Source organism: Aethina tumida, chromosome 1 (genome assembly GCF_024364675.1).
Source record: "Aethina tumida isolate Nest 87 chromosome 1, icAetTumi1.1, whole genome shotgun sequence".
Taxonomy (NCBI): domain Eukaryota; kingdom Metazoa; phylum Arthropoda; class Insecta; order Coleoptera; family Nitidulidae; genus Aethina; species Aethina tumida.
In genome coordinates, this window is record NC_065435.1 from 73676528 (window position 1) to 73893287 (window position 216760).

The window sequence follows — 216760 nt, forward strand, 5'->3', positions numbered from 1 at the left end:
TCATGGTTTGAACTTGAACCTTCACTGAAGGATTGGATAAGATTTTTGTGGTAGGTGGTAACTTCTTACGAGCTTTTTGAAGGATATCCAAACACGAACTGCAAATTTAGAGATATCCCCTAATTATTCGTCATCTAAAACTAATTTATAATATATATATTTAATATATTATTTCCAGGTCCTTAGTAAATTATGGTAACAAATTCTTTTAATTTCTTAAATATTCTTTCATTAGTTACGTTAAATTTAGTTAGTACCTGAGATGATTAATTTTGTGTGATAATTACTAAAGGTATTATTTTCTATATGTGGCAGAATATGATGCTATTTGCTGAATAGATGTAGTCTTACCTGCTTATCGTTTTATAATTTTGTGGGTGATCATACCCACAGTGAAACCACGATGTTTCAATCGGTTCAATTATGTTATACTGATTTATGCAACATCAATTTACATCAATGATTTGTGTTGCCCACAATCACATTTATAACCAAATTCAACAAATTTAAATGAACACTCATCACAGTCTTCAAAAAACTTGATGAAATATAAATTTAACGGAAAATGGTCGAGTCGATACCACGGAGGTGGGTCAAAATAAATAAGACAAAAAGGATATTAGTGTGTGTAGTGTTATTATTAGATAACACACACAATCATTAAAGATCCCTTTCAAAATTAAAATTGCTATATTTGTGTTCAGATCTTTTTATCAACCTTAATTTGTTGTAAAATCGAATATTACGATCCAATTATAATTAAATCAAACTAAAATATTTGAGATTACCTCTCCAAAATTTGTAATATAATGCATGTTTCCTTAATTTTTATGCATAAAAAACACCACCGTTAAGAAGAGCATCAATAAATACATAAATTCTTTTCTTGCGCTCTATGAAACTCCTCTTTAAAATGAAAATACTCTCGTAGCTTATATTTATGATTCGATTGTAGATTAATAGTTTAAAAGATAAACAACAACAAAAAATTTCAATGCACGTACGTATCCTTCAATTTGGTGTGCAAAAATATTTATTTTATTGTTTTATTTTAAAAATAAAGTTAGTGGCTTAATATACTTATTGAAGATTTTAAATATTTCTTTCTTTTATTTTTACCGGTCTTACCGTTGAGAATTCAAATCCATTGAAATATTCGTGCAGTTCGTATTTAACGCCTGAAAGGCATGAGGCACAAAACCGTGTATCACTGATACAATCACGATTCAACAAAGTTCGTTGTTAGGTGCTTATTATAGGCTAAAACTAATGGAAGCACACGCGTTAAATTTAAATTGTCAGTCAGGTGATAATCATTGAAAGGTTATATATGTTGCGACTAATGTGTAAAATTGGCTAAATCATAAACTAGCCGGATAACTTGCAAACAAACTAAACCGTTAGCTATTTTGATATTAAACATAACTTCGTCTAAACTGACTATTAATATACAAACTAACTACAACAACAATTTTGGTAAAGTTTAAATGAAGAGATCTATAATACTTATATAAAATGCCGGCAAAAATAGAGGATATTAAATTATGAGTTTGCATAGTGCTTCGAGAAGAGTTGGGACGTGGAGGGCAAGCCCATTTCCGAGGAGAAATGAGCAGAATTCAGTTCAGTTTTTAGAGGACAACGCACGGCCTCAAGGAACACTAAGTGTTCTTAACACAATGACGGAACTTGAAATATTGCACCTTCCTTTGCCATACATGTCACCCGACCTGAATCCCATCGAACACATGTGAGATGTTGTTAAAAGGGCGCTAGATACTCACAAATCGGCTCCTTCTGCAGTTAGGGAGGGTATAGGTATAGGCCCTATAAGATACTGATCCATTTTTCAAAATATTTAATTTTGGAATTGAACTTACTTTAATTTTTTGTTAGGTTTTTAAAATACGCCGCATTACTAAATTATATTTTACTTGTGTAAAAATCAACTTACTTTGATAATACACAATTTTTAGTCTTTCCTCCTTTTAATCGAACTTGCAATGTCCCCTATTTTTTTCCGGCAGTTTAGTTTATAAACTAACCAAGACGATTTGGTTAATGTGAAAAGCATAATTTCTGTTTCTGTACTAACTAACCAGTTAGTATGTACATTAACTATAACATATAATTATGATTTATTGTGTTTATTTCTTGTTTCAATAATTAAATTGCTTACGTCATCATCTTCACCGATGGACCGATGCGATGGGCTCACATCTATTTAGACTATTTTGTTTTGTAAACAATTCTGAAGGATTGATCATCGAAAGTTTAGATGCTTTCGCTTTAGATGTTGAGGGTTAATGTACGTTTATTGTAACGAAACGTATTTTTGTGAATGTGTTTTAATCAAACTAAACTAACTGTCGCTAATCTATCATCTATATTATTTAAGTGGGGATCATTAATCTAATTAAACTCTAAATATTTTCTAGCAAGACATACAAAAATACACACAACCGCAATATCTAGGGTCAATTATTTGCTTTGTAATTAATATGAAATCAAATATACTTTTTTTAATTCTCCCTAGAAAAAGCCATTGTTTACCTTTAATTTTACTCGTGCAAGTCAGTATAGTGCTAATTAACTATAGAGCGAAGATATTTTACTAGAGAAGAAATAATAAAGGCGGTGGGTCTTTTGGAAGAAGATATGAATCAAATTCAGTTTGCGGTTAAATTGAGGACTACTCAAAACGAGATTTCACCACTTTATGCTCAATATAGAGAAGAGGTAGATGTGAGGGAAAGACAGCAGGGTGAAGTTCGTATTACAACACCTATGCATGATCGTTTTCTGCAACTTAATTCACGAAGACGCCCTATTATGACGGCACCAGAACTGCAAATCATGCTCCAGGAAGTATACTATGTTGCAGTTTCGGATGAAACTGCGTCGCCACTCGTTTTCGCACATCAAGGTACGCGCGGGTTAAAGATGTTGGATTAAAACAACTATTTTTTTGACACCAAATCAATTTATTGGATAAAGATAAAATACAAATTGTCGGTTTGAAGAGAAAATCAATACTGAATACAATATTATACAAAATGAACAAACACAGAACTACAAAAAAGCTGAATTAACAGATGACAAGATATAGAAGTAAAAATACAAACGTAATAAGAATCAATATATAAATAATATGAAAAAGTTCAATGTACTTTAGGATGACTCGACATCCGTAACAACTCTCTCCTTAAGAAAGAGTGCTAGGGATTCCTTTGTGACCCTTGGATGATTCAGGAAGTGTCGGATCCTTTTCCTTTTCTTCAACACGATGTAAAAGTGGAGCTAGGAATACTATTGAAATGCTGATGTAGGTAACAGCGGGGTGCAGATATATCAAACCCAGTTGGAATGTCCATTTTCTGTAAAACAATTTTGTATTTTGCCGGAGGCAAATTATGAATGACAAGATCTGGGGTGACGTCTTCTTATGCATCGGTGCATCGGATTATAAAACAATCAGCAGTTATAGAATCGTTACACCGGAATGTCTTTGTTGGGGAGTATACAATTCTTTCATCTCGCATATCGTATACAATTTCGGACTAAACTCTGGCAGATGGACATCGATATGGATTGATTATCCAGCAATTGCTGAGTATTTTCTTCTGGCAGAAAAAATGTTTTATGGATATCTGGTGGCAGGTTTCGAGCAGGCTGTGGGACATCCATGATGTGGGTGGTAAAATGCGGATTTGATCTTCATTGGGTATTGGGAGAATTTTGATCAAAGGGTAGGATTTAGCAATTAGGATAGGAACTTTCAAAATCATTATAAGTTTAAAATTTGTGTGAATTAAAATAGTCTATGTTCAAGTAAATTAGTTGAAATAATTTGACTGGGTGTATAAAATTTGTGCAACTGAGTTTCTAATCTATCATTTACTTCGGCTGAGCATAGTTCTAAATTGGTCAAGTTTAATTTTTGAAAAAGTTACTGTTCGCAAAAGCATTAATAATAAATCATTTATGTGCTCGAAATTGGCAATTCCAATTTGAGTTTTATATTGTAAATTAGTGATAAAGGTGTCTCATTATTTAAAAAAATGTAGTGATCAATTTTAAATAATTTAATGGAAATTGTGAATCTGTCAAAGTGTCAAATTTTCTTATGAGGATGTTTGATTTTTCTTACATTATTTTTTGTTTCAACATTTTTTCTCGTGTTTTTTTGTAATAATAATATCTTTATTTTTAGAATCTTGAATTTTGATAACCTCTTTTCTGTACGATTTTTCATGCTTTGATCTTCGGGCCGTATAAAGATAAACTGGAGAATCGGTACTAATTGTCGGTTGATCTGTTCTGGTTTCGTTAATTTTGGCAAGATTTTCGTCGGATTTGTTTTTTTTTGGTGTGAATAGACTTGTTCTAAAAAGGGGAGAATTTCATTTTTTCGGTTTTGATTGTATTGTTTGTAAATTGTTGTCAAAAAGTGTCTCGTGTTCATAGGGACCGTAAATTAGGGAAAATGGGGAAAAACCTGTGGCTGAATGTATAGCTGATTATAGATAGTAATTACGGATATCATACGTTCTACAACATTGGTTTCAGAAGATTCTAAAACATGTAGGTTTTCAATTATTGTAGAATGTAGACGTTCGACTGGAGAATTGGACGAGAAATTTGATCTGGATATATAGTGAGTTTCAAATTTGTGTAAATCGAAAAAAGTTTTATTTTTTCATTGAGCCAATAATATTTTCTACGCAAATGTTCGTACGTTTCGTTGATAACATTGTGATTCGCTGTGTGGTAACTATTAATAATTTCATTTTGATTTTCTACTACTAAAATGTCTTTAACATGGCCAAAAATGATTTTGATGGTGGTGTTAAACAAAGATGAAAGTATTTTTTCCAAAAAAGGACGCAAGTTTTTTGAGGGTCAATGATGTTTTTTAATATTTTTGAAAAGTTGGATTCTATATTCTTTGAAATAAGAGTAATTAAGTGAATGTTTTTACTAAATCTGTTGCTGATTGAATGACATTCTATCAATCTTATACGTACGAAAATTTGATTGCACATTGTTGAGGTGGCTGAAAGTAACTGATTTTCGTCATAAAAAATTTCTGAAAAATCTTTACATAATTTGGTAATTTTTTCTCTTTCTTCTGGGTTTAAGTGGTCAAGTCTCAAATTGTTCAAATTTAATAAAATTTTATCGTAGGGAATGTCGCCGATATCATAGTTTTGTAGGGGTTATACAGGAATGACGCTTTGGAAGTTCATGTTGATATAAAGGACTGATACATAGCCATTTGATGCGGTATGAATGGATTGGGGAATGACAATTTCACGATTATTGTTGATAATTGCTGCTAGTAAAATATTACCTTCGGGAATAAATACAGGAATTTTTATTTTTTTGGGACTAAAGTATTTAAATTTGATTGAGGTTGTCAGTTTGTTTGTCTGATAGATTAAGTTCCTTTTGAATTGTCGAAATCGTGAATCCAAAGAAGTGCCATCGTACTCTGTGTGCCAATCAATTACACGAAAGTTTATTGGAGAATGTATGTCAAAATGTTTCAAAATTGGGTAACGTAAATTTTGATTATCGGTATATTTTTTTGTTAAGGATCGAATTGTAAATAGTAGTATAGCGACATAAAAAACAAAAAAAAAAGTGTCACTGAAACGTGGTGTCATTGATAAAATATCGAAAAGTTTGATAAATCTGTCTGACAAGAGTTCGATAGGGGAGAATGCAATTGTGGCTCTTAATAATAATAATAATCGCTGCACTAAATGGATTGGGAACGCTGGCGGGCGGTGCTAGTGCAGTTGTCAAAACAATAATGGATACGAAGAATGCGAAAAATGCAATGGAGGAACAGAAACGGCATAACAAGGCCATGGAAGAGTTGTGAAAAGCAGGTTCCGGTCTGTACTTGAGGAAAAACGCCAAAGGTGGATTTGGACTGTATTTAAAAAAGCAAAAAAACTACCCATAAAGCTACCCAGCCGGGCATTGTTCGACGATGAGTTGATCAAGTATGCACATAAATTATAAATTTTAAAGGTGTTTTTATGCGCAATACTTTACCATCACCACGACTCGTTGAAAAGAGAGAAAGTGCCATAATCAATTTGGATTGTTCGCAAAATTCGGGCACTCACTGGGTAGCTTATGTAAAAAAAATAACGAAGTAAAATACTTTGATTCGTTTGGCGCCCTGAAACCACCAAAGGAATTTGTAGAGTACTTGGGGTCCAAAAAACAGGAAAAATATTGTACAACAAAGATGCTTTTCAAACGTACAATCAATCGAATTGCGGTCAATTGTGTTTGAAGTTCTTATATAGCAATAAATAGATGTGGTAAAAAATAGTTAGTTTTATTTCGTAATCGTCGTTTGGAAAGCAATAATGTCGTTGTATTATCCAATCATATTTTGTCTGTGATTGAATTCATACAATAGTATTTCAAATGTTGTTGTTGGTGAAAATTAGTTACACTATAAAGAGGGTGAACAACAATTCCGACCGGTTCGTATGAGCTGACGGATCTCGAATCGTATCTGAGAGAGCAAATTATTCCTAAAAGTGCAAAACTAGAAGACTATAGCAAGTATCTTTCGCTGAAACTGAACTATAACACGATTAAGTGTGAAGTGTACAGTGAAAAATTCGAAATGATTGATTTTACGCCTGAAGGTAGTATAGGCAGTACGCTTAGGTTTTCAAACAGAATCCTCAAATCCCCTGTTGGATTATGTATCGTTCAAAAATCATGCTATTCGTAATAGATTGTTCGCGACAAAATGAACGTTTAGAGTCGAGCACCGTAGACGTGAAAATAGACATCGAAGTCAATTCGGATTTTCCAAATTCTACGAAAGCATACTGCATCATCATTTATAATTGTATTGTTGAGCACATGCCAGAGAGAGAGAGAGAGACGGTTCGACATAAATTTTGAAAACAACTCGGTTTGTTTTCAGTAGAAATACAAAATGCGGTTTGTCGTAGTTGATCTCCACGGTTTCAATTTGTTGAGTGATCGTGGGGTATGTACTTTTATCCGAAAGAAGTAACAGTAAGTAACGGTAATCAAATGAATCATTATTTGATAAAACCGCCGGTGGCTTACAACTTGTTGTCAACAAAGAATAAGAAAAGGATTAAACCTCAGGAAAAGAGACTGGGTTTAATTTATTCCAAGGGACATATTGAATATAAAGAAATTGACAACATTTTGTGCAACCTATTGAAATCATACAATACGATTTACGTGAGAGGAAAATCGCAGAAGGAATATTTGGAAACGGTATTGGAAGATGAACTGGACGATACATCTATAATTGATGTTGAAAAATATGACACCGTTTGCTGGGACATGCCATCATTCGAAGAAGCGAAGCCGAGCTGTATGGATCATGAGGTTTTTGAAGACTCGCGAGGAAAGTGTTTGTGTACCACAACAAATTGTGCAAAATTGTACGCGTGGATCGTGGAACACCTACCCCACATCCGACATGGCAAAATTAATCAATAAACATTTGGACAATTTAAAGCAAACAAAAATCATCATAATGTGCTACGAAAACAAAATGAACATGTTTAAAACATTTAATACGATGTCACTCGAGGAAAAGCAGCACCTTTTCGGCGATTCCGAACGTCTATCATCGGCTGTTGCCCCTCCGTCCCTATTCGCTTGACCGCCCTCTGACCACCACCACCAACCACAGCAGCAGCAATAACAAAAATATTATAAATTATTTAGTAGTTGGCGAGTGGTGTAACGAAGAAGAAGACATCATGGTTCTTACTACTACTACTACTAGTGAAACCATTACACAGGCTGTTCAACAATTGGACGAGTGCATATCAATATTTAAAAATTTTAGTGAAATATACATTTTACTTTATACATCGTCACCGCCTGCCGCTGCTTCGATCGTCGTACAGGATGCCATTTCCAAATGTGTCAGTATGAGGTCTATGATAATTCAGTATCAAAATATTGAAAAGGTATTAAACAAATACGGGTGGCATTACAAGACTTGTCCCTGGTCTTGTGCGGAGACGACTTGCGGACCCGGTACTTGTGACTGTTTCTATGCAGACATATATGTAAAGAGAGCCAAGGAATTACAGAATCTGCTGACTAAATAAATAAAAAAAAATGTAACTAAACTTGTTCATATATAAAATAAATAAATAAATTGTAAATTACATCGCACAATACGATGACTCCAAAGGAAACCCGAGACCGCTTGATCAGCAGAATAAAGTTTATATAATAACATTTTTTCCGTTGTAAATTCACTCTATGTCTTGCCATTGTTAAATAAAGTGTTTTTAAAAAGTCAATCGTGTTTTTCGATTAAAAGTTGTACAAATTAATAACGTGTCATTTAATTTGTGTGAATGTGTGTATGTGTATGTAACGTAAAATGTGGGGCGTACAACAACAACAAGAAACGCTACCGATCCTTAATTTAGATTTTTTTACCAATTCTACCAATTGTAGTAGTGGTAGTAGTAGTAGTAATGGTAGACATGGGAATTTACTACCAAATACATTTAGGGCAATATTTTGTGGGCCCAGCGGATGTTGGAAAACTAACGCCGTACTTAGTTTGATATTTGATCCTAATGGAGCGAGATTTGAAAACATTTATATGTATTCAAAATCACTTTACCAGCCAAAGTATCAGTTGCTTCAAAAGGTTTTAAATAAAGTCAAATGTATCGGATATTTTTCGTTCAAAAATAGTGAGGATATAATTGACCATTGCGAAGCGCGAATTAATTCAATATTTATATTTGATGACGTTGCTTCATATAAGCAAGACAAAATTCGTGAGTATTATTCTATGGGTAGACATAAGAATATCGACGCCGCCTATTTATGTCAAACGTATTCGAAAATTCCAAAACAACTGATACGTGATAATTGCAATGTCCTACGTCTGTTTCGTCAAGACGATGTGAATCTTAAGCACGTATTTGAGGAACACGTATCGCCCGATATGACTTATGATGAATTCAAAGAAATTTCCTCGAAATGTTGGAACGAACAGTACGGTTGCGTGATTATCGTTAAAGATTTCCCTTTAGACAACGGACGTTACCGCAAAGGTTTTGATAATTATATAACTATGAAGACCGCAATCTGATTACAACACTGTTAATCGCAATGTTGTCGAAACATGATCATCATCATCATGATGATGATCACGTTACACGCCAAATTAACAAACTGTCAAAAAATATTAGAAAAAAATATCTTGCATTGAAATTGGGTAAATCTGAACAGGACAAAACGTTGAATAAACTGTTTAAACCAGTCAGTGATCCTCTAAACGAACTTGTTGAACAGAATCGAAAACGACTTGTTGAAAATGGTGAAATCAAAATAAATGAAAAAAAGTTTAGGAAAAAACAGACTCCATCATCATCATCATTGTTGCCAACCGTCAAACAGCAACAATTTGTATCAACTCCGCAAGTGAAGGAGCTTAAACTTGAACCTGTGCGAGAATAGGATACAAGAACAACAGATTTTTATACTGTTGATGATGATGATGATGATGATGATAATGATGATCGTGAAGATGAACGGGTGGAGCAGGTGGCTGTTACAGACGTATCAAAATTAGATGATCAAGTTTACAGGGAATGGTTAAAACAGTATCCACCGTTGGTTCGCAATTATATCAAGAGTTATGTAAAAAGTGACAACAGTGATGGTGCATTTGATACAACTTACGGTGTAACATATCAGCCGACCACAGAGCAATGGAAACTTGGAAATTCCTATATCGACTTTGATCGGAAAACCAATGATTTGTTAATTGAAAATAAACGTTTTCGAGGTACCCTCGGTCTCTATGAACTATTATTTAAAAACAAACCCAAAAATTATAATGCACATGATATGAAAAAATATCGTGACATATTAGATTTATCTAATGTTCATAGATTAAATTATGCAAAAACGGTCGTTTGCGCGGATCGAAGGCCTACAAATATACATACATAATTAAACCGTTAATGTTTGGCAGCGACAGCAGCAGCAGCAGCAAAAAAGTTCAATCACATAGTGGTACCGGTCTGCCACCACTGCCGCCGCCGCCGCAGCCATCGTCGCTAACAACCGTTAGCAATTCGTTACTAAAATTTAATACAAATCCAATTAAATATGTCTATTGGGATGATGCAAACGAACTGGTTGAACGACTAAAACTTCTTATCGCATCTAAGGCTGCCGGTAACACGTCCAACGATAGCGAAATTATCAGCATCGTGAACGAATTGCGGGAAGCAAAAATTATACATTCGATAAATTGCACGGCACACACGTGGTCAGTTCACGTTTAACAGCATGTCTTTAAACAAGTTTGGACAGTCTTCGCATCATTCGTCATCATCATCATCATCATCTTCAAAAGCAGCAACAATGCAACAAACATATGCGTTTCATATGATCCTTCAAAAAATAAATGACGGCCTCAAGCACAGTGAACCCAAAAACGATTCGGATGCTGTTAACTTAAAATATTTTAATACCGGCATCGAATCACTTTACAATGGAATATTAAAATCTTTAAACGATTCGGATTCTAATACTAATATATTTTAATGACTAATATATACTTAATATTGAAATCTTTAAAACAACATCAAACACAAATTAACACGAATGTGAAAAATATTAAAGAATTAGAAAATAAAATTAAACAAAATGCAACAACAACAGCAACAACAGATTTAAACAAAGTAATCAATCCACTCGTAAACGATACCGATGATATTAAAAATATGTCAGCCGTAAATATGGAAAATATTAAAGAATTAGAATATTAGACTAAATTAAACACAAATGCACTTAAAACAGTGGGCTGATAAATTTAAATAATACTATCTGATAAACTGTATGAATGAAAGAACCCATACGACCCCGACATATTCAAACGAAAAAATACGTTTGATCAATGAATTACACAAACCGATTCGAAAAAATTTTAAGCGACGTCGCACAATAATTAAGGGACTCGACGACTTGTGGCTGATTTGTGTCAATTGAATCAGTATTCTACAAATAATAAGGGTTTTAAATTTTTTCTAGTCATAATCGATTGTTTTTCAAAGTTTGTTTGGGTTCAACCGCTGAAAACCAAGAATGCCAACCAAGTTACAAATGCTTTTGAAACAATTCTGCTACAGCAGCAACATCGTCGTCGACCACGAAACTTGCAAACTGATCAGAGTAAAGAATTCTTTAATTCACATTTTAAAGAACTAATGAAAAAGTATAATATCAATCATTATCACACGTACAGTTGTAAAAAAGCGGCCATCGTTGAACGTGTAATCAGAACGTTAAAGGAAAAACTGTTTAAACAGTTTAGTTTAAGAGGATCTTATAAATGGATTGATATTTTGGATAAAATTGTCTACAATTATAACCACACAAAGCATTCTAAAATAAATATGAAACCATCCGAAGTTAATAAACGCAACAAATCGGTGGTATTACAAAATGCATATAATATTGTCACATAGGGACGATAGGACACATAAATAATCCTCAATCATCAACATACGAACATTGCCCCTAGTGCGATTATTGCTTTCGCATAATGTCTTGATTGGCATTGTCAGCACCAACACATTCCGCTGACTTGCCAAGACTCAGCGGTATATCTGGGTCACGCTTTACTAGTGTCAATAAACTATTGTAATGTTTTGTAATAACAGACTATAAATAAAAGCGCGTCAAAGATGACAGGGGACAGAAGTGTGTGAACTAGAACAGAGGTCACGAGTCGCCCGGTGGATACCAGTGAACCCCAAGAGCAGCCCTGAAGATGGTTCCTTACTTATTACTGTAAGTTAGATAATTCGTAATGTGTTTTTTTATATATAAACTATGAATAAAATTGTATTTATTCTGTACTGGTGTTTATCTGAGCTACTCCCCAACCCCCAATAAGTCACGGGTGTGACATGTGGTGGAGGCGCCTAAGGTTTCGGTTAGGGCTAATTCCTCATAATTAGTTCCCGGCCGGCACACTCGTAGGAAAATTGTGGTTGTGTTGTTTTTCTTACAGGGAAAATAGTAATTTAGGTTCCAACAGGAGCAGCAGCGCTTCACAAACAATGCCAACTCGCACAATCTAACCTCCCTTTCCTGGTCTGTACTTAACATTTTTTTTTATGGCAAATAAAGTAGTAACCCGAGCCACCTCAGCAGCTTTGAAAATAACAGTGCAAACGGAAACAGACAAAGAAGAGTTCTCACCGAAATATCGCAGCACGGAAATTGGCGTACCCCAAAACCCCTTTGAAAGAAGTTCAAGGCTGTCCCGATCACCTAGTAGGGAAACCGTAAATACTCCAACAACGCGGGAGCGAATTCTCGAAACTTGTGACGAATCAGCGGAGGAAGTAGTCCAGAAGGAGTTATCAAAAGCAGGAGAAGAAAATAGAAGAAGCAATATGGACGAAACAATCGCCGAAAACCTGAAAGCGGACAAAATCCCGGCGCTACCAAAATTCCTCTGCCCACCAACATTTAACCCATGTACAGGGAACGCAACAGTATACATAATAAGCTATGAAAGAACGGCAACGGCAAATGGGTGGACGAACAGTCTAAAAATGACTTAATTTGGAACATTTCTGGAAGGAGCGGCTGACCACTGGTACCAACGGTACAAGATAGACGAGGACAACCAGAATAAAACATGGGAAGATGTAAAGATGGACTTCTTGGAAGAATATGGCAACCACGAGTCGAAACGTTCCCAGGAAAGACAACTATATGAGAAAAAACAGGGACCAACTCAGTCTATTAAATCCTACTACTTTGAACTACAAGAACTATTCGCCGAATACGACCAACAATTCAGAGTAGAAGAATTCAGGAAATTCTTTGAAACAGGAATGGCCAGGGAATTCTACAACAGTTATAGGCTGATCATGGATGACGATATGAGTTGGGAAAGACTTAAAGTAATAGTCAACAAGTTAGACGATGTGGTACAACGTGAACCAACAAGAGAAGCCCGTCCGACTGGAAACACTGAACCGCAACAGTTTGGATGTAACCATTGCCAACATCACAGTGAACCACATTACGCACCACCTCGTTATAACCAAAGGGGCTCATATGGACCACCGCGGCAAGGGTACCACGCAAGCAGAAGTTATAATCAAGAACAGACAAGACTACAAGACAGACACTATGTACCAACGCCAAGAACACGGAACATCGATGGAAGACCACGCTGTTTCAGATGCAACAGGATAGGGCACTATGCCGTCTCGTGCCCAGAAAACTATAACACGCACCAAAGAAATCAACACCCAAATGGAAGCGGACGACAAAACTAGAACCCTCCGTCGTCCTCGCAAATAGAGGGTGTGGCGACAGAAAACAATACAACATCTTAACAATACCTTGCATAATAAACAATGAAAAAATATCAGCAATCGTGGATACAGGAGCAGAAAGGAACGTGGTATCGGCAGAGGTAGTCAAAAGTTTCGACAGCAGCGGAAAAGGAGCATTGTTGGTAGCAGGCGGTAAGAGAATCCCAGTTTTAGGAAAAGCAGAAATCAAGATACAAATTGGAGGAAGAGATATGACCTGTGTAGCCAACGTAATTAAACAGCTGCCATACCCGCTTCTTTTAGGAATGGAGTTCCTGGTTGAAAACAATGTCGCCATTAATCTGAAGCAAGGTACTATAAACATAGGAACACTAGGCTTAACTATGAGTATAGGAACACAGAAAAAAGAGACCGTCGAAGAAGATATTACGAGAAAGGAAAAACTGGATACAAAAACAAAGGAAGAATCAAGTAAACAATATACAGACCGTTATAGTATTAGAGTAACGGTTAAGGAGGATATGTACTTGGAGGCTGGCAAGACGAAACGCATTAAACTAAACCTGGAGGGCAGAAGAAGGGTAAATATGAAAAAGTACAACTTCCAGGAGAATGATAAATTCTTCACAAAGAGACGACTTCGAAGAAAATATAAGATCCACCACCGTCGAGGCGACTACTGGATGCGCGTGGAGTGCATAGGACATCAGCGAGAAAAAATCCTGAAAGGAATGACAGTGGGCTTTTTACATACAAGAGGAAAAGTAGAACCCGAGGATGACATAGTACTGCTCAGCAGGGACACGGACGACAGGGTGACGTCAGAAGATCACAACTTGGATCATTTGCAGGAAGAAGAATTCAAACATAAATTGGAGGACTTACTGGCTGCATACAATGATGTGTTTTCTAAAGCCACAAAACACATGGGAATGACAAATTTAACGAAGCATCGAATAGAAGTAGAAAACTCGGAGCCCATAAAAAGTCGCCCATATAGAGTATTCCCAAAGGAGAGACAGATCATAGACGAACAAATCAAGGAGATGTTGGATCACAATATAATCCGTCCGTGCCATTCGCCGTGGGCCAGCCCAGTAGTATTAGTAAAGAAGAAAGACGGTTCTACAAGATTTTGCGTGGATTACAGGAAATTGAACAACGTCACCAAAAAATCATCATACCCAATCCCAGTCATCGATGATATACTCACATACCTCGGAGACGCGCAGTATTTTACTACCTTGGACATGTTTAGTGGTTACTGGCAGGTGAAGCTGGAAGAAGAGTCAAAGCAGTATACAGCATTCGTAGCGCAAGGACATGGTTCGTACGAGTTCAATGTCCTAAGCTTTGGACTGTGCAACGCACCGGCAACATTCCAACAACTAGCCGACAAAGTATTCGAGGGCATGAAGTGGAAGGACGTATTAATATACCTGGACGACATCGTAGTGTTTAGTAGAACATTGGAGGAACACCTACAGAAATTGGAAAAAGTTTTTCAGCGTCTAAGAAAAGCAGGACTCACCCTTAAGCCCAGTAAATGTTCTTATGCTAAAGAAGAGGTGGAACTATTAGGATACATAGTGAGCAGAGAAGGAATACTGCCAGACCCCGCAAAGCTGCAAGCAATACGAGAGTTCCCTAGGCCGAATAATGTCAAGAGGATCCAGAGCTTCCTTGGACTTTGCAACTTTTATCGAAAATTCATCCATAACTTCGCCACGACCGCAAGACCGCTGCACGAGTTAACGAAAAAGGATGGCAAATTCAACTGGTTGGAGGAGCATGAGGACGCTTTTCAAACCTTAAAAAAGAAACTCTTGTCTGCACCAGTCCTACAACATTTCAACCCAAACGTAGGTACGGAACTACATGTGGATGCTAGCAAGCTAGGAATAGGTGCTGTTCTACTACAAAAAGGAGAAGATCAGAACCAACATCCAATAGCATACATCAGCAGAAGTTTGTCCAAGGCGGAAAAGAATTACACAATCACGGAACTGGAAGGGCTAGCAGCGATATGGGCACTAGGATACCTGCGACATCTGATATACGGAAGACCAGTAAAGATAGTTAGTGATCACCACGCGCTATGTTGGATAAGGTCATTGAAGGATCCCACAGGAAGATTAGCGAGATGGTCACTAAAACTTTCCGAGTTCGATTACACCATCGTACACAAAAGTGGCGCTAAACATCAAGATGCGGATTGCCTATCTAGAAACCCGGTCCTAACACCAGAAGAAGCGGAGGAAAACATCGACGACATCCCAACGTTTTTACTAATGCCTACGGACCTGGCACAAGAACAACAGAAGGATGTTGGACTGAAAGAGATTATATCAGCAATAGAGGACCCGTCAAACAGCCCTATAGGAACAGCAAAAAGAGCAAAAAACTTTCGGTTAGTGGATAACGTACTATACAAAATCAACCCCATGTCAACAGGCCAGGAAAATGTGCTGGTTATCCCGGAACACCTAGTGGGAGAAATATTGCATTCCCACCATTCGGAACCACTGTCAGGACATCTAGGAGTAGCAAAAACGCTACATAAAATAAGAAGTAGATACTACTGGGAAACCCTAAGCAAAGATGTAGAAAAGTTCGTCAAGGGATGTCCAGACTGTCAAGCGAGGAAGGGCCTAGAAGGAAAGAAACCCGCAGGACTATTACAGCCCATACCTGTGGAAACACCATTCGTAAGAGTAGGAATCGACATATTGGGACCATTTCGAAAGAGCAAAAAAGGAAACACCGTAATAATCGTAGCAACGGATTACGCCACAAGATGGGCGGAGACACAGGCACTACCGGATGGTAAAGCAAGGAACGTAGCCAAATTTATAATGGAAAAAATTATAACCAGACACGGAGCGCCAAGATATCTTTTAAGCGACAGAGGGACCAATTTTAGGTCAGAGCTGGTGAGGGAGGTAGTCAGCAGATTAGGAACGTACAATCAGTACACGACTGCTTACCACCCAAACTGTAATGGACTGACGGAAAGATTGAATAAAACCCTAGCGAATATGTTGTCGATGTATACAAACACACAGCAAACAGACTGGGACGAATACTTACCCCACGTGACATTTGCGTATAACACAGCGATACAGGATACAACAAGGTATTCACCATTTATGTTAGTTTATGGCAGAGAAGCAATCCTACCGACCGAAGCGAACCTGATGGAACCCTGCAACTCAACTGATGCGGAACAAATTAGGGAAAAGGCTCTTGCGGTGAGGAGTGAAACGGTGGAAAATATTAGGAAGAGACAGAACTTTGACAAAGGGAGGTACGACAAGGACCACCGACATGTGGAGTTCTCAATAGGAGATAAAGTTAAAGTTTTCACACCGGTTAGAAAAGTCGGTCGAAGTGAAAAACTACTGCTGAGATGGTTTGGACCTTATTATATTACTAAGAAAGTGTCAGAAGTGGATTACGAGGTTAGGAAAGGTGAGGCTAGTAATGCCAAAAAAGAGGTGATACATGTAAGTAGGATTTTAAGCTACCACGACCCATGGACGCCAAAACCGAAAGAAGGGGAAGAGAAGCAAAAGGAAGAATAGACAGAAGAGAAAAAAAAAAAAATGACAAAATAAGTAACGCAGAAGTAATTTTTTTATAGGATTATAGGAGGAGTACTGGCAATCGAAAGAGTGGAGGTAACCGCGGGAGCGTTTTGGAAAATCTTACCGTCTACGGTAACATACGAGGCGACAATCCCGCTAATATACAAAAGCGAATGGAAAGAGGAAAGTTTAAGTAGGACTGGGGGTGAGTTTTCATGTGGGAACCTGAGTAGAAAAGACTCGAGATGCGTACTACTCGAAGGATTGGACCGACTAGTAGACGCATTTAATAAAGAAATTGAGATACTCACGAAGGGGTGGAGTCCAAACTACATGAGGACACAGGAACATACCGAAGAAACCAGAAGGCGTAGGGCATTAGACTTCTTAGGAGAAGGATTATCATGGTGCTGTGGAGTGGCAACCCAAAGCAAACTAGATGAGGTGTCATCAGACGAGAGAGCAGTGAAACAAACATTAAACACACTTACGAGAGGACTTTCGAAAACAATTCGAGATATAACAACAGACTCCGACAAATTCTTAAATTTCCAGGATTCGGTAGGATCAACTCTAAACAACACACAGGAGAGAATAAAAAAGCTGGAATCATATACCAGACAAATAACAAACAATCTGAGAGACAACGTCGAGGGTGATGAGAGCATACAGGTGGCGAGTCTCAGACAACAGTTCGAGGACATCAAATTGATGATAAAAATGGCAAGGATAATAAAAAATCAGGGGGTAAGCATGTCCTGCAGGCAACATCAGCTCCCGACCTCAATTATCGACCCGGAAATTCTGAGGGAGGACCTGAGGAAACTAGACAAGGAGCTGAACTCGGAAGGGTACACATTAGCAATAGACGTATCACAAACGGCTAAATACTACCAATTGCCTATTAGTGACTGTACCTTCATGGCACAGTCACTCATAATTAACATAAGAGTACCCATAGTAAAGAAGGGGCAAAGATGGGAACTATTTGAACTCATCACGGTCCCATTTGCTTGGGAAAACCATACATGTGCAATAAAACACGAAACACTTTTTTTTTAGCCGTAACGGGAAGAAGAAGCAACCAGGAAACAAGACAAATTTCTGGTTCCGGACTAAAAAATTGCGAACCCTTCAAAAACAGGCTATGCTACCTACCCAGGTTTTCATCAGACTCCTTCCAGGGCCCAGCGTGTGCGAAAGCACTCTACAGAGGAGCAACGGTAGAAGAAATCTCCCATAACTGTCCCATGAGTTGCCACAAAGCAACAAGAACATTAATTTCGGAAATCGAAGATGAGGTATTTGTGATCACACACCCAAGTCAGGACATGCAGGTAAAGTGTTTAGACAATAAGCATAACATAACAGCTACGGGAAAAATCGGAGCTGTAAGAATCTCCTTACCCTGCCACTGTGAACTGATAACCCAGGAGGAGATCATTATTCCGAAGAGGTTCCCCTGCAACAATCAACTACCACCTGAATCACTCGTCACACACATAATTCCGGCGGCTTGGTCAACCCTGAGAACATTTGAATTAAAACCGAATGGGAATCATGCGTTACCAAGTTTTTTGAATTTGTCGGAATGTCTGGATAAGAATTGGACACTGAATATACCGCATATGAACTTAACATCGACCAGGGACGCCCTACAGGATATATTGCACAGCTTAGAATCGATCCCAATGTCGTACGCAGAAACGTATGGACATCATGGGGACACATTATTCTTGTTGTGGAATATATGTTTATCGGTAGGGCTACTCTTCTTATTGGGTAGGAGAGGATCAAACTTCGCTCTTCTATCAACAATGGCAACTCCAACAAACGCAGAAGGAAATACAAGAACTGAGCACGTCATACTAATAACGGCTATTGCAGCCACCTTCGGAACACTGCTGTTATTATTCATATACAAAATAGCAGTAATAATAATAACAAATAAAAAGAGGAAACAGGCCTCGCATCAAGGAAACGATTCCCCTCAGTCAGTAAACAACCTCCAACACCATGTGGTAACCATAGGGAGCAGGAGGGACTTATGCCACATTACAGTAGAAACACTCAAACCAACAGATATGGAAGAGGACAACGAAAAAGAGTAAGTAGAAAACAATAATGGAATATCGCGAGTTAAATACTCTGTACGTTCTAATACCAAAGAACGTGTCAGATAAATATAAAGTAATGTAAAGATCGTAAAGAGTATTAGTATAATTAATTAAATAGGTTTTGTTTTAATAATAGTGTATAATAAACAGCAATGTAAAGTCAATCATAAACAACATACTGCGTGAAAAATATTTTGTTCTAGTTAGCAATCCACACTAATCCTAGGGTTCACCATCGTATGGCTACAACACGGAAGCGGAACCAAGCTAATCTAATACACTCACCACAGTACCACAGCCAGTCGAAAGGACAAATCAAGGTGGACAGACCGAGACAGGCCAGGATAGAGTGACTTGGTGTGAAAGTGTAGAAGAACAATTGTTTGCCCGCGCAATCCGGGAAGCCAGGTGGTAACCCACAAGAAGAATTAGTGTGGAAGGACTTATAATCTTGTGATCACGTGATATGGACCTTGTGAACGTAGAATAGAAATTTAAAGTTGGGGGCCAACTTTAGGATGCCGGGGGGACATGTCACATAGGGACGATAGGACACATAAATAATCCTCAATCATCAACATACGAACATTGCCCCTAGTGCGATTATTGCTTTCGCATAATGTCTTGATTGGCATTGTCAGCACCAACACATTCCGCTGACTTGCCAAGACTCAGCGGTATATCTGGGTCACGCTTTACTAGTGTCAATAAACTATTGTAATGTTTTGTAATAACAGACTATAAATAAAAGCGCGTCAAAGATGACAGGGGACAGAAGTGTGTGAACTAGAACAGAGGTCACGAGTCGCCCGGTGGATACCAGTGAACCCCAAGAGCAGCCCTGAAGATGGTTCCTTACTTATTACTGTAAGTTAGATAATTCGTAATGTGTTTTTTTATATATAAACTATGAATAAAATTGTATTTATTCTGTACTGGTGTTTATCTGAGCTACTCCCCAACCCCCAATAAGTCACGGGTGTGACAATATTATCAAACTGGCAACTAGTCCGCATAAATTTTCCCTCGGTGACATTGTTAGAATATCGAAGGTCAAGCACATTTTCGATAAGGGATACACTCCCAACTGGACAACCGAATTGTTTAAAGTTATAAAAGTAAAAATTGCAAATCCGTGTACTTCCGTATCCGTATCGTTTAGAAGATCTTCACGGTCGACCAATTCAAGGTGCTTTCTATGAAGAGGAACTGCAAAAAACAAGTATACTAGACGTTTATCTAGTGGAAAGTGTTGCGAAAACGTCAAAATAATGTTTATGTAAAATGGCTTGGTTTCGACAGCACGCACAATAGTTGGATACATAAATCGAACGTACTGTAAACGGTAAAAATTAGTATTCAATACACTATCACCATGTCAAGTCAACAGCAGCAGCAGCAGCAGCAGCATCAAGAAGAAGAAGAAGAAGAAGAAGAATATTTTTAACACGATCGAGAATTGGAAGCTCTGTGGAAAAAGTATGAAGATGCTGCTAACGAAGAAAAAAATTTAATATTTTCCTCAACGTATCGCGCAAGTTATTTGTCGCTGGAATGCGGCATGAGTCCTGCAAGAGATTTCGTACCCGTCGTTAAATTACGCAGTATTATTACCACACCAGAAGTCCAAGAAGCAACTTTTACAACAAACGAATGGATCGAAATTATGCAGACTTTTAATGAAATTATTAATTCGGAAGCCGATGCTGATGATGAATTATGAACACCTCAGCAGGTAATAAAATTGTGGGAAAACATCACCGTCTCAACACAGGTCGATAGACCATCAGATGACAATACTGATCACGCTGATGCTGATGATTTTCTCGTAACATTATGCAAAGGGGGCGGAGGTGGTGTTGGTGGTGGAGGTGTTGGTGTTAGTTTTACTTTGACCAAAACCGATTTGATGGATCTTCTCTATATCGATGTTTTGTTAGTTACGAAAAAATTAAATTTTTTGCGTGACTTTGATTTTTTCCAATATTATTGTAAAACTTTAGAATCTTTAGAAAGTGCTTATTATACTTACCATTCACATTTATCGCTTTTAGATCTGATTCGTGTATTTTGTAGTACAACGAACGATCTAAGGGGATATTGCATGAGCGAATATTTGTCTTATGTTCCAGATAAAATTGTAATAGACTTGCAAAAATATTTGATTAAATAAATAAATAAAAAAAGAAAGACAAATGGTGTTTTATTTATAACCTTATTATTGGTGTCCTTTCAGCAAAACCGTTTGTTTCATTATTCAAAAAGATGTTGAATCAACGGTAATAATTATATATGAAATAGTAAAGGGGAAAAACCAAGACGATATCGAACTCATGACGGTGCTGCTGCTGCTGCTGCTGTTGCACTTGATATATAAATAAGTGATATGATTAAATTTTGTAATAGTTACAGTCCAATACTTATTGTGAATACCACCAACAAAAAGTAAAGTAAGTGCTTTTCAATTTATTTATATTTTTGTGTTTTTTGTTTTGTTGTTTTACTAATTTTTTTTTTTCACACACAATCAGAATGAATTATGAAATGCTTAATTTCACGGGGGATACAAACGAGAAGGTTGTGATTAAACTCAACACATTACCTATTGGCGTGAAATTCCCGATCCTCAACATTCAAATTGTTTCAACGCGGTACCACACTAAGGTACCGTTGGTAGAATTGGAGAGGGGAAAAGTGTTCCTACCAAAAAGAATGACTGATAATGTGAGCAACAATTTGCATAATTTTGTTCCTGGACAGAGTGCTTTAGTGTTTATGGGCTGCAAAGTATCACAGAACGAACACGAAACTAACCTGGTGAAAATTGTGACTGTTAATGAATAAAGTTTGTTTAAGTTTGTTTTAGTTGTAGACGAAAAATCGAAAAATAAAATTTATTTATCGAAAAATGTTTCTTTTTCTGCTCTGATTTATCAAATTATAATTAAAATATTGATTCCCTTCCCTTCTGATCTTGAAATGATTGAAATTAATGAAGGTTAATGCATCCTCTTGTGGGTGACGTTGTTGTTATCGTTGCTAGTAAGTAAATTAACAGAAAAAAATTTGCTGAATTAACGGAAAACAAGACAAAGTGAGCGGTTTGATTATTATTTTAGTGTGAATTCAACGTTAAACGACAACGGTTATCATAGTTGATTAAAAGAATTAAATTAAAATGACCACGTGTTCCAACATTAGCAATTTGAGTGATCAAATGGTGAAAAAAATATCGGAAATTGGTAAGTTAATTAAAAGAAAAAGTGAATATATTAAGTGGAATAAATTTTTAAATAAAAATATTTTATTGTTAAGAAAATACATAAAAAGCAATTGTGTTCATAAACAAAACAATGTTTCAAAATTGGAAACAAATTTGGGGTTGTTACAAAATTTTCGGGAACAATTTAAATATCGTATGAAAAAAAATCATCGTGAACGTAACAAAAGTCGTTATTTACGTTGGGTTGATTTGGAATCGTGTTTTAATAATCACGTGAGAACAGGTGCAATTGTTAATTTGAGTATTAAAGATCCAATTATTTTTTTCAATAAAGCCTTTAAATCGTTTGTTTGTAAAGTAAAAAAGGACCTTTCAAAATGTTTATTAAAAGTTAATGTGACATTTCTAAGTAATTTTATAAAACCACAAACAGGTGAAACAGATATAAAACATTTCTCTACCAAAAACCGTATGATTGATCATAATACTGATTTAAAACAATTTTACAATGATTTTATTAAAAATAACATCTTAACAAAATTGGAAGATTTTCAAGAGAGGGACTCTGGTTGAGCATTATATGAAATTTTACAATTAAAAATAAATTTTAATCAATATAATCCTATAAATGTCGGTGTCTCAACCTATGTTCCACTACCGAAATTTATTCAAAATAAAAAAGGGGTTTTAAATATCGAAAATAATGATGAATATTGTTTCCTTTGGTCAATTGTTGCAGCACTAAACCCTTGTAATAATCGAAAAAATCCAAACAGAACTTCCTCATATCCACATTTCAGCGAAGTACTAAACTATGACGATATAGATTTTCCAATCAAATTAAAAGATATACCAAAATTTGAACAGTTAAACAACATTTCGGTTAATGTTTTTACATGTGAGAAAAAGGAAGTTGTACCAGTTTGTTTAAGTAAATTTGAATTTTTAACAACAATTAATTTGTTAATGTTTAACACGGACAATAACGATAACGATAACGATAATTGTGAAAATGAAGATGTTGAATATCTTGACTTTACCGAACGCATTCGTAACTATAATGCAATTTATCATTTCGCATTAATTAAAAACATGTCACGTCTTTTGTGTGGTCAGCAGACGTCTGATTTAGCACATTCAAAATTTTATTGTGACAGATGTTTAAATCATTCTTACTCGCAACAAAATTTGAACAACCACATTTTTACTTGTAGAAAAATGAATAAAACAAAAATTTCACTTCCACAAAATGATTGTGATAAATTCATTAAATTTTTAAATTATAAACATAAGGAAAAAGTACCGTTTGTAATTTATGCAGATATTGAAAGTATATTAGAAAAATGTAACGATTCTCCATCAACAACAACAACAAAAAAATTTCAGAAACATATACCGTGCAGTGTGGCATATTACTTAATATCCACTTATCATAGCAATTTATCGAGATTTAATTTTTATACAGGTCAAGACTGTGTCAGCTGGTTTTGTAAACAATTGCAGTCGCTTGCATTCGAGCTGGGTCCGACATTTACTAACGCAGTTCCAATGACACCTATGACAGAGGACGAAATTTATTCATTTAACACATCAACCGTATGTCACATTTGTCGAAAACCATTTGACAGTTTATCAGATGTAAAAGTAAGAGATCATTGTCATTTTACGGGAAAATATAGGGGAAGTGCACATAAATTATGTAATTTAAATTATAAAGACGATGCAATGATTCCCGTCATATTTCACAACCTCTCTGGTTATGATAGTCACTTTTTTATTAGATCACTAGCTACAGAAATTTCAGGGAGGATAAATCTACTTCCGGTCAACAAAGAAAAGTATATTTCATTTACAAAACACATTAATAATTCCGATATTCATTTTAGATTTTTAGATTCTTTCAGATTTATGCCTAGCAGTTTGGATAAATTAAGTTCATATTTGAGCACTGAGGAGAAAAATATTACAAAAAGTTTTTGTACTACTGATGAACAATTCAATTTACTATCACGAAAAGGTATATTTCCATATGATTATGTTGAAATTACCTGAAAGAACCGATTTTTATAGTGAACTTAAAAAGTGTAGTATTAACGAAACGGAATACGAACATGCTTTACGTGTGTGGAATACATTTCAAATAAAAAATTTGCGTGAATATATGGAATTGTATTTGAGGACTGACGTGTTGTTGTTGGCCGATGTATTCGAGAATTTTCGAGCTGTCTGTTTAAAAACATACGGTTTGGAATGTCTAAAATCGTATACAGCACCGGGTTTGGCGTACAATGCATGTCTTTTAATATCCAATGTCACTTTAGAATTAATTACAGACATTGATCAGGTGATGATGATTGAAAGTGGAAATAGAGGTGGAATTTCACAATGCAGTAATCGATATGGTAAAGCGAATAATAAATATATGGGTGATGAGTACAATTGTAATACTCCGTCTTCTTATTTAATGTATTTTGATGTGAATAATTTATATGGTACAGCAATGAGTCAATCGTTGCCAACATCAAATTTTCAATGGATTGATGTCCATGACTATTATTCTGAAAATATTATTAACACCCCAGACGATTCAGATGTTGGTTACATATTAGAAGTGGATTTAGTGTATCCAGAAAAACTTCACCATTTACACAAAGACTTGCCTCTATGTCCAGAACATTTGATACCACCCACAGCACCTTCGAAAAATCCTAAATTATTAACAACTTTATACGATAAGAAACAATATGTCATTCATTATAGAAATTTAAAACAGGCACTATGTTTAGGTATCCAACTGATAAAAGTTCATCGCATTCTGAAATTTAACCAATCCCCCTGGATGAAAACCTATATAGATTTAAATACCAATTTACGAAAAGGTAGTAAAAATGAATTTGAAAAAATTTTTTTTAAATTGATGAATAACGCGGTTTTCGGTAAAACTATGGAGAACGTTCGGAAATATAAAGAAGTTAAACTTGTTACACAATGGTCTGGTAGATACGGTTTAAAAGCTTGCATTTCCAAATCGAACTTTCACAGTTTAACAATTTTCGATATTGATATGGTTATTGTTGAAATGAAAAAGTTAAACATCAAGTTCAACAAACCTATTTACGTTGGATTTTCAATTTTGGATATATCAAAAACCATTTCGTATGATTTTCATTATAATTACATCAAACCAAAGTTCAATGAAAACGTTAAGCTTCTGTATACAGATACGGATTCTTTAATTTATCAATTCAATGTTGAAGATATTTATCAATATATCAGAGAAGATATAGAAAAATTTGATACATCCGATTATGATCCTGAAAATATTTATAATATTCCTTTAGCTAATAAAAAAGTATTGGGTTTAATGAAAGATGAAAACAATGGGAAAATCATGACAGAATTTGTAGGATTAAAGTCGAAAATGTATGCTTTCAAAATTCAAAATTCAAATTATGCAACTGAAAGTAGAAAGAAAGCCAAGGGAATAACAGAGGTTTCATTGAAAACAATAACTTTTGATAATTATTTTGATTGTTTATTTAATAATTCTAAATTTGACACTCATGAATGTTTGTTTAGAAATAAAAATCATCAAGTGTATACGATAACTCAAAGAAAAGTTGCTTTGACTCCGTTCGATGATAAAAGAATGGTAAATCACTTATTCACGGACACATTGCCTTGGGGTTTTAGAAATTAAGTTTCCACTTAAAATGTTTCATTCGTCTTTTAATTAGCTTATTTCTTTCCAAGCGAATGGAGACAAATCTATTTTAAAATTTATTAAAATTCACCCACACGCACACTCTCCAATCAAGGGTAGCACGAAAGCGGCGGGATTTGATTTAAGAAATTTAAACGACTGTTTAGTACCTAGAAAATCACGAGTAAAAATATCCACCGGTTTGAAATTTCGACTGCCCGACGGATGTTGTGGGAGAATTGTATCCAGATCCGGATCGACAATAAATCACTGTATTGATGTTGGAGGTAATAAATTGATTAAATAATTTTTAAATTAAAATTACTAATTTTTTTTTTTATAGCAGGAGTTATTGATGCAGATTATCAATGGAAAGTACAAGTGGTGTTAATTAACCATGCAAATGAGGATTTTCATATTAAATCAGGTGAACGAATTGCACAGTTGATTTGCGAGAGAATTTTCAATCCTATTTTAATGGAGGAAGAGGAAATACACAATTCTAATGTTAGCGAATTAAGCGAAAAAGTGCGCTGGGAAAATATTACGAATAGCTACACCCCACCAAGAAATCCGACAAATTACATTTCTAAAAAGTTAGTTTTCTAATATTGTTTCTTTGTTCAATAAAAACATTAAATATCACTTTATGTTACAGTTTCCCCGAATTTCTCAAAGGATCAATCCAATGTTATGAATGTGAAAAAATATTTTGTTTCTGTGAGTCATCTATTGCATTACATAAAATTATCGATATAATAAATAAAAAGTAAAAACAAAAAAAAACTTTGTTTTGAGTACAAACGGCTCTGCCAAAGGGGCACTATATGCAGGGTTGCCAAAAAGGCGCTATTTAGGGGTTCGGGGGAAGAGTACTAACGGCTCTGCCAAAAGGGCACTATATGAAGGAGTTGCCAAAAGGGCACTAATTTACTTAAGACGGATACGCAAGGACTCAAGGACATCTTAGTCCTTCTTTCTCTTTGTCTTGCTCTGGACCTTCTGGTCATTGTTGACTCTTCAGCTTCTTCGCCGAAGAACACGCTTCTTTGCGGTCTGTTACGTCACTCGTGGTCACTGCGGATGGTATGTGTCATCCACTGTCACAGAACCACGTTAGTTATACTACTCGATTCGGATGGTAATACTTTAAAATATTTTAATGCCGGCATAGATTCACTTTACAATACAATATTGAAATTTTTAAAACAACATCACACACAAATTAACACGAATGTGAAAAATATTAAAGAATTAGAAGATAAAATTAAACAAACTGCAACAACAACAACAGCTTTAAACGAAGTAATCGATCCACTCGTAAACGATACCGATGCTATTAAAAATATGTCAACCGCAAATGTGGAAAATATTAAAGAATTAGAATATTAGACTAAATTAAACACAAATGCACTTAAAACAGTAGGCTGATAAATTTAAATAATACTATCTGATAAACTTTCATGAATGAAAGAACCCACACGACCCCGAGATATTCAAAGGAAAAAATACGTTTGATCAATGAATTACACAAACCGATTCGAAAAAATTTTAAGCGACGTCGCACAATAATTAAGGGACTCGACGACTTGTGCCAAGCCGATTTGTGTCAATTGAATCAGTATTCTACAAACAATAAGGATTTTAAATTTTTTCTAGTCATAATCGATTGTTTTTCAAAGTTCGTTTGGGTTCAACCGCTGAAGACCAAGAATGCGAACCAAGTTACAAAAGCTTTTGAAACAATTCTGCTACAGCAGCAACGTCGTCGTCGTCGTCGTCGACAACGTCGACAACAAACTGTTAGTTTTACTTTGACCAAAACCGATTTGATGGATCTTCTCTATATCGATGTTTTGTTAGTTACGAAAAAATTAAATTTTTTGCGTGACTTTGATTTTTTCCAATATTATTGTAAAACTTTAGAATCGCATTTACCGCTTTTAGATCTGATTCGTGTGTTTTGTAGTACAACGAACGATCTAAGGGGATATTGCATGAGCGAATGCTTGTCTTATGTTCCTGATAAAATTGTAATAGACTTGCAAAAATATTTGATTAAATAAATAAATAAATAAAAAAAGACAAATGGTGTTTTATTTATATTAGCGTCTTTTCAGCAAAACCGTTTGTTTCATTATTCATTCATATAAAAACTAATGAGTCTGTTCAATACATAAAAACAGTGTCGATACCCTTAAATACTTTTTCTCTTAGATAATGTGCCACGATTGTCGCGACGAAAAAAAAATAAAATGTTGAATCAACGGTAATAATTATATATGAAATAGTAAAGGGAAAAACCAAGACGACATCGAACTCATGACGGTGCTGCTGCACATGATATATAAATAGGTAATACGATTAAATTTTTTAATAGTCACTGTCCGTTACTTATTGTGAATACCACCAACAAAAAGTAAAGTAAGTGATTTTCTATTTATTTATATTTTTGTGTTTCTTTTTTTTTATTGGTTTTGTTTTTGTTGTTTTACTAATTTTTTTTTTCACACACAATCAGAATGAATTATGAAATGCTTAATTTCTCGGGATACAACTAGAAGATCAACACATTACCTATTGGTGTGAAATTCCCGATCCTGAACATTCAAATTGTTTCAACGCGGTACCACACTAGGGTACCGTTGATAGAACTGGAGAGGGGGAAAGTGTTCCTGCCGAAAAGAATGACCGATAATATCAGCACCAATTTACATCGTTTTATCCCTGGACAAAGTGCTCTTGTGTTTATGAGGTGCAAAGTTTCGCAGAACGGATACGAAACAAATCTAGTGAAAATTGTGTCTGTCAATGAATAAACTTAAACAAACTTACAAATATTGTTGTGCATCATGTGCCAAGGCTCAAGATCATTTTTTCCAGTAACAATATAAAGAGTGTAATAAGAAAGTCTCTTATTGCACTCTTTATATTGTTACTGGAAAAAATGATCTTTAGCCTTGGCACATGATCTAGAACAATATTTGTAAGTTTGTTTAAGTTTGTTTAAGTGGTAGACAAAATATATGTAAAAATAAAATTTATTTAGCGAAAAATGTTTGTTTCTTTTCTCTGCTCTGATTTATCAAATTATAATGAAAATATTGATTCCCTTTATTCCTATCGATATATGAAATGAAATGAAACAAAAAAAATTCAAATATACAGTGCTGATACGCTTAATTTTTTTTTTCTTTCTCAAATGATTGAATTTAATGAAGGTTAATGCGTCCTCTTGTGGGAGGCGTTGTTGTTATCGTTGCTAGTAAGTAAATTAACAGAAAATTTTGCTGAATTAACGGAAAACACGACAAAGTGAGCGGTTTGATTGTTATTTTAGTGCGAATTCAACGTTAAACGACACAGGTTATCATAGTTGATTCATTTAATTAAGAATTTTTGTAGTATTTATACTTCGAAATAAAATTAAAATGTCCACGTGTTCCAACATTAACAATTTGAGTGATCAAATGGTGAAAAAAATATCGGAAATTGGTAAGTTAATTAAAAGAAAAAGTGAATGTATTAAGTGGAATAAATTTTTAAATAAAAATATTGTATTGTTAAGGAAATATAAAAAAAGCAATTGTGTTCATAAACGTAACAATGTTTCAAAATTAGAAACAAATTTGGGGTTGTTACAACATTTTCGGAAACAATTTAAATATCGTATGAAAAAAAATCATCGTGAGCGTAACAAAAGACGTTATTTACGTTGAGTTGATTTGGAATCGTGTTTTAATAATCGCGTGAGAACAGGTGCAATTGTTAATTTGAGTATTAAAGATCCAATCATTTTTTTCAATAAAGCTTTTAAATCGTTTGTTTGTAAAATAAAAAAGGAACTTTCAAAATGTTTATTAAAAGTTAATGTGACATTTCTAAGTAATTTTATAAAACCACAAACAAGTGAAACAGATATAAAACATTTCTCTACCAAAAACCGTGTGATTGATCATAATACTGATTTAAAACAATTTTACAATGATTTTATTAAAAATAACATCTTAACAAAATTGGAAGATTTTCGAGAGATGGATTCTGGTTGGGCATTATATGAAATTTTACAATTAAATATAAATTTTAATCAATATAATCCTATAAATGTTGGTGTCTCAATCTATGTTCCACTACCGAAATTTATTCAAAATAAAAAAGGGGTTTTAAATATCGAAAATAATGATGAATATTGTTTCCTTTGGTCAATTGTAGCAGCACTAAACCCTTGTGACAATCGAAAAAATCCAAACAGAACTTCCTCATATCCACATTTCAGTGAAGTACTAAACTACGACCATATAGATTTTCCAATCAAATTAAAAGTATATATCAAAATTTGAACAATTAAACAACATTTCGGTTAATGTTTTTTACATGTGAGAAAAAGGAAGTTGTACCAGTTTGTTTAAGTAAATTTGAATTTTTAACAACAATTAATTTGTTAACGTTTAACACGGACAATAACGATAACGAATACGTGAATATATGGAATTGTATTTTAGGACAGACGTGTTGTTGTTGGCCGATGTAGTCGAGAATTTTCGCGCTGTCTGTTTAAAAACATACGGTTTGGAATCGTACACAGCACCAGGTTTGACGTACTATCGCGTTCATAAGTGGTCTGCCACTTTCCTGACGTCAGGCCGTAAACGGTCACATTCTGTATTACCGTGCACTACCGTCTCGGCAGTGCCGACTCCCCACCACATCGTAAGATGCGATTCCTAAATGTGTTGTCAATTGAATGCGAACCTTTGTACAGCGAACATGAATTTAAACGAGGAAAAACGCCTTAAAATCGTCTTTTTAAATCAACAAGGAAAGAATATTTCTGAAATAGCTAGAGAGCTAAATATTTCGGTAAGAACTAAAATTGGGAGAATATGTTTATGTCCCCAGTGTTGTATATCTTTGTTGAAAGTTTGGGTGCGTTTTTTTTTTGTTTTTCGGTTTGGTACAACAATTTTATTTTTATTATTTATTTTTTAAGGAACTGTATATGTAGCGGAGGAAGAGAGCCTCTACATATAGTTCAGGGATAAACTGCATGATATTTTTAAAAAGATCTCGAGTTTAGTGAATTTTATATGTAGCGAAGGAAGAGAATCTCTATATATAATTTAATGTTTTAGGTTTTTCATTATAATATAACATTTGTTATCAAGTATTTTAATTTTAAAAATTTATATTGCAAATGAATGTTCCATACAATAAAATAAATACAATTTTGTGATTATAAAATGAATTGTGAACTGGGAAACATTATGGCCGTTCTGCAAACCGACTTTCTGGGGTCTGAGATAGTTTAGATTTAGGAACGAGTGCTCGTTTTAGTTTAACTACGTATTGGTTTTCGAATCGAAACGCGACATGAATTTTGTGAATTATATATCATATATTAATTTCAAATTATGTATCAACAACAATGTTGTAGATTCGTAGTTAGTTTCTCATATTCAATTTTAATAATGCGATATAAAAAAGACAAGAAGAAACACTTGTTTACTTCGCGTCTAATATATACAGCAGTAACGTTCCGAATACAAAATGCACATATACACATAAATATTATAATTATAATAAAAATTAAGTAGTATATAATTTAGTAATTCCATTTATTTATTTTTTTTTTTTTCAAATATCTATATATTTGTATAATATTACGTACAGAATCTCAAACAATTTAAATAAACGTTTTCTTGAAGAACACTCTGATGAGCCACTGGTAGATAAATTTGGCCACCGAGATCCCCTCAACTCCTTTGGACTACATTTTGTTTGGACATTTAAAGAATACCATTTATAGAAACAGATTACAAATCATGGATCATGGATAAGATACAATAACAAATAATGTTCAAATAAACGAAAAACAAGAGTGAGGATCTTTTTGAACAAACCAAAGTGTCATTTTTGAATTCATGTATCCAAATTCTGTTAATGTATGTTATATTATTAATAACTATTGTTATTTTATTCTTTTAATTTTAATCTACATAAAAAAATTAAGAACAAAATTGTCCATAAAATAAAGTTTTTAAAAAATAACTGTGTGTATTATTTCATAACATTTGAAATGTTTTAATATGCACTATTTTATATATCGTAAATACTTGGTTTTGTTATGAAAATAGTTAATTTTTATTTCTTGTATGTAATCTTTTAAATATTTTTAAAATATATCACATTAGCTCAAATACTATTTTAAATCATTTTTAAAAATATTTATTTAGTAAAAAATCAAAATAATATTAATTAAGATTAATTTAATATTTGTTATTTAAATAATCGTTTAAAATATTGTAGTTATCATTACAATTTCAACAAAACACAACAAATATTTTCTGAATAACTAATGTTTACAAAATTAGTTCATAATTTGCCGTGATCCAATCCTTACAACCCTGTTTATAGTGTAGCATGTTGTTTTGTAAAATCGATACCCCTTTTACCATGTCAAAACTTATTCAGATTCAGTTTTTAATTTTTACGCGGACCGAAATAATAGACTGTAACAGAATGTGACGGTCGAGGTCAAGCGCTTCGGAAAGTGGCAGACCACTTATGAACGCGATAGTACAATGCGTCTTTTAACATCCAATGTCACTTTAGAATTAATTACAGACATTGATTGATGATGATTGAAAGGGGAATTAGAGGTGGAATTTCACAATGCAGTAATCGATATGGTAAAGCGAATTATTTAATGTATTTTGATGTGAATAATTTATATGGTACAGCTATAAGTCAATCGTTACCAACATCAAATTTTCAATGGATCGATGTCCATGACTATTATTCTGAAAATATTATTAACACCCCAGACGATTCAGATGTTGGTTACATATTAGAAGTGGATTTAGTGTATCCTGAAAAACTTCACCATTTACACAAAGACTTGCCAATGTCCAGAACATTTGATACCACCCACAGCATCTTTGAAAAATCCTAAATTATTAACAACTTTATACGATAAGAAACAATATGTCATTCATTATAGAAATTTAAAACAGGCACTATGTTTGGGTATCCAACTGATAAAAGTTCATCGCATACTGAAATTTAACCATTCCCCCTGGATGAAAACCTACATAGATTTAAATACAAATTTACAAAAAGGCAGTAAAAATGAATTTGAAAAAATTTTTTTTAAATTGATGAATAACGCGGTTTTCGGTAAAATTATGGAGAACGTTCCCAAATATAAAGAAGTTCAACTTGTTACACAATGGTCTGGTAGATACGGTTTAAAAGCTTGCATTTCCAAATCGAACTTTCACAGTTTAACAATTTTCGATAATGATATGGTTATTGTTGAAATGAAAAAGTTAAACATCAAGTTCAACAAACCTATTTGCGTTGGATTTTCTATTTTGGATATATCAAAAACCATTTTGTATGATTTTCATTATAATTACATCAAACCAAAGTTCAATGAAAAGGTTAAGCTTCTGTATACAGATACGGATTCTTTAATTTATCAATTCAATGTTGAAGATATTTATCAACATGTCACAGAAGATATAGAAAAATTCGATACATCTGATTATCATCCTGAAAATATTTATAATATTCCTTTAGCAAATAAAAAAGTATTGGGTTTAATGAAAGATGAAAACAATGGGAAAATCATGACAGAATTTATCGGATTAAAGTCGAAAATGTATGCTTTCAAAATTCAAAATTCGAATTATTCAATTAAAAGTAAAAAGAAAGCTAAAGGAATAACAAGTTTCATTGAAAACAATAACTTTTGATAATTATTTTCATTGTGTATACGATAACTCAAAGAAAAGTTGCTTTGACTCCGTTGATAAAAGATTGGTAAATCCTTTAGCCACAGACACATTGCCGTGGGGTTTTAGAAATTAAGTTTCCACTTAAAATTTTTCATTTCATTTTTTAATTAGCTTATTTCTTTCCAAGCGAATAGAGAAAACTATTTTAAATTTTTTTAAAATTCACCCACACTTTTTTACACCAGGAGTAATTAATGAAAATTATCAGGGGGAAGTACAAGTGGTGTTAATTAACCACGCAAATGAGGATTTTCATATTAAATCTGGTGATCGAATTGTACACTTGATTTGCGAGAGAATTTTCAATCCTATCTTAAAGGAGGAGGAGGAGAAAATATAGAATATTAATGGAATTGAAAATGGACGAGGTGATGTGGAATTTGGATCTGATGAATACACATCTAATGTTAGTGAATTAAGCGAAAAAGTGCGCTGGGAAAATATTACGAATTGCTACACCCCATCAAGAAATCCGACAAATTTCATTCCTAAAAAGTTAGTTTCTAATATTGTTTGTTTGTTCTTTTTTTTTCAATAAAACATTAAATAACACTTTATGTTACAGTTTCCCCGATTTTCTAAAAGGATCAATCCAATGTTATGAAGGTAAAAAAATATTTTGTTTTTGTGAGTCATCTATTGCTTTACATAAAATTATTGATATAATAAATCACGAGTGAAAAAGAGGAAATAGATTATTTTAGTTTCTTTAGATTATTTAGATTCTTGATCAAAATCAAAATTTCACGCAAATTAGACCTAAATTTTGTAATTATTGTAAAAAACCAGGTTATCTAATTAATGAATGTAGAAATAGAAATAATAATTCGCATACAGATCAAGCTCACATTCAAAGGAATTCCAACTGAAAAAGACGATGTACAATCTCAAATTTTTAAAATCCTTCATGAAAATAAGCATATATTTTCTGAAGACAAAATATATCATTTTGAAAATCTTAAAGAAATTAATATAGCTGAAATCCTTTCTTTCATATTTGCTGATGATGAAAGAAATTTCATAATTTGTAAAAATATAATAATAGAACTCGATGTTGATAAACGTAATATAATACTAGATAATTTTCACAATGGAAAAAGTAATCTACACCGAGGAGTCAATGAAACTCTGCGTAGAATTAGAGAAAAATATTACTGGAAAAATATTCAAAAAGATGTCGAAAATTATGTGAAGTCATGTGAAATTTGTAATAGGACTAAAAGTAATAGACAAAATATAGATCAACCTCTTGTAATAACAGAAACTCAGAAAAGCTTTCGAAAGATTAAATACAGACATTCTAGAAATTCCTAAATCTAATTATATTTTAACTATTCGTGATGAATTAATCAAATTTACTCAAGTATATCCTTTAAGAAATAAATCTGCAAAACAAGTTGCTTTAACACTTTTATTATATTTTCAGCACTATGGTACCTTTACGTATTCATTGTGACGCAGGAAAAGAGTTAATAATAATACAATAAAAGATTTAGCGAAGTTATATGGTTTCAAATTAACATTTAGCTCAATGAACAAAGTAATGGATCATTAGAACGTTTTCATTCAACTCTAACAGAGATTATACGAATTTTCAAAATTGAAAATTCCGATAAACATATTTCAAATGCTTTACCCTATGCTATAATTTCTTATAATAATACAAAAGTAAAAACAACTGGTTTTACACCATACGAACTAATTTTAGGACACACTAGTATTCGAAACCTTGAATATTATTATAATAAATCACAATTACTAAGTAAATATGCAAATGAATTAAAAAATAGAGTTAGTTATTTCAATAAACAAGCAAGATTAAATACAGAAAGATCAAAAGAAAAAGCTAAAGTAAGATTCGATAAACATGTTACATATTCTAAATAATCAAAAAGTATGGCTAAAAGAAAGTCAAATAGGAAGCAAATTAAAAGACAAATACTTAGGTCCTTTTATAATAAAAAGAATTATCCTTCCAAATGCAGCAATTGCATCAAATGATCAATATAAAACTCAAGTTAATTTCGATAGACTTAAATTATTTACTGAAAGAAATTAAGAAAATTAACAATAACTTTTGTTTCAGGATTGTTCTAATATTATTATCAAAATATCAAAACACAATAATACAATAATAATAATTTCCAAATAATTCCACTTAATCACACTCTAAATATTTATTACCATTATGAACAAATTAATAAAATTTCGAAGGATCAGTAGAAATTAATTGTATATAGAGATACTGATTTTATTAAAGAAGCTTTTGATCGAAATGAAATAATATTACAAACAATAAAAGATTCTCTAGATACCCAATATGCTCGCATGTTGTATTTTGTTTCTGAAATTAGACCACATACTCTTGTTTTTGACAGAATAATTAAACAAATTAAAGATAAATTTAACGAAATTAGGTTACATACCGAATATTATTCAAATAGAAATAGAGGTTTAATTAACGGAATTTGCATCGTTTGGAAAGCATGATTTCAAACATAACTGATAAATTAAAGTGTTTAGTTTTTGTGAACAATTACTTGTTTTTATTAATGGAGAACTTGACAATATATTAAATAGCTTAACTTTCGCGAAAATGAATATTGTGCATCCTTCTGTAAAACAACCTGAATCTTTCAGATCTTTCAAAAATAAATTCGGAATTTAAAAAGGATAGTTTACCTTTAGATAATACTAAAGAAAATATTTCAAAAATTTTAAATATAATTAAATTAGACGCATATCAATCAAAATTTAAAGTAATATTTGTTTTAAATATTCCTACAGTTCAAATTGACTCGTTTAAACTGTGTCATTTATTTTCCTTACCCTTGAAAGACTCCCGAACTAATCTCTTTCATACTACTTTAAACTCCCATAAATATCTCATTACCTCGTATAAATGTCAGAATTTTGATAGAAAAACGAAAATCTGTAAAAACATTGTTTCATACCCTGTGGATAATAATGCTATTTGCGAAGCACAAACCCTAATGAGAAAAATTCCAGAAGTATGTGTAGTTTCAACGTTTAAGTACCAAGATTATAATATTCAACTTTTAAATCCAAATAAATGGTTCATAATGACTAGTAACCCAATATCACCTATCACTGTCACATGTGCAAATGTTCCGACTGAAAACAAGTTTATCAAAACCAATGTAATTATTAAATTAAAACCTATGTGTGCAGGATATGTAGGTGAAGTTAAAATCTCATGTAATTATGAAAAAGCAGAATCGAATTATACCGATACTATAATTACGCCACAAATACCCTTTGAATGTTGTTTACATCTACCAAACCAACAAAACCTTCCAAAACTCAAACTTTTAAAAATAAATAAGTTTAACTTAGACGAACTTAAGTTGGCTTAAACTAAATTAAATCAATACCAAGATCAACTTGATGACTTAATCAACGAAACAATTATTACCAAACAATGGCCATGGTTTACATATTTATCGGTAACCATTATTGTTGCCATCATCATTGCCTATGTATGCTGTAAAATTAGAAGAAGAAGGCTGATCATCAATCGTGTAACTTCTTCAAATCAACCTCCACCACTACCATCCGGACCAGCAACGAGGATTCACCCCCTTCTTTCGAGGTCACAGCGAAGACGTCCTTCGATTTTGCGAGTGCATGATCCTAATATCGAAGAAAATGAACTTTCTGAAGTAATTTTTAATGATGATATTAGTGTAAAATGTGTGCCAGTATAAACTATAGACATTTATGAACTTTTATAGATTTTTATGAACTTTTATGACTTTTATTCTTCGATAAAATAAAATTCTTTTAAATCGGTGAGTTTTAATATCTGATACCTAAGCGATTATATTGTTTATGTTTATTATTTTATATGCGCATTAGTATTAGAATACATTGTATTTCTTTGTATTATTTTATCATATTGTTATTTCCTTCGTAGTTACAATTTTGATGATATTGCAGTGATGTCATACTCCAGATTTAGATTTATACCTTAGTTTGTAGAATTACATTTCTTTGTTAAGTTATATATAGGAATCGCTTGCTTTTGTAACATTCATTACTATTAAAATTACTATTCGAATCATTTCAACTTTCATTCAATTATTATTACAATCATTATTCAGTTCGGTTCACATTAAATATTCCATTCTAACTACATAATTGTTATTAATATTTAATTATTTGTTTAAAGTTAAATAAATATTTTTTAAAAATAAAAATAAGTGTTGTGTTTCACAATAAGGATGTACACAAAAACAAAGACGATATAAATACTAATGACTCTGCTCAATACATATAAATAACAGTACTGACACGCTTAAATTTTATTAGCTAATGGGCCACGCTTGTCGCGAATAAGTGTTGAATCAACAGTAATAATTGATATCAGAATGAATTATGAAACGTTCGACTTTACAAATTGTGCTGAAAAGGACACCTGTTGGTGTCAAATATCAAATTCTTGGGATAAAAATCGTCACCACCCGATTTCAGAGCCAAGTACCGCTAGTTGAATTGGAAAATGCAAAAGTGTTCCTGCCTGCGCGGATGACTGCAAGTATTGGCATCAATTTACCACACTTTACACCTGGTGAAAGCGCTCTAGTCTTATTGGGCCGCAAGGACTCGGAACACGGATACAAGACTAATTTAATAAAAATTGTACCTTTTGAGAAATAATGTTGTCACCGTTGAATATAAGTGAAAATATTGTTAAATTAATTGAACAGGCTTCAAATATTTAGTCCACCAATTGTTCAAAGGTGCAAATCAATAAATGGTTAAAACATATTAACACAAACATTGTATTACTTAATAAAATAATTAAAAATTACAAAATCGGTACAAAAAAGAAATTAATGACAAATATCCTTTAAAAAGAATTTAAACATAATTTAAAAAAGGGTAATGGGCCTGGTAAAGTCGGTAGTGGTGTCAATTTGGTCAACATCAATCATAAATATATGGGTGAAGACAAATATGATTCAAACCAGCCATCAAAATACATAATGTATTTCGATGTTAACAATCTGTATGGATGGGCCATGTCTGAACCTCTCCCCTATGATGGATTTCAATGGGTTGATCATATTAACAGTTTTAATGTTTTTGAAATAGCGGACGATGCCAATGAAGGTTACATTTTAGAAGTCGATCTCACATATTCCACTCAACTACACGACCTTCATAAACCGCCCAATTCAAACTTATCCAAACTGACCACCACTCTCTAAATTCCACCAATAATTTTTATAAACTCTATACGCCGTCTTTGGTAAAACAATGGAGAACATGCGAAAACATCGTTTAGTTAAGCTTGTCAAAAAGTGGGAGGGTCACTATGGGGCTAAAAATCTAATTGCCAACTCCCAATTTCACAATAGAACAATATTCTCTGAAAATTTTATGGCTATTGAATTGCTCAAGACCAACGTTTCTTTTAACAAACACCTGTATTTCGGTATGTGTATCCTTGATATTGTGCGTATACAATTTTCATCACTCGTTTATGGTTGAAAATTGTAAACTTCTCTACAACGATACGAATAGTCTCGTATATGAAATCAGAACCGATGATCTGTATAAAGAATTAATTTTATCAAATATCGATAAAGTTGATCCCCAAAATAACATTTACAACATTTCCCAAGCAAACAAAAAAGTACCTGGGTTAATGAAAGATGAATCGTGTGGTGAACTTATTGTTGAATTCGTTGGTTTATGATCGAAAATGTATTCGTATCGATTCGGTACGGAGAAATATATCAAAAAATCCAATTCAATGTCTGTTGCATAACAACGAAATATTAATTACGCAGTAAACAATTCGATCCTTTGCGCACGACGACGACAGAATAAACTTCAACTTAGTCCGTTCATTGGGTTCATTGGGCAATATGGCATTAATTGGAGGGGGTGGTCGGGTCTCTCGGGGTTGCCAAAAAGGCTTTGCCAAAAGGACCTATATCTCCGGGTTGCCAAAAAGGCACTATTTAGGGGTAGGGGTGAGAGTCCAAACGACTTTGTCAAAAGGGCACTATATGTCGGGGTTACATCTTTTATTTGCTTCCCTAAGACCTTCTGGTCTTTGGCGGTTCTTGTCTCTTCACACACTTCTTCGCAGTCTGTGACGTCACTCGTGATCACTTCGGATTGTATGTGGCCATTTTGAGCCGGAACCCACTTTGTGTATCTACTGTTTTCATTGGGAAATTGTTGTGATTTTGATAGAGATTGGTGTTAGAATTACATCTGAGGTTGATTAAAATTTTGGACTATTTTGGGTGTAATTTTGAGGTCGATTGTTGTGGTTGAAATTTTGAGGTAGAAAATTTTGAGATTTTGGATTCTGTTGTTGATGACTTTACAATGTGCCATTAAAGTATCGTAATCAGAACAGCGTTTTATACATTCCTCCATCGGATCTTTGTCATCTTTTTTAAGGTGAGTCAACTGAATTAATTCATTTAATTTTAAATTTAAACGAAGAAGGAAATCCATGAAAGAGTCGTTGTTTTTTTTTCTGACAAACTACACAAGATTCTCTCAAGAGTAGCTTCTGATCGTTTTTCTCCAAATTTATCAAACAATTCTTTACAAATAGTTCTCCAAGTTTCGAAATTGCCAGGAATAAATTGATCAAAATTGTTTGACGTTATTTAATCTTTAGGTAAACCTAATTTTACCAATTATATATAAATTGAATAACTGGTGTTGAGAGTTTGTAATTTTAAATGTTTCTGGAAAAAGCGAGACTATCTTATCAACAGCATGAATGAATTCGTTCAGAAATTGCAGAGGCAAAAGTGGCCATTTTAAGACTTGTATTAAATTTGTTTACGATTAGAGAAATATCTGAATCAGAATCAGTATTTTCACGATGTGTTCGATCTCTGATTGTTTGTATTTCTTCCTCCTCGAGATCACTTAAATAAGTTTCTCTAAATGACATTTACTTTTGCGATTAAATTTAAATAAAAGTATGCAAAATTATTCACTAATTTACTTGATTAAAAAAAATTAAAAAATATTTCTTAAAATTACGTGAGTGCTAAATGATTTTGAACAAGCGGAAATCAAAGGTACTTACGGAAGGAAAATGAGGGAATACCACATAGTCGACGAAACAGCAGGCTTGGTAGCAAATTCCGTGAAGAATGGCCTCAATGGGGTTCAATGAGGAATTTGGTCTGGCCAGACCTCTCTGTCAGCAAGTCCCTTGGGTCCTCTTGTGATGGATTCCGTGTTAGCAGAATTATTCTCTTCAGTCGGTTGTTTGATTCAAATGATAATTGGAAGCCTCTGAAAAACCAGGTAAAGTTGTTGAATGTTTATACTGTAGAATAAGTAAAATTACACGTATTTTGGCTAATTCTATGAATCAGTTGCACCAGATTTTGTAGTTAATTAAATTTCTTTACTAGCATTAGTCAATGTTAGTAAAGACTAAACAAACTTTAATATATGTTACTGCTAACAATAACAGAGATTTTAATACTTCTTTCCATACTCTTTATAAAAAAAAATATTTTAAAACGGAAATCAAAGGTACTTACGGAAGGAAAATGGGAGAATACCACATAGTCGACAAAACAGGTTAGGCTTGGCAGCAAATTCCGTGAAGAATGGCCTCAGTGGGGTTCAATGAAGAATTTGATATGATCAGACCTCTCTGTTAGCAAGTTCCTTGGATCCTCTTGCGATGGTGGGTTCTTCGTGATTCGAATTTCCAAATATATCGGTAAAACGAACCGTCGATTTGGATAGTAAACGTTTTGAAAATCCTGTTCGCAGCGCCAGTTAAAGATGTTGGATTGAAACAAGTATTCTTTTTTGAACACCAAATCAATTTATTTGGTAAAGACAAAATACAAGTTATCGGTTTGAAGAGCAAATCAACACTGAATACAACATTATACAAAACAAACACAGAACTACAAAAAAGCTGAACTAACAATTCACAAGATATAGAAGTAAAAGTGCAAACGTAATAAGAATCACTATATAAATGAGATGAAAAATACAAGGTGTGCATAGTCTAAGTTCGATGTACTTTAAGATGACTCGACATCCGCAACACGCGAATCTCCACCGACGTCCTGATTGCAATGCATATGGCCTAACGTCCGACATGCGGGGAAATTCTCGCAATGAAATCGCATATACAACGATCACAACGTACTACGACAAATGGACTTTAAAGTTGGTGAACACAGAATGATCTTATTTATTCTGGCTTTCTTGGGCTTTAAAACTTACATGTTTGTGAACCTTTCGATAAACTCAATTAGTGGTTGATGCGGATTTTCTACTTTAAAGATTTCGTGTACACCAGTTTATTATTTGATGCTAAAATTAATTTTTGGTCTGTACTCCTTGTTTTAATTAAGAAATAAATTGTTATAATTATATATTTGTCTTAAATTAAATTTAATTGAATGTAAAGAATATAGATTTATGTTTATGTATACATATATATTTAACAAAAATAAAAGTGAAATTAATTATTATTTTATGCTTTTAAAATGTATATACATTATTTGCTTTGATTTATTTGGAAGAAACCTATATAATAATTAATAAATGACAATTTTTCATTATTTATGATTTATGTTGAACCTTAGTAATTAACAAGATGTGAAAATAATTAGGAATGTACTACTACGACTATTTAGTCTCATCTAAAAAATAAATCTTCTAACCTAAATTCAACATATCCCTCGGGACCTGGTCTCACCACAAGCCCGACATTATGCTGCAACGCTCTACAACAGCAGTCTGTTATCTTGTTACGCTATTTTTTTTGTCTGTTGGATTAATTGCTTCCTGCAGCCGTTAGATACGTTACAAACAATATTTTATTGATCCTAATCTAAATCTGAAAGACTTATTAAAGATATTATTTTTGTTTGAATAATCTTTGTGTACTGGTTTCTGGCGCAATATACCATAAACTCAGAAACATAGAGAATAGAACACTAAATCCAATAGAGACGTTTCATTAATTTGTACATTGTACAGTGTGGAGTAATGTAATGTAGCAAATGATTAAAAATTTGGACAAAAATATTGAATATATTGATAAGTAGCATTTTTTTAAAACTAATAATGAGTTGGACTGGCTGATGAACTCCATTCCCTGTCGCTTATGCCTGGCGCCAAAGTCCGTGGATGGACGGCTGAATTATCATGTTGGAAAAAACAGATAGGTTCCATAATTTCCTGGTTGGTTTGAAAATTACTTCTAACGAAAACTAATAGTGACCGACTATCATATGCAATGGCGCTCTAAACCATGCATCTACCTGATCGACCTAAACCTTTATAATACTTAAAAACTATTTTTTTTCCTCACGTGATTATGGAATATATGTTTTATTTTACGTTTTAAAACGTGAATCTCCTCAGTAAATTGACCAATTCGTACTTGGTACATCTGTTGATACCTCTTCCTTCATTTTCTTATTTCAAATTTTTAATTATTGTGTGGTGCACAAAACAAAATTACTTTATTAAATTTCCTCCCATTACCCATGTATGGTTTTCGTGCGTGGACAGAAAATCCCCGTCAGACTTCCGGCTTGCAGGACAGTCGCCGATTGTCCTAGTCGGTTTGGCAACAGTCTCCGCAATACTGCTAGCAAATCCTTCAGTGTAGTTATTCAATGAGACTATCTCAAATTTACTTTTTGAATCGGTTTTAGATCTTGCGTTGTCTTGTTTGACTGTTGATTCATAGTGTGAATTGTTCTCTTCAGTCGATTGTTTGATTCAAATGATTATTGGAAGCCTCTAAAAACCAGGTACAGTTTGTTGTTGAATGATTATACTGTAGGATAAGTAAAACTAAACGTATTTTGGCTAATTCTATGGATCAGTTGCACCAGATTTTTTAGTAAATTAAATGTCTTTACTAGCATTAGTCAATGTTAGTAAAGACTAAACACACTTTAATGGATGTTACCGCTAACAATAATAAAGATTTTAATACCTCTTTCAATACTCTTTATTAAAAAATTATTTTAAAACGTATTTTGGAAAATTATAAAAGTACAACAGCTGCATAAAACACTGATGCAAATGGAGGGTTTTTTAAAATATGAATAATATTTATTTATTTATTTACTTTTATTAAATTATTAGAAATGTATAGTAAATGTTTTTAAATTCTTCAATTATCAGAACTAGTCAAAAGTACCTTATCATACCTACTCGATTTTGTATTACTTGAAAATAACTAACTTTTTTGAAAAAACATTAAAACTGAAATATCTCAAAAAAGGCGAATTTAATCAAGGGAGTACAATTTTTCTGTGCAAATCATATGAAAAGGTTAATAGTTTTAAAAAATATTAAGTGGTCTATTAGGGGAAGAAAAAGAGGAGAATCGTTATAGAAAAAAATATTATTATACTTTGAATTGTATATATTTTACCATAATACATAACAAATTTCACACGTTTGGAGCAAAGTTACGGACATTTAAATTAAAGGAGTGTTTTTTTTTCAAAAGAAAATTTTGAAAAAAAAATTGAAAAAATTTTATTTATTATTAGACCTGTTCCACCTGCTCCCAAATTTTGGCCACTTATTTTATAATGAAATAATGAGAAAATAAATTATTTTTTTCTTAATTGAAACATTTTCATCTAACTTTAATATTGCCGTTTTGGTCTTTTTTTTCTGACACTAAAATTAATAAAATATATTCACCAAACTGTTGAACTTGTCGGTACTTTGAACAGCTTTTGTAGAGTAAGGTTAGATCTGTAAATCTTGTTGGAAATGATAAAAAAATACTGTGAAAGCTACAGCTCTTAATATTAATATTAAGAGGTGCCGCATCGTAAATTCTCTCGTTAGAGATAATATTTCAAAATGATTTTTTCTAAAGTTAGTTAACACTAAAGTTGGATTGATTTAAAATTTTGACATTTTTCTCATTTTCTGACGCAACCATCAACTTTATGGGAAAATTTTATATATTTTTTTTTTTTTAGAAAAGTTTTTGAAATATTATTTTACTGCTTAAAATTAAGCATTTTATTTAAATAAATAGTTTTTTACTAAAAAAATTTATTGTTTATTATAATCAAAATAGTATATATCGTTACACTAACAGACTTTTACTACAATTTGGCAATTTTTTTCTGTATTCACTTATAACTAGCAATAAGTATTGTAATTGCTCTTCATTTTTCGTGAAACACTTATTGTATTGTTCGATTAATGCAACACCACGCTCCGCCACATCATTTACGACCGTTAATTTCGTAAAAAATTGCACCTATTCTTCAAAATTTTCATCACTAGCCCAAGAATTTACTTCCTTATCAATGAAGTCGTAAGGTAAATCAAAATCTTTGAAAATAGTTATAGAATTTATCGACACAAAATCATTCATATCTTTGTCTAAGAGTGCATTCAGATTATCTTTATCAACTTCAAATTTCCTTGTCTTAACTTTCTTTCCTTTCCGACACTTTATATTACATATTACATCGAACAAAGAAATTATAGCTAGCTTTTCAGTTAAGTACCACAGATGATTAAGAACACAGAACAGGCAGAAAATGCCAAATTGTAGTAAAAGTCTGTTAGTGTAACATATATATATATATATATATATATATATATATATATATATATATATATATATATATATATATATATATATAAATGTACTACGTACTTCCGTACGGTGCTTCGATTGAAACAAACAAAACACCAGATAAAAATTGTTTGAATAATGATTGAAAATATTAAGAAGTAAATACCACATAAAAAAGTACAAAAGTAAGGTATGTTACAAACTTTAAAAAAATAATTAAATATAAAAATAAAATAAAATATATTATTGTATTAGATGTAATCCTATATATATATATATATATATATATATATATATATATATATATATATATATATATAATATATATATATATATATATATATATATCTGTGTGTTTAATACTTATCTCGTTACTTCGAATTCTTTCGATGGATTTCCATAACTTAGATTTTATTATTTTTTCACAATTATAAATCTGGCAAATAGAATTTACCTACCAATTGTTTATTTTCAGGCACAGCACAGTACTAGTAATAGACTCAATGAGCACTGATGACGTCACCAAAATTTTAATATTCTTAATTTATATCTCCGAAAATACGCATTGTATTAAAATGAAACTCTATTTTTCCAGTATATAGTAGGGAAGAAATTATTTTATTTTTAAATTTACTCGTGTTTAATTTACCTTTGTGGTGTGCGTGTTATCTCGTTAAATTATTCTCAAATATAATAAATTCATTCATGTCGTTAAAAGTAAAAACTGTTTTTTGATGAAATAGATTTTCTATTTACTCACTTCAATTTTAGTAAAATTGAGATAGTTGATAAAAAATAAAACGGTCGAACATCTAGTAAATACGAAGAAATTAGTACATCTGAGAGCACTGCCCGTGACCATAGAAACGATCATATAACAAGAAACGTATTTTTGACAATTCGAATTCACACATCCAAAATTTTAATTAGTTTTTTATTTTTAGATCCTGTTGTCTGTTAGGTAAATCTGTTATACAATATGATGTCCAAAAATAAATGGACGGCCATCTCTCCGGTGCGTCCCGTTGACTTCATAACCTCATCGTTCGCCCGCGAAAAGAACAACTTCGGCTTCAGACCTACGTCCGAATACGAGAAGCCGAACATCGGCTATCTTCTGTGCGAGGAATATCGCAGGATGTGGTTCAAGGATCGAGCGCTTTACGAGAAATTTAACTACGCCAAGCCGGAGACGAATCCGAACACATTGTCGCAAAATAAAAAGGCGATCGAAAATGCTAAGTTGACGGGAGTCACGCCTGGTCTGAGCATGTCAGAAAGAAAGTACTTTAAGAGAGGGATAATACAAAAATGCATGTTATATAAGAAACCGACTAATTTCGATCTGTTGGAGATGAGGAAAAAGAGCCATGATCATGTCATATTCGAGTCAGTCAAAAGATATAAACCCCGCTGTATCCATAAGATTCCCAAAGCATGAACGATTGACTAAGAATGCTATTTAATAACATTAATAGAAATATAGAAATATGATAATTGTTAACAATTTATTCAAATATATGCATTTAAAATTACAAATTAGCACTAAAATATTTAAAGGGTAAACATTTTGTTCGTATATCAAATTGTGGCTACGTAAGTTGTTTTAATTGTTATTACTTGAGACAAATAAATTCCTAGTTTGATATAAATGCGAGTAATTATTTGATTCATATCACTGATACTCCAGTACTATTTACTAATAATTTAACCTTATGTAAATTTGACTCCCATGATAATAATTATCTATCTAAAGAGATAAAATTCGTTTATCTTATCGCAACGATTTCCAGAGTTAAACCTTTCACTTCGCCAGAACCAGAGTCAAGTGTAATTTGCTAAAATGATATATAAATCGCCACATGGAACTATCGATATTGTGATATGCTGAAATAAAATGGAGGACTTATTTAGATTGTTTATTTCCATAGTGTTCCCAAATGATCCGCCTCAGCCAGAAATTCCATGTCAGGGCACTAAAGATAGTAAGTATAAATTTGTGTTAGTTTTAGGTCTCAATTTATTTTTGTTTTATCACGCCGTTAGTTTTAAATTACACCCTTAAAATATGAAAATTGATCGAATTGAAATGAAAGTAATACGATACGTGTAATCCGCGCTGATACGGGATTCTTAGATAAACGATTTGTAACAATTTAACTATTGATTAATAATATTTTCAATTATCGAGTCCTTGGATCGTGTTTCTACAACGTGAGAAATTGTGTATTGATACATTCCTGCTATTTATTTGGGATTTTCATAGTTGTCTTAACATTTGTTTTTTTTTTTTTCACATTAACCTTTTGTAACAAAATTCTTAAAATTGTTGGTTTAAAAATTAAAATTCTTAACTAAGCAAAATATTTGTCATAAGTAAGGTATTAGTAATGACACTTTCTTTAGTTTTTAATGATTAATTATTTACAGAAAAATATACAAAATTGCTTTTACATATTTAGGATAAATCAGGAAACGAAAATCATATTGTTTTATATTTTTCAGTTTATCATTTTACTTAATCTATTGTTCATAATAAATGGTAAGCCCGATCGAGATACAGTTTTAAAATAGAAAGGTGGGTAAATTATGCATCCACCGATGTCTAATTTGTTTTATTAGGAAGAAAAAACTGAATTACAGCTGTATAAAATTCAAATTTCATGTAATTTTTTATTCATCTTCATTAGAAGTATTTATAGATCAAGATCATTAAGATAGAAAGAGCAAGAAAGCAACGTAAAAGTTTGCTGGTAAATCTTAATATTTTTCATTCGTATAAACCAAAGAAAAGTAATTTCTTTTAATATCTGTAACTCAGTTATTATTTTTTTAACTGGAACTTAATTGGGTACTATTGAATACACACCTTTCAAACGAAATATTCATCGAGGTTAACTGTTAATTTTGTACACCGGATTAAGTAAAATGACGAAATTTTGCTATTATCGCAGAATTATTGGCCATTTCGACTATTATTTATAAATAATACAAGAAGTCATTAAACCAACAGGTATACAATTATATGCAATAGTCAAACAACTCAGAGTCGCATGAAACGCGGTGATCCTGACGGTTATGCCAAGCCAAGACTCGCAGGTCTCCTCTTCCTTCATCTTCGGTTCGAGAATCATCCCCTGCTTAGTACTTCCGCTGATTTCACCCAAGTACTATATGTATGCAACCAATAGTACTACTTGCGTTTGACATGGGCCCTCCGATACGGCCATTCTGACAAGTCACATGTCCTCGTGATTTTCCTGCAAATTAAGTTCAAATGATAACAGTTCACTCGGCTTTTCCTGATTAATATCAGGCTATCATTAGTTTTATCAACCTTTCAAATCAAATGCATAAAAGTTTATCTATGGACATAAAAACCATTGTTTAACCAATATTCTTATTTCTGTAGCACTTAACCAGCGATACAAGCGCTTAACCAGCGACCTCAAGATCTGTACCACTTAAACAGCGACAAAATCTCTTCATAACTTAACCAGTGACCACACAGTTTTTCAGTCCAATGATAAAATAGTAATAAAAAATTAAAAATGGTTAAAGTTAAGATTTAAACTATTATTTATGTTGATTCTTCTTCGTCAGAAGAAGAGGCTAAATCATTGGGTACAAAGTTTTCTAACATTTTCTTTATGCGGTCATGAGCGTATTTATAAGTACGATTCGAGTTAAGACTTTTAAAATTGTATCTATCTCCATCTAATATTTCAATTATATTAAAAGAGCTTTTGTATTTTGGTTCAAATTTCGTTTGGTTTCGTTCCTCGTTTTGTAACAGTGCTTTTAAAATACCAAACAAACATCTGTTACAATATACACATAAAATAATCATTACATGTTTTACAATCAACTCTTTCCCAAACAAGACACCCAATTCCGCCCAACACAGGTACTGTTTAGATCGAATTCAAAACATTCAAACATGAACATTGATAATAATTCAAATGCCTTTGTTTATATTCCCAAATAAGCACATGAACATTGATTTTCTTTATTGTAAGTTGAAACAATACTTTGAGAGATATGTTATCAATTTCGACAACAGCTAAAATTTGTTGGGTACTATTTATACTCGTCTGTCCAATGCCAGTCATAACAACAACATTAGAACATCTTTTACCATTAAACTTAAGTGATATATATTCTTTAATGAGCGAGCATTCCGACCCGAAATCAAAACAAAATGATAATTTCTCACCCTTATGTTGTGCCTGCAGATGGTTTACCAAACAGATGTTGACGTAACGCTCGGTACTTCTGCCCTTCCACTACGGATTGGCGCCTAAGTGGTTGGGTACGGTACAGCATGATGCGATGTGTCCCTGTCGTCCACACTTAAAACATGCAATAGATGGCTTCGTCGAATTTTGTCTCTTGAGTGATGGACCTCCACTTGAGGTAGTGAGCCCCGACATCTGGTTTTGATTATTTCTTGGGCTCTTACATTTTTTCGATTTATGACCCAATTTCCCACAATTGTAACATTTTATTGAAGCCATTGTTAATTTACGCTTTTTATTCGGATTGTGGTCGAAGTCCTTCGTCGTCGATTTCTTTTTCAAGTAAGAAAAAGCTGCCAGTTCTTGTTGCAGTTTACCTCTTGTATTAATGTTGGCGGTAAAGGCAAGACGACAAATACTAGGTTCGAACGACGTAATGTGAGCAAGGACTATACTCACTGCAATCTCTTCTTTTGTAAGATTCGACCAACTGGACATTAGCGACGCCATTTGACGGCCTGCATACGTAGCAAGACATTCGTCGTCCTTTGGTTTACTATTTTGAAAATTTAGTAAAACAGCCGTTGGTGTTTCAAGGGAATAGTATCTTGTCAGAAAAATGTCTTTGAATTCTGACCACGTCATCCCCGAGTATGTAACTTTCGATAACCAAGAGGATGCTTGACCCCTCAAAGCTTTAGTAAGCAAAATCATCAGTGGAGCACCACTCATAGATTTGTCCGAAATGCACATATCTACCTTCGATATCCAATCTTGGGCGTCAGCATTCTCTGCATCCGGATCAAACTCTGGCAATTTTACACTGACCTGATTCGAAGATGGCTGCAGAGTTTGTAGAAGAGCCAAGAAATTTCTCTTTTGTTGTTCCAATAACAACTCCCACTTTACTTCACATCCACTTGTTTGTTGTTGGTGTACAGATCCAGATCCTGATCCAAATCCCACTTCTGATGTCTCAGCGCGGTCAGGATTATCGGCCATTTCGAATATTATTTATAAATAACACACAAGAAGTCCTTACAATCTAATTAAACCAACAGCTACAGGATTATAAGCAATAGTCAAACAATTCAGAGTCGCATGAAACACAGCGATCTCGACGGTTATGCCAAGCCAAGACCTCTATTCAGTTACCCTCACGGAGTTTAACTGTCCGCTCTCCCTGGTCTCCTCTTCCGTCACCCTCGGTTCGACTACCACTTCCGCTGATTCCACCCAAGTACTATATGTATGCAACCACTAGTACTACTTGCGTTTCACATGGACCCTCCGAAATAATTTTTTGAGAGTATATAAAAAAATAAATATTTTAAAAATTAACTTCATTTTTCTAAATAAAAATGTATCCTAACAGTTAAATAAAATAAATAAATTAATAATAAATGTCTCCTTAGGAAGTGGTACAAAACTCCAATCTGTGAAAAAATTCTCAAGTACATTTGCTAAGGTATTAAGAGTAATATTCTCTAATAAATTAATTATTTGAGATTATTAGCTCTGTCCTGGTCTGGGCGAACGTGTCATTCTATGATTGTGGAGATCTACACAACCGTACGTGAGAAAATTGTTCTAAACTCATTGAATTGTGAATCGGTCTGTGTTTAAACATCTCTGAAAATTGAATATGCGGCTACGGTAACTGGAAATGCCAGTAAGGTGCCACGACACAATATTTTTATTGCTGTATATACACTTTTATTACAGAAAATGAGCTTATTTATACAAAACCTACCTTCGAGAGACGATAATACCAAATTATCCCTCCAATCAGTCTAACCAGCCCATATATATCTTTCTTTGTTGTTTACTAAAGAGTATTGATGTTCTGTTTCAATCCATAAGTGGCTGAATCTACTGCTTTCGACACTGTGTAAATGACTAAGCAACATAAAATTGTGTTTGTTTGGACTGTTAAATAACTTCCATGTCTATATTTTATGCGTTTTATGTGAAATTCTAAATGTGATGCAATTAAAACATTATAATCTAGTATAAACATGTGTGACTCAAAGAGGACAAATTTATTTTATATGCTATTTATTTACATACTTACTTAATGTACATTAATGTTTGTAATGCGAAAATTAACTCTCTTTTAATGTGATACATGTCACACACATTTAGTTCATTATTGATCAATTTGAAAAATATAGATGGTCTCCTGAAAATGATCATTCTTGTACCAAAACCAATTAACAAATATCCAAAATGTGCACGTTAAACAACTTAATTAGTAACTTTTCATATACTGCGATACGAAGGTACATTTGCTTTTTCTGTGTTTCCAGGATATATTTACAGGAGGGGTGCGAAAAGATGGACGAAGGTCTATAAGGTGAACGGCCATATTTTCAAGACGAAACGGTTTAATAGGGTGAGTTTTGTTGTTCGATTTTTTTCAATGTACTATTCGAAAATAAATTTCGTATGCAAACGCAATGTGGAATATGGTCAAGTGATTCTGGAAAATAGATATTCGTGTTCAATAATATTTTTTGTATAACAACCTTTTACTCAAATTTAAGTAATTTTGTTAAGTGATATACAATATAACATTTTACCATTTTATATCACTGTGGTTGAAAGGATATGCAGTGATTATGGACAAATTCTCTGTTAATCTTTATCTAGCTGGTCAAAAAAAAAACAAACAATTAAATAAGATTTAGCAAAATAAGTTTTACAATTAAAATCTAAATTATCATTTCATTCATTAGAAAACATAAAGATAATACATACTAATACAATTAATCTCCCCTTAAACAAAAATACACAGCGCGTCTTTTGAAGTGGATAATTAAGATATCCTATCGTTAAAAATATTTTCAATATGTTTTATTTTGACCAATAATATTATTTGAATATTTGCTCAGTATTTTAAATTTATTTTAACCTTTTATATATTTAATAGAAATAAAAGTTTACAACATCCCATTGTTGTAAAATGTTTAATTCCAATAAACTTATTTAGTAGCCCAAATATGTGTTCTACAAAATGTAATAAGTTGCGCTTGGAATCGTTAACGACAAACAGGTAATGTCAATAAACGACTTGATGGTGGTGGACGGCACCATTATTTCTACTATCCACAATCACTGCCTATGGACTCCAGCTGAATGGCGTAATTGTTTGTTCATATATGAGTACCACACGCAGAGTTAATTAATTTGAGAAACTATGAATGTTTGACAATTTCACGATTTGTTTATTCAATCAATTATTATTCTATTTGTTGTTGGCATAATATTAATCGAATGCTGCGGCCCTCGTCACCAAACTGCAATCCAATTGAACACCAATCTCAAAATTTGAAGGAGTTTGCGCATGCTCTTAGAAAAGCATGGCAAGCTAGTTCAAGAATTTATTCGTTCACTAATTGTGAGTGTCCCCAACTGGGGAGGTGCTGTTCGTGGAGCAGGGAAGAACCGATCAAGTACTGATGAAAAATGTAGCAGTTAATATTCTGCTTTTATAATATTAATTAATTTTGTAAGAAATTTGGTGAAATCAGTTCTATTACTGATTCCATCCTTTTTTATAGATTGAAAAATATTTCCACCAATTCTAGTTATTAGAAGTAAATGAGTATATAACATCACTTTTGAGAATATTTTGAGAACTAGACGAAATTAAAGAGCAGTGAATCGAAATTTGATCAATATTTTCGATGATCAATTTTTATTTATTCCTTTTTTATATTATATATTTTTTATCAAATTCTAAAAGTATCTTACCGTGTGTCAATTTCATAATCTATGTGCCAAACACAAAACGAATAGTTACATAATTCTCATCAAAATAAAACTGAGGTGTTTCAAATGTTAAAAAAAATATTCTTGGATATATTTTTTTAATTCATTTCTATACACCTTCTTACTTGATTTTATTATTTTTAAGTTCGCTTTGTTCACGAGGACCTTTAGACCTGTATTTTATTTCATTATTTTTATACTAGTAATGTTATCCCAACTGTACCAGAGACTTGTTTTTAAAACAATTTCACCTTTTAATCCGGATAAAGAAATAGGGTTTTCAGAATAACTTATTTCAAAATATTTATCTTACTTTATTTTTAGATCTAATGTGTATTAAACTTATTCAGTTTAAAAAAGGTTCATAACTCTGATGAAATCAGGAAATTGGACTTATTTTCTCTATTGGGACAATATTGCGGTGAACTTTTTTTCTAATAACTTTTTGTCCTGCCAAATACATCTCTGCCACTTACAATAACTACTTGTATTTTGAACAATATTGAAACATTTCTACGTAAGTAAATTTCAAATTATAATTGTTTAGATACTTAATAAACACATAAAGTGAAGTTATACAGTTATTATAATAAAAAAAAAAATAATTTTTTGACTCTTTAAAAATGAGAAACTCTGTGGTAACAAGTTACATTCAGAATATAAGAATATTTGTGAACAAAAGTCTAAATTTAATTTTGTTATTGTCGATGTGTAGAGAGGATTATGTGCGTCCTGCGACGACCGCATTTGGGGCGTGGGACAGCAGGGCTTTAAGTGTATTCAGTGTAAGTTGTTGGTGCACAAGAAGTGCCACAAGGCGGTTGGCAAAACATGTACCAAGGAGCACATCGTGGTGCCCAGAGACCACTACAATGGGGATGCTCGCACGGCTAACATGCCCAGCAATGACATGCTACTCCAGAAAACGGAAACAGACGTACAGAACTCATCGCCAGATGTTAAAGGTACATTGTTTTCAATTCAGCATTTCAAAATGTTGAGGATTTGATGTTTTGTAGATGAATCGGTTGCGGTGAAAGACTCGGAGAACACTCGGTCCGGTTCGCAGTGCCAGTATTCGCTTCAAGATTTCGACCTGATCGGCGTTATTGGCCGCGGATCATACGCTAAAGTGTTGATGGTCGAGTTGAAACGCACGAAACGTCTTTATGCCATGAAGGTGATAAAGAAGTCCCTAGTCTCTGATGACGAGGCGCAAACAGAAAAATACGTCTTCGACATCGCTACTAATCACCCGTTCCTCGTCGGTTTGCATTCCTGCTTCCAGACGCCGTCGAGACTGTTTTTTGTCATTGAGTTTGTGAGGGGTGGAGACTTGACATTCCACGTGCAAAGGCAAGGGAGATTGCCCGAAGAACACGCTCGGTAAGTCGCATATTCCTTGTCGTGGTGAGATTTTCATTAGATTTTATATTAGGTTCTATACGGCTGAAATATCTTTGGCGTTGAACTTCCTTCACTCCAAAGGTATCATTTATCGAGATTTGAAGTTGGACAATGTTCTCTTGGATCAAGAAGGTCATATCAAACTAACAGATTATGGTATGTGCAAGGAAGGGTTACGACCGGGCGACTTAACTTCAACTTTCTGCGGTACCCCGAACTATATCGCTCCAGAAATTTTGCGCGGAGAGGATTACGGAGTCTCAGTTGATTGGTGGGCGTTAGGTATGTTATTTTTGTGCTTTTTAATTAATAATGGTTGCAAATTTATTTAAATTTATCCTCATTCATTTGAATTTAGCTATTGCAATTTGTATCAATTTATTTTTAAGCATACTTGTGCAGTTTTTCAATTATTTATTAATAATGACATAAATAAGAGTACTTCATGTGGAGAGATCGCAATGCATATGGCAATTGGACACAAAATGAAATCTAGTTATATATCTGCGCACATATGATGTAACAATTTTGAATATATCATTTAACTTTTACATTACCTTTTGCTTAAGTTCATTTTCTAATTTAGATATTGGTTGTGCTTAGTTATTATGGGATAGAAAAAAAACTAACTTAAATAACCAGACCTAATTTTTTAAATATTGATTTCCACGTACTACATTTTCATATTTCTTATCGTTTTTGAAATACTTATGAAAATTGCCAAAAAGTGTAATCTACTTTTATCAACGCTAAAAACTTTCAACATGCATTATTTTACAAAATATAAACTTTTAAAAATATCGAAATAATATGTTCAACTTTTATTATTTCATTACTCATTTTATTGTAAACCAACCTTTAAAATATTTTGAAAATAATATTTTTAAATTTATTTTTAATTGAATTTTTGACAGCCTTTTCAATCGATTTTATTACAAAATCTGTATTATTATTTAGGGGTGTTACTGTACGAAATGTTAGCTGGTCGTTCACCGTTCGACACTGTCGGCACATCCGAAAATCCCGATCAGAACACGGAGGACTATCTATTCCAAGTTATATTGGAGAAGACTATTCGATATCCCAGATCGGTCAGCGCTAAAGCTGTCGATGTCCTCAAGGGATTCCTCAGAAAGGATCCGGCGGAACGACTAGGGTGTTACGGTTCTGATTCCTTCCACGAGGTTGCCAGTCATCAGTTCTACAAAGGAATCGATTGGGAAATGGTAATACATATGTCCATTATAAATCAGATTATTACAAATGAACAGAAACTAACTTAGTTATAACATTTGTGAGAAATCTTGAAAAGATCACATTGTCACAGACTTTCTCTAACTCTTAAAACTCCACCGTTACCTTTCCAAATTATTATAATAAAAGATCCTATATCGTTCGTTTTTTGTCCAAAATTAGAGTGTTGCGAACTCTTGTAATTTTGAGGTTGATTTCAATATTACATTTTTTGTGATTTATGGAATATATTCTAAACAATTTTGTTATGTGCAACATATGGTAGATGAAATTGTATCACTTTTGGGACCTCGCATCCATTAGAATGCTTATAAATATTTATGTATATTCTTATACATGGTTGCGCAGAAGTAACAAAACGACAACGTTTAACGAGAAAGTCATCGGACTTTTTTTTTACGATCGTAAAATTGATAATTTGTGACTATTTGTTGGCATTATCAATATTTTTGTTTGAAAAAGTAATTTTTTAAATGGATTAATTTTCAAAAAGCATATTCTACGTACTTGTAAATTGTATTCATTATTTTTAAATTATATATAAGAAAAAAAATGGTTTTTTTTTGAAAATCATTTGGAACAATGGTAATTTGAATTAGGATAACGTATTTACCTAGTTTACAAAATTTCTATTTTATTAAATTATCTGAATTAATTGTCACAATTTTAATTGCGGAAGATTAGCAACATTTATTGTCGTATTAAGTACTAGAAAAAAATCCGACAACAATGTTGTTAGACAAATATTTTGTAATTGAACCAATTCAAAAAAACATTTATGAACTTATTTCGATAATCAAATTATAATAAAGTTATTTTTCCCCATTAGCTGAAAAACAAGCAGGTGCCGCCGCCTTACAAACCGTGCCTAGACTCTGACAGGGATTTGGCGTATTTCTCGCAGGAGTTCGTCAAGGAGCCGGTTCTTTTAACGCCGGACGATCCGTAAGTAAGCCAATGTCCATTTCGTGCCGGTGTTTCAAATCTCCGAAATCGGTCAAGCGCCATTCTTTTTCGGTCCAATATATTAGGAAAGTTGTAATGCATTGGTCTGTTATAATGATACTTAGATGGGTGGCGAAGGGCAATTAAGAAAGCTTGTTATAGTAAATTGCACTATGGCATATGAAAGAAGATTTTTATTATTGTGTGCAATTCTAGTTAAGATAAATTCATATTATTTTTGACCATTCCCAACATCACATTCGCGTTTTAGTATTTATAATTTTACTTTAATTAGTTTTCAAAGGAATGTTATTCTCGATCAACATATGACAGGTCAAATAAATTAAAAATATAAAACTTTTTCTCCATCCCATCATTTTTATTTCTGTAACCTAAAAATTAATTAATTTAAAACTAATTAATTGGAATTAAAATTTCATAAGCTATATCTCATCTATTTATTATATTTTTTGAAGCTATAATATTTAACTTGGCTTACCATATATCTGGACATCAATTCAAATAAAATTGTAAAATAATATATATAGATTAATAAATAATACTACAATAAATATCCATATCAGACAGTTGTTATATTTTATTGTACGTGTAGATTAACAATATCGATACATATCTGAATATGAAGTTTTGAATTCCTGAATACTAAATTATAATTGTATAGATCAATACCATATTATTGACACAATTAAAAGCGTGGAAAGAGATTTATGATATTAGATTAAAACTAAAATCTTGAATTGTTTCATATACTAACCTATATTTAATATAGTAATATTATTTGTTAGTACTTAATAAGAATGAAAACAGAAGGTTTATTGAATTAAATGCATTTTTGAAATTGGTTCATGAATAGGAATTTTAAAAGTGCAACTGTTTCAATAAAAAAGTAAATATGAAATAGATATAGCCTTTAAAATAATTAAAGATGTTGATGTAGCAAAAACTGCATGCACAATTCCTTGGACAAATTTGTAATTTATATTTTTGTTAAACACACATTTCACATAATATCCTTATTAATTAAAATCTAGAGTACAGTCGGCAAAATAAATGTCACCAAAAACATAATAAATCAAGATCGTGAAAATGAAAATGAAAAAAAATTAGGAAAACAAATTGTTGTTACGTCACCAAACCCAATGACGCCGGCTGCTTGATTTGAGCAACCACTCCTCCACGTACTCAGAAATTTATGTGGATTTATGTAAAATTAAGGAGTGCTTCGCCTAGATATTATTATTAAGTCTAGAGAAAACAGCTTACCGAATTAGAGAGTGCTTTAGTATACGACGTCAATATGCTCAGTGCAATAACCACCTTGCTGTATAAGAACCGCAGTTGTTGTCGTTAAGGATAATGTGCTATATGGAAACACTGGGATGAGATTACATTTTACACATTTCCTGTTTATACAGTTGATTTTATTGTTAAGAATGTAATGCAATTTTAGTTGTACAAATTATATGTCTGCAAACTGGTTGTTTTAATTATTGTTTTATCTACGTTATTTATTTAAGTCGAGTTTTATTTTTAGGCGTGTGATTGAGAAGATCAACCAGTCGGAGTTCGAGGGCTTCGAGTACGTGAACCCACTACTGATATCGCAGGAAAATTGCGCGTGATAACGTTGTGTGCTGGATCTACATCTGAACAATTTGCCGGTATTGTGTTTGCCGCCGTACCGTCACGAGCTGCCGACAAACGGATCAATGTGCCCCCGTCTAGCGGCGGCTCTTGAGCTGGACGTACACGGAAATATAATCGCGACCTAAACACAAAGTTCGAAAAAACTTCGTTCTCTACATAATATACTAGTAGCGACATTTTTTCAAGTTTGGAATTAAAAAATAGTCCTAGGGTCTAAATATGGCGAATAAGGTGGAATTGAAATTTAAATATATGAATCAATGCATTGTCGTATTGGAATACTTTGTTTTTCGTCAAATGCGGTCGTTTTTCTTAATTTTATATAATCATGAACAAATGGGGCACCCTATATAGCCTTCCATTTGACTTAGATTACGCACTTTTAACCGACTTTCATCCCAAACCTTATTGTAGATTTTCTTAAACATTTCTGGCGTGGTCACCTCAGTTGATATTTTACTGAATCCATCTTAGCAGCTCTACGGCCGCAGGAGCAAACTCCCCTGGAGTAGAATATACCAAATAAATATTGATTGGAATGAAATCATTCAAATGAAAGTACGAACAATAACTACATTTTCCCATGTTTACAAAATTTCTAGAGATAGCACCATTTAACATAACGTTTTGAAATTTAAGATTTTAAAAGTTGATACTTTCTACCAAAGTAATTTAAAAAACACCTTTTCGTCAGGATTAGCCTAGTAAAGTGAAACTTGTTGCGATTGATCAATCAAGAGTCAACTTTATGTATATCTAACCACATAATATATTTTGATTGATGCTATACTATGTACCTGCATATTTGTATTAAGTTGGTAGTTAATTATTAAATTATTTGTTCATTGATCTCTTTTATTAATGTTGGTAACGAAAGGGATTAGACAACCCCCTTCTAGTACCATTCGCTTTCTTCAATTTTTTGCGTTTAACTATAAAAACGTTTGATATTAATTGTTCTTGGTATGTAAATAGTTTTATATCTTGTAATAAGTGTTTGTTTTTATTTTGTTTGTTACATATTTGTTTTAATTCTGAGTCTAATTAATATTAGCTCATTTCTTAAATAATAAGTTTAATAAACTATTGATATTTATCTTAAAAAAGGGTTTAACTCATTGTGTAAAGTATTGTTTAGTTTTAACATCCTCTGTCGCCGAATTTTTATTTTATTTATTTATTTATATATTTTTATATTGTTCAACAAATTATATTGACAGTCACTTATACATCATATTTTGTTAATTTTATGTATGTTTATTATTTTTCATCAGGTTTTTCATCAAACATTATAAATTATACTAGTTCTCGTGTGCAGAAAATGTTTTGCCAAATTTCACTACGATATAGCATGTGTATACAAAAATATGTAGGTAAGTATAAATACATAACGCAGATCCACTATTTCAAATGATTTTGTGGCGATATCCACTGGATATAATAATGATTTTGAACTTGATAATTTAATCATTTGATGATATTGCATACAATCTAATCTTACTTCAGGACGTTCTTTTACGGAAATTGAAGAGTAACTACGTGGAATTAATAAAATGTCTTAAGGAAATATTACTTAATTGACACCAATAGCACATTAAGAGGTTATATTTAACCGGGATATAGTCAACATGTTAACGTCTTTTAGTCACAAATATTAATTATGTTGTACCATTTCAGATAAGGACAGACACGACTATAAAGTTTATAAAAGATAAAGAAACAATCGGTGATTCGACAATAACAGCATTTCTGACAACTTTACGCAAGTTTCAAACAAGACGAGGACCAAACACCAAGAGGAATTAAATATACTTCTTAAAATTTGCGGTTTCCTAACAAGTAACAACATGGACGCAGATGAGAAACGAGAATATGGATCCAAGCAAAGTTCATGAGAAAATCTTATCAGTTTACTAGTATATTTAAGCAACCTAGTCAATCCCAGGTCTTCAAACTTATTTATTGAACATATTGGAAATGTAATCATAAATTGACATATCTTTCGACTGGATAAACTAATAAAAGAAACAATTTATAAACAATTTAAACCACTAGATAGAATTAACTTACTTCTTTAACTTCAACTGAAAAGGGAATAATGAACAATTTACGAAGAGGTTTCAGCCGCGGTTTGAAGCAAATAGAAAATATTGGTAATTAGTACAAGGTATTAAATAGCAATATTGTTCTACTTCATGAAATGTCAATATATTAGCTCGCCGATGAAGAAGAAAGGAATTAGGATAGATCTTAAAATTTATGGACATTATACATTTGCAGTCGAAAAACTGTATACGCTAATACGTCAAACCCTTGAAGCATGAGCTTCACATTAGATTACCACTCGATACCACAGTGTGATTGAACAACACACACATAATTCTGATCATGGATGCTGAGAACAATCTGTAAAATTGACGGTACTAAAGAAAATATTGGTTGAAACAGAACATCATAGTTTTTTTTATTTATGCATTTATTTTTTATATATTTTATTTAAACATTGGTATATATTTTTTAAAGTTCATTTTTAGAATACTTATTTTGTTTTTGATATACCCTCAAAAAGTATTTCTTTTTACAGATTGCAAATTTAAACAAAATTACACAATTTAAACGAAGCAACCTATGGAGAGTTACTGAATACATTCGCAAAGATTTTTATTCTGTGGAGGACACTTTCTATATAATAAGGGTTAACAACCTTCATGTGATTTAAAAGACAGATTACATACACATCAAGGGTGTGCTCAACTTATACGAAAATCTTTTAATTAAGTATGTTTTCTAAACATTCTACCTAATTGGAGTATTATTTATTACATGTCTAGATACATCATTCATTTATAATGAAATCTTACATGAACTATATTAAATATACTATTGAATTTGTTCTACCGAGGCTTTCATTAAAATTTTAAAAGAATATTATAATCTAACAATATTGATATAATAACATATAAACTAATGTATTAATGGGATTTTATATAAATTATTCCATTACTGTTCTATTCAGTTTGACTTGATAGTAACCTCTGATTATTTTAGTATAAACTGGGTTGCATATGTATACTCTGACAGCTACATGAGATCTATGTTGCGAATATTTAGTTTGAACAGAAAGTTAAGAATTACTAATAATGGAGTGTAATAATGGAATGAGTTAGAATTATAATGATATACAGTAAGTTACTCTTATTTGTAACTTAATTTAATAAAGAAAAATATATTTTACAGACTAAGATGTTCTAAGTCTAGAGTATGACCTTGTAATAATCATCTAAATTGCAACTAAAAAATATTCAACAATATACAAAGGAATTAACAATGTACAAAGGAGTATAGTATATTCTACTGCGTAAATAAACAATATAACTGCATAGCTGTCTGACATAATATCCATATAATAGAAACAGTAACTAAACATTTTGTTTATGTTTGGATTGATAATTTCAGTAAAAGTGTTTATAATGAAGTTTTACTTGTTTTTGTGATCATAAATTATTATTGAAAGATGTTTATTATAATTTTTTAATATATGTATGAACAGATATGAGGTACAAACAATAAATGTTTAAAATCAGAAAGTCACAACCTTATCATTTCTTAAAACTGCAAAGTAATAATACAGTGCGTAGCTAAAAGCAAATAAATAAAAAATAAAATTAGTCATTTTTTAAAGGTAATTTTTTATTTGTGAGCATATTTTGAATAGTACCCGATTTGAGGTTATACGTCGACGTCCCATTGCTGCATTTCTAGGGTTTTTAATTTAATAAAACAGTTTAAGGTACATAATTAATTTTATTAATTATAATTATCCATCATTAAACACTTAAGATGTTTTACAGTACATTTCACATTAATATATACAAAAATGTTTTATCTTTGGTTTGGAAAATCTTATTTAGATCAAATATATTAATCCAAATAAAATTCTTTAGAATTCGTACCTAACGTTAAAGCAAGTTATTGTCGATCCTACGAGCTTATTAGTATGTTTCCTGTATCAGTAGGTAGGTCTCGTATATAAAAATAATTAAATGAACAGATATTTTGCCACGAAATCACAAAATGTACATAATCTATTGGTCTGCTTCTACTTGGTGAAGTTTACCTAGATTGTGCGATGCAAAATTTTTACAATAAGCCCGTCAATATATAGCATTCGTACATCAAGCACATAAGCAACATCCAGCAGTAACAGTTCTACATCGCACAAACGTTTGGTCTAAAGCTAATAATATAAATAAAATGGTGCAGTTTTTAAGTAAGAAATCTAAAAACTAAAATAATAATATACATATACAAAAATAGTGCTAACAAACTTGAAATTAACAGAACTCGTTAGCACAATTTAATTGAGTTTAGTACCAGTCTGTTTTAAAATTTTAATTACTTACTATTTAACTATTCGATATAACTTTCTCAAACTTGACGGTGTTTTTAAAATGCAACAGAATACTTTAGTATCTGAGATATTTATGGTGGAAGATAAATTAACCGTAAATGTGTGTGGAATTATCGCATTGGCTAACTGAAGACAATTTTAAGAAAGTTATATGTTCTAAATAGTGTTCATCTAGCTCGAAGTGACAATTTTGCTCCCTTATATTACGAATAGACAATAGCATTTAAGGAAGACATTTTTGGCCAATATAGCCTGCGACTGTTTTCTAAAACAGTTTATAAAGCTATTCATCTTAACTTAAACTAATATCTTTATATTACATAAACTATCTTCTTACGTCGGTTCAAATATACAATTTTTTTATATAAAAAATTATACAATCATGTTTGATCCATCACAACAACATATTGTTGTATTATATAAGATATTATAATACATGGGGTAGTTTTGAATTGATGTAACAGATCAAAGTGTATATGAATTTATTTATGTAAATATTTAATTTTATTTTTTCTAGATTCTATGTCATAATTGCTTCTGATTAACTGTACCTACATTATATTAAACATTGACTTTTAATTGATTGACTATAGGGATTATTTAAATGTAACAATATTGCCACAAATGATATGTTTCTGTTTAGTATTGTGTTTTAAACAATATAACAAGTTAACTTTATAAATTTGTACAAATTTGTTGCGAAACATACCTTTAAAAGTTTCAGCAGACGTTAAAGTGAATTTAATTTGCAAACTTTTATAAAATTATTCTAATACTTAACAGAATTTGATATAGTTTATGTTTGTCTAAGGGGTAAGGAAATGTAAACTCGCATGTGTTTAAGAGCATCTTACATTCATATTACTTGAAAGCCACATGCATTTAAAATTCATGCTTATTAGTTGCTCGTTTCCTCTTTCTGCAAATTAAATTTAATTTTTGAGTTCGCCTCCACCGTCTAATTAACAAACTTGAAGAGTCAAGGATTTGTGCGTGTTAGAGGGTTTGAAAAACCGCAGACTTAAGTGTCTTGTGTTGCTACTGGGGAACAAATTTCCCACTACTTAATTTTTTAATTTCTGTCCTGTTTTTAATTGAAATTCGTTTTTCTTCAACCAAAAAACATTGGCTTCGGGAACTACACTATATAAAAATATTAGATATTAAAATTATATAATAAATTTTCTACACTACCAACTACATATATACATAATATTTAATGTTTTAATTACGCTCTTCCATATCACATTCCTTAATTTTAAATCAGAAGTAATTATGACGAATAGGTTGTTTCTGTAAAATGATTGTATATTTGATTGCATTAAATATGCCAGAAAACGGGTTAAAAAAATATTGACTAACGATAGATATATTTTTAAAACACAATTTTTAACTTGTAGCTATTAGTCTTAAAATACATTTAAACAACAAAACATATATTATATGACAGAGAAAACCACAAAGAAAAGCCGTGAAAAGTAAATTTTATCAAAAACAATTTGTCGCAAATATGACGTTTCACGGCATATCTTTATGGTTTTTAACAACAGTAAACAACATCATTGGTTAACACTAGGATAAGAAGTGTGTTTTAGAAATATGAATAAAGTGCGAAAGATTCGTGTAATTAGAAAAAGTTGTTATCAAATTACAAGAATATTCGTTTTTTTTTAAAAGGAAAATATTTATTAGTGAAAATTTATTATTTCTTAATAATTTGATAAAAACTTATCCCTTCAAAAAATTCGATAGACAAATGAAATTTGATTGTATTACATTAATTGACTTAATGCGTCTCATAAGATACTGTTTAAGGATAAAATAAGTTGGTGTATAAGTTTTAGAGATTGTTTTAAGTTTCGTATTTAATTTCAAAATTTCTTATAAAAATTAGGCTTATAAAATTATACGTAAAAAAATTAATTGTAGTAGTGCATCCACCGTACATTATACACATCACACATATTTTTTTTATGTACATCTTCGATTGCATTTTATTCGTAAATTTAAGACCACCAACTGGAACTAATTCGTTGAAAACACGCAATGAAATATTACCGATGCTTAGGTTTTAATTTACGAATAACGTGCATATATAAATAAGTCAAAGTATACAACATGAATAGATTCTTTACATTATCAGATATAGGGGGGAAATTAGTTCAGATATTGTAAACAGTGGCAACAAGCCTACACTTTATCTTATACATTATGTATATTTATATATGGGATTCAGCCGAAATTCTTACTAATTAGTAACAAAAATAGTTCGTACCCTGCTAAAAGCTGTATCGATAGATTTGTCAGCCCTCCTGTGCAAGTTACCAAGAGGCATCTTGAACAGAAGTCGTTAAGTGTCACGAAAGCTAAAAACACAGAGTAAATAGATCTTTATTCTGTGCAAAAAATATATTTAACAATTCTTTAAATCAATTCATTTTCTATACTAGATTTAGCAAAATATGTATTTTAGTTTTTAATATCGATTGAAACAGAATACCTATGAGAATTATTTTATTTTTAATATATTATTTTATAATTTAGAACAATAACACAGTTGTTACAGATTAAGTGATTGAGGTCTAAAAGTTTTTTTTGATATTCTGTGTCAATCGCTCTTTGTATAAAAAGGTTCCTATAAAAGTATTCATCTTTAGAAACGAATATTTTCAGCCAATTCATAGTTTGTGCTTGATAAAAAATACATTGTATCAAACAATATCCAATAACTGATAAGTATATTGAATATTGGTTAAGCGGGTCGAGATTTTGTCGAGTAACGAGTTTTATGCTGTAGAAATTTCCTCAAGTACTGTTCAATTGTACATGGTGGCCAGAAAGAGGAGGAGAACTGGCAAAAAATGTGCCGAGATGTGTCGGCTCGATGAAAAACTGTTATTGTTGTTGTTGGAGATTGCCTCTACGGGACCCTCAGTCATTTCGATTTCGACTGAAAAAATAGTCAATAATAACAAATGAAAACATGCGAAAGTGAAGTTTCATGTAATCACTAGCGTCACATCTTTCTTACTCTTTATGGTTTTCCTTCTGACGTCCGCGTAATTGTCACCGTTGTTTACGTATCCGGGAATCGTGGACATGCAAGTGAGTCGCAGTTCATTGTCTTCGCCAACGTGGAGGTCTGAAACTTCGATGGATAGTTGTTTGATAGAAAACGCTTTTTGTTCGAAGTATCCGTGACCGTGGACAAAACCATTGGAGAAGGACTTTGTTAGTTTATCCATCACCTAAAATAATAGTACAGCAATTTTCGATTAAAAGACACTCTATCTACGTCCAGTTCAAAAGCATTTAAGCCAAAATCAAAATGGGCAAGTTCCGGATTCGCCTCATCCGGATAATCAAATATTCATATTAACGTTAGTTTGCCCATGAAATATTTGTTTTCCAAGCACAAAACTGTCGGCACGGGAATTCCACCGTGATATTGCACGTTCTGCATTCTCTAAATATCCAAAAATATCCTCCAATATCCTTTGCCTAGCCAAGATTTAGGTCAACTTATAAATATTAGAGACCGGATCTCTATTAAAATTGCCGCTTTAGAGCCGTTCAATGCGCCGACTTTGGGCATAAAGTAGACTAAAACACACACCGTATACCATCTTCTGTTGGTTTAAAATTCAAACAAAAACTGCAATCGATACTATAATGTAATTTAATTCGCTTTAAGGGAGGACAGTCACCACTTCAAACTACTCCCCACACGGGTTTTTATTCCTTTATTTCACATCGTGACCGTACTATGTTCTATAAAATGTTTTCTTTTTGGATTCAAAGGAAAATAATTGGCATCGTTTCTCAGAGTGCCCAAATCGACTGCGAGTATTCGCATAATAAATTTCATCCCATTCAGGCTCGAGTGGCTGGAAGATCTTAGTGCGGCGATGAATAATCTGGCAACTTTTAATTATGCAAATTAACACATCTTGAAATGGAGTGGGATAAGGTTTTTACAGCGCCAATATTAAAATAAATGTGAATTATAATATTTCTCAGTGTGATAATGCTAAAAAAGAGAAATTTAATATTGTTAGCATTTTGTAGCCCGATATATATAAAAGAAGTTCGGTACAAATTCGTTAAAAAAGTACGTGTGTATTAAAATGGCTCTGAACAAACATATTTTAGTTTCATCCAAATATGAAGTTAATATGAGAATGAACCGGTAGATTTGAAATGAAATAGATACACTATGAATGAAGAATAATAGAAAAACAATAATCAATATGTTGCTATTAAAGAGATAAAATAAGGTTTAATTTGATAATGGAAATAGGTTAATGTTACAGAAATTGAAATCGATTTTAATTGAATGTGCAGTCGATTCTCCATTAAACGTCGACATCCCGGAAAATATATTATTAAGAGCAGGTTAATTCCTAATTAGGTTTTCTGTTTGTCCCCTTTTGGAAAACTGTTCGATCCCCAGTCGGAGGCAATTAGAGTCGACATCCTATATCGAAGAATGGTCCTATTTATTGGCGTTTTTCACCAATTTGTCAGTGTCCCGTGCAAAAACTGCCAATTCGTCCTGTCCTGCGTTTTCTCGTTGTTCTTATTTAATTGTGTGTTTTCCTCCGCTAACCGTATATTCATGTCAGGCGGATGCGGAAAGCGTTCAACATGTGTCAGCAACCGAACAAATGTCCACACATGTGATGTGTTTCCGATAGTTTTCAATAAGAAACTGTAACTCCTGTGTGTCGATATACACAATGGAACACAATGGACGGCTTAAAAAAACCACGCAGGAAAAATGATAGCAATATTTTAAAAAAAGCACTAGTACTTGGACAAGGATTTAAATGTGCCTTATAACTCATGATAACCTATAAATTTCAAAACCCAATTCAGAGTGTTTCTTTTCATCAAAGATTTTTTTTTTATATAAAAAAGCGAATCTAAAATTACACGTTCGGAACAAAATCAATGACGCTAAAAAAACAATTAATTAATTTATACCTTTTTGTTCAGCCGTACAGAATAATTCGGTTATTAAATTGGCTCGGCTTAATAAAACGGCGAAACATCGCGATTCGCGCACCCCGCAAAATGTTTTCATTATCCACCGGCTTTTGTCCACCGTTCGGAATTTTTTCGAATTGGAATCAGTAACTGAATAATTGCATGTCTAATTGTTTTCGCGGCGAATTGAAACGGGAGCCGCAATTCCGTATTCACGTTGCGCGCCGCTTAATTAAGAAAAAACCCGGACCGAAGGACTTAATGAATTGGAAAATATAACCCCGGTGGAATTCCTAATTCGGGGTAATTTTATTTAACACATTTTTTTCTTTATTTTTGGAGGAAACGCGGAATTTACGGCGTCTTCTTTATGCACATTTATTAATTACGTGGTGCTCGAAAAAATTTAATTATGATAAACAGCCCTCGATTTAATAGTGCGATTTGAATATACATACATCAGCCCCTTAGAATTTCACTCAAATGTTTTATGGTACCTTATTATATACGTCTCTGTGATATTCTTCAATTTTTTTATTAAACTGTTAAAATTAAGAATTTTCCAAAAACATGATGTCATGTTATAACTCTATTAAAAATTAACATTTTTTTTAAAGAAACATACAAAAAAAAATACGAAAAGATGCTCTAATATATTTTCTAGTTTTTAAATAGTAATGATATCATTTAAATTTCACTATTTTTAATTATTACATTTTTTACGTAAGTTTCAATTATCATTTGTTTAAAACGATATGTCTCATCGACTTTTTCTCCTATTTTATTTTTCGTAATTATGTAGTGTTTCATCATTTTTGTTTTGTCTGCACTGATTTACAGTGAAAATATTATACGTGATCCTTTTATTTCACATATTTTAGGGTAATTTGTGCTACTCATATACAAAAAACATACTAATTTTTTTCTCATTTGAGCCGTTTGCCTCGTTAATGTATTTCAATCTTTCAAATTATGATTGTATTTAATCTAGTGTCGTAACTAAGAGAAGTTATATTTTGATAGACGAGATTATATGGCTTAGGTTATACTTGAACCTGGAAGTTGATTTAAACTTGTATCAGATGTATCTCAGTTATTCTGCATTCTATCGCAACGATTTTTACATCGCGTATGCTTAATTGAATTATCTGATCTCGACCTGGATTGCCTTTTACTCTGACCGATAATTTGAGGACAATTATAATATGAAAGAGAAGCATGCCGTTAACTAGGCAAAAGGCCAAAAATGACAAAAAATGGTATATTCTTACTTAGTTCACCCAAATTATCCTAAATATCTATAAAAGTATAAACTAAACTGCCGGCAAAAAATAGGGGATATTGCAAATTCAGTTAATAGAAGGATAATTTAAAAATTGTTAAATGTGTATTCTCAAAGTCCATTGATTTTCACACAAATTAAATAAGATTCAGCAATACAGCGCCTTTTAAAAGTGTAACAAAAAATTAAAGTAAATTTAATTGCAAAATGAAAGATTTTGAAAATCTTGTAAGGCCACTTCTAGCTTCCACAACAACTTGAATATGATGAGGCATGCTTCGTAATAAGTTGTCAATAGTAACTTGAGAAATGTTGTCACATATTTGAAGTAAGACATCCGGTAACTGCAGAAGTGTGGTAGGAGCCAGATACCGTGAGTATCTAACGCCATTTGAGCAACATTCCACATGTGTTCAATGAGTTTCGGGTGACATCGATGGCAACGAAACGAAATTTCCCTTATCATTTTAAGAACAATTTGTCCCCTATAAGGGCGAACGTTGTCGTCTAAAAATTGGAATTCCACTCGTACTTTCTCAGATATGGGGTTGACAATGTTTGTGATGATGTCTCTTCTCTATATTTCACTGTTCATGTTGCCGTCACAAATGTACAATGGCGTCCGGCGACGTAGAGCGATAGAGCGTAGAGCTCAAACCATGATCGAGCCTCTTCTAAAAGAGTGAACTTCTTGGACAAATCCGCGATGCATTGAAAAATTTCTTGGCCTCCACGTTCTAACTTATCTCGAATCACTATGTATCATAACCATATCTGGACTCATTAGAATATAGCACGGCGTTCAATTCAACCACCCAATGTTGCCTCTCGTGCCCACCGCACCCTGTCTTGTCAATAGCGATCAGTGAGGGGTACTCTTCTAAGCGGCCTACTAAACACTATAACGACTTCGTCAAATTAATTTTGAATTGTTTCAATAGATATTCTTCTACCAGTGGTGATGTAGAATCGGCGAAGTATCAAGATGACCCATATTGTGGTCTTCCTTCTTGCATGTTGGGTCTTGTCTGACGGTTGTGCACCTTGGCCTACCCTGTCCAGCAGTACACTATGCGTTTCTCTTTGTCTACTTACAAGTCTGCTTATGACACTTTGTGATGTTCCCATCGCTACAACAACATCGATTTGGTGCATACCACCCTGAGTCATACCAAGTGCCCTATTGGTTTCAATTTCGCTTAAATAATGTAAATGCATAATCTTGAACCGGACGACTCGAGAAAATAATAACAACTAAAATATTTAAATCATTTACCAGTAATAAGGAATTGTTTTGAATTTTTTTATTGTGCAAATACACAGCATTTATTTAAAAAAATAATAGTCTTGAAACGATCGCCAAATAAATACGAACGTCAAAAGTATTCGATTAAGGTAGCGAAAATTCAATATACCCTATTTTTTTTTGCCGACAGTTTATTTGTATAAAAATAGAAATTCAATAGAACTCAATTTTTATATAAATTGATTAAATTTATTTAGTATTGGGTACTTTCATCATTATTTTAAACTGCAGCCTTACACCTATATCAAAATCAGTGTTCGAATATAATCCAGATTATCTCAAACTTCGACAAGAAGATGCTCCACTTCCTCCAAATTCTTGGGGCGGTATTGATGGTTCCGATTATCTTTCAAGCATTTCCCAGTTATGTTCGATAGTGCGGACTAACCAGGTCTTAGTACCATTCCAATATAATTTTGGATCACATGAGCAGTATGTGGTGGAGCATTATCCCGCATTAGTAAAAAAATGAAGCAATATAAGAAGCATATGGCACAAGATATTATTACAGAATGTCCAGAAACTAACGCTCAGAATTAAGGTTATCATTAATTAACAAAACTAAGTAGGTATATGCTATTCATATGTATATACTTGATACGATTTTTTATTTTAAAAATAATGGGTGATCCGTTTTTGGATCAGTATATTTTTGCTGTAAACTGGTGTTCAAAAACAAAATTAAATTAAAAAAACTGAATGAAACACTTGCTAATTACGAAAAATAAAAGAAAAGTAAAAGTTTCATCTGTAAAAAAATCAAAACTTGAAAACAAGTTATCATTTCGTTTATTTTTATTATTTGAAAAAGAAATAACGTGTTTCTGGAAAATAAAAAAAATGAAAAAAAAAAGAATAGAAACGTATGTATTTAGTAAAATACTATATCACAATTTCAAAGTTTTCGAATAGTACTACTAATGTATTACCCCATACGTAATATTTTTGGTGATTGCATTAATTTGACCACAAGCGAATAATATTATAATAATATGCAGTTAAAATGTTAATATATGCATGTAATTAATTTGAAGTAGTGAGACTCCATTTTACGAGAGTTGGCGGTGTTAATAAAAGTGGTCATTTAAAACCTTGAACCGTTTTCAAATTAAAATAGCAAAGGTGTTACTTACTTTTTGGTCGTTTATGAGCCATGTGATGTGGGGTGGTGGTTTGGCCGGCGCGGTTGTGCAGTTCGCCTCTAAAACTTCGCCAATTTCATAGGTGTCTTTGTTGAATGTTATTTTAGGATCGTCGTTCTGCGGTTCTGCAACGAAAACAAAAAGGTCGAATGGAGCCATTGTCAATTTCGCAATAGAACGGGTTGAATAGATCCTGTTTGGACAGCTGGGAATCTTTTACGTGTGTCGCCGCTATCCGCACTCGTGGGGAAGTTCACGCAATTAGAGATGAAACGGGAATTACCTACACTCTCTGGTTTGTGGATTTTCAATTACTCGAAGGTGAGTTATGTGTTCGTTTTGATATTTGTAATTCCGTTACAGTGGCATTTATATTACAATTCCATATTTTAGTGTTTATTAAATTGTAAACCTTGTTTACATTTATGCTGAAGTAAAATACAATAATTTGAAAATTTGCTGCTTATTTCGTATATAATTGATGATATATACATAGCTAGAATTTATAGGTAAAACAGGTCATGCTCATTTAATATTTAAATGGATGATTTATCGATTGTTTTCAGAATAAATAGTATGTGATTATTTTTCAATATTGGATTTTATTAGCATAAAAATATATAAAAATAGAAAACTGTTGTTTTACTTTTAGTTTAAATTTCTCTAAAATATAATTAATTTACACACGTTAATCATGAAAAATAAATTCTGCATAAAAACTATCAAAAGTTGCCCACTGTATCTTTGACAAACAGTTTCCTAATCTTTTTATTCTTCATCTTCTGGTTTTCACTTCGTACCTTCTTTATTACTCAAGGTGATCATGAGACAAAAACTAATTTAAAGAATAATTAAACTTTCCTAATTTAACTTTTACTTAAGAAAATTGAGATTCCAATAACGGGGAATATTGATATTCCCCAATTTCCATTCATTACTTTTGAGCTGACTGCTATTCGACTGTTTGAAATTTAATCACATTGAAATCATTTCTCTTTTGTCTAATTCGTCGATTTTTTCGTATTTACCTTTAAATCGATGCCAGTATTTCTTTTATCATTATGACACATGAAGAGAATATAAACCTTGACAAGACCGGTTTTATATAGTGGAAACAAAAACAAGCTAAGCCAGTGTAATCAGTGGAACTTCTCGGTTGGAAGTTTCGGATAGATAAAAACGTCCTAGCTGCATAAAACCAGAAACGTTGTTTCAGGAAATGACCATTCCAGCGCCTCATAAAGAATTTCACCGTCGACCGGTTCCATTGTAGGACGGAGGACACTGGATGATTGCATTACTTACCTATGATTGTAAGATCCTTGCTCTCAGAATCCCTCGTGAATATCGGCGTCTCCATGGAAACCACACAGGAGTACGAGCCCGACGCGGCGAAATCTAATTTCGACAGTAGGATTTGTTTCTCGCTGCTATGGGTGTTCTGCAACAACACGCAACAAAAAATTAACGACAAGGAAACGAACCGAAAAATTTAATATGTCTGGGCCGCGTCTGGAGTGCCATTGACGCGGAATTGGTCATATTATCTGGAGCGTTTGCAAAATAAAACTTCTTCCGATTCGAAAGTGCCATTCATGGTCGAAAGGATTTCATTTGATTCTGTTGCTGTTTATTTTCATTGCCGTCGAAAAGTCGACCAACATGAAAATAAAGCGCACTGCCACGTCGCAGACAGTTTTCTCTTTGGAAAATTATTTGAAGTGACAGTCGTAAACTTAAAACCATCGATGTCGAGTTAGAACTTCTATGGATGCGAATGAGTTATCTTAATAATTTAGATGTTCTTAAAATACAAAGGAGATTTTTATGTTCACTCTTTTGTAAATCAATTGTAACTAAGAAATTGAAAATATAGTCGTAATTAATAGTTACACTCATTTATAAATTTCAAATAAAAGTGATAATAATAACTACTTAAAACATACCATCCCTTATATGTAAAGCAACAAGCAACAAAGACATAATAATTTTATTAAAAGTACGATTCTTTTTAATTTAAATTAATTTTATAATTTGTATGTCTAAACATTTTGTACCTCCCTTTATATAGGGATATCTTTGTTTATATAATTTTTTATTTCGAGTGGGGTTCAAGTAAAGCAACCAAACCGTATATTCCGTGTCCTAGATAGCTAAAGTTAAAAATGCCTAGAGGTGTCTATTTATCGATACAAATTAAACAAGAAATTGTACAAAAGTTCCGGAAAGGTGCTAAGCAGAGTAAAATTGCAGTCGATTTAAATTTAAACAAATCGATCATTTTAAGGACGATTTCCAATATTAACTGAAGGAATATACTAGAAGGAGTTTCCAAAAGTGGTAGTAAATGCAAGACTAACAGAACTATGAACAGGAAAATAAAAATTCTTGCTATTCGCGATCCTTTTATCAGCGTATCCCGCATCAAGAAATAGAGTCAGTGTGTCGTTGAGTACCGTAAAACGAAGACTAAAGGAAGCTGGTCTCTATGGTAGGGAATTAGCCAAGAAACTCTTCATTTCTGTAAAAAATAGAAAATTCTACATTTTGCAAGAGAATATGAGTTGGACAGGTGGTCAATGGAAAACAATTTTGTTTTTCGATGAAAGTCGGTTCCAATTATTCAAATCTGACAGTATTTCGTGAGTGAGATCCGAAACATAGTTATTTAAAGAATGGTTCGCTTCTTAAGGAGTACGTGTAATGTCTTGGCCAGCACAAAGCCCAGACCTCAATCCAATTGAGGATGAAATTGTTTGCAAATTCTATGCAAAAGAGTGTCAAATTTGAATAAACTCTACGAAGAAGTTCAAAATCAGTGGAAAGATGCTAAATAAAGGAAGGCTAAATGTACGTTGTTTTGTTTTAAAATTTCTATACTTTTGACCCCTTAATTTTTTTCAAATATTAATAAATACGTAACTAAACCTACTAATAAACATAAACAATTATATTGTCGTATTGCTGTTATAAAACATACTACACAACTGACAATAATATAGATATTTAAATCTACATTTTTATCAAGACAAATGAAAATTTCTTAGTTGCTCTACATATGAGTGATAGTGTAGGTACATTTTTTTTTTGTTTTATTTATTTTACATAAATTACATAATATAAAGAATAAATATAAAATTATTAAATGAATTTCCATAATTATATACTTCATTAAAATCAATAACTAATAATGTAATAAATTATTTATCCCATTAATATTAGTTATATTCTCAACATAAAGTCAATACCCCTATTTTATTCTTGAACATACAGCCGCTGGATATAATCATAATTCATCTAAATCTGTAATTATTCAGAAGTCACTTTCAAGAACGTTACATTTATACATTGTGAGCTATAATTCCTAGCTTAACATAAATCTAGCATAATTCTATATCAAAATAATTTCAATTTGCTTTAATTAAATAGGAATACAAGAATGTTGATATAGCTTTAGAACCCGAACTTTCCAAATAAAAGACGGTTGCTCGCAATATCGTTGTTTAATTCAAAAAGTTCACGTAGTGTGTAATTAATTAATTAAGCCTCAGATTCTGCCACAGTTGCACTAATCCGGGTTGGTAATTAATCTGGAAACAATATCTGCAAAAGCGCACTGCTACAGATTGTTCCGTGGCTGTTTTATATGACAGGAACAACGTAAAAATTTATATTTTTAATTTTAAAAATCACGCTTGCACACAAGTCATTATTAAGTTGAACAAACTCATGAATTACTTACTTTGACGATGTAAACGACAATTACAAAGTGGAACAGCTATTGGTATAGTTTAATTACTGTTCCTTTGACGATCCATCCCCATCTTTATTACAAACGAGTTTGTGTGAAGTTAAATAATAATGTTGAATCCCAACTAATTTGGAAATATTCATTAAAATAATTAATTTTCATTTAATTTCTCCCGTAACGCACTTCCCTCATTTGTTTTAATTTAATGCCGGTGTTTTAATCAGGCAGAACTGCTCACGAATTAAGCATTTAGGGGATGGAGGTGGATACGCCGGGAACACGACATATGTTTTGTGATGGCACTTGTATGGGTACAACTTTTGCCGTCCGACTGTTTTTTTATTTTCTTTTTATTGTGTCTTTTTATGGCCGAGTTAAAAGGATGCTTGCAACAAAAATCCTATGAAATATTATGAATACTCACTTTTGTAGTTGTACTGAAAAATACTTAGATCCATTTGCTGGTAAACTTGTGCGTTTAATAACCTTGAGATGGATGCATAAAAATTTTACTCTAAATTATTTTTACATATTCAACATAAACATTTTTATTCGGTTGTCAACTAAATATTATTTTGAAGTATAAACATAATTTATTTTAAAAATCAACCATCATGTATTTTTTTAAATTTATGAAATAATAAGTAAACAATCTACCTTAAAAGAAAAGTATCGGTTTCCTAAAAATATCTTATTTCATTAAATAGAAAGGCAAATATATTATTATATGTTTTCTTTGAGTGAGTTTTTGTTTCGTTAAGAAAAAAAGTACAAACAATTTTATGAAAGCTAAACCACTTAATGTAATTTTTTACACTCTTTCTTTAGTTCTAGGATGAAGGATGAAGTATTAAGTTACAACTTCTGTCTCTATTCTGTTTATTTTAAGTTGTTTTATCGTTAATGAAAGAAATTGTAACATGTAATCTAATTCAATTTTCAAACTGTATTTGCCCACAAAATTAATTAATTTGATTGATTTGAAGTTATCAAAAAATAAAAATAACAAAAAATAATAAATTATATGGCTATAGTATTATAAAACTATAGATGTTTTGTTTATAATTTATTTTTAAAACTGTTTCTCTTTGAAATTAAATTTATCCATCAAACCTACGCTTCAACGAGGTAAAAAAACTTCGTTATTAATTAAAAACGTGACCGTTTTTTCATGAAAATTCAGCATGACACCCACGCGATATATTATTTTACAGTATTTACATTTTTTAATCCGATTTAAACAACCAATAATCATCATTCTCAATTTGCAATTGTAACAGCATTAATTTTTTCTATTCATTTCAATTCAATGTTACTTTTATAAAATTATGTGTTACTCTTAATTATTTTCATTGACGTGAAAATAATACGTTAACATTACATAATATTAAAATAAAAATGCGTGCAAGTTTTTATATACAGAAAATTAAAATTAAACATGTTAGTTCATTTATAATGGGAACATGTTATAACAAAATTAAATAGTGCAGGTGTAAAATACAAATGCGTGCATTAAGTATTTACATTCAGGAAATTTAAATTGGATGAGTTAATTCATAGTTGGGGGCTAACGACACCGTGGCCCACCCATACTTGAGTAGTCAAAGCAGAGTCTGGAAGTCGGTATATATTCAAGAGTAAGTTTTGGCTCCCTCGGCTCTTATTTCACCGGTCTGTCGCCTTTCCCCTTCAAGAAGATTGTACGTGTTGCCTGTTTAATTTCTCATTTAATATGTATGTAATAGCTTTACAAGACTTTAATGCATCTACGTGCAGAATTACTTCGCGCCTACTACTAATTTCATCCGACTCTCACTTTCGTCCCTGTCTATTTTCCGGCCCTTAATTTTTCGCGGTCGTTTACATGGTAAATGAGATAATTAAATCTTTCCATGGGGCAAAAATGCTGCGTACTTTATATAAATGCCTGCCGCCGCGATGGCCTGAAAGTTTCACGAACGGAAATTAACAAGAGGCTTCCGAAAAGAGTTAAGAAGGGGGCAATGTATAATTCAAATGAAATAAATGGCTTATTGCAAATGTTAATGATATGATACCGTTACCCTGTTTTAGAAGCGTTCTTGCGGAGACTCAATACCTTATTGCGTGATCGTAAGTCAATTCATTACGATTAACTTTTTTCCGTGATGTACATCGCGGATAATCTTTGATCTTCTAACATCTAGCAGAAAACCTATTTTCTACATCGTAAAGTCGGTGTTCCGCGTATTCCTGACGGTTATCGTCTGCATGCTGTTAGAGTAAATGTTCTGGATCGTACCAGGCCCAGTGACCCGGTATATCTTTTTGGTCCGCTGCACGATTTCGGACCGGAGCTGGGTCCGGCCATTCCCCCGGGAACGTCGAGCTTTCGCCAAAGAGAAAACTGGCTAATGCAACACTAGGACGAGAGCTCTGATCTGCCTGCTGATTCGAACTAAAGTGCTTTACTGGCCGGCATAAGTTCTTGCATTTCACTTCGATATTGCGTTTGTACCGAAACAAGTTCTCCCAAATGGGGGGTAATACCTTAAATTGGTTACAGCAAATGTACCGAGTTTTATAAATCAACTTTTAATAGAAATACACTCGCTTCAAAAACACTCACATAAAAGGGATAATAACACTCTCTATGCAAATTTGTAATGTGTGCTTTTATTTCACCCACATTAGTTTATTTTTCATTTACTCACTGCAAATATGCTAATAAGACATAAATTTAAAAGCAATTTATTCTATCTACATTCCAACATAGTAGACTGATTTAAATGAGAAAAACGTTGTCTGGAAATTTCACGTCTTAACTAATGTTCTTTGTCAAGAAGTTTTTCAATTAAAAATGTTCTCCGTGCCCTCCATTAAGGCCGTCCACTGCATTAAGAAGGCCAACTAACGATATTTATCAGTTGGGATGTTGTTTTGATGTTAATGCGATAAATCTTTAAGACAAGACAAAAAGGGTAGAACACTATATCCAACTTAAATTAAATAAAAGTCACTGTGGAAAAAATCCTAAAACCTACTGACCCCATGCGGGGATGGACAGTATTCTATGTAATAAAACACTGAAACAATGATACATATTAAATACAGTATTTTTCACATTTATTATTTATAAGTTTTCAAATTATTAATTATAATAATTTTATTATTTGTAATTTTTCAAATATATAAATTGATTTTTGTATTTATAAATAGGTTATACAATACAAAGGAAATCAATTCATTAATGAATTCTGCAAAAATGTATTTTAGTAAAAGAAACATCGTTGTACAAATTTATCGGGTTTTCCTTTGGGCTCAATTATTAACAGTACAATAATGAATCCACTATTCAAATATTTATTCTAATTAACATACAAATGTTTTGAAACTAGATTATCCAATTTTAAAGTACTAATATATCTAATAAATTGCATTTAAAATTAATTTAAATCTACATGGGATTAGCTTTATAATTATTTTGCGTATTTGACACAGGGAAATCGATTGTTGCTGCATTACAATTACGTATAATTTTATAACCATAATAGTATACATGGTGTCACTCCTGTACATTTAATTTTCTGACTAAAAAATATTGTATGTTTAAATCAAATGACGACTGATCTGATGACTAAATATATTTGATTAAAACGTGAAAATTACCTGAGAATAAGAATATCATCAAATTACTTAACGTATTTTCAGTTCAATGATTGCTAAAATATATTTAAGTGTGTATAACACACTGCTCTCATAAATGAACATGATACAGCAGACAAAATTGATCTTGGTACTTTTTGTTAGCCCTAGGAATTAAACTAATGGTGAGAACTATTGCAGGAAGTAACTTGTTCATATTTTAGGAAATTGTGACATGCTAACTTAATCAAAAGGAAGAAATGAATTGAATTATATGATTTTTAATTCTGCCACAGAGGTTAATTATAAATAAATATTAGTTACAATTCAATAAAAATGTTCCCTTTTGTTGATAATAAATAATAATAGAAATTTATTTTTTTTTTTTTGTGATATTATTGTTAGGTACGAAACAAAACCTATAGAAATTTCATTTCGCAAACAATGTAAATTCATTTTGAAGCATCAGCATCAGCATCAAATATTGAACCGATCAGACAAACAATATTGAAAATTTACTGCATTGTAATTAAAAGTATGTTTATGCTCTTTAACTATCTCCGTTGTTTGACTATTAATATGAAAAGTGCATTGTTGGTCCACTATTTGGGCCTCAAATATTGAAGAGCTTTTGTGTAAAATATCAAATGCAACTACAAACCCAAAGTAATTAAAATTGTTGTACGCGTTGTTCTATTCGAAATTCAATTTGAAATTTATGCAAATGTATGCTAAAGGTTTTAGATTAAAGACGTGTATGATACTTCTGCAAAATCCATCAAATAAATTGAACTCTTCACAGTTTCAATGCTGTTGAAGTATCGATTATGGGCAAAACCTTTTAACAGAACAAACAGTGTTTGATAAATCTTTTTTTAGCTAAACAAGCATTGACATGGCGCCTTTCATGCACCAAATGTCACCGATGCATGCATCAAAGACAATGGGCGAAATGACATGTCAGCGATCAATTAGTTCGTCCGGGATGGGGTATTGTGCGAAGCAAAGCCATGGAAAATTATCAGAAGCGACAGGAATCGCTGTGCCGAGCTTGATAGAATTATTATAACCGCCGAACAATGTTTGTTTAAGAGCGTAAACATGTATTCCAATCAGGGAGAATGTTAGAACGATAATCTCAGTTTGTACTCAGAAAAACATTTTTATTTCGCGAGTTGATAATCACCGTGCGACACCCTGTAATTAACTTAGTGTAACTGGATATGTTTAAATCCACGCGGTAAACCGTTCTGGCGATTCGTTGAAATTAGCCGCATTTTCAATGAACTAATTTTATTGCACGCTTCATCATGCGGAATTGACTATTGTTTGTAATTTCGACACGAATCCGACCGGCTGGTTTATCTAAATGGAAATCGTACACCGGCTGATTAAAAACGGTTCCTCTGTGAGTTCTGTGCAACGTTCTCCATTGTTCGGTACTACGTTCGGTTGAATTGAAAGGTGCATAAAGCGAATTTGTACGGTTGCTTAACATATCATTTCTACACTTTATGATTTGTTTAATGTGTTCATTAACAGCAATGAATTACGGCTTACTTCTACTATACTTTCTAACATAGTGCCGTCAAAAATAATAATAGTTGGTTGATTGTTTTAGAACAAACAAAAAAAATAATAAAATCAGTGTCGCCTTCAAGTCACCTCTAATGACCGTGTTCATCATTCTTTAAGGTTTATGTAATTCATTTTTATAATTCTGTAGCTGAACATATTTATTTGTTATTGTCTCGTGGTTTTAGATGTTATGGAATCTTAGTATTCATTTGATAATAATTTTATCCCTGCCTTGAATGCCGTTGTATTCGTAGTCTAGTTTCTCCCAATATTCATAATTTTGTTCAGGTATTTTGGCACTAAATAATTTAGAACATACATGTACATGTCATCTGAAGTGAATAATTTTTAATATTTGCAGCTCCAGACGTTTCAATATTTTAAATTTCTTGTAATTTTTTTTTTTTCCAAAACACGCATTCTGTGGATTTATTCTTAATTTACCTGTTGTTTAACACTGTAAAATGCCTCAATGAAAACTTTGCTATTATAATTACAATTCTGGAACATGGGAATTTGAATCTACAATACGTAGTCCAAGAAGACAAGACAGTTTTTCCGATTATTTCTACTACACGAAATCGCACACTTTCTACGTCAGGCCTAGTTTATGTGATTTTGTTAAATGCAGTCGATTTCTTAAAAAATTCTAACAAAAGTCCAGCAGATAACTAGATAAAAAATGTTAAAGTTTGTAACAAACCTTACTTTTGTACTTTTTTATGCAGTGTTCTTAATATTTTCAGTTATTGTAACCCAAACAATTTTTATCTGATTTTTTGTTACTTCAACCGAAGTATACTGTGCGGAAGTACAAAATATCGGTGAATTGCGTGCGCCTATAATCTGAGTCTCCAGGAACAGCAGCAAGGAGCAACGTGGGAACTAGTGCGACGAAATTGGATAAGACGGGCCCAAGTTTGTTTGCAGATCAATGGAGAAAATTGTGAACAGCCTTAGTTAGTAAGATTTGTTACAAACTTTAACATTTTTTATCTCGTTTTCTGTTGGACTTTTATTAGATTTTTTTTAAGAAATCGACTCATTATTTAGAAGTGCATATCTGGTTAAAAAAATTCGGATTTTATGAAACACCCTGTATAATTCAAATTAGGATAAATAACAATGGAGGAAGGAGATTTTAACTACTTACTAATTGTAAGTGGCAAAATAAACTCAAAATGTGTGTTTAAAATAATTTTGACTAGTAACTTTCATTTGAAGTTTATTTTTCTCGAAAATTTCTCGATATTTATAACAGGGTATTAAATTTTATTTTATCGATAATTTAAAGTTGTAAACTGTATATACAGTACCAGTCAAAAGAAACAACAAACATATTTTTAATAACAACATATGCAAAAAAAATGTAACAAGGGACCATATTTTTGTCAGATAGTGTACCTTATAACTTGATTGATATCACACTCAATTGCACGGGAGCACTTAAACCGGTATGAAAGAAAAATAGAAAACCGTATTGTTTTCTGATGACAGTAAATTTGATTTATTTTCTCAGATGGAATTCGATGGAATGGGACTGTTAATAAAAATAAATAAAATAATGGACAGGTTTCAATATTTACAAATGTTTACCAATTTATTGCCGTAAGCTGAGGAAAATATGCATTTTTCGTGGATTTTTCAGGACGATAATGATCCGAAACATACAGCAAATGTTGTAAAAGACTTTTTTGCTTCCAATAATGTAAATCTTATGAAGTGGCCAGCCCAAAGTCCCAATTTAAACCTCATAGAAAAGCTGTGGGATATGATAAATGTTAAAATCAGGCAAATTTCAAAACTCAGATGAATTCTTTGAAGCTGTTAATATTATTTGGAATTCTGTTTATAACTAAGAGATCGACAACCTTGTTTCTTCCATGAAAAGAAGATATCAGGAGGTAATAAAAAATAATGGATATGCTACCAATAAAAAATATTAGGTATTTATTTTGTTGCTTTAATTTTGACACCTTGTTCTATTTTATAATAACATAGTTCTTATCCTTTTTATTTTAAATAAATTATATACAGGTGATAGAAGGTAAGTATAAATATTGTTTTTAATTTCATGTATTAATTTAAATATACAATGGTTTTTAGCATTTTTTTTCTTAAAAATAAATTTGTTGCTTTACAATTGCTTTGCAAATACTTGAAAGAAAGCGCTGCTCATCTATAAATTAATCAATAGATACGAATCGATAACAGTATGACGAAACAAGATTGCAGTTAGTTGTACAGGTCATCGGCTCGAGGTTGAATGTGCCAGAAATCGGAACAATTAAGGGGTAGGAAGTGCTTAATTAATTCATATACATAGTGGACTAATGGGCTTGACCACCAACAATAGAACATAATTGATTGTAAAATTACCGAGCCGGTTCCTGGACGCGGATGCAGCAGTTACGTAAATGATACGGAATAATATCGCAATTAGAAGATATCGGCAGCATTAAAATTCATACGGAAAGATCCGTTTAATAGTGGGACACGATAACGGCCGAGGTGGAAAATCATTCCGTTCGTCGGTGCAATAATTGAAGTGTCCCATTTGGTTTAAGGTTTTATTTAAATTTTTCCTCGGAGTTTTGATGATAATTCCATTTTTCATTTAATCTTAACTAGTGTGTTGCAGAATGTATAATACCAGTAATATTTTTTTGGTATTTAAAATGTAATTTACAAAATATAACGGAGTAACGATTAAATATTGATTTTTGTCCATTGTAAAAAAGTAACACCAAAAGCATAAATTACAGGTTTCCTTGCACCGCAACAAAAGACTTTAGTGTCCATAAAACTGTTCAACTCCACTGTAAACATTTTAAAGATTTTGTTTTCTGTTACATTATCGACAACGAAAACAATTACCGTTAGTTTTTTTCTTTTAAAACTAAGCGTGAAAAGACAATAGACAATTGTTTGACGAGCACTTTGTTTTAGAGAATCTAATTAAATAAATGTCTCGATGAATACTTTAGCAGTTTAATTATGGGAACAAAGCAGTCCTCGGATTTCTGTGCAAGGAACTGTGTTTGTTTTACGAACGCTCAGTTTGTTTTTTCTGCTGTGTCATGATTTAACGTGAAGATGAAAACAAACATACCGTGAAACATTGCTGTAAATACTGAGTTAATTTGTTGTATTTTGCGGAATAATAATAAAATTTTATATTTGACATACCGAAAAAGTACAGTTCCGGAATTGCTGTTCAAATAACAAATATTTTGTTGTCAGTTGAGTTCACCCCTTTTGATGTTTCACCAAGAAAACAAGTCATGAATATTAAAAAGCACCGTCTGAGAATTAATAAAACGAAAGTCCCGACGATTTAAAAACGCCACGATCTCGGCATATTAATGAATTTACTTTGGACGGGAAACAACGATTCATCTTATTTGTTTTAATTGCGCAGAAATTGGGAGACTGACAAATTCAACGGAAGTTAATTTATAAAGATCAGTGACGTGAAGTCGATGAGAAATTTGCCACTGTGGGTTATTGCCACAGTTAGCTGAATGACCTTCGCCGTTTATTTGATTCACTTCGCCAATAAATCAACGATATTAATTATCATTAATCGCATAGTTTATTTTAATAATTTAAAGTATTTTTAAGTGTGACAAAGCACCGTAATTTGTTTCATTAAAATAATTTCAGAGAAATGGCGGAAAGCTGGAGATAATTTCGTACGGAAAAGAGTATATTTCAACGTCATCGAGATATAATTTTAAATTATTGTTTTAATAAGTTCTTCCAGCGAGGCAAACGCTTGAAAGGCAACATTGTTCATCACATTGGCCTCATTGTGCGTCTTATAAAAGTTTTTCAGCGACGACAAAATGTTTGAACATGACGTCAATAGCAGGAATAATCCGCTCCTGCTACATTAACATTTAAAGGCTTTTAACGGGCATTTGTGTCTCAAATGTTTGAAATTAAATTAAATTTTTGCAATATTATTTTAGATTTACTTTGATAATGGTTTATCCATGTTGGAAAATTAAGAGAACCGGGAAAAAATTATAATCATAAGTCACCTGAACTGAAGTTTAATTAAATATAAAAGTATAGTAGTATAAACAATAATCATCTCTCAGATTTAAAGAACATAATGTATACAAAATAAACATGAAATGAAGATAATTGGTCAATTTAAATGTGTTTGTGAAAATTAATTATAAATTCTAATTTTTAATCATAAAAATCTTTCCAAAAATATGGATAATAAATAACTTTGTAGAGTAACAAAACATTTCAAAATCATTTTCTCTATAAATTCGCTATTTATTATATTTATGTGAATTTTATAAATACAGTCCCAATAACTAATTTTATCATTTGGAATAATAAACAAAAATTATTACTTATTTATGCTATTTTAATTTTATATTACAATTTTCATTGCCACACTTATAAATTGATATAAGTTAATTAATTATATTAGCTACATTATTATCATTAATTATTGACAAAATATTGTAATATGAATAACTTGTTTACATGTATACATATCATTTTATATTATTTATATAAACGCTATTTAGAATTCATCGAAATTTTGTTAAAATAACTTTTAAATTCAGAATTTATGACTGAAAATTCTAGTAGAATTAAGTTACGGGTTAAGAGTGCTCTTAACTAGCATCTATAAGGTTTATCAGTTTCAACTTATTTTATTATTTTATACGAGATCCATTTGTTCAACTTTTCTAACTTCCTAATGGCTGATTTATCGTGGACCTATTTCCAAACATATTTCACGAGAATTTTCTATAGTTTAATTTCTTCATTTGTGTAGGTTTCGGGATGGCCTCAATGTTGTTAATCTTCATTCATTACCACTTTTACCATAAACCGATCTCTTCAAACACATTGAGAGTGAGACATGATGTGGAAATAATATAATAAATATAAAAATGTTGAAATATGTAAAAATTAAATAAACTAAATTATGAACCAAAAATGTAAATTACTTTTTCAAGCCTAATATTTTATTCGATGCAAAACAATTAATTGGAAAAATAATAAAACAAATGAATGCATATAATTATAATATATATAATATATAATATAATTATAATATATATAATATATATATATATATATATATATATATAATATATATATATATATATATATATATATATATATATATATATATATTTTATATATACATTAAGCATGTATAAATAAAATATACATTTTAATAACTGTTTTGTAATTTAAATTAATTTATTGTGTACATTTAAATAAACATTTTATTAAAATTACTACATTCTCTCAACTCAAACAAAATTTAAATTGCCTCTGAATTTTTAACGGATATATGAATGTAAAGACAAAAATTCCTTTTTTTTAATTTGTAATTTTCTTTTCGTCTTCACTCTTTAATAATTCCAAATAAAATCTGCTTACTCAGCAGCGCAAAAATTCAGTCAGATTAAAACCGTTTCCCGCCAGTAATTGCATTTTAAATATCATTTTATTCGTCACAATACCTTCGTCTCGAGTTCGATATCGTCCAAAGCAATTACTGGCGCGTTCGGTTCGCTGGAGTGGCACAAAGTGGAATGCACAAAATGCCAGATGCTTAATTAAAGTGATTAATAAGATATTTGCAATTAGGATTCACAGCGAGGTGCTTTTTAGTACATTAGGAATTGATAGATCGCGCAATTAGTTTGAACAAGTGCTCCAAATGTAACTATGTTCCTTGGGGTTTATTTAGGCTGTTAGAAGTTTCGTGTGCCAGTAATGATGTGTTTTTGGAGTACCATTTTATGTAAATATTAATATTTAAGTGTGTGTGCTTTAAATTAAGTAATTAATTATGTCTAACTTTAAGTGATTTTGATAAATTTGTTTACACCTCCTTTTCGGCGCAACAAAACACTAAAATTTCAATTTTCACTGTATATTTATCAAAAATAATAAAGCTAATAATGCTAGTTATTGTATAAAATGTGTATAATAATGAAGTCAATCACTAGTCATCATTGGACAGTTCCAAGTAGTGCAGTACAATATCACTCTTGGAATCTGGTCCGCCCCTCTGGTACTTGAATCGCCCCAAAATCTGAAAGCATATCAAAAGTTTCGCGATAAAGCCCAAAGCCATGGCCCAAAGGTAGCATAGAGCCAACGTGTCGTACTGCTCAGTCTCTTTAATTTTCTTTAACATTCTTGGCAACATTATGAAGTCTTTGGCGAGTATCGTGTACACCATCATCAGCAACCACGGTAGCGCTAAAATAAACTTTTTCTTAATCACACCCAGAGTCAGAGGGAAGCAGAGAGCAGTCAAAAGAACTAGTTCCCAAATGCAGTATTTGACTAAAATTTTTCTGTGATCTGTTGCGTATTCGACCTGAGAAACTGCCACGATGCTTGTGAAAAGCCACAAGCTGCACACCGCCAAAGGAAAATCGGGGTCCCGTCTTTTGAAATGGATTATAGTTTTTTCATTTATGCTCGAGTCTTCGTTCATTTTAATTTTTCCCTACAGTCCGAACAACGTTGACAAGACTAAATGACTGACTGACTATATTTGACTTTTAACTGAATTGTTTATAAACATAACCTGCGTCAAATTGATAATGATTTCACGAATATTTCATTCATATAATTTTATATCTCATTTAACACATAAAAGTTTATTGACCTGTACAAGTGTAAGAACGTGTCAGATAACACAAAGTGTCTATAAAACGTTTACTTGCAGAAATTAAAGCAGTAAACTTGTGCATCCCGTCGATATGGCTCCACGTGAATCGCTATCTACAGGAAGTTCCGGGAACAAAACCATTTTATGTCCCTACGTGCATACCGTAAAGTCCCAATTAAAATATACACGAAGGTGGGTTGAAAATCCCCAAGTGAATGAAATAGATTCTTAGCGATGTGTATTTTATAAAGCAATCCTAAAACTAGTATCGCATTAACTTAGAGCCAACCTTATGTAAAATTATTATTTCAGCGAGGTAAAAGTAGACGAACAAAAACAAACTGGAATGTTGGAGGCGAGGTTGCAGCGCCTCTGCACGTACTGCTTTTACGGCGTTAATCAAAGCAGTTAATTTTTTATTGCCTCTCGGAAAATTATAACGAGGTCCAATAAAGACGGCGAAAATGCAAGATAGTATGGCAATATGTGATATCTACAAGGAAATGCTTTTATGTATTCATCAACAAATTTTGTGCTTCTCCATATTTTAACAGATAACAAGAATTTTATGTATGTACCATACATATTAAAAAAAAAAAACTTTTGTTCCAATAAATTAGAAGAAAATAAACACTGCGGTAGCAGTACATTATTACTGCATAGGAACAAACATGTTTTTCTTCTCTTTATTAAAAGTTTATGCTTTATAAAGACAAATGTACGGTGATAACATAAATAGAGGACTTGAGTTCACTCAATATCACTTTTCAGGTTTCGCTCTGACAATAAGACAAACTGAAAAAGTTTACGTAACCCCTTTGCAATTTCTCCTTGTAAATTTTATTTAAGTGCATTAAAAATCATTAGCGGGTTTTCTGAGAGAAACGAATGCAACAAATGCACCTCAATCAATGCACTGAGTAGCGTTCAATATCGTACAGAATATTATAAATAAATGTAAATAATACTGACGTACTATTCAATAAATATTAACAATAGAAATATTTAAACAGTATGAGAAGTAATTTTATCATATAAATGCGTTATTTATTGTGAAACTTTTCTAAAGTTTTTAAGTTTGACAATAAAAATCTATCAAGTTTGTTGCTATAATAGATATGTATTATAATCAATAAGAATAGGAATATTTCAAATAATATCACTCATATTTATTTTTGAATCTACTAAATTACTATATTTTAATTTTTTTAAGTTTATCCTATATTTATATCGTCCATTAATATTGTTCATTATTTATTAATAATAAGTCTAAATAATGTATTTTTAATGCAAATGTAAATATACGTATAGAATTTTAAAGTAAACATCATTATTACTTTTAAGTTAAGTATATTATTTGGTATTTTAAAATTTTATTTAAATTAATATTTTAATAAATTAGAATATATATTCCTATATTTTTTATAGTAATAACATTTACAAAAATAAATGAAAAGAAATTTAAACTTATTCTAGATTTTTTCACATTTTGTTAGTTTGCAAAAGTGGTAATATTTTAATAGTCTTTATTCAAAAATGTTAATTCTTTTTTGTGTTAAATTTAAACAAATTGGAAAAATTTAGATATCTCCATTAGGAAAAAAGCTCCGTATAAATTTTTGATTATTCAGTCATGTTAAAAAAACGAAAAGGTTTAAATTGAGCTCAATATGTTTGCTCTTACCTGTGCCAAAACAAATCCAAATAAAACGCTATTTCTTTTAAGTTGATCGATATACTCTTTCATAAATTTATATCACACTTCATATTTTACAAGGTGGAACAGTTCACTATACTATCAAGAATTTTATGCAATTTTTATGTAAACTATCATATAAAAGTTTCAGGTAAACTATATTTTTATAGGATGCCTTTTAAGCCTTTATTATCATCTTCTTTCAAAAGTTGTTATATGATGAAATGTTCTAAGAAAGTAGTACGTCCAAAAATGACTAACATAAACCATTATTTGATAATAATTAAATTAGTTTAGAAAAATTAAAGATTTTTTAACAAATATTTTAATTTAAAAATTTAAAAAAAAAATTAGAACGATATCCAATTAACAGGCAAAAATCTTTATTTATAACTCATTTTTAATAACTGAAAGACATTATTCTTTTAATTTAATAGTAATTGATAATTATTTAACGTTTAATTATTATTGAGTCCACAAATATTGACACCAATAAATTATTACGTTCATTAAACGAACCCATGCATAAGATATACAGTTAGCAATTAACAGTTTAGCCTAAACCAAAGTTGTCATTAAAACAATTAATTCACGGGAATTATTACTAAAACTTGGACCTACTAATTTACCAATTTGAACTTAACGTATATCCGCAACCTGCGTGGAGTTACTCCGGAACTTTCGCAGTAAAAACTTTGAGGTTCCGTGTGCTAAACCTTAAGTATGTAGTGTTCTATTAGTTTTATTGCGTCTTGATGCTCGAAGGGATTAAACCGAAGAATAAAGTTCAACTTGATAGGATGGTTTCTAATAAAAGTGCACTGTTCCGGTGCAGTTGTAATGAAAGAAATTAGAATTGCAAATTGCCTTGTTGTATAAATCTTGTAGTAATAGTTTTAATTTGTAGCACAAATAACAGTACAAAGAAGGTTGTGTTGGAAAAGTACCCCGGTCCTTTATTTATTATTTTTTCGACGGCATGCAAATTCGGCATAAAATTAATAAATCATTCATTCCCCTATAATATCTAACCTTCATTCCAAAGTAGAAAGTTTCATAAACATCCTGCTTAATTAACACCTGGAGCATCTGAACTTGAAGTCTTGACATCGTTAAGCCAGTCGGAACCCTCACTAAAACCTAATCTAAAACCATCCTGTTTTAAATGCAGTCATATGTAAATTATCCTTTAAATATTACGTTGATTTCATATTGCGGATAATAAAGGACTTCTTAATTATTTTCGAGAAACTTAAGGGACACCTTATCCTTAAGTAATCTACTAAGGACACATCACGGGCATGTTAAAGTGCGCGGTGTATTGTTTAACTAAACATGGTCTTGTGTCGGGATTAAAGTAAGATGAATGGATGCAAGTGATCTTAGGTCTTGATGTTTCCTACCCAGTTCAGTGGCTTTTAATTATATTATGAAGGGTTTCAATTACATCACGTAACTCCCAATGGATGCAACTCAAATGTACTGCGGACTAGCAGTAAGGATAATAATGATCAATTTACAATGATGGACTGGAATAAATAATAAATTTTTATGTTTATAGCACGAGTACTATAAAATTATTTATGTTTTTATATCATTAATTATTGACTTTCGTTTTTATAATTAATTCAATAAAAAAATGTATGTAAGAAATGCAAGTGTGTATAAGTTGCCTGTAATACATCCATAAATATTTAGATGTTTGTGTATAAATCTCTATCCTTAACTTTATAGAGTTCAACCATAAATATTATAAAATGTTATTCCAGATATCCGCAAAAGTTTCATAAACAACACCGTCGAGAGACCATTATTTCAGGCATTGTAAACATTTCAATGAAGTTAATTCGGACTTGTGTACATAATTTCGAACAATATCCATAAAAATTCAGCGAGGGAATTTGAATAAAATAAGCGAGTCCGATGTAGCGAGTCCCGAAAGCATTGTAAAGGAAAACCAGGGACTGCAGCTCGCTGGGACCCAACGCGAATTGCCTGATCCCATGTTATTACGGAAAATATCTTGTCGGGTGCAACGCTAAACAACGGCTCGTTAATAACTAATAACCGTTGTGAGGGCGGATAAGTTAGTTATGCCATGAATTATTCAGATCGCCCAAAGATAATAACATCTTGTCGTGATAATAACGTCTTCAGATACGATTTATTGGTGAACTTCATATCGAACGTGCAATACGTTTTAGTTGTGAATGGAACATGGATACGTGTTGGCGTCTCGCACACTTTTAATCACGTCCCATCCCATTCTTAGCACGAGAGGGCTCCACAAGGTTCTTTATTGACATATGCCAAATTAAATGTCTAATCTCTTTTAAAAAATGGATGATTATAGTGAAAATAATGTAATAAAATACTTCGAATTCGTGGACAAAGATCATTCGGGGAAGATTAACAAAGAAGAACTGCAAGAGGCGTTAATTAACGGACAAGGTGAACATTTCTCAAGCGATTGCTGTAAACTGTTGATCGAATTGTTTGATCGTGAAAAAACTGGTCTTATTGGAGTCGATGATTTCGTACATTTGTATAAATACGTTAACGAATGGGTAACTGTTTTTAAAACTTACGATAAAAACAACTCAAAAGGAATTGAAAAGGATGAAATGATTCAAGCTTTTAAGACGATGGGATTTAAATTTTCAAACGAATTTGCCAGAATGCTAATTGATGTGAATGATCCAGTTAATCGCAGAGTAATTACTATTGATCAGTTTGTGGTGGTTTGTGTTAAAATACAGAGATTAACCGATTTCTTTAGAGTCAGAGATGTTAATCAAAATGGAGAGATTAGACTAAGTTATGAGGACTTCATTAAGATAACTTTGGAAATACTTTTATAAATAAATAAACGTAAAAAATTATGAGTTCTCTTTATTAAAAAATCATTGCGTAGTGTCGAATTATTTGAAATTAAAAAAAATTTGCTTTGAGTCATTGTATTGATTGATTACAAATATAATCTTCGAAGCTGAATGACTTACTGCGAAAAGAGTCTATCAGAAAAAGCGATTTCCTCATCTGGAATCCTTCCCTTCAGCCCCTAAATACTTCTAATATTGCGGGGGAACAAACGTAAAATGTGTCAAATGGGGCTTTAATAATTACGGTGAAAATAAATTTCGTCGTCATTCCATCAACCCTGCTGATGTAGTCGTTAAACTCGAATGGTTAATTAAGTTGAACATCTTCTTCCTTAATGACACAAGATCAACTTAAATAGTCACATATTATATTTATTTTCGATTTTGTGATTTATGCTGTGAATGACTTACGTTGACGACGGCTCCTTCGATGGGAAAGTATCTGAAGGGCGGTTTACGACCCTTGATGTACTGGAAGATTTTCCGTTCACCCTTCCGCCACTCGACCTTGTAGAGCTGCTCAAGGGACACACTGTGATCGCACTTGAGGGTTACGTCGCCGCCCCGGATCGCGTACCGGGGCATCACTAGCTCCAGATGGTCTATAGTACACAAAACACCTGAAACAAATAATAGCGTATTTTCAACCAGCAATCAATAAAGAAAGCACTAAAAGGTCGTTTTGCGAAAGTGAAATTTGCAAATTGTTACGGGCATAATTTTATCCGTTTATATCCATTGTAAATCAAATCAAATTCTTTATGTCTTGGTGTGAGGTGATCTACAGTTCTAAAAGACATGTTTCGCTCAATTTAAAGTTGTAAACTCGATTTTATTTGAAATAATTTGATTCTTTTTTCAGTATGGATAAGAAGCAAATTCGTACAGTTTTCTTGTTCCACTACTAGCAAGGCGAAATCTACTCGCAATATCAACATTTGGCCCAGGAACCATTAACAAACGGATAGCAAGGTAACGTTTTCAAGAAATTTCGCGGCAAGGGCGGGAACCTTGAAGATGATGAGCACAACAACCGGCCATCTGATGGTAAGAACGACCAATTGAGGGCCTTGATTGAAGCCAGTTCGCTTTCCACTGTTCGAGAGCTTGCTGTAGAATTAGAGGTAACATATACAACCATTTCCAACCACCTAAAACATATTGGAAGGAGAAACAAATAGGTACCGAACGAATTGAGGGAAAATCACAATAAACCTCCGTTATGAAGTGTTGTCTAATATTATTTTACGGATTGTGAATGAGCTGTTTCTCAGCACAATGGTTGGAGTGCAACCAGTGTCCCAAACATTTTCCCAAAACGAAATTGAACCAGAAAAAGATTAAGGTTATTGTTTGGTCATCTATTGTCGGTGTCATCCATTACAGCTTTCTATATTCTGATGAAAGACTTACAGCAGTGAAGTGCTGTGAACATATCGACGAAAAGCACCAGATATTGTCGTGTGTGCCCGGAATTAGTCAACAGAAAGGGGTAAATTCTTGTTCAGGACAATGTTCGCTCACACGTCCCTCAACTCTACACTGCAGAAGTGAACGAACTGGGGTACGAAATTCTATTGCCATACTCACCAAACCCTTTACCAACTGATTCAAACATTTCGACAACATGATACACGAAACGAGTTTAACTACTTCGTCGCTTCCAAAACCCCAAAATCCTATTCCTTTATAAATAAGCCTATTTTTCATTAGCAACAATATATTGACTCAATTGGTTCTTATTTTGATTAATAAAGTTTTATTTAGGCTAATGTTTGTGTATTTTATTTTTAAGGTTGAAAAACGCAACGACTTTCTTCACAACCTAATATCAGATGATTTTATTAAAATCGAAGGAGGCACAAATGAATGAATAAGACACTATTATGGTAGTTAGTAAAATTGAATAAAACAAAACTCATTACGTTTAACTTTGTAACTTTACATTTCAAAAATGTTTTCGTTTCATCATTTTGGGTCTCGAAAAGTATCCATTTATAGTTTCTCATGTAGAGTTTTATCGTTTTATGATTTATTTATGACCCTAATAGTATGTTTTATTGTTTAGGTCTGAAATGTGGTCATTTATGATATCGTTGCGTTCTATAAGCAGTTAAATTTAATGATACTTTGTGTGGATGTTTAATTTTCCAAATTTACTCATTTAGTATAACTGTGGTAATATTACGATGAATGTCACGTTACAATTAATTTATACGGTACAGTATAACGGTTGATAATTAAAACATTTAATATTAATTCCAGTTAAATTGTTTTAAAATATTGGATTAGTGTTGTTTAATAATTTAATCACTCGTGGGAAAAATTTGCCGTAATTTTTTTATTATTATAGTTTTGGTACAGTTTATATATTTTATAACAAATTATAAACAAGTGTCTACTAACGTACATTTTGCCGAGTCACAAACTGAATTCAATATCGGTACTGGCAATTTATACACAATTTAACTTATAACATAAAAATCTGTCCTAAAGTTCATATAGGATGAAACGTTCAACAAAGAATATTCTAATTATAGTGTGGCTACAATTGTTTAAAATTATCTGTATAAAGTTATGACTACAAAATTACCAGAAGCGACTTAGTTTCAAATGCCTGGCGAAATTAAAACGAAATTTAAATTGCAATTCCGCGAACGTAGACCGAAACTTCACCTTTGCAGCGTAAAATACGGGTTTTTGCTTATGAATATGCTATTCGGTTCGCCCGTATGACAAACAAAACTGTGCAAACGCAAACCGACAAGCAATAACTATGAGCGTGTCGCAGACATTTGACATAAATTATTTCTTACGCCGTAAATTCCATCCGGTTGAAACTGCACGTATCCCAAAATAGGAGCATAAAGATGCCTTAGTACTAGAGCCTCCAAAGCCAGTAAGATTAATTAAGCCACATGCTGCACATGCTAGAAAGGGCCAATTTGTCAGAGGAGCTACTTTTTTGCAAAAATATCACGTACGAAGCTAAACTGAACCTGTTTCTGTTAACTGTTTACCGACTTTAAGCTGCAATTTAATTACAAACACTAAATAACATTAATAATAGGTACATATTGTATTGTATTTTGCTTTAAAGATACATAACTTGCACTACATATTCCAAAAGTTATCTATTGATATTAATATTCATAATACAATAATATGATTTATATATAAAATTTATAATGTGTTAATTGATGCATTTAGTAATTGGGAGTCAGCACAGTAATACCATGCACTAATGTTATTGATAATTTGAACTGACAACTTGATATGTCATCATACGCCTTAATTAAATTTAAACTGGATAAAAATATACAATGTGGTACATTTGGAAACACTGCCGTAACTTTTTTATTTATAATACGATTTTCATGAGTAGTAGCTTAAAATTTAGGCAATAAATAATGCTCTGAAAAACATGAAACATAATTTTTATTTATGTTACTTGGTATGTATGATAACATATTTTAACAAATCCTTGAATCAAAGGGATGTTTTCATCTGCCATACTGCATGAAAACTTGTTTACAGTTATAACTGTTAATTAAAACAAATTTAAGTGGTCTACATTAATGTTATTTAAAAGCTTTATAAAGTATTAATTTGTAAATATCCTTTTAAGGATTAAGTAAACAGGGTTTTAAGAGTATATACTAATATATTTATGAAAATTAAGTGAAGGTTCAAAATTTTCATTATAATTCACATGCATGTAAAGGGAGTCTTTGCTTTTTGGTTTATTTTAAAAATACATAAACACTTTTTAATTATTTTAAAGCAAAAGGCGTGGATCATTTTAGAAAAATCGATTGCACTCCTGGTAAAAAAATCAAAGACTTTCCCAAGGTCGGATTCCCACCCTAAACACAATACGTCTTCCGATTCAATTTCGCATGAAAAATGCAAAATAAGGATTCGGTATTTACGTAATATGTGTGGCCCAAGCCATATATCATTCTCCATTATTAAATGTGATCCGTGTATCTCGAACATCTAGCCGAGGAGGCACTTACGCGTCACTCAGCCCGCTGAGCTGAATTTAATGCTCGAGTTGTCGGTGCTGTATCGGCCCACTACGGTTTCCATGGGTTAGTACACTGTGTATCAAGTAATGTCCGCCTGTCGATGAAATTACGAGATTACTTTGCATGGCGATTCATGACTGGATTATCTAATGACAGTAGTTCAATCATGTTTGTTGATAATTTTGGAATAGACGATCCAAACTTTAATTATGATGCCCATTGTTTGTTGTATCTACGCATAAATATGAATCTAGCAGAACTAATAATAATTTAATAAAATCGGTTCTTTTGCTAAAAATAATTATTTAACAGTTAGATTTTTTTTCCTACGCAACTTCTCATTGAAATTTAACGATTGAATTGAATTGAATTGTATTTTTAAACATCTATTTCGAAGTAACTTTGTTCCACTCAACTTTTCTGTTATAAAAACATTCTCGGCGGCTCAATTTATGTACATATAAATAAAATGGCCTGACGTGACCCAATTATATTTGCATAATTAAAACTTTACCACTTTTTATTACCTACATTATTAAACAATCCAATTTTGGCTTTTTATCGAACTGTCATTGGAATAATTATTCAACAATGTATTAATTAACGGGGCATTATATTTTGTACTGTAGCACAATAAAATTGTTCCTTTAATAATATATTCAACGGGGAGTGGTTTTCAAGGTGGCTAACATACAATTAACTTAACAAATGCTGACGTCCCCCAAACATATTGCTTAACGAGTAAATAAATTCTTTTGAATCTGCCCGAAATAATTCGCACCCGCCCTACCATGTTACACTGAAAAATAAATAAAACTCCAAAAACACGTATCCAAAGGGCGAATCCCCCTTGGTGGTTATTAAAACACACAGCTCGGAACTTTGATCTTAAAAGGCAAAAAAACCACGCACACAAAGAGACACGGTTAATCCCCTTTAATCTGTTTAATTTACAATGTTGCCGGGTTCACAGGCGGCCAAATCTAAATTGGCTTTCGTTCCGATCGCGGAGCTCGCTTCATGCCGGCTTAATTATGTACATAACTTCGCAGTTATTGCCCAAATCGAGTGGATTTTCCAGGTAGGTCGTAAAAAACACCGCAATTAGTTTTAATTGGCAATGTTAACGACTATTTGTATTTTAGATGTGGATGTTGAGAAGATAAACATTGCAATGGAAGCTGAATGATGAAAGGCCAATAAATTTCCTACGAATAAATAATATAACTCCCCTCGGATCCGCATAGGAAATAAATATCGGGGTTATATTTTTTTTTTTTTGGCCAAGACCTGAGAAGATAATGTGATTGTTGTAAGTATAGCAGGTGCGGCTTCCTGCGTTTTGTTTTATTTTTGTTACGATCGTAAACCACCTGCCGGCATACTTGTGGCTTCCGTTTTGTAATTTATAACTCGGCTTAGCGAAAGAGTATCGTAAAAAAGCCATTGTGAGATGAGATTCCCGTTCGGTGAAAAAATTATGTGGAATATACTGGATAAATTGTCTTGTTTCATTTCTTCAGTTATTGGCAAAATATGAGTTTTAGTAGACAGCAAGTTGCACTCAGCTTTCATAACAGACATTTGATTTCGATTTTGTAACGAATATTGAATTTCGAATTGCTTTTTTAAGGAAATGTATTATACTTTTATGAACGGTTCTATCTTATATTAGATAATTCTAAGTTGATTGTGATTTAAATAATGAAACGTCTTCTTTACTTAAAAGAAATATAATTGTTCACTAACAAAAGTAGATAAATACTGTGAAAATAATATATTGTTAAGAAATTGATTAGAAAGAAATATATTCCGAAACAAAAGATAAGACATAACTTAGAAACTGTTATTCTATCAAAATAAAATCAAATTCTTATGAATATTTTCAAAATTCATGGATAAATTTAAAATATATATTAAAAAACTATCAGTACATATTCTGATTCTAATGGTTAGAGTAACTACAAATGACCCATATATTCTAAGTAGGAATTCTGAAAAATATTGAAATACATTTTTTATAGCGTTCAATTTCCTAAAAATAAAATGTAAATAGAATAGAAATTTTCTGTACTATTAAGTAATGGAGAGATATGTATATGGGACTGAAGAAAAACTGAGATGAGAAGAACCGTCCTATTAATTATGGGATGATTTTTTTGCACACCCTAATTTCATGCCTCTCTTTATATACGGTTATTTTTATTTACCTAGTTGTTATAAAACTTTTTATTTCGTGAAGAGTTCATAAGTAAAGTAACCAAACCGTATATTCAATACAGTGGATTTTATAATTTATTTCTCTGTCCAACATCATTCTTTAAAGCTAAAAATGTATAGAGGTGTCCATTTATCGATATAAATTAAACAACAAATTGTACAAAAGTTCCGGAATGGTGAAAAGCAGAGTAAAATTACAGTCGATTTAAAGGAGAATGAACGGAGTTTCTATAAGTGGTAGAAAAAGCAAGACTAACAGAGCCGTGGACAGCTGCATAAATCAAGAAATAAACGAAGTCAGTGTGTCGGTGAGTACCATAAAACGAAGACTAAAAGAAGGTGGTCTCTATAGTAAAAAATTAGCAATTAAGCCCTTCATTTCTGCAAGAAATAGAGCAGCGAGACTACTTTTTTCAAGAGAAAATGGTAATTGGACAGACGGGCAATGGAAAACAATTTTGCTTTCCGATGGAAGTAGGTTTCAATTATACAAATTTGATGGCATTTCATGGGTGGGAAGACCAATTCATGAAAGGTAACGGTTTGGGAATATTTTTCTGGGTTTGGCATGGTGCCGCTGGTTAAGATAGACTGGATAATGGATCGTTCCTTTATCTAGAGAATCATATATATGCTTTCCATTTATGTTTAAGGCTTCTCAAGGAGTATGTGTAATGTCTTGGCTAGCACAAAGACCAGATTTAAAACAAAACCTTTGATTAAATGATCAGAAAATCCATTCGAAAGGACTGTCAAATTTGAATGAACTCTATGTAGAAGTTCAAAATCAATGGAAAGAAATATCGAACGCTTATATTGAAAAGCTACTGAAGTTATTAAATTTAATGGATATGCTACTAGATACTAATTAAAGGAAGGCTAAATGTACATAAGGTTGTTTTATAGATGCTCTACTTTTGACCCTTGAACTCCGTAAAAATTTAATTATTACATATAGAATTACGTAATAAAAAAATAATATTACAACTGCAAAAGCAAAGCAAAAAAAAAAAAATATGAAATAGTGTATTAGAGCTTTAATTAAAATTTCCATAAATTTATTGATGCTATAAAATGCAATTTACACTACCACTTTTTTATTCCGAATTTTAGATGCATTGTTTTGATTTGAATTTTTTAAACTGATGAAATAAATATTAAAAGAAAATTTTGAATACTCTTGTAAGCAAAAGTATTACATATTTATTTCTTATTTAAATATACTGATATATAAATATAGTGACATGGAAAATTAATGATTTTTAGTGTAAAGAGTTATTAAGTACTAAAATTTCAAACAAAAAATAATGAATATACTAATCTGTATCATTTCTTGATTGTATCTCAGTGATGATAGGGATACTCATTGACTTGTATAGACTTAATGTAATGAGATTATTACTTTCGTCCTGAGGTAAGTAATGCCATGTACTTAATGCTGAAGATCCTAGGAAATGTATGGAGAGAGAACTGAAGTTCGAAGTGTCCAGTCTATGATGTCTCACACGTGTTCATTCTGTGACATAGTTTTCCTCGCAATATGATGTCGGGCATTATCCAACTGGAAAACTGGATTTTGAAATCCTCCAAATAAAGTAGCAATTTCCTGTATTTATCGTTGGGTTGAATACGACTTCATTCTGTTTTACATCTCAAAGTTCTCGTGTTGTTCTCTACATCATTCCAACGTGAGAATAAATACAAATTAGAGGCTGATTGTAAATCAGATCTGTCCCTATTTTTTAAACTATAATTAGTAGCTGACGATGTGGTAGAGTTAAAGTTCACAGACGACGACTTTGACGTTTGTTTGTCGCTCGATGTGTTTCGGAACTTGTTCATATCACATTCTTCACAGTACTTCGACTCCAGTTCCTTCGATGGGCAAGTCTAACAAACGAAAGTTCTGCCCCTTCTAAACCAATAAATCGCTTTCTATCAAACTCAACGATATATCTTAAATTTACACCGCATCTTCGTACTAACATCATTTGAAATAAAAATTTGAAATATTTGATTCCTTTAAATACAACTAAATTGAAATAAATTATAAACTGCGTCTGTATTATTCGAATTAAACACATTCAAAAATTGAAAAATGGATGAAGACACCAAATTTTGTTAAATCTATGAATCTACACTGTGCGTCTTTTGAAACAGATAATTTGATATATTTCAGAAATCAGAATGCCAACGATCTTCTTTATAAATTAAATAAAATTGCATTAGCAACATAATTTTTAAACCACTAATAAATCTAATATCACCAAATTCCTTGAGAAATAATAATCTTATATTTTTCCAATCAGTACTTGCGCTCTCTCTTCGCTCTACGAACAGCTTCCACTCTCCTTGGTATACTCCAAATTATTGATCACCATTTTTCTCTAAGATCAAGCTCAAGCTCCTAAAAGATGCTGGTGGTTTCAATGTCAATTTGTCTTTGAAGACAGTCCTATACGTTTTCAATAAGTTTGGTAAAGGAGGAACTAAAGATGGGAATACCAGTTCCACAAAAATCACACGATCTAAGCGACCGCGACAAAATAACGTTATTTTGTGGAGCGTTATTTTTATAACTATATTGTCTCCGACTTCAACAGAATCTCGCCAGGCATTACCACGACAATGCGATCCACGATCGTAAACTTGGTTCCGTTCCTCGGAATCCCAGAGATACCGTATTATTGTTGTTGTGTTCATAAATTTCAGTAATAAAATATATTAAAGTAAAAATCTAATCTAAAAAAATGTTGAGCTAACGGCAAGTACAGATTTTGGAAATCTTCCCTTCTTGGGACGTAATTAATGAATGGCCTCTAAGGGTGTGATGAGATTTATTTGTATAATTTAAACATAACTTAGAAATATTTTAGGTCTAGGTATTTTTAAGATGTGACTTTTAATTTAGTTGACTTATTTTATGTAAGTACGAAATGGAACGGTCTGGAACGATAACGATTTGACTATGCTCGTTGGCGACAGCCATTTAGACAGTCGCTTCGTTTCACAGTTACTAGTTATTTCGTCGCTGAGAGTGCGACTAAAACGTTCCACAAAAATACCATTCCAAAATTGCGGTATTAAAATACCGACACATCTCTACGAGGGACCACTGTATCCGAGGTCGTGCAAAAACATCTGATCCAAGTTCTTGAGCAAATAGAATAATAATTGGTTGAATAACTAAAGTGTGATATCGTCGAACATACATAGCTTCTCGGTTTCGTATGATCTACTCCGCGCACTATTACGGAATCACCTCCAAAATCAACAGTTGGAGCCATCTTTTGCTCATGATATCTCTCACCATATCTCCAAACACACCCGTGAACGAACAATTACGTTATTCCGCTGCATGCTCTGCGGGCAACCGAATGTTCCTTATTTAACAGAGGGTTTCGAAAACGTTTTTTGTCTCTAAGTTCAGATTCATACAATTTTGTTCTGATGGTAAACAGATTTATAGAGATACCAAGGTTAACACGAAGCCTGTATATAAAGAATGTGTGGTTTCGTCTAACATTACAGGAAACGGTCTTGTTTTCTGGTCGTAACTCGTTGTTGACCACCATAACATATTATTATATTGTTACATATATTGACATTACCCGATATCGATTACAAGCGCGACTTTGTGAGACATTATGGATTTGGACTACATGTTGTTGATTCAAATTTCCATGTTCCAAAATTGCAATTATAACGGCAAAATCGTCAGAAGAAACTCTCCTTTGAGGCATTTTACAATTGTATATTGGTTATTTTGTCTATTAAATATATAAAAAGTAAAATAAAATTAATTTGCTGATCGTTTAGAGCTGTACATATTCAAAATATATTAGTGGTCAAAATAAAACATATTGAAAATATTTTTAAATCTATTTAATCTAGAAATTCAAATTATCCCTTTCAAAAGGTGCACAGTGTATTTGCTTTGTTTTCTATGTCACTCAATTAATTATATTTATGAAATAAACATATTTTTATAAAGTTAAATTACACCCTATAATACTTTAATGGTGAAAAATCAATATCAATCGCTCTATTTATTTCAATTTTTAAATTATTTTTAAGTCTTAAATCTTTCACATCTAAAATAAATCATTTTATATTATTCAAATAAAACACAGAAAAATAATTTGGACGTAGTCCAAAACAATAATTTTAAAAACCACAATTTGACTTCCCTGTTTAATGGAACTCATTAATAACTGAGAATGTCATGCAATATGATGATTTATTGCGAAAATTTTAATACGCGGCATAAAAGTAGGAAATTATAATAATAAACTTCGTTATTAATGAACTCATTTAGTTGAGCCAGTTGTAATCGTAAGTTTCTATTATACAGTGAAATATACAAAGTCATTTTGTTTTATTAGGTACAAATTTATACTGCAACTACTTCACATATATTTACTTAGAAAGTTTAATAAATTACGCCATTCTGTCAAGTTAAAACTATGGTAATTGAATGCATGTTAGATTAGTTTGATTAATAATTTTCTACCACCTTTGTGAACGTAATTTAGCAATTATTAACCAATTAGCATAAATAAACATCTAATTGCTGTAACTGGTTGTAATTCACACTGATAGCTTTGCCACTACATTGTAAAATGCAAATAACATCTGATAACTTGCAATAACTCTTTGTTCGGGTGTTTTTGAATTTATGGTTTTATCTGGGATTTTATTAAAAGCGTCGTAAGTCAACTTGAATTATTGGTCTTTCGACATTGAAAGACATTTGTAGTGCCCGACAATTTAATATACAACGTTCTAAGCAAACGGCAGATTCCCCCACAGGACCAAAATTGTACTTTTGCCTGCTTGTTAATTATTAAACCTTCATTCAATTTCGCATTTTATGCAGGACATCCTTGAAGTAGAGTTGTATCGTGCGCCCTTTCTGTGTCACGAAAAAAAAACTCTTTTATCTTGCCGATTTTGTCATACAATAAAGAAAATCGAACGCGATTCAAGTGGATAGGATTGAGTGATCTCCAACTTCAAAGCGAAATCCTTTATTTTATTTTATTAACTTCTTACGAATTCAATTATTAGTAGTCTATCTTGAAGATCAAATATCTAATGAAATGTATAATCTAGGTTCATTCTTATTACTTTGAAGTTAAATTGGATATATGATACGTAACAGGTAAAAATAGGTTGTGCATTTTTTGACAACTTAGAATTAGCAGCACTTCTTTTTCTATTTCAACTGAGCCATTATTTCAATTGAGTATTGTTCGTTTTACGTTGAGCTTTTATATATATTTATCTATAAACATAATCTAAAACAATTTATTTTATTACTAAACAACATAGGTATGTTTATCTGTTTCGAAACTTAGTGAAAACGTCTAATTTCCACGAGTTAAACAAACCCCAATGTTTCCTTTTCGGATAACTAAATTCTGTTTAAACTTACACATTGCTTTGGGCTTAAAACCTGTTGCTTAGTTTAAAACTAAATTTCATATCACCAGCTTTATAAATTTCGTAATCACACATTTTGTGTTTGATTCATTACAAAAATATGAACGAACAAAATAGGATTAAGTAAAGATAATAAAAATCTCAAAAACTACTTAGCATGTACCTCAAAAAAAAAGCAACGCAAACCCTCAGAACTGCCAAGGTAATCTCTGTCATGTCTAATTCATATTTAAATTGAAATTTTCGCCGGCTCGAGCCGAAAATATCGGTATGATCAAAACAAGGCACCGGGATGCGTTAAGAAAATGAGCGCCGACGGTTTCTGCACTGTTATCAAGTCGGGAAATCGGCCCGGGAGCTTCTCCCCTTCGGCGGTAGTCACGTACTTAATCTGACCTGCCCCAAACTAATTTTAAAATAAATCAATGGGGTGCCCGGAAACGGACCGCGCAACACTATGTTTGAATATATTTGTTTGAAAATGTACTTTTGAAGGTATTTTGAATACAGTGTTTTTAATACAGGATGGGAATCTAAACGAAGTGGATTTAGTTCACATAAAAGCGCGACTGTGGGTGATATGAGTCTGGCATCAATATCAGATTACACATTTATGCCATCAGTAGCATCTGTTTATTTTATATGTGAATTCCTGGAAATAGAGTATATAAGGCATTAAACAAAGGAATGTTAGAATTAGGTTTATGTTTACCTATACATATCCAATTACTTTTTCATTTGTGAAAAACTGTGAAAAATTTCAGTTTCTTTTAATAAAAAATAATCATAATTATTTTCGTTTCACTAACAATTTTTACATAAATTTTTAATTAGGTTCTTTAAAAGTTTCTCAAAATATTAAATATTTAATAAATTTAGTTTATAATTTGTGTTATTTCAATATAATTTTTTATCAAACACTAATCTACTTAAACATTTGTAATATACAGTATTACTCATTTAAGTAGGAAACACTTTTTTTTATAACTCGTTTCAGTGGATAATAGCTTAAAAAAATAACAATATTTTTTTTTGTTGATTATCTAAATTCATAATTTTAGCTAGTAACTAGATAGCATTAGTTTTCATGTTCGGTATTGTCCTTATTAAAGTATATATCAAACTGTAGAATTAAATTATAAGAATGAATGAGTTAAATCATCATTTGATATTTAGAAACCATTTTGAAATCAACTAAATGCAACAAATCATAATTGCTGAAAGGAAATTGGAATGCCTTCTATTCACAACAAAGTACTCGAATTTCAAACTTTGTTCATTTGTTTTCTAATTTCATATATTATACTAACTGTAAAATCTTTTTTTTTTCACATCTTTAAGGTATACCAAAGTGTGTACTTAGTTTTTGTTACATTTTGTTTTATTTAGTAATTTATACTAAATATTTAACATGCTTAATTTTAGCCAATTAAGCAAGTTTTTATAGAGCTAGAATAGTGAGCCTGGATGAAGGAGAAGTTTTGTTTAGAGAAATAGAGCGGTGTTTAAACAGAAATGTGAGTATTGTAATACGATATTGGTAGGCATGGAATAAAGAGGGCAGAGGTAGAAGAAGAAGTTCCGGAAGATCCAGAGCTGCGACAGAATCGTCGTCTTAGATTATTGGCCACAAGGGAGAGGATGAGTTCAACGCGGATGTTTGCTGATGATTTTTTGCCAATAAAGATAGGTCAATTAGAATTGGATCTGTTTACCTGCGTATAAGGTCGCCTACGGATTTATCGTCCCTTTTCGGACTTACTTCTACCAGTAAACCAACGTAGTGACTGGTGAATGTAACGTCAACAGTGGGATGAGGAATGGAATCATATTATGTATAGTAATGAATCACGCTTTTGAAAGACGTGATCCTCGCTTTGCAGTGGAGAGTCATCTTCATTACTCTATGGGTTTAATGGTATGGGGTGCTATTGCTTATGGTAGCAGGTCACCTTCAGTTTTCATTAGTGGCAATATGACGTCCCAATGATTTGTGGATGACGTTTTGGAACCTTATTTTCATCCCTACATAAGAAGAGATTTCGGACTAATTTTTCAGCAGGATAATGCTTGTCCACATATTGCCAAGAATGCAACTTCCTGGAAGCCTCCCATGTGAATCTACTGTCTTGACCATCTAGATCTACAGACCATTTTCCAATTGGGATGTGTGTGAGACATGATGGTGCGATGCTTAGGGAATTTACAGCGCCCTTCATCGATTCTTAATGAACTAAGACATCAGATTCAATTCGTGTGGGATGAGATACTTGGATATGTGTGTGTGGATATTCACATTAGATCGATACCACGACACGTCAATGGGTGTCTCAATCAAAGAGGAACGACAATTTATGCTTTAAGATTGTTTAATTTTGTAATCAATTATTATTCTGTAATAGATTGAGATTTTTCTGAAAAAAAAATGAAATAAATTAATTAGGTTTTTTTTGTATGCAGTATAATTTAACTTAATTATTCGATACTTGCAAGTATTCGAATTAATTCTATTCTCCCGACACTACACTCTATTCATGCTAGGCACGGGGTGAAGTAAACAACAAATATTCAAAAATGTATTTTTTTAGTTTTCTTAAGAAATTAAATAGTGTCACGTATACGCATATCATACCGTCTTTCGGTTAACTGCAAATTTACCATAGCACGATACTTTTTATACCCACCTTAGTATAATTTAAGTAGGCGTGAACAAATTCCAACCCTTCCGAAAGTAAGAAATCTGTTACGCTGAAATAATGTACTTATCACCCAACTACAAAATATTTAATTATGTTACTCCGTTACTTCTGTAAATAGAGTTTAGTTTAACTGGTTGAAATGTAGAAATTTATTAGAAAATGATTTTTAATTATGTCACATATTAATATGGAGTATGTTTTGTAAAATTTGGTATAAATTATTATTATTATTATTATTTCCGTCAATTTTTCTAATATTTTTACTCAATAAGATGATCTTATTTTTACTCTATAAATTGATTTATAGTATTAATAGAGTTAATAGAAATAAAAGTTAAAGTCTTGTTGGTTACTTTGAATGTAAGTAAATATTTATACGTATGTGTCAAAACAGATAAGAGTATTTTATAAAAACATACCTCCATATAGTGTATGATACCAAATTTAAAATTTGGTCTCCTTTGTTTCTTCTTGAATTAATGAAATTTTAATGCGTAATATTTAGCACTTAATTTATAGATATATTTTTGATTAAGTAAGATTATAAGGATTTATATCCAATTCGAACTCAATTTTAATATAATACTTGTAAACTTAATATGTGTATGGATTTATGGACTGGATAATTGGATTAAATGAACCGGCATTTCTAAATCATCGCTAATAAACCAAGCAATTTTTCCATCAAATATGAGAATCTGAAAAAGCCCAGTTATTTTTATAGCTCTTGTTTTATTTCTCTAATGCATTATTGTTCCACAGTTATAATTTTCGCTCCGGGACAGACTCCCAAGACTTATTGTGCAAATAATTGCCTTATATAAAATCGCCAGTGGTGCCACATGTGACCCTCGTGCGAAGAAGGTTCATAATGGCATATTATTATGTTCCTCGGTTAGTAACATTGTCACGTACCGACGCTAATTTTCAGCCGTCCAAACCATGGAAATTATTTCACGGTGTATCGCTTCTAATAGTCCTGAGTGTTGGGTACGTTTTCAGAATCATTTTGTAAAAAAAAAACATCTATTACTTTATTGTACCTTTAAGTCGTCTATGACTGAAACATTATTGTGCACCGAAAATTGCTCCAACATCAAAACATTTCCTTTTATTACTCCTAAACCATTTTGCCTCTAACTGTAACAACATAAATGTTATAAAAGGTTAATTGACTTTTCCAGCGACAATCGAAATAAAATAAGAAAGGCCATAACGGGGAAAACTTTGAATAAGTTTGGCTATTGGGGATTTTTCCTTTATCTCCGTTTATTGCTAGCCGGCATTTTCCGAAGAAAAAAGCCGATTTAATTAAATTTATTAGTTAATTATTTCATTCCGATTCTCGGGGCTGATCAGAAAGCAAACTCGTCGACGTGCACACAAAGGAAACTTTTCTTCCCGAGAAGTTTTCGCTCTTGTGTGCGGAGTCGAGATTGTAGATAATAAAGCCGAGTGTGTTTCTTGCACAAACTGTTACAGTCAAGTGGAACAGTAAATAAATGTTGCAAACTGACAAATATATCTCCCCCTTTTTTGCTTCCGTTTTCCAGTCCACCCGACTTTGACATCCGTTTTCAGCGCTCACATTGTGCATTAACACAAAACTGCCAATTAAAGTAAAAACTCTAGGAAACCTGAACATCTTTGTATAATTAAAATTTAAGCTTCAAGTAGTTGATGAATGTGGGCAATATTCTCGACCTAATAAAGAAATATTACGCCATAAAAATATTACGGTCGTGTTACAATGTAAACTGCGTGCTTAATACATAATGTATGGGCGTGGCAAAATTGTTTTGGCCATCACATTGACCAGGCACTAGAACCAGACCATTACGGGAATAGTGCAATTAACTGGCTCTAATATCAACACGTGTCCTACACACATGTCACACTAAATGAATCTTGATTGTTGTTTAAACTATCCACCACATGCTTGAGCTTATATCCCTTATTTTGGACGTGCATATTATTATTGTTGCATGCAATCTAAACAAACTAATCTATGATTGACTCTTGTTTGTACGCCTAATTGTGAAATAATTGTAGCTTATGAATATTTAAATACCACCAATATAATGCTTATTTTACTCCGAAAAATAAACAATTCACCATTGAAGATGTTGAGTTATTTAGATTCTCTTAGACCTTATACAACTTTTTAAATATTTATTACGATATATTCTACAATAATATGAAATAAAACAAAATTTATTTTATCATCAGAGACATCCTGTGTCTTAGGACAAATAATCGGACGACCGTCTTGTGGCCCTCTGGTAGTTCTGGGTCTTCCGGAACCTCTTGCTCTAACTCTTGCCCTCTTCACTCCATGACTGACCACAACAATACGTTTTCCGATTGACTTCAAATTTTTATCATTTCTTACTTACACCTAATTTTATAAAAATAACTTAATACGTTCTGGGTGTTGAGTTTTTTTTGCAGGCAGTATATCAAAAGTGCGCATTCGCCATTATTTATAGTGATTTCACGAGTTCAATTCGTAAAACAATTGTTTAATTTAGCGATTTAATCAAAATTAAAGTTTATTTAAAAGGAGAAGATCAACTTTACAACAGCGCAACATGCTGAAGTCTCGGGTCTATAAATGGAAGTTGTTGAGCTATTCTGACTTTTAATTTCAGTCGTGTTTCCTTCCGAATGGTGTATTATTACAACTTTTGTTAGTAAGAAACTTTTTAAATAGTTTTATTAGAAAAGCTGCAGCACATTATTTAATTAAAAAACTAATTACTACTATTGTTTGATTTAAGTTAATTTATTTTAATTTACACAAAGATTTCTAAGCTGGAATTTATTAAACATCAAACAATAACGTATATCTTGAGTTGAAGTTCACAGTCTACCTACATTAATATTCCAGGGAGAAAAACCGTCACTCACAATCAATTTAGTGACGTCTTGAAAACCGAAACCAAAAACTAATTAAAGCGTTACGGACGTAATATCTCAACTGACAAGAACATCATCATGTGATGGATATATCAAGAAAATAAAGATATTGAACAGCTAAATGAAATTACACTTTACATTGCTTTTTGAAAGTTTATGCATTTTGAAAGTTTGTTACCACGATAGAAATATATTTTTATTTGACATAAATTGTAGGTTTTTATATTAACTTATCCTGTGAGTATTACGGAAGAGTCCTTTGTTGTAAGTCCTTAAGAAGTAAACAAATCGATAATTAAACATTGCGGTATTTGTAGACTGTAAGGAAAAATGCATAAATCCCGTCGATCTGTAACAGAGAAAATATCTTAGAGAAAGAGGTAGCTGAACTGGCAGTAAAACTTACCCCTCTTTTACGTATATTAGTTTCAGGAGTGTTAAAGAATGGGAAAATAATTCACGGTAAATAAGGGCGTCAAGAGAGTCGAGAGTTCTCTTCAACTGTCTCGAGTACTTCGCCCCTTTGTTTGTTAACCTTACGAATTTATTTCTATAATAAGTAAAATAAAACTTCACAGGAATATATTGTGGCGTCTATATGTAACTTTTTAATAGTATAATTAATTATTAAAACATATTATAATATGTTTAATATTGTCCAATTTTAAATTAAAATAATTTATATTTTTTTTAGCCAGGAAAAATTAAAAAATACCCTAATAATACTCTATTTTACTCATTTGGAATGACAAAACTATGTTTAATTACATTTTGCCTTTGTTTAAAATATATACACCGCATAAATAATCTCGTAAATTGTACAACAATGTATTATATTATTAAACTTAAAATGCTCATATGCAGATATTACTTTGTGGTATGTGCAACCATTATTCTAAAGAAATATTAGTACATTAAGTAAGTACAATATTATCTGAAGTATAATGTTAAAATAAAAATAAAGTAAAATGGAGAAATTATTAAATATAATATTGTATTTATTGAAGTGAAAACTTCTTTAGCCACGTTTGGCAAATTTTAGTAGGGGAATATCTTATGGCTTGGAGTCACCGACATGCTTGTTCATCAATTGTTCAAAGTTTGTTTATCAACCAGGGAATTGTGTTGCCTTAGGCACTTTTTGGATGGATGAAATCTCGTGTATTGGCGTCACCGACATGCTTATAGCTGTATATCTGTACCTATACAGCTGACATATAGTGCATGTAAATCTTATAAGTTAAATTGAATGGATTTATTGAAAAATTCAATGTGTATATACTGTGCATTGTTGATATAGTGCGTTTGTTTGATTGTTATTTAAATGGCCATGACCAATGATCGAAAACTCAGTATTACAAAATATAAAACGACATTGATTCCGTTTTTACGCGATACTAGTAAAGTATTGTTGATAATTTTATTTCAAACATTATGAAATTTCAAATTTTAATACTAAAAGTTCTCAGTTTTTACTTCTATTGGCAGTCTCTATAACTGCCAATTTTAATTTTTATTACTTATTTCATTTTCAGTAGTTATTAAAATATTATTTTTTATTATATATTTCCTTTATTAATTACTATTTCGCAATAATTAATATTATATTATATAGAAACATAACTTCTGTGTTATGTGATATTATGACCACTCAGTTTCATTCGAAATTAGATTTCATAATTCAAAAACTAGAAGTTATGTTCAATTATTAAACAGGCTACAACTAGCTTGATGTGTAGTTTTTGAAAATATATTAAAAATAGCATTTTTATGCTTGTCCACTAAATTAATTTTATTTTTTAACATATATTAAAACAGGAAATAGTAATTACACAGATCAACAAGATAAATATTTTTTTTTTAGGAAAACAATGAACTGATTTAGGATATTTTTAATACGTTCACGCAGAAGTAAAGAAATAAAGACATCTATGAAGTCAAAATAGAAATTATACAGCTAAAATTAAAATCCATATATATATATATGGAATTGCCCATGATTCGACCGACCTTATACATGATTAATACCCACACCCTAGGCCCAAAATACCTTCTGTCTATCTCTGACTTAATCGACTCGTGAGCTGAGGTTTCGTGAGTAAAGTTATGCTATTACTTTTTAGACTTTTGTCTCATTTATTACTAAAATATTAAACAAAATTAAAATCACAGGCTGTGTAAATCATATTAAGGTTTTTTGTTATGTACGTGGCGAATACATTTTGAAAGTAGAGTAGAAGTAGAAAACCTATTTTTGACTTTGTGAAAAAGACATGCACTTTTGTTAATTTGAGAGACCAGAATAAATATTGGGCTCCATATTTCTTATGTAAAACACGTGTTGACCTATTGCAACAGTGGATTTGTCTTTATTATAAGTTAAATTTTAAAATATTTGCAACTTTATGGTAGTTTGAAATAATTTTTAAATATTATTATTATTATTATTGAGAATTAACGTAAAGTGAACGTATTAGCGTAAAGAGACATTTTAAAATTAGTGTACTGGGTGCGTATTACATTCAGTATAAATTACTTTATTGTTACCAATACTATAAAGCAATAAATAGTGAAAATAGTAGTGGTAATGAAATTTCCAGAATATAATTGAAAGTAATAAAGTAAAGTAAATAGTAAAATATTTAAAAAATGTAGTTATGAAAACATTACCTACAATTTTATGTATACTTTATTTAAGTAAATTAGACTACAAAACAACATCACAAATCATTATTAATTTGGGAAATAACACATATATTAAGTGATTAGGTACCGTTAAATTATACAGCCTTAATAATTTCTTTTGCGAAATATACGTATACGTGCAATTTTTAGATGACAGAACCATATTTTAAAATCGATTTCGAATTCATCACCTATTTATTCAAAATATCAGCCATAAATTCACTGCATCCCGGTAATTTAGTTGTCGGTAGCTTTGGAAATGGGTGAGGCGTTCGCCGCCATAATTTCATGCGGCAACTTTATGCACACGTCTTTCTAAAATTCCCGAAGTATTTTTAAGATAACACACCATGCATTCAGCATTACAAATTAGGCGGCGCGCCGACTACGGTGCTCAGTTACGGCGCAGACACGATTTTCGGTTCAGGGCCCCCATTCGCAATCGGGACATGCCCCGCGAATATATCTCACTTTTCCACTACTTTACATACACGTAAGGACTAGACTACGCCGAAGATTAGGTATCAATTGTTTGCAGAAGAATTTACGGCGGTCCAAATGCCACCGCTTTTATTTATTTCCCGAGGATATTGGCTACGACCTGGAAATATGCCGAATGCTACTCAATTTTCTCTCTGCGAACTAGATTTAGACAAATATTTGCTTTAAATTTAAATTGTGAAATGTTATGACGTTATATTGCTGCATATCAACAGTATATATTATTTTTAAAACAAATTATTTATAATTGTTTAATATTCGTCCTTTTAAAAATACATTAATAAAGAAAAATTTCTTACCTTTTATAACAAATTTTTCAAATATTCATTTATTTATTGTATTCCCGTCATAAGTAAAACATTATTTTTAACCACATCTTTATATTCAGATTGGTACCTCTTAACATCTTCTTTTCAGGGAAGGAGCAGAATTCCAAATAATATTAATAGCTTTGATCTATCATGTCCCATAGATTTTCTATAGAGTTTAGATCGGGACTTTGGTCTGGTCACTTCATTACATTATTGGAAGTAAAAAAGTCTTCTACAACTTTGGCTGTTGGTTTTGAATCATCATCGTGCTGGAAAATCCACGACAAAGGTATATTTTCTTCAGCATATAATTAAGATGTGTAAATATTGAAACCCATAATTTCGTTTATTTTTATTTATGGTCCAATTCCAAACTTAAAATATGAGCCCCACACCATTATTCCTCCACCCACATGCTTAATTGTACCCTTGGTGTATTTAAGTTCAAACTTTTTGTTGACTGGGCGTCTAATCCGTCGAATTCCGTTTGATGAAAATAAATTAAATTAACTTTCATCAGAAAACAATACTGTTTTCCATTGTTCTGGCCAGCCTAAGTTCTCCCGTGCAAACCGGAGTCTGGCAGCTCTATTTTTTCTTGAAATGAAGAGTTTTTTAGCGGGCTTTCTTAATTTGCCTTATCCTATGTCTTATGGTACTGACAGACACCCTAAATATGAAGATTCAGTCTTAAAATCTTAAAATCTCCGATCGCCAGTATTATTGGTTTTTCTCGGTCCTTCAGATTTAAGAAGTACTGCTACAATACGTCTGGTATCAAAGGCTAGGATTGTTCTTTACACAATACTTCATTTTAAATTTAAACGTGTCTAAGCCCCTATCTATAATTGAAAACAACATTATTAGGATGTAATTATAGAAAAAAAATCTGAATATGAAATTTATTAATAATATCCAATATTCTTACATAATGAATATTATAAAACAAACAATGAATTTCTAACAATTATTTAAGTAACTCTACTTTAATTTAAACATAATCATTTCGCCATTATTTAGAGTTCAAAGTTAAAATACCCTTTGTGTATATGGCTATGGACTTTTAAAATATAATGAGGTTCAGGGGTTTTATATATTTTTATTAATTTTAAATATATTTCTTTAAAACGACAGTAACATTTTAAATTTCATTATAGTAATTTCCTTTTACAAAAAGTCGTAGTAAAATATTTAAAATAAACCTAATAAAAAATTAATTCAAAGTTAAAATCAGGAATAAAGCAAAAAATACTGACTTTAACAAAAAATTGTAAAATACCAAAACATAATTAAGCAGCGTTAATTATAGAGTACTATATGCCAAATCGACTACTTTTGAACACAAACCTTTTGAATCTTAATATGAATTTTAAAAACATTATATATATTCAAATAATTATTCTTCTTGAGTTCCATTTTTCAATTATATCACTTTTATTTTTATGCAAAAAAATTTGACTCGATATTCAACGCATCATGGGTTTTTTTCCATTTTTGAAAACTGAAACAAATTTATTCTCAACATAATATTATTTTTATAACATTAATCTAAAATATAACATAACCTTTTTATATATATTCTGAGGTAATTTAAGTGAGCAGATTATGAAAAAGTATTAACATCTCGTTTATGCGCGTTTGGTAATTTAAGGTAATTTAAGTGAACAGAATATGAAAAACATATTAACATCTCACTTATGTGAGTTTGGAGTTAACGATATATGGCTAATTCTTACATTGAAGGAAGTTTTGGTGAGTTTTTTAATATTTCAGATTATTTTAAATCTAGAATAGGAAACTAATTTGCTTCTATTTGGACACTGAGACTCTGCGAGAGCAAAAAATATCTTTTTGAAGAAAAATGCTTAAACGTGAGCAAAATTAACACTTTCCTGTGGAGCGATTTTACAAAACGCAAACTTTCTTCTGAAATAATATGTAAAGTAAAAACACAAATAAAAAATATTTTTATTAGAATTTCTATAATAGAATAGAGGCCACACGAATTGTATATCACATTCCTATCAGCCAAAAACATATGAAAAACAACAACTAATTAAATAAACCGAGTATAAATATAATATAAAGCATTAATATTGCATTAAAATATAGCGTTTTTGTATTATTAGGGAAAAACCTCAAACTATCTCACAATTCTCTTTCTGTCTATCACTTAGGAGAATGATAAACATTAAGTTTGTTGATTAAGTGATTTCTAATGGTTTTCAGCCAATACATATTTAAAGTTTATTTTCATTTTCCTACGTCATGTATCGCTTGCCTGTCTCGATTTTTTTTAAAACGGTCATATTTTAATATTTTATCTGACCCATGAAACATTAACCCATTTTAGTCAAAAATGGTCACTGAAAACATTTTTTAAATAGTGAAAATGTCCTGTTTTATTCCTTTATAATAAGAACTAGCCATATATCGATTTTTCAAAGTATAATCGATCTCAAAATAGTGTCCTAAAGTCCTGAGTGTAGGACAATCCAAATACAAACGTGGCGACCGAACGGAACTTGAAATATAATTAGTTCTAACTTTGATTCAAACGATGGTACGATACCGATAATCTTACTAACAAAATATAATTTATTTAGATCGGGATTACCCTTCATTCAGAATGATAATTTAAGTGCAATCATAATTAAAAAATGTCTAAATATTCATTCCTTATTTAATTATTATTATCAATTAATAATAAATCTGTCATTTTCATGAGGTATATATATATATATATATATATATATATATATATATATATATATATGTCTTCAGAAACAAATTTTATTTAAACATGATATTTATAATTTTTCATTTAATTAGGCAATTAAAACAAAACGTTTTATTATTAATACATTTGCAAACGTAAATATTTATTTTGAAAGCACTTTTTTATCTTTTTCATTTTGAAGAAGGTTTTTAATTAAAGATTATAATTTTGTAAAGGACAATAATGTCCGTAATTAAACTATTGATTTCATTAATTAATTGGGAAACGTAATAAAATTACGTTAAAATAACCAGCCAACTAGTAAAATATTAAGTTACACCTGCGAGCAATTTTCCATAGTTTTGCTTTATTTTCAACTCCCACATTTCCTCCCCATTTCAATTGCGGCAATTTAAGTTTCGTATTCCATGAATTTGAACAGACGCCGCATTTGATCAAAGGCAAGAAATTGTTAAGGAAATTTTAATCGGATTTAAATCAGAATAATGTCGACTGAACTGTCTAAATTAATCGATTTACCTCTTTAAGTCGTTATAATACTGGAACCTGTTGATAATTTTCTAGCATATAAATTAGTTCTCGAAAACCTTTTGATCTCATTTTATCACAAGTTACAATTGGAACCGCTTGAGAACCGAATATTCTGTTGAAGTTAATATTAGTCTAAAATTATTGTTTTGAGTGGGCTTGAAAGTACAATAAACCTTTTATAACAAGAACTAAAACATCACTGGCAGCAAATCGATATTCTGATGGTAATAACAAAGCGTTGTCGCGTACAAATGTAAGTACTTCTTGTTTATTCTGAAATCGAATAATATTTAAACAAATAAAACTTTTACGTGCATACACATAAATCCCAATGGAGTTTGCTCATGTTTTAACATCATTATGCACCTTCACTGAATAACAATTCTGTTTATTATAGGTACACATTTTCACCCGAACCCACGGGAGTAGTTTTGTTTTTATTATGTGTTTCCGGTTGTTTAATCAATAGTCACATTTTCAATCCGCATATAAAACCAGTGATTGAAAAATGATGATGTAACATTATGTTCCTGTGCCCGTCGATATTTCAATCATATTTTTCCAGTAAAGTCCGCATAAAGGGATTCTTTATTTTAAATTACATTTTTATCCAGCGTGCGATTTAAATACGGCTTTCGAAATAAATGTGGGTTTTATGGCGTATTATTAAAGAAAATTATTCGGAGCACAAAAGCTCGTTCTTGAAAAATCGCTCTTGGAGACAATATTGTCTGAAATATTCTAGATGGGGCATTAATTTATTAAATTTTACCTATTATTCAAATTTGTTTAGGGTTAATTGGTTCAATTTATTTTCTTATATAGAATAAGTGGATATTTTAAATGATTTCATTAGCATTTTTTCTATAGGAAAAGCCTAATTCAATGCAATTTAATTTTATAAACTCAATACACTTTTTATTTTATCACTTTAAGCACTTATCCATTAAGCTCCTAAATTCAAAAAGTGAAGATTGATTAAAAATCAATAGACCCTTCAAGAACGTTTATTTTGGAAGTTTTATAACTTACTAAAGCAATTTTATTAAAGTATCATCGTCCTTTAATAACAAGAACAAATGTTGACAGCAGTGCCTTCCATCCAACTTTCAAACTGCATTTGCACACTCATTACTTTCAATTTAAGGCAGTAACCCGTTCAAGTTGTTGTTAAAAACAGTTTACAAAGGACCACAAGAGAAAATTAAACTTTTCATATTAAAATGCAAATAACACATGGAGGCGGGTTAAACAAAAATTATGCAAAACTGCGACCGAATACACCTACAGAATGGCGCAGGTTCCACATTAAACGCGCAATAAAAAAATATCTGACGGGAACATTACGCCGTTGCAGGAAGTGTCGGTAACGTATTTGATGTAGAAAATGCCGCCCCCTAGTAGAAGTATCAAAAATCGCTTACAAGTTTTTACATGACACTTCAAATTGCCAGCGAAAGTGCCTCGCATTTTTATGACACAGAGTTTGCCTTTTTGCCGTTTCGTCAGGCTCTTGACCTTTATGTCGTAATGGATGATAAAAAATGTATTATGTTATATGGGATTGAGGATTTTCCAATATTAATTTTGGGATGGCCTGTTTTTATGTAAATGTGGGTCATATTTTATATATTTGGACAGGCACATTATTCAAGTTGTCACAAAATATTCCACTATTTTAAATAGGCTATATTTTATATATTTATTTTTCAAATCTACACGACAACATAAAAAGCTCACCATTGTGTAAGAAGGAAGTCTACTATTAATAAATTACAGACTCCGGTACCCGGAATCTCTCGGGCAGTACCGCTCCACAAGCCAGTGGTGGCGGGAGGCCGACGGATCAACTGCAAGCCCAATCCTCACCCAGGGAGGTTCTAGGACCTTCCTCAGATTGGGCTTGTTCTTCCGGGAACCAGTTGACAGGGGGCTGGCATCTTTGTCAGTCCCGTCTTCTGGTTCAACTTCACCCGTGTATGTATATACACGCCCTTTCCCCCATATGTGCTAGCACATATGGTTTCCAATTGGTTATGATCTCCGGATCGGTGCCCGGAGGGGGGTTTACACTTTCCCCTCTCTGTCCCCAAAAAAAAAACCTGTAATCTTTTTCGAAGATTTTTGAAACGGTCACGTCCAGTAAATACGTTTTATTTGCTAACTATCATCATGGGTTCATAAAGGGACTGCTGTGTTCGATATTACCCATGAAGTACTGATTAACATTGATGTATGAGGGTAAAACTGAGGGAATTAAAAAATTTATACTAATTATTTTATGACATAAAGTGAACTAAGAAGAGTAATCCTGTTTTCTACAGCTGATAAACAACAACAGTAAACTACGTAATAATTATATGAATCGTACAAAATGACCACTACTCGTCGAGCAGTTATTAAAATCGTTTGCTTACACATATGATACTCGTTATTTACATTCGTTACTATAATAGAACTTTTTTTTATACACGTAAATATAGATCAATAGAAGAAACGAAGTAACGATGTGACGATTATATATAACGAGTACTCAACTCCTGTATAAAAAGTAGTAACGATTACCCAAAAGGAACGAATATCTGCGTCACTAGTGTAGTATGTTTTCAAAATTTTAATATCCATATATCAGATCATAAATTTTTTGTTCAGTTGAAGACTTTTAATAAACTTCCGACTCATATTGATGAAATACTATGACATTTTAAAGATTTTAGGGAAGTATTTAACTACATCTTAGAGTTAGAACGTTAATGATGATTTGTGCTGTTGTATTTCTTTTCTATAGCTATTTCGTATCCATTTTTGTAATACTGTATATATACACAGCAGGAATTATTATTAAAATATATTTTTATTTGCAAATAGTTTAAGAGGAAACAAAAACAGTCCAGTAAAAAAAAATAATTTAGTTAAGTGAGTCGAACTGGGATAAAAACGAGGCAATCACCTCAAAAATGTATGGAGCATTTTGGAAGCGGCTTCACTACATCTAAACTATTTGTCTTGGCCCACGACATGACAATCTACTCAACGATCTTGTAAACTCGTCCCTATTTTCGTATATCACTTAAAATATGCGTTGTTCCACAATATTTTCCGTAGATACGGCCAAACGTGGAGGCATAAAAGCCAGACCACGACGCAGAATAATAGACAGGCCGCCGATTCTTGTAAATAATGATGCCCTCAAAAAGCCCAGATAGCTTGTAAAAGGAAACTGTCCCCAGATCAACATATATTACGTACAATACACCCCATTAATTTTTTATAACTCCGGGCTAATATTTGACAACGAAAATATCCTGTTCCTTCCCAATACTTTACACAGAATGGGTTTTTATCCCGCTTTCACTTGTCGAGAAATAATAATAGTTGATCTCCCAAAATGAGTTTAAGATTGGATTCAATAATACTGAAATATTCACAATGATTCAACTGTGATTGAAACTATGTTGTGAACTGGCTTCATGCACATACACGTATATGTGACCACGCCCAGGTCCCACACTCAACTTTGTTGTTATTATAAATCCATAAATTAAACTAAATTACAGGCATAGTTTTTATGTAAAGTTGACAATTTAATTTCGCGTTAATAAATTTCCTAAAACTGGATTACGTGAGATAAAACAACCAGATCGAAACTAGATTATAACAATTTATGTTGGAAATTTAAGGATGTAAGGTCATTACATAACAATATATATTTAAATATTAGACGTTCTAATAGTTGTGTAACGTCACCCAAGCAATAATTTAAGCTAAGCAAATGAAGTCGTAATTAGTTTTCGCCCGTAAAATTTAAATTTAACGGAATTCGTTATCCCAAATTTATCGCCCCAAATTCCAACTATTACACCGCCATTAACGTGTTGATCTGCCCCTGGAATCGTGGAGATTTACACGAATATATTAAATATCTTAATCAAAACACGAGATCTTTAATTTGTGCCGAACTTTAACTATCAAAGTTTGCGGAACATTGTTGCTCGATAAGGGTTCCAGTAATTTAGACTGTGGAATTCATGTGGTTTATGTTGTCCAATTTACGCTCCATGCTCCCCTATATCGGTTTTCTGCTTCTTGCAGTTTCCTCAATAAGTATGTTACAATTTTCACTGCTATTGATTCAACTAGTACAGCAAAGTTGTTCTGAGACCAAACAAAAAAAGTCACCGTTCAAACTCCGCCCAACCCTAATAATAGCATGATAACTGCAGCTTTTTTTACTTAAATTGTTTATGAGAGTGTCCCAAAGAGTTTAAAATTTGTAGCAATAGTGTGCTTTAAAATTCCCTACCCCTTTGATAAATTCTATGTATCAATAAAGGATGAGGCAATAAAAGAAACCACCTGTGCAACCGCTCCAGTGTCAGGAGAACGTAACAATAGGACAATTTTTTCGTTGAGGAATTTATTTATTGTTTTGTCCAAAAATTTTCCAGTACTCACTTCCCTTTGTTTCATAGTCCCTTTAGAGATAAAACCGTGCTTGTCACACTTGTTCCGGATTCGATAAATCTTAATTTACAGGATACGGCTCGGGTTTTTCCACCGATTGCATGTTGCAGTCGCGTTCCTATCTGTCTCAGTGCACACGTGACGTTCAGACACAAGATTTATTTCAAAGCTTTGTTGATTGAATAGTTGTTTTTATCGGGGGTTTTAATAAAACTTCCTAACGAACTTCTTTATCACATTATTGTCTGTTTTTTTATGTGATATTCGTTGAAATTCAAAGAAAACTATTAAATTTAATTCCATATTAGTATATATAAATGAAATGAATACTTCAACGTTGAATTTATAAGGATTTATTAACTTATATAAAACGTTTTATCATGAAATACATACAAGCCCATTTTGATGCGAATAAATTTTGAAATAATTAAAATATTTCGTATTCATATTAATTTATCAGATTTTAAACATATCAATTTTGATTTTAAATCATAAATATTTAAAATCCATTTTCACGCACACAGTGATCAGGTATTCTGTCACATCATATTAAATAAAATAATTTATGTGTTTAATTATGAACGATACTTTACTATTACTGATTTAGATATTTATTATCATTATTATATGATGGGTCACGCTTTATTGACGGACCGTTAATCAAATAGATTGTAATTTATATTTTGAGTTAGTGTTGAAAATCAAGTTATTAATATTCAAATAATAACAAAATTATAGTTTTTTATACTCTTCTTGTAGTTTCACAATTTAACCTACCTATTGTATTTGAGAACATTAGACAGTAAAGAGATACTTAGAAAATAAATGAATTTTCGACATTGTATAAAATACCAGAATTTCATAATAAACTATCTTTATTTCAGCTTGCAGGAGTATTTCAGTATAATCCATCGCATTACTATTGTAAACGGAACCGTAAACCACCTCAATTTCCGGTTCGGAAATATGCATTGAGTACATATAGTATGTACATTATTATAGTTAAACGGTTTATTATTTTTAAAAATATACAATTTTTTGAGAAGAAAATTAAAATTATTTAACAAATATTTTTATCCTAAAATTAAAAATAGAGGTTTATTTTGTAACAAACAGTCGTCAGGTTTACAAAATTTAAATGTCCAAAGTATATGTCAGTTATTGTTAAGCTTTACGCTGTGGGATTCTAAAAAAATAATAATATGACAATGGGGGAAAGCAGAATTCAACCCACTCGTATGGAGTGGATATAAAATGGTTGCTTTGTAAATTTACATAAATTCATTGCCAATGTCGACCCACGTATGTTTTTCCTTACGGGTCGATACCGGACTGCCACTGGATTCTGCATTACGCTGATTACGTTGACATTTTTTCAATTTAGTGTTTCAGTTAATAAATCAGTTAAAATTAGATTAGAACGGAACGGGTTATATGTGGTTGATCGACAAAACCAAAATATTAAAGAGAATATTGATTAGATTTTCTTATTCAATCCTTATATGGAACAATAAAAAATAATTTCGTACAAAACACTCACAATACATTAAACCAATCACTAGTTATTTATACTTATTAACTTACTGTGTTTAATTTCAACTCAACAAATTAATAATGATAAAATGAATTTCAATTTTAAGGTAACCAAAAGGTTCTTCTACAATTACAGTGCAATTCCAGTGAATGTCTAGATGATAGAATATTGAAGATTTATTATTTAATGTAACCAAAAAATTAGTTACTATAAAACAAAATCTATAAACCTTCTTACAATTATTCCTTTTCTCAACACACATTTCATCATATCTAAACAAATATGTATAAGCAATATTTTGCTACTTGATATCGAATCAGTTAGTGAGGTTAAATCAGTTTTATAACTGTATTTTATTAATGTTCAGTCAAAAATTACTATAATATAAGTTATGAGAATTCGATTAAAGTAAACTTTGAATTTTTAATATTATTTTATTATTTCCATAACTTAAACAAATTAGTAAAAATTTATAATCTGTGACAAAATATTTGTTTTGATGACATATACAAACCTACTATTATCTCGTACAAAACATTTAATAATGGCATCTATTCTTCATTACTGTCCTTACATTCATATCCACTATCTCTAGTCAAGTAAACAGATTATTTTCAAACTCGCCACAATTACTATAGTGTCTTCCAAAGCACAAACGACAATACATGCATCATCATCTAATTAATTGGTCATATTAGTAAATAATAGAAACAGGGCAGCGAGTAGCGTAATATGTGAAGCCGCAATCAGCATAATATCATTAATCACGCACTCTCCTCCTGCGTATGCTTTTGACGGTGGAGCATACTGTTATGTCGACGACCCGAGCAATGTGTCAAATTCAGTTATTGTACGAGTATTAAAACCATAATGGACTTAAATTTTTATCATCTGTATCCGAAATGACCACCATACATATTTATCCGTTTATCCCAATGTAAATTAATGTTAATAGTTAATGGCATCTATTTCGTGAACATTTCAGCAACATAGAAAAGCTGTTAGATAAATAAATATGAATTTGTCACGATGCATGACCGATTCTCAACAGGTTATTGGGAACTAAACGAACGAAACGAATACATGGCGTCTGCTCCAATGTATATTTTATGTGGCGTATCGATTGCTGGCGATACAATGAATTAATTATTCATTCGACCTATTGCTATTAACTGCAATGAAATTCTCAATCGTGGATATTGGGGCACTATTTTTAAACATGCAGACACGACGGCTATTTTAAGCCTTTATTATGTAAAATATTTCAAATGATGTAGGGACGGTGATATTGTTTCGATTGACGTTTGAGAAACGATTTTATCCTTGTTTTAATAGCCATATTTGTTGTCTCACAGTGTATTTACTACAAGAAAATAGATTTGTATTTGAACGATGTAAAATAAATTCAAATGTTTACGCACTGTGATCGAAAAAGATCATTAAATTTTATGAAATAAACATGAAAATTTAATATCAAATTTAGAGACTGAGTTAAAATAATTTAGTAAACTATATAAATATTTGTAATTATTAAATAAAAAAATTGCTCAGAAATTATAAATAATATAATTTACTAATAAAAAAGAAAAGAAAAAAGTCAGTGCTCAAAAACTCAAAAACTTTAAAACTTACTAAAATAACTGCACATTTTCATTTTTAATAATTTTATAAAACTAAATTAGATTGGTTAGTATATTGTTTGTTTTATTTAAAATCTTTTAGATTAAAATAAAACATATTGATTATAAATATTGAGTTTTTGTAATTATATTTTACACATGAAAACATTTTTTATTTAGCAAAACAATAGCAGGATAAAATATGCAAATAAAAACATTTTTGTATTTGTTAATACTTTATTGAAGAAAATTTATTACAAATATATACATACTTCCTTTCTCCTATTTAAAAGTATTAAGGTTAATATGTTAATAATATTCAAATTAAATAATAATAAAATAAACGAACAAAAACACGAAAAAATAATTTTTTCAGAGTTGTTTAGGAAATATTTTATAACCGATTAACTTAATTTATGAGCACTTTATTGTTTACCAAGAGTTTTGATTCAAGACAGTATACAAATAAACTTATCTTGAAGCTTCAACTTTATAGTGAGTGCAATGCCCCACGTCTGAGAAATTGAACTCTAAGCACAATTTATTACTTCATTTCACATATGTTACTTAAACCTTGTGAAAGCTGTTCATTAATTTTAAACCATATAATAAAAGAAAATAATAATGAAAATATTCATTATGTATTTGCGCGCATTCACCATTTTTAAACGTGTATTTTATTATAAAATTATAAAATAGTGTTGAGTTTAATCGACATATTTCAATAATCGAATGATTCGAAGTAATCGATACAAATAATCAAATGATTATTCGAATAATCGATTACGAATGATGAAATACTTCATATTTCATTCTCGATATGTTGACGTTTCCCTTGAATAAAATGTTCTTTATTTATTAGTGTGTTGCATTATATTGAATTTAATGTCATCATCAGATGACGAAAAAATGAAAATAATTACCTACAAAATTAACTAATTTTTTTAATAAAAACTTTCTTTCAGTTCGTTCAGTAATTTTAGAATACTAAAGGCCGATAAAAATTCAAAGTATTTCTTATTAGATTTTCAAACTAAGTAAATATAAGAATATACAGAATTTTAAAGAAATAAATAAGAACAAGGATTTACATTGTTTTAAAAATTGCTTTAACCATTTGTAAACTACTTGTTTATTCATTGAATTGATATTTGTTCATACGAACATGGTTTAGAGACTGGTCTATAAACACAACGTTTATTATTTCAAACATGTTCAATATTCGGCCAGCCTCTCTGATTAAACAAATACTCAAATTATTACAAAATCAGTTCATAGTGTCAATATAGAATTTTAATCAAAGTAATTTCCACTGAATTTCATATTATATATGGCTATCAAACAAATAATAAATACATTTTGGAATTGTTTAACAAATACATTAATTAAGTTATTGAAATGAAATTAATTTATGCGGCAAAATATGGAATGTTTTGTAGCCATTATTATTTTAAACGTTAAACTCAATCACCATATTAACGAAAGAAATTATTATTATTATTATTATTATTGTTATTATTATTATTATTATTAATATTATTATTATTATTATTATTATTATTATTATTATTATTATTATTATTATTATTATTATTATTATTATTATTATTATTATTATTATTATTGTTATATACAAAAAAAATATTACACACATTTTCCATTAAATAGTTGTTTTATTATTGTGTTTTGTATCATTATATTAACCATAAAACAGTCGTGATTTATTACACGTCGGTTCAAATAAAAACCAACGTGCATTAAAATTAAATTAATCATTTTAAATGCATGCGACTTCGCATTCGTCCACTTGTAACCAGCGGTCTGTGTTCAGAAATAATTTATTTCACATCCACATATTTTTAACACGATACGCAATACAAAATATGTTGTCACGCGTATTTTTTCGCCGATTTAATTAATTTTTCGATCAGCCGTAAATGCAATATTTGTATATTAGTTTTACGGTTTCAGGTGAATTTGCATATCGAATTGCGAGTGCACAACAACGGAATTTACATAATTTAACACACAATAGTACGGGGGATCGGCGCATAAGACAATTAACCTAATCCAATATCAATGACATTGCAAAGCTCACCTCCATATAAGTTAAAGCACCGGACCGGATCTATTAAACCGTCGAATGCGCCCCTCTGATTAAATTATTAAGTCAAACCAAGGTATTGATTAAAATATCATGGAACAGGTAGCGTGCGTATCTAAGGCAAATCCCTTAAATGAGCCGGGATTAATATTGGATTAGGGAGAGACTATTAAGGGCCGTGCAGCACAAGGTGGTACAACAACCCGTTTTTACGGATTTAATTACCAAATATATTTGTAACGTGCTACCAGTGCTAAATTTGTAAATCTAAAGGTTTTTTTCCAAATCTGGCTATCACAGAATAACGGGAATGAAGTTTTCCATTGAATGCTAGTTTCATAACTTCTAACCTTTATTGTGGTTGATCGGATTTGCTAGATTGTTGGTCAACCAACCCTTATCTGGTATAATATCTCCCACACAATATTAACATCATATTATTGAGAACTTTTAAACCGAAATCACAGATAATATGCAGTCATAAAATATAGTAAGTAAGAAATTAGCTTCTTAAACACTATCGGCAATATACAAGCAATAATTCAAGACTACTTCAGCAAATTCTTGACAGTAATTCGTTGAAGTCTAATAAAATAATTAGATATTACTAAAATATAATACCGGTACTAAGAAAGGATAAAGGAATTGGTGACTTAATTCTTATGGGACAGAATGCCCCCTATTTGAGCACCTACTTCAATTAACTGATTAAAATGTACCCTTAACAACATTGTTGCTAAACTAATTTAAGGCTCTTGCTACTTATTCTCTAATAATTATATTACTAACTACGTACTGACATGAAATAAGATACAAAACTTTTTCATTTACGTACCAATTATTCTGATAAATCGGATTAATCAACTCTGCTTTACTTAAATAACACGAAATATGCGATAAAAGTTGTTTTGTAATTTTCTAAAATACCTATCAATTAAACAACGTAAACTCAAGTTACTAAATTCCCTTTGTCGTGATATTTGAACTTTTATGCCTTACTACAATATTGTCACAACTTTATTGTGGAGTAAATTAAAACCTATCGGACACACTCTAATTAAAAAAATCATGTACACGTGTAGCGTTTGAATTTTTTATTGTTTTCCAGTGACACTATCAATTGGTTACACTCCGGATTTATTTGAAATGTGTTGAATAACAAAGGTTTTATTTGTGAATCGCACCACAATTACAATTTCAGTAAATAAACAAAGGTTCGTTCGTTTATGATCAATACAATATTTATAATTTTCTATGTCAAACTGATTTCCATAAACAACCCCGTATTTTAATTTGTTAGTAGTTTAACACAATTAACCAGGGTCACGTCCAAACATAAGCAAACCGCTTGCTCTTGATTAAATGTGATGGTATTGTAGCATAGCCAGAACTCAAAATGACAATTACAGTAATGGAAGTAGTAAAAATGTTTATAGTGACATGACTGAACTTCCTGATATAGTCTACAATGATACACTATAAATTTTACAATACGCAATATGGAGTTTGTAATGGAATTGCTTAGAGTTGCTTCCAATCTCTTTTACTGATTCGAATCTATGTATTTTTATTTGCCAGGATGTAGATACTTCCATTGTATATACAATATAGAAAATTTGTACATGATTGTAAACATAAAAAAATTGACGTATCCTGAAACAAACTGATATCAATTTAAAAAAATAATAAAATTTGTGAATACATATATGTTAAAATAAAAAAATAAACATTTTTTATGTGTAATTCTACCAAAGTTATATTTTTTGTATTTAAAATCTATTTGACATCATTCAATTTTTTTATAAGCAGTCCATAAATAGTTTTGTTCTCGAAAGATACCTAAAGAAGGATAATTCGTGTTTTTTCTTCATACAAAAGCTATTAAATTTTTTAACCTTGTTCACATTAATTTCCATTTTTAACCCTCAAAGAGTGGGCCAATTTAAAAGCCATCACACGCCTAATAAAATATAGAAATCACGAAAAATCCAACTTAACATTGTGCTTATGAAACGCCGCGCCGCCCTTTCATCATTTCACCCACCACGCCTCCATTAACAATGATTAACTGACTTTAAATGAACGGAAAATATAAAATTTTAAAGCCAACTTTTATCGAACATCTCGGTTGTTTCTGTATTTAATAACACTCCAGCATGCGAACCATTAATAACCACTTTTATTATCCAGTTAGGTTCGTATCTTTACTTAGGTAAAACGCATTTCACAAGTGCATTATGCCTAAATGGTGTGTATATTAATCAATTATTGATTTTACATCAACTTTATTATCTGTTCAAAAACGGTGGTCTTCCCCCTTTACATTCACGAAGCGTGCCATTTCGTTGAATGTTATGACAGATATTCCCTCTCATTTGAGTCAACATATATTCAATAATGCCTGTCTTTGTTAAACATGTGTTTGCGAAATGTAATTGATAATTAAGCTATACTGAGAGGCCAAAACCACTTGCAATATGAAAATATAATGTTATTTATATTGCTAGATTGAAATAACTCTCATAATCAATCAATTAGAAATATAACTTCTTTACGTTTATGCCAAAATAAGAAAATCGCTCAATTAACTCACAAATTATTATATAAATAAAATCGACATGGCTTTATTATTTCAACAATAAAAATGTTAACAAAATAATACATCAACTTCCAAAATTTAAATTGTTTAATTCACTGTTTAAAAGAGTGTCAAATGAAGCATAATTGCGGATACTTTACAAAGCCAGTACTAATTACGTCGCTATTAAAATTACCATTTAAACTCAAACTGTTCGTCGATAAATAGGGAGCCGAACCGAAAGACACCACTTAATAAGAAACGCCAACAAACTTTTGCTTTTGAACTCCCCGATCTTTAATAAGGCGAACTTATTAATGAAAAAATATTCCGGCATCAGGCTAAGTGAACTTTCGAAACGTTTTATCTTAAAAAAAATTGGAACAATTTTAATTGGGGAGCGAAATTATCGTTTAGTCCATTACGTTTTTATACAGGATGTCCTTATTTCTCACATTCTCTTGTTTGGTGTACGTACTTTTGGAGAAAAATCAATTTCAACTGTGTCTTTTTTAAAACGGATAATTTGAACTTCCTAAATTAAATATATTTATTTTAACCATTAATATTATTTGAATATTTGCAGTTCTAGATGGTCAATATATTACATTTATTGTAATTTTATATATGGAATAGACATAAAAATAATCAACATTCTAGTTAATATAAAATTTTTATTAAGTTATCTGTTGTTTAGCACCATAAAATACCTTAAAGAAGACATCTGAATAATTATTGAAATTTTAATTGAAGATGGCAGCCTAAATCAACAACAAGTGCAGAGCACATTATACAACACGGATAGCCGTGCATTACTTGAACGTGGTGAAGGATATCATGAACAATACATGACTTCAACTGTTGTTTTTTGGAGGTGGTTCTGTAACAGTGTGGGGTGGAATTTCTTTAGACACTCACAGAGTTGCTCATATTAAACCGAAAAACTATGAATGCTCGACAATATCACGACTTGGTTATTCAATCAATTCCAATTCACCAAACTGCAATCTAAATGAACACCTGTAGTACCGTCTTCTAAGACAAATTTACTATGGAAACCACCATCCTTAAAATTTGGAGGAGTTTGGTAATGCTCTTAGAAGAGAATGGCGAGCTACGGATCAAGAATATATTCGTTTATTAATATTTAAGTATGCCAAGGAAGATTACATTGTTCATGAAAACTTTTTTATGACATATTTGTTGCAATATAATGCCATTGGTATTTAGATTTTTGAGATAAATTATCCACTTCAAAAGACTCGTAGTGTGTTTAACAGTTAACAGAAAAATTATGTTAAAAAATCAAAAGATATTTGGAATCTTCGCATAAAATATCAAATTTTCAAATAGCGAATGATTTTGGAATACTCTTATCAATTCTCAATTTACAAATAGTGTTGATTTTGTCATCTAAGAATACACTATACAATAAATTATACGAAACGTCTTTTAAACACATATCAATTTATATTAATATTTTACACATTGTTTCCATTTGGTTTTAATATCTTGATAAAATAATAGCGAGTAAACTTTGCCTCGATTTAATGTATTTTACATTAAAGCGAGGAAATAATTTCTTGTTTAACCACTTTATATGCAGGTTGCAAGAACTTAAACATTGTTCTAAAATTCATGAGCTTCAATTTTATATAATAGAAGCACTCATAAAAGATGTCGAGTTGTATGTATATTTAATATATATAATTGAAATAAATTAAGAATAAATTTGTTAGTGGAAATGTTAATGTTATACAATTTTGGATTTTCACTCTTACTTGTAGATGGACGCTCAATTAGTAAATCTCCAAAAACTGTTTGTTACAATCAAGTTTGAATACTTAATTAAGTGTTGGCATAAATCCTTTAGATCCTCTGCGTTCAACGTTTTTGCCTTTAGATTCACTCTCTTGTTTTCTGTATATAAATCTAATTATATATAATAAATTAAAACCAATTTTACCAAATATACTGTTAAAAACATAATTATAACGTCAATCAGACTGTATATGAATATTAACATTTGCTTTGATAGTCAGTTTCTCATTAATAACAATCTATGTTTTTGTCATAAACATTTTTTGCTATCCAGTTCCTTTACAATAATTTATATAAATTCATAACTCTTCTGAATATTAAATTATAAATGATCTACGCGATCAAAACACTGGACTAAATTATATTTTTCTAAAGATATAAATCATAATTACAGATCAGTATCAATTTCTTTGTAATTCAAAGTAAATTACTGTTAAATATTAAACATTTTAAGAAATTTATAATGAATTAAATTTACCTAAGATTTAAAAATATTATATACATTTTGAATAAATTACTTAAGCTGTCACACCGTATTACAATATTAACTGTGTAGAACACAGTCTTTAGTAACACCCTCAAAATCATTGAAAAGCAATTTATCCCTGTTTGAAACCCGACCGTAATTAATTTTGTTTTAAAACTACACTTCTCACCTGTCATTAGTGTTCCGCCTAATTACGAACGAAACCAATTAATCTTATTCATTATGGAATGAATTTTGCGTAACCGATACATAATTAATGCATCCCCAGCCAGCTAAATCTGCTTATATACCAGTAAATCACATTTAAACTCCATTAATGTGATTCAACATTGCATAATTGAATAATTTCAACTAGTGGTATATTTATTTAGGTGAATAATAACAAGAAAACAAAACAGAGGTCAGATGTGCCCTTTGACATTAACGAATATCTAAAGGATGTTCCATTTCCGACGTACAATTAGTCAAACTCCTCAGATCGATATGAATAAAATTAATTTAGTGAAAATAAATATTCTCCATATACTTTTCAATCTAGAAATATAAAAACAATTCTATTTTCTGAATAGCACATTTCAATATCGTAATATTTAATAACAATCCAGCGAATAGGGCCATTCCTTTCGCCCCCGAAGACATATTAAGAACGTGGCCGTTTCTGTGCCCACGACTCGCAGGAATTTTAAAATGAAATCAGTAAATTTCATAGGAACGAGTTTGTTCATGCCGAAATAACCATCCGTCGGTGTAATACATCTCGGTAGCGAGACGTTCCACCTTTAAAGCCCTTCTACGTCGACGTTCACGAGTGCATGTGCCACCCGGGTTACCTATACGGCAACGCCAAGGTTAGTAGAGTTTATGGGAGGGGGGTGAGCTTAAGGCGGCGGTAATGAAGAACCAGCTGGAATTTATCATGTTTCTGTTTAAATTAAACAAATACAATTTATTTCTACGTATTTTATCTAATGTTGTAGTCGGTTTACAGGATGAAAATAAATTTAACCAATATTAATTATTTAAACCTTTTCTGTTATAATGAGCTTAATTCGATATTTTAAATTACGTTTCTTATTTACATTTAAATATAATATAGCTTAATATTTAATGAATCATTAATGTATTTTTCTGGAAAGTACATACAATTTATTTCGATGTCCTTTTATATTTTTTAAGGAAAAACATATAAAACAAGATAATCCACAACCCTTAACTACTAACAAACTCTAAATTGCGTGGCATTGCATTTAAGCCCGAGTTCGGAGCAAATCAGACTCTCATTGTCACTGGTTTGTACAAAGTTATCCGTAAAGGAACATTCCAAAACTTATTCGAGAACGTTGTTCCGCTGACACATCGCATTTTCGGTCCACCATCGCACAATCCGGGAAACGCCTCGAACTAAAGAATCGAGAAACATCAATGGATTGGTGTTCAGATTGGGTGGCGCAAGCAGAAACTTGTCCGATCTAGGAAAACTTAAAGCGAGCCATCCAGCTATGGAAACGGGGGTGGTAGACCCTCTCACCTTCCAAGCAGGTATGGACTGCTGTATATTTATACCTGTTCAACAAGTATTGATCTACCCGCACCAGGTCTCCGTGTGAAAGCACGGGAAACATAAGGATACTGCACATAGTTGTGAGCCAGGAGCTATTTTTAAATGCCATGCCGTTTACTTCGTTATTTATTCACCAAACCACATTCGGCTTTAATGGGGGGAATTACTTTACCGTTTTAATACTTGAATTTATTTCACTACGGTCGCCTTAATGACATCGGACTTACACATACTGTTTTCTGGTAAAATAGTAATGATTCAAGGTGGTTTCAATTACTTAAAGCTATTTATATGTAAAAAGCAATCATATAAAGCCTTTCAATATATTACGTATTATGTATACCTATTAGGAACTACAAATACATAACGTAAATTGAATGTATAACAAAACATCAATTTGTTTTCCAAATATTGGAAATCATAGTGGATGATTTTTAAAAATTTAAATATTAAAGCCAAATAATTGTTAATTAATTAAAATCGAAAAGAAACGAATAACAAAACAAAAAAAGTGGAGGAAATTTGTACAACAATTAATCCCCGTTCTTTTGAGGTGCTCAAACCTACTATACGTGTGAAAGAAGGAGGAAGTAAAAACAGGTTGATTGATAGAACAAAAAATTGAAAACGCGTAAACACTTTTTCAGTCACGAGCTTTTCCTAATGCGCTCCATTATTACACAATATATCAGTTATTTAAGGCCCCGATTCCTTGTTGAAGAAGATATATTATCTATTTCGGTATATTTCACCTTTTACTGTTAATGATCTAATCAATTTTTTTCTTTACATGGTCTTTTCGTTTCATTTAAGTATAAATTGTGAAATATTATTTGATTGGTAAACTGACTTATTATGGCAACAAATAGTTTAGACGTTTATTATTTAATATTGTTTTTGTAGTCGAAAACAAAACTAATAGAAAATTAATTCAAGTCCTGTCAAATGGGTTAACCTTAAAAATGATATTTTCATACTTTATGTTTTGTTGTGGAAACTTGAACTAGGCAAACATTCTTTGAAGTAGTTTCCTCAAAGGGAAGTTCTGAAATTCATTTAATGGAATTTGTAGCTTAAAATTTAAAATCATGCTAAAAACCGTAAAGTTTCGAAACAAGCTTTAAATTTATTTAATCATATATACTACTTTCAAAGTTTTTTAACCATCTTGTCTCATATTACCCGTAAATTTATACACAGTGATTTTATTATTAATGAGTTTAAATTAGTACAGAAAGTAAAACATCTAAACCCTACCAAATTTCCTCCCGGAATGTTTTGCAGTTCATTAGGGTCCCGGAGCATCTGTTTATTAATACACGAGCATTTAAATCATCACGCTTTTGGCAATTGTACATAACTCACGAACATCTTGACGGATTCGCATGCCGCAATATTTCAGGACAATGCCTAAAGGAACCATTACGCCGTATCATTATTATTGAACCCCTCCATCCCAATTACAGTGAAACATATTTCCAAGTGAATCCGGCCAAACCGGAAGTGTATGTGCCACAGAAGCGTCGAAATTAGCGGATTTTGGCCCTCGATGTCTCTTGTACCACCTACACAACGATATCGATTTCGTATTACCAAAGACCAGGTTAAGTGTACCTCCCCGTTACAATTACAACTATAGTAATTGGATTAAAGGATATTAAAGATTCGTGGTGGCGTTCTCGCGGAATGATCGCTATGCATATGGCTTGAATCGTTATTAGTCCGATCAACCGTTCCGAATTTCACGCCCGATGTGCGTTTTAATATACTGCGAGTGTTTAATGGTCGGAAATTATACGACGGAGCCGGATTTTTAACGTCGTAGCTGTCGCGCATAATTATTGTTCCATGCGAATAGGATTATTATTAATAAACTTGTTCTATGCAAATATAACTTGCTTAAACATGAAATATTAAAAAAAGCAAATAAAAAAATATTTGAACAATGTGTTAATTAAAGTAAGTCGCGAAAGGGGCAATATGTGGAGCGTTCTATACTACCTGTAAAAAACGCCACACCCAGAACGCATTAAAATATTTTTATAAAATTTGGTATACGAAGTCCATCAGGAAACGTATGGTCAGTTTTTTGTTTTCTTTTATTCATTTCTTTAAAGTATCGCAAACAAGCATGTACTATTAGTTTCTGTCACAATTAAACGAATTTGATAGAGATAGAATAATGGACCTGCGTGAAGCAGAAATTTCGAGAAATAATGCAGCGTTTGAACAGAAATGTGAATATGGTGATGCGATGTTGACAGTCATTGAATAAAGTGGGCAGAAGAGTTAGAGCAAAATGTTCCGGAACACCCAGAGCAACCACAGAGCCTCAAGACCGTCATCTTAGATTATTAGTCCTAAGTGATAGGATGACTTCAACGCGGATGATTGCCGATGAAGGTAGGCCAATTGTATACGGAGGTAAGTATAAGGTCTTTTTGACCTACGGAGTTATCACCATTTTTGGCCAAACCATAGGCGTCAATCTCGAGACTGGTATATGGAACGTCAACAGTGAAATGTGAAATGGAATCACATTGTGTTTTGTGATGAATCTCATTTTTAATTGGGCATGCACGATGTTCATATGTTAGTAAGACGGTGACATGGAGAAAGACGTGATCCTCGCCTTACTGAGGAGAGGCATGTTCACAACACTATGGGTTTAATGGTCTGAGGTATTACTGCTTATGGTAGCAGCGATATATGGATGACGTTTTGGAACCTTATCTTCTTCCCTACATAAGAGGATAATGCCCGTCTACATATTGCCAGGAATACATTAAACTTACTCGAAGTATCCTAGTGAATTTATTGCCTTGGCCACCCAGATCTTCAAACCTTTCCCCAATCGAAATTGTGAGGGATGTGATGGGGCGAACACTTAAGGAATTTAAAACGACCTCCACCGACTCTTAGTGAACTAAAACGTCAGATTCAGTTCATGTGGGATGTGATACCACAAGAAAATGTTGATAGTCTCATTAGACGCGTCAATGAGTGTCTTAATCAAAGAGGGAATCCGACCCATTATTAACTTCTGACAATTTCTGCTTTAAGAGTTTTGTTTAATATTTTAATCAATTATTATTCTGGTTAATACTTTTCTTAAAAAATTTAGAGCATATCAATTATCTAGATGTGTACGATGCTACGACGCGTCAATGAGGATCTTAATCAAAGAGGGGATCAGAACCATTATTAGCTTTTGACATAAAGCATACAGCATAAAAGTGCTTTAAGACTTTTGCTTAATTTTTTAATCAATTATTATTTAATAATAGGTTAATAATTTTCTGGAAAAAAAAACAATTCAAAAAAATCAATTATATCTCGTGCTTTTTTGCACGCTTATACTTTAGACATATGGACATTCTGCTTTTAATTTTCTAAGAGTTTAACACCTCCCGTCCACTGCTTCATATATACTAAATCCGTAACATTCCTCGATCTGACAGATACCCAACCATTGTGCTATTATATAGTGTTGTCAAACTAGCGCCCTCTAAAAACAGCAAAGCATTATGGGACACCCTGTTTTTCAATTTAGATACGACCAATTCAAAAGGACACATACGATAAATGGTTTCTTGGCCGAACTCCCAGATTGTTTTCTCTTAGACGACATTTTAGAAATCTCAATTAGTCAACGATCATTACTTGTTGCGTCGCATTTGTGGAGGGCTCACTACACTTCCTCTCAATTTAAAATTATGCATAGTTTTTTATATAATAATCTAGTTTAAATTTAATTATTTTAAAATTGTTGGCTCTTTTAATCTCGATTTGTAATTATTTATAATAAGATTTTTTAAATCAAAGGAAAAAGTTTTTCCACTCAGAGATTATATACTCAGAGATTATATACTCTCCAAAACACAGAGTGACAACTATTTAGTAAATACATTTGAAATACAATTAATTAAGTGTAAGAAATCTTTTTAAACATATGAAAAAAAACGATATTTAAGAAAATTATATATTATGAAGAGCATGTATACATAGATAACAGAGACAAAATGAAAATGTTTCTTCACTTTGTTATCTATTTATCAAGAATAATCGATTAATGTTGCAGCATCGACTGAGTTGACTAAATTAAGTAATATTTACATTTACCAACATTTATGGACAATAAATCATATGATTTGAAAAATATATAACAGTTAAAAATCTGTTTATTTCAGGAATGTTTTATAGTATTTCTTATAATTTAAAATATACAGCTAAGTATGAAAAAACTAAACTGATGTAATCATAACTACTTAAATATTATCAACTAAAATATTTTGTTAAACTTAATTAATTTTTGTGGGGTCAAAAGTAAAGCAACATGAAAAAACATCAAAATTTTATTCAATATTTTACTAAAACCTCCATCCATCAATTGCACTGAAATATTATTATTTAATTTTTTCCAACAACTCGATGGTATTAATTATTCTATTTTCGTGAATTTTTTTGCGGACCTAATCCCAAAGGTTTTCAATGAGATTAAGGTTTGGGCTTTACGCTGACTCATAACTCATAACATCGACTTTTCTGAATGCTAACCAATACTTAACCAGCTTTGATGTGTGCTTAGGATCGTTGTCGTGTTGAAATTCCCATTTTAGACTCATATTTTCATACCATCAATTTTAATAACTGGGCCCATGCCGAGTCCAGATAAACATCCCCAGATCATAAGATACCTCCACCGTATTTTACGGTACTTCTAGTATATTTGGGATTGTACCGTTCGTTAATTGGCCTTCAACACGTGCAATTCTGTCAGATTTGTACAATGTAAAATAACTTTTGTCGGAAAACCGTTTTCCATTTTTAAACGATTTATTAACATATTTCTGTGCAAACTGGAGTCTAGCCTTTCTATTCTTCTTTGAAATGTAGGCTTTTCTTGCTGGTCCTCGGATCAACTAAACGGTTTAAATTTAAACTTTTTGCAATATTACATGGTTTACCACCTTCCAATAATTTTTTGTTACAACTGAACTGACAAATGAATTCCGATAGGCATTCTTCGTATCATTAAATACAAATGAACAACTGAAATTGATTTCCATGAAAATATGCTCTATTTTTACACAAAAAATTAACTAAAAACCGAACACATGAAAGAAGTACATGTTGTCCCGAATTTAGAAAGAAAATATGTGATATTTCCATTTGTTGTTCCATCTCATGAATTCATACAGAATAATTAAAAAAAAAGCATGAAAGTTCCTCATTGTTTACAAACTCCTTTTTTGAATAATCCTAAACCCCGAATTTGGTATAATATATTATTAACACACTATAGGCGGGCAGCAAAATAGTCCAAACTAAGTTGTTGAATGATAACAACAAATAAGAGATAATTCTTTCAGTTCCGTATGTAAACCAATAGAGTAAAATTATCTCACCCCGCTTTTAAAGTACGTATATTAAAAAAGGTAAAAATTACCCGAGCCACTAACAATCAACAGTTCTCGAGACGGGTATTTTTACCCGACCCGCTTATAGTGTGTTAATATGATTTATGCTTACTCAGCAAAATATTTCTTTCAATTAGAATTCATTTACTTTAATGCAATGAATATAATTATAAGAAAAAAAAATATAACTTTAATAAAAAATTTTATGTTATATGTTGTTTTCTAACAAATTTTTAACTAAAAAGTGCCTTTTTCTGTTTACGATTCTATACACAGAAAAAAATCTATTTAAGAACAAAACGTATGTTGTATAATTGAACAACTTTTGCAATTTTCGGAAAGATAATTTTATCAATAAAATTAGTTGTCTAATTAGTTTTTTAGCGGCTGTAACAAAATATTTGGAATGTGAAATGAAGAAGGAGGAATGTGATAAATGTTTTCAAGATAAATGATCAAATATAATAAACGCGTTTTTAAATGATAAATTAGAAATTAAAACTTAAAAGTTTTATGATAGTTGTGTTAAGTTTCTCAACGGTTACGTTAGAAACTTAATATATTTTCTACGTTGTTTCAAACCCATTTTTATTGATAATTTTCAATTTTCTTTCAAAATTATAGTTATTGTCCTGAAGCCAACAAATTATACCTATATGAAAGATATTAATATTTAATCATTTAACATCATTTAAAATTTTGTAATAAATATTTAATAAAACGCCAATATGCATTTATTATCAGTGTGTCCGACAAAAAGTCAATACTTATAAATAATTCATGCAATATCATGCGTTTCACATCCGATTATGGCTCGGCAATAATACTAACGTTAAAAGTTATATCAATACATGGGGGATAAAATACGTCGTTTCGGCTCCGCGCCGCCACTTCCCAGACAAAATAAAACACACCGTGTTTTCGATGCAAAAAAGCCATTAGTTTTACATAAAGCTATCGAATTTGCGATAAAAAACGGATGAAGTACAGTCGCTTTAGCATTTTTCCAAACACACAGGATGCGGGAAAAATGGTCCTTGCGCGCCGCCTAAAGGATATGAAACCTTTATCAGTGTTGGCTGGCACTGGCATTAAATTGAAATTCACGCTTTCGAAATGATGATGAAAATATACATGTGGGTCAAAGTGCCCGTGAATGCAGGGCTCTCACACTATTTATTCGACGAGTGATTTTAACGCCGAATGCATTATTGGTTTTTCAATTTCTCTCAATGAGCTCCATTTGTACCGTAATTTTCACGAAAATTTTTACCTATGGTATATACGTTTTGCGCTAAACAGATTCAAATTTTGTTTCATTCAAATTCAAATTCTCATTTTATTTTCATTTAAAATTTAGTTGTCATTTGTAAGTTCTACTTATTTTTAGATACAAAATTCAGATCTGCATATAAAAATAAATTCCTATATAAGATTTCAAAGTTACTACGTTCATCACCTGAGAAAAAGGGAGAGATTATAAGTAGTTTTTCGTACTTATTCCACAATATATTTGGAAGATTCTTCTAAATGATAATTTAATTCAAGCAATGGATTTATGTAACTATTTTCGTCACCATCTCATTTCGAATCTAACTATCATAAGCTCAATTGTTGCTAGTCGGTTACGAATTGAAACAACTTTAAGAGTGCCTAAGCTATTAGGGCATGTTCATCAAAATTAGCTTTTGGGCGAAAAGAGGATATATGGTGAATTATAATCGTAGAATTCGAGTCTGGAAAGAAAGAGGTGCACAGCAACAACACTCTATTGCCAGTGAAATGGTTCCATATACGAGTTGAGATGTCATGTTTTAGGTTAGAATCATATATGAAAAAAGAACTGCTTTAATATATGTTCCTGTCACAATGATTGTACATAGAGGCACAGGTGTTAAAATTCGACCTATTGTATAGACGGTGTTGTACTCCATGAGTGTTTCAGATCTCCTACAGGTTGCAGATGAGAAATGGAATCATGTACCCCAAGAATTTATTGATGATCTAACTTAAGATCGCAGCCATGAGTGGAAATATAAAAATTAATTAAATTGTTAACTTTCATTGTTATCATTTTTGACATTAAAGTTCATTGAAGATATTTTTCTATTTCTTTTTAATTTTATTATTGGTTAATGTTAAACCACATTATGAAGATAGTCTAATAATAGGTATAGTATGATAATAACAAATTTGTGTCAATTTTAAATTGAATTAAAGTGTGGTGAAGACTTTTGAAACTGAGTGTACATATGTTTGTAGCTTTCAAGTTCATAATATACGAGTATCCATGTAACTAGATTTTTACTTTCATAGACTACTACATTATTATTTTTTATTTATTCATTTACTTGTATCCTTGGTAACCCTGCAGTTTGTTTAGTTATCTCCTTGGTAAAAACAAATAAGTTTGTTAAACTTGATTCCGACTTCCAGTTGATAAAAATATAAGGTTTGTATGAATTGTGTGATCATGAACTTCAAATTGATCCAGTTTGATTAATACACTTCAGGTTTCTTGTGAAAACAGAATTTAAAAGATCCTTGAGAGTTATTGCATTTATTCAAATATATTTTATGGATTCAAGTAACAGTCAGGTTGCCATAAGGCAGGAAAATAGAATATCTACTACGGGGTACCATGCTTCACCAAAAAGGCAGAAACTGAGTACGGAGGACAACAATGAATTGCAATCCAACATGATGAAACTACCCACGGAAATGATTGTAAAACTCTGTGGATATTTTACTAATCAGGATTTAAGTGAGTATATTTCAAAGTTTGTTTTATCCAAATTTAAATTTTTATCTAATTTTATTTTAAATTTTTCCTTTGTTCGGTTTGTTTAACATCTCGGTATAAAAAAATTTAAGTTTACTTAACTTCTTCCCATCGTTAAAGTGATTTTTATGATTTAATTGATGAAGGTATCTTTTGAAAACAGAGTTTCCTGAACTGAAACATACTTATTAATTACTTGTTGTATAGTATGAATTCGACAAACATGTCACCATGAGAAACAATAATGGTTATTACAAATACCATAGCTACGCTAAATGAAACTGTTTACTATAGTCAATAATAATAATGTATAATTTACATATAATTTTAAATTTTTTCAATATTTTTCTTACCAGAGTTGAGTAATTTACTTATTGTAAGTGAAGGAGTCCTCACTCTTTAACATTATAGTTATTTTAAACTAATTTACTTGAAAATCAATTAATTTAGGATGTTCCACTTTTAAAGGCCATTAAAAATTAAACAGTTATATACGACTGTTTCAGCGGGTTTGCTAAAATATTGTTGGGTTGCAGGCTAAAATTTTTTAATGGCCTTTAAAATTTATTTCATGGTAAAATTACAGAAGTGAAGAGAGAAAAATATTGAGTACCTTCTCACCTGAACTCAATTGCTTCTCACTAATTTAATTGTTCTGTGTTTTTATAGGTAACACAATGCGACTCGTAAATCATCGGCTCGGTGACATTTGTACTGATCTTCTAAACACCCGTTTTAAATCTATCGGAAAATCTTTGAATTCTATAATTCGAAAGTTAACCACTGCATTGAAAAAGATGGATACCAACCAGGGCAGATCAATAAGAAATGGTTGCAAATTATTAAATATAGCTGAATTTCTTTCTCAAATTGTAAAACTTACTAACTTCAAAAGGGTGATAAACATTAATTAAAGTATTTTTAGCACTCAATGACGATGAATTCAGTAAGACGATATATTTACAACGAATTATATGATACTTCAAGTGGCTGTATGTATGCAGGATTGCTGCTGGACAAATATAAAATTATTATTGACAATTTATCGAAGGTTCCTAGCAAACTTCATCCCTACATACATTTTACTGACTATGTATGTAATATCATATTCTCGTCAAAACAAATTTATTATGTTAATTTTCAGGTTGAACCCGCACAGGTGGTCGAAATTCTGCGTTTGACCAAAATGTTCCTAAGTCATTTTGAGAAATACAATGAAGGATCTATGCCTAATATTTTCAGTGGATGTAAAATTATAGATATATTAGACAGTGCCAAGTTTTGCAAAAGGGTCATAGCTTATGAGAAAAGCACCAAAGACACATTTGTTGCCAAAGTAAATACTTTCTTAATCCAACCAACTGTTCTTTCTTTCAACTTTTTTCTAGTATTGTTATTATTTCGAGAACTCTTGGTTTATTGGGTTGCCGATGGTAGGACGGAAGAATGCTAGCTTCGCCTTTAAAAAACAGAAATGGTATTTGCGATTAAGAAGACTTGTATGGTCCCATTGTCAAATTCTTCAAGAATATATGCAACACGAAAGAGAATTGTCATTAATACCTGATGGTCCATTTACACCTCCGGAACCACAAAACATGGGATTCACTGGATTTGGGCGAGTTGGAGAGACATACTTTTATTATGGAATAGTAAATAGAAGTAAGTAATAAAACAGAAAACATCATAAATTAAATAAGTTATTCCCTACTCTTTCCTATAGGAAGATATGCTTTGAACTACTTAATTCAAGAAGATAGCGACGACAGTGACGATGATGATGCTAGTGATGATGACTATGAAAATGATTATGACTTTGGAAATGATATTGATGATGATAACGTGGAAGACAATAACAATGATGACAATGTGGATCAGGATAATGTCGATGATAGTGATACTGATAGCGCAGAAGACTCTAATGAAGAAGAACCAAATGTAGTGGATGTAGAAGATATAGAGAACCTAGTGAATGAACAAACTATCAACAACCGTTCCGAACTAGTTTCTTTAGGAGTAATGATAGAAGTTTCAGTTAAATGTCCACCATTATATTCCCCCTATAAATATATAAAACAATTAAATCCAGAATATATACGTGAACTTCAGGAAAGAGACACAAGAAGACAAGTCGAAGTAAAGGTGAATGTGAACTATCCAGGAGCCTTCAAATATCAGTTACCCATGCAGCATAGCTTTAAGTTCAACTCGAACGATCCACATTTTTAAAAATAGAATACTATTACCTCAAATCTTATAAAATCACAGATTTTCAGATACAACATCTCATTCTGTTATTGTATATAATAAAGTGCAATTTCATCGACTGCACCTGTTGACGTGGACTGCATTTTAGAATAACAGATGCAAAACCCATCCATAAACATGATAAACTTGATTCACGTAACGTACATTTCGCGTCTGTAAGATCGAGTTCATCCCGCGAAGCGTCGAGCTGAAAAATGTAGGTCTGCGGAATCAAGTTTCATCAAGACGTCGCCCGGCTTATATTTAAAAGTAAATGCGACGACTTCTGTGACACGAATCCCCCCACGAACCGCACAAATCCCGCGGAGGCAACCGGAAATAAATGACGTCGCGCGTCCCATGTCTGCACTGAATTAGAATTGGTGCAGCGACGATGAGGGCTCCAAAAATACTGGAAAACACGGATTTATAAGATTTAGGTGTAATAATGTGCTATTGTGTGATCGATATTATTGAACTTGTTTTCGTTATACTAATAAGATAATTAGGAGGTTTACTTTAATATTGTGCGTAGAATTTAGTTACTACTTCTTAGTATATGTTGTTAGTTAAAGTTAGTTCGTTGTGTTTCGTTTTATTAGTAAATAATTATATTTAATAACTGTTAAAAGTTTGTTTTTGTTAAGAACAAGGATTAGATGAATAGTTTTACTGATAGAATTACTGCTATTTTTAATAAACATCCCCTCCTTTATTTATATTTCATTGAACTTAAATCATTTATTCATCGCCAGCAGCAACATAAATTTGTTTTTGCGGCACCGCTGTTTTCGAGCAGCTTGTTTGCTGACATTACAAACGGTGTGGGTCTTGTATTGCCTCCTTGCCCCAACCCCAAGGCGAGGGAAAAGGATTCTACGATGTCTACGTGCTTTAAGCGATAATAATCAAACAAAAACAAGGTTTGTGTGAACCGAATTTTGTACGGGTGACTGCTTTTATCTTGAAGGTTGCCGAAATGATGCACGTGGAAGTTGTGCGTATTTTTCTTTCTGTCGTAATGCGATAACTCAGTTTCTCCGGCTAAAACTAAACCGCAATATTACCTGGCTTTGAGATTTATATCACAAAGAAATTATCTGATTATCACATAGGATGAAAATGAAATAATTATGTGTTATACGGATTGTAAATGTTGTTCGAAAGTTCGCAAAACGTAACGTTAAAGATGTAACTTTTTGCAGTGGCGTTTAATTATTCACAGTCGTCAGTTTTAAATTTACTTAAACTTGTACAATGGAAAATTTATTCCTGTCGGGAGTTTCTCGAAGATCTGAAATTTACCTCGAAAACATATGTTGATTCCCTTTTCAAAGTTTTAAATTAATTTCGCTTATTCTTTGCTGGCTGTCCGAGCGACTTTTCTAATTTCCCTTCACTAACTGCCGAGTAATGCAAAAATGGAATTTTATTTTGCTAGATTTTACTAAAATTGAATTTCAGAAGTTTACCGAGCTATTCCTAAAACGTAAATTACAGCGTTTCGAAACCAAAATAGTTCCGCAAAACTATTACTATTAACATTTGAAATTCATTAATATATTTTTTACGTGCGAAGCTTAAATACACAAGTTTTCTGTAAATTTCATTAATCATAGTTAATGAACAAATTAAAATTTTAATTAATTTCTCCCGAGATTGCATACATAAAATTTGCATGTACCTATTATAATACTGCACATTCATATTCATGTTAACAACCAAGGAAAAATTCTCGTATTTATCGCGTGCGGCGGAAAAACTGTCTTAATTGTGTCGCAAGCACGCGGCCCGTAATTTTTTCCCGTTGCAATTAAAGGTCTTACAATAATTACTTAAAAAATCACGAATCTAGATCGTTGTAGCTTATCGGAAATAATTTATGTGCGGTGTCCGGTCTGTTTGTGACAAGATTTTTTACGCTGTGGCATTTTCTTAATGCTTGCCTGAAAGATACGCATATTTCATGTTTGGAGTAAAATGTCGGTTGGCACGTGATCAGTCGCATATTTTCGCGCCCGTCATAACCGTAAATTAGTCGATTGGATCAAAGTGCGTTGACAGTTAATCAAGATGGAAAGAGAAAAACAAAAATGTATCATACATATAAATATTTCAATCATTTGCAATTGGTTTTATTGTTAAAACATTAATTATTATTTATATAAATGCTTTAAAGCTTTAAAAAGTTGCGAGTTTATCAGTTTTCATTGCGAAAATAACTATACAAAGAACAATCTATTTATAGAATATACATACAATCAAATCAAAAATATTTGAATACAAATCACAGCAATAATGAAATTAAAAATAGTTCTAGAACATTTATAAAAAGTGTGTATACGAAATGTTGCGTGTTTATGTTAATAACAGTAACAATATGCGAATTTGAAACACCTGTTTTGAAAGTAAGTATCGTTGTCACTATCAATCACATTACTAAAAACTCATTCTGATAAATTGGACAACAGTAACATCAGATATTTTATTATTTAAAAATAATTCCTAATAATCGACTTTATATATAAGTTTGTATTATTATTTTATAAATACTATATGCACTAATTCACATTTACATATGGGTTGAACTGAGCCAATTTTAATATCATTATAAACACATTAGTCCTTTTTATATCAGCGATTCTAATTAAATTCTCATTACTTTGAAAACTCACACAAATAAATGTTTTGTGCTATTTTATCAGACTTTTAGCACCATATAAAATATTACGCAAGTATTCGATAAAATTTTTCAGCATAACGTGCACTTAATAAGGATACAGTGAATATTCGAAGGTCAGTTTTGGTTGTAAATAATAACGAGACATTTTCCAAACAAAAGCTACATATAATACAATACATAAACTCGATTATATAGAATAAAAGCTTAAAAGAGAGACAATAAAAAACTCTATTAGTAGTAGTAGTTTTTATAGTCAAAAATGAGAAAAATTCTTGCTTGAATTTCCCATGAACATAGCTTAATAAAATTGAATATGTGATCATTTTCTGAAATATTTTTTATATTTTATTACATGGTTTAGTAGATCATGAGATGTATAATCCAAGGAATAAATTCATTAGATATGTTATAGGCACACAATATCCACATTGTTTTCATAACATACCGAAAATAATTTTGTTATTTAAAAAAAATTTCATAGTCTCTACCCGGTTATAGGGAACACAATTATTAAAATGGCCCCACTATATAGATATATAATTTAAACATCAGGTATAAAACAAAGATTTTGTTAGCTTACACATTAATTCGAATACATTATGCTTATTTAAAGGTCTAATTGAATAACCATTAATTTACTTTTTAAGTGCATTATTATGCCGTGCTGCATTGCAGTTTTCGTGTAAGTATGCCAATTTTGTCATTACCGTGTGTCGGCTTCGCCGCTAATTTCAAATGTGAGAATGATGTTTAAAAGTCACTTTAGCCGACATAATTTTTCTTATATCCTTGACTAGGTCAGTGTGTAATTATGAAAATTATTTGAAAACAATCAATATTTGTAATGCTCTCCCACTATCTATTAGTTTAAGTGGAGGTGCATTAATGTGATTAAGGAAAGTAATACAGGTTTCGTGACAAAAATTGTTCAATACACAAATCATAAGGAAGAGCTGTTTTGTCGATTATCACTTAACTCGATTAGATCACTAAATAACATCCAATAATTCAGTTCACTAGGCATAACCCAGAAATTCGGTTACCATAGCCGAGATTATCACGCATAATTCAATAGCGTTAAAACAGGAACCGACCGAAAAATAGAGAATTACGATATGTTATGCATTATAATCCAAAACAGACAGGACACGTTGTACCTTGTCATTGTTTGCATATAAATGTGCCGTTGGTATACAACATACGTGTGCGGGACATTCATTATACTGTTGGGATGTTAATACATGTGCCTTCTATTGTGTCATCATGACAACAAATTATCTGAAACAGTAATTAATATTATATTATGATAGAATAAGATCCTTTAATTTAAAATTTGAGTCTATTACATATTAATATTCCCATTAGTAATCAAAATAAAACTATAATAAATATATTTCATATTTTATTTTATCACATAAATCGTATTATCACATACTATAACAAAACAGCAAAATAAGTGCACAATGAATGTTGAAAATATAAATGTAAATGATCATAATGATTATTCCCATTTATAAATCAGATTGTGTTGAAGTTGGATTGTGATTGGCGACCGACAATAATTAAGCAACGAAATAACAAAAGCTAATGGACGTCATTAGTATGAGCATTACGATCGCCTTCCATAAACAGACTTTTATTCAAATATACTTATAATTTCGCTTTTTCACATGCGCAAGAAGAATTGAACTATAATGACTTCATAAATATCTAGTTTACCAACGTAGAGCCTAATGCAGGAACATTGACAGGTTGTATTTGATTATCCAGTTCGGTGTCGAAACATATTCATTACTTTTTGTCGCGTAATTTACAGCAACGGCACACACTACATCGCCATTGACCGATAGAACACTAAATTCACATGGCTACATAAATCTAAAAATGTTTGATCCTGTGTTTTGTAACCCGTCTTGATTTACGCCGGCAGGTCGCGCAATAAACATTTCGTTACACGACGGACAATACAAAAAAGGTTCTAAACCACATTTTTTCCGTATCATAGAACACAAACAGTATTTATTTACGATTTTCCTGCAATAATTCAAAAGATAAGCGCCGGATTTCAAAAACGCACAATTTATAACGGCATTAATCAATTTTATGGGTACAAAAAGAATGAACAATCCCCCAACAAATTTGAATCTATTAATATGGGTTTAATTGAATTTGCAATAGGAAACACAAATCGCCATTCGATTGGTTTCGGCTGGATTTTGTTTCCGCAGAATGAAAGATTGATCCTTAATTGTACTTTGATTGAACTTCACTAATTCTTTGTGTAAAAATACGTAAAATATTCAAATATAATGGTTTAAAAAACTGACTCCACATTATGTTACGTAAATAAATTGTGCATAATATTCAACTTTTCTCTAACGTAGAATTTTTAGTTTTGTAATCAGAAAAGTTAATCATACGTCTACAGAGTAATTAATCTATCTGATTCATTGGAAATTTATGGAAAACTAAATGAGGCATCATTTAAAATTTTGCTCTCTGTTATAGAGCGATGCTGTCTATTTGAAATATTCTTAAAGAACTATATTTTTTTTAAATGTAACCTTAATTCTGAACGTACTGCATTTGGAATCGATTTCATATCTTTATTTGTTTTTGAGATATTTTTTAACAAAATTCCATAGATGGAGTGAATAAATAAAACTTCGGTATGTATAACCATCAAGTATAACGTTTAAAAATTCTTTCTTGGTATACACATTAACAAAATTGTGTAATTAGAGGACCATTATTACTATTCCATAATTTGGTGTTTGGTATTTACGTTTACTTGTTCCTACTTCAAATGCCAATAACCTTATTGTTTCAAATAGAATGATCATAACATTTTCACACTATAGCTTATCCTACAGCTGCAGGTATTTTAATTTACTTTTTTACTACTTCAAATGACAATAACTTCTTATTTCAAATGAAAATACCATACAAATTTCACAAAATTCGTTTCAGAATTTTAATCCTTGCTGATATGTTATAATATATAAATATTTATACAGAGACATTACTAATAATATGGCAAGATGAATATTGTCACAAACGTACTTTGAAGGATATCACAATTCATTTTCACAATCATAAATATGTAATTTGAAATGAAATAAAACATTACAAAAATTAGCACTAAGAAATTTAAAAAAAAATTATAGTTTAAATAAATTTAAAACCCTCTGAGACACACACTTGTTGAAATAGAAAGTAATTTACATTTAAAATGAAAAAAAATGTAGTATTTTGGAATAATATAACGTAATTACAACTCTTTTGTTAATGTATGGAATGTATTTTTTAACGGTACAACTGTTAATGAATCAGACATCTTGAAAAATCCAAAAAAAAATAATATTTTAAATGAAATAGGGACTTAATTTTATGTAAAATTAAAAAATGTAATAATATGTATAGAAATGCACTTGAAAAAACAACATTAATATTACTACCGGTTCAACCGGACAGTGCACTGAAAATATATAAAAGAACTAGATATCACAATATATTATATTTAATCATAGCAAAGCGAAAACAAATCCCAATGGCCTTACGAAAACAAATTGTAGATTTTAGAAATGAGGGTATGTCTAACAATCGAATTTGACACTTGTAGATCAGAGCCGACAGACCTTGCAATACGAAAATAATTCTTGGTAGGTGTATATCCCAGAAAAATCATGGATTATAAACAGTTCAATTTTAGGATTTATAAACTTTTGTCCAGGAGTGCAATTGTAACTGGAAATTAGATCAGATTAATATCTTTTTTAGTTCTCTGTAAACATTTAATGAATCAGTTCGTTGAATCACACTCAACTATACTATATATCGTTTTTATGTTCAATCGTCATATATTTATTGCTATCACATATTTAATTAATTAGTTAAATTGTGTCAATTAAGCTTTATTTAAATAAATTACATATCAAAAATGTAACGTCAACAGAATATTTTACAACAGATTAAATTTCTCTTCAAAACAAAGGTAAAACTTCCTGAATTTGAATTTAACAAATACAACATTGGTTGAAACGAAATTTTCCATTGCATTAGCCTGGACTACAAAACAGATATAATTGATTCATACTCAACTTCCTTTGAGTAATTCGAGCGCTTGCACAGAACGGGTGGCTCGTAAACACACAAGATGAATAAATGCAACAAACGCATATTTATGTAGCACTTGCATGTCGGGTATTCGAGACAATATCAGGGAAAATTCCATTCGACTCGCATTGGTATTTTATCAAAGAACATCGGTATTTGTTGTATGTGACAGAGGGCGTCTCGCTCTTATTTTCCATCGCGAGCCTAGTCAAGCTGAAAATAATAAAATGAACATTTCTGGGTCTTATTCAGTTGAATTTTAGATACGTCAAACCATCATGATCGTCGAAAATTACCATACAAATGGAAGTCTGTGCCGCAGACTGCGCGACGGATGTGACTCCACTCGGCGTCTTCAGTTGAGATACATGAAACGAAGTTCCGTAATATGATGAATAGAAATGTTGATGTTTATTAAATGGTTATTTTCTATTACGAGTGGAATTCCGTTTTGTAAAATACTAGGAAACATACAAGCAAAATTTCAATTTGATTTATGAGAACTGTGTCAGAACATATTTTTTTTTATTTACGTAAATATTAAATTTGTAGATTTTTATTATTTACCTAGAATAAATATACAATAAACTGTTATTAAAATTGTTTCATGCAAAGCAAATAAATATTTATTTAACGTGGCCTTTTGCATATTATTTCCATTTTGGTAATTTTTTAAATCCATTCACAGTGATATTGTTAAAAATTTAATTTATATGCAAAATATCGCATTCGCCAAGCTTATAGATTAAATATACACATTTGAATATAATACTTTTATAAACAAGAAATAAATGAAAATATATTTTAATTAATTAAAGAGCTTTTATATTTTATTGTTTTATAAATTTGATAAATTTTCATGCTTCTGTTTATATCGTATTTTATTTTTTGCATAAATGAATAAATATTTAGCAATCAAAATAATTGGTTTTATGGCGACAAAAATTAAAGTACATTGTCTTTATTTTTTTCACAAAAGAGAGTCCAATATTATTAGTTATTCTGCCCGATGCTCCATGTAGAAAAATATAGCACAACAAGACCAAACTAGAACTTATTATGATTCCGCCCACACTTGTTAAACAACCGCTTGCCTTTCGGAGGACCGGTTGTGTACCATTCATAAAATATTAGTGAACAAACCAACTTGGAAGATAACAAACTCGTGAATTTATTAACCTCCCGCAATATAATAAGAAAAAGTTCTGATTTGAAATAACAACCCTCTCCCGAGGCGATTCATCTTAAACAGCCGGAATCTCCGCTTTAATTTAAAACTTCATGCAAACATTTATTTTTCTACTTATACTAGCTGCGTAGGAGAGCAATCAGTTTGAAATAGAGAACGGTAAACAATACGGGATAAATTGGGCGCATAAAAAACAAATCTATCTTGTTGAAATGGGGTCCAACGTATAAAATCCGAGATTTTGTGTTTACAAAGACTGGAAACGCGATAAATCATAATCCGGCAACTTGTAACTATCAGGCTCAGTCCATTCGACGGAAAACATTTTGAAAGGCTCTAAATTACCAACAGAAGCGACCCGAGCTGTTATTGCGAACTTTTCGATGGGAAATAATTGAAAGCGATGTGAAATACTCGCGAGATCTCGAATCTGGAAAGAATTTATCGGCAAATTAATTTGGGGATTGCAGCTTTTAAAACAGCAAACCTGCGGAATTTATTGTTATATCCTTCAAGTTTTTTATTATGTTTCCTTTCTACCGTGTTTTAACTTGAACTTGAAAAATATGTTTCCGTTTGCTAAATATACATCTCACGGTATTTTATTTGTAGTGTTATCATGATTTGAGTTATTGCGATTGGGCTTTTTTGTTGCGTCGTGACGTTGGTAAAGTGGTGAGAGATGAGTAGCTGACTTTACAGATTCGGGGTAGCGAAATTGGATTGCGGGTACAGGACGCGATCGCTTCAATATCAAAAAGCAACCGGATCGAAGCTGATTTATGTTTTATGTAGGCCATACACTTAGAATTGATGCCGACTACGTAACCCGTAAATTCTTCTTATGGACGGCCATACAAACAATGTGCAAATTCCAACATTCCTACTGTATTTGGGGATTGGAATTTAATAGTTTTTGAGAAATAGGTCACTGTTAAATACCATATTTATGATTTAACCAAACTTACCTTGCATAATAGTAACAACAATCGATATAAATATTTTCTATTTAAACAGATAATTTAAATCAAAAAAAAATACTTTGCAAATTTTTTACTTCGTTTAATACATCAATATTTTATAAAAATGTCGTTCAGTCTTTTGATAAGGAAAAAGTACACATTATAAATATCTCTCTTTCGACAATAAACAATGGTACAATATTTCCATTAATCGTCTTTTTGTTAGCAAATATGCTTGACACTATTAATTTTAATTAACTAATTAATTAACAAGCAATGACGTTTATCATTAAATGTGAATATTACTTAGCAACTTTATCGTTAAAAAGTTGAATTAATGGAAATAAATAATAATGAATTTAAAGAATAATTTATTTCAAAATGTATCAGAGAGAATTCAAAAACGAACAGAAAGTAAAGAAAACATTTTGATAATAAAAGTGTGGTCAACATTCCTAGTGGAATTAATATTTTCAGTAAAACTTGAGGGAAGATTAGTATCAACAAAAAAAAAACAAATTAAGTAAATTATTGGAACATTTATATTTCTAAAAATATTTGCCATTGACAAATATTTATTAATTAAAATGTTAAATTTTAAAACAATTTGAAACTAAAATCCACAGAAACCCGCAGAAAATAAACTTTTAGTCCAAAAATATTTAATTGAATTTTTAGTTAAAGTTGCATCCGATTTTTAAAGTATAAGAACTAATATAAATCAAGAGGCACGAATGGTGTTTGAAGTAAATGGTTTTAAATTGTTACTGCGAACGAGCAGATGAAAAGTTTAAAATTATGTCGTTCAGCACAGATGCAGTTTTCTTAAAATTTTTGTCGCTTCTTAAATTTATCATTCAGAAAGTAAATGAGTGCAGAAGTTCTAAAATTTTATAATTAATATTAAAGTTTATAATATATTCAAGAATTTGTGCATTTTATAATATACCATGTTTATATAATCTTTTTATATAACTTTTTTATTTATAAGTCAATTATAATAAGGTATAACTCAAAAGATAGGCAATAAAAAGTATCTTGTTGGCACTAAAAATTAAGGTAATCAATGCGTTATGTCAGTATCTGAAACATATTTGGGATTTTATTTCGAGGTTTATTAATATTTAATTTTTTTATGAATACACCTATTCTGAAGGACGAGAAATTCAATTCTATGCTTATTTTTTAAATAGAAAATACATATTTTCTTTATAATATAAATTGATCAAATTTCCTTATTTTCATAAGAAAACCCTCAAGTGAGACAGGGAGTAACATTCAAATTTTAAAGATTAGTTTCTATTTTTTATTACAGGTTCGAAACTGGCTAAATACGTAAGATTTGTCTGAAACGTTTTTTTTTTTTTTTCAATTTTTAACACAAGTGCTACTCTAGAAAATCAAGGTGGAAGTCCCGTCGTCTCATTATCCTTGAATTAGGGTGTTTTATTTTTTTCAATAGAGAAATGGAAAATGGTAAGCTTCCTCTAGTACGGTGCTATATCTCATGGGTAAAAAACACAATTTAGATAAATCCAGCATTTATACGTAATACTAATTGTGGGCTCCTTTTTAAAATTTCAAAATTACCATTTTCACCTAAAAGAAGTAGTCATTTTAACACTAATGTATTTCCCTCGCGGAATGATTATATTTTATTTTGAAATATTTTTTCAAATAAATTCACGAGAAATGTTCAGATTAAAAAATCACCCTGCATAAAAATTAATATGACAAATAATATAACAAATCACAATACTTGAATAAATTAAAGGAAGCAATGATAAAGCATATTTTATTAATTATTTATATGAGTAAAATTTTATTACATTTAAATGATAATATAATAAAATTAACTTGAATGTGCTATTGGAATGGGATATGTTCAATAAATTATTTTAAATTATTAAAAATAAATAATTCATTCGATATATTAATAATAAAGCTTATATAATTTATATGACTTTATTACTTTCAATGGAGAGGCACGATAATTCTATATACATATTGTTATCATGAACTACAAATAAATTATTTTAAATTTTATTAAATATTTGAATATAGTGTCATAGTTTATATTATATTTTAAATATCCATTAGCATATTTTCTATTACTTTCAAAGTAGTTGTGAAACTTAATGCCTAAATTTAAAGTTTGTTAGATCGGGCTTTCAAGTTTTGAAATGGAAGTGCTTTTATCCATATACAATACATCTCATAGTCTGGTTTACCATTGATTGTCTCAACAAAAGTTTTGAAGCATTCACTTTAAAACTATAAAAATGGATTGGTCCAGTATTTATTTTGCAATTACGAGGCAGGTAAAAGTTTAAATTTTATTAGGAATGTCACCAAACAATAAAACGACACTAACTTTAATTTTATAACCCCCTGGTGAGCACTATTACTCACTCCTCCGTTGTAATGTACCAATAGAAAGTTGAGGACGAGCATGACTTGAAGAAATATCGATAACTTATATCTCCCTTAAATAAAAAACAACAGGAAATATATATTTTCACTGGAATTCAGGCAACGTAGCAATGGACCGAATCAAGACCGGACTATCAATGAGTTCTGATGTTTCAGAAGTTATATCTCGGCACTTACTCTCTGAAAATTGTGGATATCATTTATAAAAAAAGCTACCACATTTTTGGCAGTAACCACGTGAAATTTTACTTTTAGATCTCGACAATTCATCAAACATTCAACACAAATATTTTCACTAAACACAACGACAGTCGTATAAAACACCCATTACAGCACACATAATAAAGTTTTCAGCTGCACAAAAAATTAACACAAATGAAAACTGTCATTTAGCATCTCATTGTCCTTTTTGAATGTATCAGGTTATTTCTGTTGCGGTCACTAAATGCGGGAACATTACTTATGCGCATTAACTTTACTGCTTTACATTATGTTGCATTAATTTTCATACAGTTGTTTTATAGTTGCTCCACCGAAAGTTATTACACGAAAGGAGTATTTTACATAGCGAATGTTAATATAAGGTAATATATAGGGAGAGATATGTTTAAATTTAATTTATTACTGAATTAAAAATGATAAGTTTAAAATCAGGCTAAATATGTGCATACTGAACGGCGAGTTAAATTTATGGAGATTTTATTAAATACATATTTAATTTGGTGTGTGACACGATTATTCCATAAAATTGTGAAAATTTTCATAAATTTGTTATTAATACGAAAGGCAATAAAAGATTTTTTTATGAATATATAAAATTTTAATATAACAGTGGATTTAATTTATTCGTCACTGTTATTACTACTTTTTAATAACAAGAGAGAAAATATTTTAAGGTTTAAGGTTTAAAATTAATTTATTTGTCAATAAAAAAATTTAATTAGATTTTACGGGTTGAAGTTTAAATAACCTTTTTATTTTTAAGTCCAATTTGAATAATAATACCTCAAAAGTGAGACAATCAATGTTACAGACACTGTCACTAGAAAGAGGTATACTATATATATAATTTTTAACTCAAAAAATCAGAAAAATCGATTAATAAATTTTTATTAAAGTAATTACGTTATTGAGTTTGGAGTATTGTGTGTATATATAATTTCATTAAAGATATTGTTACTCTTATGACAGAACAAAAAATTTTCTGATAAAATTTCATTTAAACAAACAGGTGAAATAAAAACGAAAAAAACTCAAAATATCAACTATATACATTAATTTTCACAACTTATATATTGTTTGTTAAAACATCCTTAGATCTAAAAAGTGGTTTATATAGTCAGGAGTAAATTCATTAGAATAATCTGACTTTTAATTCCACATACCTATTTTTTATATGAATATTTTGTGAAATTTGGTATACTCCGGGATAAGAACTTAAATCACATACTTAATTTTCATAAACAAATACACAAATAAGTTTTTCTCTTTTTTATTGACTAAAAGTATTGTAATAAACCCCTACCGGGTAATACAAAAATATTTTTATTTATACACCCAGTCTATTTCAAGAAATAGGTGACTGATCTCAGATTAGCGAAACTCGTAAACAAATTGTAATTTATTTTATATTATTCGTTGTTCACTCTTTTGTTATTTATACAATGTTGGAATCCTCTGCAAAACAACGTTGGAAATCGTTCTTTGGGACCTTTTCTGGAATCCGGGACATCGTACTTTGGTTCTCTTCTATGAACTCGTAATGTTCCTATTTCATGACCAATTTTAGTTTAGGGAATAGCCAGAAGTCTGCTGGTGTTAAATCTGGCGAATATGGCGGACCTTCACTATTCCGCACGATCCTCGCTTCCAACACAAGTAATTATTTTCAGTAATCCTGGTCCTGGACCAACCCCGAAATAATACTGACCCGTGATCATCTAACCTTGAGGCGTGAATTTTGATTTTAAAATTCATGATTTTCAATGACGAAGTGGCAAAGGTTGATTTGGGAAATACACTAGAAAAATAAAAATTTCGTGAGTGATTAAATGTATGTTTACCTATTTATTTCAGTTTTCATATTCTGGGGTTACCTGAGGAAATTTATAGCACTGTGTATATTTTATTAAATACTCAAATTTCCTCTTTAAATTATATTTAAAAATTTGACACCAATAAATTTAATAATGGAAAATAAAGATTTATAGAATATAAATATAAGAATATTTATATTCTATAAACATATATGTCTCAAATATTTTATACAGTAATAAAGAGAATAATAAAGAAAGACCCACACAGTATCAGCAGTTTGAAGAATACGTATTCCAATACAAAAAATATTTTTTTATATTTTGTAAATCAAAATAAAAAACAATAAAGATTATTTTATACGCAAATTCAATTTTTCAAAAAACTCTATTTGTGTCAATAGTATCAAATAAAAATTTCAATATAAAAACGTAACAACATATATTTTATATTTAATTGCCTAAATTACTGATGCAAAACCAAATAGTAAACACAATACGTACACAACATGCATAACTAACAAAAGCGAGAATGCAGTAATTAAACTTTACGTATGGTACGTTTCAATAATTCAGCGGCGCCTCGAGCTTTTGTTTCGTTACGGTCCCGCTGTTGTAATCAACGACTTAAGTTCGAGACGCTTTCGGAGACAGAATGCGTTAATGTCGATTAATTGCAAGCGTTAAATTTTCGGAAAGGCATAAAATCATCCCTTTGCGTTTCGACAAGGGTGCCATTAAATGGATGATGAACATCTGGCACACAGATGCTTGAAAAGCATTTTATGAATTCATGTTCGGCGGACCGTTTAAATGTTTAACTTGTTGTAAAAATGGTGAATATACCTATGTGTTCCCGGAACTATTGAATTACGAACCCGGACGGGGAACAGGGAAAAAATCCGGGAGCGTTTTATGAAGTTGTCTGATCGATATGACGTAGTTAACATTCAGCTCAGGTGTTCGGCGAGAAGCAACTAAGTTTCAATTGGTGGAGTCGAAAGAAAAGGGTCTATTTGGGATCTGAATTAAGCAACTTTTAAAATTTGGTTAAACATTTACGACGGGATGCCGACAGATAATTAAGACTAATCAACAAAAAGCCCCAGACAGCGTACAGTTGAAATTGTTAATTAATTAGTATGTCAGTTAACAATTCACAAACTGCAACAAAAACATCCCTTCGTACTTCATAAGACATTGTCAATTACCGAATTCTGCCCGAAAATCACCGTTAAGATTTAATCTTAACGGCCAAAACCCGTCATAAAACTAGAAAAAATGCGAACGTATAAAGCCAATTTTATGGGACCCAAAGCGTTCGTCGTGCGAGCGTAAAATTTCGGTTTTATTGTTGCAAAACTCTATGCCAATTTAAAAAATGCCTTCCACGGAGTTTTATAACGGCCTGCTGTATATTTTATGGGCACCACTGACTCGAAACAACTAGGTAAGTAATTGAATGGGTTTATCAAAGGAATAAATGTAATTTAATGAAAAAAATATATATATATATATATATAGTAATTTAGCAAACCACAAATTCTTTTTGACTTTGTATAAGGCCACATGAACAGAAACTAGTACACAACATATGAATGTGGAAAAATAGAAGGACCATAATTATCCTCCTACACTAATTTACAGGTTTTTAGATTTTTTATAAATGCTTTTTTATTGTTTTACATTCTGAAAAACGGTGAGAAAATCTTAAAATACAGTGCTACCAACCACCTTAAGTTTAACTTACTTAAAACAATTCTCTCAATTTGCACGTATACAAGGTGTCCCGAGATTAGTGTAAAAGATTTTAAACATGTTCTATGCTCAAAATAAGTCATAGTTTTTTATCATGTTATCATTCCTAAGATGACACACACACTATCAAAATCTTACTCTAACATGATGATACAGATGAAGGCACAGCATCTACGTGATTGTACTTAACTATAATATATTGGACAGGAATCTGAGGCCATGACATTTTTTAACTTATAATATCTTCTATATTAATTTCGAGACACTGTATAATTTCAATGACAAACATCAAATGTAAATCTACCAGTAATGTTTGCATGAAAATGTAAAAAATTAGGAGAAGTACGTACAAATCAAATTTAATATTAAATATTTAATTTATTTTCAGTAGTAAGGCAGTATAAGTCAGTTTCAGTTAGAGTGCATAGTAAGGAAAATATAGGAAAAATTGTTTTAATAAAACCTATGCGAGTAAAGAATCATTGGTTTTAACCTGTTTTATTTACTAATATAAATCCAACAAGAGTAATGAAACTTACAGGCTGTATAAATTTAACTGCTGACTTTAGATTGATAGAAAGACGTGTTATCAGAGTTGTAATTTTTTAAAGAATCTCATAAATAATATTTATTATTCATAGATAAAACTCATTCTAATTTCAATGTTGCGTGTCAGTTTTTATATTTAACTGGGGAAACTAAGAACAAAATGAAAAAACCGCAGCATTTTAAATTAAACTGAGTTGAACATCTGGTGTTTCCTCAGAGTAGTTTATGTTAATCGTAGACCTTGCCTTAATGAAATAATTTTTAACTCTTTATCGATTTGTTTTTTAATAACAAAGAAAGAACAAATGATTGTACTAATTATGGTATTGTAAACTTATTTGAGAAAACGTCATAGAATATTAAAACGCTTTCCTAATGTTCACGTATTCTTTCGACATGAATATTAAGGTGTATTCAAACTACACCATTGTACGAATGTAATCCCATTTATCAGCGTGGCTTTCCCAAATGCGACCATGACACAATACAACGTGCATTTTCGTGCTTGTGTAAACCGCATATGTGAAATTTAAGCTGACTTCCCCACCGCATATCTCGCGTTGTTCGAAATTTTCAAGAGTGCACGAAAACGGGGAGAATTTCCCGCACTTTGAGGGTTTGTAGGACAGTGTCTAAGAGCGGTTTTACGAATCAGTTAATGGTCATTCACATTTCAAGATATACTTGACTTAAACTGTCTCAGGACTTTTGCCATCATTTTTTTTGAGCCGGTCTGATTATAATTACGTCGCCAAAAGTTGTCCAATTTAATTTTTTGCGGTCGTGCGATTAGTCTAATTAAAATTGATAAAAAGCCGGCTTGTTACAATGACGGCTCAGACAAAATCTGGGTCTTATGTTTTAACTGGCAACGACTTAACAAAAAAACGACCTTTGAACTAAACCCCTTCTTATTACGGCTAATATCTGTGGATAAGAATATGTTTTTAAACAGTGTAATTCGCCGTAAAGGCGTCTGCTCCGCAAGCACTTTTCCTCCGTTTTCTTTGTCGTACTTCATGTGCTCTCAGACGGCTGCATCGTTATGTTTATCTCGGTTAAACACCGATCGTATCAGTCGAAACAATTTTCTTTAGGTTTTCTTTGGAGGTACGTGCGTCAAAAGGAAGGATTAAGTAGAACGAACTCATCAGGGCAAAGGAGATATCTTCTTATCGTTCTCAATCTTATAAATTTCTATAAAGGAAATTGACAATTCGGCAGTTCAAAAAAAAAAAAAATTACTGTGTATGATAAAATTTCAAGTTCCATGTTACAATATTAGAATAATATAAAAAATATATAAAAATTAATAAGTTTTTAGATAAACAAGTGTTTTAATATCATGTAAAAATAACATGTGTATAAATTAAAAATTTAAATAGCACTTTAAATAAACTTATATTTTGAATTAATTAAATTAAAAAAAATCTTCTATGAATAAATAAAAAATATATAAAATATTTATTAAACATTTATGGGGTATGTGTACAAATTGTTGGAAATAAATTTTTTTTAAAGGGTGCAAAAATACAACTCCATTTTTTAAATTTAATATTTATTTAATGTTATAAATAATTTAGAAACAAAATTATTAGATATTCAGTATCATTATTGTTTGTTAAATACTTTTAATTCATATTTGTTGATAAAGCCTCACAACTTATTTAGAAGTTATTCTGATGCCAGAACAATCGAGCCCTTTTCGTGTATATTTATTATTCACTTTAGGCTAAATTGGCAACGGAACAAAGTTTCATTAAAGTAATTTTGTCAAATTGCGTTTTCTTTGTTTTCTTAACTAAGGTGATTAGTGTAATTTTTCTTCTATGCAAATTTATTCCTATTAAATTCGTAATTTCGGCGTTTGACAACGAAATGAGTTCATCCATCAACACTATTAAAAAATATTTTTAAGCCAAACAAAAAAATACATGCCTCTGGAAATTAAGATAAAGTTAGTGCAGTTAAAAAAATCCTCACTAAAATTGTTGTAATCCTTTCACATTCATATTCATCATGATATTTTAATTCAAATGGAATAATTCCTTCTTGATATTGTCGTGTGAAATGAGATAATTTTCAAGTTTCCAAATATAATAAAAAGGAAATATTAAAAAGTTTCCAATCTCGTATTCTTTAAATCTAAGAAGTGACACTAAGATGTTGACATTTGATAAATAAGCAAGATTAGCAAGGAAAGATAGAAATGTTGCAGGTTTCTTTGTAAACAACTAGAGTTCTTTTAAGTATCAAACTTCAAAGTAACATGCAATAAAACTAAGTAGGATTGCCGTATATTCGTTGGCAAGTTACCGAAGTAATTATAAAACTGAAAACATAAACGTATGCATAAGACTCACATTAAAACTGCGTCGCCTCGCCCCGTATATAAATTGCAGTTTTAGCGTGGCGCTTAAAATTAACGCTTGAATATTTTTCCCATCCCCCAACCGTATAGCCAGCAGTAAATTCCTTCCACATACTTCAAGGGTTGGGACGCACCGTGACTGGCCGTACATAAAAATTCAGTAGACACAGAGCAGTGGAGAGACACTAATTACTCAGAACGGGCCGGAGTGTCCCTCGAAATTACTTTTACGCCTCCCAACACTTAACGACTTAAAAACATCTGTTAAATTCAAAGTAGTTGCGCACTTCGAATTGTAAATCGTCGTTGCCCGGACCCTGTTTTCCGGTCCCGGAGCCACTTATTTACAGTTTCGGTTTTAAAAGGCGACTGTAATTGAGATTTCGGATCCCGCCACTACCGACCATTCCTCGGTTAATGTTGCGGCTCCGACTTTTTTCTTTCCTCTTTTATTCGGATGTATCATTTAGATGAAGATTTACCGGAAACATTTCACAACAATACACTTTTTGTTTTATTTGTTTTAATATGCACAAAATCAAGAAAAAGAATTTAAATAATAATTTAAATAAAAAATCTTATTTACGTTATTAGAAATAATATTTCAAAAAGTGCAATATACATAAAATTAATAAATTAACATTGAAAAGCTTTAAATAAAAATTGAATTGAATTGAAGCAAGACTATTTTTTATGTTTATTATTGTTTCAAAATTGAAATTTATTAATATTAATTAAATAATTATCATTACATAATATTTGAATGCTTCCATGTTTATTTAATCAAAGTTATTGTTTTCACGCTGATTCAATTAAGGATAGCACATAATATAGTGAAAATCATTAGATATAAAATCCAATTTACTGGAATTGTTACCCAGTTCAGTAATAAACTTCAATATATCCATCCGTATTTCAATTATTGATATTTTTGGCAAAATTATATCATAATTATAACCGAATAATCAATAAAACTAATCGGAAAATTGAAAATTATTACCATAAACATATATGTATTATGGATATTAATTTCCTATATGTTTGAGTGAATTAATCAGAAAGTTATGTGCATATATTCTTGATGCAGTTATGCAAAACAATCAAGATATCGACTTCCTGAAAAGCCCCCCAGACAAAACAAGCGGAAATCGAAGCTCTAACAAGAAAGTTTGTTCGCCGAACTGAAGATCATAAATTAGACCGGCAAGATTATTTTCTGGTCGATAAATTAAATTTGTTTTATTAGTCGTGGATATAATGGCGGACCGAAAGTTCTTGTTCGATCTGGAAGTGAGCGACATCAAAAGTTTGCTGTCGCATCAGCTGATAAACGGGTCTCCAGTGATTCCTGATGGAAAACGTCGTTGCTACAGTCGATTGTACACGCATCAAAAGTAAGATAAAACGTTCACGTTGCTGCGATAAAGCAGACACTAACACAAATCAATTTCCTATCGTGTCGCACTTGTAGCATGCTTTTTACTTGCAGGATGAAACACTGGTTTGGATGTTATGGGATCACGTTGTCTGTCGGTTGAAAGTAACATTCTTTTGGCGCCTTCATTCTAACTTTACATACTATAAACCTCTGTATTTTAACGTATAGTGTTGATTTGTGTTACGGTTTATTAAAAAAAATAATTTAACTTATGTTCCTCTAAAATGTCTCAAGATACCTTACATCCATTTAAGAGGGAAACACACCTGTAATTATTTTATCGATTATTCATTTTAATTAACAAAATGTTCGAAAGGTAGGTAATAAAAAACTTCAGCGCAACTTATCTATATTATTCATCAGAGACCTATTACAACATTTTTATAGTCAAAAAATGAGAAAGTCTTTTATTAAAAAATAGTTAATTTCTCAGAATATTAGAGTAACATAATGCATTAGTTTTCACAATTCTTGCAATTATTGTTAACAATTCCCACAGGTTTAATTTTATCTGATAACTATGTTTAGTAATGGCATCATCTATTAATACATTTCATAACTTATCCGAATTTTTTTAACCAGATATGCACTTCTAAATAATAAGTCGATTCCATAAAAAAATTCTAATAAAAGTCGAACAGAAAAGGAAATAATGTTAAAGTTTGTAACAAACCTCGTTTTTGTACTTTTTATGCAGTGTTTACTTCTTAATATTTTCAATTATTGTAACCCAAACAATTTTATCTAGTTTTTTAGTTAATTTAGTTATCTATAAAACATAAAGCAAGCATCTTAATATGTATACTACGTGCAAAAAAAACGCATCACCTAGAAATAATTGATTTATTCAAAATTTTTTTTTAGAAAAATATTAACTTATTACAGAATAATAATTGATTAAAAAATTAAACAAAAATCTTAAAGCATAAATTGTCAGAAGTTAATAATGGGTCGGACCCCCTCTTTGATTATGACATTCATTGAAATGTCGTAGCATCGATCTAATGAGATTGTCGATATTTACTTGGGGTATTTCCATACACTCGTCTTAGTTTATTATGAGTTTTGGAGGGCCCTGTAAATTCCTTAAGCGTCGCCCCATCATATCCCACACATGCTCGATTGGGGAAAGGTCTGAAGATCTGGGTGGCCAAGACAGCTAATTCACATGAGAGGTTTAAGTTTAATGTATTCCTGGCAATATGTGAACGGGCAATATCTTGCTGCAATTATTAATTCGAAATCTCTTTTTATTTAGGGGAAAAAATAAGCCTCCAAAACGTCATCCACATATCGCTGGGACGTCATATTGCCACTAATGAAAACTGAGCAACCATAAGCATAAACAGTAGTACCCTATAGTGTTATGAATGTAACTCTCCACATCAAAGCGAGGATCATGTCTTTCTCCACGTCGCCGTCTTACTGACACATGGTCATCGTTCATGCTCAAACAAAAGAGTGATTCATCACTAAACACAATGTGATTCCATGTGCTGGTAGAAATAATTCTAAAAAATAGACATAAATCCGTAGGTCAAAAGACTTTATATCGGTAAACAAATCGAATACCAATTGACTTGCCTTCATCGGCAAAAAATTCATCAACAATCAGTCGCGTTAAACTCATCCCGTCCCTTAGGGCCAATAATCTAACTAATAACTCCTGCTGTACCTCTTCTGGCCTCTTCATTCCATGACTGTCAACATCGCATTAGAATACTCGCATTCCTGTTCAAACGCGACGTTATTTCTCGAAAAGAAATTTCTGCTTCATCCAGACCCAGTAACTAATAATTCAAAAATAGGATGACTCAGATATCAAAGATATTCTGACCACCACAAAAAAAAAATAGTCCAGAAGTGAAAAAGATCCTTAAAAATGATTGATTTAAAATGTAACATTGTTACATAGTCTTTTGGGGTAAAAAGAGTGTGTATTAGAGAGTAATGTTAAAAATGTAGAAGATTTCTTTAGAATCAAAGTCAAACACGGGCTGAAAAAGATGACGTATTGCTTTGAGAAACTTCAAAGGAACAACAATTAATCAAGCTGCATATGAAATATTTTATGCAAATTTAAATAAAAAGTAAACTTATTCGTAGTTTAAAAATGCATATAATTAATAAATTAAGTAGTATGTGTATATTTAAAACATGTATAAATATTTTAATTCAATTTTTTTATGAAAATACTTTTTTTTCATATGTACTCATACTTTTTTTCATATGTTTTTTATTTTAATTTAGTTTTCTAATAATTAGTTATACAATTTTCAAAATAAAAAAGTAAAGTAATCCATTAATATATGTATTTTCAGACCTATATCAGAAGGATATCTGACCGGAAAACCTGTGTTATTATACTAATAAAAATTAAATTATAAATTTTTATCTAAATTATAATTGAATAACATAATGTAAATTTAAAATATTTGATAATTAAATATGAATATTAGGCCTGTGGCTACAAAAATTATAAATTAAATTTTAAAAAATTATTTGATAATTAAATTAAAACACCGAAATACATATTTATACCTGAATATCGCATATATTATAAAATTATTAAATAGAAATTTTCCACTCTATTCATTTTGTCATATATCAAATTATTTCAATAAAACCTTGAAATATTATTTTAAACATCTCATTAAAGTTACACTTACATTTTAACATTTATTTAAATGATCTTTAAATGTAACTTTAAGCTTGATGTATGTTTAATATTAATATCTGTGGGCTATTTTTAAAAAATCAATCAATATGAACTAAATTTTACAGCGAGCTCTATGTTCTAAGTTATGATATACTTCTTAAGATAATTATATTAAAAATAACTTATATATTTTTAATATAATATAATAATTAATGATAATTAATATAATTTTTATTAATTTTATGTTTAATTTAAGGTTTTTAAGGTTCATATATTAAATATTTAAATAAGATTACTTGAAATAAATAACTTATTATAAATACAGTTAAATTTCTATTAGACGGAAATGTTTAACTATAGACCTAGTAAATTTTAAAATCTTTAATAAAATACCTATATGTAAAACATTGAATATTTTTTAAATAAAAGTTTTGTAAACACTGCTGTAGACATTTCATCCCCATCATATTTCCCAACTAAACCTATCTAAAATCTTTCAATAAAAGTATATTAAAACTTGGCTCCGTATAACGAATATCATTATTCCCGGTATAATCCGAGTCAAGTCCCGGTTCCGATCCCTGGATCATGCATAAATCAGTACCGAAAACTTACAAAGTGCATACCGGATAATGATGCTGGATTCTTATCGCCCGTAACCGAATTTCAAAACGGTTTACCGTCAGTTCGGCTCCTAAAATAACAGAACAAGAAGCGAAGATGCGCCATTCCATTCCGAGTTTGATTCTCGTCATGCCGAACGCGAACTAGCATCTAGGCACTAGTAATAGTTCGGCGTCCCGAAACTCTATACGATCCAATAACACGCGCTTGCTGATGCTAATATAATTAGCGACGTAGTTAGGTAATGCCGTAATAATAAGTTATTAGAGAAGTAACAGGTATATTATCACTGATGGGAACATGTTTCCTCGGATTATAATTGGGAGATGCGGATTCGAGGCGAAAACAAACAAACTCCCACGCTACGTAATTTGTTTTGCGTATTATCGCTGGATGCAATTACTTACTGATTAGGAAGGAGATGGCAATCGGTTTATGCGATTGCGTTTTTGTGGTAAATGGAAAATGTTTTGCCCACCCAAAAATATCGTCATTTCGTGGAAATTATTTATGTTTTCTATTTGATTTGTGAACTAACTGATTTACATCAAATATCGAATCTGTATGTACCTATTTTTTTGACAAATATTATTAAATTTGCATTTGTTTATTTAAATGAATACAAAATAATTTATAGTTGGGTTCAAATATTCATTCGTATTTGTATAAAACTGCGCGCATTCGCGAGTTTTTTACATTTTCCTGCTGGTAACTTATTTATACGTATTCTATAAATAAATCTAAAATACAATTAAACAGATTTAATACATAATAGTACAGTACAATTGGAAAAAAATATTTCTTAATTACGGCCAATGCTTTAGATATTTACAAAATTTACAATTACGATTAACCCATTAAATGAAAAAAACTTAATCATAAGCAATTTAATACATAATAATATATGTTTTGTGTTTTTTCTACAAACATACTTTGTAATCATATTTTTATGATGTTCTTTAGACGTTGACATTTTTTCTGATTATAGTATTTAACTAAATTATAATCATAAACGTGAAGATGGAATTTAATAAACGAACTAAATTAACTAAAAGTAAAGTATAACCAATACTTTACATTTAATAAAAAGTATTAATTTTCCTAAAACAACCAATTTGTGGATCCATATAATGGAAAAACATTGAAGTATTAAGGATTACGTGAACTCCAATAATAAAAAATGTGAAAAGAAACAAGAAAAGTAGAAGCCGCCAATAAAACGTTCGACTAAGTAACATCAAAAGAAAAATGATTGCGATTAGTTTCAACAATGCTTACAACGGCTTTATCTATTTTACATAGTAATAACGTCTGAAACTGTATAAAACAGCCATAAAATGGCTCGTTGATTCCTTTGTGCGTATAAACACGGTCCTCCTGCGAAAGGTCAGCAAAAAATTTTACCGTCACGAGTTTGTTTACAAACTTTATATCATTAGATTTTTCGCCGAAAAGACCCTGTTTAACGGGAGGGTGGCGGAAAGACCAAACAGTGGGGGAGCGAAAAATAATATCATTGAAATGAAAAACAATCGAATTTATGTTATTGTTTTGTTTTGCAAGGAAAATATTTTCCACCTCTTTAAACTTCCTTATTTTTATTTACCCTAATTTGTACCTTTTATATTGTAGTAATGGCAAACAATGTATTGACATAAGATAATTATAATTAGTTACAATACACAACTATTAATTACTATATTACAGCATGATTTATTATGTCAATTAATACGTGGGCTGTACATACGTGTTTCTAGATTATGTGATGATATAATAAATTTATTAATTACAGTTTAATTTTATTAATGATAAATAAACATTGCACCAATATGATTTTAAATTAAAATGTATACAGTGTGGTCTTTTTAACTTTTTAATTATAATAACAGCTCAAATGATGGACAATGAAAAAAACTATACAAAATGTTTGAAAAAGTAGTAAAATATCGCCCATTTAATAGCTTGTCAATGATACAAAATATCGATTTCGAATATAAGCCATGTAAAATATTGTCAATTTGTCTAATCTAAATTTTGCCATATAGTAAATAAACCTGAACCATTTGGCCACTACGAACCATTTTTTGAAATAATGGAAAAGGTGATCATTTTTTAAGTTATTTTTGTTCTCTAGTCTTCGTTTGGTTGATGAGTAAGATTGGCGGTTATTCATTTAATGTGATACAAAAGCTTCCAAAAAAACTGTTCCGTGTTTGAGAATTTGACATTCTGTAAAAATAGATAGAGGCATATTTATTTTGTCGTTCATTTCTGTTGGTTTTGCTTATAATAGTTAACAGGGAGGACTCTTTATGACCCCTCTGTATATTCTAAAATTTTGTTACATAAATCACTCTATACGTTATTATTATAAAATAATATTTTTAAGCGTAATTCTGATCATTAGTTTAATTCTGCCATAATATGCAAAACTTTTTATTAAATTTGCTATGTATGCCATTCGATGTTAAATTACTTACTTTTTTGTATGTAAAAAATATAGTTAACATCTACAGAAACTAAATTTTGTAACATACATGGAGTTGTTGTCTTCTGAACTAGTGTTAATTAAAATTTGTTTATATATAAAAGTTATAAAGATTATTCTATAATAAATAGACTTAATTGATAGTTTATTGCGAAGTACTTAATATTATATAAATAATAAAAATATTCTTTGTCTCTATAAAGTTAAATATATTTAAGAAATTATAAGATTATTGAAGTATTGAAATTTAAATAACATATTTTAAAAGACAAAATAAAATGTCTACGATAACGAATTTTATGTCTGTAAAATCAAATGGTTGTATATCACATTTACTCGATACAATCAACAACAACACTTAAACTGCTCCTAATGGCACTTCTTCTATCGGATCACCGAATTCAATGGGGACCGAATTCCCGTTTATTGTTTCGGGAAATTTGTCAGGCAATAAATATTGGCCTATCTGTCCGATATGAAACGTATTCCTTATCCGAAAGTGGCAACTGTATCACGGGAACTGTGCAAAGGATCGCAGCACGCAATTTATTGTTATATAATTTACATTTAATTTTCCAGCGGATTATGTTGGAGGGCCCGGGCTTCCATTCTCGCGGGCGTTCTAAAGCGCTGGCTTAAAATGATTTATTGATAAGTTTCGAGGTTTCAGGATCCGCGTTTTTGTATCGTCGTTTCCTCCTATCAGAAAACCATTATCACTGCACATCCCTCACAGTTTTTCCAGGGAGTAAAGTAAAATAATCCGTTTATGGCAACTGTAGCATAACAACAATATTTAAACAGCAAATGCTTGTAAACATAATACAGTCAGAGTAGTTGGTTAAAAGTCCAAACATTTATTTATTAAAGTTGCAACTGCACTTCCCACTTTGTGTACGTTTGCTTAGTCCGAATTAAATTATTTATCTCTCCATTTCTACTCTAGGAATTAACAAATTAACTTTAACTATTCAATACTCCACCTATATTTGATAGTTAATACGGTAAAACTCCCATTTGTACATCTATAGAAAAGGAAAATTAATCTTTTTATATATTATTTGAAAAGTGCAAATCTTTTGTCGATTAAATAGGTTAATTACTAAAAGGTTCTAATATAAACACATCAACTAATTGAATAAACTGACAATCGAGCGAAATTATTTCAATAATTAAGAGAGCTCCGCCCTAATTGGACAAACAACCGACACAGTATATGTTAATAATTGGCGCCGTTATAAATTCCAATTCCCCGACTGCAAAAATCGAATTAACCTGAACAAAGCGGGAGTGCGGGTTAATTCATTGAGCGAGTTCACTTCATTTAGTGCCTTTCGAACGGCGAACCATTTATTTTGGTGCACGTCATCCTTAACAACGGTCGGCTGCCAAGTTTGGCGCACGTTTTCGAATTGCGAAGTTGAAGATCGCGGGGCACGTGAAAAGGTGTGGCGCTCGGTAATACGTCCACGTATCCTGAAACACACACCTTTCTGCCATATCAAGGACGAACACGAATCATAAATCATCGATGTGCCGTACATCCAGTCGACGTATTTTTAATACTCGTGTTTCAATTGTGTTTCCGTTGATGAAAATTGCTTCTGTGCAGAACGCAACATTTTTTAATTAAAATTAAATTGACATTGAAGAATTAAATTAATTTTATTAAAATCAAATTTATCGGTAACTGAAGCAAGCATTGTTTATATTATTATTTTATTAATTTACCGGGTGATCCAATAGTAGTGGTTGGCGATTATTACAAAAATTACTAATTTCATATAGGCATAGGCATATAATAAAATATTGACAATCAAAGTAATCCTGAAAAAATCATGACAAATAATAATAATAAGTTCCTAAGATGGACGTTTGGTGACCTAGGACCTATTTTATATTTCAATTTTTAAATTAAAGGTACATTTAAGATATTTGATTACTTATTTTAAGTACATTTATATTAATTTTTACCGCTTTTATTAAATTAAAAGTCCATAAACTGAACATAAAAAGTTTTCTATGCTCTATATTACACATTTTACAATAATGTTATAGTTGTTTTACATCAACGACTAATGATATTCATGTAACCAACATGTTATTTATAATATACATGATATATTATAATCTTATTTTCAAATCAACTGTTTTACTTACCTTAAAAAACATATTTAATTATTTTAATTTTAATCTTGCGAAGTCTTTAAAGTTAGTACTTTCTTCTATACCTATTCAATTAAACTCGAGGAATAAATTTAAAGCGTATTGTTGATTCTTTTTAAAATTTCATTTATGGTAAATAAATTTTTGCCATATGTGAAAATCTGCTCAGGTACATTTATGTTTTGTATGTCAGAAAACTTTTTACAGCTATGATAAGAATAAAAAAATAATAAAATAACTAATACTATACAAAGTCCGATTTTTGAATTTTACGAAACCAGTGAAATTTGAACAATATGGTTCGACTATATTTAAATGACAGCGACAGATTATCATTTGTGTCACAAAGCCCCATTAGTACACTTTAAATCAGTTTAATGAAATTAATTTTTTAGTCAAACGTTAGGAACAAGGAAGAAGGAGAATTACTACTGCAAGAAAAAATTGTTTTTAACCATTAATAAAAGAAGGATCCAGAGATTCCTTCCACAAGACTGAGAATTCAGTTTCGTTCATTTACTGGAAGGAACATTACGTCTACTACATTTGTAGTAAGTATCGATTTCTACCGTTTTTGGAATGATAGAAGATGATGTTAAAAATTTAAAATTTTGTGACAATTTAAAATTTTTGTTAATATTCCGTTGTTTTATATAAATTGTAAAGCAAATCCAATTTTCCTTGTTATCACTTGACAGACCTATTAAAATTACACCGAATATTACTTATTGTATTCGTTCGTTTAATATCATTTAATTTTTTCCTTGAGTTTAGTTACCGAATGTACTATAAATAGAATTGAAAACATCCTTAATTTAATTTTGATAAATTGTTGTCTATCTGATTTATTCTTTCTTTGCTTCTTTTGGTTCTATTATTGAAGAAAAATTTGAAACTTATTCACATTAGTACTATTGAATTTGACTGACCAAATCTCGTTTAATGAAAAGCCTCAGTAAACGTTCGACTTTAGATGGGATTGCAGTGATTCTGTTTTAAAGCTATCGCTCTCGACTAATCTCATGTGGACCGGTTTAGCGGTTAATGCAGCATTAAACTGACAATAGATTTATCTTCGAGTGTTTAGTAACAGGCACTTTTGCTGTGATCGATTTTACATAGGAGACCGTAAATTTGCAACATTATACGACTACATTACTATTGAAAAGCAAAAAAAAATCTTAGCATCATTAAAAAACGTATGAAGTTCCCTCAGACTATATTTATTTATACTAATAAATAAATTAGTGTATAGTAGACATTTAACAAATAAATAAATGGTTTCGTTTGTATTATTTAAGTGAATTCTTGATCAATTTTTTATCATTTTATCATTAATTTTTACGTTCCTTGAGGTATAATAAATGATAATGAATTGTTTTTCCATTAATAAACCGCGTTATTTGTGGCCATTACCCCAATCGGAAAAAAATGAATTAATTAACCGTTGGTTATTTTAATCGGCAAACGGAAACAACATTGAATTATTAATAAAGCTGTAATGAATATTTATTACAAGAAAAATATAAGCATTTTTTGTATTGTAAATATTAACACAGTTTTTCATGCAACAATTATAATTTTTAATTTGCAATTCCTCCTTTAAATAAAATAGAAATAAAGTTTACTCTCATTTTAAAATAATAATAATAAAAATGAATAAATTATAGCTCTAAACTATAAATACCTTTGTTTTCATTTAATTGTAATATAAGTGTCTTAAACTAGAAGTTTTAATTTAAATGCTTTTCTTATATTTTAAAAAATGTCTTAAACTATATAAAATATTATTATTGTACAATTTGGTGACTGCCAAACTGCATTATTTTATTCGTAAATTCACCATTCAGTCATTCCAATCGTAGTAGTATAAATCATTACTTTTTACATAATAAATTTATAAAATCATTCAATTATAATTTTATATAAATTAACTAATTTTAAAATAAATTTAAAGCGATACAAATTTTCATAAAACTACTAAATATCAATATAATTTTATAGTAATTGTTCGTCTAATATTTACATGTTGGACAGTTATGGTTATAAATAAATTAATAACCTCATAAAAACCACATAACACCATAATACAATGATCCAAATGGAATATGTTTGCCAGGCTAATTCAGAGCGGCATAACAAATCGCGTTACGTGGTTAATTTAATTCGAGAACGTCGAAGGGTAAACATCGTTCGAGATCTTTAGCCCGATAATCGACGGCTCAAAATTTCCCCCCAAAACACACGTCAGGGGGAGGTTGCGAAGTCCGCACAAATAGCGGACGAAGGTTGCGTGTTCGGGCTTTGTAAAGGAACGGTACGCAACAAAGGGCGAACGTTTAGTTTTCGGTGTTTCTGTTTCGGAAAAACACAATCAACGACGGAAACAAAGACCTGGAACGACTTCAAAGGGCGTATCGTCCATAAATATTATTTTCCCGATGGTATGTCAATGTTACCTACCCCCAAGCACGTACGATGCGATTTTATCATTTTATTTTTTTTTATTTTTTTTTTATCGACATAATTTAATAAACTCAGACACGGTTGTGACGTGCATTTTGTTAAGATTTAATTAATTTATTCAACTTCGGAAAATTCGATGTAAACATATAAAGTTCAAGCTCCACACAGTATGTTATAATTTCATCCCACGTTTCGCCATTTTTATAATACGGAATTTTAGTAACAGTGTATTAAAATGCATAGTAGGTAGCCTTCATTAACAAGTTTTCACAGTTTGCGTCAGTTTGATATTTATAAAGTGTATTTTGGTACGTTCAACTTTTACAATGTTGCTGTTCTCAACTGAGGTTAAAGTTCTTGTTATAACTTTTTATTTTCCCTATTTATTTGTGAGAAAAATAAACCTTCATTTTATTTATTATATTAATTTTTGGCACTAACAAAAATTACGCACGAAAAAGTATTTTATGACAGTCATATTACTTCAAATATTTATTTTAACTGGGGAGTTTTAATATTCATTTGTAAACTTGGAACGTAATAACATAAGGTACAACAGACGAGTTTAAATATTAAATTAAAGTCCCATACATTTCCTTTTTTGGTCATAAATTTTAATTACTTTAAAAATATCCTTTTGTTAAAATCCTTTTTGTAGTCCTTTGTAGCAGTGCTTAGCTCTAACATTAATTAACATGTATTTGTTCGGACAAAGTGATACACATTTTACTCCTGTGCTAATTTTAGTTTTATGGTCTTTAGAAGCACAACATTTGTAAGCTACAAGGCACAGTAAAACAATAAAACTAATTGTATTATTGCGCCAGCTTTTATTGTGACAATATATTTTCTACTATAAATAAATAACATTTCATTAGTGCAGTGAAAACTGAGGCTCTCAGACTGTTTTATGTGTGATGTTGAGTGGGTCCATAAATTATTCCATTTTGGAGAGATAATTTAACGAGCTTAAAACGTTTCCACATGTTCAGAAAAAATGGACTTTATACATTTGATTGTGGGATATTAAGGACATGCCTCTTTGATGAGCAATAGTTTTCTATGCATACGCTGTGTAATATAATTTAATAAGAAAACATTGAAACCTAGAATATCCTTGACTGAAACATCTAAGCATGTTAATAAAGTTTAGGAACTTTGTAATTGACATATCGATTAAGTTTCAATTAATATTAAACTGGAAATTGGCCGTGTAGTTACATTATTAGAACAAGCGAACTATACACGACACACATATGAATAAAACATCAGGCAAATCTTAAATTAACGTCGTCCCAATTAATTATGCAAACCGATCTTGTTTACTTGGAAATGGTGGCAGAAATCCTCTAATAGACTCGTGCAAAAAAATTCTCATTTCTCCCGAATCCAACGTCGATGCACCTGAATTAATAATTTCTCTAATTGTGTTTCCAGATTCCATTTAGTTCGTTTTCTTTTTCGATTCACTCCGCGACATAATTGAAATCGTCAAGGCGTCCTCGAAACGGCGAAATTACGAAAATTCTGTTTACACTGGATGCAATCGAATGTGTCTGCGATCAGGCGGATTTTTTCTGCTCAAACAACCACGATCCGATCGTTATGGAAAGGAGTGCATTTATACGATGAAACCCGGTTCGAGCTGCAAAATTGGAATATTTTAATTTGGGTAAAGTTCAGTTCGAATTTGGATCCATCTGTAATTTACAGATTTAAAGAATATCGTCTAAATTCGGTGTAAAAATAAAAGAAAGAAATGATAATTAAATAATTTACTAACTAAATCTTCAAGTTCCTAAGTCAATAGAAATTAACTCCTTAAATATAGATATTTACAAATTTAAAATTCGCAACTATGCTTCATATTAATTAATTGTTTTACGTCCATAAATAATTGTTAACATTTCGTGTATATAAACTTAAGGGAAATTTATTACATGCATATTAAACAAATCGAAATAATCTCTTCGAGGCTATCCAGGAAAACTAATTTACCCCGACACATTTTTACGAACTTGACTTGACCGTAAAATTAAGCGTCCGCATTAATAATGTATGAACGCGAAAATTTATTTCTAATTCCATTAGACCTCGCACTAGGAGGTCAAACCTTACCAACAAAAATAGTGTATTACGTAAAATATATTAAATATTTCATAGCTTTAAGAACCAATTTGCATATTATACATCTGGTTGTTGCTTAAAATACCGTAAATATATATTCCTTATTTATTAATTGTACTACTGCGAATGTGAAAAATTAATTCTTGTTTAAGAGGTCTATATGAATTCACATAAACATATGTCCAATTATTTAAACTGTGAATAAATATATTGAGACACTCCATAAATAAAAGAGAATATAAAACAACTCGAATCGTTGAGTATCACTGAACATTCAAGGATATAGGGATGAATATAAATTTGAATCATATTTTAGGGCTGCCAAACTCCCTTATCTTAAACTTTAATATCCACTCCAGCAAGACACCTTTTACACTCAACCTTTTCTGAATTGGGACTGTATTAATATTTAACAAGTCTTTTTGACGCTTCGAGAATACACACCGACATACTTTCATCATTTTGCTTGTTTAAAAAAAACTAATTCAGATAATGTATCTAAAGGTATCACTTGTATTTGTTCACAAATCAAAAGTCGAAAGATAAATGTAAGTAGGACACTACTCAAATAAAAGGACAATAATCCAATTTGAATCAATCAATAGCGCTGAACAGTGACAAAGTTGTGGGGATGAATATAAATTCTTAATATTTTAGTTCGCCCTACTGTGGAACGATCTATTGTTATTTTCAGACATCAGATAAAAATTTAATTTGAGTCCATAATGAATGAATGAATGAATGAATTTAATTGTGAATATATATGTCAAAATTAACACATAATATTAATAAATAGCCCCTAAAGTGAGTGAAAATAGACAGTTGTGAAATAGGGGAAATATGCTAATCTTTAATGCTCTAATATCTCAGAACCACAAATTTTTTAACACGTAATAAACAGACTTTAAAATGAATATAAAATGTTTACAATTAAATAAATAATATGGTTAATACATTGGTGCTAAATAAATATAACTATCACAATCCGTTCAAATATTTTCCAACTGTGTTCTCTGAAATATTCTATTCAATTTAATTTTTTTTAACATGGTCAGCGATATTGTTGCGGAATGAGCTCGCAATATTCACATATTAATAAAAAAAAATAGTTCATTTAAACAATTTCAACTAACTAATAACTAATTTGAGCAAGTTTTTATACGTTTTTCCCTTTACCAATTTTTTTAATTAATATTAATTAATTAATCTCTATTATTGCAGACTATATGAACAACAACACTTAAGTTAATTAAAATATATTTAATTATCTTATCCATGTCCATCCAAGCAATGATATTTGGAGAATGAAGCTAGCCTATTATTATTTTATTTTATTTTAAAATCCTATGCCATTAATTACAATTATAAAGCAAAATACTAATTAAATTAGGTATAAATAAAAATTTAAAAAATATTCGTCTATTTTATATGCTTTAAAATTGAATTCTTTTATTTTCGTTAAGTATACGTTTTATTTCTTGAAAAGGATTACCGAAATTTAAATTTGTATTATTTAAATATTTTTTCCTGTTTTTCAAATGTAGATTGATTACACTGCAAACTTTACAGGATTATATTCTTCATTGTTTTATAAAATGTGTGTTTTTCCTACAATATTTCAAAATGTTATATGCGGTATTTTCAATTTTCGAAGCGCTTTTCAGGTTGTATTTATTCAAAATTTTTTTAATTAAATTTATCAGTTATGTGCTTTTTATACGTTAATTTTCAGTATTAATATTTATTTTTCGTCTTCCTGCCTCATATTTATCAGTTTTAATGTATAGATTTTATTCTTTTTTTGGGGTATTTCATTATTGGAAAATCCCTAATGCTGAAGTCGAAACATGTAAGGTTTTAAAATTAAATAAAATATCAAGAAATAAGTAAAACACCTGAGTATATTATACCATTTTACGAATTTTATATAACAAAAGTAATTATATTCTTAGTCAACATATATTGAAATTGATATCCAGGAAGCTCCAGCGAAGTTTCCAATTTTCAATTATGTGTGCCCACGGTCAGCAACTCAAAATGAGGGTGATAAATTTTCACTTGAAATTATTTTTCTCAATACTCAGGGAAATACAGGAAAAAATATGATATTTATCATCATGATTTTATAAATTAATAGGTACAAGTAAATAATCTGAAGAAAATTACTATTATATATTTAAAGAACATTAGAATTTACTTGTTCAAAATCAAAAGATTGTAGAAAACATGGAATATTAATAATTTTTATGTATAAAATTGTAATTAAGTATAAAGAGTAATAGTTATTTTTAATAATAATTTAGAAGAAATATTGAACTATATATAGTTATTTTTGAGATAGAATCCAATGTCTCGAAAAAGTCGCGTTACATAGTGCAATCTGTAACTCATAGATTCTGCTGTTTAACCGCCTGAATAGAAGCCGATAAATTTTTAAAATATTTTTTCGACATATTCAACAACTTCACTAATATGGTTTTATTATGCAGGACTTCCAGTTGATATTTAAATTAATCAGAACAAAAATAGTATTCTAAGAATTGTTGTGTTGATGTTAACTGAAAAAATGCGTCACTTTTTCCCATGCAAAACAAAGGCAATCAAGATAATGTCTCTTTATATATAAACATGTTCCGAAATAGTATTTAGTGTTCAGATTTTAGTCCCGATAAAATTTATTGCGGCGTTTTTGTCGACCCGGATTGAATTAACTCGATTTTCAACACATTTCACAATGTAGGTGGCTTATATCGGGTTCCTGACTGCGCCACTGAATTAATTTAATTGAGGTGAACTCACATCCTATCCATCTAATTGTAAGTGAATATTATTCAAGTCTGCTGAAGGTAATTTATTATCGTACACTGCATTAACTAAACTGAAACGAAAGTTTGTTGTTCATTGCATTGATAATAATATCCGACAAATTCCTTTATATTTTCCTTGACAATAAAATTATACGTCTCATACATTTTACATAGTAAGCAAAAAGAACTAGTCTAGTGATCTCACCAATATGTAAACATATTGGAAGCAGTAAAAATTTGATTTGTCCAACCTAATACTAGGTTAGAAACTAAATAAAAAGCACCGCCTGCATCATAAATTGTCTGTTTTACATTTTTCGATAACCATTACTTTCCCATATCTGTTCCAATTTCCCGATGCGTTCAATAGTGTAGCGGGACTCTCTTTCAAACTACTTTACCCCATCTGCCAAGAAGATATCGGCGACAATGGCTCGGTCGCATCAACATCACTTTCGCCAGATAAGATTGTTCCATTCAATCGGGGATGGAACATTATTTTATTCGAATTTCGACGTTGGCAGCACATATGTTGCAAAATCGGCATGTAATAATTTTGAATAGATGTTTGAACTGTAAAGGTTTTCAAGATGGTCCTACAGGAATTCGCTAAATTTTAGTAAACAGCCAGCGACAGATAATTTTGTAATTTACTAAAATATAAAATATGGGTAAGAATAAGATTCTGTGGATTATGGAAGAAGTATTTTGAAAGTATTTTTCATCTTGGTAATGATATTGGAGTATTGTGGGATAATTAATTATCTTTACTAATATTAGTATTTGTTACTTAAAAATATTTTCAATAAATAAAAATTTATTTTATTTTTTATATATTTAATAGGCATAAAAATAAACAACATGCCATACAATTTTTATTTAATTTGAACATTTTTTTATTCGGTTCATTTTTATTTTATCTGTTATGTAGGACCTTAAAATGCCTCAAATAGGCATCTTCTTCCGAAGATTTTGTAGTTATGATGGTGGTTGACAACGAACTATAATCTTTACATCCTGGTTTGTAGCAAACGTTATAGTCAATGTAAGTATGTCTTCCATCAAAAGAAGTTTACGTGAAACTAATCTTAGAGCCAGAAGACTTTTTCGACAACCTCTGTTCAACAGGGGCAACGACTCCGTCTATGGACTGTGGCCGAAAGGAATTGTTTATTCACAGATAAGTATAGGTACACATTATATCACTCGGATAGCATAATGACTGCAACTGTTGCTTTTGGAGGTGGTTCTATAACACTATGGTGTAGAATTTCTTTGAAGACACATACCGAGACACAACTAATTGCTCACATACAATAGTTAAACTACGAATATTCGACGATGCTCATGAATTTAGACCAGATTTCGTTTTTGTAGATAATGTCCGATATGACCCTCCCGTTCACCAGATAATCATCCAATTGAACACGTATGAATTTGGAGAAACTTGTTAATGCTCTTAGAATAGAATGATAAATTATATATCAAAAATTTATTCGTTCACTAATTTTGAGTATGCCAAGGAGAATGAAAGCTTTTCATAGAGCAAGGCAGAACCGACCATGTGAGTGTGTGTTGATTAATATTTTATTTTTTTAATTTTAATTAATTTTGTTTTATTAATTTTCCAAAGAATTTGATTATTTATTTTCTTAACGTGTACGGGTTTCACGACCGTTGATTATAAAATTGATTCTTACTATAGGGATATATATTTTGTTAATTATTCTTGTTTCCGTCATTAAAACATTAGTAAACTATTTTTGTTTTAATTTATTATTTCTGTTTATTCATTTCTAACTCTGACAATATTAATAGTCATTATATAATGTTATCGTTTATATAGTTAATAAATAACATTAGTCCGGTTTATATCTATTTTTCTTCGCTAAGTAAATTAAAAAGCAATTTTACAAGTTTATCATTAGTATATTTAATAAACTATTAATTTAATAATCTTGACAATCCGTTCCTAATAACTATTCAAAGAAAAACAATACTTTCCTTTTTAAACTTTTATTGAATTTATAAACTTCCAAAACTTTTTTAATTATACTTATTATATCATAATTGTTACAGTGCGTGTTCTAGATTATTACACGTATCGAACCAATTTAGTCTTATTCGCTATAAACTAACAATGTAATGAGGAAACGGTCGTATAGATTATATCGAATTAATGACCGACAATTTGAATTCCAGTAAGTTTTAGTGCTGTATTATGGCATACTAGTTTATTTTCAATAGTTGCCACTTATCTACTTGCATCAAACCCATCTGAGGCATTAATTATACATTAACAATTATCTTATAACATGTCTTTAGTACCACGCAGTAAGTAAATTATGTTTAAAAGTACAGTAACAGAAATAAAACTTGGGGCGGTGCAAACTCATTCCTTTTCGCTTAACTCCGTTCTTAAAATTGGATAGTTAAACTGCCCTCGCCGACAATCTACAACAAACTTTATAAAATTAAATGTACTTTTCCAACTAAACGTTTCCATTTAACGTCACTCTCCGTGTATTTATAGATACAAATTGCTTTTCTCATTGTTGCAAACTAATGGGGACATCATTAATCAAATTGATAAAAGAGATCTATCAGACATCGAGGAGTTTCATTGTTACAAGAATTGGATTAATTTTGATTTAAGACGGTTTTGTCACTGGACATAAAAGGATTCTAATTATTGTATCCAGAGACTGTGCCGTTAAAACACATTATCTTACATACGAAAAATTCGTCTAGATGTATAACAATTTAACAAACGGTAATTATCGATAAAACTGAGTGCCTCAGGTGACACTGGTGACAAACTCTGCAGTTACAAGTTGTATTATAAGACGTTTACCTGAAAATGCAAATTACAGGTAAACACGCAAAACACACATAACAGCCATTGTTGCCAAATTTTGACGCACTAAAAATATATTTATTAGTCACATCCGCCGATGTTTAATTTAACTACGCGGTGCATCAGAAATATGTGACATAAACTGTGAGTAAATTTTTAGGGTGCTTATTGGAAGTTTTTATTGCGTCGTCTTTGAAACGTAAAAGTCACGGGAACAGCGTCGTAAATACCAACCAAAAAAGACAGGTTGTAACATTAATCATATTTAAAGACAGAAAATTCCAGACAAACTTACATATTAACGTCGGAAGATGCGGAGAAAAAAATCATTTTTTATTCATTAGTGTAAGGGTGTAATGCGGAATTTAAATTACTATATCTCTACAATATTCAAATCCAAATATTTTTAAATTTTATAAAGTTGAAGAGATAAAATATACGGCCGAGACAGTTTATGTGGCTAGTTTTTACAATAAACTGTTAGAAATATATAAGATTAAATATTATGATGTTAACGTTATTTTACTGCCAGGATAATGCGTTCATTCTTGTTGGTGTTTTCTATAAGTTTTTAGTTGACAGGAATGTCAATGTGAATTCGTGTCGCCTCTATTCAATGATGGAAATTCTAATAAAAATAGGAAGACAAGTAATTTTTTTAGGTTTTAGCAAAGCGGTATTCATTGTTACTGTGATAAGTTCTTATTTAGAAAAAAAAAAAATAAAAATATTACTTTAAATACAAAGAAAGTAAACTCACAAAATTCAAATTGTAATTTTACAACTCACTTTACAAAATTATTAATACGAAACCAATTATGAAACATAAAGTTACTTACTGTTTAAATCTGTTTAATCTGTGCTCAGTGGTTAAATTTTTATAAATTATTAATGAATTGAAACATCAAATTAGTCACAACAGAATAAATTTATTTTATATTACATAAATTACGTTAGAACAATTTTAGTTTTAGACATATTTTATTATAAAAAATTTTACATTTAACATTTAAGTTTGTATAAATTTTTAAAATTAAATTTAACTAACTATAAAATTGCACAAAAATAAATTACTAAGCTAGCTTTAATAGAAATTCGTCTTGATAAGTTAATATACTAACTGTAGAAAAAAACACTACTATCTACTTATTCAAATTAGAAATTTTAAGTCAATCGGAAATCGTATTGTCGGTTTTTTGTTTTTTTCTTCATATCTTTAAGGTATCTCAAACAAGCGTTTACTTATTTTTTGTCACAATTTGTTTTATTCAGTATTTTATATTAAACGTTTAACATGCCTAGAGTGCGAAGAAGAGATATTTTTAGCCAATTAAGCCAATTTGATAGAGTAATATATTGGGACTGCATGAAGTAGGAATTTCGTTTCGAGAAATATCGCGGCGTTTGAACCTAATTTTCATTAGTGGCAATGTGACGTCCCAACAATATGTGGATAACGTTTTGGAGTTTTATCTTCCTTCCCTACATAACATAAGAAGAGATTTCAGACTAATTTTTCACAAGGATAATATCCACACGCATATTGCCAGGAATATATTAAACTTCCTAAAACCTTCCTATATGATTTACTGCCTTGGCCACCCAAATCTTCAGAACTTTCCCCAATCGAACATGTGTGGGATATTATAAGGCGAGCTTAAGGAATTTACAACGTTCTCCACGGGCTCTTAATGAACTATGACGTCAGATTCAGTCTGTCTGGGATGAGATACCACAAGAAAATGTTGATAATCTCATTATGGGTAATGGGAGTCCGATCCATTATTAGCTTCTGATATTTATACTTTATGATTTTTATTTATATATATAGATATAACTTATTATGTGTAATAATTGAGTGATGCTCTACTCGATAAATTAGGTAAATGTTTTTAAAGAGAAGAGAGTAAATAAGAGTTTAGAAAACCATTTACATTTAAAACGATTTATATTATAAAATTTGTTAAAATATTTAAAATTAAATAAACATGATGAAACAATTTTACTCTCCAATATATTACAACATACAAGATGTGCAGAAACATTAACCTACTTGAAAGGAAATCGGAAAAATAAAATCTTGTTACCTGTATACGAGGGCCCTTTATTATCCTACTAAAACAACTTTATCATCCAATACGTTTTATTAAATGTATCTTTAAAAATGTGTAATGCAATATACGCCCGTATATTTCAGCAGAACGCCCGATATAATTTACACTTTAGAGTGGCTCTAACGGCATCCGCGAACCTGCGTGTATATTTCAAAAGGGAAACAGCATTTCGTATGCAAATATGTTCGCGGGCTGTGTATACAATGCAAAAGTTGTAAATAAGTTGCGTTTAATTGGACCATTTCCCATATCACGTTTTATTACCCTCTATCGCGTTTTTATACGAATTCGACCCGGTTCGAGATGCTTTAAACTTCGGGTAACGAACAATGGTGGTATAAACCCCTGAAAGCGGTACACAACCATTTCTAATTACTGATTATATTTAGCTACGTTCCGTGGAAACAGATAATGCAATTTAATGATTAGTATTATGCATTTGGCGTGGGTGAGTTTTATGTACGCAGTAATGGCGGTTTATAAATAGATGAGCGAAAAAATTTATCATGTACATGCCCCATAAATTATTTAATTCCATAATTAATTATTGCCAACAGTCGCATATAGAATATGTTAATTACTGCACGTGTATTTTTTTGTTTATCCTATGTAACTCATCATTCTATTAGCATAGTTGCAATCTGGAGTTGATGATTGACGGGTCATAAACGATCATACGCTTTATACTTCGTAATTGTTGTTTGGAAAAGGTCAAGTTTTCCGTGCTATTTTTACATCGCTTTTATTACCGACTCTAAGGGGGAAACTGACACACAACGTGGAGCACTTAACCGTCATCCCCCCTGATATTTCCAGTGGACTGAATATTTAATTGCCTACCTTATCTAACGGGTTCGATAAATATTTATGTCATCTGTTTTTGGTCATTAGTTATTTATTTGTGTGTCATCGATTCTAGTCATGAAATCTTAAATAATATATGTTTCGAATTTTGCGTGTTTGTTAAATTTAAGTAAGAGATTTCAATTAAATTTAATGTTTGGGGTTGAACGACTCGAATTTAATACGGTTCAAATAAATCACTGTGAGACGGAGTGGTTTCGGCACGGTGTGAAAACGCTTTACTCCCGTTCAATTTGGGGTTATTAATTTATAAGGGTGGTCTAAAGAATACCAGGATTAAGGACTGTCCGTTTTCATTGAGGCCAAAAAATTTATCGTGTTATTGCAGCTTCCGGTATTGTGTTTCTAAAAAGCTAGAAAATTTATTAGATAAAATATTGTTTTTACTACTTCTAATTTCTATATGATTTATCACGATATAAATATTATGGTTGAAGTGATGTTTAAACGCGATGCTTATAAAAATGCGTTTTTGTTTTGCTTGACTGTTAAAAATGGCGAAAGCACCAGTTATTTTTAAAACAATTTTTTCACAAAAATATAAACAATTATAGTATCGTTATATGATTTCATAAAAAAATGTGTTTTAAATTAGTGAATTACAGTATTAATTATTATTACTAAATACCATGTTCATTTGGCAAATATATTTTAGTTTGCAGAACCTTACTACTGTAGAATAATATTCTGTTATAAAAAATTTAAAAAATACAAAAAATTTCAAATAACGCAATGATAAACTATTCACAAACAGAATTTGTCGTTTATCTAAATAAATAACAATTATCTGAAATTATTTCAGAATGTGAATGTTGATATTCATTGCCAAATAAACCACTGCAATACAATTATAACAAATAAAAAAGTAATAAAATTCCAGGAGAATTGCATATAACATTTATGGAGAGCGTTGCATTAATATTTTGGTTTTGTTTGATTGTTAAAAATGGCGAAAGCGACGTTGTTTTTAAAACAATTTTTTCACAAAAATATAAACAATTATAGTATCGTTATATAATTTCCTAAAAAATTGAGTTTTAAATTAGTAACTTGCAATATTAAATTATTATTATTAAATATCATCTTCATTTTCGAAAATATATTTATGTTTGCTGAACCATATTACAGTATTTTATTATAAAAAATTTAATATGAGAATTTCAAATAAATATTAAAAATTTTTAAAAATGCAGAAAATTTCAAAGAACGCAATGATTATGCAATTTTTCGTTCCGTTTAAATCAATTAATATTATTCCAATAATTTAACTATTCACAAACAGAATTTGTCGCTTATCTACACATACTGAACACAATAAATTTTGAAATGATAATTTATTGATAAATAACAATTATCTGATATTATTTCAGAACGAAAAAATGTTGATATTTATTGCCAAATAAACCACTGCAATACAATTATAACAAATAAACAAGTATTAAAATTCCAGGAGAATTGCATATAACATTTATGGAGAGCGTTGCATTAATATTTTGGTTTTGTTTGATTATTAAAAATGGCGAAAGCGTCAGTTGTTTTTAAAACAATTTTTTCACAAAATTATAAACGATTCTAGTATCATTATATAATTTTCTAAAAAATTTTGATTTAAATTAATAAACTGCAATATTAAATTATTATTATTAAATACCGTCATTTTCGAAAATACATTTTTGTTTGCTCAACCATATTACTGTATTTTATTATAAAAAATTTCAAATAAATATTAAAAATTTTTAAAAATGCAGAAAATTTCAAAGAACGCAATGATAATGCAATTTTTCGTTCCGTCTAAATCAATTAATATTATTCCAACAATTTAACTATTCACAAACAGAATATGTCGCTTATCTACAAATACTGAACACAATAAATTTTGAAATAATAATTTATTGATAAACATTATTCAATTTTCAAATAACAATTATCCGAAATTATTTCAGAACGTGAAAATGTTGATATTTATTGCCAAATAAACCACTGCGGTGCAATTATAGCAGATAAAAAAGTATTTAAATTCCAGCTGATACAATTCTGGACGATTATCAATTTTTCGTATTCGCTGTGGAATTTCAATTAGTTCGAATTTTTTTTTGTGTACAATTGTGCTATATTTTTTTAAGTGGTACGTACGTCCAGATAACGTATGGAGCTAACCTGAATGACATATCCTCTGTAACCACCACTTTGGGACCTCATTAATACGGAATTAAAATTCAGTGAGAGTCAAAAGAGAACAAAATAACGTGTAAACACAATTATGAAATGTGTAAAAGTGAGAAAAGTAGACATTATTTATAACTACTTATATGTTAAATTACCAAGAACACAGTGCCTAATAATTTGTCTTATATTCAGCCTTTCCAAAAAGGGTTATACTGTTCTGACCAATCCAAATTGTAATATATTTCAAATAAAATAAGCTTTTAGATATGCAATTTTTCAACTGTTGACAAATTGTCAACTTTGCGACAACTGCATCCCCAGTTTAAAACAATTTTTGCTGTTACTAAATTCAACAACAGTTGACTAAATACTCAACTCAATGTTTGTTGAGTCTATTTCGAATTTTATATTTAAGCTAATCTCTCAATTTGACTTATACATAAGATCCCTCACCAGTGCCTAAACTGACATCTACTGGATTGTGATCTGAATAACCAAAATGTATCATAATTTTATAAATACGTCTGAAATTTAGCAATATTGCAGTAACTAAAACAAAATCGGGACACTTTTCCCTGATGGAACATAATTTTGCTCCACAGGACCAGCAGTATTTCCTCCGTCGAAAATATTATAATCTTCAAATTTAATAATATATATTCTAGACTGGCTATTAAATCTCTTGCAATTTTTTGGTTAAATCATGTTTTTTAGGAATTTTTTCTGAAAAGTACAATTTTATTCAAAATATAAACAATTTTAGAACCCACATAAATAAAAATTCTAAAACAAAATATAATTACACTGGTCATAGATGTATAAAAGCCCAAATACATGAGAAAAATTATGACTTGAGCTCAAATGATATTTTAAACTTTTCATGAAGCTATTAGTTGAAATCTATCACTGAAAATAGTAATAATAACCATGTTCCAATGTCAATAATTTTCAAATTACCCAAAATTATCCTTGGAAGCTCTATTAAATCACTGAAAATATGAAACAAAGACAAATAAATTTTACTCTATGCAAAAACATTACGCTTAAAGAAAAAGAAAATCTATGGACGATTAACAGAATAAATAAATAAATATTATATCCATGGGTGTCAAGTCCTTATATAAACTGGTAATCTAAGAAACCGTAACAGAGACATAAACCGAAAGGTCAAAACCGCGTTGACACACGCATCCTAAAAAATCTCACATTTCCAATTACCGAATGACCCACATACATATCCTGGGGCTTTTATCTCGACGAAAGCTGTGTAATGTCAAGTGCGTGAGAGGATGCCCTTCTATATATAGAAAAGCTCGAGCGTGGAGGCTTAAAGTCTCCGCAGCCTTTCCAGGCTTAACCCGCTCCGTATAAATCATTCTCAAGACGAGAAAAGGCACTCCGTACGCGCCGACTGGCCCCGGTCCCGAATTGTTATCGCCGTTTGCGGTAAGTGATTGAAAATTTTTCGGTAATCCACGCAATAAAGGTCTGTTTTACATTAATACCCGCAAATATGCGGCCCTTAAATCCTACTCTGTCTGAAATTGGATTAAGACCCAACCTTTTTTTGTCTGGATAAATGTCCCTACTATTTTGTACTGTAAGTGGAAAATATACTTCTTTTATACATGGTATTTTAATTATATAAGTATCAAATAATATATGCAATGTTTGATATTATGAAAATCATAAAATTGTTTAAAAACTCTGAAATAATAAATGTTACTAACATATTTCTGAAAAAAGTTTATATTACTCATTAATGTTATAGTAAACAGCAATATTTTCCCTGTAATGTAAATAACATTAAATGAAATACACGAATAAATATTATTTTCTGTGTTTCTCTATTTTAAATGTATACAACCTTATCGTTTCACTAAGTGAAAAGTGTGTGTTCAAGAATACTAATGCAGGATATACTGTGATAATTCATAAGATTTATGTAGTAATTTATTACAAGAATCATCGTCTTGCTAGTGTCTTAAATCTTGAAAAATGTCCTGTGACATTGTAAATATTATTCTAGTTCGTTACTTACTTTCAGCATATTCAACCTTTGCCAGAAAGATTTCATACCTAAAACAAAACACGAAGGTCATTAATTACTATATACGCATAGGGTGTAAACAATGTAAATGCAGAACAGTTTAATAGAACTATATTTTAATTAAAAAACTTTATTTCAACTTTTGTCCAAATTTAATCATTTTAATATTTACATTAGTAAGGAAAAAATAAAATCTGAATCAGTTTTCAATTTCAATGAATATTCATTCAATTAATTTTAATTGAATTACTTTACACAATTTCAAATACTTTATATTATCATATATATCATAATTAATTTTAGTTAAATAATTAAATTTTATATTCCAACAGATATAAAAGTTTCAATTTTAATGCCTACACTTTAACTCAATATTAATTCCTTATTTATTAAAGGAAAATTGCTAGTAACGTTTATGAAGAGGGTTGCATTAATATTTTATAAAACCACGTATATAAATATTTCTGATCTACTAATTAAAATCGATATTCAAACGCAACCATGGTATCTGTTATACAAACTATTCCCGTGATTAACAGAACTCACTTATATTAAATATTAAAGAATTAATTTGAAGCCACCTTTAAATATCAACTTCATCAACAACTTAAAAATTAATAGTTTAATTACAATCAGATAACCGGCTGTTTCGAATTCATACCGTTTGCTATTTAATTAAGTTAATCATACTGTTGTTGACGTTGTTTATTCTGTCGGAATGTAATTTTATGAGCACGGTTATGAAATCGCGTTCAAATACGGGAAATGTAATTAGATTGTTGGTAAAGTAAATAATATTAGTAAACTCACACGTGACTTTTTAAACATGGAACCATTTTTTTAAATAATGTTCCAAGGGGTGGTCAATTTAATTTAATTACTAAAAGAAACGAAAATATATTTTTTAATATAATTATCCAAGGTTTCGATTAAAAATATGAAAATAAAAATAAAAATATTGCCTCAAATTAAACTAAATTGTTACTCGAAGAAAATGGCTTATTTAAACCGTAACGTTAATATTTAATCACGATATCAAGTCAAAATTGAAACCAGTATACATGAAAGTTAACGTACGTATATTTAACGTTCAGCATGTTGTCAAAACGATAATTTAGACTGAAAAATGATTTTTTAGCGTGCCCGACTTAACTCCGTTATCGGATTGATTTTAATAATGCAAATGTAAAATTCGCCTATCCGACAATACTGGTATAAAAGCGTAATTTTAAACATTCTCTGACAACGCCTCGTTATCCGAGGCAATCTAATCAATTTTAAAAATCTTGCGCTTTCAAACTATATATTTTCTATTGTAGGCATATAATAACTAATCGATAATTTCCTATTGTGTTAAATAGATATATCCAAGAACGTTGCGTTTTGAACTTTAAAGCTCGTTAAGCGTAACAACGTTATCTTTGTCGTCAAAATAAATGAGTACAGTACACCAACAGATTAGGAATTTAATTGGGAAGATTGCAGAATTTTAATACATACACATATTGGAAATGTTGCCTTATCAATACCCTCCCGTTGCGAACATTTAAAATCAATGAAAATTTATGAGGCCGAAAGCACGGGCAACAAGTAATCAGTGACCGAGTTTTATCAGTAATTTCGGCAATTTATTACATTCGGCTTTATAACGATGATACATGTACTTGTTGATGCGTCAATTTCGTTGAACGGCCCTAATAGGGTGGCATCAAAGCACAAACAACGTTACCCGGCTCGACGGTGGGCGGGAAAATTCGAGAGACAGGTAAATATTTCGCCCACATTCCACAAAATCCAATTACTCGTTAAAGGAGCATTATTACATTTCGAAGTGTTTCATTAAAGCCGCCTGTTTAATTCCGTCGTGAAAAAACAAACGAATTTGCGGCGTTCAATTAACAGGATTAGAAGTGTGGGAAAAATTAAAAAAAAAAAAACGGATTTTCAAGTATGAAATGCGCCTATATTAAAAAAAGCTTATATTCCAGTGTCAGTTAAGATTAGACGCATTTGTATTTTAATTTTTGTGTATCTTTTGCGTTAAATATGCGTTCCTTTAAGCTGTTTATAATAATCCGTAAAAAATAATTTTGAACACGTTACCTCAAAAAATAACTCTCTTTGTAAAAGGGAGTGTTGAACGATAAATGGATCTTTACCATGTTGTAAACAATAAAACACATGCGCACATAATTAAAAATTTAGTCAACCTTGGCATCATATAAATCCATCGGAGAGTCTTGCAGAGAATTTCAAAAAATTCGTGCTTTGCAGACTTTTCAGAAACATTATTAGAATTGTGAAAGTTAAGGCATATTTCAACATATTTTAATATGTGATTAAGTGAACGAATTACGAAAGTTGGCAGTACCAATCATTTGTAATGATGAGGATATATTCTGAGTATATACTATAATATTAGTTTATGGTATATTTTATGGTTATGACATTAATTTATTTGAAAAAATTACTCGGGTTCGAGTGCAATTTATATTAAAAAAGTTACTGTAAAAATGCAAGCGTTGAGCCTTTGCTATGATGAAAGTAATAAAACACAAGCACATTTAAATGATAGTTTTAAAAACGTTGGCTTTATCAAAGATCATTGATGTCATTTAAATCCAGAACTACGATTGCAAGTAATTTAAAAAGTCCTTGCAAACAGCTCGCAAAAGTATGATAAAGAAAACTTTCACAAAATTCTTGCCTTGCAGGTTTTTCAAGAATAGAATTAGAATTGTGTAAGTTAAGGGAGGCTTCAACATATTTTAATATGTGAGCATGTGAACGGCTTACACGAGTTGAATGTTAAGATTTTATTTACCACCGTTTGGAAACAATAAAAAAGATTTTTTGTAGGGAACTTCTTCTAACTCTACGAATCTTTTGATTGTGGCGTTGAAGACGTGTTCTGACTATATAACATTAATTTATGACAAGTTTTATAGTTATGGCAATAAAAGGGAGAAATAATATTTAATTTAGTCTCAAAAAGAGAAATAAAAGTATCAGCCGTCAAATAATAAACGGACAGGTCGACTTCATTGAATTGCGCGCACCATAGAGCAGAATGGAGTTAGGGAAACAGCTGAATAAAAAAGAAACGCGATGGCTTGTTTCACTTAACACAGAATGAATATAGAGAAATAAAACAAAACACAATAGGAAGAAACAGTTGGCGGAGAAAAACATGTCCCTCAACCGAGAATAACTAATTAAGTGGTGATTTTAATTAATTTAATTTGTATTTTGAACCTTTGTCATTTAATTGGTCTATCTTTATTATACAGTCGGGTAAATTCAAACAATTAAATTGTTCATTCATGTTAAACTTAGCAACTAACAAAATTAATACACTAATTAATCTTAAATTGAGAACAAATTGTTTATTTCCCATTTTAATAGTTAATACACATGCCAAAAACAATTTAGAAGCAAAACTTCTATTCAATTTCCTTTAAACGCTAACAATAAAGCGCCGTCTTCATCAAACATTAATCGGCACAGAAACTAACTCTATAGAAATCAGAAACTACTACTGCAAGCAATTTAAAAATGTTAAAAGGTCTTCGCTATTCTTGAAAGTATGATAAGAACGCGGGTTTCAGGAAATTCCTGCCTTGCAGTCCTTTTTCAATGGAAATCCGAGAATGGAATCAGGATTGTGGAAGTAACGCAGGGGAAATATTCAATGATTTTAATATGTGTATATGTCAACGAAAGGTTTACACTGATTGAATGATAAGATTTTATTTATAAATAAATGCTATTTTTAAAAATTCTCTTGTTTTAAAACAAAATAGATAAATTTGACATATCGACAATTTTTATATTTATAAACTTAGAGAAAAATCTTATAGACTGAGCGAAATTAATCAATTTTAAATTATGTTATTTTATAATTGTAGAAACAAAAAACAAATCTCCAGATAAGAAATTCTACGAACGATAAAAAGAAACCGAATGGTTTATTTCACTTAACACCGAACGAACATAACAGGGAGAAAATAAAAGACAAAACACAATGGGGAGTGACTCATGGGCGGAGATGCAATTAGAGACACCACGGGGATGGGGGAAAACATGTGTCTCAACTAAGAATAGGTAATTAGATGGGAGTTGTGGTGATTTTAATTAACGAAATTTGTATTCAGAGCCTTTGCCGACGTTCTACCTTGTTGCTTTTTATTATATTGCCCGACACTCCAGTTAATTGTATGTTTTGTTGCAAATAGTTATACCAGACTGTAGGATTGTTTCTTTTCTGACGTTCCATTACAAGAATATACATGTTAAATGCACGTCTGAAAAGATTCAGTGGCAAATTACGAACATAAAGAGGTTATTATTTTCTTTTCTTTTTCCATAATATTCTTCAAAGCCCATCAAGAGATTGTAATTTTTTAAATTTATTTTCGGACACAGACAGTTTTTACTTTCACTGGATAATAATTTTTAAAAGGTGTTGATAGTGAAAAACACTTATCGTTCTACTTGTTTAATTTTTAATCTAGTCTTGCCTCGGGGAATATCAATTAAAAGTTTCGGTTCTCTGCCCAACGGACTGGGAAAGTTTATTCCCTTGTTTTCAATTAAGTTTTTCAGGTTTTTCTCAAACGAGATTGTAGTGTAAAAATCAAACATGTAATTCCATTACACGTATTATTTTTGACTTCGAAACTTGATCAAAACTATATAAAAGCAATTTTAATTAAATTATTGATTTCCATTAAAAATTAATTTCCTTAAGTGCTCACAGACAACTATTTTTAAAATTTTTTTTCAATCTGTCCCGTTTAACCTGCCATGGCCGTTTAAATAAAATAAGAACTACCATTTTAGGACAGCGACGTTCAGGTGCATGAATCACGCAAGGGTAAAACGTTATCCCGGATCAGTGGAACAACCGAAATGGATGATGAAAATATGTCGAACCGTATCCGGAAATCATATGTAATATTTCAATTCGGTGTGCCTGTACCGGAAACGTATCCGCATTATTTATATGCCAGTTGCAGCTGAAATCAATTTGATCTTGGATGCTGAAAACTGAAAATCAATGTTTGCACATACCTATTTAATTAATTAATTTTATAACTTAGAACAGATTGCGTTCATAAACTTAAAATTTTCAAGGAATTGATACTAAATATTTTATTAAAAAATAAATTACAGTCGTAGAAATCTGGTTGTGCAAGATAAATCCGTCGAGACGAGTAAATGAGTCGGAATCTATTTTCTTTTGCGGCACCACAGGATAAATTCCAGTGATATGTAGATGCTCTCGTTTCGGCCTATTTATCCGCAGCTTTATGGAATGCGCAAACTTTTCGTAAATATGGAGCCCGTAAATTACGTCAGATAAAGATTTAGTTAAAAGTTTTCGGCCGACTTTTTATTAACTATGTTTATGCTTAGGCTTCTTTGTATTATATACCGAAAATTAAAAAGACATATTTATGAGATGTTTAGAAAATATATTTAATAAATCACATAAAATTGTTTGCAATTGTTTAGTAAAGTGTCAAGGATCGTAAGTTTTTTTTATTACTCTTTCCTAATAAATCAAAAGAATATAGGATTTATGAATTTTGCATAAAGTGCAACTTGAAATTCATTTTAAAAATGTTGTAAAAAAGCAATTAAGAAGAAGATAAATTTCAAAGGTTTCTTAAGAATCCTAACAAATGAAAAACAGAAAATAAACGTTTTCTTTGATACTGATCAACATTTAATTAAAATTAATCCAGAAGATATCAAATTAAGCGATATAAAAATTACAAAACTTCTTTCTCATCTACTTGAAAAAACTTTTTAAATAAGTCGCTCTTAAAAGACACAATTTGATGGAAATTAAACATGAAATATTATGCTCTGTCAACAAAAGGCCCTTTCCTTTTGGTATTGTTTCTATTCTCTGAAAACTGAAAAGAATAATAATGACTCAAAAAGTAAAACATAAAGGAAGTAAAGTTCAACATTTCTGTATGGTGGTTTACCTGAAATGAAGCAGCATTGCAGCAATTAAATGAATTACATTTAAATATAAAATATTTATGTAACTGCATCATACATAAAAAATAATAATTTGATTTTAAAAGGTTAAGTAATATATGTGTGACTAACTCTTTGTTAATGTTTAACGAATATCAAAATGGAAATAGGTATATACAACATATGTAGAGAACTTAACACGAACTAACACTTATTAAAAATTCAGCAGTTTATTTTTAGTAAACACAACTTAAAATAAAATTTTACTATTAACCGTAATTTTAAATGTATGGTCCTCTTCAAACAGCTTACATATTTTAATTAAAAAATATTAGGCCGGTAAAATCCAGACTAAGCTCAAAACCGAGAAGAATTTTAATTATTCAGCAAGATATTTCTAATTTAGGGAGTCGAGTGTGAGAACTGAACGAAGAGAAACGACCTGACAACCCGAAACCTTCGTCCAGTCACAACTCCAAACTTTGAAGATGTATTAATGCTTTAAATGTCACAGTATTTTATCCAATTCCGTCCATAAATTTAATAATTAATAAAACATTTAATATAATAATTTGAATGAATGCGTCCATTACAAATTTTATTAATATGAATTATATTCAAGCATAAAATATAACTGCTTAAAAGTATGTAACTTATAAAGGATTAAACAGTCTCGTTTCCGTATTTATGCGGGTGTGAATAACTCAGTTTACGAAAGAATGCACAAACAAGATAAATATTACCCCCAATTTAAAAATACAGCGGCCGCATAATCCGAGCGAACCGCGGAACTCGGAAGGAATTTTAATTATTCAGCGAGATATTTCTAATTTAGTGGGAGCAGGGTCTGAAGAGAAACGACCTGACGCAAGGCGGGACCGAGTGAGTCCGGCGACAAATCTAAAACTTCGTCGAAGATGTATTGGTGCAGTGGCTGTGCATTGTCTTATCTTTTCCGTGCCGCTTGTTCAGTGGAATCGGAGATGATCGCGGTTTGTCTGCATCAGAGAGCATGATCTTGGAATACCTAGCGTGACATCTCGCTTGAACTCACTGTTAAGTATTAATTTTTATCTTCACGGGATTTTTTAATTGGCTTAACAGTTGAGAGGGTGCTCAAGGGTTGTGTTTGCACATCGTTAAGTTCATCAATATGCACGCAATTTTATGATTTGATAAAGTTAGAAAAATTGAATTTTTTAAAAATGTTAAAAATTAACGAGACTAAGAGTATTACTTCAAAAGAAGTTTACCTAGGAATTATTATCGGATGTTTATTTTTCATGAATGTTACTTAATGACTTAAAAGGTAAAGTTTTTTATATAAGTTTATTCATCATAATTTTTAATTTTTAAGTTTTATTAAGAATAAATTCATGTAGATGCTACAAAATTTAATTAATTCACATGTTGATCAAAGCAAATTTTAATTGTTATATGTAACTAAAAGCAGACTGATGAACCTGTTGCATTTATTTCAATTTTTTAGCATAGCTTACTCAAAGAAGATTATCAATACTCTTTATCCAGTTTTAAAGTAAAAAGATAAAGATAAATCAATTAATTCGATCATTTAATCATTTAATTAAATTTCGGCAGCACATTTTAATATAATAATATTAAAAATATATTTTATTGAATTTTAGATGTCTGTGATGTTTTAGTCCCGGTGTAACCTTTTCCGTGTCGGTGTAGCCGAACAGATCAATACAGGGAGCGACCAACAGGTAGCGTGACAGCAACAGAGGTGCCCCATTTCTTCTACCCCGACTCTTAGGCCCCAGATGCACGCGCTAATTATGGAAAATCCGAGCTAAAATAAAGATAAACCAGAAGTAGAGCCCTTAAAATGATCAAAGCCCACATCCTTACTGGAATTCACCGGATTAAATTGAGGAACATAACGATTCAATTAGGAAAATGCTTATTCAAATTTTTGTTTTAATGTGTGTTTTATAAAAGATAACGAGCAACTTTTGGCTCTACTTAAACTTCTATAAATATTTTTAATGATGATGAAAAAAACTAATATGATCTCTCAATTTCAGACATAGAACATCCAATGTTTGACGTCTTCCAAAATGACAGGATTAATCACTTATGGGTAATTGTAAATAAATAGTCGCTCAAACAAACACAAAAGCCTATCACAACAGTGTGCCAATGGTTTGATAGGACATTCTAGGGATAACTTGATCAAGTTATCGGACGGTTGTTGACACGTGGCCAGCAGTGGGGCCAACAACACCAACTTCGCACACATCCATTGATAATGAATTGTTCGTTGAGATAAGAACTATGGGATAGTCGACATGACAAAGGACGGTTGCTGTGGGCAACAACCAACCTTAACAACATTTAAAAAGTGAAAGAATATTAAAGTGGTTATGATGTCTTTTAAATATATTTCCTCATGCATTTAAAGTTAACGAGATTGTTCCCCACAAACGTAAACATCACAGCAGGAAAAACAAAATTGTCCGGACTTTAGAAGAGCCATCCACCTGAATACAGTAACCACTAACTCCTTGCATTTGAACTTGCGGAGAACTTCATCACACAAAGTCGAACGAACTTACCAAACTAATTATTGCTAGTGAATTAAACAGCAAAGACATTTTAAGTGCTAACGCATGCAATAATAACTTTTCGTTTTGCTCCTTGACCCGATGTATTATTTAAATGATGCTCGGGGCTGTAAACGATATGAATACTCTTGTTGCTCTTTGTTTGAATTTACAAAGGTTTAAGTAATGTAGGTGCATGCATATCTGGTTATTAGAACAGTATTGCCCAGCTCTGGGATTCTGTATTTGTAATTTTCAACATCTGGGGATTATGTTGGGATTATATGGACTCTTTGAACAAATAAATGTCTATGATAAATGAACTTTTGTGTCCTCCCACGTTCATTATGTTCAGAACAATTAATTACCCGTTTATCCTACACGTATTGTTTCTCAAAATAGACTGGTGTATATATAAGACGGATTAGATGATGGATTTTCACTTTTGTAAGACGTTTTACCAGACCTAGATTGAAAACTAAAGGGATTTACATTCGTTCCATGTTCCAAATAAGAATGTCACATATGAGACAGCCTAACAATAAGTAATATCAACCCCCGAAATAAAAGAGAAAATTTGCAAAACCCTCGTAACGTAACACATGTAGAAAAAGCCCATCAGCGATTCCTTATTCATAAACACATCTTGGCGCCGCATCTCCGACATGTTAAATAAACAAGGCTGATGTAGTTGTTTGCGGAAGATATAAAAGGCAAATATATATGAAAGAACCCCGGAGACCGAACGTGGAGTCGGTGTTATTGCATTTGCGCTCATCTGCCCTCCCAAAACAAACGATTCAACTTACAATTTCTCAATTTTTAACAACGACACCGATGGCTGTATGCATAATCCATGAACGTCCCAAATCATCGGGACGTCGGAACTGCCTGACTCCGGTCTTGTTCCACGTCAACTTGGGATGACAAATTTCTCTCGGCTGATTAGATGCAAATCTGTGTGGGTTTCTGGCAAATCCCATTAAAATTATACCAGGGAAAATATACTTTCATCTCATCATTATTTCCGTCATTATATTTACATTCATTAAATACTTTTATTTAAAACTTATTTATTTTTAATAATTATTAATTAGCGTCGGTAAAAATTTCAAAAGTTCTTACATATAGCATGACAAAATAAAAACAAGATAAAGCATATTATACCCTTCAACAAGTTCTGAAAAACTTTAACACAAAGGAATTAACCGGAGTTATGAAAGTGCGTGGCCCCGGGCAATATTCTTGTAAACTTCTTTTTAAAACAACGCAATGAATTACATTTATATGGGTGCACAAAGCGAACGCAATAACTCAGTATGCGAACATGATCATGATAAGACGAAAACAACTTTCACGACCTATAATTCAGGAAATGCAAAGGAAATTTATCATATTTTTCCTTCGGAATCTCCAAGAGCGGCACGTGTTAATAAAGTTTTTATCTTATGGTTTGATAAATTAATTTTCTTACCGAGGATCTGATACGGCATTAAAAAATTCTAATAAGATATGGTAGTGTTTATTTTTAGGTTGCATTAATTACACTATTACCTTTTAGCATACTAGTTTTTGATCATGTTTCTAAAGAAATTAATTATGTTTATGAACATCAGATAAAACAAAAAAAAATAAGTTAAAGGAAAAAGTGTGTAATTAGTAATGAAATATTGATTTTCTTATATATTAGAGGTATCTAATATTCACACAAATTAATAGTCACTATAGAATCTTAGTGGTTCCCTCTAGTCCACAAAACTTATGAAAGAGCTAATATTAATCATTTACTTTTCCTGCGCTTTTATTATACAAATCCCTTTTCATTTTATTCAATTTAAACCATTTATTAATTTTGTTCCATCTAAACCGTAATACCTTTAACAGTTCCCCAAACAAATTAATAGACTCCAAGCAACAAATGGACCATTTCCGGTCAGATTCGGCCGCAAAAAGGGACGAGGCTGGAAGATCGTTAACCACATATTTAATACTGCTTTAGTTTTCCGGCTCTTTTTATGACTGCGGATTATCATCCGGTTTTATTACCGATTACCCCGGTACATTCGCACGCATCGTAAACCAACTTGCAGGTCAAAAATTCTAGACGATTCTTATTTTGTAAATGGACTTACTGCAAAGTTTATGGGATTATGTGATGGTTTAGGGGAGAGTACCTCGTAAATGTTTGGTTCTATAGGCCATGCAAGTTTATGTGTACAATTCCCAGACACTTGGTTGTGATAGGAAACCGTTTCCAAATGATTTTGATATTCTAAGTTCCGTTTGGTTACTTAAAATATTCTAAAAAATGTAAAAAGGAATAAAAAACAAAGAAGTATTTTTAACTGATGTTGATCTAGTAAACTGTAATTAGAGCCGTTAATTTAAAAATGTTTATTTACCCTTTCAACCTGAAAATCATTTTCACAATTTCTACATTGAATGAATTAACAAACACTCACTAAATAGGTTTTATCATGTCCATTATAACTCGGATTTGTGAACTGGATAATTTAAAACTCTCTGCTGCTATAGAATGCTTTTACCTGTCTACCATCACTTTAATTAAATATAAGCAGAAATTTATGAAAGCATCTGGTTGTCCCTGGAGTTGCTGAAAAACACTATTATTTGAAAAACGATTTTACTGTCTGGGTTACTAAATTGACGAAATTGCCAGAGCAAAAACCATACTCGTTTTAAAAATATGAAATTAATTGTGCTGAAAACGGTGACGCCAAATTAAGCGCTCTTATAATAATTTATTTTTTTATTATATTCGCCCCCTGATTATATATTCATTAGAAGAAGTGCCAGTACACCAATATAACCGTGAAAATATAGCCACAATAAAATTAATGGTGCATAAATTTATCCAGCTTTTAACAGTTGAAATTTATATTAGTGATATTTCTCCCATTCCGAGGTGAGTTTTCTCTCGGCGTTGCCCAATTTAAAATTAAAAAAAATGTCCCATTTGTCATCGGAATTGGTCGACCCTAATTGCATTCCACCGGCAATTTTTTCGGCAATGCGCGGCAACTTATCGCTGTTGATTATCTGGGTAATAAATAAAGTGTTTAGGGATGTTCTCGGGATTATAAATCGCGCAACCAAACAATAAATTGAACTGGTTTCAACTCATTTTTTGGTCTAAAAAAAATTTCAGTCTGCAGATAAATGAGTTATTACTTTAACATGTTAATAGTAACAGCTCTAATGAAATTAATTGGTTACATAAATTAGTACAATGCTCAGAGTGCATATAAATTTTTGACGGCAACTTCCAGGGGGGTCATTAAAATGTATAACTATTGTGCAGTTGTGTTTGGACGGTTCGGTCCTGGCTCGGAATGTTTGCCAGCTCCCGTCTGGTCCTTTGTGACCCGGCGGGAACGCATCAAAGTGAAATATGTAAATAACAGAATTACATTATTATACATGTATAATTAAAACGGGCGAACCGCGTTTACACAGGGAGCACGATGCTTTCTTTGATTTCAGGTGTTGAATATTAATTAGTGATGATAAATTTCCCCGAATGGTGTTAAATTTAATATGTCCAGATTTTCGTGGCAAATGTTTATTTATTTAAAAATGCTAAAATAAATGAGACATCAATTTTTTATTATTATTTTATTTCATGTGTGAACTATTTACTATTAACTACTTTGAATAAAAATATACCTGTTGGCTTAGGTTTTTGTATCAAAAATTGTTTAAATTAAAATTAAATTATACAACAAATATTAAAAAATAAATTATATTTTTTGAGAAATTAAAGTATATTTAAACTAGATTAAATAACCTGATTAGTTCCATTCAACTGTCATATTTGAACTATGAAAATTGATATTAAATATCAACAACAATTTTTCATTCGATTGAAAAGATTTTAACACCGTTGTAAGTACGTGTAATTGAATTAGTTTTCAAATGAAATGTATTAATCTCGACCTGAATAGCTCTTCACTGTGAACGTTAATTTAAGTACAATCATACTTTTATAAACTAAATTATACCCTTAATAAATTACCTCCAAAATGTGTAAAAGAAAGTTTATGTATTTTTCAAAATAAACTAGTATAAACATTAATTACTAAAAATAAAATGGGAATATAAATCTACAAATGATAGAAATTATTGCATTGAACAAAAAACGAATTAAAGTTTTATTTAATAAAAACCAAAAATTAATTAATTTCTATCTATTTTCGTTTCTTTTCGTAAAATTCTTTCAAAAATAAACAAGAACGCTTTTTAGTAAATTTTTGAGTTATAATTATTTGGAAAAATAATCGTCGTCTCATTTTATATGTATTTAAAAGTTAAGCGAAATACAAAGGGATCAATTTCAAAAGTGCTTTCTTTGGTATAGAATGCTTCTTATATAATTTAGTAAATTTGAAAATTAATTTACATTATTTAATCAAACAAATAAATAATGGCCCGATTAATACCTTTTAATACCTTTTAATTTCTTATATAAAGCACAAAAATAAATCATGAAACGTTCATATTACCATAAACTAACTAAAATACCTTTAGGCAAAATTATTAATAGATTTCAATAAATTCGAGTTTCACGCTGTTCTCATAATTATATATTTGGATTTTATTTGTCGTTTCTATTAAATTTCCAACACAAATGTCAATAATAAAATTCCCAGCAATAAGGACAGTGATATTCGTTGCTGTCATTTCAAAAAATAATTTCCTGTGAGAAATGATTTCTTTTCATAACTTCCACACAAATACCTATAAACGATTAAGCAAAAAAACAAACCTGCAACAAAATTATCTTTATTTAATTTTTATTAGTGAGTAAAGTAAATTTCACAACTTCTAACTTTAAGTTTTTACCAGTAACAAACATAAGTTAGTTTGAACGTGCCACTTATAACACCATTAAAAACATAAGAAGGAAAAAGAACAAGTCTATGAATATTTGCACAAAAAAATACGTGTCCAGAAATTTCAACGAGCTAACTTTTATATGTCGTCATAACTTTTCTCTTTACGATCTTTTTACTTTAACTGCTGTTCTACCAAATGAATTACCAGTGTATAATAAATAATCAATATAAAACACGTTGATGAAACGATTTAATTGGTTACAACCAAAAACAAAATTAGTATGAGTCATTTTGCATTTTTCCGTATAATGACCACACGCTCGTTAAACCTCCAGATATCAGTGTTACATGCCATTAATTATAAATAACGGGTTGAAAATATTCTTGGCCTTTAATTTGGCCCAAATGCGCAAAACGTGCAAAGAAAAAAAACAAGACTAATCACTGTAATTTGAAATCTGACACATTTTCGGTCTAACGAATAGTATGTGTAGAAAATCTATCTCCTGTAAAAATATATGAATTTCTTGAAATTGTTTTCATAACACTATTTCTCCACAATTTCTTTTATAAATATTAGTATAATTTGAGGGCGCTGAAAATATACTAATTTATCTCTCAATTGAGTCATTGACCTAGTTAATGAAATATTTCATTTTTTCATAATAATGATTAGAAAATGTAATTAAATTATCCATTCAATAGTACTAAATTCATTCGGTCACAGCTGATGAAATTATTATTCTAAATATCACATCGATCTGCATTATTCACCACAATTTGAAAAATATAAATATATCTACTGTCATCTAGATGAATGGTCCAAATTAGAAAAAAAAAATAGTAGAATGCTTTTCATAATCTCGCAGCCAAATTACATACATGCATACATAGGTGTAATATCTCAAATCCGTTAAATTAATAAAACCGCTTACACTATCGCCCTTTTGTTAGAATAAAATTGTCTGTATCTGTCGTTTTAATTTTCGTATATTGTCAAAATGTAACATCAATACTCAATATGTTTTGTTAGTGGAAGAATGTTATAGTTACCACAGGATAGCCGACAGGTGGTATGTCTCATACATCAATTTCCCGTATGTTACAAAGGTATTTTGGAGTATGATGACTAGATCAAAAGAACAAAATAAGACAGGCATTATGCCACAACCCCTACCCAAGATTGAGGCTTTCAACTTCAAAATCGTCCCAAGAATTTGAAGTCTTCTTGTCGAAATAATCTGGATCTAAGCTAATTTCAAATGCTCATTAAGAGTATGAGTAGGTAGTGTGAAGTTATCATTTGAAATAGAGGTGGAAATATCCAATATTAAATAAAATTCATTAAATTAGGAATAAAATTCATTTTTATGTAAAAATAAAAATAAGTTTCATAAGTTTATAAGTTTCTACCTTTATAAAAATAATAATGATCAATTATTAAATAAATTAAATATTTTTCTCCAAATAATATCGTCAAATCAGATTTAGAAAAACGAATCGACAGGATCGGTTCCAATAGTTATTTAAATAAAATTCGGGCAGACGTTTAAACGATTTTGGGGGAAATTCAGTTAGTCACATTGAAAAAGGAGGAAATGATCCTGAAACTGTGACTAAAATCCACACAAATTCAATCCCTGAAATGAATTTCAGCACGGGATGTTGCATTATTCTTATTCACGTTTATTCAAATCTATTCAACATAACATTTATAGGTATGGAAGTTTACGTAAGTAAAATTTAATAAAATATTAAGTTAACTGAGTTTATCAATTAGCGAAGCACTTCACCTTAATCACGGGATATGGGAATAAGCCTAGTAAGTTTTGATGGATATGTTCAGCTTTCGAATAGATTTTCATTAGCACGAGTCATTAATAATAACTGGATTCGGGGATTAATATGCATTTCCATGTTCTATATTCAAATTGGGACTAAATATATCCTCGAAATTAAAGTAGCATATGTTCTCATTTATAGCTATCCAAAAACGAACATTTGCGCATCCAGATTTTAATTAACGAATCCAGTCAACTACCAATATTGTTGTTGAGAAATTTATTAATTACTCAATTTAAATATCACAATTATATTGCTTTTTTGTAAAAGAAATTACAAACCAACCCTAAATTAGACACAAAGTTACTGTGATCCATTTTCCACAACCAAAAAAGGTGTAATTCAAAAATCTAAAAAAAAAAAATTAATTAATCGCAGAGATTTTTTGTTACATAATTTTAATTTCAAATATGTCACACCGAACGCGGATCGTTGACAACTGCAAGATTTATCGTTAAACTTTCCTTAATGAAAACAGTTTCTACGCTAAACTAATTTGGAATGCATAAATTCTTTAAGTAATTAATATATTCGGTACATACATACCATAATTATAATAGTGAAGTACTGAACTGTATACGTTCATAATTGACGGTGTTTAAAATGTAATTTTCTCGAGGAAATGCATTATTAAAGGAAACGTGAAATAGTCAAGCTGGATATAATTCATTTCAAGAAATGCTCTTATGCATTTGTCACAACCACTTAATGGCAAAATTTTGACTTCAAGATTTCTTTTTTTTCGATTACTATTATTTCGAAAGTAGGATTTCAATTCATAAATCATATTTTGTTGAAAGTTCATATAAACCTGTTTTGTTATATTTGTTCGTTGAGTGACGTTTAATTATTCACGAAACAAAGTTGAGATATGATTTTTGCATACATTTTACTATGATGTGTTTAATTAGAAAAACTTTAATATTATACTTCTAACTTAATTAACTCTTCTTTTTTAAATAAAATAGAGGCTATTTATAAATTAATTTAATTTAAAATTGTATGAGAGAATTATAAAAATTAATTTTTTAGGATATATTTCACTAAAAAATTTAAATACAATATGGTCAAGATAAAATTTATTATGAAAACTTTCATAAAACGTAACAATTTTGTAATTAAAAATTTAATTTGAAAATCTCGTCATCTGTTCAAACTGAAACAAATCCCTTATCCCTGTTCCTAGTAATTGTTATTTTAATTTAAGCCATGTCGTAATGTAGATTAAGGCAACGTTACTATCCCGTGGAGGCTGGCCCGCCCAATTATATTAGACCGACATATCTGACCGGGTACTGTAACTGTCTCCCAGTTTTCCGGGGGAGAAAGAAGTCCACGGATGAATGGAGAAGTAACTAAGCCCATATTTATAGGATAAGTGGATTTTTCCACAGACTCGCCGACCCCAAAGTAATAAAACTAATTGCGCCCCGAGACAACGGTCACCCAGGTGTAATTTTCCAGTTCCCTTCCGTGCGTCACCCCAACTTTATTTAATAGAGGTTCGTTTATTTTTTTATAGCCGACCAAATTCGGTTTCAGGTGGATTTTATTCAATTCATATTGAGCCGTCAATCTACAAATAGAAAGCCGCGAAACTAAACAGAAAACTTTAAGCAACGGAGATTATCTAAGTGGCAAAGCGTAAAGAAAGTTGACCGTCAAAAAAGTGTTTTGTGAAACAACAAAAGTCCAATGGGGAAACGCAAAAGCTTAACCCACAATTGCCAATCACACTTAACGCTCTCAAAACCGGATTTCCCGTAGCAAAAACCTCCAACTTACATCTTAACTACTAGTTAAACTCATTCAATTTTGAAAAAATAAATGAGACGCTTAAAAAATTTTACTGAACAGTATTAAAATTCGAATGAGTCTCGTAAACTTTATCGCGATTAACCACTACGAATGACCCAAAGAGTACAACGTTGCATTTCTTAACGGTCTGAATTTAATAATGTCAACCGTAAAATGTACCCGTTAATAAAACGGTTCATATTGCGGAAGACGTGCACAATATAATACGGCTTTGTGTTTAATTGAACAGCTTTCCTGCATCCAAAATGACTGTATTTTAATTTAAACATCTGTGTTGAAAGCACGATTGATTTACATACATTTTCTATTCACTTAAGTCATACATCTGTCTAGAATTAAATACAAGATGCATAATGTTAATTAAAAATAATTCTATAAGATTTCTTGGAATATATATCAAATTAAGTGCTTCAGTAAAAATTTTTCTGGGACGTGTTCCACAGATTTCGAAAGTACTAAAAATTGTCGCTTCTGTTGTTTAAAGAACAAACCTTTTTTTTCCTATAAACATCCCCTACAGCCATTTAAAGTTCTCATAAAAAGTCGATTACCTGAAATTATAGCTACAATCATGCAAACTTTAGAAAATTTGTACGTTCCGACTGTTTTAGGCAATCTCTTTTTGTTTCATAAATAAACTTTTTTATTAGGCAACATTTTATACTTACAAAGAAAAATTCTAAATTTTAATATCTCCATGTTGGCAATGAAAAAATAGCCTCTTGCATTTCTTTACTACAACTAACCTTTCGCGTGAAAATCAAAGCGGTAGGGTCTTTTTAGAACAGCAAACAATTAATTAATAAGAAACAATTAAATTTATAGCAAATATTGGAAATATCTTTCCCCTACTGCTATATTACCTTCCATTCTTCTTAGCTAGAATTTCTTATTCTTTGGGACACTAGTGTATCAATACAAAAAAAAGTAAAACATATTCTTAATTCCGATGTAATATAAAGGTGGTCTAAGTACAGCTACAAGTTTTGTTAGTTTTCAAGACAATTTTTTCATGGTCACCAAGATGATGATTTATTTTTCGTCGTATAATTTCGGCCAAAAAATGTAGACACCATTTAATTCCCCCAAAAACTAATTTTACATTATTTTTAAGACTAAGCTTTGTGGGTCAGACAAAATATTGGTAAATAGTTAAAATATGACCGTTTTATAAATAAATCAGAACAGACAAGCAACACATGACAGGAAAATAAAAATAAATTTAAAACATGTATAATAAATGTATAATAAGAGACGTGTATGTACTTGATAATAAATATTTTATACATCAACTGAAAACCGTTAAAAATATATAATAAAACATATTTTGATGTTTTGATGTTAACGTTATATTACTGTCTATGGTATAAGAGAAATAACCAACAAAATGAGTTTATTAAACGCAAAATATCATATAACATAGTAAGTTGGGTTTGGTACCAAAACAGGTATTTCGGAGCAAGGGTTGCGTTAGAACAGAAACAGTAATTCATTCTAGACTGATTTTATTATAAAAAATAATCTCTTTTATAAGCATAACAATTACACACTAAAACCAGTGGTCTTAAACCACAACAATCATATAATGCAAATTGTAGAATTTATTATTTACTGCTTATTAATTATAGTTTGGTAATCGCTGGTCGCGTTGTCGTTGACCCGGGCCATGTACGTAGTCTACCAAATTAGATTACATTTCCGGGTCATTCTGTTTAATTTTACATACTTAATGTTTATCACTTTCCTGTCTAAGTGAATCCAGACAAGTGCTAGACAGGAAAGAGATAATTTTGAAGTTATTACTAATAACACAAAAACGCAGAATTTGAATGGAAGTTTATACTAGGTATATTAATCAAAACGATTAGTTGTTTACGTAAATAGATACCACAAAAGTGAGAAGTTGTCTGACACGTTCAAGCGGTAATAAGCTCTTTTTACCACGAGCCTTATATCAGAACGTCATCCACATATCACAGGGAGGTCATATTGCCACTAATGAAAACTGATGATGATCTGCTACCATAAGTAATAGCACCCCATACCAATAAACCCATAGTGTTAGGAATATGACACTTTACAGCAAAGCGAGGAACACATCTTTCTACACATCGTCGTCTTACTAACACATAACCATCGTGCATGCACTAGCAAAAGCGTCATCACTAATCTAAACTCAATGTGATTCCATTCCTCATTCCGCTGTTGACATTCCATACACCACTCATTACGTTGGCGTCTATGGTTTGCTGGTAGAAGTAAGTCCAAAAAACGACGATAAATCCGTAGGCCAAAAGACTTTATACAGAAGTAAATACACGAGCGAATCAGTAGTCATTCGCGTTGAACTCATTCTGTCCCTTAGGGCCAATAGTCTAAGGCGACGATCTGACTCTGTGGTAGTTCTGGGTCTTCCGGAACCTCGTCTATCCTCTTCACTCCGTGATTGCCAACATCGCATCACAATATTCCTCGAAACAAAATTTCTGATTCATCCTAACCCACTATTCTATCTAAATCATATTCGCTTAATTGGCTAAAATTATTTCTTCTCCGTACTCTAGGCATGTTAAATGTTTAGTATAAATTACCAAATAAAACAAATTGTAACAAAAACTAACACGCTTGTTTGAGATACTTTAAAGATATGAAGAAAAAAGAACAAAAAACCGAACATACGTTTTCCGATTGACTTCAAATTTTAATTATCTCTTATTTCAATAGGTACTATCGGCTACAGAATTGCATTACCACCTCAAGGTTCATTTTCGCTTGCAGTACCTACTTATATACTTGTATATTTTATGAAAATATCTGAATGCGCTCTGGGTATTGCGTACGAAATTTGATGAGTATGATTCGCACTTTATAGTTTCAACAGTTAAACTGATAAGACGTCTAGAAAGGTAACAAATTCTTGGTATAAAAATTTATATTTATTATATTTCTTTTCTCTTTAGCTTTGAATCATTCGGAACTTTGTTAATATAATGTGTTAAATTTACACGTGTAAGCGTCCCTTTCTTAATTTTGTCCGCCATGTTGGGTTTCCATTGTATCATATTTTTTCAATCATTTTATTATTATACATATTTGTTTAGTATAGTATATATAGATTTCTGGAAATCAAGGTGAGAGCAGTGTTTTCAGACATCCAATTTTGATATTAATTTATATTGCGTCATAATTTTAGTTCAATTTCAGTTTCCATCCGTTAAATGTGTTATTTTAATTACTGAAGTATTTATTTTTCTTTATATTATTCACGAGACGTTGTAGATACGACTTCGAGGGGATTGTTATTATGTTTACATGTTTAGGTATATGGGAATGTATTTATTTGTGTTGTTAACTGATTACAAGACCTCTCTTTTGGTAACAGACTTCAGTATACGATAGAATGTCTACGTGCAATAACTAAATTCATTTAATTTGATTAGTCATAAACAATTATTATTGCAAAACACATTATATTAATAGTCATAGTCACTGAAAGACAATTTGCATATATTTTGAACAAATACAGCTTTGATGATACCAAAGCTGTAAGTAAATCACATTTGTTAATTTTATTTATTAATTTTATTTCCTTGACACATTCAGAATTGGGTTACTATGTTTGTTACTACTATACAACCAAGTTTTTTATTTTTGTATCGCACACAACGAGGGTTCCTACTTATTCCAGTTGATCACGTGGCCATTTCTTCGTACTTCCTTATAATACCTGTAAGAATTAACAATATACATCGAATTTTGAATCATCCTATATTATAATTTTTAATAAGGTAAATACAAGTGAGGACTACTTAAAATAGTTTCAACCTTAAATAATAATAATCCTTGTACCTATTTCCTAATGAAACTAAAGTAGTAGAGGACGCCCAATACAAACGTCATAAAAAACTATTAATTATTAAAATTAATCAAAGTTGTGCCTTTAGAATTTATTGATGTATTATTACTTTTATAAGTTTTATAAGAATCATGTTTACTACTACTTATTATATCACAACCCTTTTATTTCGTTAAGGATATTGTACCGATAAATTTTTTAAAACAAATACAAGAAATTTTACACATTTTCATTTTATATAATTTAAATGCATACATTAAATTTAGAGTTAAAGAGTTAAATATGAGATTATGGTAAAACAATGAAATTATTTCATGAAATCAAGGATTATGGTACGCGGTTTAAATGTAAGTTATAGCACGGTTTATCTCCAGCATCTAAATGAGCCGGTTATCGCGATGGAATTCATGAATTGCAACAAGATTAATCTGATGCAAACTAACCATTAAATAAATTAAAACGCATAATAAAAATCTATAAATACATTTCAAACAAAACCAACAACTAAAATAACAATAATTCACGATTACACCAAATAAAATGAATCTGAATAATACAGGCTTCAAATTTTATCCTCTATGCTCAGCAGTTACTTAAACTTTACGGACGACATTTAGTGCGTATCTTGACTGATTTGACTTAGAAATTCATATCATCCCATAAACTGTTTTTTTTACATTTGTATACGAATACATGAATAATTTCGCAGTTTGTGCTGCATAAACTTCGGTCGAATATCCCGCATATTCGATGAGTGAAAGCTGCTGAAAATCTAAATTGTGAATCATGCACCAAGCGCATAAAAACTTTTATAATTTAACAATGGCAAAATAAACAAAATGTTCATCGTCAATACATCCATTATTAACTTAGTTGTATTATTTACTAGGCAAACAAAAATATTTAAACACATTTTCCTGCTTTAATGGTTTAGTAGCTAAAATATATAAATAATTCGCTCTAGAAATAAATGCAATAAAATGATATGGATCGGTCATTATAGTGTAATTTAAATGCAAGACTTGCATTTTTTATCTTTGCAATCTAAATGAGTTGATTATCGCACTCAAGAATTTATTCAAAGGAATTTAACGAAAATAGAAATATAAATTAAAAGTGTAATTTAAATTAAATCCTACAATGATCTTATAAAAATATACAGAATACTTAGAAATTTTCAGTTGTAAATGTTTTTTTTATTTCAAAGTTTCCGACTATTATAAGATAAAATTCAAAAAATTTAACCGATCTTGTCATTTCTTATGTCGTATCAAATATTATTAATTAATAACTTACAGTACAATTTTTTATGATTCTATATTTACTTTCTCCCAAATATTAACTAAACTTTATAACAACGTAATTAATTAATCGAGCTCTAATATTTATTGAGAAACAAATTTAAAAAAAAAAGATTTGTGCTCAGTTGTGTTGTGTGCTGCAGTAATTTGATATTGGATATCAAAATTAAAAGATAAAGTAAAATATATGCGGAAGAAAATTTCGATGTAACAAATGCTTTCAAAAATAAATGAGATTTTCCAGTTTTTAATGCATCCATTTTTAAGTTAGCCGAGTTATTTATAATGTAATAAAAAAAGTTGTGCAGTTTTCATTAAAACGGCCGAGCCAGTTCGTTTCGACTTCTCATAATCTAATTTAAAAATAATGTTTGCATTAAGGTGCACATTAGAGTTAATTAAATCTCGCGACTGTTGACGAAAGAAAAATATGAGTTTCAGCGTTCTTGATTGCAGCAAGTATGAAGTTATGAATTTCTTGATGAGACTAATTTACTGCCGGTTTAAAAATTTGTGCTAACAACAGACTCAACAATAAGCTAGTTTATTATAATTATTTTTACAGTGTTTAACATTTCCTTTTCCATTTTGTCCCAATTTGCATCTATCAAAATGTTAGAATATTCATTTTATTATTTTACTATTAAACACGAAAACAGTGAATATAATTATTCAGTTATTTTCCCTAACAAACTTATATTACTTTTAAATAAAACGAACATCTATAAAATAATGATGTAACATGAAATTGAAATTAAAAGAAAACCTTCTTTGATTAATCTACGTTAATAATAAAAGATTATTGTATATTGCATATAAAATTGAAATTAGATATTACTGACAGAATTCCAGCATAGTGAACATCGCTAAACATTATTAACTATGATACCAACGCATTTGATTATTAAATTTTACGTGCGAATATTCAGTTTCCTAGTTTTGTCTGCAGGTTTTATTAGTAATAACATTTCCGAACAGGCCGAACAACATTGATTACATACATATTTAATCAGACAAATAATTCATATTCCGAATATCTGTGTTTGCGCTGAAATTATACAGCATCCCAAACTCATATACTTAAATTAACTTATTTCGACGGAACGCGAATTCAAAATAAATTAAACCATCAAAGTTAAATAAGTTGAGGGACTCACCTGTTATATGTAGGAACGCCAGAAAAGTATCCAATTTGAACAACGCCATTGCCATTTTTTCTGAAACAAAATTGTACCAGTGAATTATCCAAATCCAAGCTAGTATGTGTAATAACGCGTTAATTTTTGTATTTTGTGAACGGTTGATAAATTTCAGTTTCCCCGCAAAACACAAAATATCGTCTGAAAATAATAAAAGTTTATCTCGGTAAATTACCTGACGACGCTCATTCATTTCATTCGGCCGCATTATATTATTTATAGCGTCTTTTTGTCCGGAGACAAAGGAATAGAACACGGACAAGGTAAAAATGCAAAACTCTCCGTGATTTATCACGTCCCAAACAGCGACACATCTCAGCCCATCTCAAGACTAATAATAATTAATAACGTCAATAAATTAATTGCTTACTGGGGTTTTAATCCATTTTGAATGGTTTACACTATTACGGTGCGTTTGCGAACGAAAATAAAAACATGTTTTGCATGAGCACGACGCGACTGAATTGTCTCGTTTTTAATGGACCGGATGCTGGACGAATATGCGTATCATTGTGTTTATTATTGGTTAATGTTTACTTAATTTATTAATCTGTTTTTTTCAAATTTACACCAGTTGTAACTACGTATTTGTTTATGGCGATACACTAATTCATTCATAATAATTGAAAGAATAGTAATTTTTATTGAATTAAGTTATAAAAAATAAAAAAAAAAATAACTTTATTAAATACCACCAACAGTCAGTATTGCTTAAATCATCTAGAATTTTTATTGATATCTTTTAAATTATCCGGCTTTATTGGATGTCTTAATTATTTCAAATACATTAGCCGAAATTAATTTTTAAACTAACTGGCAATTTAGTTTAGTTCATTTATTTGACTTATATTTTCTTTAACACATGATATAATACAATTGTTTCAATAAATAAATACATGTACATATTCCATATTAATTACTTTCAGGTGTATCTCAAGTTTATTAGACAAAATAATATAATTTATATTAATTTTTGTAAAAATACGATAGGCAGTTTAAATTTATGTTTTTGAATATACTTTTTTAATTTATAATTAAAGTTAATTTGAACTAAAACAATTTTATTATTTGTTCATAATCTTCAGAAATAATTAAAAACAATGCATTAATAATTGCAATAAATCTAAGTGCAAACTTGAAAATACCACTTTGAAAGATGTGAAAGGTATTGAATAAGTAACATAATCTAAAACTATATTTAGAACTTAGTTGTGGGTAGACATATAACAAGAGTCGTGAAACATCTCGACTCGATAAATGTTAAATATAAATTACGTGATAGTTATAAACTGAATCAATTACTTATATTCTCTAAGAACTGCCAAGTATTAAATAAAAATAATAAATAATTAAAATATTAACTATTAATATGAAGCCCTTTATTACTTGAATATTTTATATTTAGTACAAGTTAAAAATGCAAAACTGTATTAAATTAAAAGATTAAATACGAAACTAAAAAATATAAATTAATTAAAGTTAATTGATGCAATTATTTAATTATTCTTTTGTTTAAATAAATTTATATGTATTTGTTAATATAATACATTGTAATATAAAAAGACATAAACAATTATAATTTTATAATTTATAAAAACGTTTCGACTTTTTAGGATGAGTGTTCTTCACATACTCCATGCCTAAAAATTCAACCACCCCCAAACGTACAGTTCCCAGTCCCACTGCTGACCGGATTTGCATATCCCGGACTTTATTGTTGGCGGTCGGTTTTTCTTATGCCGTGCGTCGCAGAAATGCGAGATTTTTTTTCTTGTTTCATTCATCCGAATACCTCGGAGATTTACGTGCGTTTTCCCCCGGCTAGAACCATAGCAGAGAGTTCGTGGGCGATGCCAAAACATTTCGCCTGTACAAAACACGCGCTAAACTTAAATGTCAGTTAAATGGGTAAACAGGTTGAAGCGGGAACTAGTGCAACAAGAACCTGTTCCGTTTCAACTACCAAAAAGTTTTGTAATACATTTATCAAAAATCAATACAATAATTATTTAAATTGATACTAATTCTAGAAGAAAATACAAAAATACATTTAATATTTTATATTTTAGAAATATTTGTGTCAAATTATAAAATACGATAAAACAGCATTATCGTATCTTAATGTGATTAAAATCCTTCGACAAAGTTAAATTAAAATCTTTCCTTATTCGCATAAGCCCATTGTGAAAATTTCGCTTCGTCCTCGGCAAAATGGAAAATTAGAGAGATTTTTATTTGTGCCAAAATCTAATTAGCTTACACAATCGTAAAAATAAAATAACAAACAGGTTTATCTCCTTGCTGTTAATTTTATTAGGAACAAGCTGAATCAGCTATTATTGTCATATAAACATTTTATTATCTGTCAAAGTAATTTGTGGAAACCATTATTACGCTTTAAGGTTTTTCTTTGTCAATTTAAATTGGGTTATTAAAAATAAAACAGTTTTATCGTTTTTTGTTTTGAAACGTGTCCAAAAACAACAATTTTATTGTGATAAATATTAATTGCATTATAAATGTTACATTATTACATTGCAACAACTAGTATAAAACAAATAAATTTTAATTAAATTTAAAATGAATGTAAAGTGGGTAAACATATGTCATATCATGATACAATAAATTAAAGTTATACCTATTATATTTAGTTTCCATTTAAAAAATTGCATGAAATTTTATTAAATTTAATAAAAAATTAAACAATTCACTAAAACAGTAAAGTTACAAAAATAAATATTTGATACGAAATTAAATACATATACGTATATCTACAATATAATAATTATTATTTTATACGTATAATATTTCATTTAAATTCATGTTCATTTTATTATTGTGTAATAAAATAAAAGCATTTTTCAATTAAAAAAGAAATTAACAATCAATCCATTTTCTATTTTAAAATACTTACTACAGCAGTCTATTTCCAATAATGAAATTAATCATTAAAATTGCTAGTAAAAACGAAAAAAGTGTTATTAACCCTCCTATGTTTGTATTTTGTATTAAAGATAAATAAACAGCTGTTTTGGTTTAGTAAATGGGATAATTGAAATTACGCAAGCTCGTTGAAGAGCTGGATATTTTTAATAACGAAAACCGAAATCATCGACTTGAGTATCACCGTCTCATTATGTCCCGCTAAAATTGCACCGTACTCTTTAATTTCTTGAACGCTCCCACCGAAAATCGCGATTAAAACGTCTGGTGGAGCGTGCAATTACACCGTAAATTCATTAAAATCACCCGATTATCCCCTTATGATGGCGTTAGAGCAATACGGCTGGTGCCGCTATCATAATTATGTTTAGATTAAATTTAATTCCAGGTTTTGTTCCGCTACTGAAAGCGCCTAAATATTAAAGTAAAATAAAGTAAATTAGTTTTAATCCCTGCACGTAACACAAACAAATAATAATATATCCACACGAGTGCACTGCATAAAATAGAATGAATTCGAAAGTTAACCAGTAAGTTGTCAGAGAGATTTTCAGCAAGCAACTTTTTGACAAGATAACCAACTGGAGCAAGAAATTCGGTAAATGATAGAAGATCTCCAGTTTATCTCGAATGGAAAAGTCACCCAGACATTCCATCCTATTATTCAAATAACTTTATACTTTTATAACGGATCCGCTCGTTATTACTCCAATTTTGATCAATCAACGGAAACTTCTCATTTTTTTTTTTTCAATTTAATCGGCTGCTACTTTTTAATAAGCCGATACGATGGAATTTTGCACAATACAAGGACATTTCGCACGTTCACTTTAAAGGAAACCATTTCAAACTTTAGAATAGAGGAAAGTTTCTAAGTGGCAGTCTGTTTGGATGCGTACGATATAAACTAAAATTTTTGCAAGAAAAGACCGCTTTACTCCTGATTAGTTTTTGAATCGGGCAAATAAAAGTTGCGCACGAACTTTCCCCATTCAAAATAACTTTATAAATCGACCGTAAAATTTACTTAAGAAAAATTATGATAAACAATATAAAGTTTTTTTTTATAAATGGCTCACGGAATGGGTAAACAAAGTTTTCAACTTCGTGAGTTATCGCAAATTTTCAGCGTATTGATTTTACGTTGACAACAGAAAGAATATTTGATTCATATATGTACCCCTAAGGGAACAAAAGCAAAACTGTAATATTCGTTAGGGACGTGACATAAATACGATATAAGAGACCAATACGAAAATCGGAAAATTAAAGGTGACAAAAATCGATCGCGACCGAACATTTATTCCTGTACAATTGATTAATTCGCAGGATTTAAATTTGGGTTGAACGCAGAGCGAATTACCATTAATTTTAAACCGGCTGACACAAACCCAAAGGAATGTACGACATTTAAATAGGCGGTTGTTTGTAACAAAGCAACAATTTTCTTCAATAAATTACGCTTTAACTACCCACGTCACGCAGGTAAATGTTGACTTTGCTAATCACTTCATATTAGATTTCAACTTCCCTATATTCTTACAAAAATAATAATGTTGGGTGACCCAGATTATATTATCAGTCTCTCGAATTCGTATTAAATGCACCAAGATAACATAAAAAATTCTATATTTTTTTCCCTAAAAGCATCAAAGGGGATATAGGCATCAAAAGCACGTTTTAAATTTTTAAAATATGATTAAAACTAGACAACTTGAAATGATACTGTTTACTTTTAACATTTGACTTACTTTTTATTTTTTAAAGCCTTTATTGTAAGGGAACAAATATATATTTTTATTAAGTAATATTTAAAATAAAGAAATAGGTCAAGTCAGATATTCTTGTCAATAAAATCAACCTTTTTCGAGAAAATGATGAAAAATATTCTATTCTTTAATTCTTTGTGATAAGAATACAAAAGAATACTCATTATCATTACATTAAATATGTTCTTAGTGACAAACAGATTTCGTTAATATTGAACGAGTATCCTTTTTAGTTAAGATTATAGATTAAATTAAAAATGTATTGTTGTGTCTAATAAATGTTCTTTAAGCATCATTATCTCATTCAAAAACAAATAAATTAGTTATAATAAGCAAACATAATTTTAAACAAGATGAATAAATTCAAATATAATATTCCAGTACTGAAACTTAATACGTTTTTAGAGGCATTCTCCAGCTTATGATTGAACAAAAGAACTCATTATCAAACATATTTTTTCCTAATTAAATTAATTAAATAAAATAAAATTTTAAATAAATAAATATTAATTAATAATAACTAATAAGATGATAAATTATTAATATGTACAAAGAATATAATTTAATTTATTTATTAGGACCTTGAATAAGTTCTCTCTGTTTTTTTACAAAATAAAAGCTTCATTTAATATATAAGAAACAAGAATATAGTATATTACTCAAACTATTGGCCATCACTAGCCACTAATTTCTCCCATCCTTCTCAGCATATAAATTCCTCGTCGGAAAAACCAGAATCGATTAATTTTTTTGAAGCTACTCAGCCAGGCCATGTGCCATCGGACGGAATAGGTGAAAATCGTAAGAGGTTATCAGGTGAATACAGCGGGTGAAGTAGAACTTTCCGTTGAAGCGTTTCCAGGTAGGTTTTCACTGATTTGCAACATGAGACCGAGCGTTGTCAAGTAACAAAATCACTTTGTTTTGTCTCAGTTCCTATAGCGGCCGTTATATTTTTGGAGTTTG

At 30.9% G+C, this 216760-nt stretch overlaps 4 protein-coding genes and 2 long non-coding RNA genes across 8 annotated transcripts; 5 read left to right on the forward strand and 1 right to left on the reverse strand.

The window, feature by feature from the left end:
- The first annotated feature begins 22252 nt into the window (after positions 1-22252).
- On the forward strand, positions 22253-23835 carry LOC126266582 (uncharacterized). The gene is made up of 4 exons (XM_049970886.1): positions 22253-22316; positions 22872-23263; positions 23333-23642; positions 23801-23835. Exons 1-4 carry the CDS (start codon positions 22253-22255, stop codon positions 23833-23835), a joined length of 801 nt encoding a protein of 266 aa, XP_049826843.1.
- A 99-nt stretch (positions 23836-23934) lies between these two features.
- On the forward strand, positions 23935-24553 carry LOC126266501 (uncharacterized). Its single transcript, XR_007548840.1, has 3 exons — positions 23935-24135; positions 24192-24314; positions 24368-24553. It is a non-coding gene; the product is annotated as an uncharacterized LOC126266501 (long non-coding RNA).
- Positions 24554-26081: 1528 nt separating this feature from the next.
- Positions 26082-26785, forward strand: LOC126266502 (uncharacterized). 2 transcript variants are annotated; one of them, XR_007548841.1, is made up of 3 exons: positions 26082-26287; positions 26344-26596; positions 26659-26785. It is a non-coding gene; the product is annotated as an uncharacterized LOC126266502 (long non-coding RNA). The 2 variants fall into 2 exon arrangements; XR_007548842.1 differs by having other exon boundaries at positions 26347-26596.
- A 20461-nt stretch (positions 26786-47246) lies between these two features.
- Positions 47247-59729, forward strand: LOC109602865 (atypical protein kinase C-like). The gene is made up of 8 exons (XM_020019319.2): positions 47247-47395; positions 51958-52043; positions 54138-54387; positions 54442-54808; positions 54861-55111; positions 55787-56055; positions 56913-57028; positions 58584-59729. The coding sequence occupies exons 1-8, from the start codon at positions 47308-47310 to the stop codon at positions 58669-58671; spliced, it is 1515 nt and encodes a 504-aa protein (XP_019874878.1). The 5' UTR covers positions 47247-47307; the 3' UTR covers positions 58672-59729.
- A 2759-nt stretch (positions 59730-62488) lies between these two features.
- Positions 62489-211524, reverse strand: LOC126266528 (uncharacterized). Its single transcript, XM_049970688.1, has 7 exons — positions 211453-211524; positions 211041-211100; positions 92442-92650; positions 73132-73267; positions 71818-71951; positions 66139-66355; positions 62489-66057 (listed from the first exon to the last, which is right to left on the reverse strand). The coding sequence occupies exons 2-7, from the start codon at positions 211093-211095 to the stop codon at positions 65924-65926; spliced, it is 885 nt and encodes a 294-aa protein (XP_049826645.1). The 5' UTR covers positions 211096-211100; positions 211453-211524; the 3' UTR covers positions 62489-65923.
- On the forward strand, positions 140228-143303 carry LOC109603610 (uncharacterized). 2 transcript variants are annotated; one of them, XM_020020104.2, is made up of 6 exons: positions 140228-140464; positions 141152-141354; positions 141408-141575; positions 141627-141818; positions 141871-142144; positions 142206-143303. In XM_020020104.2, the coding sequence occupies exons 1-6, from the start codon at positions 140278-140280 to the stop codon at positions 142709-142711; spliced, it is 1530 nt and encodes a 509-aa protein (XP_019875663.2). In that variant the 5' UTR covers positions 140228-140277; the 3' UTR covers positions 142712-143303. The 2 variants fall into 2 exon arrangements, with proteins under 2 accessions (XP_019875663.2, XP_049826644.1); XM_049970687.1 differs by having other exon boundaries at positions 141408-141818.
- Positions 211525-216760: the final 5236 nt, after the last annotated feature.

What these genes read in the sequence shown, in the direction of transcription:
- LOC109603610 (XM_049970687.1), top strand. Translation starts at nt 140,278, where the DNA reads ATGGATTCAAGTAACAGTCAGGTTGCCATAAGGCAGGAAAATAGAATA. An exon ending in CTGAATTTCTTTCTCAAATT is followed by an intron (nt 141,355 to 141,407) that starts GTAAAACTTACT and finishes AAGTATTTTTAG; the next exon opens with CACTCAATGACGATGAATTC. An exon ending in TTATGGAATAGTAAATAGAA is followed by an intron (nt 142,145 to 142,205) that starts GTAAGTAATAAA and finishes TCTTTCCTATAG; the next exon opens with GAAGATATGCTTTGAACTAC.
- LOC109602865 (XM_020019319.2), top strand. Translation starts at nt 47,308, where the DNA reads ATGGAGGACTTATTTAGATTGTTTATTTCCATAGTGTTCCCAAATGAT. An exon ending in AGACGAAACGGTTTAATAGG is followed by an intron (nt 52,044 to 54,137) that starts GTGAGTTTTGTT and finishes GTCGATGTGTAG; the next exon opens with AGAGGATTATGTGCGTCCTG. An exon ending in CTCATCGCCAGATGTTAAAG is followed by an intron (nt 54,388 to 54,441) that starts GTACATTGTTTT and finishes GATGTTTTGTAG; the next exon opens with ATGAATCGGTTGCGGTGAAA.
- LOC126266528 (XM_049970688.1), bottom strand. Translation starts at nt 211,095, where the DNA reads ATGGCAATGGCGTTGTTCAAATTGGATACTTTTCTGGCGTTCCTACAT. An exon ending in GGCGTTCCTACATATAACAG is followed by an intron (nt 92,651 to 211,040) that starts GTGAGTCCCTCA and finishes TATTTGTTTCAG; the next exon opens with GTGTTTTGTGTACTATAGAC. An exon ending in TCGAAGGAGCCGTCGTCAAC is followed by an intron (nt 73,268 to 92,441) that starts GTAAGTCATTCA and finishes GTGTTGTTGCAG; the next exon opens with AACACCCATAGCAGCGAGAA.
- LOC126266582 (XM_049970886.1), top strand. Translation starts at nt 22,253, where the DNA reads ATGACCACGTGTTCCAACATTAGCAATTTGAGTGATCAAATGGTGAAA. An exon ending in TAACAACAATTAATTTGTTA is followed by an intron (nt 23,264 to 23,332) that starts ATGTTTAACACG and finishes GAATATCTTGAC; the next exon opens with TTTACCGAACGCATTCGTAA. An exon ending in TGAAAGTATATTAGAAAAAT is followed by an intron (nt 23,643 to 23,800) that starts GTAACGATTCTC and finishes AAACAATTGCAG; the next exon opens with TCGCTTGCATTCGAGCTGGG.